This window comes from Pangasianodon hypophthalmus, chromosome 19 (genome assembly GCF_027358585.1).
Source record: "Pangasianodon hypophthalmus isolate fPanHyp1 chromosome 19, fPanHyp1.pri, whole genome shotgun sequence".
NCBI classification, from domain to species: Eukaryota; Metazoa; Chordata; class Actinopteri; order Siluriformes; family Pangasiidae; genus Pangasianodon; species Pangasianodon hypophthalmus.
Window position 1 is genome coordinate 9,716,308 of NC_069728.1, and position 263,684 is coordinate 9,979,991.

At 38.0% G+C, this 263,684-nt stretch overlaps 18 protein-coding genes across 44 annotated transcripts; 9 read left to right on the plus strand and 9 right to left on the minus strand.

Moving 5' to 3' along the window:
- The first annotated feature begins 6,389 nt into the window (after positions 1–6,389).
- LOC113545201 (galectin-3) lies at positions 6,390–8,905 on the plus strand. Of its 2 annotated transcripts, none has more exons than XM_026944404.3 (5): positions 6,390–6,450; positions 7,075–7,629; positions 7,839–7,927; positions 8,100–8,271; positions 8,462–8,905. In XM_026944404.3, exons 2-5 carry the CDS (start codon positions 7,084–7,086, stop codon positions 8,618–8,620), a joined length of 966 nt encoding a protein of 321 aa, XP_026800205.2. In that variant the 5' UTR covers positions 6,390–6,450; positions 7,075–7,083; the 3' UTR covers positions 8,621–8,905. The 2 variants fall into 2 exon arrangements, with proteins under 2 accessions (XP_026800205.2, XP_053098393.1); XM_053242418.1 differs by having other exon boundaries at positions 8,442–8,567.
- Positions 8,906–9,049: 144 nt separating this feature from the next.
- Positions 9,050–29,170, minus strand: LOC113545202 (mitogen-activated protein kinase-binding protein 1). Of its 5 annotated transcripts, none has more exons than XM_026944405.3 (29): positions 28,875–29,170; positions 25,766–25,857; positions 24,320–24,382; positions 24,160–24,217; positions 23,442–23,612; positions 23,218–23,355; positions 22,413–22,595; positions 21,385–21,545; positions 20,316–20,505; positions 19,394–19,534; positions 18,940–19,124; positions 18,395–18,486; positions 18,154–18,279; positions 17,766–17,836; positions 17,172–17,293; positions 16,981–17,056; positions 16,779–16,890; positions 16,158–16,221; positions 15,953–16,063; positions 15,705–15,859; positions 15,584–15,621; positions 14,969–15,199; positions 13,691–13,925; positions 12,274–12,417; positions 12,107–12,170; positions 11,735–12,021; positions 10,934–11,647; positions 10,053–10,141; positions 9,050–9,852 (listed from the first exon to the last, which is right to left on the minus strand). In XM_026944405.3, exons 1-29 carry the CDS (start codon positions 28,977–28,979, stop codon positions 9,625–9,627), a joined length of 4,446 nt encoding a protein of 1,481 aa, XP_026800206.3. In that variant the 5' UTR covers positions 28,980–29,170; the 3' UTR covers positions 9,050–9,624. The 5 variants fall into 5 exon arrangements, with proteins under 5 accessions (XP_026800206.3, XP_034169307.2, XP_034169306.2 ...); XM_034313416.2 differs by having other exon boundaries at positions 15,965–16,063; positions 22,413–22,598; XM_034313415.2 differs by having other exon boundaries at positions 10,053–10,138; positions 22,413–22,598.
- A 2,301-nt stretch (positions 29,171–31,471) lies between these two features.
- On the minus strand, positions 31,472–52,341 carry magl (MAX dimerization protein MGA-like). Of its 7 annotated transcripts, none has more exons than XM_026944494.3 (25): positions 52,000–52,341; positions 48,723–49,723; positions 47,884–48,514; positions 47,645–47,744; positions 47,378–47,485; positions 47,161–47,295; positions 46,054–46,161; positions 45,381–45,961; positions 45,030–45,273; positions 44,485–44,657; positions 44,147–44,290; positions 43,986–44,034; positions 43,229–43,597; positions 42,918–43,093; positions 42,487–42,817; positions 41,683–41,946; positions 39,174–41,284; positions 38,939–39,039; positions 38,672–38,705; positions 38,201–38,389; positions 37,671–37,782; positions 37,104–37,334; positions 34,732–34,821; positions 33,960–34,061; positions 31,473–32,780 (listed from the first exon to the last, which is right to left on the minus strand). In XM_026944494.3, the coding sequence occupies exons 2-25, from the start codon at positions 49,631–49,633 to the stop codon at positions 32,287–32,289; spliced, it is 7,788 nt and encodes a 2,595-aa protein (XP_026800295.3). In that variant the 5' UTR covers positions 49,634–49,723; positions 52,000–52,341; the 3' UTR covers positions 31,473–32,286. The 7 variants fall into 7 exon arrangements, with proteins under 7 accessions (XP_053098224.1, XP_026800295.3, XP_026800293.3 ...); XM_026944492.3 differs by having other exon boundaries at positions 48,723–49,720; positions 51,950–52,341; XM_026944491.3 differs by having other exon boundaries at positions 51,950–52,341.
- A 3,091-nt stretch (positions 52,342–55,432) lies between these two features.
- On the plus strand, positions 55,433–56,347 carry LOC113545203 (uncharacterized). Its single transcript, XM_026944406.3, has one exon. It carries the CDS (start codon positions 55,433–55,435, stop codon positions 56,345–56,347), a length of 915 nt encoding a protein of 304 aa, XP_026800207.3.
- A 3,683-nt stretch (positions 56,348–60,030) lies between these two features.
- On the plus strand, positions 60,031–82,788 carry LOC113545286 (bromo adjacent homology domain-containing 1 protein). 2 transcript variants are annotated; one of them, XM_034313813.2, is made up of 7 exons: positions 60,031–60,466; positions 75,534–77,240; positions 78,082–78,437; positions 78,514–78,673; positions 79,348–79,427; positions 80,559–80,650; positions 80,767–82,788. In XM_034313813.2, the coding sequence occupies exons 2-7, from the start codon at positions 75,554–75,556 to the stop codon at positions 80,951–80,953; spliced, it is 2,562 nt and encodes an 853-aa protein (XP_034169704.2). In that variant the 5' UTR covers positions 60,031–60,466; positions 75,534–75,553; the 3' UTR covers positions 80,954–82,788. The 2 variants fall into 2 exon arrangements, with proteins under 2 accessions (XP_034169704.2, XP_026800361.3); XM_026944560.3 differs by lacking the exon at positions 60,031–60,466 and adding an exon at positions 69,323–69,508.
- A 6,409-nt stretch (positions 82,789–89,197) lies between these two features.
- Positions 89,198–95,225, plus strand: LOC113545338 (echinoderm microtubule-associated protein-like 1). Of its 4 annotated transcripts, none has more exons than XM_026944652.3 (7): positions 89,198–89,846; positions 91,191–91,373; positions 92,372–92,507; positions 92,616–92,720; positions 92,812–92,846; positions 94,245–94,271; positions 94,497–95,225. In XM_026944652.3, exons 1-7 carry the CDS (start codon positions 89,696–89,698, stop codon positions 94,772–94,774), a joined length of 915 nt encoding a protein of 304 aa, XP_026800453.1. In that variant the 5' UTR covers positions 89,198–89,695; the 3' UTR covers positions 94,775–95,225. The 4 variants fall into 4 exon arrangements, with proteins under 4 accessions (XP_026800453.1, XP_026800454.1, XP_026800455.1 ...); XM_026944653.3 differs by having other exon boundaries at positions 92,815–92,846; XM_026944654.3 differs by having other exon boundaries at positions 89,199–89,846; positions 94,508–94,679.
- Positions 95,226–96,894: 1,669 nt separating this feature from the next.
- On the plus strand, positions 96,895–134,259 carry evlb (Enah/Vasp-like b). Of its 2 annotated transcripts, none has more exons than XM_026944432.3 (13): positions 96,895–97,324; positions 120,729–120,897; positions 121,700–121,877; positions 128,813–128,876; positions 130,644–130,726; positions 130,904–131,181; positions 131,484–131,578; positions 131,701–131,746; positions 131,918–131,960; positions 132,310–132,370; positions 132,960–133,020; positions 133,127–133,184; positions 133,297–134,257. In XM_026944432.3, exons 1-13 carry the CDS (start codon positions 97,320–97,322, stop codon positions 133,332–133,334), a joined length of 1,179 nt encoding a protein of 392 aa, XP_026800233.1. In that variant the 5' UTR covers positions 96,895–97,319; the 3' UTR covers positions 133,335–134,257. The 2 variants fall into 2 exon arrangements, with proteins under 2 accessions (XP_026800233.1, XP_026800232.1); XM_026944431.3 differs by lacking the exon at positions 96,895–97,324 and adding an exon at positions 108,363–108,919 and having other exon boundaries at positions 133,297–134,259.
- A 250-nt stretch (positions 134,260–134,509) lies between these two features.
- Positions 134,510–144,689, plus strand: yy1b (YY1 transcription factor b). 3 transcript variants are annotated; one of them, XM_026944433.3, is made up of 6 exons: positions 134,513–135,293; positions 138,504–138,666; positions 140,436–140,471; positions 140,699–140,759; positions 141,074–141,232; positions 143,537–144,689. In XM_026944433.3, the coding sequence occupies exons 1-6, from the start codon at positions 134,708–134,710 to the stop codon at positions 143,717–143,719; spliced, it is 1,188 nt and encodes a 395-aa protein (XP_026800234.3). In that variant the 5' UTR covers positions 134,513–134,707; the 3' UTR covers positions 143,720–144,689. The 3 variants fall into 3 exon arrangements, with proteins under 3 accessions (XP_053097942.1, XP_026800234.3, XP_026800235.3); XM_053241967.1 differs by lacking the exon at positions 140,436–140,471 and having other exon boundaries at positions 134,510–135,293; positions 140,672–140,759; XM_026944434.3 differs by lacking the exon at positions 140,436–140,471 and having other exon boundaries at positions 134,514–135,293.
- A 6,371-nt stretch (positions 144,690–151,060) lies between these two features.
- lrfn5b (leucine rich repeat and fibronectin type III domain containing 5b) lies at positions 151,061–158,684 on the minus strand. Its single transcript, XM_026944521.3, has 3 exons — positions 157,947–158,684; positions 153,477–154,899; positions 151,061–152,960 (listed from the first exon to the last, which is right to left on the minus strand). Exons 2-3 carry the CDS (start codon positions 154,871–154,873, stop codon positions 151,988–151,990), a joined length of 2,370 nt encoding a protein of 789 aa, XP_026800322.1. The 5' UTR covers positions 154,874–154,899; positions 157,947–158,684; the 3' UTR covers positions 151,061–151,987.
- Positions 158,685–159,547: 863 nt separating this feature from the next.
- On the minus strand, positions 159,548–162,050 carry LOC113545281 (sterile alpha motif domain-containing protein 15). 2 transcript variants are annotated; one of them, XM_026944550.3, is made up of 3 exons: positions 161,376–162,050; positions 160,654–160,679; positions 159,548–159,811 (listed from the first exon to the last, which is right to left on the minus strand). In XM_026944550.3, exons 1-3 carry the CDS (start codon positions 161,482–161,484, stop codon positions 159,638–159,640), a joined length of 309 nt encoding a protein of 102 aa, XP_026800351.1. In that variant the 5' UTR covers positions 161,485–162,050; the 3' UTR covers positions 159,548–159,637. The 2 variants fall into 2 exon arrangements, with proteins under 2 accessions (XP_026800351.1, XP_026800349.1); XM_026944548.3 differs by having other exon boundaries at positions 160,654–160,752; positions 161,376–162,035.
- A 3,758-nt stretch (positions 162,051–165,808) lies between these two features.
- Positions 165,809–175,703, plus strand: entpd5b (ectonucleoside triphosphate diphosphohydrolase 5b). The gene is made up of 14 exons (XM_026944530.3): positions 165,809–166,360; positions 168,405–168,666; positions 168,792–168,871; positions 170,013–170,156; positions 170,283–170,358; positions 170,880–170,915; positions 172,375–172,457; positions 173,180–173,259; positions 173,350–173,411; positions 173,533–173,634; positions 173,728–173,868; positions 174,436–174,492; positions 174,897–175,012; positions 175,494–175,703. The coding sequence occupies exons 2-14, from the start codon at positions 168,444–168,446 to the stop codon at positions 175,575–175,577; spliced, it is 1,284 nt and encodes a 427-aa protein (XP_026800331.1). The 5' UTR covers positions 165,809–166,360; positions 168,405–168,443; the 3' UTR covers positions 175,578–175,703.
- A 3,369-nt stretch (positions 175,704–179,072) lies between these two features.
- znf410 (zinc finger protein 410) lies at positions 179,073–185,564 on the minus strand. 3 transcript variants are annotated; one of them, XM_026944526.3, is made up of 12 exons: positions 185,430–185,564; positions 184,714–184,810; positions 184,588–184,639; positions 184,343–184,475; positions 183,990–184,160; positions 183,083–183,274; positions 182,763–182,922; positions 182,134–182,315; positions 181,604–181,693; positions 179,827–179,946; positions 179,298–179,414; positions 179,073–179,209 (listed from the first exon to the last, which is right to left on the minus strand). In XM_026944526.3, the coding sequence occupies exons 3-12, from the start codon at positions 184,618–184,620 to the stop codon at positions 179,109–179,111; spliced, it is 1,299 nt and encodes a 432-aa protein (XP_026800327.3). In that variant the 5' UTR covers positions 184,621–184,639; positions 184,714–184,810; positions 185,430–185,564; the 3' UTR covers positions 179,073–179,108. The 3 variants fall into 3 exon arrangements, with proteins under 3 accessions (XP_026800327.3, XP_026800328.3, XP_053097943.1); XM_026944527.3 differs by having other exon boundaries at positions 185,377–185,513; XM_053241968.1 differs by lacking the exon at positions 179,073–179,209 and having other exon boundaries at positions 179,297–179,434; positions 185,430–185,563.
- A 6,359-nt stretch (positions 185,565–191,923) lies between these two features.
- Positions 191,924–197,448, minus strand: cipcb (CLOCK-interacting pacemaker b). 4 transcript variants are annotated; one of them, XM_026944534.3, is made up of 4 exons: positions 197,320–197,448; positions 195,990–196,151; positions 195,675–195,850; positions 191,924–195,155 (listed from the first exon to the last, which is right to left on the minus strand). In XM_026944534.3, the coding sequence occupies exons 2-4, from the start codon at positions 196,096–196,098 to the stop codon at positions 194,307–194,309; spliced, it is 1,134 nt and encodes a 377-aa protein (XP_026800335.1). In that variant the 5' UTR covers positions 196,099–196,151; positions 197,320–197,448; the 3' UTR covers positions 191,924–194,306. The 4 variants fall into 4 exon arrangements, with proteins under 4 accessions (XP_026800335.1, XP_026800336.1, XP_026800334.1 ...); XM_026944535.3 differs by having other exon boundaries at positions 195,990–196,136; positions 197,131–197,447; XM_026944533.3 differs by having other exon boundaries at positions 197,131–197,447.
- Positions 197,449–199,233: 1,785 nt separating this feature from the next.
- pgfa (placental growth factor a) lies at positions 199,234–202,300 on the minus strand. The gene is given in 7 exon segments (XM_053242349.1): positions 199,234–200,363; positions 200,365–200,401; positions 200,487–200,516; positions 200,634–200,713; positions 201,145–201,341; positions 201,461–201,494; positions 202,212–202,300. Coding segments are annotated over 7 exon segments (648 nt in total). The 5' UTR covers positions 202,278–202,300; the 3' UTR covers positions 199,234–200,159.
- Positions 202,301–205,616: 3,316 nt separating this feature from the next.
- Positions 205,617–213,359, minus strand: actr10 (actin related protein 10). The gene is made up of 13 exons (XM_026944532.3): positions 213,173–213,359; positions 211,771–211,843; positions 211,261–211,343; positions 211,021–211,129; positions 210,145–210,252; positions 209,678–209,745; positions 209,197–209,276; positions 208,898–208,933; positions 208,669–208,748; positions 208,382–208,455; positions 206,896–206,977; positions 206,483–206,684; positions 205,617–206,389 (listed from the first exon to the last, which is right to left on the minus strand). Exons 1-13 carry the CDS (start codon positions 213,247–213,249, stop codon positions 206,208–206,210), a joined length of 1,254 nt encoding a protein of 417 aa, XP_026800333.1. The 5' UTR covers positions 213,250–213,359; the 3' UTR covers positions 205,617–206,207.
- A 373-nt stretch (positions 213,360–213,732) lies between these two features.
- On the plus strand, positions 213,733–224,534 carry LOC113545265 (armadillo like helical domain containing 4). 2 transcript variants are annotated; one of them, XM_026944522.3, is made up of 8 exons: positions 213,733–214,200; positions 214,963–216,082; positions 219,585–219,953; positions 221,034–221,180; positions 221,257–221,415; positions 222,478–222,509; positions 222,583–222,717; positions 222,852–224,534. In XM_026944522.3, exons 2-8 carry the CDS (start codon positions 215,068–215,070, stop codon positions 222,921–222,923), a joined length of 1,929 nt encoding a protein of 642 aa, XP_026800323.1. In that variant the 5' UTR covers positions 213,733–214,200; positions 214,963–215,067; the 3' UTR covers positions 222,924–224,534. The 2 variants fall into 2 exon arrangements, with proteins under 2 accessions (XP_026800323.1, XP_026800325.1); XM_026944524.3 differs by having other exon boundaries at positions 219,588–219,953.
- On the minus strand, positions 224,405–232,581 carry LOC113545273 (N-alpha-acetyltransferase 30). Its single transcript, XM_026944538.3, has 4 exons — positions 231,615–232,581; positions 230,212–230,335; positions 229,898–229,953; positions 224,405–229,651 (listed from the first exon to the last, which is right to left on the minus strand). Exons 1-4 carry the CDS (start codon positions 232,380–232,382, stop codon positions 229,514–229,516), a joined length of 1,086 nt encoding a protein of 361 aa, XP_026800339.3. The 5' UTR covers positions 232,383–232,581; the 3' UTR covers positions 224,405–229,513.
- A 14,363-nt stretch (positions 232,582–246,944) lies between these two features.
- Positions 246,945–250,631, plus strand: LOC113545275 (homeobox protein OTX2). Of its 2 annotated transcripts, XM_053241973.1 has the most exons (4): positions 246,945–247,139; positions 248,323–248,457; positions 248,884–249,035; positions 249,408–250,631. In XM_053241973.1, exons 1-4 carry the CDS (start codon positions 247,019–247,021, stop codon positions 250,074–250,076), a joined length of 1,077 nt encoding a protein of 358 aa, XP_053097948.1. In that variant the 5' UTR covers positions 246,945–247,018; the 3' UTR covers positions 250,077–250,631. The 2 variants fall into 2 exon arrangements, with proteins under 2 accessions (XP_053097948.1, XP_026800341.3); XM_026944540.3 differs by lacking the exon at positions 246,945–247,139 and having other exon boundaries at positions 247,915–248,457.
- Positions 250,632–263,684: the final 13,053 nt, after the last annotated feature.

A 263,684-nucleotide genomic window follows, 5' to 3' on the forward strand; every position in this document is an offset into this window, starting at 1 on the left:
TTATAGGAAGTATAAAGTGACAGTAATAAAGCAGTCCAATATGGCTGGACCTCTTTTTGCAATGAAGCAGCACTTTGAATCTTTGCAACACTTTTACTCTACAGAAGGAGCGTCATTTCTCAGCATTAGACTAATGCAGACACCCTGCAGTTGACAGCCCAGTTGACAACCCCCACAATCCTCTCCAGCCTAACATCCTCTCTCTGTGCCTGACAGGATCCCTTCCCATGCTGCCCTGCAATGAGACAAGATTGGCTAGAAATGTTTTAATACATTAATATCAGTAAACAAGCACATAACTGATGTCTGGCCATCAGCACAGTACCTTCATATGTTAAATATTTCTCTTACAGTATTTCACTCATTATATTATAGCCACCTGAAGCATGTATAAGCATGTATTCAAGCTTTTTACACTTTATGTTGTAATTTTTCACCAAGCTTGGCTTCGTGCACTAACTGCTGACATAAGAGTAATGGAAATAAATACACTAAAGCTTATTCACTTAGTCAGGAACACTTGACAAGCTTGAAATTGCTACAGGCAGGCTTTCCACTTAGAGGTGTTTTTCTGAAACAACAGATAAAGGAAATGTTTCTAAATTACCTCACTTAGAATTAGACAGAGATTCACTTCAGGTGCCAGAGAGCAGCCATGCTCTCCCTCCGGCGGATATTCTATCTTTTCTTAGCAGGATAATTCCCATAGATATTTAGTGCATGCATTTTAAGTGATGATGTATAGAATTAATGTTTTAAAGGAATACTCCAGTGTTTTTCAACCTAATCTCCAGCCACCACAGTAACAAGTAATTTCACTTTGCTTACACTTTTCCTAAGCTTTTGTGGTATTTATGTGCCAGGTACTGCATGTGTGAGGTACTACTGTGTTTACTTTGAGCTATGGCAGAACATATTAAAAGACAGAGTTTGGAACCTATTAAAAGATAAAATTACAGATTTAAAGCTAAAAATGCAAATTGACTGGATTCATGAACACATAATAGAAAAATGTGTTTCAAATAAACATTTATCTACTTCACTGCCCTTAGGCTCATATTTTAAGTGAGTTTCAACTAAACAGGTTTTCAGGTGGTTTTCATTTCTCAGTACTTGAAATTATTGTCTGTGACAATCACACATACACTATAGATGTAGTGGATAGAGATTAGGTTGAAACACAGTGGAATATTCATTTAACACAAAAAAGTTTATGTATTGTTTATTTGTTTGTGTATACTCATGATCTGCATTACTTACGGCATTACTTTTTCCAAAATTGTTCTTACTGCTGTCTAGTCAGAAATTGAAATATAATGAGAGGCATTCAAATCCATAATAATAATAATAATAATAATAATAATAATAATAATGTATGTAATGTGGCATGTACAGAATCAATCTGCACATGTCAGCTCTTGGAAATCTTAGCAATATGCCCTTTTTTTACCTTTCAGGCAAATTAATTTATACACCGTGTGATTTGTTGTTAAGGTTTCTGAGATGAGTGAAATGGGATCAGGCTGGATAACAGATTTTAGATACTATGTAACAAAACTGTCCATTTCATAACAGACATTATTCCTGCTGGTCAAGATGAGACTGGAGCTAGCCGGGGCTCGGTTTCTGCCTCAGTACATGGTGTGTGGCTTTACTACTGCCTGCTGAGAAAGCTACAGGAGAGACACAAGGCCTGTCAAACCACCCAACGTCAGCCGACATAGATAAGGCTCAAAATAGAAGCTCACCTTCTCCTCACAGCTGCATTCCACACAACACACATACCTCAGAGAATCAAACAGCTAGGAGAGACCCAACAGATTATATCATTTCCATGTGTGTTTAAGAGTATAAATCCAGCATTTAAACGTAAGAGAGTTTTTTTATTGAATTATCAAGTGACATTTTTTTAAATCCTTAATTATTTTGTCAATCTTCAGAAACTGATCCAAACTAATCAAAGTTAAGTTTAACTTTTTTAAAGTTTTTTCAGTAGACAGATTTTCAGGAAAAAGCTCAAAATTTGCCACTTTTATTGAGCACACTTAATAAGAGACCCTGTAAACATGAGTGGCTTAAATTGTTTTCTCTCTTTGATTGTGATTTCTCTTTTTGACTGCACATTATCCAGAAGCAAACTGCTATATGCTGCATCACATGTGTCTTGATACCTTGTGTGACTTCATTAAAATATCTGGGATCATGGCAGGGCAAAATACAATTAGGCAGAGAATTAGTGCAGTCTTGAGCAGATGGAAGAAAATGGAAAAAAATGTTTTAAATCCTTTAAATCCTATAGAATCCTATATATATCCTATACTGGCATCCCAGATAGAAATGTTTTTTAAGCCTTTAATGTAACTTGATAAATCCCACAGAAAGATTCTGTAAGAACATTTTAGTTGGGAGCCTTTAGCAGAAAAACAAGCTCTGAGTGGTTCTTCAATGGTCAGTGTTGGTTTTCACAGTGCACAGCAAAGTTAAGTGTCAAATAGATCATCCAAATCCACACATGCATAACTGAATGGATCACTTTGTACCTGGGCAGGACAGCTCCAGGGTCCAAGTTCAGTCATGAGCTCTAGTTAGTTTCTCTGTTGGGGGTTTTCATCTGTTCTTTCATGGGCTACCTTAAATTGCTCCTAGTGTGGCCTAGTGTTTCTCTGATAGACTCTGTATCCACCATGATTCTGATCAGGATAAATTGGTCAGTGAAGAATGGTGGTGCCAATAATCCTACAACAGCCCATCCATCTCAAAGTTTGACATGTTGTGCATTCTGAGATGCTTTTCTGCTCACCACAATTGAGTTACCATAGCTTTCCTGTCAGCTCAAACTAGTCTGGCCATGCTCATCTGACCTCTCTCATGAACAAGGCATTTCTGCCTGCAGAACTGCCACTCACTGGATGGCTTTTATTTTTCACACCATTCTGTGTAATCTCTAGAGGCTATTGTGCATGAAAATCCCAGGAGATCACCAGTTTCTGAAATACTCAGCTTGCACCAACAACCATGCCACTGAGATCACATTTTTCCCCATTTTTAGATGTTTGATGTAAACATTAACTGAGGCTCTTGACCAGTATCTCTATGACTTTATGCACTGCGCTGCTGCCACATGATTGGCTGATTGGCATGAATGAGCAAGTGTACAATTGTTGCTAATAAAGTGACCAGTGAGTGTATATGTCTTAGTAAGGTGTTAGGCCATCCCAAACTGCCAGAACAGCTTCAGTGCACCTTGGCACAGATTCTACAAATCTCTGGAGCTGTACTGGACGGAGGAGCACCATTCTTCCAATAGATATTCCTCAAGCTGGTGTTTTGATGATGGTGGTGGTTGATACCTGATGACTGTGAAGGCCATACCATATGATTTACATGATTTTCATAGTCATTACTCAGTGAGCCCTTGTGTTTTGTGAATGGGGAAGAGTCATCCTAGAAATATTAGGATAAATGATAATGGTGATCAGTAATAACTATGTAAATATCTTTGTATTTGCAGTGACCTTTCCGTTTAAGAGAACAAATGGATCCACACTAGCAAAATGGTTTACCTTTAATTTCTCACTTGTCTGTATATATATTCATATCACTAGTGGTTTATCACTAGTGTTGTTGCCTGAGTGGGGGCTTGAACTCAATCCTTCACTCACTGCTAGACAAATATAATAAAAAATGTATATAAGAAACCCAGGAGTGTGGGAAAACACATTGATCAGTTGTCCATAGAAATACGGTAAAATATTGCAATTCAATATACTGTAGTGCAATTTTGCTGTAGATATATTAGAGCAAACAGTAGAGCAATAGTGTCATTATTCAAACTCTAATATTTCACACTCAGCAGAGTGCCATTAAATGTTCTCTATATTCAGTGTTCAGTGTTATCCATTGTAGTGAATAGCAGCTTTGATGGAGATGCCAAGGTTTTGCCCAGGTCTCATTGTGGTCACATGCATTCACACACATAGTGACATACACACAGTCATACATACTTAATAACAGGACAGAGTGGCAGATCACAGTTGGCACTGTGTTCATCTACAGAGTGTCTTTATTTGATAATGGAGCTGTGAGAGATAAGCATCCACATTCTGCATTGTCCACTCATGACAATAATCTCTTTCCTAAATGGGTTTAGTTCTATAACTATAAACTATACGAAGGGGGGAAAAGTTCACCTTGTCCCAAAATTATGATTTACGTAAATCACACTTTTGAATAACCTCATAATATTATGTAATAAATTATGCATGAGAGTGGGTAGCGTTGCTGCATCACAGCTCCAGGGTCCCCTGGACTTGTGTCCTACCCTGGGTGAATTGTCTCACTTTGCAGCCAGTGTTCCAAGGATAGACTCCGGACTGCCATTCTGACCTGGATAAAAAAATGAGTGAAAAAATTAATGATGAATGATGAATTATACATGTTCGATTATATGCAATAAATTATGCACACAAATTGCATACAGTGAGATTATATAGTGTATTATGATCTTTTGTATATTGTTCATAGCAGATCATAGCAGAATTTTTTCTCCTCTCACCTGAGTCACCTCTTAACATTGTGTTCCACTTTTATCCTCAAAACAGCAAACAATATGTTTAAGTGTTCTAAGTGTTAATGTAATAAGTGTTATACTCCATGCATACATTCCTATGCTCTGTTGTATTCAGTATGATATTCCCAACTTTGTTCAACAAAACATTAGGAATCCACTGAAGAATTACATCTCACGTGTAAGTGATTTGTTCCTTTGCATTTTTCCAATTGCATCAAGCTGAGAAATCGCAACGATATACTAAGATTTAAAATATACGAATTTAAGAAAAGTAAAAACAGAATCTTGTTCCACATAGGAAATACTCCAAGGAGTGCCTTGCTTTGGGCGGAGCCACAGGTTTTCAAGGTCAATGCCCAGAAACACCACTAATCTACCACTAGCTGCCACTAATCATTGCATTGCTTATTGGTGAAGCTCAAACTTTCCAAACACCTAATCACTCACTAAAACCAAAATGAGCAGAATATAGAATATACTATGTAAACATGCAGAATATTTTCAGTATGTCTGGACATTGTATTACTCAGGCCATGAACCATCAAGTATGTGGCCAGAACCAACAGACATTGACACTGACCCAATGTTGAAATCCAACTGTGAACCAGCTGAGTGGCTGATGTTGTCCCAGTGATGGCAAGGTGGATATAAAGGTGGCTGAATGCCTGTTATCTCTGCTGGCTACCTGGGAAGCTATCCTCATGGTGCTTTTCAACCCATAATGCAAACCAATCATTTATTTTTCAACATTAAAGACCAGAAAGTTGTGGTTAAGACAACAATAAAAGTCAGCTACTACACATGTAAAGACGATGATTGTATTGCTGTATGCCTTTATCTAAATGGTGCACCTATTTTAGCTAACTTATTGCCTATGAGAAAAAGGTAATTTGCTTGTTAATCTTCTTGTTTTTTTAATTATTTATTGTTGTGACTATGTTATTAACAATTATACCACAGCATTGTTAAATTCTCGATTTTGATTAGGTGTTGATTAATTTTCTAAAACAGCAGCTCTGACACTGCAAATCACGTTATCATAAGGCTATCAGCTTTATTATAGAAAGTGCACAGTGCTGTAGTACATTTTGTAGTACCAGCAGTCTTTTTTACAGAGAGGAACCCCAACAGATAGTTGATTTTTTTTAAAATGATCAATTACTAGAAATAAGAAAACTTATGTTCAGAAAGAAAATGTATGCATCAGTTTTTAGTGATGATCCCAGCCTGTAACCCAGACCTTATTTTCTTGGGCCTCCATTTTTCTACCGAATTTGTGGAAAAAGTAATGATTAGTTAAATAAGGGACTGAAGGGGAAAGAAAGATGAGTGTGAGTTGACCTGACCACTGACCTCAACTGCTATGTGAGAGAAGAAGCTTAATTGAACCAACAAACTGCCTTGCCTTTTTATACGTTATAGCATTGTGAGATTTGGTCCACCCTAAGTTCCTTAACATTACCTAGACTAAACAGTGGGGCCTTATAGATGGCCAGTGTTGAACAACAGCTCAGCTGTGCCACTGTTATTGCATTATTGCACTCCTGACTAGTCAAGTGAGTTTTGAGAAGTTAGCAGCAGTCTCATGACTGCTCACAATAATGCAGTATCATATACTCATATCCAATGTATCACCCTGGATTGGTTTGCCGAAATCTGTTTTTCACAAAGCCTCATTTAACAATAATGAGGTGGAATGTGACTTTCCTTCACTGGATGTGGTTTTCCCCAAAGTTTTCCAACTAGGAAAGAGGGAGTGGCCAGAGTGCAAAGTGTATACATATATATGTGTGTGTGTATGTAGATATGCCAGGTTTCTTTCACATCCTCCCTGAGATCTTTTGCATTTGTATATCCCAGTCTGCTTTGCACTTTAACAGGTATGTTAATGCTCTCTTTATTTCTTGATTTTAACTAAAATGTTCTGTGTCTGCCTATTTAATTATTCATTATGGGATATGAAATTTTCTTTTGTGACAATATGCATTATACTGTCTACATTCTAACTAATTTTAAGTGTACAGTGCCTTACATTCATTTATATACTGTATCTCTGACATTTAGTATGTCTGCATTGCAAGAAATTAGAGAAAAAATCATGCAATCGTGGTTTGGTTAGCAATTGCACTTCACACTTTAATGCTTTAAAAAACACCCATTTAAACCATATGTATATCTTTATTAATGAATTCACTAAAACAAACATAGATCCCTTTTCTTACTATAGTATTATAGATAATTATAAATGAAAGCATTCAGTCTATTTGACATGATTATGATGTGCAGATAATATATTATTCTGTAACATCTGGAATGTTATGTCTTAACCTGTAACAAATCCATGGAGTAACATGAGCACGTTTAAGGCTGCTTAGTATTTACCCTCACAGGTCGCATTGCATGTGTAAATGTGTCAGTATGTCACAGCTTGTCCATATGCCTATGTTTACTTCACTATATGCAAAACCAACCAGCTATCTCCAATGTTTGATCCTGATCCACAGCTTCCAGTTATGATGAACTGCCCATCGTCTGGACCCCAGGGCAACTGTATATGGCCTTGCCAGGGCACTCAGCAACCGGGGGCCCCAGTGTGGCCTAGTCAACCATACCAACCTTGCTGGCCCTATCAGCCCAACCAGGCTAACTGGCCCGGGATGCAGCCCACTGTACCAAACTGGCCAGCTTACCAGCCAGCACCACCCACCCAGTCAGTTTGGCCAAGTCCTCCACCTATGGGACCTAGCCAACCAAGCCAACCCATCTCACCAAGTCAACCACTGCCACCAAGTCAACCAAGCCAACCCATCTCACCAAGCCAACCAATGCCACCAAGTCAACCAATCCAACCAAGTCAACCAAACCAGCCAATACCACCCAGCCAACCAACCCCACCAAGTCAACCAAGCCAGCCAATCCCACCAAGCTGGCCTTCACAACTCCCCAACCCCATTCTCCCATCATGGCATGGAAACCCTGGGCAGCCAGGATGGCCTAATCAGGGCCCCTCTGGAGTTCAGCAGCATTCATGGGCACCTGTCCAACCCACAGGGCCTGTGGTAAGTCACAGGGCTTTGGCTGTAGATACTTGAAATTTTTAATCTTGGTCTACAATTTTCAGTACAGCATATAGCAACTCACTCCTTTACCTATATTCATGATTGACTGACAAAGGTAAAGATTTCAAACTGTTGAGTGATCAAATGTTGTTCGCGTGCACTGTTAACATAATGTAACCCTAAACTGTTTCAATTTGTTTTGACCTTAGTCAGTACCTTACAACATGAATTTTCCCCGAGGCATCTATGATAAGCTGATGCTTACAATAAGAGGACAAGTGAAGCCTGATGCAAAAATGTGAGTGGATAACCTAACGTCCAGATATTTTAAACATTGTGTTTAAATAACAGATATGGTATGTACTGTAGTTTTAAGTAATAGGCACAAATATCATAATAATCAGTTAAGATTTGCAGTAGCAGTTAGCACCTTTCAACACTACAGCTTTAACTTGGTCTTTGGATACCAGGTTTACTGTTAATTTCCTGCGTGGTAATGATATCGCCCTGCATATCAACCCACGCTTCAATGAGGGGGGGAAGCAGGTCCTTGTTCGCAACCACAAGCTGGGGGATCAGTGGGGACAAGAGGAGAGAACTCTCCTAGCACCTTTTCCCTTTGTGGCAGGACAACACTTTGAGGTAAGAGATAATGCAATCAGGAAACAACATAAATGTTAAAAGCTGCTAAAAGGTCAATACAAATAGAAGTTTATGGCATTATATAAAAGTGATTAACCCTTGAGCACTCTGGTAATATGAAATAATTTCAGTTCATTATGATGTTGAATGCAGACTTGATATATTTACAGGATCTCCTCTTCCTCTATAGATGAAGATCCTCTGTACAATCAATGAATTCAAAGTGGCAGTCAATAACACACCTGTATTTGAGTTCAAGCACCGCATCAGAGAGGTGAACCAGATTGATCGTATCAACATACTGCATGATGTCAGTCTTACGTCCGTCAATGTGGACACTCTTCCCTGAGACAAAGCCACATTACTGCTACCTCTACCTTACCCTATCAACATTGCATGTGTATAATGCTCAGGAACTCCAACACTAATTCTGCTGTCCCTTAACACTGTTAGGTGATTTATGTTGCACTGGAAATATTTCACTATGGACACTATGCAAGTCTTTCCATTCACAGAATGTTTTGCAAAATAATGGCACAGATACTTGCCGATTTGATTCCTAATTTGATGACGCTCTTGCTGAAGGGTTTTTCTGTATCTCTCACTTAAACAGACACACACACCTTTTTCCTTAATGTGGTACACAGTAATATAAAGTCTTATTTGTATTTGAGAGATAAAATTATTGTTTTTATTCTATGATCAGTAAGTAATCATGTAACAAAGCTGATGTGAAATGACTACGGTTCGTTAAAGAAGATTGTTAAAGTCAGTGAAAAAGTGTTTAACTACTTCTCATTTTATTTTAAGAACATTAGCAACAGCAAGTGAAATGGAACCTGTGGTACAGAAGTCACAACCAGAAACACGTCAATAATCACAAACTCACCCTCTAGTTAAAAACACTTAAGGCCTCATCTTGTGCTCTCAGCGTTCTCCCTTTTGAATCTTGTATAGTATGTGGGGTATGTATGATGTTTAAAACTTTATTAAAATAAAAAATATAATTCCAGCATGTATTTAAAACACGTAAATGCATATACTTAGTAAACAAACACATGTACATTAAATTATATACTTGCATAAACCTCTCATGTCAAAACACACTATAAAACTTGATTGTTCATTCTTTGGGTAGTGCTCAGAAAGCAAAGAATGAACACTAAAATCTAAAAAAAAAAAAAATTCTTGGTATAAAATGTTGACAGTTAAAATCTGTGAAACACTGTCTGATTTGCTCTCTTCACTCCTCATGTCTCCTTTCTGGTTAGATGTACAGTGCATAATCCAGTGCATATATCTTCACTACTACATTAATGAGGTCAGGATATTAGACTCTTATAGATTTTGAGACTAGATTTTGTGCTCGAGTCTCTTCTCTACAGATTGCAGTAGAAGCTGAGAGAACTGCTCCAGCAGGGCCAGTGTCTTCTCTTCACCTTCACCGAGTACAGTCGGCCCTGACACAGGAGTGAGTCCCGGAACAGCCTCCAGCTCAGAACGTGCTGTGTACAACGCCTCCATCAGCACACACTCCATCTCCTGCTGCTCCGAACCCACATTTCCAACACAGGAGCTCAACTAGTGCAGCACATGCACACAGACAGACACCCACACACAACCACACACACACATACCCACATAGAGGAACACAGACACATAAAAACATACAAACACAAATAAATCATCTAAAAAACACATTCATGGGTGAGATACATATATACGCATATACACACGCACACACACACACACACCATGCTCAAATGGATCACTGCACCCACCATCATGTAGAGCTGAGTGGCCTTCTTCACGCTGTTGTACAGCTCTGCAGCAGCCTGTCTGCAAGTCTCCAGGTTCATCAAGGGCTCTGCTGGAGAACAGCAAATAGAGAAATGAGACATGGGGATGTGTAACTAAAGCAGAAAAGCCATTTCAAGGCTGACCTCCATAATGGTGCTGTTTATGGCTGTGAAATGGAGAATATGGACCAAAATAACACTGGAGATTATATTGCTTATTACATATTTTGGTTGTGGTGTGACTGGGAGACTTAGATTAAGGGATCAAGGGGTCAAGATTAGGGATCTGTTTCTATTATTTTAACACAAATTAACTGCTAGTTTTGAATCACGCAATGCACAATTTATCAAAACATGCACAAAAAGCATAGACTTTGTGAAATCTGTCTAAAATAAAAAGAACTAAATGCAATTTGTTATTACTATTATTACTTTATTAATATTATTATTTTATAAATATATGCCCTAGTAGGGCTAGGTGATGTTGCAATAACAATATACTGTGAGAAATTGTAACTATATGAATTTCTCAGGGTATTGTTGGTATCGGTACTTTTACAACAGTTTCATTATTACTCATAGCCAATCAGATGTTGAAATTATTACTGGACTTTTTTATTTTTTAATTTTTCTTTTTTTGCCTGTGTGGCATGTGTGTTCTAATCTCAACAAATAAAATATCACTAAATATACACCGCATATTACTTATCTTGTAAAACAAAATAAAAGAAGAGAATAGCAGATTCACCCTACAGTCAGTAATGGAGCATACAGTACATTTAAAAAGAGACATTAAAAGAAGCAAAGTATAATGTTAAACTGAAACAGTGCAGATACCAGAATAATGAAGAAACAACTCAAACCTTGATCAGACTGGCTCTTGCATGTCACGCTGTAGGCCTGGACATCCACTAGGGGGTGGTGTGGGGTGTGGGATGAAGATTTAGGGCCCAGTGAGTCTTTTACAGACTGAGAGACGGGGATGGGGAACACAGACTTTGTAGGTTCCACCTGACCCTTTGTATAGCATTTATCTCCGTGTTGAACTCCAGTCTTAGCAAAAGTGTTTGTGACGGCAGGAGAGTCTGTACTGGGAGTAGGTGTGGACCTGCTGGGATACTCAGACAGAGGGTTACTCATTCTTGCTGAGACACGGGCCTTGGTGATTTTAGCAGTTGGGTTTGGAGGACATCCACCATGGCTCAATTTTGATTCAGCTGGGTTGCATGGATCAGGGAGAGGGGCAGATAGAGATGGCAAAAGAGCCGTGCTGGCACGAGATGGACTGGTAGGGGACGACCCTGGGCATGGAGATGTCTGACCACTGGACAGGTTCAGATGAAGACCTTCTTTGAGGGACATGGAGCGGCTGACTTTGGCTCTCGAGCTGGTGGTGGGACTCATGTATGAGCGAACTTTGAGACGTCGGATAGTGTTTGGGCTTTCCCACGGCTGGGGAGATGGCGAGTCTGTGGGAGACGGGTGCCGTAAAATTGAATCATTCCTGTCTGCGAGAAGCTCGGGTGTGGAAGGTCGAGATGCTTGCTTCAAAAGGGAAGTAGTTACACATTTTCGACCTTAAAAAAAAAAAAAAAAAAAAGGTAAGTGTTTTATAATCTATAAATGAGCAAGTAAAGACAAACCTTGAGATTTTAAAAACGTACTGTTTGCTGTTAGGCTGAGTGCTGACATGGATTTAAGAAGTGGCTTGTCTACAGGGCTGACCACCCTGGACATGCTTATTGGGCTGGTCACATTCTGCACCCTGCAAGTCTTCCTCCTCTTGGGGGCTGAGTGTAGCTGCTCTGAACTGCATGTGCCTGCTCTCTGCTCCAATTTCGCCCCCTGACTGTTGTCCTTCTGCAAGGGATGTACTGTAGACACCAGGGGTTTGAATACACCACATCTTTCAAACTTCTTGTCAGTCTTGGAGAGGAATTGGGAATGCCTCCTAAAAACAAACACATGCACTGACTATCACATACGTGCAAAATCAGGTAATCAGATAAGCCAATGTGTTAACATGGCAATCATACCTGGGGGTGGAGCCTTGGGCAAGGAAGCATGCTGAAATGCTGCTTTGAGGTTTGGGTTCATTACCTGCTCATTGGACAAAGCATAATTCAGTTACTCAAAATAAATGATAAAATTATAAACACCAGAATTTACATGTATACTCATGTAGATTTTAAATAATCGCTACCCGTGCTGTTGGTGTCAGCCAGTGTCTCAAAGTGTTTCTTGAGGAAACTCTCTTGTTCAGGGCTCTCTGGCTTGTGAAATGGCCTTCGTCTTGCCACCTCCTCATCCTCCTCATCAGTGCTGAGTGGCTCAGGATCATCTGAGCCTGAGAGCGAGAGGGGAAAAAAAATTACACAACATAATAAACAGGTCTATTGTGGTAGAGTAATCTAGTTCTATGGGCATCGTAATCACTATGACATTTTTAAAGGAATGCTTGTTTTTTTTTTCCCCAACCCAATTCTATACATTATATCTATAGCATATAAAAGCAATAGAATAGACATTTATGTGGCAGCATGGGAAAACCCTTCACATAGTCAAATATAGTTGCTGCTATATCGTTCTGAAAACTGTAGGATTTCCTATTTTGCACATATCTCAATTACAAGAAGAGCTAGAGCATTTTATAAAGTTTCCATTTTATAGCAAGGTTTCAGATCACTATGCAGACTGAACATTTGTCCTGCTGTGTTTATTAAACCGGCTTCTTACCCAATGTGTTCTTTGCAAAAAGACAGCCTAGGCAAAAAAGTAATTTAAAAAAAAAAAATGTCCATGTTGCCTAAAGTTGAGTTGTCAAGGATGTTATATGCACAAAAACCAGTTTTAGCCAAAATCTGCCAGAATTCATCTGACGTTCTTTTTTCCCAGACTGCATTTCTCCTAATGTATTTTTATAGAATGCTTGTATTAATTTCCTAAATTCCTTAAAGTATTTGTATATTATACTTTAAATCTGCATAATCATTTAGAACATGAATGCCGTATACAGGGAGTGGGTTGAAACAACACTGACGTAAAAGTTGAAAGACAATGAAGTAATTCAATGTCAAGTTTTAAAAGTCGCCATTTTCCCTTTAGCCAGCTTTTAGATTAGTGCAGGCAAAACAAATATTTAATTTTGTACTTATCACTAGTTTGTGTAGTATATGGTCTATACATATAAAAGAAAGATGACATGACTGATGTCCAAAGATAAATTTTAAATCAGAGCAAAAAGGAACACAATTTGTTCTTTTGGTAATAAAAGAAATATACTCAAAACTTACACAATGTTCTGGTGCAGAATGCACAAACCAAAGCGTGGAAACCAAAATGCAGGTTTCTTTGTCCAACCACACAAATCCGGCAGAAAATTTGGATCAGACCATTTATTTAAAGCCATAATATTTATTTTGGTAAGCAAAGGACTTCTGGACATCTGTTAGCTGTGTATGAGGGCAGAATAAATATCTACAGAGAGCTTGCGGCTTTGCTTTGTGACATATGGTAGCTAATAACAGGGTCTCTAGCAGGTGGTTATGTGAGTGGTGTTTTAATGTGCGTCTTTATTTATTATCACTCCTGTGGTTTTTCTTTGTAGTTGGGATTCTGACCTTCATGGGCCTGCTCTGGGCTGGATCCTCCACTAGCATAGCCCATGGAGCTGCCTCTGTCAGGGCTGTGGCTCTCCTGGCACTGGCCTTTCTCCTCCTGCACCTGGTACGCTCCAGGCAAGCTGCCAGTGCTTGGGCACAGTTCTGAGCTCAGCACTACACCCTCTGGCTCAGGAGACGAGGCAGGACCCAACCAGGAAGAGTCAGGACGAGCCTGCCGCTTCTTACTCCGTTTCTGAGTTAGTGTGAGGGAAACTATCAGTAACAACTTATACAAACATATGCACCACTCTTTAGGTAATCAATTCTACTAGATGGAAGCTAAGACTAGTTACTGTGAGAAACAATGGAGTTATGTTTAAAAGTTTTAGTTTATAGTTCTTTATATTCCCCCAGCCCTAGTGTGAGAACTTTCTAGTAAGCCTTCATTCATCTTCAGTAACCCATATATACACTCACCGTTCACTTTATTAAGAACACCGGCAGACTAAGGCAATCATCCAATCAGCCAATGCATAAGTTCATGCAGATACAGGTCAAAAGCTTCAACTAAAGGTCATATCAATGGGGAAAATGTGATCTCAGAGACTGTAGCATGGTTGTTGGTGCCAGAAGGGCTTGTGTGAGTATATCAGAAATTGCTAATCTCCTGGGATTTTCATGCACACAAGCCTCTAGTGTTTACATAGAATGGTGTAAAAAAACAAAAAACATCCAGTGAGCAGCAGTTTTGTTGGTGGAAATATCTTGTTTATAAGAGAGGTCAGAGAAGAATAGCCAGACTGGTTCAAGCTGACCGGAAGGCTACAATAACTCAAACAACCACTCTTGACAGCCGTGGTGAGCAGAAAAGTACCTCAGAATGCACAATATGTTGACCCTTGAGGTGGATGGGCTACAACAGCAGAAGACCACATTGGGTTCAACTCCTGTCAGCCAAGAACAGGAATCTAAGGCCACAGAGGACACCGAAGGGCTCACCAAAATTGGACAACAGAAGATCTGAAATACTTTTGATCTTTTTCCAAACTTTCGACCTGTATCTGCAGATGTTCCTAAGTGAATTACTGAGTGTGTATTCATATGCACTGAATATGTTCCTAATGAATGCATTATAAAACAGCATAAAGGATATTATCTATGAACAACTGGACAGACTAACAGTTACAGCTGTCCTCCATAACAGTCTCACCACCCATCAATGAACTATTAATAATAACAACAACATCCTCTTACTGTAAAATCTGCATTATGGAAGCAGAAGTATAGTGAACTCACAGTGTCTTTGTGCAGGCTGGCAGTGCTGCCACAGGCCTGGTTGCTGAGCTGACCCGTGGAGCCCCTTAAGGGAGAGCCAGGCTTAGAAACTGAGTCAAACTGCCGAAGTTCCAGCATGGACTTCACCATCAGCTCAAAAGAGCCCATCCTACAGTTCCAGCGTTTTCTCCTGCGTGGAACCTCGGGCAAAGATTGTTCAGACACACACGAACCTGTAGATGACTCCTGGAACTATATCATACAAAACAATAAGAACAGTACAATAGTATTAGTGTCATCTAGTGTCTGGAGCTGATTTTCAATAACAACACAAAGTGTTTTATTCCTCTTATACTTGAGCGATTTGTTAGTTACTTCAGCAAATTGACTTGTTAGGGTAGGAGAAATCATGATACTTAAAAGACATGAACCACAATAAATAGAAAGTGCCAGCAAAGTAGTGATATCACATTTAAAATTCTTTTCAATTTTACATCTCCAAAAATCTGCAAAATGCATTGTGATTTATGGTCATAAAAGAAAAACATAAAAATAAACTATTAAAGATTTGGCAACCTTTCTCAAGCTTATGAAGCAAAAACAAATGTGTGTGATTGAAATGCAATCACTTCTGACCTTAGAGGAGTCCCAGTCATTTGTGTCATCAGAAGCACCTGTGACAGAGCAAAGTCAATAATGACATCCTGAATGACAGCATTTAAATATACAGTGTTGGTGAAGAGCATGAATGCGTTACCCTGATCCTCTTCTAATGATGTCTGGTGCATATCATGGTCATCTGGGGTCTGGATATCCTCAAATCTTTCTTCGTCATCATCTTCCTCACTCTCGGAGGAGCAGGTCAGTAGAGACAGGGTGCTGTGCATCTCCAGGCTGCTTGTAGAGGCCCGTCTAAAATGTACCAAGTTTGTAAGCCACAAAGATCATCATCTGGTTTATTCATGTAAAATTAAAAAGCTGTATTACAAAACTGTACTGGTGTACCTGATCACTGACTTTGCAAAAGCTGGGCCTCTCTGACAGTGCGTGAACTGATCAAGCCGCTCCCTCATGTTAATGGTCAACTCAGGAGCAAGACGCCATATAAAGATACAGCTACAACACACAGCACAACTCAGTATGGCACACACATGGAAATGCAAATTATAGAGTCAAACATGACAGATAACTACCAAACCCACAGTCCTACCTATCTCCTGAGGCTGAGATCAGATGCCTGCAGTCATTTGTGAATTTAATGCCTGTTATGATTTCTGCAAGCATACAAGTGGAGAAAACATTACACATTGTCCACTCTTATGTTCTTTCAAATTAATTGAAAGAATATGCACTTTGTTCACTATTTAAACATTGCCACAAAGCAGCTATACAGAAGTTCAGATGTACTGTAGTTTTAGATCCCTAATGAGCAACCTTGAGGTGACAGTGGCAAGGAAAAACTCCCTGAGATGGCATGAGACCAAAACCTTGAGAGGAACCAGACTCAAAAAGAAAACCATTGTCTTCTGGGCAAAGAAGTTAACACAAATCTATTTAAATCTAATATTCCTCTTATCCCACATATAGTCACTCAACCCAGATAAGTTTGGTGTCATTTGCTTCTTTATCTCACTATGGCTCCAATACTATAATATTAAACCATGTGTTGACTGATCAGTTACATTTGGGAAAGTGGAAAATTGCATAAATATACAATTTCCACTAAACTGTTAGTTTTATCAGATCAATTAAAGACAGCACATCAAAACCTTCCAATCAGGCAGAGATAAGCTAAAAAAAAAAAAAATTAATCAGCTAAGTCAGTGTTTACCTGAGTGGCCAAACATGGCAGCCAGACATTCTCCAGTTCGGAAATCAAACAGGCTGAGATTCTTATCTGAGCAACTGGTGGCCACATACAGGCCAGACGGGTCCATCTGAACCTGTAAAACATATGCAGGATGTTAAATCTAAAATGTCTAACTTAGAGACATTGATTCAGTAGCTGTGTGACGTAATGAAGACCAACGTACCCTGAGAAGGCTGCCATCTTCAGCCTGAGAGCCCTTAAAGGACTTTTTCTGTTTCCCACTGCTTATGTTAAACACTCTGCCAGATGAAATCACATTACGATTGTATTTTCAGTTTATAGATAAAGATAAAATGCTATAAAACATCAATGCGAGCAGATCGTTCACGCAAAAGTACATGTGAATGAATTCACCTGACATTTCTGTCCTGACAGCCTACAGCTGCATACTTGCAGGTGGGATCCACATCCATGTCATGAAGAGTGCTCTTTCTCACCACATGGTGTGCGCGTTTAAATTTTACTCCTCTGAAAGTCTGTATTTGTGGGGAAAAAAACAAATAGGTGACAAATGCATGCGATACATTTTTCAGTTCATTGATTAAAGGTGCAGGTTGTAATTTTTAAAAGTGCTTACAGGTCTACATTAATCCCATTATTTTAAAGATAGTTTAGAAAAGAAGCAATGTTACTCAACTTTTTCCCTTTCCCTAAAGGTTATGCACATGACATGCACAGCATCAATAAATAGGTTGAGCTTATAGGTTAATAACTTAGAAAGGCACAGTTTTATTGAACATTTGAAAATACTACAATAATACAGACATCTTAATAGAATCCCTATAAAGGCCCTTATTTAAATCCTTGCAGTGAAAACAACTAGGAACGTTCTCAACTAACCAGGAGGACTTCAGGAACTGGAATGAGAACTGAAAATCTGTCACTGCTGATGGTGTAATTAAATATTTCAGCAGTCTACAAACTAGTGGTAAGCCAAAGTCCACTCACCCTGTGGGCAGTGCGGAAGTACACACTCTTATCAGCTCCGCAGCTGATCATCCTCACCTTCCCCTCATTAGCTGCAAAGGGCAGACACCATATTAAGAAGAATGAGGAAATAAAGAAATGGAGATCATATGTGAGAGGACAAATAATCCACAAGTAGAATTATAGAGTTTTATTGTCATGACAGAAATTGAGCCAGACAATGATACTTGCTGGAAAATCATTTACTTTTTTTCTGTTTCAGTACCGAGTCAAGTAGAACATAGAGTTGTGTACCAACGGCATCTTTTACAGACAATTAGGGTATTTATGAGAGTAAATACTGAGCAAATATTACTGCTGATTTACAGTTCACATGTACACGTGTCAAATATGAAACTGATTGTCTCACCAGCGAAGCGGACAGCTGTGATGGAGGAGGAGTGCTCGTCCAGGGTCTGCAGTAGACTGTAGTCTTCCTCAACATCCAGTACATGAATCAGGCGATCTCGACCCGCCGTCGCCAATAGTTTCATTCCTAAAAGATCCCAAACACATACATGCACAGGTAAATCCTAGTGAGACTATGCCAAACTCTCAACACTGTGCTGTAGTGTACACCCAACCTCACACAGCACCACATGCAAACAGACCTGTTTCAGGTTTGGAGTACTCCAGGCACAGGATCTCCGAGTCATGCACCTCTACCTTAAGAACCTCCTCCATAGAGTTAAGCGCATGAATTCTACAAGATACAAAATGCTTGAGTTTAAAGTTCAATATGAATATTACATAGGAAAAAAAAACATAAATAATATTACATAATTACGTAAAGGTTTTATTACATAAAACCAAAAGTAAACACAATTTAGAGAATGTCTTTTCGAACTCATTATGCATCAGTACACAACATCATGAACCCGACTTTTACATTAATAACAAACAGTCCTGGTTTTAAAAAACACTATGAATATTAAACCTACAGTATTTGTCATGATGGATAAAAATGAAATTATGCTTTAAAAAGCAGCAAGCAGTCAATACTGGGAAAAAAAAAACTAAATGAATCAAAGTACATAATTGCATCTTGGCATTTTAAATCAAAACAATATCAAACTGTGAGATCCCTGGAAATTACCTTTCCTACCAACCAATGGAAGTTTGATGACCAGAACTAAACTGATGGCAAGTTCACTACCTTAGTGTGCCATTCCGGTCTCCTGAGGCCAGATGTTCGCCATCTGGACTCACACAGATGGCTCTGATGCCCGTTCGGCTCTCTGCAGGCTGCTCCTCTGGCTTCTCTGTGCAGCTGGTGCCTGTTCCCTCAGTGTCCAGCAGGCACGCACTGTTACTTGCTGTATAAATTACCTTCCGAAGATCCTATTTAGTGGCAGGACAATGTCAAACATGAGAAGTGAAAATCTCTAGTAGTCATTGGCCTTTACAGGACAACAGAAAATCTTTTATCTGTATACTCTTGGGCCTAAAAAATATTCTTTGTCCTACTTTCAGGAAACCTATTGAAAAGTGTATGAGATTCCACAATTCACTGTTTTAATGCTACAGCACCACCTTTTGGGCAAAAAACTGTGGGCAAACATTTGTGTTACAGGTACGCAATGGACTACAGCACTAAACAGCAGACTCACATTGCTGAGAAGATTGCTATTGGCTGGGTTGATGTGTGGCTCTGTGCTCCACATGCGGACTGTGCTGTCTGCAGAGCAGCTGAAGAACACCCCTGAAGAAGTAAGCCCTGTCAAAGGTTCCTCTTTAGCTCCAGGGTATATCTGAAGAACAGCATTGTCAAACCATTCACACATGACAAGAGCAAACAATGTTGATCAACTGCACAGCAAGAGCTATAAAGCAGAGATGAGGCAGTGCATATCTTATTTTTGTTTGTATTTGTATTATCTCTAAGGCAGTATGGTGTATGTTTTTGTGGTTTGGTTTAAGCTTCTGGATTGGGATTTACACTTGTGCAGGAATGTTATTTATATGCTGTTGAATTCTCAAATCTGATTGGTCAGAAGCTGTTGATTGATATTCTGTAACAGCACAACACTGACAATAGTGCTGGCTCCAAGTATCACAGGTTTTTATTAATGCAGTTGTTCTAATACATTATTACTTCTAGAGTAATGACTTATACAGATTCCATTTATTTAGCAAATTTAGCAAAAATATGATTTTGTAAATTAATAAATAAAAAAAATTAGTGTTGGCAATTTGCTGTGGTATAAGAGAAATAAAACACTTCGGGACACGCTGTTATTGGATAATAATCAATTTTGGGCTAATAACAGCATCACGCCATCCTGGTATTGATTATTTTCCTAAAACATCAAGCCCTGTTGTGTTTTATTCCTTACATAACTGGATAAATTGATTGTGGTAACTATGTAGTAACTCTGGTACCTGCCCATAGTGTTTTGGAAGACAACCTGGAAAGTCAATGCCAGACCTGCTCTAAGGGGATAAGTGTTAAATCTAATCTACTTGGCAAACAGCACCTTAGTACCTTAATGAAGTACAGACTATGGGTTTAGCCCACTGCTCAAAATGTACCTGCACGTCCCACACACAGGCAGAGTGGTAGAGACCAGAGTATACTTTTCCCACTCTCTGCAAATCTCGAACATCCCACACATACAGGCTGTGGTCATTATATACACACGACAGCCAGAGGTTAGCAGGGTCATAGGTCACGGCTACTGAGTCGGGGTAACGGGCATCTGGTTTGTTGGAGAACAGGTGACTGAAAAATAGAGAGAAAACAGACATTTAGCTGGGACTGGAAATTCATTAATTCATTCATCTTCAGTAAGCACTTTATCCTGGTCATAGTTGCAGTGGATCCAGACCTCAACAATAACGTTTCAGATTTAAACTAAACGTGTGTTATATAGACGAAGCTCGAGAAGCACAGCCACACAGAGTCCTTTTCTTCACGCATCCAAACCAATGTGAAATTGAGTACATAAGCACATGCCTTTAGAATATGCACTTTACCTTATAAGAAATATTCCCTCTTCCTGCTTTTTTTGCTAAGATGCAACTGCAAACGCCATGAGAAAGTTTACCAAAAAAAGTGGCATCAGACAATAAGATCGAGTGTTAGAATGTCAGTGATCATATATGCTAAGGAAATCTTACATTATATAACATCATGTAAACACAAAAATTATTTATGATGTATGCTTGTACATCACGTATAAATTGCATGTTGCCAGAGTGAAATATTCTCTGCTGATAAGTAAAGTCATTAGTCCATTATAAAGTCCATTATTCTCTTTATTGCAATATGAGTGTACCGATTTGCACCAAAAACTGATTGTTTGCTTGTTCACCATGATATTAGCATTCATTAAAATTCACCATTTGGCCATTTAATTTCACTACTGTGATATCTGGGGTGACAAACTAACAAAAAAAATGTGCCTAGTTTTCTTCTTACATGTCCCAGTATGTGCAATACGTAATGTTTATACATAAGGCATCAGATGCTTTGCTCCTCTCAGGAATGAGTGTTTTTTTCCTTTCTCATGACAGCAGAAAAAGGCAAAGAATGACTAGTCTAAATAATAATCATTCGTATACAGTTAGATGTCTCACAGAAGAGACTGCCTGATCCCACCTGGCCTGTGTGGCAGCAGATACATCGACACCCAGGTGATGAGGCCGAGGCAGGGTGCAGATGAAGTGCAGGTCAGATGGGCTAAACACTCGCACAGTTCCGTCAGCACACGCACAGAAGATCAGCTCCTCAGTGACAAAAAGAGCACTCGCAGTACTGGTCTACAGAGTTAAATAAATAAATGAGGGGGATCACACTGGGGTATTTAGACATCTGCATGAAGAACATCATTTGATCATTTTCTTTTACAACAGATATGATATGCCTGCTGCTGATTTTCATTCAGAACTCATTTACAATTGAACAACACAGTCTTTAACCACAGGCTCATGTGCACGGCATGCAAAATACTAAAAACATTTAAACCACCACTGACAATCATAATTAGAGGTACGATATTGCCCACAGTAATCCTGATAATTAGCATTAAACTTGAACAGCTATTCCAAAAAGGTCTCTTGTGTGCATGAAAACCATCCTAAATAACCCTAATGAGAAGCAGAGAGAAAGCAGATACACTTTGGAGAAGGAAGAAAGAAAAAAAAAAAAAAAAAAAAACAGGCTTGGAAAAAACAAATAAACCCAACAAAACCATTTTTTTTTGTAATAACAAAGTAGAACAATAGCTAGTGTCTTGCAAACAGCATCTAAATTTGTGTATTTAATGTAAATTAAGTCTTCTTCATGTAAAGCTGTATATAAAAAACAGCAAAGCATTATACTGCTCAACACAACAGCTAGGTAAAGAACTTTTAGAGAGGAGGTACTGTGTTACTACATGGTGTACAACTAACTCAACTTTGAAATAAGGACATTGCACAGTACACAATCTGAGCACAAGGACTCATTTGGTCTACCTATTTTTAATCTGGTATTATGAATGGAGTTAAAATTAGGTCACTGCTAATAGCAGTGACACCCCTTTAACAAGAAATGTTAGAAAGGACTGAAATAAACCCATGCATTACCCCTACAGAGTTCCTGAGCTCTGTAGTGAAAATGGACCAGGTTCAATGGAACACACTCACCCGCAGGTCTACCCACTTATCCAGCATTCTCTTCTCGTTGAACTCACAGAGCAGCCCTGAAGAAGTGATGCAGAAAGTACTCTCAGACTTCCCACCACGGCCACAGGCAACATCACAGAAGTTGTTATTCTGTAACTCCCCCAAGAGGCCCGAACGGCCAAGCAGTGGAACAGGGGCTGTGAGCTGCTGGGAAGGTACAAAGTGGAGAAACGAGTGATTGGGTGTTAAGCACAGAGGAGGCAGGAAACACATAGTTATGGTATGATAATAAAAATGATAAATGAAATTTACAGTTTTTTATTTACCTCAAATGTATTTGCTTGGTGTCTGAACTATAAATCTGGAGTAAGGGGGATAACTGTATAAATCTAAGGTAAGGGGGATAACTGTATAAATCTAAGGTAAGGGGGATAACTGTATAAATCTGGAGTAAAGGGGGATAACTGTATAAATCTGGAGTAAAGGGGGATAACTGTATAAATCTGGAGTAAGGGGGATTACTGTATAAATTTGAATTCATGGGACATTTTGAATCAGGGGAAAACATGTAAATTCAGTGTAAATTGAAAAGCGTGCAAATCTATAGTAAGGGGTAAAAGTGTGTCCTTTTTTATGCCAAACTGCCACTTTAACATAGAAGCTTAAGTTTTAGAGGACTTAAAGTCTTTCAGCCTCATATGATTCACATCTTGACGGTTTTAGAGAACAAAGTTACAAAAGCGTATTTCATGCCAATACTTTAACTGTACTCTGTGTTTCTTGAATGTTCCAACCAGATGCACTCCAGCTCATCAGTAAACTATACCTTGTTGGAGTTGCAGGGTTCCAGGTACCAGTATCTGACATGTCTGTTCCCAGCTGTCACAAAGTAGGAGCTGTCCTCGGAAAAAGACACCGCTGTCACCTTACTGGACACCTTGTTAGCAGCCACCAACATGTTTTTCTGTAAGAGTAACACATCAAGAACAGTCTGAGTTGTTGTCTACGGTTTTGCAGAGGTTGAATACATCGCTAGTCGTTTGTGTTTACCTTCCAGGCCCACACGTTGACACTCATGTCATGCTGGTAGCCAATGCTAACAATGTATTTGCTGTTTGGAGAGAAGGCCACACAGGCCACTCCATACTTGTGCTCCTGTAGCTCTGCCACCTGAGAGCCATCAGCCACATCCCAAACCCGCACTGCAGGCAGATGACCATACTGAGAAGAGAGAGAGAGAGAGAGAGAGAGAGAGAGATTGACTGGCATAAGAATCAGTTCAAATAACCAATATATGTTGCCATGACTTGAAATGCTGTTTCAGTGATTTGCTCTTGCCATTCCAACTCAAGTCATGATGGCCTGGTCAAGTGTTATGTTATATACACAGGCAGTGTTCTAGTTAAAGGAGCAATTTGTCTTATTTGTGTTTTTAGACCAGTGTAATTTCAAAGAATCCTTATAAAAACTGGGACTCTACCATGCAGGTGCTCTAACTAGGAGCATTACATTAATGTGCTTCTGAAATTAGCACACCAAAACATTTCTTTACAGACTTAACCGACTCCTCACACAGCGTCACGGCCATGCAGCATCATTATGTAGCTTACAGAGAGGACATGATATACATGGATATGATATACCTATGATATAGGTATGATATACATCACAGATTATGTCACCATGATGAGATTGCCTCTTCTAATTTGTCATATTGGTTTTACTTACAAATAGTTAGAATGTTATCCGGATTAGCAAGATACATTACCTCTCCTGTAACAAGATATTTGCCATCTGACGAAAAGGCTAATGCGGTTATAGTTTTCCTGTGGAAAAAGGAAAAAAATGTTCTTCACATCTAAGGAATTATTCACCAAATACAACATTGTTAATCATGTCATCGTTCAATCATTATGTCAGTTCATTACCTGGAAGTGTTGATTATGTGTTGCTGTCTGTTTTTTGTAGGGTTGAGTAGCACTACTACACACCTGAAGAGACCACACACATGCATGCACACACACACATGCACACCCACACACACACACCATAGAGACAGCTATATCTTTCACATGTACACATAAGATGCCTGACAAAAATACTGGCAATTGAAAACTGGCAAACAGCCAAAATTAACAAATTAAAAACTGTTTTTCTGCTTAAGCAAAAGCACAAATATATTTCCTCAAAATAATGTATTAACTTTCTAATCTTGCCTGGGCTTTCTGCAAAGTTTAACAAACACAGCTGCAAAATCAGCTGTAGGATACGAATAAAGGCAGGTACAGAGATAGACAGTTTTCCTGGTCATATTTATGTTTATATTTTATTGACTGTATGTTAAATTAAATACAACTGAAATGAATAAATAGCAGTTGCCTTAGACAATGTGTTGGTGACTATTAGTGAAATTGGAATGAAATCTTTTAAAATGCAATTTTCTCCATTCTCACTTTTGGAGATAACCAGATTTATAACTTTAATTATAACTAATAAATATATATATATATATATATATATATATATAACTTGAACTAATTTATGCTATATCTTCATATAGATATGTGAAAAGGAGAAACATTTCTGCTCAGGAAAGTCTGTAGTTTTCAAAAGTAGAAAATAAAAAAATTTATTATTGAAATGCCACAATTTGTTCACAGGCCCTCTATAATTGGTCAATCAATTCTGCAGTTGGTTTCTACAAGTACTGACACCATTTTATATATTTAAAAAAAAAAAAAAAAAAAACAACGTGTGTAGTCATAATGTTAATTATACCATACTGCCCTCCAGTACTCTAGTAACCTCCAGTATATAATTTAAATATTTCCAGAAACCTGGATCTTCAAAATAAAAACCCTGCCATATTGTGTCTTCCTGCTATAACAAAATATAAATGATGCAGCTTCATCATTCAACCAGTGCAACTGTTTCCAACTTTTCTCTGTCTTAAAGCAAATTGTGAGATTCTGATCTCAATACACAGCTCTAATAGAGAAAAATGCATTTGCTTGAAGGAATGAAATGACTTGATTACACCACACAAAGCTGAGACTCTACTGAAAACACAATAGAGGTTTAAAAAAATCCAGCAGGCCATCAGCAGGCTGGCAGTTTCTTCATGTCATTAAGGAGCACTCTTTGGTGTTAAAACTGGGTAGCCTTTTTCAAAGCTTTTCCATTTTCACCCATACTCTTTTTTTCAATGGACTTACTAAGAAAAACTATAAGCATATTATGGCAAAGCTTTGCGATTAGGGTAAAGCCTGTATGTGTGAGGGACTGCCTTGCAACATATCAGCTGACCTGCTACTCTTTGAGATTTGGATTGAGAATAAAAAAAAATTGCTTCTATTATGAAGCCTTACACTCACCCAGCAGGATAGGCAACAGTCCCAGAGCAAGGATCACATGTTAATCCACTGCTTCCTGAAGTCGTGATGCCAAGTACTCTCTCCAGAGTTAACTGTAACAGCAGGAAGATGAATTGAAAGAACTGGCAGAATCAAAACAGCACGGAAGGAAACTGATATTTCACTTTGTATGAAGACATTTTCATGTGATGCATTAAGTGAAGCATGTGATGCATTATGTGAAGCATTATGTGAAGCATGTGATGCATTATGTGATGCATTATGTGAAGCATGTGATGCATTATGTGATGCATTATGTGAAGCATTATGTGAAGCATTATGTGAAGCATTATGTGAAGCATGTGATGCATTATGTGAAGCATTATGTGAAGCATTATGTGAAGCATTATGTGAAGCATTATGTGAAGCATTATGTGAAGCATTATGTGAAGCATGTGAAGCATTATGTGAAGCATTATGTGAAGCATTATGTGAAGCATGTGAAGCATTATGTGACGCATTATGTGACGCATTATGTGACGCATTATGTGACGCATTATGTGACGCATTATGTGAAGCATTATGTGACGCATTATGTGACGCATTATGTGAAGCATTATGTGAAGCATTATATGATGCATTATGTGAATTATGTGATGCATTATGTGAAGCATTATGTGAATTATGTGATGCATTATGTGATGCATTATGTGATGCATTATGTGATGCATTATGTGAAGCATGTGATGCATTATGTGATGCATTATGTGAAGCATGTGAAGCATTATATGATGCATTATGTGAATTATGTGATGCATTATGTGAAGCATTATGTGAATTATGTGATGCATTATGTGATGCATTATGTGAAGCATGTGATGCATTATGTGATGCATTATGTGAAGCATGTGATGCATTATGTGATGCATAAACAGCTTCTTATTAAGGTTTTTTTACTCATAAAAACATTTTGAAAATCATGAATCAATCAGTTTTCAAACGGCATTTAATAGGTAACTAGCATTAATCACACCCAATTTGTGTTAACATTTACAGTGATCACTTTTAATCAAACTCAGTGATCACTTTAATCACACAAAAAAGAGTGCTGATGCTCACTGAACCGTAGGAGCAATTGATCTAAGTGCTGATAAACAACAGTGGTAGTCTTTTTTTTCGGGGTGGGGGGGTGGGGCGTGGAGGGCACCACCACTTACTTATTCAGACATGCACAACCTTTAACGCTACTTCTAACCTGATGTATATGTATATGCTCAGATATCACTGGATCTTCTTTTCTTTTTTTTTGTTTTTTGATCAAGGCAAAGTGACCTTCATTAGTCTTGACTGGTTGATTAAAAAGACCTTAAGCACTGCAAGCATTTATCAGCAGCAAGCAATCAATGCCATTGATCAAGCACTCAGTGAGCATTTTTCACAGAGTTACTTAGTCTGTTAATACTTTCAGAGTTTTACTAAGTAATATGCACTGTTACATGGTTTTAAAGATGCTCGAATGCTTTTTATATTATATTATGTTATAGATCATGTATGTTTTACACAGTGTAAAGATAAACAGAGCTCCTCAGTCCCAATCACATGTTCAGTGTGGACTCACGTACACAGCCGCACAACTTTTGGAAATATATTATGTCTTATATAGTATGATATAGTATTATAAAAACACACACACAAACACATACATTCATACATATACACTGCTTCATACACACACACACATGTATGAATGTATATGTAAGAGTGTGTGTGTGTGATATATATATATATATATATATATTAGTATAAAGACAAATAATATATTAAAACCAAATCAATAATTTTGATGTGTTATTAGTAAAGACTGCGCCAAAACAATGCCAGCTGTATAAAATGTTATGACCTATCGACACCCGTGGATGACAATAACTGTTTGCAAAAAAACCCCACTAACTTCAAGTGCAAAACATTTAGATTAGTTATCATATTAATTATACATTACTTAAACTACCTATGTTTGTAAATTGTATAAGCCAAAAGGATTAGTAAGACGTTTGTCCCTATCCCTAAGGCTTCATATTGCTTCATAAAGCTTATACTAACGACTATAAGAAGACTAGGCAAGTTTTACTTAATTTACTTCAGTAATGAGGCTAAACAATAAAACACAATCAACAATCTTAAACTGTACCAAAGACGTGTTGACAAATAGTATGCCACTTTAGGCAACATTTAAAACTGGCAACAATTTGTTTTGGATGTTATGAATGATTCCATGAGCGAGGTGCCATTTAGAACTTATACATCTTAACTTTATTTTCATTACTATTCAACATTAAATCTTAGAAAGCATGTATATAAGCATATAAGGCAGCAATATCATTTTTTTTTCAAGACTTCTTTGCCGACAACGGGGTTGTATTTTCATAGTAACTTCATCAATCAATATCATAAACCAATGAAAATAAAAGAAAAAAGAAAGCAATAACCTACTTTTCTTCTTCCCATGATCTTCAGCAAGTTTAGATGATGCAACTTCCTGTTGAACATGTGACTTGTGGAATAATCCAAATGTTTTTATAAGGGTGAATGTGTTTATGTGTTCAGGTGACAAGGCTGAGTGAATGTTCTGGGACAATTAAAATATACAACTCGGGCAAAAGGAGGTTTCAAGCATGAGATGATAAATGGACTAATACAAAAAAAAAGATTTTTAAAAGTAGTTTAAGGAATATATTTCAAGGTAAAGTGTAGTGAGCTGGGACAGGCAGAAATGCTGTTTTCTAAGTGTTGTGTTGAAGGACACTTTACCTATGTTTAAAATGTCTTTTAGCTTTACTTTACATTCATATTTACAATAATATTAGTAGGACAGGACAGCCCAGTAAAACATGCCCTGGCAAAATGTGATTAGATATCCACTGCTGTTCAAATGACTGTTTTCATAAATTCAAAGTGAAGCAATGAAAGAATTAAAACAACTTAATATTCAATAAGAAACAAAGTCTGGGTTTTTTTCAGCTGCCTGCATTTCTTTTCCATAATGACTGACTTCTTCAGCTTTTCATTCATCACTAATCAGCACCATTATTAGGTATTTCTCTGTAAATGAAGATCTTGGGAAGAAATATACCTTGTTAGTCAGGTTTTCTTTGTCCAGCCGTCGGTTCCTCTTCAGCTTTATAGACGGCGACCGCAGCAGATTTTTAATTCTGGTTTTAATTGTTGAGCCCTCCATGATCTCCTCACCAAAACTTCACACAATATCAATTAGCCGTGTTTGCAAATAATCTCATGAGATCTTGTAGTAACTCGCAAAGCCAAATAAACAAGAGCATGTGTTAGAAAATGTTTAGCAACTTTCAGAAAAGTTATAAGCGCATCCAATAAAGAGCACGCAGTAGTGTTTACTGATTGGCGCCGGCGTGAATCACGTGACCGGCTGTATGGTTTTGATGCAACCTTTCCACCTGGGATGTACCATAAACTCGTGGGGAGGGGGGGGGGGGGCGAATCTGATTGGGCTTCACTATTCTCATGATTAGCATACAGTAAGGATGGTCACGCTGAGGCTACGTGCAAAAGGCGTAGTAGGGCCATAACAAGATTAACGATATTAGGATTAAATGATTAAAAAAAGTCAACAAAACAAACTACCCTCATAACACCTGTCATAATGACTCATAGAATACACCGAAATATGTTGTTATTTTTATATACCTATATTCCTCAGGACACACAAGACGAATTGAAATAATGGTGTCTGTGTGTTTATATGTTTTTAATTAATTCATGAATTAGTGATAAATTCTGGATAATACCACCACTTCTGCTTCAACCTGGAATCAACCCAAAATGCACGAGTTTGTTGCACTTGTCTCAATTTTAGCTGTACAGATCACACGATGAAGTTATTTATAAATTATTAAATAATTGAAATTAAATATATAAAATAAAATCACCGAGTGAAGTGTACAATATTGATAAGTGCGACTCGCACGTGCATTTACGGTGCTTTGCATTAGGGTGAATGCACGTGCATGAAGACAGCAGAATCAGTGAAGCAGTGACGTCATTTAAGGCACAATCTATCTAACCAACAAATCTTGCCATATTAACCACGTTGCCATACATACTTTCATAACAGTTCCACTGAAGAGGGTTACAATAAGATGCTAGTTATAGGGGAAAATGAGATTTTATCTTATAAACCCAGATCATCCTTTCTTTTTCTAAACTTCCAGTAGCTTACAGGTTGTTACCTTCTGTGTGCTCAGAGCTGACTACAGCTTTCAAATAGAAAGGGGGGAAATGGATGATGGGTGGCTTCGGGGGTTTCCTCCGGGTACTCCGGTTTCCTCCCCTAGTCCAGAGACGTGCTCTGTAGGCTGTTTGGCATCTCTAAATTGTCTGTATTGTGTGAATGTGCATGCGATTGTGCCCTGTGATGGGTTGGCACCCCGTCCATGGTGTCCTCTGCCTTGTGCCCCGAGTCCGCAGGGATAGGCTCCAGGCTCCCCGCGACCCTGTGTAGGATAAGCGGTACAGAAAATGGATGGGTGGATGGACAATGTATGATTCCGACTGGGTAATCCTGTTTCTCACCATAGCTGCTAGTATATAAAATGTGGTTAAGCAAATGGGACATGTGTATTTGATGTTTGGGCGCTTAAATATGGAGGAATCGTTATGATAACTCCATTAACTTTTCATGAACATCAGTAAAGCGCAATTAATGTGTGTTATTTTGCACATATATATTACCAGGTCATAAAATATTTCAGAAACAAATCCAAAATGCCTGCTGTATCCCTCTGCAGCAGTGCGCCATCCAAACTTCAGGTAAAATCTCACTGTGTTCATCATGTGATCATTATGGAGTTAATTTTGTGCCAGTTTCAGATAAAATAATAAAATCCACAAGCAAAATATTAAGGATCAAAATGTAATATATATATATATATATATATATATATATATATATATATATATATATACACACACACACACAAACACACACACACACAATGGAGGTACTTTGTTAAAAATGGCTGTCATTCCTAAATGGTAAATGCCATATTTTTGTGGAACCTCTTAAAATAAAGCTGAAAGTCTACAATTCGTTCACATCTTGCCTTGGCACCTCTGAGTCCTAACCTTAACCTCAGTGAAAGTCTTTGGGATGTGCCGGAGGAGACTTTATAGAGTGCTCACCTCTTTCATTGTCAGTACAAGATCTTGACCAAAAACTGATGCACCGCTTGATGGAAATAAATGTTGTGATGTTGTGAGGTTAAGGTCAGGACCCAGAGGTGCCAATTCATGTGTGAAAATTATTCTTTATGCTCTCTGAACCATTCTTTCACAGTTTTAACCCTGATGAATCTTGGCAGTGTCATCCTGGAATATGGCCATGATACATCTTTCTACATGGTTATTAAAGAACTAAAAATCTACACACTTCATCTTTTAAGATTAAAAGAACTATTGCCAAACATATAACATGCTAGAAACATTATAATCACTCTAATAATGATCCATTCATAGACTCTTATGTATTTGCCTATATATATATATATATATATATATATATATATATATATAAATATATAAAATCAGGAAGTGAAAGCTGAACTTCTCCTCTATGGTCTCAAATTCATCTTTTGATCTCAAACACAAATGGATTCAGTATACAGCAAAAACAAAAGAACTGGCCTTGCCATCCCAATACTTTCAGAGGGGACTGTATAATTATACTGAACAAGAAATTCTTGAATTAAATTAATGCATTCAGTTGAACAATAGATTTAACAAATGAAAAAAAATCATCCACAAAGGTTTAATAAAAGAATGGCATATATTTAATAAGTCATTTTTACACATCTATATTCCTTTATACTATACTGCAGACAGCAGTTATTCCCTCACAATCCATTGACCATGTGGCATTTATACAGCCAAAGGTATTGAGCAATAATTAATTAGACCCAAGAGAATAATCAGTAAAAAAAAAACATGATTGAAAAAATGTCATATACATACAATGAGTGAATCCATTCTTTTCTTACATATGAAACCCTTATTAGCAAAATATGAATTCATGAACTGCCATGTAACATGAATGTACCAAAATGAAAAGCATATTAGTAACTTTACCCCAATATGGGTCTATCAGGAAACGATCACCGGTAATATTCATACATTAATTTAATGTTTCTTTCAAATGATATAGTATTCTTGACAATCCTCAGGATGAGCACAAGTGTATACTGTATTTACAGTACCCTGAAGAGGCACAAAAAAAAAAAAAGGAAAAGCAGTCACGCCTAACACACTGGATGCAACCATCAAATGAGAGGTGCAGCTGTCCTCCTCTGTGTCCTTGATTTCTGTGCAGGTGCATATGGAGAAATTTAGAGAACTACAGTTTCTTTCAAATCTTCTGTAGCCTCGGAAATCAAAACCAGAAAAGTCAAAACTGCATTATTAACAGACAAAACTGAGATGCTGGAGTGTGAGAAAATTCACGAGCCACTACAACACATCTAAATAATCCTCCTCCTTTTATTTGCTGAGCCTCCCCTTGTGGCCCCTCCATTAACTGCAGGGGATCTTTGCCTTAGCTGCCTGGGTCCTAAGACATCAGGGTTGGACAAGGCCTCTTCTATGACCACTTCAGACTTTCCCCTTTTTTTCCTCACTTTCACCACAGCTGCAGAGGCTTGTTCGTCCTTTTCCAACTCGGACAAAGTGTTATTTTGGACATCACTCTCGGTGACTGCTGAGGATGGAGTTGGGCTCTCTTTGTTTGAGTGCCCTGATACTAGAGTTTTCTCCATCTCATCAGAGACTCTTGTTGCATCGCATTTTTCCAATCCCTTGTTTTGGTCTTGCAGATCCAAATTACCATCCGTTAACAGTTGAGCAGAGTTAGAGACTTCAGCAGAACTTGGTAGAGATGTTCTTACGTCATGTGTGAGCTTTACGGCGTCAGTCTTGCCGAAAGACTGCAACACGATCTTCGGCAATGAACGCTTTTCTGCAAAGGCAGCCAAAGAAATTATAAAGTCAGTATGCTGTGATCTCATTATCAGTCAGAGGCAGATATGTTCAAAACTGCCTTTTACAAATGCAGCATGAGGAGAAATTGTTTGACAGAATTCAAGACCGCTTAATTATCAAGTGTTACTCTAAACATTTTATCTATGTTAGACATTTCTATTACTACTCCAAAGAAAACTGATTAAAATGGTAAACTTAAAAAAAAAAAAGAAATAGTAATGTTGAATCAGCAATGACAAAAAAAAAAAAAACATACTGTATACTACCCTGGTTAGTAGCAGTACAAGGTATGTTCATATCCTGAGACACCTCCATGCTCTCACACATTTTGGATAGTTTGCTAGTTTAAGCTAACCTAATGCCATGTTTAACTATTTTTATAAAAGACAGTAGATATAACTGGAGAAACAAACTGTAAAATGTTGGAAAGGCAACTGGGATCTCATTGATCAAAGCGCGTGAGTAGAGCCTGTGCATAAGACCCACCAGGACACACTAGAAAATTGTCATTTACCACATGTGCGTAGACTCCGCTGTATAAAATGGACATTGATACATTCTGCACATTCTAAATAGCTCTGCCCATGCACTATTACACACATTTACATACTAAAACACCCCAAAATCACCATATTTGGTAAACAACTTCCCTTAAAAGGGAGATTTTTATGGCTACACGTGTGCAATTTATTTGGAAAACCTGTGATATCGTGAAACCCCCTCAATATTATTGTCTTTCCCACCACTGTATTTGGAAATGTAATGTATTGTGGCATGAGCGTTGAGAAAGCATGTAAGATGTGTCATTGTTCAGCTCTTGGGACATGCAAAACCTCTCTCCAATTTCTTGTAATAATGTGCCTGTGACTATATTTAAAAAAAAATAATAATAAATAAAAAAATAAAAAAAAAAAGGACCTGAGTGCGCACAGAATAACTTAATTAATAATAACTTAATTTAACTTAACAATAATAACTTAATAATTAAGAATAACTTAAATCACATTCCATGCGTAGACGTACACATGGGCAGTTTACACACAAAACTACGAGTACACACAGTTGATAAACGAGACCTCTGGCTCTTCTACAACCCAGGGTGCAAGTGCTAGTGAAAACAGCAGAACACAAACACATTACTGGATCAGACACATACCTGGTGGCTTGGGCTCTGTTGAAAGACTTTTCTGTTGAGGGGTTTTGCATACTGGAGGTAGACCAGTGGGGTTCTGTGCAATTAGTGACCGCACTAGGTCCTCTAAAATATTTCATAGAGAAAAATATACTTTTGAAGGCACAACTAGTAAGGTTGCTGAACTGGCGGTATTGCTGCAAGACAATCTATAGACGAATTTCCATAACTGCCACTTCATTTAAGAAAGACATCCTTTTACTAAGTACTTGCTGCGTATAGTAATGAAGGTTTTGCTTTTCAGTGTAGTATACTTTCTACATGTCACCAATGAAGAGCAATAACATTCGTGTATTGTATGTCATGTTTTGTTTTTAATGGCATGATTGCTTTTAGCTCTGGAATCAATTCCATATTACAGAACATCATTGTGTAAACTAAATAGGTGGCATTAAAAAGATGGCAGTATGACAGGACAGATTTTGAAATGATCACAACCAACGTATATTATGATCAAACTACATTCAGACAGAGGTAGACTATGATGATACATTTAACATGATACCAGAAAGTATTAATTCTTAAACCTGGCTTTTTATTCCATATGCCACTAGTGTAGTATCTCAGGAAACTTTGTGAAAAATCTACATTTATTTGCAGTGAGATTTAATAAAAAATTACAGTTAAGAATAAAAATGAATTATGTTAATAAAATCTTAAAACTTACTTACTGAAACAATAAGTAATACAGGTTATTTAGCAAATAAGACTTAACCAGGTTATACTCTGTATTTACCTGTTTTAACCGAGGGCAAGGGTTCACTCACAGTGTGGTTGCCTGGTGTATCTGGACTTAAATGTAAGTCTACACTCTCATCCGCAGCCACTGTAAAAATCCCATGGGCATAGTGAGGGTCACAGAATACATCATAAGTATAATAAAATGATCACTGTTAAAATCATTTTATCATATCAAGGGCTCAGATAATGGCTGCAATGATAAACATAATTATTTTACTCATTAATGAAATCATGATTTTGTTTCTAAAACGGCTGAGTAATTGAAATGAGCAGTTTTATTGCACCTTTTTCATTTTAAGCTGAAAGCAGCCATTTCTTTCACTCTGTACATTATACACCTACAGTCAGCTCCACGACTACTAGCACCCTTAGTAAAGACGGGTTAAAAAGGTTGTGTAAAGATCTTGTGCTTAAATACAAGAGAGATTTCATCTTTAACTGATATCTTTTTTTTTTTTTTTTTTTTTTTTTTTTTAACAAAACCACATCAGTTTTATTGGCCTTATTTAATACTTTAACAGCTCTTATAATGCCTGATTAGACTGGAGAATATAGAGTAATTAATCTGAGACTCCTCCATACAGGTTTTCAGTGGGGTATAGGTACGGTGACTTGAATGGCCATGTCAAAAGCTTGATTCTGTGGACACTGAACCATTTTTGTGTAGATTTGGACGTTTGATTTGGATCAATCCTGGAGGTCACTGAAACAGCAATCCAACCATGAACTGGATATACCTTCTTGGCAGAGGCAGCCACATAGTATTTTTATTTAAAATCTCCTGGTACATTATGGAGTCCATGACCCCAGGGCCTTTGGAGGAAAAACAACCCCACAACATTACAGATCCTCCACCAAACTTAACAATGGAGATCAGGTTTTTGGTCTTATCTGACCACAGAACCCGGTTCCCGTTAAAGTGCATATTTTTGTGGGTAGATGAAAGCAAAGGCATTCTTCTGCCTTCCGAATAGTTTGCTGGCCTGCAGGTGGCAGCAACTTGTATATCTGGCAACCCTAAAATGCTACCATCTTCACCAAATTTACTACAGTGATCCCTTGAGAAATTTTTGCCTCTCTAATCATCCTCCTCACTGTGTGTGGGGGCAAAATACATTTGCGTCCACTTCCTGGCAGGATAATTACAGCACTGGTTATTTTAAAACTTCTTAATTATTGCCCTAACAGTGCCTATGGGCAGTTTCAGGCATGTAGCTGTTTTTATAGCCATCGCCTGATTTATAAAGGTCAACACACCTTTGTCTTATTTCATTTGCGAGTCCCTTATTTTCTGTTTGGGGTTCCTGAGATTGCAGAGCCTCTTTAAGAGCTTAGAAGTTTTTAATTAACTGCTGACATTATGTTCCAGACACCTCCTATAGAAATTTAAATATGACTTCTGTTTCTGTTTGTGTGTTTAACATTCAGCTTTTTAGGCTCAACTCCAATAGAAACTGTAAATTTTGAGATCACAAACAAAATTCTGGCTGGAGAATACATGTTCAAATGTGAAGCAACAGCAAGTCTTCGGAATGAATTTTCTGCAAAGCCATGACCTAGCCTATATTTTTTAAATTCCAGATTGACATGCCTTTACACTCTGGCCTACTTCATGCCAAAAAGCTAACCGTGCATCATGCTTATCTGCGGTGCTGTACGTCCACCAACCTTCAGGTTAACACTGGTTGGAACAGAGGTGTGTCTGGTTGCATACTTGGAAACGTTTACCTTTCTTCTCTGAGTAATACTGTTCTAAATATATCTCTAGAATAAACGATAAAACTTTAAGCAATAAAGAGTAAACAATAAAATTTATCAATATTACAAATAAAATTACTCATACTATATCCAGTACTTAATGTCTTCCATAGAATAAAAACATGCTTGTGCTCCCCATCCTTTTTTTAATGTGTACTCTGTAAAAAATCTGACACATAATAGATTGCAACAGAAACTAATGAAAAACACTCTATAAAAATCAAATGCCTTTAGTACCTTAATAAGCCACTCACTTCCCTAAAATAGTTAGCAATTAAACAAGTGGAGCTTAGTAAAGCTTAGTTTAATCTATTTATTTAAACCAGACACAATATGGGCACTAATGTTTCACATGCAGCTCATGGAGATTTATATGGAGATGGAAGAATGTCTCAAAGTCAATAAATGGGGCAAAACGTGTTAGTTCAAGTTTTTATATAGTATAAAAGTATAGTCACTCCAAAAAAAAAAAAAAAAAATCTGTTGCAGGGAAAACATCCTATAACCTTTAAGGCACAAAATATTTCTTTGGCCCTAAACACACTGCTGTGGTCATTTCTGGATGCTAACCCCAGAAACGATGAATGCAATGAAGTGTATAATACTAACCTGTGGTGGTAATAGAAGGCTGCCGTAACGCCTTTCTGGATCTTTTGCGTATATAATTAGGGGCTTTCCAGCGTCCAAGACGAGGTGGGAGTCTGTTGCCGTCACTGTCTAGCCGTCGAGGGTTTACTAGAGGACCTAGAACTGAGGTTTGCAGAGTGTTTTTGGACCCAAATCGCTGTTGATGTTCACAGTTTTCCTCAAAACTTTCCTTGTCTCTAGCCTCTGTATTTGCTGTTTAAATGAGAAAGAAGAGATCTGTTAACTTGGTTCCAAATTTGTAGAAGGTTAACACTTTTCTCCTAAACAGATGATGTTTTATAGTACTATTTTAGTATGAATTGGATACTGAATTGGTGTAATTTGCGTTGTGTCTCAAAGGAAGGTATGTTATAGTAGCTTTTGCATAACAGGCTTACATCAGGCAACAAAGCTGGAATGAAAAAACAGCGATGTGGTCCCAGCGATGTGGTCTCATAGTGCTTTATGGCACAGACCAAACACAACTGATATACATCAAGAAAAGACTGTTGATATCTCAACATGATGTGATGCTGCTACACATCTTACCAGATAATTCTAAAATCTTGCTGAGATAGGCAGACTGTCTCTGAAGTAGGTCATTTTTCCTCTCCTCTAAACACTGGCTCCGGTCCTCAAGAGCCCGAATCATAAGTCGAGCCTGCAACCAAGCCAAGGCACACCTTGTCAGACTGATTACTCTATAGAAGACTACTCATAATATCACCTTAAAACAGGGGTTCTCAAACTTTTTGGATTAAACCCATTCAATTCAGGAGACAAGTCAAATAAGGCAATACATATAAGAACTCTATAAGAAAGATAGTGTGATTTCCAACTCTAAATTTTAACTAACTAAATTTTTTTAAAAATATCATGGACCCCCTGGCTATGCTTCGTAGATGCTACTTTGAGGACCACTGGCTTAGAGAACATAAATCCCCTAGTCAAAATACAAGCACAAAGACTCTGAATAATAGTTGTATAGCAATATGTTAACTACTCAGTATATTATGAATTTAAGTCCCCTTACATAATTATGTCAATATTACAGCCAAACCTCAATGCTTATTACTAACCTGATTTAGAATGTCATCCTTGCACATTTTGACTCGTTCCTCAACATTTAGTGCTTTTTTCAGTGCAGCAAAGGACTGACGCATTTCATCTCTGCGAACACGCTCTTTTTCAGTGTGAATTAGCCGTTTTTCTAGCTCATGCGTTGGCAGGTATTCTGCTATGCTAATAATGCTTGGGAGATGCTTCATCTGTAAAAAAAAAAAAAAAAAATTATATATATATATTTGTAGAAGGTTAACACTTTTCTCCTAAACAGATGACACACGCACATATGTATACACATACACACACACACACACACACACACACACTATATATATATATATATATATATATATATATATATATATATATATATATATATATATATATATATATATAATATATGAGAGAGATAGATAGATAGATAGATAGATAGCAATATCTATTACATTCAGCCAAGGTACTAAAAGTCTAAATATTTTTTTTACCTTTTTTCTCAATTTAGCTCCTCTCTTTGCATTCCTGTGAGAATAATGTACACTGATCAATTATAAAATCATCAAAAAGTATTTGCATAATATTGGAAAAATATGAGCTGTAATAAAACGTTCCACTCAACTAGTGACAGTGCTTTGGCCAAAAGCTTTCTGCTATTGTTTGGCCATATTATTCAGAAATCATTAAGAACAAATTTTAAAAGTAGGTGCCAGCTGCCAGAAGAAGCACCACAAATCAAGTTCATACTGAGGTCTTACTTTTTATGCCTGGTTTTATCTTTTATCATGTTTATCATCATCTTTCCATCATTTTCCTCAAACGTCTCAACGTCAACATCATCTTCATTAGACATGTCTGCCTAAAATTCAAAAACAATTTCAGCAATTTAAAAGATCTTTCATTTTCTTACAGTTGCGTCACAAGCATGGCCAGAACATCACGACATCCGATAGGAGATTGATCATTTTTAAATGTTAAAACTGGGCCACTTACACTTGTTTCACTGTCACTAGTGGAGTCATTACTGGAATCCTCTTCATCACTATTTGAGTCCCCCTCGCCATCATCACTTGAATTGTCTTCATCTCTGTCAAACTCGTCACTTGGATCTTCATCTTCACTCAGGTTCATCACATCCACAACAATCTCTTCATCACCATACAGCTCTTCCACTGCTGTCTTAGACTTAAGCTGCTTGTTCCTATCCTCCGCATCATCTTTTCCCTCTTCTAAATCCTGTTTAACTAGTCTGGATGTCTTAAAATTATCTGAAAGCTCAGGGGATGATTTATGCATATTATGAGGAAAAAGTGAAACCTTTTTTGGGCCAGTTTTCTGACCCAAAGAGGCTGTGTTTAGCAGATGTGCTGTAGGTGGGGAGTTCATCACAGGTGTCTGACCATCCAGTAAAGAGCATGGAGCATTACCAGCAATGTCAACATTCTCATGACTGTCTTCAGCATGCAGTGAAGCCGTGGTGTTGGGTCTGGCTGGATTATTATAAAATTCCTTATGATTGAGAATTTGAGAACTAATCTCAGAGCCCAAACTTTGCTTACTTGGGTCACTGGAAAATTCTGTCACTGTTTGATTCATACTGGGCTCTTCTTCTTTATTGATAAGTGGTAAAATATTCTCTGAGCCAATATGCTGTTTAGTGACATCATCATTCATGGAGCAAAAGTCTGTCTTGGGTGAGTCACTGCATGATTCTATTTTAATAGAAACATCGTAATTATTAGCAGAGCCAAGCCTTTGTTCCCTGATAAGAAAGTGGTTGAGAAGTGTATTCTCCCCTGTTTGACTGTTGTAAGTTTCTAATTTACTGATGTGTAAAGTGCTATTTTCAGGTAGACGACCTTGGTTCTTGATGTCAGACTCATTACCAGCCATGTCCGTCTCTGTTGGTTCATTATATGGCTCATTTTTAATGAGACCAGGGGGACAATTTTCTTGAATCATAACTTGTTCTCTGATATTAGGTGGCCCTTGTTTGCTACTATTTGTAGGGTTGGAGTTAGCTGCATTTAAAAATGGATCACAGACTTTTTCTTGGTCATTATTTGGCATGCTAGACTTCAGATGTTGTTTATGTTCATCGGTATAAGAGCTTTTCAAACATACACCTTCTTCAGGTGGCAAACCATTTTCATGAATGTGGGGGGTTTTTGGAGTCTCTTTTTCATTGAAGTGCAGTTTATCTACAGGAAGACATTCATCACAACTACTGAAGTCAGCTTTAACAGTTCCTTTTGTTGTCTCTAATTCACTGGCTTCCTCTGTAGCTGGGCTTCCAGCAGCAACATCCAAATTCTTATTCAGCTCTTTATTCAAATCTTCATTTTCTTCTTCATCTGCAGAGTCTATCCACAAAATTCGCTCTGCTCCCTTGGGTGGCCAGTCATCCATGTCCCTAGGTTCCAATTCACTCACATCACTTGTGTGTACCATCTCAGCACCTTCAGGTACCCAGTCATACTTGCCTGGAGTCAATGTATTTACTGACTCAGAGGAATGTTCCACAGGCTCATCTTTAATAACACCTTTTGAGTCAGCTGTAGCCCCCTGTGCAGAGTTCAAATTTGATGTTCCGGGAAGAAGTGGTTTGGTAATGCTGTCTGAGGCTTGACAATTTTGTTCAAGGTTGGGGGAGCAACTCTGTAAGATAGATTTCTTCATACTTTCATCATTCTGTGGGATTTCAGCAGGATGACAAGCAGCTGAGGTGACATTTGCAGAAACAGCTGACACAGCAGGGGGAAAGAGTTTTATCAAGGTGAAACCTCCAGGAAGTGCCAAAGTAGAAGAACTGTCAACAGAAGGTTCAGGAGGCTTACTACCATGCTCTGAACCTACAGGCTTCCCCTCGCTAGTAGGGGGACATATTCGAAAAGAGAATGTCCCTGTTTTACCCAGAAAACTTGAGTGTAAATTAAAAGCTGGCATGCCATTGGCAATGTTCATGCCACTCGTTGCTGACAGAGAAAGCACTTTGGGTGCAATGACTGGCAAAGGAGGAGTAGAGTTCAAAGGCCTCTGAACAGATCTGGTGTCTTTTGGCAGACCTGTATTATAAGGTGTTTGCACAACCTGTGAAGTGCTACCTATATAGCCATTGCAGGAGAAGAGAGACAAACAAGCATATTTTGAGAAACAGATTAAAAAGAACACAACCACAGTGGCAACTTATACCTTTGTTACACCTTAGGAAAAACACTTCTGCCTATTAAAGTGAAACCACGGCTTCCATTAAATACACACTGAATCTTAATCAACTATACTCTTTAGTTAGAATATCAAATACATAAATATACTTAAAGACATTTTCACAGACCTACTAACCACAAAATGGTTACATAAAAATGCAGTAAAGTTCCATACAGGTTATGTAGAGTAACCGTTAATACTTTTTTGCCCTTCCCATGTAAATCTTTATATCCACAGTCTAATTTCTAATGTTTCAAAAAATACTATACAACTGAAAGCATGAAAGCACACTGACCTTCACTGACAGAACTGGACTGTGGCTCAACAAGGGGCCCAGGGCTGATGGGCTTTAGTTGGATCATTTGGCCATTGTACTGACATAAAAAGTTCGACCCTGGCATTCCTGGCGCAGGCTGCAGAACCACTTGCTGGCCAGGTGGGAGGGTGGAACTAGTAACAGTTTCTGCTGAAGGAGCAGCTGCAGAGTTGGAAGGTGTTACTGGCACAAGAACAAATCTGGAGCCATCAGGCACAATGGGGGTTGTGCCAGGGGATGGGCCTAGAGGGATAACAGAAATAGTTGTGCGTTCTTAAGGCAAAATAAATAAATAAATAAGAAATATGATTTATGAACAACATGAATACTTAATACTGGACAATACTGTCTTAATTGCAAGTAATAATGCCACTTTATATCTTTCAGTAGGGAAAGGTTTACAGATTACAGATTAATTATGCTGAGAACATGGGTCATCCACTGGTCAACTACATAACTTGATTGGTCCATACATCAAAACATACTAAATAAGTATTAATAAGTCCAAAGGTTAGAAGACATTATACAAAAGTCAAGTAAAGATACATAGTACTGTGAGTCGGTTTACATCCTTCTTATAAAGATTTTCATACACTGGTTCAAATGATTTCATATGCATGAAAGGCATCGCATATTTCTGATCAGGAAAAAAATCTCAAGCCTGAAAAAGTTGTTGATTTAACTTTCTACAGTCCGACAGAATGTATTTGGCACCATAAAGGTATAGAAACATCTTTATAGGTTGAAATAATTATCTGTGTTATTCCATACAACATTACTTACCCACAAGATTTGAAAGGGCATTCAAGGGACTTATGTTTGATCTTCTGTTTTTGGAAGCGGTGTTAGGTTCAGGTGCATTAGCTAAAGGAGGTCTGGCTACAGCAAGATTTGAAGGAGTTTGATTTGAAACATTTGCCACTTCGGTTACAGAGCTTGGCTCGAGAGGGGCTTTGGAAGGACACGCTTTGGTGGTATCAACCTCAATTTTAGATTGATCTCTAAGTATAGGCAGTAGCCTGCCAGTGACAAAAGCTGCAAAGCGATTCACTGGATGTAATGCTCCCAGTTGGCCCAACAGGAGTTTTGCTTGAGTGTATGTTTTCCCATTTACCTGGAATTAAGACAAAGACATCACTTACACATAATTTAATCAGCAAAAAGAAAAAGCACAATTGTTCGTCAAGTGTTTCAATGTTGTTAAGACAATTTACCTTAACTAGACCTTGAGAAAGGCTTCCTGGTTTCTTTTTATCTGCCTTGAGACAACCAACAGGAGCAGCATGAGTGAGGAAAGGCAAAGCCCTTAATACTCTCTTATAGATTGGCTTTTTTTGTTGCTTTTCCACCAAGGTGCTACTCTTTCGCCCAGAATCAGTGTCAGTTGTTGCTGTGCAAGAGGTAAACAGCATCAACATAATTTACAGGAAGTCACATAAGTTCAAAATTTTATTGTTATGTAATTGTACAAAATGGAGGCTCTATGTGACCAAATTGTTTTCTATATTGTCAGAAGCACTGTTACCTTTCTGAGCTTGTGTTTCATTGGCTTTGAATACTTTGGTTTCAAAACCTTTTAAATTTTGGTTTCTCACTGCCTTCTTCACTGGCGGCTGCAAATCTTCGGTCATCTCTTTTTCATCCGCCCGGGAGATGCATACCTTGTAAGTAATTGTAGAGGACCTGTCTACTCCTTTGACGGTAGTAGAAAGAAGCTGTATTTTGTACATGCCAAAGCAGAAAGGCTCAGAGAGGAGGTTGCTGTTCATGCGCCGGAACAGTGCGCTCAGCACCAAACTCCGATGAGGCTCCCAGTTACACTCTGACAGGATTTCCAGCAGTTTAGTGGGCTTAGGCTCACCTGGCTTTAGCGGAGGCTCTGTGGGATTTGTCTCTGAGTAAGGACAAAATGTAATCAAATTAAGAAGAATATATCCCTACGCGCAACGGTGGATCTAGAACTCACACTGATTTATTAAAATAAAATGTCACAACACGAATGCCCCTCTGAGGATCACTTTAAAGCCTGTCAACTCATTTTTCTGTTAATGAGAGACTACAGAGACTAAAGTGACTCCTTTCCTGCTCACTGCAGCTCTTTGTGCCTGTATGTATGTCTACCATTGGTAGATACTTATTTAATGACAACTTTTATCACAATTTTGTAACATTTGGAATCATGTTGCTAAAACACATTTCCACAAATTGTCACAGGTAATTTATATCTGGCTAATGTTGTATAAGGGCACAATGTGATGAAATTCAAGACCACAGATACCAACCTGGTATTTTTTGAGAGGAAGGTGGTTCACCTGCTTTGGCAGTTTCATTCTAGAAAGAAAAAAAGCACACTGTCAATGGGTTACTATAAAACATCAAGGAAAGGCGCATTTAAAAAAAAAAAAAACACTTTTGATCACTCTGCATACATCATAATACTTACAAGCTGTTCAGGTTCTGTCATTTGTTTTTTGGTAGGAAACATGTGTATCTGAGGTGGTGGATTACTGTTGTACTCTCTCACACGAGCACATGTCATCATGCTCTCAAAATACAAATACACAGGATCTTTATCTTCCTCCCGCACCTAAAACAAAGCACGGTGGACCAAGGTAAACAGGAAATCACATCATGCTGAAAAATATATTTATTCAAATTACAAGCTTGCTACAGTTCTTCAAAGACGATCATTTTAACATATCCAATATAATAGCATCTTTACTTTTCAGTATAGCACAAATAAACTGGAAACTGCAATCATTAACCAGATTTATCATTCACCTGACTAGTGGAATGGTAAAGACTGGTACGTAAACGAGACACAGTTTTAGAAGAAAGCGAAGGCTCAGGAATAAATAATGGTTCAGGATCATGTTCTCCTGCAATCCTTTTCCATAAAGTGGTGATACTGGCTGCAGGTGGTGGTCTGGGTTCCCTCTCTGGGTCTGCAATAGCTTTTGGGAATAGTGATTCATGTTATTTATTTTCACTTAGAAGAAAAAGGATTACAATTTTAGGTAAAGATTGTTAGACAGGATGCTACTTTCAAGTATTTAAGTAAGTGATGGAAAAACAATTTACAGCCTGGGATGTGCTCTTTTCCACAAGCAGACAGCTAGTTCACTACCATCAACTCTGTGTGAAGCTTGACTTCTTTCTTAATAAAATTTATCACTGTATTTCTCCCCGGACTTGTTTTTTTTATTTCTAAAAAAATCTTGCACACTCCATCCAGGTTTAACCAACTTACTAACACCACCTGAGTGTTCACTCAATGTATCAATAATCACCATACTGAATTTGCTAGGGAATACAAGAGGACTTACGAAAAGCCAGTACTGATCTCTTCCTGCCCCTCTGAACATTTGCTGTCTCTTTTGGAGGGTGGAGCAGAAGAACTTTGTGCTTGAAACAGTTGCAGTCAAACATGCACTCAACTCTCCGACAGTGGGTAGGCCCTCGGATTTCCCTGTCCAAGCTATCACACATGCAGCCCAAACGACAGAAATCCTCAGGACATGCATTCTCATCTTTATGGTGTTTGCGGAACCTAGGCCTTTTACCCGGTTTCTGAAGAGATTAAGAATGAAAGCTCAGGAAAGAATACATTTACATGTACTGATGTAATATAGATTTAGTAGCAATTATTCCCACATATGGTTCTAAGTATAGCTTACCTGGAAATTAAGCAGAGAAGTAAGAGCAAATTTTGCTCTTTCGGTAGTGATGTGTGTACGAACTTTGCCATGAAAGATTGCCTCTTCCTCCATCTCCTGAAGCATCATCTGTTTTTTGGCTTTTACAGGGATCCATTTCAGCTGAGACTTGCCAGGTTGTTTCTTCATACCAGGTCTAGAAACAAAGCTCATGGATCTGCTGGCTTGAACTGTAGACACTGCATGTTGATGTGCTTGAAACGAACGTGCAAATTTACTCCCTTTCTCCTGGTTTCCTTGAAATCTATTTTGAAATCCTGCTGAAGACAAAGGTACAGCAGCACTTGAAGATCTTCTAAGTGGAGATTTGGGCAGGATTTTGTCCGTTGGTTTGGTGCAGACCTTGTTTGATGAAACAGATCGAGACTTAAGTAGACTATCCAGGGTAACCACATAACTGCTGCTCTTCGAAGGTAGCTGGTATGATACTGGTGATGTAGAGCATTTGGAAAACACGGCAACACGATCGCTAATCTGCTGGGCCTCGTTTTCGAGATACGCATCCAGCATTTCACTACAGAATGCTGAACTGTTTTTCAGGCCTATTCAAAAACAGAAAAGTTAAAATCAAAACTGTTCACCTGACCAGAGACATACTGTTGTTGAAATACTTTTTCCTATAGCAAGTTCTTACCTTCAGGTGCATTCTGTACTGTGTTGGTTTTAAACTTATCTCTCCAGCCTTTTATCTTTGTGGGATCATTTGTCTTGCCAGTCCGTGACACAAAAAATCCAGCTGCATCTAAACAAGTATAAGCATTGTAACTTTTCTCTGTATTTCTGCAAATAGCTAATTAGGACAGTTTTGATATAACTCTTATGTGAACCGGAGGAGTGAACTGTAGCAATGACCCGTTACTCATTATATAATCCACGTAATGGATCAGTGAATTAATATTTGTAATTTGCAAACTGATTTCTTTTCATCCGACATTAGGGAAGAAAACGGCTTATATCTTTTCTTCCTAATGAGTGTGTTGGCAAAATGTACCAACATTGTATTCAGAGTAAAAATAGAGAGAGTGTTCAATCTAAACTGTTAGATAGTGTCAAAAAAAAAAAAAAAAAAAAAACAATAAAGTTTTGCATAACAGATGTCTCCCTCCACAGAAGTTTTGTGACAACAAGAAAAAAAGCTCACAGTAGAGCTTGTTGTCCAGAGTCATCAGAACAAAATTTACTGCTCAAAACTCCATATCTGAATGTTTACATCCCATGTGCTCCCTCTTACCTAATGTATGTGTACTGAGACGAGTGTCCTAGTATCGCTTGATGTAGCAAAAGTTATCCAAATAAATACACTTAATTTGTGGAATACTTTACTTTCAGATGTTTTTATCTAGGGTCTCACTTTTTAATTCATTATTTAAAAAAAAGCAAATAAATGACTGCAATCCCATGTTATACACTATGTAGTGAGAGTATGTAGTGAATTTGGGATTCACACAGTGGCACTTGATGTGCCAAACGTTTTTTATTGTACTGATTCAAATACACTTGCTTGGTTACTAAAACTATATAATCCCTTACCTAGTTTTACCACTTAGCCTAATAAAGATACGTTATGTATCCGTTATTAAATTGGTGCAGAATATTCATCCGTTTGTTAGTGACTAATGGATTAGTCGTTCTGACATGCTTTCACGTCCCTGACTACAACACTGCTTTTCTAAATTTTCACCTCTAAAGAGCCACTTATCCTGCAGGAACAATTTACAGCTCAAACTAATATTTTACGCACCAGGAGAGGACGACAGGCTTGTGGGATTCATTTTATCCAAACCCTCGTGAATAGGTGGGGGAAGGGGCAAGTGCACACCAAGGTACTGCAAGTCTATAGGTAACTTTGGATCCAGAAGGCTTAACTTCATGCCAACTGTAAACATAATAAATAAACAATTTTTAGCACATCGACCCAAATATCAAGTCTTAATATTAGACACACGTTCTCTACACACCGTCTTGTAGGCGTGGGTGAATGACCTGTCTGTGCTTTTGCTGTTTTAGATGAAGGAGTAAAATTTTCTCCAATTTGGCAATTCTTTCCTCCATAGACAGACTGACAGCTATAGTAACATAGAAGAAATATAAACACAGACACTTGCTTCGTGTTTTGTGGATTACATTTTAAGCCTTCCTATGAATAATCTCACCAGACTACTTATTTAGTTGTAATGAACAAGACTTTATACAAAAACTCAAAAAGTCTGTGCATGTCTTCATACCTGCAGCTTCATGAATATCTGACTGGTTATGTGTTGGAGATGGTGGAGGCAGAGATGTTTCACTTTCTTTTATGTTTTCAACATGAATATTTAAGGCTTCCTTTGGAATAGAAACAAAGAAATAAATTGTTACCTCAAGATACTGTAGTGAAAACATATAATAAATATATTCACATTATTCAAAATAAGTCACAAAGCATGTTAATTAAAATATCAGAAAACGAGGTCTAAAATCATACCTTTGCGACAAAAGATACAAACAACATTCCCTCCACATCTTCAAGGTCCGGTTGCAAAGGAACATTAAGCGGCACAACTGCAGGAGGGGGTTTTGCATACTTCACATTAGACCACCATTTAGATTTAGCTTTTCTCCCCCTCCGATAATGTCTACGTCTATACAGACAGCCTGGTTTACGCTCGTGTACTTGACTACCATTAAGGGAATGTGGTCTGGGCAGGGACTTCATTTCCTCCTGAGTCTCAGGACTCTGAGCAGCCATGGTTGATTTTGTAGGTGATTCACTGTTTGTGCAGCTTATTTGAGAATTAACAGCAGAAGCCTCAGAACATCTTGGATTTTCAGTGCTGCTTATGGGAGAAACTGGTTCACCAGTGCTTGACAAGCGTTCTTCTAAAGACACAGTTACACTTGGTTCAAAACCCAAAGGTGTTACATGCTCATCCAGCACAGTTTCTGCTGGACGTTGATTCACAACAGCTTCATCTCCTCTATCATTCTCACTGCAATCAGTATTCTCTTGGCACAAAGTCATATTATTTGGGCAACTTAAAGTTGCATTTCTCATTTTAGTAAAGATCCCCTCTCCTTCTTTAAGAGATGTTGATCCTGGATAAAGACCTCTTATTCTGTAAAAACAGAAAAAAAATTCAAATGTCAATGGCAACAGTTTAATCTAAAGTCATACTTGTACACAATAATTCAATTATATTTTTCAAGTTAAGAGCTCAAAATTTCCCAAAATAAAGGAATTCCCAAATCAGATTTCAAATAAAGTCCCAAATTAAAAATTTGCAAAAAATGTTTCTCAGCTATCATATAAAAAAATTCATCTACCTCTTGTCTTGAATACAGGTTGAGGCTGTGCTCTTTACTGCACCCTCTTTCTGTTTTCCACTAAGATTCTGGGCCAAACTTAGAAAAGGAGATCGGAAGGGTGTACCAGCAGAAGAGCAGAGCCTGAGTTTGTCTTGAAGAAGACGAATGCTCTGGCTGTCTTCTCTGAAGGCCATTGCAAAAGGGTTACAGTCAATTTTAAGCTGGGTGATCTGGGGGTTCTGGTAGCTGGTGACTGCATAAAACTCTGTTTGGGGGAAACTGAATACCTTGACATCTGGACTATCAAGTGCAATAGTCCGTTCTGAATCTGGATTCACAGGAACAACATGCAGTCGTGGTAGGTAGCGGTGCATTGGACGCAAAAGCACACAGCCCTCTTGGTCCGTGGAGTCATTGGTTAGCTTCACCTTGTAAAAGGACACGGGGCTATCCATCCACTGCTGGCCCAGGGCTGGGGAATCTGGGTGGACGCATAACTGTCCCAGCACATGTGGCTCATCCACTGCGACAGGCTCCCATGTCTTTCCATTCCATTTGTGGGTAAAATCATCTAAAGCCATGATATCCATAACCAGAAAGTACTTCCTTTGCAGATCTAATCCACTCAGTCTAAAGCGACAGCAGGGGAACATGCGCCGGCCTTGCTTCGTGAGGATCATCTCTGTGCCCAAGCTGTGAAACCGACTCCAAACCGATTCATTCTCCAGAATAACTTTAATGTCACTGCTTGTGTGACTTTCCTGGGTAGAGCTTTTAGTAAGTGTAACAGGGGACAAGGTGACTTGCTGGTTTGCCTGGTTGTTGCCACACTCATCACTTTTGCCTGGCTTCAAAACCACAGGCACTGAGTGTGGAGTAGAGACTAGACAAGCCTTTTCTGTCAATCTCTGTTCAGTTCCACCCTCCATGGTGCAAGCAATATTAGGCCACAGTCAATCCTTTAAAGGGCAGTCTGATTCTCTTACCCTGGAGCCAGACTTTGTGTGCTGGGCATCCTACTGAATGGAAAGACATAAAAAACAAACAGAATCATTGAGGTAAGGCTTATCAGCAATGAAAAAACACTTGGATATCATACAATGGCTATGTTTACATGCACATCAAAGACTGTTTAAGGTCTATATTCAGGTTGCAGCCATATTCCACATACAGTATATTTATATGTGTACAGGCATCGGATTATTCCTGTATACATGGTTGTTGTAAGTATGCCTGAGTTGCCATTTCTAAATACCTAGCCTACAGCTAGGCATCTATTAGCACCCACAATTCCTTGCGGACTGAGCACGCACATCTCTCTCCTTTCAGTGGATTTACATGCAGCAAAAGTCTGATTAAAACAGGCATATTCCAGGGGTGGGAATCGGAATTTGGGGAATCTGAATATTGTCTTAATCTGCCTCAGGCAATCTGACTGCGGTGTTTACATGACTCAATACTAAACAGAGTACTGCCAAATTCCGATTAATATCAGAATATTGATATGTATGTAAAAGTAGTCAGTGGCAGGCATCTTTACCAGGATTGGAGCTGTTATTAATGTAAAGTGGGGCATAATCTCTCAGCAAAGAAGTGACGGATGCATGCATTGTGTAAACGTAGCCAATGTCTAAAATCAATACCTGTCATCTAGTATGGGTGGTATGGGGTCTTTGTCCAAACAGGTAGGCTGTTGTCACATAATATTTAAGCTTGTAATTACTGAAAGTAGTCCATCAGTTGCTTTTAATTAATTAATTAATTTGTCATCAATGTGACTGCTATGTTGAGAAGAGTCCACCAGCTAAAGCCATCCAGGCAACAGTAGTCCTGCGGTCTGAAACTGAGCACCAGTGGAGGCTGGATCAGGATTAATGATGTATTACCCATGCAGGTAGGTGTAATAAAGTGGCCAGTAAGGGAATACAGTTTAAAAAAAACAGCAGTGCTGCTGTGTCTGGTACACCCGCACCATCCTCACTCATCACCATGTCAGTGTCACTACTGCATTAAGAATCAACCATTTCATTTACATTTATGGTATTTGGCAGACACCCTTATCCAGAGTGACTTACAATTATCTCATTTTTATACAGCTGAGCAGTTAAGGGTCAAGGGTCTTGCTCAAGGGCCCAGCAGTGGCAGATTGGTGGTGCTGGGATTTGAAATCTCAACCTTCCAAGCAGCAGTCCAACATCTTAACCACTGAGCTACCACTTCCCTTTGTAATTTCCCAAATACCGGGTCAGTCAGGGTCTGCTGGTGGTTCCTTTCCATTGATGTACAGGGTACAGCTCTTGTATAGCAACAGATGGACTAGTCAGTAAGTGCACTTATAAAACAGGTGTATCTGTATACACACACACACACACACCATATACATGTATGGTCATCTATGTAATTCGTTAGATATGTGTCAAATCAGGCTAAATGCTCACAGAATAAATATCCAACATGATCTGCATGTTTTAACATCCATTCATGTCATCCAGACTCCAGCTAGTTTTGTAAACAGTTTGACATGAGGACATGCGGAATATAAGAGAAACACAGCACATTATCAGAAAGCTAATCATTAGAGGCACTTGACAAACACACGGAGAGATCTGAGCTGTGCAACGTTTCTTAGACTCTATACATGCATTTATATGAAGATTTACAGTTAATGTCTGTACAGGAAAGCAAACTAAACCCGATAAGACTAGTGGACTGGTGCTGCGATGAGTCTAACAGACAGAACCACAAACATTCAACCGGGTTTCTAGCTATGTACACTTTTCCATTAGTGTTTAAGATATAAAACCAGGATGATAACCACCACTGTTAGTCATCTCGCTAAACATGTTATGAACACACAGACATTTCCGGTATAAACACAGCTTGACGATCCCTGCATTAGAAATGGAAACAGGAAAACGGCGAATGAGCGTAAACCCATTGACTACAACGGCACTGTTGCTAAATGGACTAAACAATAAGTATTTCAAGTCCGTATTCTTTAGAAACACGAGAATTGTGCACACAGGTTAGAAATTGCTTAAGCCGCCTGCTGAGTTAGTTAGCTAGCTAGGTAAATAAGCAGCTAGCTACTGCTAATTAGCGCTGCTAGCTAGCTGCTCTTCGCAAAAACAAACCAAAGCGCACAGCTTCATGCTAATATACACGTAGATACAATAAGCTTCAGTCAAATTTTACAGTATTGATACTTTCTGCTGCGAAATGAAGCAAACAAAGCATTGTTTTACCGTGCGAGCTGAGCAAAGCTGGACAACTTCGACGAAGACCCCCAACTCACCAATGGTGGCTTGTTCGCAGCTAAAGCACACGGGCGCTGAAGAGACCCACTGCGCATGCGCCACAACCACGATGGCGCGTGATTCATGCACAAGTCCGAGTCGAGGCGGGAGTTCGTCTGTCGCGCGGTTTAGACACGCATCAGAAATGCAACAGCGCGCATGCAATTCATGGCCATGAGTTTTTCTAATCGCGCGCGTTTCACCTACAGCCCACTTGCCTTTCATGGTCAGCAATGCATACATGCTGAAAGTGTTCCCCGAGCTCCTTCGCCGTGGTTTGGCTTCATTGTTTCTCAATACCGAACTGTACCGTGCATCATGTCAACTGTAGCACGCGCGCACACACACACATATGCGTGCTCTGCCTACGGGCGTGACGTCAGCACAACCATGGCGGCTCTCGCGACCGCGCAGGCTCCCGGAGGTGGAGAGGCTTTCTAATCGATCTGTTCATCCATCGCCTTAATCCTCTTAATACGTTTACAAGTTCCTCTATGAACGTGTGACATTCAACTATCATCAGAACTTACTGTAATAGAAAGACTACTGTCCATATAAGCTAATTATAATGTCCCATAAAAAGTCAAATGTAATATATGACCTACATAATTGTAGGGCTGTATTAAGTTAATGCTCATATAAGCAAATTGAGAGCAAACTACATTTCAGAGGGTTTACTACTCACTAGTTTGTAGGCTATTATTCCTTCAAGCCCAGTAAATCTTCCTTCAACCTACTGTATCCAAATGATGAAATGTAATACATATGCATTATTTATCAGTTATTGATGGGTAATGTGTATGTCTTACATGTCATGAAAATGTTCAGGTAATGAAAATGATTGTAGGTATTAAAAATATAATTAATAAAGGAATGTTATGCCCAGGCTCAATGCATATGTGGATATGAAGCTCGGCTATTTTGGTAATGCTGCATTTAGTAAAACACCCTTATGTTTTGCAGTTAGTTATGGTTTAACTCCACCAGGTGTTATTTTAATGAGTGTTTATGATTGTGCCTATTAAGGCATCAGGAAAGTGGCTTAAACCACATCCTAATTTGTGAAAAAGTTAGCAATACCATTTATACAGCATTTTCATGTAGCTAACTGTTTTAAGACAAACTATGCCAACTGTTGTGAAATGAAAGTACTGACTTATAGCAATACCATCTCTTGACTTTAGACTGGTCTTTTCCTGACCTCATGGAATAAATTCATATAAATGCAAATAGGAGCTCTCAGCCTAAAATATCCCTTTAAGTCTATTGGGTTAAACAATAGGAAAGTTAGCTGAGACCTATTTACCATCTGACAGGCATGTGAATATTGGACATTTCTAGCCACAAGTGGTATAAGTGGTCACTTAGGGTCCACTGTAAGATTTCTAGGCTTAAACCTTGTAAGGCTTTTGTATATAAAAGATAAGATAATCCTTTATTCATCCCCAATGGGGAAATTTGCATTGTTACAGCAGCAGATAAAAAGATATAAAAAAATAAAAAATATGTAAGTATAAAAAATATAAAAGAGACACACCAAGAATGCACAAAAACACAAACACACAACAGTATTAAAGTGACACTGCATTATTGCACTGTTCCCATGAAATAGGGGGTTACCAAAGATGTACTTTCCAGTTGGTACCAGAGATTTATTGTCCAGTTAAGTGGTGGGGTCTGCTGGGAGCAGTGCTGGTTGTACAGTTTCACGGCTGCAGGGAGGAAGGACCTGCGATACTGCTCATTCACACACTTGGAGTGTAGCAGCCTGTCACTAAAGGAGATGCCCAGTGCCACCAGAGTCTCATGCATGGGGTGGAAGTCGTTCTCCAGCATACGTGATAGCTTGGTCATCATCCTCCTTTCTCCCACCACCTGCACTGGGTCAGGAGTGCATCCCACAACAGAGCTGGCCCTCTTTATGATTTTATCCAGTCTGCAGCAGAGATGCCACTACCCCAACAGACAACCCCATAAAAGATAGCAGATGCCACCACAGAGTCAAAAAAAAGTCTTAAGAAGTGCTCCCTGCACTCCAAAAGACCTAAGTCTCCTCAACAGGTACAGTCTGCTCTGTCCTTTGTTGTAGAGTGCAGTGGAGTGGAGTGGATATACACTATATGGCCAAATGTTTGTGGACATCTGACCATCACAACATTGACAACCAGATGTGCTTGTTAAACATGTCTATCCAAAACCATGAGCATTCATATGGAGTTGGTCCCCCTTTGCTTCTATTAAAGCCTCCATTTTTCTGGGAAGTCTTTCCACTAGATTTTGGAACATCTTCTGCACTTCTAACAGAAGAAGGTGAGTAGTTTATCAGTGTTGGTGAAAGTGTAGAATTGTGGATGAACATGCTGAAATTTGCAGAAGTAAATGGCTGTATTTTTGACAGTCAAGAAGAGTGACTCTCTCCACAGCACTGCTGTTGCACTGTGTGCCAGGATTTCTTATATCAGTCCATCTCATAGGTTGGTCAGTATTTTTCAGCCTGCTCATGTTTGATCTCAGTCACTGTGCTCAGCTAATCTGCCACAGTGTACTGCCGCGTTATACCAGATAGCACTGCATTTTAGTCTGTGCTTGGGTTTGTCTTCTCCACAGGCTCATGTAGATTTGATACTCTCACACACACATCCTGTAATTATTGAGTACACTTGAATGATGCAAAACAGTACAATATCCCAGTATCCTTTTCCTAGAATGAGAATACTTATTTTATATTGGTGACACAATATGTCCAGGCAAGACTTTTGTATGCAGATATATACTTAAATCTTGGTGTCATGTAGCCTGCGGTTGAAGCATGACATTGTGTACGTTTTTTATAACATCTGGTTTGAAGTAAATAATCTGTAATTACACTGTACCGCATCACTTGTTGGCTAAATCCTGAACGTTGAATTATTGCTTACAGTGATAATTTGCGTCTAGCTGGAGTTAAATGAAAACACGCAGAGTTGTTAATATCAACACTTGCAGTGTGATAAACTTGGGCTAAGATAAATGTGTTCTATATACGCTATAAAGTAAAATAATGACTCAGATGCAACTTCATGATTGGGGTCTCAGTGACATTCACACACAGTGATATATTACCTACACATTGCTGAATACAGATCAGTAAGCCTCATGGAAAAACAAAGACATCAAGTGCCTTGATCATATCATGTTAGGATGACAAAGCTCTAAGGCATCAATTATATGACTCCCAGTCCTCTATAGGTCCTTCAGCTTTTCCTCATGTCCCAATTATCCAGTAAGCAGCGAGTAAGTTTCTGTAAGTCTCCTGACATCAAGCTCTCTGACTCACTGAGGCAGAAATATAAGCAGAGAAGGCAAAAGAACTAATTGTGCAGCATCATTCTGTAGTTGCAGACTACAGATTGGCAGGGATTTGTCAGCACAGACATCTAGCACAGTAATCTGATGGGGCACATTGTTTTTCCCCTGTTTTTGCTGAGGATCCTAATTTCTGTGATTGGTATATTAGGAAATGGGGTCTTGATCTTATCAATCCTCCACTTGGCACGAGTCAAGACATTCGAAGTGCTCCTGCTTGGACTATCTATCACAAACTTTGGGGAGATTATGCTTGTGGACATCTATGATGCTATCATCCAATCTATGCATAATCTAAGTATTTGGTCCTGTGTTGTTCTAAAATTTCTAAACGTCTGTGGAGAAAATGCTACCATCTTTTTCACAGTGCTTATCAGCATCTACCGCTATCAGAAGATGCACAACGCTGCCATGCGGATTATCACACCTATCTTTATGGATAGCAGGGAATCTGCAATTGGTCTTAGTATGGGATGTGTTTTGGTAGCTGTGATTTTAGGTCTGCCAATTTATTTCATAAACCAGGACACTTGGCATATGGAAAATTCCACTATAGAACACTGTCCAGCAGATTTTTTCCAGTGTTCAGAAGATCACTGTCCCACTGTAAACAACATTTACAGGTACCTTTTTATCATCATCTGTCATGTTTTGCCTCTCATCATCGTCACATGGACAAGTGCCTTAATCATCAAGATTTTAATTGTTCAGCAAAAGGTGGTAGATGCACATCATAAGTCAGATCCAGGTGCCATAGTTGCCCACCATCATCACGAGCATGATGTGTTCCATCGGAGCACCATTGGCATCCTGGCTGCAATGACACTCTTCCAGGGGAACTGCATTTTGTATCTGATTCTACGCTTAGCGCTTAACCCATATGACTTTCCTGCTTGGTCAGAGCTGGAGTTCTTCATTACAACGTTTTATACAGGTATCACCCCCTATATTTATGGTATGGGACATAACTTTTTCAGAGTGAAGCATTTCATGAAAGAATAACCCTCCATGCAGATCTCAAAATAGAAACTAGCATAACTATAACATGCAAATGTGACAATTTTATTGTATTATTTTAGAAATACTGTTATTACTCTAGCATTACAAAAAAATTAGAAGTTGTTTTCAAAATAGCATAATACAAATATATATAATAATACTTTTAGTACAGAATTTAGATAGCACACATTGTATAATAATACTTTTATTATTAAACATATGTATAATAATACTTTTAGTATAATAACTAGAATTTAGATAGCGCACATTGTTATGTGAATAGAATAGAATAGATAGATAGATTTATTTGAAGTGACTGAGTGGAAGATGCCGAAGTTAGTGCTGAAATAAGGGATAGGTTATTTAGTTAAATTCTTTTATCAGTTTCCCATTAGTCAATATAGAGCATCCCATGATTTTTACTGCTTTTATTTGTATATTCTCATGCGCGGTCACATGATTCTTAGCTTCTTCTATTTATTTGTTTGTTTGTTGTATTTTTAATCACCATTAGTATTCTCCTTTTGTTTATATTATTAATATTTCTATTTATTGATTTTTGTATTACTGTTCTTACACTGGATTATTATTATTATTATTATTGCTTTATAGTAACGTTACAAGGTGTCAGAGTGGTGCAGCAGGTAGAATTGCCACCTCACAGCTCCAGGGTCCCCACTTTGATCCTGAGCGTGTGTTCCTGTCTACATGTAGTTTTACATGCTTGTAGGTGGATTGATTATTGTTAATTTTCCCTAGGTGCAAAGGTGTGTGTGTGTGTGTGTGTGTGTGTCTGTGTGTCTCTGTGTGTATGTCTGTGTGTGGATAGTGTCCTGTGATGGACTGGTATTTCCTCCTCACAGCCATTGTTCCTGGGACTGGCTTCAGATCCACCACAGCCCTGACCAGGATAAAGCACTTACTAAAGATAAATGAATGAATGAATGAATGAATGATATTACAAGGACACTGTAATATTAAATACATCCCAGTTTTTAACAACTCTGAAGAAGAATGTAAAAATATTGATTATTTTACTGAAGTCAGTGCTGCTACAATATTTAGCTCCTCCTCGGCCCTCTCATGCTTTATATGTGTAGGTTGGACTTTACCATAGAAACCTATGTATTTATCAGACAGAGTGCTTCTGTGGGTGCAGAATAATCAAATAAATGAATTACCTGAATGTGTTGTGTGTGCTTTCATGCTTTAAAAGTAAACATTTTAAACTGTAATAACAAATTGTTTCAACATGTATAATAAGGTTAAATGTTATAGTGCTATTATAGATTTAGTAAATGGTGACACTTTCCTCCTTCAAAAGCAAGTGGATGAAATTTTCCAAGTAACGCTGGTTAAAGATAAACCTACTTAGCTCTAAAATGCTGGGTTGCTGTGACTCAACTGCAAGCTTATGGTTTCTTAAAGCTTATCATCCACTGGCTTTTCATTAACGTAGTCTCTAAACAAGTGGAGGCTCTATTTTATGAGTTGCTTACATACAACATTTTTATGTCAAAACCAAGATACATACAGGAAGTGGTGTTATAATAAAGCTTTCATAGTTGGCCTAGACAAAACAAATAATATAAAAGAGAGGTTCTGTTGCCTGCTGTCCTCCATCATTAAATAAGATGTTGTCATGAAAAAAGAATTCACATTTTCTTTTTTGGGTTAGGATAAGTGGCAGATAGAATAATTACTTGTTTGCTCAAGAGGTTAATGAAAGGCTTACAGTGTAACAGACACCAATGATAAATGCACTGTAAACAATGGAGTGTTTATGGTTTGCGGAAAATCCGAAGGGGAAAAAAACACAAATGGTCCTCAAACCTGCAGTACTCTTGCATTAGAAGATGCTGAGCATCTCACAGTTGTCTAGAGTCCTATCAATTTACAGCCTATTTTGTTGCCGCCTGCTGCAACTGATGAAAACTATTTTGTTTTGTGGTGAATAGATTAAGAAGCATGGACATACACTCAGTTGACCACTTTATTAGGCCCCATTCTGAGCACAGCAGTGACACTGACATGGTATAGTGACATGGTAGTGTACTGTATATGGTGCGGGCTTAAGATTATTCTGCCTCACAGCCCACAGCACCTCTATGGTCTGAAACTGACCAATTAACACAAACCGTGGCTGAGAATAACTATATATACTATATTGTATACTATATGCTATGTTCAATACAATTCAATTTTTATATGTATAGTGCTTTTAACAACGGACATTGTCACAAAGCATCTTTACAGAAATAAATAGATTGAAATTAAATTAAACCAAAGTAAATTGTAAATATGTGAATTTATCCCCATATATGAACTATAATGTCTAACTGTACACATTCAAACTGGGCCAACAGGGTAGGCGTGTCTATTAACTGAGAAAGATCCTGATAAATAACATTTGTTGGGATGGTCCTGTGGTCAGGGTCATGTCATGCCAATAAGCCCCCAGAAAATTAACAAAATGAACAGAGCCGCCCCACAGCTCCAAGGTCCCCAGTTCAATCCTGAGTTTGAATTACTGTCTGTACGGAGTTTCATATGTTCTCCACGTGTCTGCATTGCTTCAGTAACCCTGTCCTGGATTACTAAACATCAATTTATGAATAAAAAGCCAGGTTTAATGGTTTAACTATTTGTAAATGCTGTCTAACATATGCCACTTTGGATCATCAGCACTCATACACTGTTATCCTCAGCAAACCTTATATTTGTACAAAAATTTAAAACCTTTAAAGGTCCCCATCTGAAAAACTCTGATCCACCAGCTGCCAAAACATTATTTTTGTCACCTCTTAAGTACTGGAACAAAGAAAATAGTTTTTGAATTATCAAATTATTTTATTTTTAAGAAAATAAATCAACAGTAACACAATTAGACAATCCCAAACATTTATTGATAAACTTGGTCAAATGATAAGGAAGCTCGAAAATAATTTACCAGCTGTTAACGATGATCAACCAATTTGACCAGCTTGTGTTTGGCCTGTGTTTTTGGTACCTGGTAACTATCAGACCAAGCTTGATTTTTCAGCACAGCCTCCAGGGGGAATCCTTAAAGGTTTCATGTAGAACCCTACAACAGAGTGTTTCCCTATCAGAAAGGGTTCCAAGTAGAACACTGTTTGAAAGCTAGGAATCCTTAATTATACAATGAACCACTTGAGTTAGCAGGAAGACAGTTTGAGAGTTTGGCATAAAGGTGAAAAAAAAAAACAGAAAATGGAATTACCTCTTATAAATAAACTTTTTAGCTTTATATGTTGGGGTATCATATGATCAGAAGAGAGCAAAATCCAATCAAAAAGGTAACTGCTGAATGAAAGATTGACCTCTAGGGAAATGAACTTCCCCTGCCACAGGCACCAGCGTGGCTTCTTCCTGTTAATGGTTATAAGGCTTATGCCTTTTTCAACCCTGGTCCATGTTGGACCTTTATATTTGGCAAAGAGGGACTGACAAGCTGTGCATTGTGACAGATGAGAGCTGCACTCAGTATAACTACACCTGCCAAGTGTATTATCACCACACAATAATGGTCCAGTTGTTCTTTCAGAATGATCAGTATATACTGACAGATTATATTTTATGAACGTATGCATATAAAGCACTCGAGTGCACGGGGCGAGTGGCTTCACACTGGAACCACGTGGTTACAGGGTGTCTGGGTGTTTAACATAGGAACAACTGCACAGTGTGTTTACTCAAATGGTCGCTGTGCAAGTCGTTTAAGTCGTAGATGAATTGCATATTTCTGCTTAACACTATACCCGACTTTGACTTATTGGCTGCTTTTTAAATCTTGTTAAGCGACACATGTAGGAGACAGTTTTTGTTTGTTTGTTTGTTTTGGGGTCTTTTTTTTTTTTTTTTTTTTTTTTGAAACTCAGTCGTGTCCCTTTAAGGAACATGTGATCGGACATCGACATCGGGATGATGCAGTTATGAAAAGTGTGTGTTGAAGAAGGCGTTGGGTTCGAGCGTGAGGAAAGCCATTTCAGGCTGATTGTACAGTTTGCAGGGTAACTGTACATCAGGGTTGTTCCTGCTGAGGGGAAGGACAGGGTGGACTGCTGCTGCTGCGCTTCTCCAGTCTTCAGCCACGGCTGGGAGGTAAGAGCAAGGAGTTCCTGCTGCTCTCCAAAGGTGCATTTAGCTCTTACTGATCTCTTACTTCTAACCATTATCTTTACCTAGTCTCTAATCTTCTAACAAGAGATCTAACGTGTGCATATGGCTCTGTTTCCCCTCTGATCACGGATGTTGTTTGGAGCACGTCAGTGTTGTAGAGTTATTTTCCTCGTTTGCTGAATTATTTTGAGGTTTCAACCGGAAGACGCCTGAAAACACTGCACACCAAGGCAGTAATGTCTCAGTGTAGGAGACTGGATGAAAACCTGAGGTAGAGCAATATTAAAGACGCATTTGCATTTGCATTTTTTTTTTTTTTTTTTTTTTTTTTACCAAAGTAGCCTACTTCCAGCTTCCTCTTATTCCAATCAGTTGCAATTTGTTATCCCGTCCATTAGACAAGGTTTTGCACGAATTTAAATGTTAGATTGGACTTCGACTGTTTGAAGCATAGTTGCATCAGTAATCTGATGGATTATTTTTGGCTCGTGACACATTTACCATGTGTCAGTGTGTGTGTGTGTGTGTGTGTGTGAGAAAGTGTGAATGTGACAGCTGACAGGGCGCTGGAAAAGGCTTTGTAGTCCACTCCGTATCATTTCCAGACAAATTTGTGCACGATTGTGGTTTCAGTGTTTATAATGGCCGTGTAAATGTTTCCATTCGCGCTTCAACACATGCCACATGTGTCAGGTTTACACACTCACGTAACACGTATGTGCACACGGCACGTGCAGGGTGGGAGGGGGCTCGTGGTAAAAAAAAAATTTTTTTAAAAAATCCAAGTCTACATCCACACACGTAGGCGAAGCTTCATACCCATGGAACAGGTTTGTATTTAGCTCTAAGTGTCTGTTAAGCCTGTAATGCTGCATGTGGAAGTGTGTTTACTCTGGACGAGAGCTCGCAGGTGACGTCATCGCTGGTCAGACGTCAGTGGGCGCCTCCGTGCTGACTCACATAGGATGTTGCTTCTATTAAACCATTTTGTGCAAGAACACAATCCATCCATCCGTCCATTCTCTCTACCGCTTATCTTTACACAGGGTCATGGGGAGCCTGGAGCCTATCCAAGGGGACTCGGGGCACAAGGCACGGGACACCCTGGACAGGGTGCCAACCCAGTGCTAGGCACAATCGTGCACACACACACACACTTTAGAGACGCCAGTCAGTCTACTATGCATGTCTTTGGACTGGTGGAGGAAACCGGAGAACCCGGAAGAAACCCCCAAAGCACGGGGAGAATGTGCAAACTCCGTGCACACAGGGCAGAGTCGGGAATCAATCCTCCAACCCCGGGGGTGTGAGGCAAACATGCTAACTACTAAGCCAGCGTGCCTCCTCGAACACAATCCATTGTTTTACTAACACAATCCATTGTTACATAGCTTTCAATAACGCTACCAACCAACCAGCAACCAATCTTGTTACCTGTCAGTTCAGGTTGTGTCTGAAACAGAAGGAAGATGCCTGCTGTCTCATGAGGTAGATCCTTATCCTGTAGGTCCTGGGCCCCTAGGCAGGAACCTACACAGGAACTCCCACCCACCCTGCGCCACACGAACCAATGCAGGGAGCACTGACAACACTCCCCCACAATCCTCCCACAGTACGCAACTCATCACATGCAAAATGTGGCCAAAATTATATGGGCACCTGATCATCACACCCATCTGCAGGATTGCCCCAAATTGCCACAGAAGTTGGAAGCACACAATTGTGTAGAATGTCTTTGTGTGCTGTGACATTAAGGTTTCCCTTTACTAAATCTAAGCCCAAACCTGTTCCAGCATGATGTAATGCAATGCCCCTGTCCTGACCTCCTCCCTGCTGAACACCTTTGAAATGAATTGGGGTGCTGAATGCTCACCAGGCCTTCTTGCCCCGACCTCACTAATGCTCTTGTGGCTAAATGGACAAATCCCCACAGCCAAGCTCCAAAATCTAGTGGAAAGCCTTCTCAGAAGAGTGGAGGTTATTATAACAGTAAAGGGGAATGAAATCTTGAACGGGATGTTCAGTAAGCACATATGAGGGGCATGTTTGGGTATTAGTACTCCATATTAATGCCCATAGTTTTGGAATGGGATTTTTCAACCATCACATATGGGTGTGATGGTCAGGTGTTCACATACATATCGTCACATAGTGTACACTAATACATTACACATCCATAATGAGTGTTTATTTAGTTTCTGTGCTATACAGAAGGCAGTCTTACCTAAGGTGACTTCTGATTTCTTTCTTGTTTGTCACCTTGCAAGCTCATCCACCAAACTGGCACAAGCACCAACACAGTAGCCAGCAGTGACAGCATGTTGAGCCTTATTTGGACCATTTTAGTTCAGAGTGTGTTTTTAAAATGAACCATGTGGAATGGGAAAATTAACTATGGCTTCTCTTTCCTTTTTAGGTTTCATTTTCATTTGCCTACTTAGTGTGGGTTTACGGTTATCCATGTTTTTCGTCTACTTATCTAGCTGGTGTCACACCCATGGTGAATTCTCTTGCCTTTTACCCAGTGTTTCTGGGACAGGCTCTGGATCCACTGTATCTCTTTTTGCCGAAGTAATCTATATTTATTATTCTTCAATCATATACAGTGCAAACATCATTGAAAGCGAATCTTATAAATATCTGAGTAATCTGGCACAGTGTAACAAATGAGAGCCAGTTCTAGTGGAAATGGTAATATGTTTATCTCTCTTCTGTAAGTGTCTCGGGGAGCATGAGGGTCTGACTGCACGGCTGCTTGTTATGATGACTGATGTATAATATAGTATACTGGGAAGGTGAACTGTTATTATGGTAACAGTTGGACAGGAATTTTCTTCAAATGTAGTTTAATGAAAGTAAGCAAGCACATCACAGGTCATTGCTGGTTTTCCATTAATTGTAATAGATTTGTAATAGAATTGTAATAGAAACACAATGCAATATATAATATTAATGTGTTCATCAGAACGTAGAGTGAAATCTTATTGAAAATTTAAGCAATAAATAGGCAAAAACAAACTTTTGCTGTTTAAAAAAATGGCCACATGAGCTGAGCTGTTTGCTTTGACTCAATGAAGAGAGATGAAATTCTTATCTCTACACTGGCAGTGATTTCTAGCCTCACACCCAAGTCACTCTACATTTGTCATTAGTGTGTCTTTCTAACCTGAATAACTGCTGATTGCCATGATTGTTTTTTTAGTGCCTCACTAGTTCAGTATGGCTCCCAAACTAAATAGCTACACATTTGATCTTAAATCAGATTTCTTCCTTATAAAAAAATAAAAATGTATTCACTGGTTGTATATAAGCTGCATCTGTGTAGTGTATTATTTTGTACAAGTATTATATTAAGCTACATTTGCTCTTGCAGTCACTGCCATCTATTTCCAAAAAAAAAGAAAGTTCAAACAGTTCAAGCCTGTATCCTGCATGGCAAGTATAACTGGCTTGCTCAGGATTAAAAATGAGCTCAGGATTAAAAACATAGATAACTGCTTCACAGTGAGGGGAAAAAGAACTCCATCACCATCCCTTATTCCCAACAGTAATAGAAGTATTTTAACATTTTCACATCTCATTTGAATAAAGTTAAACTCCACCTACCTCACATCGCTTGTACTCCTTTTGTATCACCACCGATTGTATCACTGTAATTTGCTAACTATAATTGTAAATGAGTGACGTCCTGTCCAGGAGTGGCTTGTGACCATACATTTGGGTGGTGCAGGATGACATTAATAATGATGTAGCCTCAGACAATATTAAGTGGCTATCATGCTTGATTTATGCTATAGGCTACTATATAGTGAATTTTTAGAGTAACCCTGTAATAGGCAGTTGAGAGAGACTAGACTTGAATGAACTAAAAAAAAATTATTTACAGCAATTTTCAACAGGAAAACAGAAAGAAGTCTGGTCTAAAAACCATCACCCCAGCACAGACAAATAGACTGAAAACGTCAAACAATACAATTCCTTTAGGTGATCTCTGACATAATACTACCACCTCACGGTTTAATTTGCTTCATTTGTAAAGAAATTTAGTTTGTCGATCTTTCAGATGCACAAATTTTTCTATCACAGTTACATAGATAGCTAAATAGATACAACTTGCTAATCACATCCTTTCTCATCCCAGAAAGGACTAAAACTATGGCCTAAAAGATGGCAATGTTCATTTTGATTTAAAAAATGGATTTTTTTAAAGAAATTGTGTTTAATACAGCAGGTTTGGTTTAATGAACACAGAAGAGGTAATATCATTAACTGTCAAGGCTGCTGCCTCTGCCTCACTCATAAACAATATGTTCACAGAGCGAGCATGGGGCAGAGTGATTTCTGCCCTGATGGGTCTCTGTTAGCCCTTGCTGTAGTTCATATTTTTACCACGAGGTGCAATAATAACATATTCATTCAGCTTCAGATGAATGGATCAAAGTGAATTCCTAGCATATAAATTATACTCAATCATTATGAAAGTATAGTAGATAAAAAATGTTTTAATGATCAAGAAAAGAACTTTGCAGTTCTATTCACAATTACATTTTGTGTACATGTTCTCAAGCAATTTTGGAAAACATTCTGCTTTTTCTCTTGCTCGTATCACAGCTTTGTAGTGTAAGCTAAATTTTATTTGAGCTTTCTTCTTATTCTTTCTCTCCATACACCTCTAACTCAATCCCTATAATCTCAATAACTCTCTCTTCATCTCCATTGTACTTTCTTGCCTATTATTACTGTTTTTATTCCAGTGTTTACTGATAGCCAGTACTGTTGGAAGGTCTTAAACTCAGTTTTGGCAGGCAGATGTATCTATTTCATACAATACGTATTCAATACAGTTAGATTTTCAATTCAGTTTTATTTTGTATAGCACTTTTAACAATAGCAGTAGTCACAAAGCAGCTTTGTGAAAGTGAGATGTAGTTTTAGATCCCTAATGAGCAAGCCAAAGGTGACAAGGTGGCAAGGAAAAACTCCCTGAGACATCATCAGAAAGAAATCTTGGGAAGAACTAGACTCAAAAAGGATAGTGGGATTATGTTCATTACAGTTCAATACACAATAGGCTTGGTGAAATAATAATATTATCATCCCTACACAACATTATTATTATTATATTACATTGACACAATATCAGCACTCTCTTCTGACTCATAAGTCACCCAAAAATATGGAGCCCCAGAGTGGCAGAAAGTTTAGCACTCTCCGGCCTTGGAGCGCTCAGAGAACGGAGGCTCTACTGAGCAGTAAAGATAACAATTTTACGAGTTATTAGTCAATAATAGCAGTGTTTTTCTCCCCAATAAAATGACAGATGAGCCATTAACATGTGAATCTGGACTGACTTCCCCCCTCACATGCTCTCGACCCACACGGCTCATTCGTTTTCTGCAAAGGTAAATAAACAATGTTTTGATTTGTTAATGTAAAATAAAATCTATCAGTGTATGTTTGACTGAACTAACATTATACAAGTATATTTTTAAAATCAGTGAACTATATATTTTTAGGGATGCCACTGAAAAATATTAGCCGAAAATGGCTCTTTTGTTTTTTTGTGAAAAAAAAAAAGATTTTAACCCAAAAATATTAAATAGGCCTACAACAAAGTGTAAAATCTAACACTTTACAAATATGTGATTTTGACACTTTACACTAATGTCATTAGTGATGATAATAGAAAGTGATTAAATACTGTTTTGTTTTTGTTCTTTTTGGGTTTTTTTTGTTCAACAGTCCACCCCACATATAGCACCAGATATCTCAGACTTGTGGATATTTCTCTTACTCCTCTCATTAGCAAAACATCTGACCTGAAGAAGCAACCTTAATTATAATCTACAGTTGATATTAGCAGTAGAGTAGATATTAGACAGCTTCTTAATTTGATTTTCGAGTTTGATTTGATCATGTCAGTGAATAACCTGTACTTGAATGAAGCAGGACCATTTGCTGTTCAAAAGCATTTCCTAGTTTGGCTAGTCTCACCTATATTATGATCTCTTGGGTTCCAAATTCTGAAATTTCTGTCTGTTCCCCTGTGTACATGCAAATGCACATGTAATAGCATTGCTAATTAGCTCATTGCAAAAATATCCTGCATTGAGCAACCATTTCCCAAACACTCTTCAAAACCAGTGAACCTGATACAGATGTTTTACTGGTTAATACTGGCTAGGAAAAATTGTGCAAATATCTGCCTTTGCCCAAACATGAATTCATTTAGCTCTGGGTGGTTTCTTACTGCACTCCTAACAACCACTTTTGCACTTCTTAGCCTGGAAAGAGAGTGTATAATGATGCAATGTAAAGTTTCAAAATTCCAGCTGTGTTATTATGATGTGCCTGAAGGTTTTAAGAATATGTGTTTTGTATATTCTTCTAATACCAATACACTGGGTTGTGCTTTTTATCAGACACTTTTATCCAAAGTGACTTAAAACTGAGCTGCACAGATGAAGATTATAGGCCCCAACAGTGGCAGCTAGGCTGAGATTTCAACTCATAACCTTCAAATCAGCAGCCCAGAGCTTTAACTGCCGAGCCACAGCTGCCTTGATTGTCTGTATATTAACTGCCTTACAGTATTAATATTGCAGCAATCATTTTCTATCATCTTTACTACTTCAGAGCAGCTAGGTAAAGTTACACAGCTTATTTTGTTGAGAGATTGGTGTGTGTTCTTTGGTTTTCCTCTTAGCACAAATTGAAACTTAAAAGAAATTAATTTGGAATGAATGAATCTCATCGCAGATGATGCTTATCTAATGATGTTTATCATTCATTCACGTGTTCATTCTTTGATGCATTTTTTCACCTGTCAGCTGCTGTCCAAGCGAGTGTGTGTTTATCATGTTTGTAACCTATTTCAAAATTTAAAAAAAAAAACTGTATCATGAATATCAATTGCTAATCAAAAAATGGATGTGTGTATACAGTCCTTAGACAAGTAGCAAAACAGACATCATTAGTCAGATTCACATTTCAGAAGTAAATCTTTAATTTTAAGAGGGGCATGTTTTCAAAGCCACATTTCGTTGGCTCAGGTGTACATGACCTGGACTTACATGGACTGAAACTCTGTAGAAAGTGTGTGTGTGTGTGTGTGTTTTTATTTTATTTTATTTTTTTAAAATAAATTCTAAGCAGTGCATAAACATATAAATATATAGTAAGCTTATATAAATATATAGTAAGCTTATATAAATATATAGTAAGCCTACTGAAGCCATAACAAATGCTTTGGCAAATGATTTTTCTCACAAAAGGTTAATGTTGTACAAACAATAGTCTACTGGACAATTGTTGTGTAGATTGCCGTAAGAAAGGGGAAAACGTAGCCTGCGTCGCACTCTGATAAACACAGGTGTCCTCTGTTGCTGTTAAACTGATAAATTTGCTGATAAACTGGCAAACCATTTGCTGTATGAGCCAGTAGCCTATCCTAACTAAGAGCACTGTATGTGTTAAGCGTGGTTTAATTTATTTAAAGCCAAACCAGAGGGTATAGTATTTAAAATAGAGTTTTATTAACAGTGGGGCTCATACTGTATATACTTTGAGAATATAGGTAGTGTGTGTACTGTCTTGATACTACTATGATAGAATAACAGACATAACATTATATGCATATTTGACTCCTTTCCAACAGTGGATATATGATTTTGAGATCCATCTTTTCACACTGAGGACAACTGAGGGGCTCATACACAACTATTACAAAAGGTGCAAACATTCACTAATGCTCAAGAAGGCAACAAGATACATTAAGTCAGGGGGGGTGTAAAATGTTGAACAGGACGTTTGGTGAAAAAATTGTTAGATTATATTACTTTCTAACCATCACCAATTAACATAGTCTACAGCTTAAATCTGAATTAACGCATCAGTATGTTTGTTTTTATATATATATATATATATGGTTCCTCTCCTGTTAGGGGTCACCTCAGTAGATCATTGGTCTGCATATTTGATTTGGCATGGTTTTTATGCAGGATACCCTTCCGAAAAGACCCTCCCATAGTCTTACACATCCGTGCTTGGGACCGGCACTGAGAGCGCACTGTTGCAGACCCAGTGGCTGGAGTAGGTTCCCTGGCCAGGAATCGAACCTGGGCTGCAGCACTGAGAGCGCTGTGGCCTAACCACTAGTCTTATATATATATATATATATATATATATATATATATATATATATATATATATATATATATATATACACACACACACACACACACACACACACACACAGACATACACACATATATATATATATATATATATATATATATATATATATATACACACACATACTGACAAACACAAAATAGATTTTTTTTTTAACTCTAGTGGTTCCTCATGAGATGAAGGCATAACAGATGCTTTTACACTGTGGTGTATTTGTGGTGTTTTTTACACAGATGCTTTTACACTGTGGTGTATTTTGATAGTGTTTTGATGTAGTCCACTTGTCTGTTGACATAACCTAATAGGACTTGAACTGGGTTCTGGGCTGTTATGTGTAAAAAACACTGATAAAGGGGAACACTAAAAATTGGAAGTACATATTTCTGGTTTGTTTTTAGAAATGTTACTTATAACTAAAACTTTGAATTTGACAGTTGAAGACATTTTCAAGCCAAGTCATGCCCTGAAGTATTTATTTTTTTCAAAATGTTCTCAGAGACTGGGGTGGTGGATGTTTTAACATTTAGCTCCAGAATGATTAGCTAAACTTAGCTTATATGTTGTGCATTATTTACAAATAGTTATAGCTTGGAAACAACAGCTGGCGCTGCTCCTGATTGGATGGTGAGAGTGTCAGGCTGCGCGTGCCTCCGCTGTCATTGGTGCGGCTGAAGTTGAGAGCAGCTTGCTCGTGCCGAAGCAGGAAGAGGACAGCGGGCAGCCAGCTAGCGTCCATGCCACACATCAGCCCTCTGCCTGGCCTTTTAAACACAAATCATAACAAAAAACCAAACATCTCCTTCGACGTTCAGCTGGATTGTGTCTTTAACTGTGAGTATGCTGCTTTTTTTTGTGTGGAAACCTCGACTTGAAACGATGCATATTTTTTGTCGTGAACTGTACGCGACCCTTCTCGGGACGAATTGGTTTTCTGTTCGGTGAAACATCGCGAGCAGGGCGGATTTGGCTGCGTGCTGGTGTTATTGTGCTTCTCCTGATGCGATAGCTGAAAGCAGCAGTTGGTTTAAGGCGTGTATCTTTGGCTATGGTCGACCGCAGGTGAAGTGTTCCTGCACTGATGAGCTCTGTTGCACCGACGAACATCGCGGGTGTTATTTTATTTCTCCTCCTGATGGAAGCTGACGTCAAGCGAACTGTGTCAGCGCGCGGCGCAGCAAAACGTCGCCCTCCTCCCTCGTTTGGCACTTAACTTTAGTTTCAAACATTTTAACACACCGTGTCAGCGAAGCTCACAAAGGCTTTAGTCGGATTTAGGAAAACAAAAACACAGAAGATAGCAAGACGGGCGTTAAGGCGCCGTGTGGGCTTCGCTTTCAGTTTTTTTTGTCGCTCCGAAGTTCACGAGCGTGCAGTTTGTCGGAAGCTCGCGAGCGGGTGCGCGTGCGGTCGGCCTCATTAACGGAGAGCACGAGCTTGCACGGGTCAGGTGCAATAGCGCTGCTCTTACTGAGCTAATGATGTTTGGATTATAGCACGGTGATTTTTGTGGCAGCTCAGAGTTACTAGATGAAAGCCGATTTAATAAATGCACGAGCACATCAGGCGAAAAAAGTCAGACACTCGACAGTTTACACTTCATTTAACTCCAGGTCTTTTTGTTCCTGACCACGTTTTTGCAGCCCACAATCTGGCAAGAGCATGGAGAAGTTTAAATGCAGTGTCAAGTCTGAAGCAACAAAAATTTACACTCATTCTGTATGCACATTTCTTCCTCCCTGAAATGCATTAAGGCCATTCATGAAGCCTTATTATTATTATTATTATTATTATTATTATTATTGGCACAACAGACTATATTCACCTGATGTGACAGTTAGGGTTGATATATTGGTTTTCAGTGGTTAAAAATGAACTGTGACTTTTGCTAGATTTACATCTGTATCTTCTATATTCAGTGAGTGTGAAAATGATATTCTGCTTCTGCTTTTTTTGGAAATCTATCTTCAAATGATGAAGTATATTTGAATTTTGGTTTATTTAACAGGACAGTTTATAATTTTGAAAGTCCTGCCCTGTTGGCAGGGCAAAGCACATTTGTAAGGAAAATATTGACAGTGTTTGCATTTATTCCTTTAGCAGATGCTGTTATCCAAAGCACGTACAATTGAGAGATGATACAATGTAAGAGAGAGAATTCTTGCCGTAGGGTCAGCAGTTCTTAAATTTAAACATTTAAACTTCAGATTACCAGCTCAGAGCCTCTGGCACCACTGCCAGAGCCTTGCCATCTTCCTTCAACTGGCAGTTAACCTCTAACTGATAGTTGGTAATAATAGCTAGTTACTTCTGTTTGCACAATTTCTCAAAGTACTTTAAGAAAACAGTGTTAAATACAGCACCATCGTAACAAATATAGCAACTGACTTGACTCGTCTAGTATTGATTTGTGCCGCATCATACAGCGTTTAAAAAATACTTCAGTCTAGTGCCTCTGAAGCACAGTCTTCTCTGCCAGACATCTTAGGAATACATATTAGGAGCAGAGCAAATTTCACGGCTGGAAAAATTTAAACAAAACAAGAAACAAAGAGACTAGCAAGATCTAGTGTACACTCAGAAAAAAGGTACTAAATTGTATCTTTCCTTGTCTGCACTATTCCTTGTGACTGGGGTGGTACCTTTAAGTGTACATCTCTTGTACCTTTAATATGTAGTATTATATAGTATCATATAGTGTACCTTTAAAGTTTTACACTGAAAGGTAATTACAATCCAGTTACAGTCATGGGGGAAAAGAAAGTCTGCCCTCCTTCAATTCTATGTTTTTATTTATCAGGGCCTAAATAACAATTGGGTGGTCCTTGCCAACCTCTATAAAATAATAATAATAATAATAATAATAATCATAATAACCTCAGGTGACAACAAAAAACACCACAGATTTCATTGTAGTCATTTTTTCCCAGAAAGTAAACCAACATTCAGAAATGAGGTGGAAAAATATAAGTACACCCTTCTTAGTTCCACAATCATTAAGAGAGTAATTAGCAACCAAGTATAACTAATGAAGTGCTTAAGATTAGTTAATCATCAAGAAGTGTGACTACCTCTCTAAAAGAAGAACATTTGGCAGTTTGGTGTTCTGGAGAACTCAGGTCTGTGTCTACATAATGCCAAAAGTCAGGACATTAGCCATGACCTCAGAGAAGCAATTGTTGCTGCTTGTCAGTGTGGGAAGGGTTATAAGGCCATCTCCAAACTATTTGAAATTTACCATTCTGCGGGAGAATCGTTTACAAATGGAAAGCCTTCAAGGCAGTTGCCAATCTTTCCAGGAGTGGGCGTCCCAGCAAGTTCAGTCCAAGGTCAGACTGAGATATAAAGAAAACCCCAAGAGCTACATCATGTGACCTACAGGCCCCTGTAAGCACATTAAATGTTTATGTTCATGACAGCACAATCGGAAAAAGACTGAACAAGTCTTCCTTTCAGGGAAGGTTGGCTAGGAAGAAGACCTTCTTTCCAAAATGAATATGGAAGCACAACTTAGGTTTGCAAAATTGCATCTGAAACCACAAAGGTTGTGGAAGAGTATCTTGTGGACTGATGAGCTCAAGGTGGAGATGTTTGATCATCATGCACAGCACCATTTTTGGTGAAAACCAAACACAGCGTATCAGCACAAACACCTCATACCAACTGTCAAGCATGGTGGTGGAGGGATGATGATTTTGGCCTGTTTTGCAGTCACAGGTCCTGGGAAACTTGCAGTCATTGAAATAAAGATGAACTCCACTTTATACCAAAATATTCTTGAGACAAATGTTAGGTCATGTGTCCAGCAGCTTAAGCTGGGCCTAAAATTGGGTCATGCAACAGGGCGATGATCCAAGCGCACCAGCAAATTGACATCTGAATGGCTAAAGAAGAAAAAAATCAGGGCGCTGGAATGGCCAAGTCAAAGTCCAGACCTCAACCCCATTGAGATGCTGTGGTGGGATCTTAAGAGAGGTGTGCATAAATGAATGCCCTCAAGCAATGAACTGAAGCAATGTTGTAAAGAAGAGTGGGCCAGAATTTCTCCAAAACGATGTGAGAGACTGATAAACTCATACAGAAAACATTTACTTCAAGTTATTATTGCTAAAGGTGGTTCTATATGTTACTGCATTATAGGGTGTATTTATTTTTTTTCTCAGCTGGTTTCTGAATGTTGGTTTACTTTTTTGGGGGGAAAAATGACTACATATTGAAATCTGTTCTGTTTTTTTTTTTTTCGTCATCTGGGGTTATTCATATGTTTATAGAAGTTGGTGAGGAGCACACAATCGTTATTTTGGCCCTGATACCTAAAAATTTTATTTTTAATTGAATTGACGGAGGGTGTACTTTTTTGTCCCATGACTGTATGTACCTTAAATCTTTTTTGAGGCACACTATATCCATGTTTCCAGGTGAAAGATTCATATTAAAGGTACCACCACATTGACAAGGAAAGGTACAGTTTAGCCCCCTTTTTTCTGACAGTGTATGGCAATAGTGAGTTTCAATGTATTTGAAGGTGCCTTTGAAATTAAGTATTATAGATCTTGAGGCATTAACTTAAATCTTCTCACTACAATTTCAACATGTGAATGTTGTATTGTTATTTTAACATTCCTATATACTGTATGTACTACATATGCATTAATATTTTGTTATTTAGTTATGTAATTACCTGCAGCAGACTGCCAGTTTTGCATCCCCCTTGGTCTTTTGAGGGATGAATATAAAATAACCTCTCATATTTTACAGTTTATGTACAAAACAGAAAATGATGCTTATTTAATGGGGTTTTCCAGTTTCCTCTACCTGTTATGACGTGACCTAAATATTAGAGCAGTGTATTCTTAGTCAGCAGTTATCTTTATTAGCAAGCTCAAAGGTTTCCATTGCCATGGACATTTTTAATGGACCTCATGAAGGTGTCTAATGACCTAAAACAGTTAACACTTGGTTATTTTACACTTGTTATGCTTCAAATCAAACTTAACGACAAGGCTAATTCCAAGAGTCAGTGGGATCAGAAAACACCCCAAAAATAGAAACTCTTGCATTAAGTGTCATATTGGTCTTATAATTTCTATATAAGGGTATGGAAACCTTTGCTCTAAAAAGTATGTAAGTGAAAGAACAGATTTAGCACGACTATCAGTAACACTGTAGGAGTGTGATTTCCCTAAGCTTAGTGTCATTAATTTTCCCCTTAATCATGGTCTTATGATTAGCAGTCCGACGGTTTATACAGTCATAGAATATGAAACGATAGATCATGTCTTTTTTAATGTTTAATATTTATATTTTTTGCTTATATTAAACTTGATGAATTGCAGACCTTTCACTACCAGTAAATAAGATGATGTGAGGAAGTAGATCAATGGCAATCCAGATTATCAGACAATTATCTGAAAACCCCAGAAGTGTGTTCATTAAGCTTTTCTGTTCATGATATACAAAGTGACAATCTGGCTGCTGCATTCATATTGCTACTAAGTGAATTGATCTGTCTTTGTTTTAATGCAGTGCTGTCTTCTTTAATCTTAACTTTATTAGGTCTTTTGACACTGAATGTATACAGTACATCCTGTGCAGAAAGAAATTTGTGCTGCTGTCAGATACATTTGCTGAACACATGCACATTGAAGTATCTATTATTTATTATCATCCAGTCTTGCTCACTAGAGTAACTGCCTGTAATCCGAGGGTGCCATAATTATTCCTTTGAATAGGGAACGCCTATGAAATGCTATGAATACAGTCTGGCCTTGGGTTGTACAAAGAGTATGGTAAAGCCTGAATAGTTATAAACCATCCAAATGTGCAGTGGGATGAGCAAAGTAACTGTCTAAATCTAGTATTTAGCAATAGTATTTTACAGTTTCATGCATATAACTTTATGAAAAATTGTTTGAAATGGTGAATAATTTCAACATGTTATAGTAGACTATAAAATGGGTTATTGTTGTGAATCTTGGAAGTATCAGTACATCCAGCTTTTCCAAACCAACAAAATAAACCTGTGATTAAGAAGCATATATGAAGAAACATGCTAGTGAACTAATCACAAGAGAAGCAAGAGTTTTTACCAGCTTTTTAGTAGCTTTTAATCAGGAGTCATGAATTTTTACATTCTAATTGTTCTGTGATTGATTTTGTTTGGTTATTTGTTTTATGATTTTATTTTTAAAGAAATCTCTGCTGCATACATTTCATATTATTTTATTTAATTTTCATATATTTTACATTACATTTTGTCAATTCTTATACAGATAATGCATAAATAAAATGAGTTTGAATGGGTTGAGACCGTCTATTCCCAGCATAGTCAAATGAGGACATTGCGATATTCACTATTCGCTTTTTTTTTTTTTTAAATCCCACTCAGGCCAACTTCCACAAACAGTCTTGACCAATCCCGCTTACAAGGTTCTCTTGTTTGTACCAGCCCACAATATTTTCTAATAAACTTAGTTGGTTCTGTTTTCCAAAATCTAAACAAATGTCATTTAAAAGACAGTAACCCTGCCCAAGAAAAAGCAGTTACTTAAAATTAGCAAACACGATAAATTCATTACGCTCAAGGAACGCACCACATCCACTTTGCACCGATGCTACACCGCGTGACCGTTCATTGTCCCACAAGCTTCATATCTGGTGCCTGCGTGAGAGTAAACGCTACCTGTGCTTTTTTGTTGGGTCCTGAGGGATCTCAGCCTTAATGCACACCTCTAGTGTGAACATATATCTGGTGTTAAACAGACAGTTTAGCCACATTGGCAATATCCTGAATACTTTATGTGGCTTGTTACAGCTTGATATATTTCTAAAATAAATTTTATGTCTCTGATCCATTTAGATTCTCTTGGAAAGCATGTGATGAGCCAGGCTCAGAAAAAGGTCTCCCTCAGCCAGAGCTGTGGCAAGGGCTGTAACCATGTAGATGGTTGTCCCCATGGTAAAACCATGGGTAGAGCTTGGCCTGAGCATTGTTTGAAGGAGGCCAAGGCACTAAAGCATACAGCCAGTAAAGACAAGCAAAAGAGACAACAGCACATGAAAGGATGGCTCCATGATGGATGTAAGACAGGAGCCAAGTTAAAAAAGGGCAGGATTCTGAAGGTTGTGGCCAAAAAAGGCAAGGCAAAAGTGTCCAAGAAATTGAGGGAAGAGCGGAATAGGAAGCTTTACCCTCTACGACGGAGAAGTAACAAATCAAATGATGAGGCCTTAAGTTGCCATGTCCTGCTTACTCGTCTGGAGGAGAATGCCTTTGAACAGGACGGTGACTTGCATGAGGAAGAGCCAAATGCAATTTCAAAAAGATGTCGGCAAAAAAAGAGAAGCAGACCCAACCAAAAGCTAGTAAACACCAATAAATCATTACATATACCATCTAAAACTAAATATGAAGCAAGTACTAATACAATTCTAGCTCAGGAGCCCCGTAAACGCCGGCTTGCCTCTCTTAATGCCGAAGCTGTCAACAGCCTGCTGCTGGAGAAAACAGATGTACCACTAAGCAGCAAACTCCCTAAGAAACATCACCATGAGACAGCACCTGTTTTTAATGACACAGATGATGCAAAAATTTGCTCACTGTCAAAAACTGTTACTCAAGCTCATGAGACTGAAATGTGCCAAAACCACAAGAAGGCCAAGAAGAGCAAGTCAGAAGAAAAAGACGACATTGATCTGAGTCTGTACATTCCTACTCCTAGACGCCTCGCCGGACTCAATGCTGCTGCTCTGCTGAAGCTCACAAGCTCCACTACAGGAAGCAAGCAGCGAGTAAAGACTGACAGTAAAGGTATTTGTGCTGCAGGGAAACAGACTGCATGCTGTAAATCCCGGGTGCAACAGCCTAAAAAGCAAGGACTCAAACAGGCTTTACCTCAGGATGGCGGTGCAGCATGTGAGATCAAGGGAAGTGAGTCTAAACTGAAGTGGGAAGGACCTGCTGACTGTCACTGCTTAGCCAAACCAGGGTATCATTCTCATGGCATGATGGGATATCCCATTAACATGGTAAAAGAAGAGCAGGTGGAAAGTGAGCTTGGTCCTTGCTACTGCTGTTCTGCAGAAGGCTCAGTGGAATATTGTCACAGGTTGGCACTGTATCTGAGCCAGAAGGCCTGTAGTGAGACAGACAAGCACCCCGTGGCCTCAGTGAAGCACGAATGCCTGGTTGCCCCATCTTCACTGGCCCACCCAGCCCTCACCCTCAGTGCCCACCCATGCCTGTGCGCAGACCCCTGCTACTCTAGTTACTATGTTCACTTTGCAAACCATGGGCCTCGTTCAGTTTGTCTAAGTACGCAGCCACTACCTTGTGCACACAGCTCCATGTGTCCCAGCAGGGTCCCTGCATCCAAGCTGCTGTCCTCCTCTGTCTCCCACACCTCAGGAATCTCACACCCTGCCTTCTGCAGTTCAGCGCGCTCTCCGTGCTGCAGTGAGGGCTGCAGAGTTGGCAGTTACACTTTCAGCGCTATGCAGCCTGTCACCAGCAGGGCGTGCTCTTATGCCACAGGCTGCTCCAACTGTAGCCATCAAATCAAAACAGGTAATCTGTAATAAGGGAACTGACCAAAAAATCTGATCAATGTCATATTGTGACATTGTGGTGAAACCATTTGGGGGTTCTTTGGTATGATCCCTTGGGGCATACCTATAAAAAAAAAAAAATACAGTCTTCAGTGGCTATGAAGTTTTTAGTCATCCAGGTTGTTGTAAGGATTTGTGGTATATTTTTTGAAAACTTTTCTGAAGGCCATCATTAGTTGCATTGTTTTCTACCACAATTTCATTTGACTTAAAGAAAAAAGTTCCATGTAACACCCTAAAGTGTGTTTGGTTTGTTCCTCTTAACGTTTCTACTTAAAACACTACAACAGAAGGTTTGCTATTTTTAAAAAGGTTTCAGGTATAGCCCCTTTAAAAGAGCCCATCCAAAGAACCCTTTTTTTCAGAGTATTGTTAATGAGTACTTAGGCTGCGTTCACAGGGATTTTTGGTACCTGTCACCTGTAGCACCTGTTGCCATTGATTTCAGAGAGAGTGATGTGCGAGTGACAACATGCTCCAATGCATATCAGTGCATAAAATATATGCTCCACCATTCAGTAAAATACTCTACTGAAGTTGAACTTTAGACAGAATGTATTCTGGCCATACATGCTAATGTTAAGGGGAAATAAGGATAAGTGACTTGCTGTTGTCATTTCACATTCAAAACTGTACAATCTAGTGTTAAAAATGTATAAGGGGAGTTATCCAACATTGCACATTAATGCGTTTTCTGACAGATGCCAGAAATTCCTTATGAAAGTATCCTTAGTCTTTTTGAGACATTGTTGATGAATTGTTGGTCATACTAAACACTACACTGCATTTTGCTTGTGCAGAAGGCTACTCTTCACCTCAAGGGGATCAAAGTTCCTCTCTGCTTGTTCCACCAGCCCTGCCCCTTTCTGGCTGCCCATTGCCTAGGTTAAGCCCATCCTCCACTGTTCTGCCACGTCTTCTGTCCACTCTTGCAGACAACAGACAGACAGAGGTCAGGCTCCGAGGGCCAAGAGAATGCCCTCAAAACACCAAACCACCCAATGGCTCTATTGGTGCAAGACCTACAAAACTGTCTCAGAAACAGCCAGTGCCCAGCCCAGCAAGTGCCAAACAACAGAAAAAAGTACATCGCCACCGCACCACAAATGGCTGGCGCCCTTTTGGAGAACCCACAGAGAAAGAAGTCTTTATTGCGGTGAGTTTAGTTCCCCTGGTGATTAGCGTGGTTTACCCTACAAGAGCATTCCCAATGAAAATGCACTGTTTTGCAGGGTGAGGACATGACCGCACTGCGACAGTGTTATGAAGGAGTAGAGAGAGATGGAGAGGTGATTCGGGTCAGAGACACAGTACTGTTGCGCTCCGGACCACGAAAGAAATCCTTACCCTATGTGGCTAAGATATCAGCTTTGTGGGATGACCCTAAGACAGGTGAGAGAATGTCTACTATGATTATCAGTGCTCTCATTTATTTAAACGTGTATTTGCAGTCGGTTTGCAGGGAAAATTCTATTTTGCCTTTAGACATGTGGGGGAGGAAATGAAAAATTAGCTCCCTGATAAAATGTTTTTGTGTAACTGTTGTTGTTTTGTGTGTCCTTAGAAGATTACTAAAATATTAGAACTGTACTAGAAGACTCTAGTTCTCAGCAGTTTTCAGCTGGAAAAATTTTTTGTTTAAAAAATTGCTGTGCTTGATATTTATGATTCATATACACACTCATACAGTAGTGGAAGGCGACTTATTTAGGCTCCTTAGTGCATATGGATTCCCTCATATGTATGTTTATACGTTTACATGTGTGGTTGTGCTTTGGGTTTATAACCGATTGTTAATGTCACTAAGCTACTGATTACACATATGGCATGTTCATACGTGAAATGTTTATTCATAAGAAGTATGTGGTCACACCATAGGTGAAATACCAGAAGCAAATTTGTTTGTTAGAGTACATACAACACTGTCGTGCTATTTTTCTATTTTGCTTAGTTTGTGTGTCCTTTGTATTGTCCATTGTATAATTTTAAAATTGTGTATTTAAGTTAATTTCATGAATGTAGCTGAAGAATTTGCTGCCACTGACCTTTTGTTTTCTCTCATTCAGGAGAGCTGATGATGAGCCTGTTCTGGTACTATCGACCAGAACACACACAGGGAGGCAGAGATCCCAGCATGCACTGTGAGGTGAGAGATTCGCTCATCCCAGACAGCCCTGATGGGCAGCTCAGTAATGTTTCCTTTTTACTCTGTAGTAAACACATCCTTTAGCCAGTGTTCTTCTGCATTCAGCTTTGTACTGCAGTACACTTCCATGTAGTTGTTTTGAAAGCACTATACATAATTGTGATTGAAAGATTTTAAAAAAATCTAAAAAATTTGAATGAAAGCATTGATCCACTTGTATTTTCACAGTTTATGAAAAAATTTTGAGATAAAAGATTACATCTAATATTAGAGTTCTCTAATATACAGTTGAGTACAAAAGGTTGCATCCCCCTATGGGTTCTGGCAAAATAAAAGCAAAATATCCTTTTTATTAACCTTTTTTTGTAACAAATTATCTCTAAATTCCAATTAGTTAAAATGAAATATGGGTTTATCCCCCAGCAAGACAATACATAAGGCAAAATCAACAGAAAATGATTTGAAAATGACAAAAAGAAAGACCCTCAGTCTCCACACCTTATTTGAAGAGGTAAGTATCTGTCTGTTGTCTGCTATCTGGAGCAGACGTGTTCAGAAAGAATGTAGATAAATATCACTGCTGAGGAGATCCAAAAGCTGATTGCAGGTATAAAGGAAAAGAAAGGCAAGTTACTAGAAACTATTTATATCACATTCAGGAAGGGAGAAATCCAAAATTTTGAACTGAATTAGAACAGAAGTCATTTTGATGTATTTCACTACCATCAAAGTTTTCAACATACGTTATACATTACTTGTATGAAGGAACATCTACGAAACCTAACACACTGAATGTCTTGCTGGTATACAAACATCTTGTTTGTTTTTTTATTTTGTCTAACAGTATGCAAACCTTTATAATCTGCTGTATACCTTCCACTGACAATTCTCTCTTGCTAAAGTTTGGTAAAGTTTTCCATAGTCCCAATTATAGCTAAAAAAAACAAAAAAAAAAACAGCTGTCTTCAACATAAGATCTTCTAAAAATTGTTGTGAAAGTCTTGTGCTTCAGTTCTTCTATTACCTTATCTAAAGTTAACAAAAGGTTTGAGGTAAGCACATACAAATATATGCAAAAGGGTTTTGGAAGCACTCAATGTCTTGACCACAGTTTTTTTGGCTCGTTTCCAGAATGAAATATTCGCCTCTCGGCATCAAGATGAAAACAGCGTGGCCTGTATTGAGGACAGATGCTATGTTTTACCTTTAGCACAGTACTGTAGGTAAGATATTTTAAAATTAATGCACTAATTGAAGGCACTGTTAGAGGACCTCCTTGAGGAGCCTGAAAGAATATCAGACAGTGTTAGAGTGTCAGTCTACTGTCATTATGTTGTAGATTTTGTGCCTTGGTAAAGCGCCGCTCAGAGGGTGTACCCGACAGCGTCCCCATGGTGCCCCGGCCCTCTGACAGTGCTGTTCCCACTCACCGACTTGTGCCCGATGATGTCGATCCCGAACTGGTTTACCTATGCCGCCATGTCTACGACTTCCGCTACGGCCGCATACTGAAGAACCTGCAGTAAGGGTGCAAGCCTGCATGCAGCGCACACACACCTGCACCTCACTAATGATGGAAAGCCTTCATACTAAAACGATCCCTGTGCAACCTACTGGCCTTTTTGTTCTGAAAATCCTGATTTATTGTTGAAAACGTGAATGATCTGTTTTTCTTATTATTCGCTCAGGAGGGTAGACCTCAGGGAGGTCTGGGGCTGTTGGACAAGACTATTTTTAACTGTCTCCACATTCCCAGAGTGGCAGCATCTAAAGTGAGTGCTATAGAAGAACGGAAATGACAGCTTTATTGAGTTCTTGATTAGATTTTTTAAATTCTCAGTAGAAATTTAGTTTTTATTTACTCTTCCATTTAAAGTTGGAAGGGGTTCTGTATTTCTCTTTGGAGATCTGTCTTGTACACTGGACTATGACACTGGCAGGGGAAATCAGACGAAGCTGCCATTTCAGATGAAGAGTGTAATCAGATCCAATTTCTTCAAAGTGTCGCTTTAGTCGTAGGCTCAAACAGAGTCCTTAAGATAATCTCGCGCTCCTGTTTAGGAGAGCCTGGCTATTTGGATGAAAAAAGAAATGAGAAAGTGGACAGATTTTCTTGTTTGTGTTGGGGCAAATGCTTTCTGTTCCTGTGTTTTTCTTTATGTGGGACTAAGTGTAGTAAATTTTCCCATTTCATTGAATGGGCAAGTGACTCTTCAGTCCACCAATGAAATGTCTGCAAGAGTAGATGCTTGTCTTTTTCGTTCTTCTCATGTTTTGCTTTATTGCGGGGGGTGTCACTCTGTGATGTTTGTCTTTTTCGTTCTTCTCATGTCTTGCTTTGATGTCGTGCTTGTGTTCTTCTCATGTCTTGCTTTGCATGACATGCAGGTCACTCGGTTGGCAGCTAGTTTTGACCGAAACCTCTAAGAATTTAACTCCTATACTAAAACCAAAGGTCAGCACAGTGCTAATCTCTGTTGTCACTAAGTATCCCCCAGGATCTGTGCCCTATAATTCCACAGGAAGCAAAGCTGACACTTGTTTTTCAAGTAAAGATATTTATCATGTATTGAGTGGTGATACTTATAATACTTACAATGAACTTATTTGACACATTTATTTGATAAAATCCTGCATGTGTCCATTTTTCTTTGCTTCTAGTCACCCTAGTTAAATTGCACTAATCCATTCCTTGATTTTCTTTTCTTTCCTCCTCTGCTATTATTTTAATTTACATTTAGGTCTTCCTTTTTGATTCTATCACAGTTCATGACAGTGATTTGGTCAGCAAGGAAGTGCACAGGAAGGATAGAAACTTCTTTATAGAAGTTTTTTTATTTATAACAGAAAAAAAGAATAAATGTATAGCTAATTCTAACAACAGGAAAGTCATACTGTTTTGGCAGTTCTCTTTGTTAAGTATATGTGGTCTTGTTAACGTACATGTGTGATGTACCAACCTAAATGCAAGGGCGCTTTTACACCTGTTAATAATTTGACATGTCTGAATCAGAGCGAAATCGAAACTGTTGGTTTCACTTGCGATTTTTTTTGGTTTGCTTTCACACTACACATAATTAAACAAACCAAAAAGCAAAAAACATCGGCTAAGGGGTAGGCTTGTGCGATATTGATTTATCCCTGATTGTGATTTTCCATTTTAAAATGGAACCCATAGACTTAAAAAAAAAAAAAAAAAACAGGAAAATTTCCGTCATGGTTTAAGGAGAATAGGGGAGGTGTAATAATATAACCAGCTGTGCAATCGGAAACTACGGCAATCATGAAAACTCAGGTGGACTGTGGATTTTTAAGTGATTCTGCAGTAATGCACAGTAAATAGTTAAAAAAAAACACATAACTGCACATTTGGATATAATCCTTTTACAAATTGTTTGTCTAACATTCATGCGGCAAGCATTTTCGCTGTTAATGCTGGTCAGTGCTGAGCAGGAAAAAAAGAAAACAAAAAAACGTATTAAATCACATTCTAATTTAATAACCTCCTATTTGACGTTTCCTTGTAGGCCTATTTAATCTTTTTGGGTCAAAATCTTTGGTGGTTTTTTTCCTCTTTCAGCAGAAAAACCAAAAGCTTTTTGATGAGTTTCAGCCAAAACCTTTCAGTGGCATCCCTAATAAACATAGTAAACTGATGTCACATATGTACTTGTCTAATGATAATGATGGGGAAGGGGGCGCAGATCAATCCAGATTCATAGGTCGATTGCCTCATCTCCCATTTTATTGGGGAGAAAACTTATACTAGTGTTACCTTTCCTGCTCAAAAGAGCCTCTGTTCTCTGAGAGCTCCGGGGCTGGAGCACAAACCTTCTGCCACTCTGAGGTAATTTTCATATTCTCAGTTTTTTCTGGTCACAATGATGAGTCAGGAGAGAGTGTGGCAATATTCCAGTTTTACTTCCAGTGGCTAAAAAAAGTCGCACCATCTGGCTGCACCTCACACACACTCACAGCCCTAACCCCCACCCCAAACTACAATACCCACAATGCAGTGCGTCTAAACGGTAACCTTTTACTATCTAACACTAGAGTACGCAAATGATTTCGTGGAGCTCCTATGCAAAATGCGTAATGGCTGGCAGGTCTGGTAATATAATATAATACGTCACTGGATATCGTGGCGATGTAATATTATGTAGGGATGATAATATCGAAATATCGCACAAGCCTACTGAAAAGTGTGTAAGGCTGTAACGTTTTCATTCTGGATGTATGGCGACAGAAAAAATTAAAATTAAAGAAAGCTTTGCTAAGCGTGCATAGTTATCACAGGAATCATTCAAACATGGAGAACCCAGAGTCAGCGCTAAATAAATTATTAGATAATTATCAATAAATACTTTCAGACTTTTTGTGTATCGCATTAAGCATTTATTTTTCCTTTTTATTTGTCAATGCAACCACCCAGAACCCATGGCATGACTGCAGTGCTACAGCTCTGTTTTTTGGCTCAGTTTGCGCCTCAGACTATACGCTGCATATGTGAAAGCACTGCGCTCCACTATCCGTGTAGCCTTTATTGTCATCGAAACCGGAATTCTAATGACTATGTGAATCTTATTAATTGTGTTGGTTGAATCAGGGCCTATGTGCTTAGAGATAACTCTTCTTGTATTTTACCAGTAGTGACCTCTAAGCTTTTGAACAAAAAATGAGTAATAATTAGCACTTTTTAGATTAGCTAACGCTAGTTTATTTGAAGTAGTTTTCAGTGTTTGAGATGCTTAAGTTTAGGACTGCTTTTCATTTGCATTTCTAATGCTTTACCCATAAACCATCTCCATGCTTATATATGAATTATTGACATGTTGAACTGTTGTACAGTGGGATCAGAATTTCTTCAGTAAGGTAGCTTAGATGGCTTTCCAGCATTATTATATATATTATATATAAATGTATGTTTAATGTGTGTGAAATACCCAGAAGCTGTTTTATTCCATTGTATCATTGGCACAGATTTTGCTGCAATTATAACTTGATCAGCAGGTCTTCTTTAAAACAAAAATAGATATAATAATAATATTGTGGTTAAAATGAAATGATGTTTTTGATCCCATATTCGTAAAAAAATGTTTCTCTGTTTTTCAATTTCTCCTGCAAACATGAGATATTTTATTAAGGCTATTTCTAAAGGTAGAATATGCAATATATTTTTTGGGACTATTTTTGAGGAATCTATTTAAATCAAATTACTTATATTGTTTTAACCGATTTAAAAATTGTTTTGACGTGGATTATAAATTGAAAATAGTAATAACCAAATAGGCATAAGCTAAAACATGGACAGTGTTTAATTTTTTTTTGTTAGATTGAATCCAAAGTTATGGACTACTCGAGAGCCATTCATGTAGAAGAAATTAATTGTACATATCTTGGTTATTGAAGAATCACCCGATCATGTTTCAAATGAGATAAAATGTTGCACAATACATTTTTATTACTTATGAGTAACTCTATTTAAAGTTATTTAACATTGATTAAAGAAACAATATAGATATCTATATTTCAAGTAAACAAGTCATCTTAGTTTTAAAGTGTTTTGAAGTGCTGTTGCAATACTTGTCAGTGAATGCCATATGTTTTCTTTTTTTTTTTTTTTTTGTCTTTTATAAATTATGAAGTCTTTGGTGAAATGATTAAAAACTGAAACTGTTGTATTTATGGTGTACTGGGCATCAAGGGTTAAAGACCAAAGCACACTCTTAAACTGGTGCCCCTTTGTGTGTATATTGCATCTACGTGGGGTTACCCTGTACAACACTGCAGAAAGACTTTCTGTCACCAAACCAATCAGACAGGTACTTGAATGATCAGTTCTTATGAGTCAGTTTTGTAGTTTCTTATAATATTCATTTTACATGTGGCCTTTGCCCATTTACTATGAGTTGTCTTGGTTTGATTCACAGGAAACGGGCCAAATATCTCTTAATTACACTTGTACAAGGAACTGCAATTTAACTTGTTACAAACGTGGCAGGAAAAGTCAATAAACTTGAGAATGCTGTACTCTGAATACGTTTTGGAACGAGAACAGCCGGTGACGACAGTGTCACTCCACTGTTCGTTTGGTCATTGTGAGATAGAGTCTGCTGTTTTTGTGTTTTGTTTTTTTCTTTTTGTCTTTAATTTTCATCATAAAGCCTGTGCTCTTTGAGGTCTCCTGAACATCAGATAACCAGCCTGTGCCAGGAAGGCCTCGGGAGCGCTCCTCATGGAAGCCTCTACAGCAAGTTTTTCATCACAGTGGTCAACTTATCAGATTATCAGGAAATTTGGACTAAGTCCTTTTGCAAATATAATAGATTTTTTTTGTACATGCCAATTTTCATAAGGAGATTAGAAGTGAGAAGCAGGTTTCTGTCTCTAAATTGACTATTTACATTTTATCTAAGTCACCTTGGTTGACCACTTTGTTGCAATAAAAATTGCTGATATGCTTTTGTACGATTCAGAATTCCTTTTAAACACAGTGACCAAAAAACAAGTTTTTTTTTTTTAATTCCCTTACTCTGACCAATACTAAACTTAATGTTTGTTTCTGTGTTGCTAGTTTAATGCTTACTGCTAACATATATTTTGATAGAATAGAACAGTGGTTAAACAGAGGTTATTTTTAAATGGGGCTGGGGGGATGTGTTTTTATCAGTGTCGCTAGGTCATGCACTTTTTTTAATGACAACAAGAATCCCTGCTGATTATTGTCAAATGAAAGAGTATTTATAAAAATCTTTTGTTAAAACCTGTTTGAAGTGTTTTATTGCTTTTTTTCACAAGCACACAGGACTGTGATACAAACTGTAGCTTTTATGTCTTAGCAGATATGTAGCTAAAACTTCTGTCTTAATAGCAAAGCAAGCAGTGTGAAGTGTTCAGTTAAAACATTACTTGTTTAGCTATGCTGGTTACAGTATAAGTGGCAAAATTCAATGTCAAACACAAATAACATAAGACTTTATTGATCTGAAGTGGAAATTAGAATGATACAGCAGCATACATAAAAGACAAGGCACAAATACACATAATAACTAAAGTAAGAATAAAATAAATATTGAAAATACCAAAAAATAAAACAAAATTTAATAATAAAAATATAAAAATGTATGCATAGCATAGATATAATATAAATAGTAAACCTATATATTATGTATCATATCCATCTATAGCTATGCTCCAGTGCTGTGTCGCAGTTCTATGCAGTTTAATAGTTAGGTATACAGTATTATCCAGAGATAAGGTAGTTACAGGTGCTGTATTGTGTCCAGTGCAGATAATACATAGATGTACAATGATGCATGGATAAAAAGATGGATTAGAGTACAGAGTTGTACAGTCTGATGGCTGCTGGGAGAAATGACCTGCAAAAGCTCTCCTTCCTGCAGCCGGGCAGGAGCAATGTGCCTCTGAGTGTACTTCTCTGTCCCTGTAGTGTTTTATGGAGTGGGTGGGAAGGGTTCTTCATGATCACTTTGCCAGCATCTTCCTCTCTGCCACCATCTCCACTGTGTCCACTTCAGCCCCCAGGACTGAGCGGGCCTTTCTAATCTTGTTCAGTCTGTTAGTGTCCTTTGCTGAAATGCTGCTGCCCCAGCACACAACAGCATAAAAGATGGCACTCGACACCACAGACTCACAGAAAGTTCTCAGCAGCTGGCCCTTTACACCAAAGGACCTCAACCTCCTCAGGAAGTAGAGTTGGCTGTGGCCCTTCTTGTACAACGTGTCTCCATTCGCTTCCATTCCCAACTTGTCACACAGATAGACACCCAGGTACTTGTAGGTGTTAACTACCTTGATGTTCCACCCTGGATGGTAAGAGGAGCTGGAGGGGTCTTCGTCTTCTGGAAATCCACCACGAGCTCCTTTGTCTTACTGGTGTTTATTTGGAGATGGTTGCGTTGACACCAGTCCACAAAGCTGTTCACCAGGCCCCTGTACTTCTCCGACCTCCCCACTCTAATTCACCCCACAATAACAGTGTCATCCGAGAACTTTTGCAGATGACACCTCTCAGAATTATACTTGAAATCAGAGATGTACAAAGTGAAATCAAATTGAATTACATTTAATTAAAATGACTTAAAAGGCTATTAAAATGAATTAAAAGGCTATCTGCATTGATCTTTGTCAGCATGTGTTATATACTGTACACTATCTGGCCAGAAGTTTGTGGACACATTACCATATCACTCATATGTACTTATTGAACATCCCATTCAAGATTTCGTCCCCCTTTACTGTTATAATAACCTCCACTCTTCTGGGAAGGCTTTCCACTAGATTTTGGAGCTTGGCTGTGGGGATTTGTCCATATTTTAAAAATTGAGGAAAATGTTTACAACATATTTATGACTACTGACTAATATATTTATTCATTGCAATTTTAGCAGAATTTGCAAAAAAAAAAAAAAAAAAAAGAAAAGAAAAAAATAATGTACTATGGCGGAATATTCCAGGAGTAACTGCAGCGCAACCTAGTGCCTTTCTACTGTCAACATGCAAAGTCAATAAACAATAGTTCCATTTTAACCAGTAGAGGGCAGCAGTAGTCTTTGGGCTATCTTTGGTCTTCCTGTGGTTAGTGTCTGTGTGTGTGTGTGTGTGTGTGTGTGTGTGTGTGTGTGTGTGCAGGCTGGTGTGATTATTTAGCAGTGAGCTTATTGGTGTATGTGCTCACTCGGTTGTTTAATGTCCTTGCCATGGCTTCTCACTACTCATAAGGCTCTCTGTTGCACTTCTGCTGGTGTTATGGCTGTGGGCTGTGTAACCTGTCTGTCTGAAAGAACATTTGATATCTGTCTCATGTCCCAACCGACGTCCTTGTGTGTTGCCCTGTAGTTGGATTCAGCTTTGGACTCTGATCCTCTTTAAAGATATTAGTGGTGTGGAGTTGTAAAGAGATGCCAGTGTTGACTGTCTCAAAGTGGGAGGCCCTGAGCAGACATATCCCTAACGTGTGTTTACAGACACAAGCAACACAAGCACAGAGAATGATATTATTCCAGACGTTAATTTATCATAGGACCAGGAGAATGCAATACTGATCAACATGGTTTACAAATAGAGAAAAGATTACAACATTTAGAATAATTTCTATGTATACAATATTTATGTCCTTTATATACCTCTAGTCATAAATCCATATTCTAAGACTAAAAACATTCAAGATTTGTGAGCAGCCTGAGTAGCTGAGTAAGTATGAGCTTGTACAGGTTAATAATTCTCCTGCTGTAACTGCAGTGTCTAATTTGGACAAGCATAAGAGCTGTTTTCTCCAGTCTTTCATTACCATAATTATTATGACATGGTAAATACAGTGATGCCTTGTTCGGTTTAGAGCGGATGGAAAAAAGTACATAAAATTATATTTAAGTGAAAGTAATGTTTCCAAAAAAGTTGGAAAAATGATATTTGAGTGATATTTGAGTAAAAAAAGACATGATTTTGACTGAAATTAGAAATCAGGCCATTTTTTTTAACCTGGTCTCTCACATACAACATGATTACTATTAGAATGAGTATTTGAAATTATATCAAAAGTTTTTAAGCTTAAGGTTTTCTTGCAATTTTAGTCATATAAAATGTAATGAAATCCAATGACACTGTCCTTGTTTGTTTGAATTTGTGTGAATTATTCATGAGATCAGGTTCTTTTTTTTATCATTCATTCATTCATTCATTCATTCATTCATTCAGTCATCTTCGTTAATGGCTTTACCATGGTCAGGCTTTCGGTAGATCCGCACACAAACATATTCACATCTAGGGGCAATTTAGACGTGCCAGTGTTTTTGGGAGGTGGGAGGAAATCAGAGTTACTTAATTATTTTAACTAATAGATGGGTTCTTCTCAAGCACAATATAGATTGATTTCTCAGGGCCTTTGCAACTGCAACACCATTATTTTAGCACTTTATTTGTGATGTTCATTATTCAGTGTGGAGCCATACACAGACTAAACTTCATTTGTAAGTCTGAAGAAACAGTTATTTGGCATTTAATATGTCTTTTTCATCACCCAGCCCTCAAAATCCAACACACACACGTAGACCGCACATGTTAAGGTGGCTTACCAGAGCCTGTAATCTGGGGCAATGACATCACTCATCTCAAATTGTGTGTATCTGAGGATTAAGAAGGTCACGGGGAGGAGGAGTGTGCAGTTGTGTGGCCTGTTATGCATTTCCATCATTACACACACACGCAGGGTGTTCTTGTACCCACACACTCACTGAGCAGACGCTCACATGATGGAAGGCATGGCAGCAGCAGCAATGGCAGACGCACACATGGAGGAACTGGTGGAGCGATCTGGAGCAGCTGAAGATGGAGAAGTTCAGCTGAGGGAACTGTACCCTGATGGCCCTCTCTTAGCACCTGAAGCAGACTTCATAGTAGGTCAGTACCCAGTTCTGCCCGTCCATTACATTTGGTTTAATTGTATGAAAGCACTTGCACAAATGTCTTTAAAATTACTCTGAAGAATGTGTTTCAGAATTTGTGTTCATTTCTTTAATTTTAAATTACAACATTAACCTTAGATATGTACTATTGCATATAAGCAATTCAATGTATACTCCAATCTATATATCTACATTAGACCTCAAACGTAGCTAAACTACAGTAAAAGTCTAGAATTATATCTACAGATTATGCATATGATTATGATCTGACAGGAAATTGACAAGATAATGCTTTGGCATCTAATGAAAAATGTAATTTCCTTAAATGAATTCATTTGAGAGATCACTCTCAGATACCTCAATGGATTGTCTACTGTACATTTGTTTAACTGTTGTTTTATTCCCTTTTCATGTACCTATTTAAATGTTTTTCCTCTGAATACAATGTACATGCATTGGCTGAGGAAGTTTGTGACTTTGTATTTCTGCGTCAAAGTTTCTGACTTTGTATTTCTACATCGAAGTTTGTGACTGTTTGTATTTCTGCTCCACCAGAATGCAGTCTCACTAATTCCCTATTGCTGCCATGGGATTAAGCACTATTTCAGTCCCAATCTCCATATGGGTCCTCTCAAAATAACAAGTGCCTACTGTTGGATTAATGCTGAGATGAAGGAAGCAGAAGACACAAATAATTATCTCATCCCTGTGGTGCTAATACCTTATTATGGTAGACATCTGTGAAGCATTGAGATACAGTCAGAGCCAGTGCAAATATAAAAAGGAAAAACTCACGTATAATGGATGTCTCTCAAGGGCAGTTGAATTCTGTCAATAAATTTCAAAAATGCATCTATATATAAATATAAATCTATAGTACAAATATGAGACAAATATGAGGATGTCTTGTCAGCTATGTTCTAATGGGGTTTCATCCAGTTTTTTATGTTCTACGGTAAAAAGAAATTTCAGTTACTTACACTTTTCCTAAGCTTTTGTTGTATACGTGCACAGTCAGGGAGAAATTTGACTATGTTACTAACGTATAACCACAATTTCATTCTTTCAAATCTAGTACAATCTCAAAAAGGACTAATTTTCAAATCCCTTTCATTAAAGAATAAATTAAAGTCCATTACAGTCATTTGTTTCAGTATTACAAGTATTGGCGATTCTAGAGTGAGCTGGGTTTTTTCTTTTCCATACTGAAAACATTTACAGTTAAATGCAAAGAGCTTTTAGTTCCACCAATTTCAACTCAGATGTGGGCCATAATCTGACATGTACAGTACACTGCTAAGTTAAGAACAGAACTGTCCTGTCCTCTGTGTGACGACAGATGAGCACAGCTCAGCACACAGTAACATGGAGGTGACAGACAGGCTCATGTACTTGGAGCAGCGCCTCCAGATGCAGGAGGATGAGGTGCAGCTGCTGAAGATAGCTCTGGCTGATGTGCTCAAGAGACTCAACATTTCAGAGGCACAAACTGCTGCTCTCTCCAAGAGAGGGCCTGTTAAAGGTACCACACTCCCACACATATGCACTGTATAAACAGCAACTGCCCACCTGTAAACAGTCTTAGAGGATGGGTTTAAACTTTAAAGCATTAAAAACAGAACAAATGAGAAATTTATCTTGACCTGAAAATTGAAAAGAACAGTTGCTTGAAAAGAACAATTTAAAAACAGGGAGAGAAAGAAAACATACAAGACACTGTGATCCTATTTGGTGTTCACTAGAGAATGCAACAAAATGGGAAAAAATAATCCATTACAGGGTTGTGTGTACAGGGTTGTGTGACAGGAAATAGAGTTATTGTTACCACCCTGAAGTTGATGATTTTCCAGCATATCTTGAGTTTTTTTTTTTTCTCATTCCACTTACACCACTCTGTCCTAAAGATTTTCCCATGTCTGAAAACCTAAAGATAGCTACAAAGCACTGACAGTGTTGACTCCTTCGAAAAATGCTACATAAACATCTTCTCACAGAAAACTTCACCATATCAACAATTATGTTTTTTTAACAAAAAACACTGTTTATGTGGAGCTTCTGCCAACTCCCTGTGTATGTCGTTACTATAGAAACAATAAAGTATTAGAATGAGCACATTAATATAAACTTGTGATTTTCCTTGCAGCCACAATTACAGTCAGAGCCGCTGTTATAGAAAATTAATCAACACATTATGACTAAAAGGATTTGAGAATTCGACAGCCCTGTGGTTTAATATAATCTGTTCAATCATGAATAACATTTTAACTTCCTGAACCTCACAGTTCAGCTCTATAGAGCAGATGTATTCAGCTGGCTGACTCCACTGAGATGGGAAAGCTGGTTCCCTTATTTGATTAGCTGATACTTTCATTAGTGTAATTAGATCAGTGGTGTGCAGGCTTTAAACAAAAACGTATAAACTGAGGATCATATTGGAACCCCTGATACAGATGTCTGAATTTATATGATCAGAATGTTCACAGAAGTAAATATGATATTATACTACCCTTTTTTTTCCAGCATCGAGGCCTGTGTCTTTGGCCCTGCCACCCAGAACAACCAGCAATACAGCCAACTCCCTGAAGAAGAGCTCCAGCTCCACACTGCCCTCTTCCACATTCTCTAAGAATTACAGCCCTTTGCCAGCCAGCAAAAGGTACATGGCATTGATCCATAATCTGTAGTCTGAAACAGAGTCACTGTTAGTTTATTCCATCTTTTAACCAAGTAAAATCATTCATTCTTTTCTCTCTGTCTGGTGTAGAAGTCCAGCAAACAGTGCAAAAGACAGTTCAAGTGTTCCTGCAAGCCGACGCACTGCTCAAACAACCAGCACCACCACAACCCCCTGCAAGAAACTTCAAGAGAGGTCAGGCTCGTCAAAATAACAGAACATGCAGTAGATGATTGTAATTCTGCATTGACTCTGACATTTGATTTGGAATTGTTTGTTCATCCAGCAGCAAACCAAAGGAGACCATCACAAGTGTTGTAGGTAAGAAAATAATTTAAGGCATATTGAAATAACGTTTCTTTTCCCCCCAAGAGTTTAAAAGTTTACTTTACTAGCAAGCTGATTTGTTACAGTATATTCTGTTATTCATATAAAATGTGGATATATACTTTTATATATATCGACATTTATTTATATTATTTATATATATTTTTTATTTAATGTCAAAAATTAGGCTATAGTTGGGATTGGGCTGAAGAGGATTCTTATATCATTTTTATTTATTTATTTATTTTCTTAATTGCTATTTCAGTTATTTCATGCAGCAGTTAATCATGCATCCATAATTGTAGTTTGTTGATTGTTTTACATCCAAAATGCAAAAAATATCACCTCCACAATGATAGATTTCAGTAGTAATGTATACTGTATACTGCAACCACGAATGTTTTATATTTAATAATCATATATATTTGGCTTGTTTTGAAATTATGTTATATACCACAGCACTGTTGAATTCCTGAATTTGATTGACCAGAAGGTGTTGGTTAATTTTCTGTAACAATACAGCTGTAAACATAATGCTGGCAGCAAGGGAAATCTCAAGTTTGTATTAATGTGCTCATTTTAAAATTTTTCTGTGAGGAGATTATTTTGTATTTTTAGAAGGAGTCTCCCCTGTCAGTGGTTTGTAACAGTCATAAGTAAATCTGTTTCTTTAAAATTTCTGAAAGATAACGTCTTCAGGATGGAGGGCTTTGCGCTTTCTGGTTTCTCTCTAATATGACAAGCTGTGTTTTTATGCTTTATTAAAAAAAACGAGAGGCTGGTGAGGGAACCACTGTTTATAGCTCTTATACGTAATAACAGGAACGTGTTTCTCAGACGATCCACAACATTAAATGCAACTATAAACAAATAAAATATATGACGTGCCATTCTTGCTGTGATATCAGAGGAATAAAACACTTCAGAACATGCTGTTATAGGAAATAATCAACTTCTGGGTGGTAAAAGTAAACTTCAAAAGTAAACTTTCGCTTTATTTGCTTCATATCTGGCCACACTACACCACCCCATTGTTGATTGTTTTCCTATAACAACACACCCTGTCATGTTTAATTCCTTACATGTATAATATTTTCTGCAAAGGTGTTTAAAATTCACAGCGTTTGTTAAAATATGTGAGCCTTATCTCTCTAGGAACTGTACATGAGATGTTACATCCAAAATGCTATCTATCTGTAACACTTAAATGTCTTTTTAATAATTTTTTTCATTCTCTGTGAAATACCAAGATATGCAGCTTGTCTCTATGCAACTTGATGCCAACCTTGTTCAGACAATGAGACACAACTATCACCTGTATAATGCTGAAATACCTGTATATCTGTGGAGGTCTGATGGAAAATGTGATCTTTTTCTTTTTTTGTTCTTTAGGAACCTGCCGTGTGACTCACTGCAAAGGTAGGCCTCATGCCACCCTTATCTTTATTATATTCATATATCTCATTTTCAGTGAGAGTGACAGATATCACAAAAAACAACATCTTGGAAACTTGGGATAACTATTCTTACGAGTCTTTGTTGTTACTTTATTTTATATCCCTTTTTCTCCACCTTCCTCTTTTTCCACCGCACTTCCATCCCTTTCTGGTTTCTGCTCCCCACCATCATGCACCCTTCACTTAGTGACTATGCAGATCTATCTGAGCCACCCAGCAAAAAAGACTGGACCTACTGAGAATGCAGATGCTACAGCTGTGCAGCTGAGTGTGTGTCCGCCTGCGAGTGGGCCACCTCCAGATAAAGCAGCCTCAGACAAGAGGAAAGTAGGAGCTGGGAAGAAGCCTCCCTGCACATTATCCCTGCACAAGAGCACATGTCAAAGCCCCTTTTCCCCTGCTGAAACCCCCATCTACAAGAGTCCCATCAAGTCCCCTAGCCAGTATTTCCAGATCTGTTACTAAACACACAGTAGTAGAACCTGGACAACTGATCTGGTGTTCATAAGTTACTAAATAAAGCTGTTGATTGGTGACTGTTGGAAGTGATATTCTGGCTAATTTTTATTAACTCTCTAATGGCTGACATATTGGTTTTAATTATTTTGGTTTTGATATTGTGAATTTATGGGACCTAATGTGTTGGGTGACATAAGTAATGTTATGGGTCATTTTTGAAAAACGTACCACTAATTAGTCATTTTTCTCTTTCATTTCCGCTGTCTTCTATTTGGCTTTCTTATTACTTTCTGTATTGTCTCTGAAAAAAAGATTTCCCTATATTGCTTCTCTAATTGATTTTGAAATGTTAAAAATATATTTTATCATAAGAAAGTTCTCAGAGTTCTCATGTAAAGGGATGACTCTTTTTGTGTAAGTGTATTCTACCATCTAAGCAACATATAAACATATAAAGAGCTGGATTTTGCATGTTTACAGTCTTATATAGTACGCTTGACCATCCTTACTAATGCTTGCTCTAGTTAGCATGCTAACTTTAGTTGAACCACTACTTTGTGTTCATGGGTGGAAAAAAAGGGGCGGGCTCAAAGAGTAAAAAAATCATTCAAATCTTATTCAGCTCCACCTACTTAACCCATAGAGACCTAATCTTGACAAATTTTGTGAAATCTTACCTAATGCAACTTCAAAAGGAACCACTATTTAGAATGAAAATACTTGTAATGGGCTTGACTAATAGTTTGAAGGCAAAAACTTTGAAGCCTGATATATTTATGCCTTAGTAGCAATACAATATAGTGCCATAACATCTATCTGTGCTTCATGGGTAAATACTGGGCTGTGGTCTAATAGTAAGTAAATGGATTTGCTGCACATGCAATCTTTCAGCATTTTAGGATATTTTTGGTTGCACTGTTTAATTTGACAGTAAGTGAGTGTACCAATGGAAAGTATTATCATTATTATCATTATTATTATTATTATTATTATTATTAATAATAATAATAATGCCTAAAAAGACATCCTGTTTGTATGATGAATACTAACTTATTTAAGATATGTCTAAACCAGTGGTTCTTAATGTGGGGTAAGAAGACCCCAGGGATCCATGTCATATAGCCAGCGGATCTATAATTTCATTTTATAGATAATAGTTGAAGATTGGAAATACGTTCTGAGATACTTTTCTGCTCACCACAGTTGTAAAGAGTGGTTATTTCCTGTCAGCTTGAACCAGACTGGCCATTCTCCTCTGTCCTTTCTCATCGACAAGGTGTTTCCACTCACAGAACTGTTGTTCAAACCATTATGTATAAACTCTAGAAACTGTTGCATGTGTAAATCCCTGGCGATCAGCAGTTTCTGAAATACTCAGTCCAGCCCGTCTGGCACCAACAACCATGCCACCATCAAAAATCACATTTTTCTGCATACTGATGGAGAACTCTTGGGCTGAATCTGCATGATTTTATGCAGTGCACGGCTGGCACCTGATTGTATATGATTATATAATTAATAATTAAAAATAACCACAGGATTATGATGCCTGTTGTACTAATGTGTTTCTAAGAAAGTTGTTCACCTCCTAATCTAAAGCTGCATTAGGCTACGTAAACCAAGCATATATTATATTATATTATATTATATTATATTATATTATATTATACAAACTTTAACTAAACTGAAATTTTAATAAAACTAGGAATTGCATTGTTCAAATTATTCTATAACAATGTATACCTAATTTTGGCTATGTGGGTGAAAGTTTCAAAATCTCATTACTCCAAAAAAAAAAAAAAAATAATAATAATAAATATGATGGTCCATAGCCTAATGTGCTTAATATTTGTTATAAATAAACGTGTTGCAGTTTGACACTGAAAAAGTGGGACCTCATTCACAACTCTGTTGACAACTTAAATTAAATTTGTTAAATTATAACAAAAATGTCTGCAGCAGTCAGAGTTCTACGAATAAAACACGACAGCAATAAAAAAAATGTATGATTTATAAAGATAGATTTGCTCTAATATTCCTGCTGCTCAAGTGATTCCCCTGAATGATTCACTCGTTCAAAGGAACCGATTCCTCAGTGAATCACCCATCACTGGAATATTACAGTACAGCAAACTGCTCTCTCTCTCTCTCTCTCTCTCTCTGTGCTGGAGGATGGAAAGATGGCATCTCCGAAGCCGTTGTCTCTCCACACACTGACTCGCTCCACAGAGACAGCAGTGGCGATCGATGTGAAATGGAAGTGAGGGAGAGATCGGCGGAGCGCAGACGTCCACAAGCAAACCGGAGAGCGTCTCGCGCTTTGGACGCGACACCAAGCGAATCGTTTGTCGCGTTTTTGAGGTCGTCGCGACGGCTTCCAGCATCCGCACATCCCCGGCAGCCTGCCACACAGCCGGCGTGCTAACGGAGCCGTCAGGAGCCTATTAGAAGGATAAGAGACTCGAAACAGAGGCGTGGGAAGTGAATCCAGGGAGAAAAGAGGCCGGGAACGATTTTGCGCAGTCCTCCACACGGAGGGGAGAGGAGAAGGATGAGGTAAGCAAAATCACGCGCTCGTCCTGACACATGGCGCTGTTATATCGCACAATGAAGGGCGCGAGCGCTACTGCATCCGCCGCGTGTCAATGCCCTTTTATGGGATTTACACCTGAGCCTGCTGGCCACATCTGTCTCACAGCTCTGCTGAAAAAACTACAGAAACCATCACAGGCATTCTAATGGATTCCACTACAAACACCATTACAAACCATCAGCTAACCATTAAAACCATTACCATTACTGGTCTTTAATGGTATCCACTAGTCATTACATGCCACCAATAGAAGGCAACAAAATACCAGTAGAGACCCACAGGGACCATTACAGTTTCCATTAAAACCAATACAATTTCCATTATAACCATTAAAACCATTACAGATTCTATGAGGGTTTCTAGTGCTTTTTCAGCAGGGAGGTGTGACTTTAAGCTATATGTGACTTTGTCTAGTTAAATCATTAATAAATAATCAGGGGTGTGTGTGTGTGTGTGTGTGTGTGTGTGAGGTGACCGGTGTCCACTTGATGTTGTAAGGCCTCTGAGGTGGGGCACCACACATCACTACTCCGGTTGGACTACAGACTGTTTACATGCACTGATTTTTTTCTTCTTTCTACGTCTACAACAACGTATTTTTTCAAGGTTATGGAAAAGAGCATAGTGCCTTTGTAGCAACATAAAACACCAATGTATGTTAGAGCAAGAAGCCGAAGGGCCGCATAGAAAAGAGCCGTTGTCATAGAAACCCAAGTGCACGTGTGGCTTTCATTGATGAAAAGACGGCGGCCGAGCAGGAACCGAGCGCTTTTGTAACCACATCAGTATCATCTCTACATGCGTGTAAGAGCATCACGGGCCTAATGTGCCCCAGTAAGAATGGCTAAATCCCAGCTGGATGACACGCACGGGTGTCATAGTGGAACTGACTATCCAAGGCCCCTAGATAGACGGTTATTAGAATGTGGATTACAAAGTTTCTATTTTCAAAAGATAGGAAGCAGACCCAGGGCCCAATATTTGTGAAACTCTCATGTTAGGTTATTTGATGCTGTTGTGTTTTGGCTGTATTTATGTAACGATAGCTCAGACTGACATCCTGCATCCTGTCTGTGTGCTGATACTGACCCACACCAAGATGCTCATACATGTATACAGCATTTGTATCATGAACAAGAAGTACAAAAGTGATCTATAATAGAAGTTTTAAGAGCAGTTGTTGGTTCAGCCGGTAAATGTTTATGTAATTATAGTATTATATATATGTAAATACATGCATTATGTATTTTTGTACAACATTCTTCAAAGGTATTTGGTAACAAAGCTCTAAATCTGTACAGTTCTTCCTTCCAACAATGGATTTACTGTGAAATCTGTGCTTATGAGTTAGCAAACATAGTTGTGTGGGTACGATTATACATGGATATCACAAAACCTTAATAAAATATAACTAACTGCAGCAGTGACTCTTTGTGCTGTCTCCGGATTACAGTGATAAGTGATAAACCATGTATATCATCTACTTTTGATATCGTAAGCTGCAGTTCCACGCTACAATCAGCATCAAATTCTGAATTGCTGTTGCATTTTCTATACAGTCGCAAAATACTACAAAGTAGATTTGAAAGTCCATTGGAACCCATAACCAAAACTTATACATGAACCAAGAAGCTGAGACCAGCAGACCAGTGCTGGCTAAACTCCATAAACTCCTCTTTCGTTCCACCGAGCCTTTTTTCCTCTCTGTGATTCATTCCCCATTCACATCTCTCACCATCCAAAAACTAGCGGGCCTGCGACTTCATTCTGCTATCTTGTTTTAGTGTTTCTTTCAGCACTTACATGTTAGGTTAGCCACCAAGTTGGCTGTTTTCCACCATCCACATTTTTTCTGAACGCAGAAGTCTCACCTGGCTCATACCGGAAACCTGTTTTACATTTCCGGTGTCTATTGTCAAATTAGTGTATGCTCCTAGCTGATAATGTGATGTTAAACTTGTGAAAATGGCTTTAAAAAAATCATATGACTCCATACTGCCAACACTTTACAGTGTGACATTGACTGTCTTTTGACAGTGCCTCACCCGTCAAAGTTTAATGACTGGGTAGATGAGCTAGGGCCCGAGCTTAGCTACATTGATTTTATTAACTACTTCGTTTTCTCTGAAGGCATTGGTGGCGAAGAACTCTGAAATTACAAAAGCACAGAAGCATATAATTACCTGCACAGCAATAAAATAGGCCAGGTTTTGAACAGGAAACATGGCGACTTTATTTTTTTGAAAGCAGAGGTAGAGCCCAGTCAGAAAGTTAGCCAGGCTAAACACGCAGCTTGGGTAATGTTGAGAGAAAGCGGTGTGATAGAGACAGTCGGTCGCTCGTTTATTGCAGGGATAGGGAAATCCAAAAAATTCAGTGGGCTTTTTGTCCGCAAAATGATAAGAGCAAACATATACCTTCTTAAGGGGTATTTTAACTTCAACGCTGCAAGCCATGCTCGTTTCCTCTTGTCAATCTTTGGCATAGAATGCAAAGCATACGGCTTCAGACACGGACATTCTTTTCAGGTTTGCTAGCGCTCAAAACAAGTATTTTCCAGGAATTTCTTCAATTTATTGCTGTTGTTGTGGCTGTCAGTGACAGCACAGCTTGACCCTGAGCTCATGTTTATTCTTACTAACACTCAAAAAGCTTCTGTTTTATTAATTCAGTTACTCTCTTTAGCCAGTTTTGATAAAGGTTCCTAAAGAAACTGGAACAGGACAACAGTACAATGGAAGTTAGAATCCATCATGGCGGTGCTCATTGGTTTCTCAGGAAAAAGGTAGATACATAGCATCTGCTTTGATTAACTAACAAGCCATCCTGCAGGATTGGATGCTATGTCTGTGGCTGCATCTTTACAGTCTGACAGTGAACCGATAGTGTAACAATGAAACCTATGTGCCAGGGATGCTTTTTGGGCCTGTGGCCAAAGAAGCCATGGAGAGAACAGGCACCCAACATTTACCCTGTGAATCAGGCTCTAGAATCCCATGGACACTGTACAGCTGAAAACATTGTTCACTGGGGAGAGACTACATCAGACCTTCTTGGGGCTCAGGGTCTTGTCTGTTTCAGACCCCACCAAGTTTGCTGCTCCATTCCAAGAAATTTGTTCCCTCTTTGACAGAGGCATGATTTAAAAAGTAGATGCCATGCTTTAGAACAAGTGGTTTTGCTCAACATCCTTCCTAGTTCAGAAGAAGGGCTGTGTTTTGAGAGGGCTGAACTGATTCCTAAAATCCCTCCTGGTTTATATGTTAAGTTTATCTGATTATTTATGATATGAAACTACATGACTGGTTAAGTCAGTGGCTCTGGACGATACATATTTCCATGTTCCCATCACTCTGGAGATGTTTTTTGAGGCTTGTTTTCCAAGGAGAGGAATTCATCCCAATTCAAAGTCCTACTCTTTGGCCTTTCTCTAGTACCAGAGGCTTCAGGATACTGCTGTATTTGGACTGGCACATATGTGCCTCCACCATGGAGCAGGCCATCTGGTAGACATCCACACTCCTTGCATGCATTACAGCACTATGTCTCACAGTGAAGCTTCATAGTACCAAAACAGACCACACAAATGATGTGAATCAAGATTAACTGAAAATGCCAAACATCCCAACGTGTGGCAGACATTGTAATGCTACCCAATTAAATTTGAGGAGGTCACTATGTGTGGTACCAGTTGCTGCTAAGGATGCAGTCCCCTTGTTTCTGTTGGAATTAAGGAAATTTTGTAAAATAGAGTATCAGTCTGAGACTAAACCCAAATACCACAGACAGCTCTACTATGTGAGAGATGCAAGACAAAAGGGGCCATCTGGGTGCAGTGTCTCTATGGATGCCTCCTTCACTGCATGATAGGTTGTACCACAGAGGCACAGGTGGTGTATGGAGCCCTAGTGTGATTATTTGAACAGGACATTGGTGATACGATCAGAAGACCTACTCTTATAAGACCATCTATCATGAAGAAGGAGATGGGGAGCTCCCCTGTCGAAACAGAGTCTTACTCACTAGGTGGTGAACATCATCACCTTGCTCTGGAGACAGGCTGGATGTCAGGCCCCTACCATGACATGCTACTCTATGAGAAGCTTGTCCTCCTCATGGGCATTGCTTAGAGGCATGTGGCTCGAGCAAGTCTTCACTGCTACTACCTGGGATATCAGCATATAACACCAGGTTCTACAAGTTTAACATTGTCCCTCCCAGTGGCGTGAGTACGGCAGTCATCTACAAATACATTTCGAGTCAGTCCTAAGGTGGGTCAGTTCCTCATGACATTCTGGCGTAGGTTATCCTAGCAGTGAGGAGGGATGAAATAGAAGGCTAGTTACTTATGTAACTCCAGGGTTTCCTATCATTCAGAACTAGTATTTATATCAAATACTACATCATATAGTCACTTTGTGACTGTTGAACGTCTCTGCATGCATACACACATGCACAAGAAGGTACCCCTGGTGTTCACTGAACCACTGTTACATGCATAACTAGCATTTAGATTCACCTGCATTCTACTTTCAGCTATTTTTAATGTTGTTTTATTTCTTGTGTTACTAAACATGTACTCCTTTTGGCCTGGACAGGACATAAGAGTTATTTGCTAATTTAAATAATTTACATAAACTCCAGATATATAAATATTTGTGTATCGACATTCATCCATCTGTCGAACACTTTGTTTAGTTTGTGCCCTTTGAACAAACTCAAACTTTTCCATGATGCTAATTAGGGAATGCATCTATGTGAGTGTCCTAGTTGAGACACTTGTATATATTAGTGTCTCTCTGTGCATATGTTTTGTCTGCCACATACAGTATACAGGGAAAGGGATATGATGGGCATCCTCAAGGAGGTATAAATTGTACAGTCAGATTTCAATCATGCTGTGGACTGTAATATATACTGTAGATATACAGACTGTAATATATGTTGGCCTGGAGATGTTGAGTGAGTATGCTGAGTATGCTATAATTCTGGCATCATTCTTCTGTCTGCTCCTAGTTTCAGATTAAACTTTAAATGCAGTCTTTTTGAGGTTTGTGTATACACAAGTATGTCATAGGTCATCCCCTTTTTCAGTGGTCTCCTCACTCTAAATGTATAATATTATTGGAAAATATATTTTCCATGTAGTTACAACATAATAGACTGTAAGGCATGGAAGCATAAATGGGCATAAGAGGTTAATTTAAAAATGCTTAAAGTTTACATAAAACATACTATAATCATTATGTTTACAAGGTACTTAACACTTACCTAATGATTCTACCATAATGGTACATCTAACAAAATCTAAGAGCATAAGCAGCATGTGAATTTTATTGACCTCATTTAAAACCAGTAGGGCCCGGTCTGCAATTTAAGCCTTCTGGTTTAACTTCGCTGTAGAGCAGACAGACTAAGCAGTTACAGACCTATTTTAATTCCTCTCAGAGTCGCTGAGTCAGAATATCTTTTGATCCCCCATGTACACCAATTCAGGTACTGTAAAATCTGGCATATATTTTATAGGTCAGACGTGTAAATCTAGCACAGGTGGGTAGGATGGTAAGGGATCACAGACCTGTGTTTGTACTGCTGACAGTGTTTTAAGTCTGAAAAGAATATATGATTTTTAGATCAGAAAACACAAGTAGTGTCAAGTAATTATTAAAGAGAAAATTAGAAATGATCAGGGTTTAATTGAGAAAGGGAGAAATTCTGGTCTGGTCTTTATTCTGCTTTATTCTGGTCAGGGTTGCAGTGAAGACGGATCCTATCCTGGGAACACTGGGTGGGAGGCAGGAACACACTCTGGATGGGATGCCATGCATATATTCACACACTCGTTCACAGCTATGGTAATTTATCATAACCAAATCCACATTTTTGAGATATTCATGTGTATTTTGTTTCAAAAGTCGCGGTCCACCTACCCTTTATAAAATAAACAGATACTGGAACATTTCACTGCTTCAGATTTCCCCTTGGGGAACAGTAAAGTACATCTATCTATCTATCTATCTATCTATCTATCTCTCTATCTAATGTCCATCTCCTCTTCAAATCAAAGAGCATCATGAATGCTCTTGTTAGTCTTAGCTCATTTGGGGCAACATCAGGAAGTCAAAGTACGACCTGAGATATGACACAAAATTATAAATTATACATAATTTCAGGGTTAGCTTTTATAGTACACATGAACAATAAACATATATTGGGCTTTTCAGAGCTAAAATATAATTCGAAGCAAAGGCACTAAACGCATGTACTATAGATCCAGTCCAGTCAATATTGATCCTGGTCAGTGTATGGATCTTCCTGATGGTGCTTGCTTGGATGACCCACATATGAGTTTGAACTAGAATAGCTTGGGCTGAATTCTTCTCTGGATCTGCTGCGATACCTTTAAAGGCAAAGGAACCCGCTCACGGATGTGTTCTGTGTAAATAAAGAGTGTGGCATTAGCGTCACACTGCAGTTATTCTCTCAAGTGTAAAACATCCATCTGCTTCTGAAGGAAGTAATTGGCACTGTTGGTTTTGTTAGATGGATATTGAGAGACCCATGTTACTACACGGTTGTCAGAGATATACACAAACAGATACATTAAGTGGAATTTAGTCCAAGGAGAATTCTGCTTTAGTGTAAACATAAATAGAGCAGATTTGGATTTTGAGAAAATTAAAAGAAAACAAACAGTTTTTCTAGTTATGGTAACCTGGATTCATCTGAGGACTGCTTTTAACCACAGTTTCTACTTTGCATTGGATAGACTCATTTATTCATCTTTAGTAACTGCTTGATTCTCCATGATGGATCTGGAGCCTATCCCATGAACACTGGGATGTAGGGCAGGAATACACCCTGGACTGAAAAAAAAACAGCTTAACAAATCTCTGATTCCTGATTTTAATTCCTGTAGTATAAAGACAGTAAAATATAGACACTGCAGTTATTGTACATCAGATATTCAGTAATATTCTTCTTTGGTATGAAGTAGTACTGTTTTAAAAAAATTGTTAATTTGAATTTACATTATGTGTGTGAGCTTGCATTTATCTCTTTCTAGACACTACGTGTCCTTATAATGATAGGGATTTTGTGTTGTGGGGACATTTGTTTGGCTCTTAGAAATGTGATTTTTAATTTTTTAAAAAATGAACAATTAAAAAAAGTTTAATTTCCTTTGGTTATTGAAGATAAGGTTAGGGTCAGATGTAGGTGTAGGCAAGATGTTAAATGTTATACTCTGTGTGTGTGTGTGAGAGAGAGAGAGAGAAAGAGAGAGAGATTGTGAATATGTGAATGGGGGAGGAGTGAACAGCATCTTCCTAACCTCCAACCTTCTCTTTCTCTCTCTGTCTCTGTTCCGTTCTCTGTCTATCACCCTCCCTCTAATCTTGTTAATGAGCTCTTTATCTGTGTTTCTCTTTTGTAGCCTGTAGGTCATGTATACGGTTAGTGTGTAGGAGAAAGTCCTCACACTGTCTTTTTTCTTGTGAGGGGAAAAAAATGAAATTTTATACACACACACACACACACACACACACACACACCATGGTCTGAATTCTCGAATCTGATTGCACCGGTAATTCCAGTCAGTTTAATCACCGTTCCAAATTAATGCGCTGCCTATAAACAACTGTAACCATAGTAACATACAGTTACAGTTGAATACAGTACTTAAACTCACAGCTTCATTATTAGTTGAATGCGCAGTCTCGCTCTCTCTCTAATAACTATTTATTATAATTCATTCAAATAAATGTAATCTTACTGCACTACTTCATCTCTGTGTATGATATATAGCGGGCAGAATTCTAGATCTAATGACCCGTATATAAAACAACTAATGAAAATTAATTGTTATTTTTATCCTTTCAGTCAAATTTTGCAAACATCAATGACAGCTTTAACTTATCAATTATTGTACAGTCATAAGTGCAGTTTGCTACTGTTGGTGTATTGCTAGTTGCCATTTTTGAGTTTAGAAACAAAGTACCTGCTTTTTGTAAAGCGCCACAACAGGGAGTTTGACATTTGAAATCTGCCATTGCAGTTCTATTTTCAAATTTATTTTCCAAAATTGGCCTTGCATTACCCAGTGGCTTCAAATAAATTCTCAAAACTCAAGGTGGAGCAAGGTTACAGTTAATATCAACATGAACTCTGATATCATGCAGGAGCCATAGAAAGCTATTAACACTTCATCATATACCGAACCATTATATCTTCACTGGCATGGCATGTAAACCAATCGCACCAGGCCCAATTCGCCCTGTAATATCTTGAAACAAAACTGTACTAGAATATCATTAGCAGTTGAAAGCCTTTAGAACAATGTCTTAATACCCCATATTAGGGCAGACTGGGGTAAAATGTTACCTCTGTGTTCTGTTTCTGAGCTGCTGGCACACACTCACTCATTTTAAGGGAATGAAAGGAGCTGATCTGAATGAATGCCATAACAGCACACTTAATAGCAGCTATTGATTTAACCACAACCTCTTTTTATTTCACTTAGTACACTTTAAGTACACTTCACTTCGCAAGATTACTACCTGTGCTTAGTCAGGAAAATAACAAGATTATACAATGCTGCCTTATTTTTGCACTTGTGCTATGGTCATGGACACAGAGACCTGTCTCGGAGCTGGCAATTAGTGATGAAATATGATTGTTATTTAAGCAATTTATACATCTATATCACCACATAGCTCTACACGGTCTCTTAAAGTGGTCTCATAAAAATGAGTCAGAATTACATGCCTCTTTTATGTATTCTGCTTACAGTGCTGGTGTTCAACAATGAAGTTTAATTGTATGGGTGATTTGCACAGCACAATTTTAATTAGATGCTCATTATAACAGTGTGTGAGTTGAAATTGGCCAAATTATGCTATGCAGCAATGTGATCACAGTGTGTATTTAGCATGCGCATGTTTAAGTATAGTGTAGACTAAGTTATAGTGCCTTTTGAACCTAGTCTCTGATGACATTATATATATAATCCACTTCCCCTAATGGAAAACCATGCCAACAAAGGGCTGTAAAAAGGCTAAGAAAACTGATCCGCCTTGGAGCCAGCTGTCAATCTCCATCCGTCCAGCCTCTCTTCTTATCTCCCTGCTTAATCAGAATTTCACTGTCAGCCAGTTCTCCACTTTGCTCTATGTCTGTGAAATGTATCTTTTCACACTCTCTTGTGCCATAGATGAATTATGTTTGATGGGTCCCCTTTCATTCACATGCGTATTTCATTACCTTTCTCTTTCTTCATTTCATTAGCCTGTATACCCCCATCCTCGACTCCCACCTCTCCCTCTGTGGTCATGCTCTTCATCATGGGTGGCTGTGCCCATGTGTCTTTTGGGCGTCTAACAGAAAGTCATGGCCCCTGCGGTGTGCTAATGGTTGTGCAGGTTACAGTTGACTCTTGGATGAGCTCCACATAAAGGGGCGTGTTTCCCTTTAAGGATTAAAATGCAGTCTGCAGCCATGCAGGAACCTGCTGGAGGGGATGATGATGGGGGAAGGGCTACTTTCTCCCTCTGCATAAGCAGCCTCTGCTCTTCCTTTATATCTATATCTATATCTATATCTATATCTATATCTAGCATCATGACTAAATGCATTCATTCACCAGGTCATAATGTATGAAGTATGACTAATGGATACTAGTATTTGCACTTTAGTTGTTTTGTTATCAACAAGAGAGATTTTTTGGATATCTACATATATAGAAACATATAATTATTAGCAGAAACCTAATCTTATGAACAATTTTGTAGGAATGCTACCAAGTGAGGGTGATGTAGTTGGATTGCAATGTTATATAGATGCTGTGTGAAACTGTATGAATTCTAACCACATCCCACCCTTAACCTTTGTAACTTATTATACACAATTAATTGTGTGAATTATTATATACTTGCAGCGTCAGCCATGTGGACTTTATTAACAGTTGAAAAGAGATAAACAGCTATAAACTGCATTATGAGAGAAGGTCATTTGTGTATTCTGACAGTCTTACATTTGAGAAATGAGTGTTTGTGTTTATAGTAAGCAAGTGTTGCTTTGGAGGTTTTATTAGATGGTAACGTTAGTTTACTGATCATATTTACAGATAATATTTACTGATTAACATGCAGATTTAAATAAAGAAATTTAGTTTTTGCTGATTTAGTGGACCGGAAAGGATTGATTAGTGAAAGTGATAGAAATTTTTAAAGGTGTATGAAAGATTTACATCATTCATGCACCACTGAGAGAAAGAAAGATTTAAGCAAATAGAAGTATCTGAAATACTGAGACTCTATGTGTTGCACACTGTAATCACAGAAAACAAAATTACCCATTTTCATAAACTTTAGAAGTTTGTAACTTATAATGAGCATGTAGAAATGCCTTACTTGTGCCTTTACACAAACATTGCATAAGAAAAGACGAGAAAAGTGAAAACTTTCTTTTCATCGCTGGCAGGAAATTCCATGGAGCATGCATGGTGCTTTTAATGATCATAACATCAGTATAAATTTTAAAGGCATGTGTTAGTAGTCTGCATTTATCACTGCATACTTGACCACATCAGAATAAATGATGAAGTTCATGACTGAGTGTCATGGCTCAGAGATGATCAGGGTGTTTCCTGTAGACTCGGGTAACTTCAGTTCACAACCTCTGATTAGGGACCTAAAACCAAATATATTCTACAAGCAGTTACAGTATAATCAAATGCATTATTGTCAGCACTGTGTGAATTTTCAAGTCAGAGAGAAAGATGGAGTGAGAAAATGAGAGTAAGGAAAAGGGGAAGTAAAATAAGGCTAAAAGGAATTGAGGGAAAAAGGAAGATAGGAGAAGAGGACCAAGCAACAGTAGTAGCTGTAATGGTAAATTGGGGGCTTTAAGCCTATTTTTTATCACAGCTGGAAGGAGGGAGGGATGGAGAGATGAAGGGTTGTGGGAGGGAACTAATTCAGCAGATGAAGTGAGAAGCAGTCTGAGGGTGACACCTCACAGGGAATATCACTTTGTTCCGTCCTCTCAGAGAGAGCTCTGTTCTTTCTTTTTTCTTTTTTTTATCTACTAATTTCTTCTTCTCTGGTGTGATATTCTGTCAGGATTGATTCAGTGAGGATGAGATTACTCATCATTTCCTTCTTACTAAGAACATCTTAGCATTTCATTACTTCCTTTCATTTTTTTCAATGCAAATTCCTTCCAAGGCCATTGTTCAGCCGAGTGTCTGCTATGTGAATGTGTTTGTGTGTGTGTGTGTGTGTGATGGAAGGTGAAGTGAGATCAGGCAGCTTGCTCTGCCCTTTGTGCAACTCCTGCTCGGATAAGATGCTGTTGCTCTTTCAGTCTTTGAACCGAATGCTACATTGAGTGGAGGAGGAGTCCAGCTTACAGCCCACTGAGCGATAGAACAAGTGAACGAGAGAATCTGTTCGTCTGCTATGACCCAAAACAATGGATATTAACCTGCAGTCACATCGCTTCTACTTCCCCCAGATCTACTGTGACGCCAACGCTCAGGTCATTGAGTATAAGCTCAGGTAGGTTTGTCCTCTGTCCAGCTGTCCCTTGTGGCCGCTCTGAGTTGTTGTGAGGAATTCTAATTGAGTGCTTTTGATGAAAACAGTGAGATTGGAGGTTGTGTTACGTTTTCCACTGTAGCTGGGAAGCCTGTGGTGACTGGCAGTGGAAGTGCTGTTCATGAGATTGAAGTGTATGACTATGAGTCCTTTGTTCTTTCTTGCTTTCTGCTTTGTTGGTGTTTCCTCGGGATGCCTTGTGGGGCCGGATCACTGATATTGTTACAGTGGATGTCACTTGAGGAAAGTGTTTAAATATTTCAACCCTTTGTTTGGCCTCACACAGCTTTAACTTCGTGTGAGAGTGTTTTCCATGTCAATTTGAATCACGGAGCCTTGATAAGCAGTGAGCTTTTTATCATCATTGGGCGTAGATGCAAATGACATATCTCAAGACCACGTATATACATTTTGCCTACTTTGTGTTGGAGTCAAAGATTTTTGCAAATAGCTCTGATAGAGTGAGTAGTAATATGCCAGTGGAAGTTTTTTGAATATTACTTCATGCTTATCAAAGCCAATTAGATACTGTGTCTAAAGTTCGAGCTAATCCATACATCTTTGGAGAACTCAGCATCTAGAATCAGGATCAAATTTTCTCATAACCAACCAACCTAAATCCATATCTATCCATTTCTGCACTCATTCATTGTTTCAGATTCATCTAACCCTCTAATCCCCTTCATATTCTCCCCCCTTTCACAGTTACAGCTGATTTAAAGACCCAGTGAGTATAATTATTATACTAATCAGATTTTATTGCGGTGATGATTGTGACCTTCCTACTGGGCTGTAGAAGAACTTACAGGATACAAAGCTGCCACTGGATTTTGAGCTTGACATTGTTGGTGTTGCTTAGAGGCTCAACCTAATGTGTTTAGCTGGTGTGTGTGTGTGTGTGTGTGTGTGTGCTCTGGTTTGGGGAAATAGTCCTTGCATATCTGTTTGATTTGGACATAGAGGTAGTGATTGTTCATACAGCATGAGGATTGTATTTCTGGCTCTGAATCTGAATCCATGTCCTCTCCTGGGAGCAGAGATGTTGTTTTAGCGCATTCCATCAATCTAATCCACTAAAGATGTGTTGAAAGTTACGCAATTAAATTTTAGTAGTTGAAGAAAGGTATGACATTTTATAGAAAAGCATGTTACATACTGCATTAAGGGTGACAACATGTCATAAAGGTATTTACTGTGGAGTTGCCTACATTCTGGCTGTGTTATTGTAGCCGGGTTGTTTGTAGAAAGTGGAGGTTTTGGGTTTGTGCTGCTTGTAACATAGTTGTGAGGTTTGTGGTCTTGATGTACGGACTGTTTCCACTGACTGTTACTGAGATAATACGGATCAGCTGGACTGAGTTAGAAGAGCACAGCTTCAGTATCACAGACACACTGGCTTACAGTATGATCAATAGTGAGGATGTTAGGTTAGATGGGGCAGGACAGAGGCAGGAAAGGGCAAAAAGAGGAAAGGGTAAAGAGAGAGGTGAAGGCCAGATGGGGTGATGAAGAGGAAGATAATACTAAGTAATTAAAGGAAGCAGACTGACTAAAAGAAGAAAATGAAAAGGAGAGGATGAGCAATGCATATAAAATAGAATTGCAAATTGAAAAAAGAGAACATGAATGTGTAAGTGTGTGTGTGTGTGTGTGTGTGTGTGTGTGTGGGGTCTATAAGAGGGGGCAATGTAAGGAAATGGATGCTACAGAAAAGCTTTGTACCGCAGTAAGGATTCTAGATACCATGGAGACGTGGTGCTTCCCAGCATCCCATAATACAATGGCCAAGGCGCCATGGCAACCACGCCACAGGAGAGCACTCAGTGTATCCTGTCTCCTCAAACAGCGAGAGGCAAAGGGACCAGCCATAATCTTTTCTGATGTGTGTTCATTTACGTGTGCTTTCATGGATTTCTGCAAGGAATTAGGAGCCTGTAGGCTTTTCTGTTGCATACCAAGATGCATTTACAAAATGAATCAAATTAACTATGACTGTCTTAAACATTTCTCATGCCATAGGTGCCCAAGAAGGAATAAAACCAAAGTAAAAACATAAAACGTAGCTGACCAAAAGCTTACATGCTTTAGGGTGTTTATACCATATGGTACTAGATTAGCTATTGCTTCAAGGCTTCAGTGCTCAGATGGAACATGGAAAACTGTAGTCTAAAAGTCTAAAAGGAAAAGTCTCTCATTCCATTGTTCCAATAATTTAGGATGTTCCTCTCTTATAACATTATCAGATATGGATTAGTGTCTGTCTGAAACCCATACATTATACAAATGAGATTCTTTTAAAAGAGGAAGTCTCCAAGGTTTAGAGCTGGATTGTCTTTAGTCATGAATGGCTTCTAAATGGCCAAAATAATTATTTTAGTTTTATGGTAAATACTGTATAATCCCTGAGAACTGTGACATGCTGGTGAATTCTAGCAGAACTAAAGACAATGTGCAATGCAAATTGTAAAACAGGCTCAGCATTGTGAAACAAGGCTTAATATTATGGATTCCTCTTTAGCGCATGAGCATGGTGACAGTTTAAAAAATTTGAATATTATAAACCAACTATTTTGTCTTTTAATTGATTGCTACTGATGACCATCAAGGCAAAAAGAAAAAAAAATGCTGTCTTGGCTTCAAGGGTCAAGTGTAATGTCAAGTCTATGATTTGCAGTCACTATAAGCCAGCAAGGCTCTCAGATTTTCAGCTTTCCAGCTAAAGCCTCTTTTTAAAAGCTGACTGTTAATCCAAGGAAAAGAGGCTTAATGCAGTTTATACATGGTTATTAGGTTAAAATGTTATAAATCAATGAATGTTGAAGATATGCATCCGTCTTGTCTATCTGTCTTGTCTAATCAACTGTGTCATCATTTTATTCTTTCTTTGTGTAGTGTTGCTAAATATTTACACACTAGCAGAAGGGGCCGATATCCATGCTTTGTTATTTTCCATATGGTATAATCCATGAGATGATTACAAAGCCTTTGAAGATGTTTTGCATTGGAAAAGTGCTTTTTTCTCATTTGTAATGGTCAGTGATTGTAACATGTCCAGCTTGTATAGGCTGTAAGCACTTATTAGAAACCATCAATGTTGCCTTTAGAGGCGATTGTGTACTTGCATATCATGCATTATTTTAGTGGCTGGTTGCATATAGTTTATGATATAGACAGGAATATAGTACCTACACTGTCAGTGCTCACACACAGATTAGATGCCATCAGATGTGTGACCATGTCCATGGTAATTTCAGTGGAGGCAAGTAAAAAAACTTGTGGAAGGAGCATCCTGTGTCAGCGCTTTGTAACAGTCAGAAGTAAAGCTGTTCCCTTTTCAGACATGGGAAAGTTTTCAGGATGGAGGATGTTGAGCTTTGCAGTTTCTTGGTAACTAGCTGCATTTTTATTGCCTTATTAACTTCAATAGAACATGTTGGAATGACTTTATAGCTGCTGTAATGTAAGTGATAACAGGAACTAACCTGTACATTAAAGGTAACTATTAATAGATTTAAAAAAAAAAAACAAAAAAAAACGTGTTATTCTTTAATAATTAAATATGTATAGATAATATTGGCATAAATTATATCGGCATAATGCTAATGCTAGAAATTCTGGCAGTGGATGCAAGGACACTAGTTAGCCTGATGTCTCTAGTTTCACAGGAAATAAAAGCCATCTCTCAAATGAATCAAATGATTTTATTTTATGTATTAAGTAAAGAACAAAATATGAATGGGCATGCTGTTACAGGAAAATAATAATAAACAACAAGGTGGTGTGATGTGGCATCAGGCTAACAAGTTTCCTTCCAGCCACTACCACAATTTGTAGAAAAAAACAGATTTTTTATGGTATCTAGAACAATGCACTATAGAGTGATGATTTAGTCACGTTTTAATATTGTGGCTCTCATAGGTTGCACTAAAGCCAATCCAAGGTCCTTAAACTGTAGACATATTTAGGCAAATGGTTCTGGGACTGTCAGCAGTCTGTCTGTCAGCAACTAACACATCAGGATCATGCCCTTAAAATATGTCTCAAGTTGTTTAATTTATGTCTGTTACTGATACATACAAAAGAAAAGGATTAGAGATTATTTTTTTATTGAGAGAATCGGATCATTTCTATCAAGTCCATCCTATCAGTAACATCTTTTCAGACTCTAAATGATTTCACAGGAATTTTAAATGTCAATGTTTTTTATTTCCGCAGCCAAGACTTTCGAGCACAGAAAGCTTTTTCTCCTTCTTGTTCCTCCACTGCCACCAAACCTCAAATGTTCAGGCCAGCAAGCTTCTTATATAACACCATCCCCAAAAAAAGCTTGACTCATAATTCTGACTGCAGTTGCTCATACTGGAAGACTGTTTTCTTTGGCAAGGTGTTCTGCCACTTATATCGCAGAAACACTCAAACCTTTCAAAGCCATAACTGTGTGCTTTATACAGCCTCTAATAATGTAGTGTCTGGATATGCTAATTAATCTACAAAGTTATTAAAGTTGCTAAAGTCAGCTAACTGATCCAGGGTTATTTTAGTTGAATTGTAGTTTATATTTGAATATAAGCTACAATTCTAAGCTACAGTGGGAATAGCATGTGTTAATGAACTTATCACTTGATGATGAGGCACAGTATTGTTAGAATTTCATCACACAGGATGTGAATTATCATCCTGGCCTGGTTACAGAGGCATAGATTTTTGGCTGCTACAGCAATGTTCATAGATAAACTCTAAATTCATTCATTCATTCATTCATTCATTCATTCATCTTCAGTAAGCAAAGCACTTTATCCTGGCCAGGGTCATGGTGAGTCCTGAGCCTATCCCGGGAACACTGGACATGAGGTGGGAATACACCCATGGAAGGGCACCATGCACGCACATATTACCTGCTCCCTAGGAGCAGTTTAGCTTAGTCAATCCACCTACTGGCCTGTTTTTGGGAGGTGGGAGGAAAATAGAGAACCCAAAGGAAACCCATGCAGGCATGGGGAGAACACGAGAAGCTCCACACAGACAGTAAACCCTCAGGCAGTGATGTGGCAACATTACCCACTACACCACCATTCCACCCAAATGTAATATATGTAATGTAATAATTATGTAATATAATATTTAACAACACATTTCTTTAAACAAGCCACAGAGATTAAATTGTACTTTCCCTATGAAAGTACAATTTTCTGTTACAATTGCAATACAGACCATTATTCTGAATTACTGAACTTTAGAACACATTAGTTCTTAAATGTAAAGAAATCGAGAAGTAATAAGTAGAATAATGTCATGTATTTTTTTAAATTATATGATAATTGCATTATTCTGGTCAGGTTTATGATGGACCTGAACCCTGGGAACACTGGGTACAAGGCAAGAATACACCCTGGATGGGAGTTTAGTGCATCCAGTCCATCGGGCATGTTTTTGGGAGGTGGGAGGAAGCTGGAGAACTGGAGAATAAACCTACAGTGACACTGGGAGAACATGTCAATAGATTTAAAAATCTATCCCGACACTGGGAGAACATGAGGAGCTCCACGTATACACCAACCTGAGCTCAAGATTGAACCCTGGATCTGTGAGGCTCTAACACTATCTGTGCCACCTATATAATACTTAACCATGTTAATATTCCATGCAGATGGAAAACTAGAGGATCGTTTGGATGGTTATCAGTTCCAGTGTTCTAAAGGAGTTCCCCTTAAAAGATTTTCAGAAAAGAGAAACACTGTTTTGCAAGATTCTATGTATAACCTTTACAGGTTCCCCAAGATGGACTAGATTCTCTAAGAGTGTATGGATTGTGGGTTGATTCCTTTATTTCCACTCCAAGTAAAAGTTTAGTCTTAAGCTAACTTTGCACTATACACTTTTGTCCCTACTGGAGATTTAACATGCTGGTTTATATGGTTAATACTCACACACTCACCAGACGTGATGTGAGACAATGACACTTGAGACAATGACACGATCACTTTTATGAAGAATCCCATGAGCAGTGATAGCCTTGTGTATATGATAGCATCGCGTCATCATTAATACTACTGACCCTGCTGTGTTGGTTTCATTACATTTTTGAAGTAACTGTGCAGTATTAGATTTAAGCAGATGGGCTCAGACATGATTGCAGACACTATATTTCTCCCTTATCATCATCTCTGAGCACATCATCTCTTGATAAAAATAGCCGCCCTGTGAATCACATGCTTTATCACAACTGCATGAGTCATCGTTCATTGCAGTAGTGAATTGGATAATGCCTGGTTTACATTTGTCTGATTATAAATCATGGCATAGCGTGAAGATAAGAGGTAAGATGTAACAGATTGATCAGGAAGATCATTCTCAGTGAGGCACGGCAGTGTGTATGGTCATGTGTATACTTGTGTGCTGAAAATCAATTGAAATAAATTTGGCATAAACACCATGAAGTTCAATCTGCAGGAGAATTACTCAAACTATGTTAAATCAATGACCAGGTGGGAGGGGTTCATGACAAAGCCTCTTCTGCTGATCCCAGATCACTGTGTTGATCATAATGCCTGTGTGACAAACAAAGCGAGCTACTGTAGTGCTCTGTCAGCTGTAGTGTTCTCTGAGAAAGAGATACAGATGCTTTCAGAGCATTTCAGTCAACACAGGCATAAACTTGGAACACACACACACACACACAAAACCAGCCTCCGTTACCAAGTCCCAGTATGTATTTACTGTAATGACAGAACATGGTTGTAGTCTGTCATACTCTCAGGAACAACAATCCTGCACTCTAACTAATATTAGACTATGATCAAGGCCTCGCTGTGCACATTTACCCAACACCAACACAAGGCCCTGCATTGTGCTCTCTAGTGAGTAAATAGTTTTAATTTAGTCTTGTTATATTTAGTTAGGGATGATTGCAAATGCATTCCCCACATGAAATTATTCTATAAGAGATAGTCATTGAAAACACCATGGAGAGACAGAGAGAAAGAGATGAGAGACACTGAAGGTTTCAAGCAGTGTTGCCAGGTCCACTTTTTTCAGCAGACTTTAGAATTATATCTGTAAATTAGCCCCTTTAACTCCTCTTTCTCTCTCTCTCTCTCTCTCTCTCTCTGTTGAATCCCTCTCTGTTGAATCTCTCTCTTGCAAACACATATGTCTTCTTGTTGTAGGAATAATTCAAAGTAGTTACTGAAAAACATGCATTAAGGATAAATAACAAACTGATCCCAAGATCATCACAAATCACAAAAATTCCCATGGAAACCATAGAAATAGAAATGACATACACACCTCTAAACTTTTCTCAATGTGCTATTGGCCATGTGTGCCTCTTGATCCTATTTTCAGTGTGTCAGTGAATTTGTAAATTTACTCTTTTTTTAATAGATAGTCATCATCTATGAAAATATGTATGGTGGCCTGGGAAAATCCAGATGGTGAAACATTTTCTACTATATTATAGTTCTAGAAACTACAGACTTTTCCTGAAATTAAATGTATTTCTGTTTTCTTTGTGTCTCAACCAGAAGTAAAGTTATAGCATTTTAAAATCCAGAAGTGACATCCAACAGCCACAGTGACATCCAACAGGTTTTCACAAGCTGCCACTTTAGGATTTATTGCTAAAATGTATTGTATGGTGTTTGTAAGTAGTATGAAACAAATGACAAAGTTAGTGATATTGTTGGACTTTAAATGCATTGTGTAGTGGTAGGGATAGGCATATTTTCGGTTTTTGTCTTGGGCTACTTTTTCAAACCTGGTAACCCCTGTTTTCAGGCCATAAACATGCTTTAAATAGACTGGACTTTCAAACATTCAGTGCGAAGTCTTGCTTCTAGCATGTCTAGTAAAGATTGCAAGCCTTAGTTCTGGGTGTGACGTATCTGGTTTTTGATTCTGGTTTTGGTTATTGACTCAGTTTCTCGTCCAGACTGTCTGTTTGCCGGTTGACCTTTTTGCCTGTTGTATGAATTGCAAGTTTGGAATTGCCCTTTGGATTGTTTGCCTCTGGTGTTTTCTTGAATAAAAACCCTCTTTTTGTATCCAACTAATCGTCTTTATAGTTTTATATCCAGCATGTAGGGCACAAGACAATAGAGGATATTAAACATGTTAGAGATATTAAACATGCAGCCTGGGGAAAGTGGGAGATGAAGAAGGAAGAGGTGATGATGGGGAGATGAGATGTGTGAACCGACACACAGCTGAATTATCCATGAGAGGTGCAGGGATGTGGCTGGACCAGCTTGAGATCTTTAGGGGGGACATACAGTCTGCCTCACACAGCCTCAATCCACACATACATACACACTGAGAAAACACACATCACTCAGTACTGACAGCCTGCCTGCTGGCTGCACTCACACACACACACAAACGCAAAACTAGGGCTATGTTTGGTTTGCATGTGATTTTAAAGAGAAAGTCAGTGATCTGAAATATACCGTAAAGACATCCTGTGAGTATTTATATTAAGAGTACTGCAGACTTCTTATGAAGGTGTGTGACAGAGAAAATCTCTGTACAGTCTTGACAGATGAGAAGATGGGGGCCTCATGCATACAATCCATACAATCAGATTTTATCTTAAAATTCATGGATTTATTCTTATGTTAAAAGTGATGCACAAATCAGGATTTGTAAAACCTGAAACTGATCTGAAAATGTTCGTAAACCTTTGCAAACTGAAAAGGATGTCTTCAAACTTCTGGGCTCAGTGGGCATCAGTGAGACTTGGGTGCCCATGACCCTGTCGCTGGTTCACTGGTTGTCCTTCCTTGGACCACTTTTGGTAGGTACTAACCACTGCATACCGGGAAAACCCCACAAGACCTGCCGTTTCAGAGATGCTCTGAGATGCTCTTGCCTACAGATCCTTACGCTTGCCCATTTTTCCTACTTCCAACACAACAACTTTGAGAAATCACTGTTCACTTGCTGCCTAATATATCCCACCCCTTGACAGGTGGCACTGTAACGAGATAATCAATGTTATTCACTTCACCTCTCAGTGGTTTTAATGTTATGATGTATAATTTTTTTTTCTGTTGAGGTATATTCTACTGTAATTCCTAGCTTAAAGAGTATTTATTAATTTGTCAGCGAATGTGGTATGGCATACACTGTGGAATACACAGTGTAAATGTGTGTATGTATGTCAAGCTGTGTGTATATTGCTGCTTTTTCTAAGCTTTCGTATGTAGGTTGCAACCAGAACGTCTTTCCATATCGTGCTATTTATTTCATCCTCTGTGTGTATGTGCATGTGTCTCTCTCTCTGCCTCCCTTGCTTGCTCTCATCGCTTCCTTTTAATTGCCAGGAATTCCTTTTAATATTGACCACAGCAAACAAATTTGGGAAACTAAAATAAACAGCACACATGGCTGGTTTAGAGGAGGAGCGCTGCTAATGTACCGTGAGTGTTGCATTAGTCTCTTAGTCTTACATGTGGTTATTTATAACCAGGCTGTCTGGTGAGTGTACAGTTCCCAGTCATTTTTTTCTCCAAAAGGAACAAGATTGTATTTCAATCAAATTATACCAAGAAACTGTGTTTTTTTTTTCCCGGATTGTAGAAAAAGATGAATGATTTTAGGGCTTAAATACCAGTTATTGAATGTATTTTTTCCAACCGACATGTGGAACAGACCTGTTGAGTCAAAATGTGTTGGTCAAAAGCAGGTTTCATCCTGGTTATGCATGTGTTCTCCATTTTTTAAAGCGCTGCTACATTCGCAGACTCCATTTACAGTACAACTATAAGTATGCAGACTGAATGAAAGAATGCAAAAATTACAGTCCAAAAATAAACCCCTAGTTGAATAAGTATGGATTGTTTATTGCACTGGCCAACGTTTCTCAAGGCTCCTTTTCCTCCTCCTGTCATTCCCCCCTCATTCGCAGTCCATTTTTAGAGCCAAATGGAGCCTCTGTTTGTTTTTCTCATTTCAGTGCAAAACTCATATCAGTGCTTATTCCTCCTTCACTATTCCCCATTCCCCTCCCTCTCTCCTTCTCTTTCTCCATCTGTGTCTTTCTCATGCTCTCTCCCCTCCTTCTATCACAGAGGCAATGCCCTTTTCAGAAAGTTTCACTGTTACTTTGAACATATTTATGAACTTTAGCCATTAAGAACCTGTTTACATCTTGTTGTTTATGAGTCTTAAATATCATGATAGTATCCAGACTACAGAGGAATGCAAAATTAAATGCACCCTGCACAGATGTGTAAATCCGATCTCTTGACCAATTCAAGAGGCCTGAATCACATTTTACCAGATGTTACACAAGTGTAAATGCATGTGGTTAAAATCTTATCATACAATCCTTATACAAGATTGCACATATGTGTGTTTATAAAATTACTGGATATTTCATAGTCCAGAGAAACGAGTAGCAAATTAATCCTGGTGAATAGATATATGATTTGATGATAATTTTCTGACCATTTGTCAGGAATGCTGGACAAAAGTGGAAAAAACCTGTTCGTAACATACAGTCAAAGTATTTTGATAAAATCATTTTAGGATAGATTGGAAATATCGATATATACTGATATATACAGTTTCTGTAATGAGTAGTACAACCAGTATCTAGTTTGTGCCAGATCGTAGCAGAACAAGTTCCAACACCTCTCAGATTTGAAGTGCCTGCGTTCTAGAACTTATTTACATGGATCAGGCGCCTCTGTAACTTTTTTCTTGTAATAAATAAAAAAATAAGTAAAATATTAATGATAAAATCATTTTAATAAACGATCAGTCGTTATATGTGACCTCTATTCCAAAAATACAATTGGATAATTTCCATGCTGATCAACTGGTAACTAGTAATCACTGATAACTTGTGTTATCAGTATCTGCTCATACATCATGGATGTGGTGGAAAAAATGCAACTGGCTTCGTTGCCATTTTTTAAAGACGTAAGCAAAAGTGATGGAGCACAATATGGCCTACTGCTTACATAATTCATCTCAGTGTGAGGCATACGTTTTTGGATTTCTAAAAAATGACAATGCCCTGCACTGACTTGATAAATGTCACCTAATATCGAGGATGAGAATAGCAAAACAGTGACTGGCCACCTGTCAACCTTAATAACAATAATAACTGTATTGCAATATTCATCAATCACTTACTGTTACGTAGCACAGAATGCTTCCTTTGCTGTTGAAAATGATCGACAATGAGATCGACAAATTATGGAGCTGGACCAGTCGTTCAAAGTGAGAGTCGCTGTCATCGAACTGTCACTGTAATATACATGCATAGGCCTAGTGATTAGTTCCGCTTGGATGGATGCATAACATCTTTTTGAAATTCCAGTAGCTAGATTTTCCAAATTGCACCATCTACTGCCAGGCATAAGAAATGCATAAAACGCATCCCCACTAATCCCCCCTATTAGTGGATAGGGTTAGGGATAAAAATGGATGACCAGAAAACCAGGGGTAGGAAATCCCCGCAACTACCCCCCTGCCCCCCCCAAAACACACACACACACACACACACACACAAAATTAACACCCATACCTATCATACCTACTACATTATGTGAAGCACTTGGAGTACTGTTGTGTCTACTGTATATGTTATGGGACCTTTATCCCTTCCTGTCCACTTCCTGCATCACCTCTCCCTTGGGGTTTTGGTAAATTAAGCACTGGTTGTACTGATTGTTTAAAAGATGAGTGGAATTTTAAGGTAAGGCACCAGTATGATGATAGACTCTCTACCTATCATGCCTCTTTTGTTTTTCTTGTGTTGTAGTGAACAGAGTATTTGCCAGGCCCGTGCCTCTGTAATGGTCTACGATGACACCAGCAAGAAGTGGGTGCCCATCAAACCAGGCCAACAAGGCTTCAGTCGCATCAACATCTACCACAACACTGCCAGCAACACCTTCCGTGTGGTGGGGGTCAAACTGCAGGATCAGCAGGTGAGTGACCCTTTTTTCACATACTTGAATTCAGCTTAATTCAATTTGATATTTTTGGCACTTTGTCAAAAAGACATTGTCACAAAGCAGCTTCACAGAAATCCCTGTGTTGGGCGTAAATGTTTCTGGGAAGTGCAGATATTTGTGGTATCCATGTAGGGCCACCCACAGCAGCAGAAGTTGAGTCACAAATGCAGAAAACTATGAACAAAAGTAGAGCATTAGGATAAATCAGACAGGTCCAGAGGGCAAGATGAGCCACAGCAATACAAGAGTATCAGGATCTGGCACCAGCATCACATCAGGCATTACAAAACTGCATCAGTACAGTCTCATTTACCGATTTACTGACAGACATGGACTAAGTTACCTCCAGACATGAACAAGGCTGTTAAGTTGAGTCTCATCAAATTAGAAATAGAAATAGAAAATGTACTTTTCACAACAGGCCACATGAAAGCTGTGGCTCTCTCATTGTTCATCACTGAGACCCACCGTCACCCTGATCAGGATAAAGCAGTTACTGAAAGTGAGTGAGGGAGTGAGGGAGTGAGTATATAGGATCTACACTGCTAATGCTAATATTACTTCCTTTGAGTGGTTACACAGTGAATTACAATTTGTAAAATCACTAATGGTTGGTTTTATTTTTTATGCTGCTCATTTATAAACTTCATTTACAAACACATGGTAAATGTGGAGACTGATAGTAAGACACGTTTTAAGGACTCTACACAGTACCAGATTCATGATCATTTACCAGATTCTTCACCTTCCTGCTGACCTTTCACTTCTTTTACAGGTTGTCATTAACTACTCTATTGTAAAGGGGCTGAAGTATAATCAGGCCACTCCTACATTTCACCAGTGGCGTGATGCCAGGCAGGTGTATGGACTCAACTTTGCCAGTAAGGAGGAGGCCACCACCTTCTCCAACGCCATGCTGTTTGCCCTCAATGTGCTCAGTACCCAGGAGGCAGGTGAGCCTACATGGAGTGCAACACACAGGATTACATGACCTTGCTTTCATACTTTCTTTACGTAGGACATGTTCCTTGGTTTGTTGGTTCTGGAACAGCATTTCTTTCAGCCAGTCACTGGCATTTAATGTCATCAGTGTGTACCAAAGGCACTTTTACTAGGTTGTATGCATAGTTAGTGTTAGATCAGCTAGCTACTGCACTATTTAGCAGATTATAGCTCTGAATGCAAATGAAAAAGTTCATTTAAAATGAGAAAAGATGTACAGCTGGCATGCTTTTGATGAATCAAAGATTTTGTTAAATATTTACAAGCCAAAATGTGGAACTGGCCAATATTGTACTTGTCTTGAAAAGTGTGCGTTTCAGAGACTTTTTAAATGGTTCAGCTAATGTTAGCGAGCTACAAACTGAGCTGTATCAATGTTACAATATTTTCAGAATACAATTGCCTAATTTTGGAAAATGCAGAGCCACACAATTTCTTTTGTGTCTGAAAGCTGACTGGTGCATCTGGAGTGAATAATCAGGAGTGGGAGGAGTCAGAGGTACACACTGATGATATCAGATGGCAGGGATTGGTTAAAAGGACTGTTGTTCCAGGAACAGTTTTAGAAACTGGATGCACTACAAACACAACATAACGCAAAGCATGCATCAGATGTATTATTATTATTATTATTATTATTATTATTATTATACATTTATGTTTCATTTTGGCAGTTTTGCTGAATTCTGGCTGATAACAAACCCAAAGGAGAGAGATCCTTCCACTAAGGATTATGCTTGTGCATGTGTACCTGCACACACAATGCACTACAGTTGAAATTGAGTCTTTTCAGTGACTCGAATAATTTGAGTCTATTCAGTTAAATGATTCATTCAGATTCATTCAATGATTCATTGCATGGCTTGCTCAGATGTGAAGCCTGATCATGCTGCCATCTAAGGCAGACAGTAAACATCTTGAGTTATGTGAAAATAGCTGATCATTGCTATTTTTGTTATTTCATGATATGTTTGTACATCTGTGTAAAAAAAAATTAAAAAGGATTTATTGACTAAAAAAAAAAAAAAGGATTTATTGACTCAAGTGGTACAAATGTAGGTTTAGCATATACCATGTAGTGCAAATACACAATTCACTGATGTTTGAATACTTTGGCAGATAAATAGTACTGGGCCCAATACTGTATGTATAATTGCAGTTTGCAGTTGCAAAGGCAGTCAGAAGCAACTGAACAAAAGAAATGACTCAGTGAATTGTGGTGATTGCTACTGATTTTTTTTCACTGATTCATTCATTCATAGTTAAAGAAAACAGTCAATTGCAAATTAAACATCTCTGCACTGCAATTTACATACATGCACTAAATCCCACTAGGGCTCTTATATAACCACATTGACCTCATATAAACTCTCTTCCTCTTTATCTTTCGAATAGAACAAAAAGCAAATAGAAGAAAGGTGTAAAGTAACGACAAGAGACTTTTAGTGGAGATTTTATATAAGAAAAAAGAATATTAAAAAGGCTTTGCCAAGGATATAGATCTAATGGGATAAGTCTGTGGTGGCTAGAAAACAGCAAACTCTGAAAAGAAGAGCCAAAGGATTAAACCAGGCTGTAATAATGTACTGATGATCACAGAGAATTAGGACTTCTGATAGCAAATAATTACCCAAGCATTTATTCCTGCACCCTGAAGATACTTGATGTCTTTGATATCTGCATCGGAGTGTTCATGGATAATGTTATTTCAGCTGAAGGGATTTTCACTTTTGAGGGCTGTAGAAGATTTGGTGGGTTTTCCAAGTAACACGGATAAACATTTGCAGCAGATGTTGGTCTTATACCTTTTAACCCAGCAAATACTCATGTGCATCTGTGGCTGAGTTCTGAGCAACTCAAGCATTTCTTCTGAGCAGCGATCTGGGCAGAGAGCCTGCATGGCCATGTGGGAATCAGGAGGCCCTCTAATGGTGTTCATTGTGCACTACATCAGGTGGCGTTTACAGACTTATCTCGGAGGAAGCACTTAAACGTTGAGGTTAAATGTAACTGGTAGGGACATAGCATAAGGGTGGCAGTCACTCAGTATGTGTGGTAGCCTGGGAAGATCCTTCACTTAGTGAATAGACATTTTCTACTACTATATAAGGATTTAAAAATCTTAGCTAAAACTACAGGTTTAACTACATGTTTGAAATATGAAATATGAATTCCTGTTGCATATACCTCAGTCAAGGTTCTAGCATTTTAAAGTCTGGTTACCCCAAAAGTTAAAAAGGAGAAATTTAATTTAAAGGTGAATGACACCAACACACACTGGTTGTCTTAAAACAACTGCCATATATTGATTAAATTTGGCATTTAACATGATAAATAAAATATTTTTAAAATATTAAAAAAAATGATGTCTATCTTTATTCATAGACTACAGCTGTTTTTGCAGCTGTGTTCATTAAACTGGTTCATTTTCTATCTAACGTGATCTGTCAAGACAAGTTGAGAATTCAAAATACATTAGGCAAGAAATAAATAAAATAAAATAAAATTTTTGTGGTCAGATCCTTTTGTTTTTTTATTTTTGGATGCTTGCCAGAATTCATTGACATCCAAAAGGTTTTTCCAGGCCACTTCACATATATTCACGCTATATATGGGCCCTACACAGGGCTTACGCCTGAAATTCAGCATTTGATTCATCTTCCAGACATGAATAGTGTGAACTCAATGTAGTGACAATGATAAGAATGAAAGATGCAGAAAGTGTGTATAGGGAGATAAATTAGAATTAGGGCTGCTAAGTTATTAACTGAGAAGGATTTTCCCAGTACAATGCTAATCTTAATTAAACCAAGTGGCAGTGTTGCTCTCCCCTGGGTTCGGTATTAGAGTGAGCCACTCTGCTTTTTCTTTCTCTTGTTGAGACAAAATGACAGAGAGAAATAAAGAGTCTGAAGCAGAATGAGAACAAAGTGCTTCCTCTGTGAGAATAATAAATGCAGTAGAGTGTAATAAGGTCTGGGAAGATAAGAACACGTTACAAGCAGCTTGGTTTTATATCTAGTTTATTCTCTAGGTTACTTAAATTTGTCCTATTAGGCAGAAACAGGACTAAACAGAAAGAGGCCTGAAAATTAGAGGGGAAGAAGTTCATGTTCCTCTCAGTTCGTTGACTGCAAATGAATGAACACCGTAACTGTGTCACACAGCGGTGCGTGATTACAAAGTACACTTTCCTTGGTAATCAACATGGTCTTTCTTTGTCCAGTGAGCTTCATATCTAACAGCTCATTCCCATTTGCTTAAACATAAAAACCATATGCCCCTGCAACATTTTCATTGTGTCTCAATGCACATATCTATGTTGCAGCGCTCTTGTACATAAAGAACTGCTAGGAAAATGGACCACTGCAATATCTGCCACAGTATTCTTTTTTTTTAAAAATAGTTTTAGACTGCCACCAATGTTCAGTCTAAAACCAGTAGTTTAGACTGAACACCAATAAACTTTGATATGCTATGATATTTTATTTTAGTAACACAGTACTATGATGTAAATGCTTTTATCGTCTTATTCCTGGAAAAGTTGTCAGGCCACCAAAAGTACATTGTTCTACCACAAATGAACTGTAGATTTTTGCACTGCTAAGATGACAGTGTGTTCCTGAGAAAGCAACAGCAATTTCTCTACACTGTCCCATTTACACACAAATTTTGAGTCACCCCACACCTTCAGGCATATAGTTGCAGTGCTCTCTGTTGGTTGGGAGGTGTGTGTGGTAGTGCAGGCAGCTGCCTAGGGAGCGTGAGAGAAATACGAGCTGGTCAGGGCTCGCTAGCCGGCTGCTACACTGCAGGTATGGGGTTACCCTGTAGAGAAACAGGAGACCTGCAGGAAGGAGTGTAGAGGGGACAGACAGGAGGAGGAGGAAAGAGAAAGAGAAGGGATGAAGTGCCCGAATACACTATGATCAGCAGCGAGTTGGTCTGTGGGTGTCTGTGTATCTGCCACGGCCGGCTCTTCTTCTTCAAGATGTCCTGTAGGTACTGCTTGCTCTCTGTCTCTCTTCTGTCTTCATCTTTCTAATCGGGATGGTTTAGTGGACTCAGACGTGTGGGAAAGGCTTTAGATCATGTCTAGTTGGTATGTTAACAGGCACATGGGAAGTCAGGAAATGTACTGATACACTGTAAACATATATAGTCACAGAATAAACTAGTTTCAATCATTTCATATGTTGAAAAAAAATAATTATTGGGGTAGAGACAATAAATAGAGCTTTACTGAGTTGAACTGGAATATTCATATCTCTGAGTATGATGCTGATCATACTCATCATATTAATCATACTGAACATGTTCAAGGTTTCTGGCAGAGGAAATTTAAGAAAAGGTAAAACTTTTAACCAGTCATACAGATGAAGATTAAAAATGACCAGGTAGTAATACACTGAATTACATTTCACATGTCACATGTACTAAAATAACTGGAAAATATCCACCATGTGCAGACTATATTGCCCAGTGACCGTGCGTACAGACCAGCCAGAACTCTGTAAGTTCAGACAAGGATACAGGTTAATGTTAAAGGTCACTGTAAACTTGTAATCTCACAACAAACGCTTGATATACAACACCGACAAAGAAACATAATAGCTGCTCACTTTATCTAGAGTTTGTGTTTGTGTTTGTGAATGTTAATAATCACCTAGATATAATACAAATTAAGTCCAGGCCTCATTGCGTTGCGATTTTGTTTTACACTTCTTGGATGATTCCATTTGTGTTACTTGTAATATTTTGCTATATTGTGTCACGTGTATGTCAGGGTTTACCAATGAAAAATGAGTCAAAGTGCTGGTGTCAGGCTCTGAAAGAACAGATCAGGTTCTACTGTGTTTTATTTGTTGGTTTGAAAGCTGACATTTGATCCTGAGGAATGAGTGGCATTCCCTATTACAATGCATCCAGTACAGATAATATTATCTGTTCATAGCTGTCAGTTACCCAGTAGCAATCATTGAGAATCCATCACAGATATTTTATTTCTACTCAAAGATCTTGATATTTCTGTGTATTTTTGTAACCAAGTTGCTGGCACTAGGTGCAGCAAGTATGTAGCAGTAATGAGGTGTATTGCTATCTTTGCCTCTACTGTTCCTTTAGTATTGAAAGAAACCTGAATGCCTGCTTCTTCTAACCAACACTACAATTAAATCCCAAATGTGATTCTGTCAATCTGGCAGAGTAAATCAGCCTTAATTATCTTAAATCAATTGTGGTAACATTCCTATTTTATCAAGACAATAAAATACAGTAATTGCTGATATTTGAATACACAGCCACATTTTTATGGACAAATGCCAATCCACCTTTGTATTTATGTTATTGTTATTGGATTTCTTTTATAGTCCCAGACATGCAGACATGAAACAGGCTGAAGCTTTAATCTCCTGATGAATTTCTGCCAAGCCTAGATCATTATCGTAAAACACAGTGTGACAGCCAGAGGGCACTGCACCGTCTGCAAGACCCTGAAAGAAAACACTAATCTCATTTGGCTCTGTTAGGATACACAACAGGGCCATGAGCATGAAAAACAAAAGCAAATAACCATATAACTAATTACATAGTTATCTCGTCATTCTCTCTCTCTCTCTCTCTATGTATATATATATATATATATATATATATATATATATATATATATATGTGTGTGTGTGTGTGTGTGTGTGTGTGTGTGTATATATATATATATATATATATATATATATATATATATATATATGTATATATATATATATATATATATATATATATATATATATGTATATGTATATATATATATATATATATATATATATATATATATATATATATATATGTGTGTGTGTGTGTGAATGCCAATCAGTTTTTGAACACCCTCTATTTCTATATTTTGTCATTGATTAAATGACAGTTTATATACGGTATATAATGTACTGTCCTGGTAATAGCACAAAATATTTAAGCATTTGACGATAACTGTGCCAGCTACATAATGTTCTAATTTGGTTGGCTGTAAGCCACATTTTTTCCTGCCCTCGACCATTTGCTATTTCCACACATGAAAGCATCTGACATTCAGAATCCACCAATACAGTGGAGTTGTTGATTCCGCTTGTTTATATACACTGTTTATGGGAGGCTGCTTTAACATAAAAGGCCAGCTGATGCATCATTATACACAGATCATCGTGTGGTTCATTGTAAAGTAATGAAAAAACAGACATGGCAGATATATTGCCCTCATTGAGACAAGGAATTTTGTCAGTATAAATGCATTGTCTTGCCTTGGAGTGTTCAAACATTCATGAACTCCCACAAAAGCACACAAGAAGAAGAAAGCACATTGCTGTAAGTAGTGACAGCCAGCCGGTATTTCTACTACTAAAATATCAATGAGGTGTCTATAGATGAAATCTAATCACATATCATTGCGAAAATTCGCTGAGCTGCCAGCGTGCACTAAATTTTTAAAGGATATAAAGAGGAGCTGTTTTGATTAGATATTGCAGTACGTATTGCAATATAACCTCTTTTTATAATTATGCTTATCTTTGGCATATTACAGCCTGGTTAAAAAAAATACCAAAAACATATCACACCAGCTATACCATATCATACTACCATACCAACATGTGCCAAAGATCCAAGGCCAAAGGTCAGGCTCAAATGAAAAATATTAGCTAACCCCTAAACAGTCAGAACTTATTTTTCATTTATTACTACAAAAGCATATTATTTAACAACTGTTATAAATTCAGTCACTATGGTGAAACTAAAAGCAAAGTATGCTGTTATAAAAAGTTATTAAAAGGAATGAAAGCTTAGATTTAAATTTAGATTAAATACTGCAATTATCCTGTTCTCAACCTTCTGTTCTCAGGTCCAGCAGTTCAGCGCCAGGTACAGAACGGCCCCACAGCGGAAGAACTGGAGGTGCAGAGAAGGTAAGGTCCTACTTATTACTGCAGCATAATTATGTGAGGCTCACAACGAGACGTGAGAGTCATGGGTTATGCAAAATAAGAGAGATCATTCTCCCTCATGATTGTTTAACAGGCAGAACATTTTATTTATTCACATTCGGTGGATGATGCAGTCAGACTTAATGAGAAGCACCAGAATAGAAACTGTGGGAGTGAGAGATCTGGAAGATTATACAGAAAGGCCACTTCTTGAAGTCTGAAGATGGAAGAGTGAAAGTGTGGCATATTTTTGCAGTTATCAGGGTCTGCTGTGTCAGAAACTTGCAGGTGGAAAACTTCACATCTCTCTTCTTATCATCTATCCTCATACAGTGCTGGAAAAAATATCGAACATTATCTGTGCAGTGACTTTTGATATAATGTACAAGTTTAGTACTGTAGCAGAAAGACAGCTGTATATAGATGACAAGTACATATCATAAAGAAACCCTTCTGCAAAATGTTATTGACCCAACATGGAAAGTACTGATTCTAACTTCTGCTCCTTGTACTGTTAATGAAAAGGTTCCATCCAGCACCCTAAAGGTTTATTTGGTTCCTCTCTCTAGGGGAACCTTTTATGTTTCTGTGTAGAACCCTATAACTGGGGCTTTGCCTTTCAGAAATCTAGCAAATTCAAAAATTTAGAAAGCTAGCAGCCTTAACCACTCAAAGAAACCTTGGCAAACCCTTTTTCTCAGAGTGTAATGAATATCACTCACAGTATTTTAACTGTATTCATTTCTCAGGGTGGTGTCTATAATAAAATATTTGCATGTCTCAGTTATAAAGGTCTTCCTTTATCAAGGAGCCTGCATGTTTGCATTATACATAGGGACTTTATTTATAGAAACTGCAATTACTGGTATTCTTGCCAGCCAATTTCATCAACCTACAGAATTGCATTCTTTCTTTTGATACACTCTGCAACCTTTTCTTTCTAATGACCTCCTAGTGAACAGATTATGGCTATCATATGAGATATGCCAACTAAATGTAGGAGAAATGCTTGCAAGGCATCCATCATGTGTGCCAGAACATTCTTTTAAACACAAGAAGCCATGTCTGCTGGGAAAACTGCAGAGATGAATATCTGAGTTGTTCTCAAATACAGTTTTTACTTTAAGTAGGAATTTTTTCAAGAGTTGGTGGCACAGTAGTGCAAGCGATAGCATTGCCACCTTACAGCTCCAGGGTCTCGGGTTTGACCCTGAGCTTGGGTTACTCTCTGTGTGGAGTTTCGCATGTTCTCCTTGTGTCTGTGTGGTTACCTCTGGGTCCTTTGGTTTCCTCCCTCCTTCCAAAATGATGCATGTAGGCAGATCGGTTACGCTAAATTGCCCCTAAGTATGAATGTGAGTGTATTGTGCCCTGCAGTGGACTCGCAGCCCATCCAGAGTGTATTTCTGCCTCACGTCCAGTGTTCCCAGGATAGGTTCTGGATCCACCATGACCCTGACTAGGATAAAACAGTTATTGAAGAGGAAAGAATAAATAAATTTTCTCAAGAATTGGAACAGACACATTGCCAATTTGGAGGAAATAAAATCCCAAAGTACCGCGTGTAAAAGAGAAAATTTCTCCAGATCCCCATGTAAAAGTAATTCTGGACAGACCCTAACTCTACACTGCTGAGTGAGAAAGTGTGAGGTCTTATTGCATGACAGTAATTGCATGGTAGTGAGCTGATTGTAATGCTGATTATACACTCTGCTCTCTGACTCTATAAATTGCATGTGTGCTCTGCAGACAGATGGAGATGCAGCAGCAGCAACAGCAGCAGCAGCAAATGCAGGCACATATTGAGAGAGAGCGACGCTCATCCAACTCAGGTAGGAAATGAAGGAGAGAAATATAGATTTAGCATCAACTCTCACATCCTTGCTACGTATGAAACAAATTTGTATAGGGGGAAATCTTATTAATCTTATTGCTGCTGCCTGTCTTTTTATATTCTCTTTATTGTTTTACCCTTGTTAATGTTTCAGCTAGTATCCATTTTTTGGCAGGCTCCCCATTTCAGGGACATCCCGCAGTGCTCTCGGTGGCACCTCCAAGCATAGTGCCACCCGTCATGTCAATTGGAAGCCCATGCCCACCTCCACCTCCTCCTCCTGCACCTCCCGGGCCTCCTCCTCCAGCAGCAGGAGCCCCTCCTCCTCCACCGCCCTTACCTCTGGGTGGAGGTGGGTATGGAGGTCATCATCATCATCATCACGAGGATGCGCACGCACCCACCGGCCTCGCTGCCATGATCGCTGGGGCCAAACTGCGCCGAGTGCAGAGGGTCCGTTTGATCTTTGAACTCTGCAAATTGCAGCGTGTTATGTGACCCACTGCATGGATTAATTTAAAACTAACAATATCACCACTGATACTATTAATACGTTGTCAGCAGAATGCTCAGAATACTTGAAATTCGTGATGCTTGTTAGTGGCTTCTAGTAACATGGAGACTGGAGCTGATGTCAGGTGTATGATCTTAAATGAGCTTGACATTTCTGAAACCCATATGCATGCAGCATGGTGGAGGTGCTGTGTATATAGAGGTGATGCAGTATAACTGGTGACTGCCCCATTTCTTTACAGCCTGACGAGAGTTCAGGAGCCAAAAACGATGCCAATCGGACGAGCGGAGGGAGTGGGGGCCTGATGGAGGAGATGAATGCCCTGCTGGCACGACGGTCAGGAACAATTCAATTCTTAAAGACAGCAAGGTGATTTTTTTTTTTGGAAAGTAGTATTGGAGCTGAGTAATTAGAGCTGTTTTTTTTTTTTTTGGCACTTTGCACTTTGCAATTCATAGACGGAAAGCAGCAAACCAGTCAGAGAAAGATGGAGACTGCCAAAATGTAAGTACTTAAGTGTAGTTTTTTTTTTTTTTTTCAAGCTTGTCGCTTGTGTTTTATATATAATTTTTGTTGTATATTGTTTTATATATAATTAATATGACTTGGTAAGCAGTGAAATGCTTAATTCTGTAGTTGGTAAGAAACATTTCATACAGCTATTCTTTATTACAGGATGATGCAAATTCCTCTCCAATGTCTAGAGGACAGAACGCAGGTATGTATTACGTAACCATGATCTTTTAATGCTGCCTTATGGATTTTTTTTTTCTTTTGTCTTTTAACACCAGGGAGCGCAGATGAAAATGATCCATTTGGCCAAATCTAATGAATAATATATATTGTCCCTGTTCAATAAATAAAATATCCACTGTGACAACATATTCTTCATGCTATAGACTGTTCTAATTTATTCTTGTATAACACAATGTCAAAAGGTAATGATAATATTATTAACTTAGCTGATTCGTGTTAATGATAAATTAATGTGATTTAAAATAATAAGGTGCAAGGGGAGGGATTGCTGCTGTCAAGCAGCCTGTAATTTTTTTTATTCTCACCTGCAGATGGTGCAAAGAAGCCATGGGATCGAGCTAACTCTGCAGAGAGATCATCACTGGTATCAAGGTGAGAGTCTCACAGATCATGGAATATCACCAGCACAAGTAAAAGCTATGCAGTGCTACCAGTACAACTCTATTTGTTTGTAAATCATGGTCTAATGAATAAATAAGTACCAGCTATAATTACATTATTCTGATATAATTATTTTCTTTGACTTCTCTGAATGAATCTGCTAATCAGTGATGATGGTGGAAAAGCTCACTGTTGTCATTAAAAAGCATATTTTACATCAGTTTCACATAATTGCCACAAAAATACAGTATGTTTCAGATGATTTTTACATGCTAAGGGAAAGATGGCTGTAGTGTAATAACTTGTATAGACATTTCATACATGAAATGCAGCTCCACTGTGGAACTAAAGTATGTCGATGAAGTATTTAACCCCTTAATCTCTCAGGTTACTATTCAATTATCTGCAGTAAATCATATTATTCAGTAACTGCTATGAATTATTCAGTAACTAATGTAAAACTAATAAGAAAGTTATGTAGTCATGATAATGATTAATGTATGTCTGGACCCACTTAAACCTTCTGATCATGACTGTGTGTGTGTGTGTTTGTGTGTGTGTGTGTGTGTGGTCTGTTCAGAGTTCGACCTGTGGGCAGTAGCAGTGACACAGACGCCTTAGACTTGGATAGAATGAAACAAGTAAGAGATTAGTCTTGTTAAACTGAGCTATATATTAACTATTGTTACTATGTTTGCTTTGTTTTTTGTTTTTTTTTTAATTTGCTGTTCATTTCTTTCCCCGTAGGAAATCTTGGAAGAAGTTGTTCGTGAATTGCACAAGGTGAAAGATGAAATCATTGATGGTATGTTTAGAGATTTCATGAAAAAATAAAATTATGGTAAAATGAGGCCTTACTTATGCTAAGTGAATCATGAATTAGTAAGTAACTTATGTGTCTTTATTTTCTCTTCCAGCCATTAGACATGAACTTAGTAGAATTAGCACGACATAATCTCCCAGCCTCATGTGACCCCTCTTTTATGAGCCCTGACCCCTGGCAGGAACCGCTGTAGCTGAAGAGGGGACGACACCCAGCAACGTTACCGCCATGTTAAAGCAAATGTATTAGTTTGCTCTAACATGTAGTCTACCTTGTGGTACCCCTCAGATACAAAAACGGATGGAAGACACTTGCACTGACCTCTCTGTTTTCTGGTTTAAATTTATATTTGGCAATGACCTTTTCAAGTCTTTAATGTCTTTATAGGAGTTTGTTCTAGATGTTTTTCCTTTTTTTGGATTGCTTTTATTATTATTATTATTATTATTATTATTATTGGTAGCAGTGTTTATTTAGGTGGTAGTAGGTATTTATTTAGTGATTTAATAATAATAATAATAATAATAATAATAATAATAACCTGAACATTGCCCATGTCCACATGTCAGCCTTTTATATTGTTTGACTTTTATTTTCCTTTGTGTTAAAAAGATTTGTTTCTCACCATGATTTTGTAAAAATGTTTTTTAAACTCCTTTTGGCAACACAGATGTGTAACCACTGACAGGAAGGTGGAACATGACACTGGGGGACAGGAGACAAACTTTCTTTTTGGATATTGCGATCTTACAAAAAAAAAAAAACACTACACCAGAGTATTTGTGATCATGTTGTTAATAAAATGTTTATTGGCTAAAAGGGTACAGTGAGATATGGTTTGTTTTGAAATACCCCCTTTTTTGACTACGTCCTTTCAAGTACATGAAATCAAACTGTGCATAAACTAGGTGATATGATTCATTTGTGAAGGATTTGTACAGGAAACCACTTCAAGCGCGCCCCCTAGAGGCCATACGCCCATTAGCACAATTCCATTTTATACTTAATAAAACTGAAGACCTTTTCAAATGCAAGAGACTGATAAAACATGCATAAGACATCTGAGTGGTTCTTCTGAGGTTTCATGTTTCACTAACTGTACTTTGTAATCGTTTTACAAAATAAAAAAACTCAGAAATAATTAAAAAAAAAATCACTCGATTCAATATATACAATAAATGCATACAAATAATTGAATAAGACATTTATTTATAGGTTTCCTAGTAGATTTGTCGACTTATTGATAGGTTGAATAACATACTGATGCATTTATTTATTTATTTTTGTCATTCTCCATCCGTCATAAATCTGCTGCCAGTGAGCGTTTTTCTCAAATCTCGCGAGATCTGAAACTGGAGTGGAGAAGCGACGTGATCTCATTGCGAGGCGAAGTGGAGTTATTTGTATTATCGAAGAGAAGAGGGAGGGCAGCTATCGTTTCTCTGAGGGGGTGTGTGTTTGTGGGGCAACGAGTGCTGCGTGCGTGCGTGCGTGCGCGCGCGTGTATGTGTGTGTGTGTGTATATGTGTGTATGCAAGCAAGCAAGCAAGCTGGCGGAATTCAACATGGCATCGGGCGAAACGCTGTATATCGAGACAGACGGCTCGGAGATGCCGGCTGAAATAGTGGAACTTCACGAAATAGAAGTGGAGACAATTCCGGTGGAAACGATCGAGACCACGGTGGTCGGGGGCGACGATGATGACGAACACCAGCCCATGATCGCGCTGCAGCCGCTCGTAACAGACGACCCGAGTCAGGTCCACCATCAGGAGGTGATCCTGGTGCAGACCCGGGAGGAGGTGGTCGGCGGGGACGAGTCCGATCTGCGGACAGACGATGGGTTTGAGGACCAGATCCTCATCCCGGTGCCCGCGCCCGGGTCAGAGGAGGAGTACATCGGACAGACTCTGGTCACGGTAGCCGGGAAGAGTTCCGTGGGCCGGATGAAGAAGGGGGGAAGCGGTGGAAAGAAAGCGGGTAAAAAGACGTACCTGAGCGCTAGCGAAGCCACTGGGAGAAAATGGGAGCAAAAACAGGTTCAGATAAAGACGCTGGAAGGCGAATTCTCCGTGACGATGTGGGCGTCGGGTAAGTTTGGCTGTGACAAATTTCTAAGTTTCTCTGGTCGCTGGTTTGTGGAGTAGATACAAAGCGCGGCCTTGCAGGGCGTTGTCTGTTTGCATGCTCTATTTTCTCTGACTGTTCCGGTAGAGTGATGGCAGGAGTTTCTTTCTGAGACTTGTGTGCGCGAACATGCGAAGAGTTAGACTCTTGTGTTTTTGTTTTGAAGGGAAGCCATGTTTTTAAGTGTTGCTGGGCGCCGCCATGTTCCCCGAGTCCAGTATGGCGGCCCGAAAACATGGCGATGGCGCGGCCGAAGGAAGATGGCGGCGTTTGCTGGCGCGAGCGCGCTGCTCGTGTGGAGTGTAGGCCGCTAGTGGGAAGCTAACTTGTTAGCACAGGGTTTAATATCTGCTACAAAAGCTTACTTTACTTTAAGTAGGTCATATTAATGTTATGACACATTTCTGTTGTGATACAGTGATTAAAAACTCGTATTAAGTTAACGGGGTTGTCTGTGAGTCACTTGCATTTCCGTCAACCAGCACTGTATGTAGCTAGCTGGCTAATTAGGATACGTTTCACCTTATATAGCTGGCTAACTAAATTAGCAACAGCAGCTGTTAGCTAGTACTGATTCCCTACATGGTTTGCGATTCGGTCTTGGTAAAAACGCTTTATTCGAACCCTGAGCGATAGAAATTCGTATTACAATACACTTTTCGTTTTGTCTGAACTCTTTAATGCTTATTAACAGTGCCAGTCATGTATACAGCTCTTTACTGTAAGGAATCAGTAACTAAGGCCCTGAGCGACGCTTCGTCCCCTGTGCAACAAAGCGAAAGACTCCTCCGTGTGATCAGACAGATGCATACATGAATCCAGCTTGCCCTGAGGTTAATGCCAACATTCCTGTCCTGTCTTACTAGTTTGCTTGGAGTTTAGCCGTAGCTAATCCCACATGCAAATGCTGTTGGGTTTTATGAAGCAACGCTGCTGAATTATTTTCTATTTCCTCATCCTACATCCTAATCCTACCACAAAGTCCATGCATTATTAACCAACATGCACGACTCTATAAAGTGTGTGTAAACAGTTCAAAGAGAAATACCACCCAAGCTGCCACTATGCCTGGTTACCTGAACGTACACTCGCCGTCCACTTTATTAGGAACACCTGCACAGTCATGTAGCATCAGCACAGTGCATGGAATCATGCAGATTACAGGTCAAGAGCTTCAGTTAATGTTCACATCAAATATCAGAAGGAAGAAAAAATGTGATCTCTGTGTCTTTGATCCTGGCATGGATGTTGGTGCCAAATAGGTTGGTTTGAGTATTTCATAAACTGCTGGGATTTTCAAACACAACAGTCTCTAGAGTTTACACAGAATGGTACAAAAAACATCCTGTGTGTGGAGGGTTTGCAGGCTGAAACACCTTGATGAGAGAGATCAGAGGAGAATGACCAGACTGGTTTGAGCAGACGGGAAGTCTATAGTAACTCAAGTAAGCACACTTTTACAACTGTGGTGAGCAGAAAAGCATTTCAGAACCTGCAACACATCAAACCTTGAGGTGGATGAGCTACAACAGCAGATCACATCAGGGTCCGCTCCTGTCAGCCAAAAAAAAAAAAAGATTCTGAGGCTATCATGGGCACAGAATCACTGAAACAGTACAGTTTCAGACTGGAGAAAGACCAGATGATATATATATTTTTTTTTTTTCCTTTCTTCTTCTTCTTCTTCTAATCTTCAGCTGTCCAGTTTGGGTGAGTCTGTTCCCATGATAACCTCAGATTCCTGTTCTTGGCTGACAGGAGTGGAACCCAATGTGGTCTTTTGTAGCCCATCCACCTCAAGGTTTGATATTTTGTGCATGCTGAGATGCTTTTCTGCTCACCATGGTTGTAGAGAGTGATGGCACCATGAACCAATCTGGTCATTTCCCTTTGACCTCTCTTATCAACAAGGCATTTCTACCCACTGAACTGTCACTCACTTGATGTTTTTTGTTTTGCATACCATTCTGTGTAAACTCTAGAGACTGTTTTGTGTGAAATTCCCAAGAGATAAGCAGTTTATGAAATACACAAACCAGCCCTTCTGGCACCAACATCCATGCCACAGTCAAAATCACAGAGATTGCACCTTTTCTTCATTCTGATGTTTGATGTGAAAATTAACTGAATCTCTTGAACTGTGTCTGCATGATTTTTTGCATTGCTCTGCTGCCACTTGATTAGCTGATTAGATAGCTGCATGAATGTACAGGTGTTCCTAAAAAAAAATGAAAACGACACCCTCTGTGTGCACCATCTCTAACAGTGACAAGTCATGCACAAGGACCACTAATAGTGGACTCAATATTTATGTGCATTGTGCTTTCTTACTCATGCAGAATAATAGGCAAATTCCTGCTATGTGTAATTTACTATGGCGTTACACTATGACACATATTCACAATACTTTTTCTTATTTACCACATGCAGTATTCCACTTCCTTGCTACTTCTCACTTCTCAATGCTTGCACTGATTGCACTGCACCTTGTCAGTTTACTACACACCAGGCACTCAGTTTTGATTCTTGTTTGATTGCACTAATGCAAGTCAGACTTGGTTGTACATTTAGCAAAAAAAAAAAAAAAAAAAAAAAAAGACTCTGATGTATATTCTGCATTTGTTCAATACTACAAAGTTCAACGGTTTTCAGTACCATAAGGTAGCAAACAATTCAGTAGTCTAAATTTCAAGTCTTTATTTACATAGATTAACGCTAGGATGGTGTGACTAGAGACAAGTCAGATTGCACATGCAAATGTCATTTGAATGGGCAGATTGAATGACACCGGATGATAATTGTCCGTCTATGTATGGTCTGTGAATCTGACTTGGTAGCAGTGTCAGTTTATTCTCTTTGAAACAATCAACATGTACAAAAAGCATAAAACATTTTAGAGTTTTTTTAAGCAGTGTGCTGAATGTCAGATGATGACAGGTGTTTTAGTGCTTTTGCAATAGTAATGTTTTGGGCATTGCAATATTAATTTGTATCTGTATCAAAGTGAAAATGATGGTATCGTGACAACTATAATCATTATATCTGTATTAATAAAACAAGCCATAACTAGTTACATTGACATTGCACAATTTATACAAGATTTTCATAATGATTTGTCATATACTTTTGTTTGCTGTTTAGTAATTTGTAGAACATAATGTGCTTCCATTTTAGATGATAAAAAGGACATTGACCATGAAACAGTGGTGGAGGAGCAGATTATTGGAGAGAACTCTCCTCCAGATTACTCTGAATACATGACTGGAAAAAAACTTCCTCCCGGCGGCATCCCGGGTATCGACCTCTCTGACCCCAAACAGCTCGCGGAATTTGCCAGGTGAGACACACACATGCATTTAAGTAACTGATGTTTGAGCTTAGCTACTGTACATGACTTGGCATTTGGTTTTCATACTGAATCACACAAAGAAAGGTCATTTTAACTTTACTGTAGTGTGGTTTTTTGGGTGAGAAGTGACTTGTCAGGCTCCATTGAGCAACATGTAATTTGGGTAATGAGTTGTCTGCTGTTATGGAGATAGAAACATTTGTGTATGATAGTGGTAGTTTAGGTAGTTTCTCAGTCCTGATCCTAGGCGCCATTCTTTGTACGTGGATTAATTTGTAAGTGGTTTGGTTTGTTGCAGATTATTGCGAGTCCTCTAATTAAAGTTTTCTACGTTTTGGTTAATTTGGGCTCTCTTATAAAGAAAAAATGCCCTGAGATTTTTTGAGCCCTTGCTTTGGTGCTCTGGGAGATACCCGAATCCTATGCTTCTCTGCTTTCTTGTCTAAAGTAAAGCGCGCACTTGTCTCAGAAAACCCGGTGTGGCTATAGTAATCATGTTCTTGGATGTGTTTGAAGAACTAAATTAGTCCATTTGGAAAGATCATGTTTATTTTTATCTGCCATGAATCCTCTCATCTTGCATTTGTTAAGTGATGTATAAAGAACTCGGCCTCTGCCTTGCATATTTAGTTGTTCTTCCTGTCCCCAGTCACCTGGTACAACTCATTGGCTAATCAGCAAGCCTGAACCAGACTGAACTGGTTGAATTAGAGAAGGGAAAATGACGTGCAAGATGGGGGTACTCCAAGAACAGAATCGAAAAACACTGACTTAGGTAATAAGGGTCTGTGCTAGTGGGCATGACATTATGAGGTCAAATCCGATGACAGTCACTCCGGGGGTCTCATTTATCAACCATGCATATGCATAGTTTTGTGGGTAAACAGTGCATATGCACATTTCTACACACAGAACATTATCAGTTTCTTCTTGTGCTTGAGGATGTGAGGATATTTTTCACTCCTGACCACAGATATACAGGAAACCATGCTTAGACATGGTCTTCTTATACATTTTGACGTGCTCCATGTCATCAGCAACATGCAGTACCATGAGCAGGCTACCTTTTTAAAGGGAAGCTGTTTACTATATATGGTGATTTGGGGCTTTTCTTTATGCAAATGAGAGTGGTCATGCACAAGCAGAGCAATTTAGAATGTGTGTGATTTATCAACGTCTGTTGTGTACAGCTGTGCGTACGCACGTATGATAAATGCCAATTTTCAACTGGCGCTTCTTGCACACAGATGTAGAACTTGTTCTACGCGTGCTTTGATAAATCAGAGCCCAGGTCCTTAACCGTCCTCAACTGTACAGCTCTTTAGTAAGTTCTTTCCATTGTATGTTCCTAAACACTGTACTTTTTGTTATTTTCTATTATGTGGAGAAAGTGGTCGGTATTGCTATTGAATGTTCTGAGAAATTAGTGTTTGGCTTCTCAGCACATTGACTGGAGAATGCGCTGTGACTTGAAATTAATCACTAGTAATTGCTCTCAGGTTAGGGTTTTTGAAAGGATTTGTAGAAATCTTGTTAGCAGCTAATTACAGATAACTGTAATTAGCTCTGTGTGGAACTCTTAGGCAATCAAGGCTAAAGAAATTAATGCAAAAGATTTTTCCATATGTGCCCTTAGTGCATGAATTGCAGTGAAATAAAATGAAGTCATGTTACAGTAAACAGTGGTTATATTTAAATTATACACATTTTAGTCTACATTTTAATCTACAAGTATTAACTGAGGTCTTTTCTTACAGTAACAATAGCGGCTCTTTGGGTCACACTTCAGTACGGTAAGACATGGACCTGTGACCTGTCAATCATACTGGTGTCAGAGTTTGTGTAATTCTCACTGGGTTTGTAAGGGGCTAAACTCTTTGCTGTTCACAGGGGACACTGATGGTATAACTATTGAAGTTGCACAGCTATTTTGATCATGGTGTCTGTGCTTTGCAACGATGTGTGCACATGAGACACTACATAAAGAGAGAAGTGTTGTGTCTTCTTTCTGTTCTCTCAGAATGAAACCACGAAAGGTCAAAGAGGATGATGCACCCAGAACGATAGCCTGTCCACACAAAGTAAGTGTGTTTGTGATGTATTCACATCCTTCAGCATTATTTACACATCTTTTTTCAGGTGGATTCCCATGAAAGCTAAGAATATATAAACAGCTTCACTGGTCATGCCTGTACCATGCCTTCACAATCCTCTTGTACCACACTGCTGTTGAATTCTCAAGAGGGCTGCTAAGCAAATCACAGGTTTATATTAATATGTTAGTTAATTAATTAATCTTGTTATGATACGTTGCACTTTACAGGTTCTCGGTAGCAAGCTTTTAATTTGTTCTTATTAGTTCCAGTGAGAGTAAACTTGCATCTCTTTCTTTCAGGGATGCACTAAGATGTTCAGGGATAACTCTGCAATGAGGAAGCACCTCCACACCCACGGGCCCCGGGTTCATGTGTGCGCGGAGTGCGGGAAAGCCTTTGTAGAGAGTTCAAAACTCAAGCGCCACCAACTTGTTCACACCGGAGAAAAACCTTTCCAGGTTAGTATACCCCAAGGGTGTCAAACACAAAATCTGCCTTTTTTGTGAGAACCAGAAAGGCCATAAACTAAGACTACTTAAATTATTTAAAAAAAAACAACAACTTTGTTTTAACTTTATTTCATTGTTTCACACCAATAACTGGCTCTGAAATTAGAATAGGATTTTTTTTGGAAAAAGAGGGGCTAACAAACTGGTATAGGTGTATGGACTATTAGGTGATAACATTTATTATACCGATGAATGCATTTTTTTTTAATGAATTTCTTTAGTCACATTTTATTGCCTACCAGCTGCTATGATTAAAAACAGGATTAACCAATCAGGATCAGGGATTTTCCCATTTCTGTTTGAAAGCTACTAGCCAGATAGCTACACTGTAATCACAGGGATCTCATGGTGAGAGCTGGTGCAGTAGTAGGAAAAGAAAAGGAGACAGGATTTATAAGATAAGGTGTAATTTTCCCCAATTTCTATTTTAATAATTTTCAGTGGAACTGAACTGTCATAAAGCTATTTTATGGCAATGGTGTTAAAGTGGCAAGAATGGTTTATGGTATATTGTATATGTGAAAATTATATATATGTCTTAAATGATTAAATAACAGATTGTAAATAACACGTAAATTGTGTGAGCATGTTGCACTTATCAGTTTCATTGTACAGATCATGAAAACAATAATTTTATTTTGTATATTATCTCATCACACCAAAATTAATTCCTGGTCACGGCATTACCAACACCCGACATGTTTCTGAATAGTTTTTTTAGACATGAGATTGACATCAAACACTGCAGTTAGTGCTAAAACGCTGATTAATATCAACACCTGTGAGATGTGAGCCCACATGCTGTGCAGTGGCGATTTCTCCACTACAGATCTGGTGTGAATTCCAGATATAGTAAAAAACTTTGAGTAGTAGTGTACTTTGAGCTGTTGCAATGTTATTTTTTCCCTAAGTTCATGCAGGCCGAATAAAATGTGACAGCGGGCCATATTTAGCCTGTGGGCCTTGTGTGTGACGTGTGGTATAAACACTTGGCCAAACTCAGGCTCAAACTGTGACACAAAGTGCTTTTTCCCCCACTGCACATTTAAAACAAGCACAGGCTTGAACAGGAACCAGTAGAGCATGAGGCTATAGTCTTAGCTAATTTTTCACCAACTGTGATGACAGTAAAACCACCTGCATGAACATATCAGCGTGGAGTCACACCATTTTTGGGTCTAAAATGGAAGTAAATGGAAGAAGTGCTTGGATTTACTTTGTTCCTTTAATCTCATTGATTAATCTGTTTGGTTAACTAGTTTATATTGGCTGAAATGAAGTTACTGGTGAAAAGGTTTATTGATTAAATATTTTTCAATTTTCTCTATGTCCCTATTCAGACTGATTTAATTTCACACAGTGAGGTCGGGTAATGAAGTTTTTACGGGCGTATCTTGGGATTTTAGTCCTGTCTGAATCTGTCATGTCAGTAATTTTTAAGGACTGTGTGTTCCTGTTTCTGGAAAGATTACTTTCTTATACCTCCTACAAGAGGACCAGCAGGAATATTCCCAGGTAATATAAATCCTGCCTGAGTAGACGTAAAGGTAGAAATTGCATTATACCCTGTACAAAAAAAGATTTTGTGCTTTGAGAACCTAGCACAAGTGTAACTTACATGCATGTTATGGGCTTGTAGCCTTGTAATGAAATTTGCATGGCCATAACAAGCAGTTAAAGTTCAAAACAATATCTGAGGTGTACCTGTATAGAACATTTAGTATGAACTTGAAGACACTGCCATCTTCTGTGATTTATGAAGAGATCACTTATCCTGTGTGAATCGATCATAATTACGACTGATATCCTACACCAACATTACTTAACAGCAGTGCTTGAAATAAAAATAAAAAAAAAAAAGTAGCAGTACACTCCTTTTTGGGATGTTAGACTGGTTAAGATTGGATTAAGACACTACACTGCCAATGTTTGAAACAAACATGAAGTGAAAATTTCTTCGTAAAGACGTTATCGGTGCATTAAAATATGAACGTTTGGTACGGGACCGATGCCCAATGGAAATAGCACAGTTCCAGTTTTCTGGTGTTGAAATGTCCAATACTTTTTGCAGTGGAAAAAGAAGCGTACCAAACATTTACCTTGTGTCATACTTGTATACAGTGCAATTGTTACCGGAATAAAGCGGTTACTGAATATGAATGAATGTTTAATTCACATACATAAGCCTGTGCTGATACCATGGAATATGTGGGTAATAGAGAGCTATATTCTATGTTTATCTCTCTTGTCTAGTGCACTTTTGAGGGCTGCGGGAAACGCTTCTCCCTGGACTTTAACCTCCGCACACATGTACGAATTCACACCGGAGACCGCCCATACGTCTGTCCTTTCGATGGCTGCAATAAAAAGTTTGCTCAGTCTACCAATCTCAAGTCGCACATCCTAACACATGCGAAAGCCAAAAACAACCAATGAGCAGCTCTGTTCTGCATTTTTCCTTTTACACCTGAATCCAGCCTCAACGTGACAGCATCTTAAAACACTGGAGGTATGAACTGTGCTCTTCTGTAGTTCTCCTAAGGAGTGCGGAAATGATGACCCAAAGGACTTGGGGTTTAATTACGGCATATTGTAAAAGGCACAAAGTGAAACATTGGGAACCCCTGTATTCTTGAATCAGCCCGCTAAGCGTGTGGCCCTTACTGAGGAGCAGAGCACGGCCGTGTCAGGCCCAGACGCCCGTCCCACTTTGTGATGGCTTACTGCAGCCAGCAGAATGATGGAACTCATGGACACTCATCTGTAGACATTGCTTTTTTCCACAGTAAGGAACAAGAACATTTTCGCAGTCCATTTCTGTTCACTATTACATAAATTTCACCAGTCTGCATAGATATAGCTTTTAATTTTGTATTTTTCCAAGTGTGCATATTGTACACTTATTTTTGGAATGTACTTAGTAATGCAACCTTGTGATTTATTCTTTATCCCTGAGGATTTAAGGTTTTGCTTAGGGTGTGTTCTTGAAAGGGTTGATTATAGTTACTGTAAGACAATACTTCAAAAGTATTTTATGTAAAAAGTTATCTTTTTTTGTTTCATTTTCTCTTTGGTTGTAATCTAACCATTGAATAATCTTGTATACGTGTATTGTATGGCTGTATGAAGATCATGTAGAAATGGACAGCTGTGTGATTTCAAGTGTTTACTGCTTTAAAGCATTCAGTCATCAGTTGCTTTTTCTTTTGTCACATGGTCTCACATGGCAAAGAAACATTACTTCACTTTTAAACCCATATATTGAACCACATCTCACAATAAACCACAATGTGAGAGTTCATTTTTCTTTGTTTGTAATGTATTGTAAAGGCCTAAATCATGAAATATTCTTTGTTAATAATTACATTGTCATGTATTTCAGTCTACAATTAAAAACACAAATGTCTCAGTGTTTTCTCTGTGCTTCATTATATGCCTGTTCGAAGGCAGGCTTTTAAAGTGAACAGTATACTAGTGCACTCCTGCTGAATGTTAGTGCAGATGTATGGAAGTATAATTATCATTTAAAAAGCAGAGCTAAACTGTATGCCATCCTCTTAATGCCTGATCTGGGTTGACTCTGTGTTTTCATATTGACTTGGAACATTTGCTGACCTCTTGTGGTCAAGATATAAAGAGGTGAGTCATGCCCTTGTTTTAGATAATGATTTCCTCATTGTTCCTAAAAAAATTTTTGTCAGTGTGACTGTGACAAGAGATGAGGAACTGCTCTTCATGGAAAGCTGTTTCAGTACCATTGCTTAACTTTGCAGCTTGAGTCTCCTTTGAGCAATATGACTGCTTTTGTATTTTAATATACTATTATTACATTCACAGACATTGATATTTTGATTTCAACATCAAGTCCATCCAGCTCCTCTGATAATAGCCTGAGTCTTATTAATGCACTGTCCATGGTCCTGACCTGCTATGATGATTCATTCACTGATTATATAAAATAACGCATGATACTGAGTGGGTGTTGCGATGGCGCTGTGGGTATCATTGCCGGGATACTGTCTGTGCGGAACTTTGCATGTTCTCCCTGTGTTTATGTGGGTTTCCTTCGGGTTCTCCGGTTTCCTCTCACTGTCCAAAAACATGCAGACAGGAGGATTGGCTATGCTAAAATGCCCATTGATGTGAATGAGTGTGTGAATGTGTGTGTGAATGTGTGTGTGCATGGTGCCCGGCGATGGACTGGCATCCCATCCAGGTGAATTCTCCTCCCTTGCTCCCTGTGTTCCCAGAATAGGCTCTGGATCCACAACAACCCTGACAAGAATAAAGTGGTTACTGAAGATGAACGAATGATTAATAGTCCCTACTAGTGTTTTGTTCTCTTGATTCAAAATGTACAGTCATCCCTATTCATCACTGTTTTTCACAAGCACCCATAATGACTATGTGTTTTTTTTTTTTCTCCAGTGTTTGTTCCCATTACCTGAACGGTACATGTATTAAAACTAGTGGCACTCATGCTATTAATCACGTGCATTTTCAAAAAGCTCATAAAATATTAGCTGTGTGCAAATGACTTACCTGATTGGACTGAAGGATCATTCAGTTATTGAAAGGCACATTTCTATCATCCAACTGTCATCACTACCACAAAATGTCACTGTGATGCTCATGTCCAAAAAGCATTTAAGAGGTTTGATAGAAGTTTGAATATCCAATGTGAGTTTAAATATTTAACTTAATGTTTAAACATTTGTTGTCTATCCCAGAACACAGGATGGGATACAAGTTCATCGCAAGGCACCATGCACACACATACAGTACATTCTCACACTCATTCACACTTAGATGCAATTTAGCATTGCCAATCCACATACCAGCATGTTTTTGGGAGGTGGAAGGACCCCAGAGAACAACAAAACCCTTTGCAGCTTGTTTAAAGCAGGAGTTCTCAAACTTTTTGCAGCCAGGAACCCTTTTAACTGTAAAAAAAAAAAAAAAATTGCAGACACCCTCAGTACAATATTATTTTACATAATTTAATTATTTAAATTTTGTAAAATAACATTTACTATTGGTTATGACTTTTTTTTTACATTTTCTACTCAGAACACATTTTATTAAAATTGGCATTATCAGCCTCATTGTGTATTATTTTATTGGGGTTTTGATTAAATTCAAGGGGCCATCAGACAGGCTAATAACTTTAAAAATTCAACAGTAAATGTAACATGAAGTTGGGTTGTTATTTCCACCACTGTGGCAAGAGTTTAAAAATTTCATACCCCAATTTTTTCTGGCTTTAAAAAATGATTTTTTCTTTTACTTTTTCTTTGATATTTTTTTTTAATTCATTATAATCTTAACATATTTCATTTTATGTAGGCTACATTATTTAAAATTGAACATGAAGACATAAAAACACACCTGTACATTCGTACAAGGCTGGAACAGGGAGTTGAATCCACAAATGAGAAACGAGACATTTCCAAAAAGGCTCCACTGCCTATACGCATATTTGTTGTTCATTAGATATGTATATTATCTGCTAATGTTTGATCTTACTCGGACATGGATGAAAATAGGACCATGCTGTCGATAGTCTGCATTCAGACAGTTTTATGATTCATCACCGCTCTAGAGACATAGCGCAATAACATATTGGTTAACATTTGATGGTAAACATTAGTGCTAGCTTGTAAGATGATCTAAAAGGTTGATTTATTTGTACTTTTTATAATCAGTCCATTAGTGCACTAGACAAACCAATGTATACTTTATTGCGTGTTCAACAGACTGAAGAGATTAAATCTGTTGTGTTACATTACATTGTCAGGAGAGACTCTTTATTAAACTCCGTTTTATTCTGTAACCAGGCTTGATTGGAAAATTGGGATATGTTAAATTACATGAGAAGAAATGTCCATGATAAATCCATTAACCAGTGTTTGTGGTGTACCCACTATATTGATTCTCATCTTCTTTTATTTTCCGCTATTGTGCCTGAAGGCTAGAAAGCACAGATGTCTTTGGACTGCCTGACTGGAATGGTTAATAATGGTGGAAATGTAGAAAGTTTGTATTTATTTATGCACCTAATAATTCACACATAGCTGTTTAAAGCCTGTCAGGCCTGTGGATGTGAATTTGGATTCTGACAGTAAATCTTTTATGTAAAATCTACTGCAACACAAATTTCCTATTGTCTCTGAAGGAGCTGCCAACAGGGGATGCCTTGTCTGCACAGAACGGAAGCATGTTTGTGTGTCATGCATGGGTGCAGAATGTTCAATTTAGCACTGAGAGGAGTCGACTGCTCGTGTGTTTGTTTAGGTTTGGAGTGATGTTGCGATTGTGAAAGGTGGTGGAGAGCAAATGTTCTACTTGTTATGCAGTTGATGTCAGTCAGGCCTCCTGCCCAGTGTAAGCACCTGAAACATGGGTGTTTTCTGCCTGTTTATTAAGCATTTCCCCTCAAGCCAAATCATCCGCCTGCTTCGTCAAGTTTCTGGGCATATGCCAGCACAATTTGTCACCATAATGAAATGGAAAAGTGGATTTAGACAGAGCTGTGTGTTTGCCTTCGTACAGTAATAGTAGATATGCTATGATATTTAGTCTCTTCATCATAGCTGTATTATTTATTTAGCAAACGTGAGTGTTTTATTTCCCAGCACTCATACGGATCTACATAAAAATGTATTGCATGTATGTGTGTGTGTATTTGCATGTTTATGTGTATATGTATTTATACGTCCATGCACATGCATCTGTTGGTGTTGGTGTGATAACAGCAGGTGATGTGATTTCAGAACGTTCCAGACATGAATCCTGTGTGTCTTTGCAGCAAGCAAAGCCTGCATTTCACATATAGTTATGCAGAAATATGTTGCCAAGGTAACAAAGTCATGAAGGGCTGTGTGCAGATCCCCTTGAATTCCATGGAGGTGGTGAGAGAGTGGAAAAAATCATGCATGTGCCCATAACTGATTAATGCATTGATAAGAGGATGATTGTGTGTCATTTAGCTGTTGAACTGACTGAGGAGAGACGCTTTACTGAACATTTACTTTAGTGTGATTACTGGATTTATTCTAATGCCATACAATCAGAAAAGGCATAATGTATCAAAAGCTTATTATCATCAGGTTACAGGCAATTGTGTGTTAAGCGTCATGAATTCCAAATGTCAAGGTTAAATTTCAAAACAGCTCATTTGGTTAGTGAGACTGTGTAGATTGAACCATAATTAAATGTTAGGTATAATATCTTAAATTGCTAATATAATGTACATCACTGATGTTAAAGACTGAACAATTTGCCATTATCATTCATGCTCTATGTTATATTATATTGATAGTCTTTTCTTAGTAGTCAATTCTTGTCAATTCTGTTATATTGATAGTCCTTGTCAATTCGCTGTAATGCACAAAGAATGATTGTTTTTGCTAATCAGTTCATATTTTACATAGGACATTGCAGCATTTGAACAGTTTCACCTGAATTCTATGGCAGGCCATGTTGGTCTAGTCTTGAGTGTTCTTTGGGCTCTACCATTTCAATTACTCTACTGTATTCTAGACAGCACTTTCCCAGAAGGAGTAATCACATTCAATATTAACGAGGATGTTCATTCAGAGCACATTTTCCTGCATTAATAATGCATATGCTTGAAATTGCCTCTGCATATATTATAATTCTGTTTATAATCCTCCTCCACAGGTATGCAAAGTCCAGTCACTGGACACATCAAAACCGTTTCTTTTCTGCCCTCACTGTAGACATATAATTGGAAAATGAATAATGTAAGAAAGACAAAGTTGATGCTCTTTTTATGTGGTAAAATATAATCACATCCTTGGTGTGTTTGCAGATTTGGTGTAGAGAGCTTCAGCCTGTACATACAAGCTGAATCTCTCCACACTTACACTCTTAGAAAAAAGGTTTCATCTAGGACTCTTTGGTTGTCCCATAAATGATTCTATGTAAAACCCTAAAAGAGTGCATTTCTTTTCTTTTAGATAGAGTTCCAAGAACCATTAACTATACAATGGCCCCTTGAAAAGCCACTTACAGACAAGTAAAAAAAAAAAAAAAATTCTTTAGTATTTTTAAAATAAAGTACAAAGCTGATGGAACGATATAGACATGTGACCTGTATAATCATGAAGTGATGATTACCTGATTGTATCTCTTTAACAGGTGAATATTGCCTGTTTCTGTCACAGAAAGCTGCAGCAAATGAAGACACCAAGCTTTTAGTCAAGTGTATCTTAAGTGGTTGACTCCTCTCCTATATGAGGGTAATTAAACTGAAATTCTCATTACCTTGGCCTCGGTAGATCAGTGCTAAAGTGGCAGTGCACCATATGGTAGGAGTAGTAATTACTGACCCTTTACGAACAGGATGAGCTCTGTTTATCTACAGCTGACTGAATCATAGCCCAAGAGCTAAGGAGCTTCTTGTCGGATTTCAAGAGAGGCTCTCGCCCCTGATACTCATGTTTTATTTATGTGCCCTTATGGGACCGATTTGAGACTGTCACACAGCATGCTAAAGTTTGCAGCATTTTAATTCTTATAATGAGCAGAAGGAACAATGACCTGCCCTCCTCATGTGCATGAATTAATCAATCCTTAATTGACATCATAGCTTCCAGCAGTCATGTTAATACCCTAATCTGTTCAACACCATATTCCATGGTTGCATTTATCCATCCATAGCAATCATTTACATTTATTCTTTTAAAATGTTACGTGGCATTTATCTCTCCAGTGGCACATCTAGGTAAATAGGAAGACACAAATCTCCTGACTGCTGAGCCAAATTATTGCCAATTTAAACCCATTTGTCCTTTAACAGTCAATTAAAGTGATGTTCTGTAATCGGTGCAATGGTGGAGGCAGGCTCGCTTGCCTGTGTGAAATTTAAGGGCTGCTTGTATAAGCATGAGAGCTAGTGGGAAAGGGAGGGGAGCAGAGTCTCCTGGGACTAGAATGGCCTCTTTCATAGCCTTCTTGCCATTCCTTTGAACAAACAGAAGACCTCTGAGAGCCTATACTTGCAAGAGATCCCCTTTCTTACTCAGTGCTGCCGTGGGAGCTGAAGATTAACACTTCTAAAAATAATTACCACACAACCTTCACTGCTGCAGGCTTATTCAGCCATGAAATATATTACCTCCACCTAGCAAGAAAGAACATGAGCTCATCTCTCCATACTGGAGATAACATCAGAATGAAATAGTATTGACACTGCAGCTTTCTGATCGCCTCTTTGTTAGACCCCATGATGTATCGATGCCTGTCTTCTAGTCTGTAACCTCAAATCTTGCCAATGGATTTCATGTGACACACAGTTCAGTAACTTAAATATCATTAAATAAAGACTGTTTTATAATAAAGATAATTTATTTTACAGTGCAAAAAATATATTAGCAAGTGATGATATATTGAATAAAAGAAATGTTATCTAATATTTCTCATTATGAGTTTATTATATACTGTAACAAATATAAGACCATTAAGCCTATTTCTAGACATATTTTATTGTCATATTGTATTGGCAGATAATTATGCTTCGTTCTGCAAATAAACAGCTGAAATGAGCAAAATTATCTGCCAACAGAATAAGATCATTTTAAACTTGAAATGAGTAAAAAATATCCAGAATTAGGCTTAATGATCTAATATTTGTTTAAAAAGCAATCTAATAAAGAGAAATATTAATTGAATTTGCCTATATTTGAGATATTTTACTTGCTAAGATATCATTTTTGCAGTGTACAGATTGAAAATGCAGAGATTTGTTTTCCCCCCAACTGGGCTACTTTTGTGCATTGTGCATATAAATTGTGCTTGGGCTGTTAAACAAAATCTGTGCTGGTATGGCATGATTTGGGTGGATTTAAAGAGTAATTGCTTAATTATGAATCTAAAACTGCTCTCCACACCCAATTACCCAATTTACATATGATTTATTCACAGTTTTATTAAGATTGCCACACCCCCTAAATTGTATAACATTAGGTCCCATTACAAGTACTTGAAGGTTCACTGTGCAGTTAATAAACAAATCCTGGCACCTACCTACTATTAAATAAGATGATGATTTCTGTACAGTGTACGTTGCTGTAGCATTATTCAGGGATTAACGCTGTCGTATCGTGTTTTTGTGTGTATCTGGATGGGTTTAGAACATATATTGACCAGAAATCATTACACTAATCTCACAACACTGATAATGGAGCGTAATCAGGAACAATATTGACTACAGGGTGAGTTTTAGAAAATAAATATTTATATTCACTAAATGTTCTGCCTATTATTCCTAACTAATGATGACATGTCAGATTAATTACTTTGGCAAGCTTCATTGTTTAAATATCAGATGAAAACAAAGAGGCTTTTGACATTTTATTTTACACAACATAACATGTTTATACAGGATGTACTGTATGGATTACTCCATATAACAAAGTAATATACATGTCAACTGCATTATTTAGTATATGCAGAAAATGGTATTTTGTTTGTTCTTAAAAAAAAAACAAAAACAAAAAAAAACAAAAAAAAAAAACATTGATCAGTCTGTTGCCTTTTTTTCCCCCACTATGTAAGAGTGCCATGTCCAAGACAGAAACCAAATACTTTTAAAAGGTTTGAGTTTTTAGTCTGACCTATAATAATAAAATGGTCTGTAAGTCTACCAAAACCAGTGTGATAAGGTTGTAAAAAACCTAATTAAAGTGTGCTTTCTAGAACCCATTCTGACCTGGACAGTGAGTCTTTTCCATGGATTTTGGCTGAAACGTCTAACTGGGGAAGATCTCCACCGCTCATGGACAGACTACGTTTGGAGCGAAGGCTGCCAGTCTGCTGTGGGAGACTCCCATAGCTGGTCTGCTTACAGGAGTCTACATTTAGAGAGTGTCTGCGACTCACTCTCATACACCCCACTGGAACAGTCATGTAGCGTGAGGACTCAAGCTGTACCCTTCTGGGCACTGGCATCACTGTAGTGGAGTAGGCTCGTATTTGGGCAGATTTGGGACGCACCTTGGCTGAGTTGTTTTTGTTGGTGTTGTCAAGCTCCACACTGATCTGTGTGTCTGGTTTTTGAGGGCCTGCAGGTTTGTGTGAGGCAGCATGCATGGGACGCTGGGAGTTTGGGGAGGCAGGATGCCAGCTATGACTGGCAGCAGAGGTAGTAACGGTGCAGTCAGGAAGGGCAGGTTTAGAGGGCCGAGGCCCAGGCATAGTTCCTAATGTGGGCATTGACTCCAGCTGTGGGGAAACCTTCCGACACGCATCCATCTCCACACCCAGAACCTGCTTGGACATGGACTTGATGATTCCGCAGACCTGCAGCTGCTCGCTCCTGGACTGAGAACGAATTTCTCCCAGCTCTACTCCCTTGTCCTCTCCCTCCTGGTTGCACACTCGATAACGTACAATAAGGAAGATGATGAAAGACAAGACTGAGGCCACAATGATACCTCCAATGATGACTACAATGGTTCCTCCAAGGAACTGCGATTGCATGAAGTGGCACCGGAGGTACTGGGGCTCTGTTGCAAAGTGAACACACCCCACCACGCGGGTAGCTGTAAGAGTGGTCATTGCATCATCATAAATTGCAAGCACACAGAGGTCATACGATGTCCCAGCTGCCAAGTTGTTCACCAGGATGCTTTTACTGGTTGGAGGGATCATTCTGCAAGGACAAATGGTTTAGAAGATCAGCAAAATCTGAAAATCAGTACTCTGGTACTTAGAACTCATTGGGCTCAACTGAAGTGTAAAAAAAAGTGAAACAAATTATGAAAATATTAATACAATAGCCTGAGAATTCCTTGGTGGTCATAAACCTGAATTTCCTTTCATGAACCACATAACCTCTGTGGACTGCTATCCCACAGTCCTCACTACTTCCACAATCAGAGACTCTGTGGAGTCTCTGAACACTATTTAGCTTGATAAGAATCATGGTTTATGGTTTGGAACTATTTCAAGTGGTGTGTGAGTAATTCTACATTTCTATATTGTTTTAATTTTTAATCAACTCTTACTCCTTGAAACAACACACTAGTATATGTAGTGTTCTACACATATTCTACACAGTTTTGTTGCTTCCAAAATGCCATTACACTGAAATGAAGAACGGTCATCACATATAGCTATTTGTATGCATAATGATAACTGTTGTAAAATGTCAAACTTATAGTCTTACCTGTAGACTAGCGAATCATCATAGGTGCCATTGTATTGGATTTGGAACATCCGAATCCCTGGTATATTCCGTTGTAAGTTAAACTTCACCAGAGCAGAGGAGGATGTAATTTCAGAAATCATCACCCGTTTTTCCTGACCAGCCTTTGTGCTGCCAATGACAGTGCCACCATCTCCACCTGATTTGGTGGATGTAGCAATATCTGAGGAGCCGGGATCTGGCTCCTGTACTAAGCTTGTGTCATTAGTGAAATGTGGCAGTTTGATGATAACTAGCTGAACAGTCTGCTGTGCTTCTCCAGAAGGGTTGGATGCCACACATGTGAACGATCCAGAGTCTTTCACTGTGCTGATGAGGATATCTAGTGTCCCATCATTGTGCACCACTGTTCGGGTTGAGTTGGATACTAGTCTACCGTCAGGGGCAATCCAATGAATAACAGGATCTGGGTCACCCCGTGCTTTACAGCGCAGAGTAACATGTTGGCCTTCTAATGCCCGGGTCTCCTGGGAATGACGTGTGATGAGAGGAGGCTCACACAGGAACTCCTCTTCAGACACCGTCCAGAAGTAACGTCCCGAGAGATGCTGTGGAGCAGCGCAAGTCTCCAGGTCATCCTCACGCCGCAGTCTCCTTAACCACAGCAACTCGCAATTGCAGCGTAATGGGTTCCCCCCAAAGCTCAATGCAAATGATGACGGACCCAAAACGCCTGATGTGGCCAAAACACCTGCACGCTGGAAGACTGGATCAGGTGGAAGCTTCTGAAGCTTGTTGGAAGTGACATCCAGACGTTTTAGTTTCATGAGGCCTGAAAATGTGCCCTCAGGTATATAGTCTATCATGTTGTGGTCCAGACTTAAGGTGTGCAGGCTTGTCATGTGCTGGATGGCCACCCATGGGGCACTCTCTAGATTGTTGTAGGAGAGATCAAGCTCTTCAAGGGCCAGGAGGTCGTTAAACGCTCCTATGTGAATATACGTGAGCTGGTTGTTGTTCAGAATGAGATGATGGAGCTTGGACATCCCGCTAAAGGTGTCGTTTGTGATTCGTGTCAGACGGTTGCTGTCCAAGTGCAGGGCACGCAGGTTCTCCAGATCATTGAAAGCATGAGGTGTGATAGAGCCTATTGTGTTCCTAGAGAGTGTCAAGTCTACAAGCTTGGTCATGTTGGCAAAATCCTTCCGTTTGACAGTTGTGATAAAATTGTCACCAAGTCGGAGTTCTACTGTGTGTCTGTCAATGTCTGGGGGAACAAAAAGCAGCCCCTTTTTGTCACATAAGGTGGCTAAGTTGGGAGGCAGCACTTGACAAATGCAACGTTTGGGACATATTTGGATCTTCTGGGCTTTTATTGCCATGATCATGACCATCAAATAAACAAATAGGGCCTCCATCTGTGTTCGCTGTTGTAATACCACCCCTGTGAAGAGAGATGAACCAGAACTGTCTCAGTGTGTAATTCAGGTCTATATAGTACACAGAACAGCATAACATTACCTATAACTCTGAGGTGCAAAAGACTTCCTAATATTTCGTACAGAGGTCAAGCTATGATGAAGAATGTTCCACAACAACATTTTTTTTTGTTATAAATAATAAAGTGTCAAAAGTAAGAATGAGAAAATACACAAAATTGGGCCTGGTGCAGATAAACTGAAACCCCTGCTGTACTGATGCAGGGTTTTGGTATAATGCTTAGCCTTTCATCTTTGTATATAAAGGGATGAAAGACTCCTCTGGCCATCCAGTTACTCATTGAAATTAGGCTGATGTCTCCAAAGATCATTTGGAGACAAAGAGAAGGGATCAGCACAGAGGGAGACATGGTTCTCTTCATATTGATTTTCCATAGTGCTTCACTGCTGCTCAAGTTTCTGACTATACAAACGTGAAGAGGGATAAAGTATATGACTCAATGATTCTTGCCAGAGATATAACCTTGACAAGGATATAACATTTAACACAGCCTAAAATTATGAGTGGTGAAATTATGGAATGTTCACAAGACCATTTTTGGTAGGTCATATATATTATATGTGCTTATTATTTTTCCTAAGGTAAGTATTTTCATACTCTAGTTCCTACATGTTCTGTAAAATATTCAGAGTGCATTATATTTTAGTAGCTTTAGCAGTTTTGTTACTGTTGATGTATGAATATTCTAATAATCTGGATATCTAACTAAGACAGGTGCCATCAAGGGAAACAGGTCTTTAACTATAGTCACAAGTGTCTTAACTTAACACTAGCTGTCAGCTGAAATGCCAACTGCCATGTATCATGGTCACAATCATGAGGGACTTATCAGATCGCAATGTTGCTATCAATGTGTAAAATCAGACACAAAGCAGAGCTATCCTGACACATACAATAAAAAATCTTAAAGGGCTCAACTCAAATGTTTCCGATTAGGACCAAAAAAAAATAAATCTTGCATGATAAAACTTCCTCTACAGCCCCGTCTCATTACATTTAGAAATGTTCTGCTTCTGACCAAGCGAAAGAGCTACTATTTTGTGTTTCTGTGAATATATGTGACATTTTGCCACATTATGTGACCTATAATAAATATAACAGTTCACACATGAATTGAGCTGTGATGTAATTGTTCAATGAGCTGATTATAACGCTCTTTTAGCACGTCAAATGCCCTTCACATCATGCCACTTTATTAACCAAGTGCCGCTGGTACTGCAGGCCAACCAGCTGGCTGCTTTAGCTGGCAGAGCTTCTGTCTGCTTGCTGGGCTGAAGTGGAGCTGCTATTACCCCCCACTGAAACACCGCATCAACTTGCTCAGAGCAGAGATTTTTTTTTTTTTTGGATCCAAGAGAAAAACATCAAATGTGAAAAAGAGCATAAAGGCATCTTAAGAATTTAAAAAAAGAGAATTGAACATGACTGCTTTTCATAAAGGATAGAAAGAGAATAGAGGAAATGGGGAGCAGAGGGGCAAATATTTGATATACAAATACACATCACACTTTGCAGATTATCACATGCTGTCAGATTGCAGACAAAACCTGATACATCCAACCCTGCTTCTAAAAATACTCATAAATTCAGGGCTATTATATCTTACTTTCTGGCCCTCCTGTTAGACAGCTTCTGCCCTGCACCATGCTGTGTGTGTAACAGGGTCATCTGGGATCAGGTTATAGACTGCAGTAGTCAGATGTTTTGGATGATTAGGCTGCAAAAGACTGTTTTCTGCAGGTTTCTTTATTATAAACCAAAATACCAAAGATCCAGGTTGCAATTCTAAATGTAAGAATATCTCTCTGTATTGACCTACTACACCCAACTCCAAGCTAGCAGATAAAACAGAAAATATTTCAAATGGAAACTGCAGACATACAGGACACCAGACCTTTCAGTGACAGGAACATGTCTGCCCGGCTTCATGCTTAAAAGGCATTTTCATGACTTGTCTGGTCGCTCAGGCGGCGGACGGATACCGCTAATGGAGCAGTGGTGACTACTTGCACACTATCACTGTCACCGAAATCAGGTCAGTAAAATCATCGGCCCATATATTTATCTCTTGTTTCACTGCCCTTTTTTTTTTTTTTTTGGCTGAACATGTGCAGTCAGATTAATTACGATTCTGCCCCTGTTACAATTAAGTGCACAGGTAATTCAGACATACACCCTATAAATTGGGATGACCCACATGCAGATGACATCACCATTATCAGGTAGGTCTAATGCAATCTCTTTTATTTAAGAGATATTACTGCTTATGTGACCCATGTAACTGGAGAGCTGAATTGAAATCAGCGTAATATCTTGCACTCAGCCTTATGAGTGAGCTCTAAAGCACGTCTCTCTCTCACATCCATGGTCTCTCACACAAGCTCTTATTCCACAGCCTTCATTATTCTTCCTTAGTTTATAAAACCACTGATGGTTAATAAGGCAACAGTTTAGAAGGTTGATTGGAGGCATGTAGGTATGCAAAGAGATCTAATTAGTGATTGTTATAGCATGACCAAGTTAGAAGTCTGTTAGGATAGATATATCTCTATTGAAATAAATAGGCTTAATACAGTATGCACAGAACATCTGAAGCCTTGGTGATGAAGTGATCAGTGCCACAGTGTATTGAAAAGGTAATAAGATGCTCAGCTTCCCATCTCAACACCAAGGTTAGGTTGGCAGCCATGAATAACTGGTTACCACATATAGCCTGTGCATTAAAATTAGGCTACAAGACGATTATTGTCGGGTAGGAAACGACTTTGCAATGCAATCCTAGATTTCCAGCTGGTGTATGGAATTCTGTGACCTTGCAATGTACTGTCTACACGCACAGGCTACATTTTTCATAAGATCATATTTCGACAATCGACCATCCCTGTCCAAAAAACAGCCTAGACAACTTTCATTTACGTTTTCATAAATGACACAATGGCAGCAGCGTGGAGAAGGAAAGCATCAGGGTGCAACGCCTTCTGAAAGAATTACCTTGTGTAGATATGAGGTTGCTTCGTGCGGCACACCGCCCCTCTTCCCACCAAATCCCGCTTTTTCCCGTTACAGCATGATCGCCCAGTCCCTCTGAGAACGGCTCCTTCAGCGCTGACCGAAATAGACGCGTGGAGGGATGACTAAATAAAACAATACGAATGGGATCCCATCTCTGCGGGAGTAACAGACGTCCAGCTACAGGGAGCCTCAGAGAAATCCTCAGTCGCGGATGCTTCGTCGCGTGCCTCTCTCTCCGTGCGTGTCCGCATTACGGCTGCACGCGCCGCTTTAACGGAGAAAATGTCTCAGTGGCCGCAAACACACAGCGCGACTGGCCTTGAAGTGGGATCGCATCTCAGCATCTCAGCAGGCCAGGGCAGATGTTTTTCAGCAGCTCTTGGCTCACCCGCCCCAAATATGGCCTCCGGTGGTGTCAGTCTGCAGGAGCGGCGGAGCAGGTGTCACATCCGCTCGCTTCTCCGCGCGCCGCCGCTCTCTGACATGATGACAGCGCAACGCAAGCCGCAGCTGGACGTGCGTGGCTTCAGACTAGAGATCTCCGGAAAAAAAAAGAAAAGAAAAAGAAAGAAAAAACGCGCTGAAGATCTTTTTCCCTGTTAATTATTGCTGTCGGCAATGTAGCTAATCCACAATATTGCTTAGCAGGGTTACAGCAGGGCATGCCATCAGTCTTGCATCCTCTATAGGTCTAAACACTAATGGGACCACTTAAACATCTTTAGCTCAGCTCAATCAACAGCACTAAGAACAGATTAATGTCACTATCAAGGCTTTAATCCATGCATTATGCTGGTTAATAACAAAAACATTAATGTTCCTGAAATTCTTTAAGTGTTCATTTTCTACTCGGAGCAAAGCTATATTACATTTCAGCCCAAAACAAAATGAAGAGGATTATTAATCTATCTTCTTCTTTTCAGAGTGCTCTGAGTGATCATACATGCCTTGCTCAAATAAAAACATGCAGCAATAAGCATTATAGATCAGTTCCACTGGTGTCCCCAGAACCAGGCTGTCCCTCTGCCAGTTTATGTTGCCAAACAGTGCAGAACGTATGTACAATGCTGGTGTGCTTTAAGACAAGTTGTGTCCTGTGTTTACGTGCAAGATCTGTGTTGTGTCGGTCAGTATAACGCACACTCACACCATAAAATATAATCATTTTGGAAACCGTGTCCAATCCAGTCCAGTGCCAATACAGTGTTTCAGGCCAGTGTTGGCTTTGATACCGATGCTCATTATCAGATTGGTGCAGCCCTAGGAATTTATACATTCTTTTTAATGGTTGATGTAAAATTATTCCCAAAGCTACAGTATGTATTTGGGTTTCATACTACTAAAATAATGAAAAAGGATTAGGCCAAATGAGCCCAGTTGTACTACAGGCCAAATTATAAAACCTTAAATAACTTCTAATTCACTAGCACTGTAAAACACATAAGACAAAGAATGCTTAAATTACGAAGGCAAAGCCCAGTAAGCCATAGCCTATTCCCCACAATCACACACCAGGGATAAATCACGTTGTGAAAAACAGTAAATGTAATGAAGCTCCTCAGACAAATTGGTAAAGCTAATTATAATTAAAAGAAAAGCTTTAATGTTTTTCAGGTTTTTTTTTTTTTTAAATTGAACTTCATAAGCTGTTTATACTGTAATCTTTCTGTTTACTTCTTTCGGTAATTGAGGAATTGAGTGTAGGTAAGGGAATCAGCGCTTTCTCCAGTCCTGCTTTTGACTTCCAAAAACATGTTCATATCATCTTGTGGAGGGTCTGCAATACTGCGACTCCACAATGGCTCCGAGATGCCTAGCAGCTCACGGACACGTGCTGAGATCGCCTGTAAAAGAGACAAAAGAGTGACTGATCTCCATTATGAAATGCTTTACAATCTTCTAGCTCTTCTACAGACTTTTAAAGTCTTCTCTTATTTGAGTCTTTCAGGCTCTTATGTACAGCTGTTGTGTCTCCATTCAACTCTGAGCAGAAATACTTACTCAAGGATATCATGAAACTATGTTGTATTTATTATGATTACTCTTATATAATAGTTCTAACAAGTCTAATGAAGTGTGGCACATGTTTGATTCTGACTTCTACATGCATCAGTGATCTTCATAAGATTCAATTTCCAAAAGTCAGCCAACCCAGCATGTTTCATCACAGTGCGATGAATGTGGTGGGGTGTTTTATTACCAATGGCACAAGTGTACTTTCACTTTGCTATAGCAGACCATGTCCTCAACTAACTGACATGAAGTCATATGGAGTGAGTGAAAAAAAAAGTGTAAAAAGAGTGATTCTGTAAAAGCTAGGGAGAACTCTAAGAACTTAAGCTGATTCTGGGCAGCTTCTGATTTGTGCTAGATAGTCAGCACCCCCTGGGTAGGAGTTGATGAATAGTTGGGAGGACACCGGGAAGTGGTAGGTGCAGAAACCTCATCAAGAGCACAGAAACAGAGAGATGGGAATTTATAGGAAGTTAACTAGGAAGAAGGCTGAACTTTATGTGTGGTCTTTTGCCTAAACTTTATTTTATTTCATAACTGCATTTCTAAGTAACGTCATTTGCAACCTACAGAAACAAAGATGTGAAATTTCTTTTATCTAGGTGGAATCTTAAAAACAATGCATTTCAGGATACACAGAATTTGTATGTTGTGGTAGATGATGCATTCTTACCTTCATATGTTCAAAGTCTGTGATTCCTAATCGAGGCAAATAACAGCAGTTTATGTAAATCAGCTTTTTGCCTGTGATGAAATTCTCAGTAAAACAAGCCTGTGAGCAGTTTAATATACAATTACAACACAGTAAAAAAAAACAAAAAAGATTTTATGTAGGCTATTGCTTTAATTAATCAGAGCAAATGCAAGGCTAATTTTCAAAGCAGTAAGGAAAACATTTGTGTGGCCTACATTTATGTATTTATGTTTGCCTTGTAATGTGATGTCTTTGTGTTTCAGTGTTTTAAGCTGATAAGGGAAGAGCACACACTGCTGATGTTTATGAAAAGAAGACTGTTCTCTTGTGCACGTGACGCTGGCAAAGCAAAACTGAACAGTGATGACAAAGCTTTCTCAGAGAAAAGCTGCCCAGACCCTTTTACAAGAGGGGGAAACACAGGCATTTTCAAAGAAATATGGCCCAAATAGCTCATCATGGATTTATCTTTAACCTCTAATGAAGTCTAAAAGAAAATGTGAAAGATGAACTGTTTGGTAAAATATGTTTTTATATGATTTCACAGAGTTCCAGGTTGGGTCTCTGCTCAGAATAACCTCATTTCATTTTCAGGAGCTAGACTATAGGCCTACACTAGTCTAAGCCATCATTCTAATATTCATAAATCTCTGAGTAAGACGTTTAAAACTACAGCAGCAGTTATTTGGTATATTTTTTACCGTGTATTGGGGATATCCGAGTGATTCTATCCACCTCGCCACGTCCTGGCAGCTCCACTGAAGGAACGCCATTTTTGCATGTTGTCGTGTTGCCATGGCAACACTTCATCCAATGAAAAGTAGTTTCCAGGCAAGTTAATTTGCATACTGCGCGCCGGAAGAGAGCGAGAGAGAGCGACTGGTAAAATACATAAACAAAATAAATAAATTGGGGTATGAATTGAGAAATGAAAAAATAATTCTAAAGTTCTGTCATGAAATGGTAGACTGTGCATGTTTTAATAGAGTATTGTGCTCCTAAGCGGCAGTAACAGCCCTGCTGCCTCCTACGCTGTGCAGCTCTTAATTTCATTTAGCTGTGTTGGGGTTTCATGTTGTGCTCGCGCTTAATTGCGTTCATGCATCACTACTGCTCCAGCTGCTGGTCATTTATCTGGCCTCCATACTTTTCCTAGGTCATTATTGATTTTAAGGATTAGGAAAAGATTTTCGTTTATGCTTCATCCAGCTCATATCTTTTACCCCATTCTTAGTGGATGTAACTAAGGCATTAGGCGGGGAAGTGGGATCATTGCCATCAATCAGCCAGCTCAGTCTGACTCTCAGTGCAGCATTTAATCAATCAGACACAGTAATTAATCCATAATGTATACTGAAATTACGTTCAAAATAATATGCACCACTGTATTTATTATTATTATTGTTGTTATTGTTATTATTATTATTATTATTATTATTATTATTATTATTATCATTGTTGTTGTTGTTGATAATAATAATAATAATAATAATAATAATAATAATAATAACAACAATAATAATATTTGCCTCCAGCTCATTTGTATCTGTGTTTAATGCGTAGTTTCTGTGTTCAGATTTAAACCTGAAGTTGGTGTTGCCTAAACTAGAACGTTTATTTGTTTGTTTGTTTGTTTGTTTGTTTGTTTGTTTGTTTTTATGAACCCTACCACTAAGTCCCTGGAAATACTGGAAAACACGGTGGGGGAAAAGCGAGAGGTAGAAATGCCACAGTTGACATAGATAATAAGTCTCAACTACAGATTTGAGTGAGACTTTGAGAGATTTTTTAATCCACTGGCTTTTTTTTTATTTTGTTTTGTTTTGTTTGCATTTTACACCTGCCCACAATATATTCTAACAAATTTAGTTGGTTCTGTTTCCTACAATATAATCAAGCTAGTAACCTATTTAAACTACCACAACCCCGACCAGGCAGTGACTAAGGATACATGAATAAATGCTATAAATGCATGTTAATGAACATGGTCTTTGTTTGTCCTGCAAGCTTCATATCTCACTTTTTACTTGTGCCTGCATGAAAATAAAATCTTACCACTTTTTTAATGCGTCAGGATGCTGGTCCTGATTCACACCTCTAGATGTTTTGTGTGTACCTATATATTATAAGTACTGACAACCAGATATACCTAACAACTTTATACGCTTAATCAAGTTTTTTTTAAATAATAAGAGACATGTAAATTTCTTGAAGCATGCCACATTATGTGAATAAAATCAATCTGTGTTTGGTACTAAATTTGAAAATGTAAACTAAATATACAGTTATATTACTCAATAAAGGTTGTGTATTGTGTTTAATATATTGTATTGTGTATATTTTTCAGACAAGAAACTAGAACAGATTATACTGTTAAGATGTGCAATCATAAGTATGCCTTCATTTATGATGATATGTTGGAATGGGTTTTTATATAATTACATAATTTATCAGTTTACGGATTGGAAATGGCTGGTAATTAGCTGCTCATCATCATCTGAGTAGTAAAGGAAAAATATATCACAAATGATATCTGAACCTGTAGTGCTCTTTCATGTTTGAAATTATGACTGGAGATAGATGGTTTACTGTTCCTGTGCCAGATCCACGTCCCATTTTTTTTTACACCAATTTCTTTAGCAAAAATCAAGGTTTATAAATATAACATGAGTTCAATGTAGCACTTCAAAGATAGCTGTTAGATTAATATTTCTCACCTGGATATAGTCACTAAAAGTGTCATTTTTACGTTGCTATTTTACATCTAGAGCATTACATCACACTGTGCCTCACTCATACATCTCGTTACTATGCCAACCAGGGAATACTTATAGATCCACTTACAGATACAATATCTGCATTACATCTATGTGTAATTTGGGCAATTATATACAAATGTTGTTTTTGTAGACAGCTGTTCATATAAGGAGGAAAAGGAGTTTCTCTAATGGTCCATATAGCCATGAATTAATCATATTCCTGCACCTGAGGGTACTAGTTTTGCAGGTCTTGTACAAGCCATTTTGTGTATACATATCTTATCTTGATTAATCTATTTAATTAATTTCATGACTGAAAAGACAAAGCAATTACTAGACCTCTAAGCATAAAATTAGCTGTTACAGAAATGATCAATTCTGTAAGGGATCAAAGTTGCTTAATCATCATATAATGTTGTATTATAGTTTAATGTGTGTATTTGGCTCTTACGAGTTGCTTTTGTGTTTTCATCAACATGCTATGTGTATGCATATATAGCCTACTTGGTGCTTTATGAGCTGCACCCATTTATTATAGGATGGGACTCCCTTTTGTTTCAAGAACAGCCTGAATCCTTCACAATATGTATTAATCAAAGTGCTTCCTGATTTTATTCGTTTAATCTTACCAATTACATTAAGTTGTTTGTGAAGGATATTTTTAACACACGTTCATGCTGCTGAATGTCTTGATTCTTTCTAAAGCCAATTCATTGGATTTAAGTCTGGGGGCTGTGTAGGCTAGGGGTTTCTATCCTTTTTGTCAGTTAAATTATAAGTCCCCCCTTAGAGATAGGAGGCTAAGGTCAAATGAAACTCTTGTAATACATGATTGTTTTTATCAGGTTTCTTCTCACTTTGTGACATATATTATCATATATATATTATAAATTTTAGTATTACAAATATGTAATTTAATGTGACATTGACATTAAAAGTCTCATGAACCCTCTGTATCTTCTTACCCAACATGCACACCATTAACAATTCAGGGTCTGTCACAGAGGTAGCTCAGTGGTTAAGGCTTTGGGCTACTGAGTGGGAAGTTGTGAGCTCATATCCCATCATTACCAAGATGTTGGGTCTTTGAGCAATGTTCTTAACGCTCTGCTGCTCAATTGTAAGTTGCTTCAGGAAAAATTTCAGAGATGGTAATTGTTACCTGTCTGTGAATGAGTCAGCTGAGCCTCCTCTCTCATAAAGAAAAAATACAGCTATCATTCAAAGAGCCTTAAAACACTTTTACTTGTATTATTATCTGATGTGGTTGAATTGGATAAAATTGTCAAGAAAGATGCTGGATTCAAACATTCAGGAGCCACTCTACCTGCAGGGAAAACCCAAACAGTATATTTCAATTATACAACTAGACAGCCAGCCTAGTAATGTAATGGCATAGCACAAATAAATATTAAGACCACACACCAGGTCAGCATAGTAGCACAGCAGGTTGTATTGCCACCTCACAGTTCCGGGGTCCCCAGCTTATGCTCGGGTTACTGTCTATGTGTAGCTTCTGTGCATGTTCTGTGTGTGTGGGTTTCCTCCCGATTCTCTGGTTTCTGCCCACCTCCCAAAAAACGTGTCAGTAGGTGGACTGGCTATGCTAAATTGCCCTTAGGAGTGAATGAGTGTGTGAATATGTGTGTGTGGTGCCCTGGGTTGAACTGGTGACCCAACCAAGTGTATTTATTCCCTCCACTCGACCAGTGTTCCTGGGACACGCTCTCATCTATCACAACCCTGACCAGGATAAAGCAGTTACTGGAGATAAATGACGATATACCATCAGTGCAAACTCAAATGTATTGCCTTTTTAACAGATGGAAGCTTTGGTTTTAGTGATAGCTTTATTGATAGCACCTTTACCCCGATGACTGAAGGCATTTCTCCATGACTACATTCACAGTAGGTATGTCATTAATGACATTAATATATAATGTTATAATGACAATAATCCAGATGGGATGAACATAGGGAATACTATTTTTTTTCTTACAAAAGAGGTTATTTTGTCACTTTTTTTTATACTGGTATCCTTTTCGCATCTCACTTCAAATTTCGAAGTAAGAACATAATTTCCCAGAATTCCACTGGGTTCATCGCGTCGCCGTTTTTTAAGTGGGCTTGTTAGTTGTTGTTTATTAAAATAGTTAATATTCAAACAATAACAAAACAATATCCATTAGTAGCGGAAATGTATAATAATAATAATAATAATAATAACAACAACAACAACAACAACAATAATAATGATAATAATAATTAGGAATGATTAAAGTAGAATGTGTTGAATAAGGGGGCGGGATCACGCCGGTCGAAGCGTTCAGCTGTAGCTGTCAATCAAACCTCCAAGCCAATAGAATTTGCCGACTCGGTGTCGTGTGTCTGTGCCGCTAAAATTATCCACCGACCACACGGAGTCAGCTAGTTTCATTTTACTACCGAGATTTCAGTCTGCAGTGTAGTATGGTAGTGTAGTATTGTAGAAAAGTGCGGCTCGTAATTATTTCTAGCTATCTAGCCATGTCATAGTAGCGTTTGCTAATGTTTATAGTAAATAAACTGCAAGCAGTTAACAACAACTCGCTAGCTAAGTCGTTAGCTAAGTCGCTAGGCAACACAGAGACTCAGGATGTTTTGGTCAGAATAATGACACGTAATTTTTTTGTAAACCACTCACTCTCCTTTCTTATGGTTTCACTTAACAAATAATCCTATTCGGCTTGTCAACCAGCTCAACAGCTCCTGGGAGGAATGTCGATAGTTTGCGTGTCGATAGTTTGTATATGGGTGTAGTTTATTTACAACTTAAAGTGAAAGTGCTGTGTGAGGCGGAAGTTGTGAGACGCCATGGCAGGGACATGACCAGGGCTAGCTGCCGCGTGCTGCATGGCTGCTTTACACACACTGAGCATTACACACAGGTAAGTGCACATAAAACACTGTGGAGTCTGTAATGTCCTCCCTGCTTCAAATGCATGATCAAGCACTGATAACTTACAGGATCATCTCATCAACATGCAGGAGGACCTGCTTTCTCCAATGAACCTTCAGTAATAAAAACTACTAACACAAAGTAATAAACACTCAGGAAAAAAAAACACAGAAAGAAAACAATAAACACACAGTTAGTAACACTGTTATGAGGGAACTGCATCTCTCTACCCCCCCCCCCCCCCATGTTTTAAATAAAAGTGTATGTTGTTGAAGACGTATATGATGTTTAAAATTATTACTAAACATAATTAATATATTTTATTATTATGAGTTTTTATAGTCATCATCCTGTCTGACTGCTCACTTTGGTTTATTCCAAACCTTAATAATCCCCAAACATGTTAGGTATACACATAACTTCAAATTGTGAGTGGAAAGTTATAAAATGAATGAACTAATTCTGTGGTAAGTGGCTCTGTGGATTTTTTTTTAACAGTTAAAAAGATGAGAAAGGAAGTTGATGTCCGTGGCTATGATTCAGTTTGTCCCTTTATTCCACATCAGAGCTGTTCCGCTTATGAAAAACCCACTGGAAGATCATATCTCAAGTAACCTGGTGTAAGGGAAGAGGACAATGGTTCAAGGACAAATTGAAGCTTTTTAAGAAATAATAAAAGTTACACTTTTCATGAAATGTCCCATCTCATTTTGTAGCACAACAGTGTCCATGTGTGGCTGTTAAAAACCATGAGATTACATGTAATGTTATATTGCTACAGGCATATCAGGTTTGTCACCTAATTGCACATGATCTCCAGATGTTTACGACAGATGGAAAGTGCTACCTTATCATAAACAAGGCACCCTTCTGTGACTCACCTTTGCAGCTGTTTTGAATAGAAAAAACAAACACCGTTTCCATTTCAGTAGATGAATGTACATCCTTGGACTGAAGTATACATTAGAAACTATTACAAAGTTATAGGCAAGTAACACCATACTTGATTCCTAAATTATAACTGACTTGTTGGCTTGCTTGTTAAAAGATAAAGTCTGAAGTTGTGTTATACATTTTTTTTATATTACTGAGTGATAGGATTTCTATTTTTAATACTATACTTCTAGTGTTTTTCTTTTATTTCTTAAATAAAATTGCATGTGCCATGTCTTGAGTTCCAGTGTATAGCAATATTTAATGCTCATTCTTCTGTCAGCTTCCAGATAACTGATTTTGATGGTTATACTCAATAAAGTTTTTTTTTTTTTATACCATATGTTAAAAAAACAGTTGCACAATTGATAACATGCCATGAACATAAAAACACAACTCATTGGGGTTGTTTATTTGTTTGTGTGCTGGTTTTTTTCTTGAAGTGGTCAGGATGTGAAGTGGTCATTTGTGGGTGATTTGTCTACCATATGATTCCACAAATAATGTATATGTTTGTGAATTTTGTCCTAAATTTTTTTCTTTAACACCTTACTGAGGCACTTTACATTTCTTTCCCTTTAATTTATCATCAATCTGTATATGATGTACATAATGTATATAATTCCATACAATATTTATATATTATATATTAGGTACAGTAAAATTAGCCTGTGTTATATTTATCTTAATCACTTTGGTGGCTTTTTGCACACTAACTTGCTTTTCATAAAAAGATTTCTTTACAATTGGCAAATACTCTTTTTTTCTTTCTTTCAGAAACTCACTTGTTTTCTTCTTATATGTGTGAGATTTGTAAAAGTAGGTTAGGAGCTGTAATTTACGAGTGAAATGACAGCTGAAAGCTGTTTGTCAGATTTCTAGCCCTAAATTAAGTTCCTATAAACTATTAGTTTCAAATCTGTCTGTGAAATTTCTTACCCATTACCATGATGTATGAAACTAGTTTGCTATAGTAGAAGTATGAGGTGGTTTTTCACCTATTTCATATATCCAGATGAATCCAGTGGGCGTGGCCTTGTGTTATTTTATAAGCCGCACTAGACTCTGTGTTCTTGACTTCTCTTTTTGCTTTCTAAAAGCTTCCCTAGAAGAGAGTTTGCTGAAGGATTTCGGAGAGTATGGCTCGTGTGCTGCATTTGCTTCTTTTATGGCTCGTGGTGAGAGGTTCAGAGTCCCAGGGTTATGTGGGCAGTAGACTGGATCTTGGGGCAAGCATTGAAAGGATTTTGCCCTCCGTTACTCATCGTGCCAACGCCAGCCAAATTTTCTATGGAATCATGTTTGATGCTGGGAGCACTGGAACACGGATCCATATCTACACCTTCCTGCAGAAAGAGCCAAGTGAGGCGTTAATCAGTTTCCTTTTCCTGTTAGCTCGACTGAAAGAGAATATTTTTATTCTTAAGTGTCTCATGTTTTTTTGTGAATTTTAAGGATAACTTTTGGTTGTTCTGTTTGCTTTCTAGACCGACTCCCCGTTTTGGATAATGAAATGTTCCAGTCTCTGAAGCCTGGTTTATCTGCCTATGCTGACATGCCAGAAAAAGTAAGTAAACCCTTCATGCATTGAACGTCACATATTGACTTTTTTACTGTCAGGTCGGTAAAGTGAACTTTCCAGGTTAGTGGACTAAACTGTGTTTCTTTTGCACATATCTAAGTTATGTAAGGAATAACACATGGCAGATCGTATAGGTAATGAATAAAATGTAAAAAATAATAAATATGACCATGAAAAAAAGTCTATCTTTATTCTTAGCCCATTGCTGTATTTGGAGCTGCTTTTCTTGTGAGTGATGCAGATAGCTTAGGCAGGTTTAAGTAAAATACGTTTAGGTTTTCTTAAAGCAGAGCTGTTAAAATATAGATGGATGGTAGAAGAACTTCATTTTGGTCATAACCCAAGTGCTTGTCATTTTAGGCAATGTGTCAGGATTCAGTCATATCGATATCCAATAGGTTTTCCAAGACCACCGCGCATTAGCCTGATGTGCTCTTTATTTCATATAGTAAAATTAGGTGGCCTGATTTGTTCTTCAGATACTGTGTGGCAGTTTTATAAAACACCAAAAACCTTCTTGTATTGGTGTAGCTAGGAATTTTCTGGTTTTACTGCTGTTTCCAGTTCTTTTTAAAGTATTCTGCAAAGATTCTGTAACAGCAGAATTAAGACTGTTTTATTATTCTATGTATCTATAATACTTTTATAAATATAAAAATGTCACTATTATAGGATTTATAAAATGTCACTGACAACGTATAAACTTAACATTACTCTGTTTTACAATAAACAAAAATATGTACAGAAAAACAACTAGCTTTCTTGTATTAAATTATTTGTAATAATATAATAATTTTATTAGCCTAGCGTTGGTGAGTTATGAGGCCCCAGGCTCTAAAGATTAGTAAGATTGTATACTTCACTTCTAATAATGTGTGGGTGTGAGTGTGTTTTTGCCAGTCTATAAGTGATTGTTAGTGGTTGTGCTGTTTATTTCAGTTTTAAGGATGTTGGCAGATGTGAGTCACTCTTAGATGACCTTCCATGAGCAATGGCTGTCATGCATATGAGTCCTAGAGAATGACTGGAAAATCATTCCTTAAAGAGTGGAAAAGCCTGTTTATAAAAATAAATCTGACTTTTGCTAGTCATAATATTAATCAGGTGTGTGTGTGTGTGTGTGTAGGCTGGGGACTCAGTGAGGCAGTTGCTGGAGTTTGCCAAGAGCACAGTGCCTCATGTGGAGTGGAAACAAACCCCAGTGATGCTGAAGGCTACAGCAGGACTGAGGATGCTGCCACCTGCCAAAGCTCATGCACTTCTACAGGAGGTAAAGTAGGAACCCTGTATTGTAGTTATCAGCTATTGAACTGTGGTTCTTTTGACTTTAATTAAAAGGGAATGAGTTTTATTTATTTATTTATTTTTAAATCTTGCACTGTGTGTTCTCCATCAGGTTCAAGATGTGTTTGATGACTCTCCATTCTATGTGCCTGCTGATAGTGTAAGCATAATGAATGGAACAAGTGAAGGTATGTTGACTTTAGCCCAAACAGATTAGCCGTCTTTAGCCTTTAAATGTGTGTTGAAGATGACTGATTAAAGAAGTTTTGTCAGCAAAACAAACTTGAGCAAAGGTACCATCCAATGACATAGTAAAAACAGGCTGTGCTCATGGATGAATCCTAAACATCACCAGTGATGTCATGGAAATGTCTCAGATGTAAGAAGCATGGATTATCTAAACTGTTGTGTAGTTTTGATTAGACAGCAGTCTGGCAATATCTATTAGTGTTATTGAACGTTGTCTGGTTGCATAACACTGCTATTATATGATATGGTATATTAAGCTGTGGTTTCTGTGGCCACTTGAAGAAACGTTTCTCACACATGAATATGACATTTAGTCTGACTTAATGTATAAAGCAAATCAGGTAAACAACTTGTTTTCTCTATCATAACAGGATAGAAAAATAATAATAGACAGTCTTTCAGGACTACATGATAATTAAATCACAAATTAACATTAAACATATTTCCTCTTTGTTTGCAGGGGTTTTGGCCTGGGTGACTGTAAACTTTTTGACAGGTTAGTTTTTTGTGTAGACTCCAAAACACTGTTATTACTGTGTTCACACACAATCAAAGCATATTATTTCCAAAGCAAAATATTGCCTGGAAACAAAAAAGAGACAAAGATTTAAATGTTAAAATCCATTAGAATACTTAATAAGTGAGGTATAACACACTTCAGACTGTGCTGTTACACAAAAATAATACACGAAAATGATGTTGTGGAACGCCTGCAAGACAAGTTAGTTCCTGTTATCACTTACGTTATAACTGATAAACAGTCATTTCCTCACTCGTGTCTCCTTTTCTCTCTGTTGAAGTTAATGAGACAGAAAACACAGCTTGTCATTTTACCAGAAAGTGTAAACTCCTCTGTCCTGAAGACTTTCCCATGAAAGGAAACTTTACAAAGCACTGTGACCATTACACCATTGCACAGCATTACACATTACACACTTGAGACTCCTTTCATAAATGTTACATAAACATCTAACAAAAAACTTCACTATATCAGTTATGTTTTTCTTTTGTTAATCAACACTTTAAAAAAAAATCTGTTTATTTTTAATATTAGATCATGTGGAGCATAGGCCATACACGTCCCTTTGTATGAGCTGTTACTATATAAAAAATAATGTATTAGAAAGAGTGCATTAATATAAACCTGTTGTTCTTGTTACAGCAGGAACTACTGTCCGTGCCATGCTGTAATATAAAATTAATTCACACCTTCTGACCAGTCAAATTTGAGGATTTAACAACACTGTGATATAATGAAACTTACACACCATAGAATTCTTAGCACTGAAATATATTATTTCAAAAACTACATAACTGTGTTTACTGTTTTTGAATTACCTTGAAATTCAGATTCAATAATTCATATCAATCCTGGAATGAGAACTGATTAACTAGATATTGGTTCATTGCATTCCTAGCTCGATTGCCTTTGCATATCCCTGGGTAGCCTGGATTCTAAATGAATTTTGCAAACGGAGTTTGACTGGTTGAATTTGTGCACTAGAATGTGTAGGAGGACTGGCTTTGCTAAATTGCCTCTAGGTGTGAATGAGTGTGTGAATGTGTGTGTTCATGGTGCTCTGCGATGGACTGGCATCCCTTCTGGCATGTGTATTTCCACCACACGCCCTGTTTTCTTGGGATAGGTTCCTGATCCACCGCAATCCTGTGACTGAGAGTGAGAGAGTGAGATAGTATTGAATCACATATGAATGACTGAATTAATCTCTGAACACTAAAATAAAATGACTTTGAATTTCAGGGAGTTTAATTCAAAACAAATAAATACAGATGTAGTTTGAATTAATATAGTTCAATGCTATTTCAGTGAGTTCAGTGATGAAAAATGGTATTTAACATTCAAATCTTTGTCTTGTTTTTACTTCCATAATATTATGCCTCAGTTTTAAGATGGCAGTCATCAAGTGAAAAACATTTTTCAACTCTACTTTTAGGACAACTTTACCCCAACACAAAAAAGTCAGTAGGGATTTTGGATTTGGGTGGAGGATCAACACAAATCACCTTTCTTCCAAAAGTGAGTGATTGTGTCTTTTGTGCATAGTATGTTGTTCATACAGCAGTTAGTTCTGGTCCACTAATTTGATTGGTCGAGCATCATTCCAAGAGTGCTTATATTTAGTATAACCGGGACGTTTCACTGTTTGTATCACTCTTCTTCGCCACTGTGTTCGCCACATAAAATTCCACTTTCTAGTTCAAAAAGGTTACTACAGTTGTTTTAGCGACATTGTCAGCGGACATGGCAAACGATACTTACGGGAATATAACTTTTGACTTAAAATATGAAAGCTCATCAGATGAAGATGAAAAGTAAGAAGGGACACCAATTTCATCAGAAGCATCTTTAATGGGAATGACCAAATCAGTGTGAGCTAGCTAGCCAGCTAGCCGACATGCTATTAAAGTGAGTGTGGCTTCTTCGGGATCTGTTTCCACTAGAGGAGCAAAAATAAACAACATTTGGCAATATTGTGTCCAAAATGTCAGTTACTCAATATTAATTTTTTTGTTTATAGTACTATTGTATAAAAGCAATATCGCATGAACAAGAGTGTGGTTATACTGCATATCAGCACAGCTGTGATTAACTACAGCACTTGTCCTGTGGGCTCGTGCCCATGGCCGAATCACAGCCGTGCCTATATTCAGTATAACCGCACTCTTGATTGTGCGATATTGTTTAAACGTATCTTCACCCCTTTAAGTAAACATTACCTCTTTCATATTTATTTATAGAAAACAACTGAGAGATTTCCTGCTGATTACACAGCAAGATTCAGTATGTTTAACACAACATATAAATTGTACACTCACAGGTAACTGCATTAAAAATTGTTTTGCATTTTGGAAATGTTATAAAATATGAAAGAATGTAGTTTTAAAGTGCATTTCACTCCCATTTGTAGTTATTCAGGGAATGGAATCAAAGCTGCTCAGCTTGCTGCTATTGGTGCTTTGGGCTCAAAAGGTACAGCAGTGAAGTAGTATTTTTGGGCCTATGCACTGTTTTCATACCAATAGATGAAACAGTATGTGGCATTCAGCATTGACCATTGGGTACCATTTGCATTTTTGTAATATTGTTCCAGCTCCAGAAGGGAAGGTTTTTCAGAGCTCCTGCTTGCCTAAGAATTACAAAGGGAAAATTAGCTTTGGAGGGTTAATATACAAAGTCAGCGGAAAGCCAGGAGGTAAAACACATTCATAACACTTCTCTAAAAAATTTAGTCCCTGATGGCGTTTAATGGAATGCAGGATGTGCTGCACTACTCTTCACTCTCCAGGTCCTACTGGATACAAGAGCTGTTATAAAGAAATGCTAAAGGTTGTGAAAGGCGTCATACAGGAGCCAGATGAGATGGAAGACAGCTGGATCTACGCCTTCTCTTACTACTTTGACCATGCTGTTGAGGCCGGCCTTGTTGGTGAGAAAAAGCTAGTTGCACTGTGTTATAGGGCATTCCCCACTGAAGAGACACCAGAAATTCAATCAAATTCTTTTCAAATGTGCAACTATAGGGCAGTTCAGGTAAATAAGGCAGCGGTATCTGTGATGAATGGGGCAGTGGTAGCTCAGGTAAATGGGGCAGCAGTAACTGAGGTGAATGAGGCAATGGTAGGTCAGATGAATAGGGCAATAGTAGCACACTCAGCATGAAGTTGAGACTTTACAGCCCTGCCAGAGAGCCAGTACTGAGAGCATGAGAAAGCCTTTAACAGTTATTGTGTTCTTGCCTGAACAGTTGGATACAAAATCTGCCAGGTGAATGAATGTAAAATAATGGCAATAAAGCCTAACTGATTAACAGTAAAAACTACATACAATTCATTGTTAAATTATAGAAATGGCTAATGGCTGTATGTTTTATTTGATCATAATAGCATATTTAAAATGGTTATATGTCTTGTATGATTATTAGCAGTTTGAGTTCCTTGAGTATTTAATCTGGCACTAACAGCTATGTTGAAATGCTTTCACCCGTCTGTTACAGATGAAGCCCGAGGCGGGGCTGTGAAGGTTCGGGACTTCAGGAAAAGAGCTAAGGAGGGTGAGGGACTAGGGTGTCTCCATTCACACACATTTTAATGCTGGTGGGGATTTCAAAATTGTTAAAAGTTGATTTTCAAACAATCCATTTAAGTTAAAGAGCTAATTGAAGTGGGAATTGCTAAAGAGTAAACCAACTATTGAAGACTGAAATATACAGCATAGATGGTGTTTGATATTATTTAGTTGAGTGGCATACAGATGATGTCTAAGCAAAACTCATGATGAAAAAAAGTCTTATTAACAAATTAATGACAAGTGGAGTAGCTGTAGATATGCAGTACCAAAACTGTCTGGCCAATTACAATCATTCCTGACAGTAATTATAAATATTTGCCTCAGCATTCCAAAAATGCAATTGGATTTTATATATATTTTTTGTTTGTTTGTTTGTTTGTTTAATAGTGTGCAACAAAGTGTCCATGTATAATCCTGACTATCCCTTCCTGTGTATGGATCTTACGTACATAACCTGTCTTCTGAAGTCAGGTTATGGCTTTGAGGAGGAAACAGTCCTGGAGGTAATGTTTTGGCAGCAACGCACTGGCTATGTTCAGACTGATGTCTGAATTTACTCATTTACTATAGCCAGAAATGGCTGGTTTTAAGTATATTAAGAAACTTCAATGAAAGTCGAGTAAATTGCCTCCAGGTCAAAATGCTCAATATAATTATGTTCTTAATTTATTTAATACTAAGATTTTCACAGTTCTGTCTCTCTGACAGTAAAAGTAAATGGCTTGTAAATTCTTTAAAATCCAGGATAGCAATATATTTGTAATATGAGAGACATTGACAGATATCTAAAAACATGCCTTTGGTAATTTAAGATGTAAATGTTTCAAAGGATAGAACTGTTGTTCAGGTTTACAGCAAGACAACTAAAATAGTTATTAACACACGTTTCTAATATTTGTGTTCGTTAGGTTAATTTCTATTGTGTAACACACAAGACTCATCACTTGTGCCTTCTTTCTTTCTTTCTTTTTTCCCCCCCCGTAGTTGACCAAAAAGCTGCACAACGTGGAGGCCAGCTGGGCTTTGGGAGCCACTCTCAGTTACTTTGAACACTTTAGCATTGTCTAAGAAAAAGCTAAGAATCAGCTCCTCTTTCTAACAGTTGTGTCCTTTTCTTCATCTCTAGTAATGAAGAGTCACATGGCTATTGTAGTGAAGTAAATTTTGTCCCTTAAAATAAAGACTTTGAGTTGGTGTTTGTGTTTTTTAATAAAAAAAAAAAACATATATACACTGTGATAGTATATTTTAGGGGCATACAGTCAGGTCCATAAGTATTTACCTCTGTACACCACCACAATGGATTTGAAATGAAACAATCAAGATGTGATTGAATTGTAGACTTTCAGCTTGACTTCAAGGGGTTTAACAAAAATATTGCATTAACCTTTTAGGAATTACAGCCTTTTTTTTTTTTTTTTTTTTTTAAAAGAGTCCCTCCATTTTCACAGTCTCAAAAGTAATTGGACAATTGATTGAGAAGCAGTTTTATGGCCAGTTGTGGCCTGTTTCCTTATTATTTTATGACAGATTAAGGAGATAAAAGGTCTGGAGTTGATTCCAAGCTTTGAATTTGCATTTGGTAGCTGTTCATGGGAACTCCCAATATGTGGTCCAAAGAGATGTTGATGCAAGTGAAGGAGGCCATCATTAGGCTGAAAAAACTAAACAAACCTATCAGAGAGATAGCAGAAACTTTAGGAGTGGCCAAATCAACAATTTGGTACATTCTTAAAAAGATGGAATGCACTGGAGAGCTCAGCAACACGAAAAGGCGTGGAAGACCACAGGAGACATCTAAAGTGGATGAATGCTGAATTCTTTCCTTGTTGAAGAAAAACTCCTTCACAACATCTAGTCAAGTCAATGATGGGAAGAGAAGAGTGGAGAAGGAAAAGAAGGGCTCATGAGCCAAAGCATACCACATCTTTCAAATATGGTGGAGGCAGTGTTATGACATGGGCATGTATGGAAATAGGTGACTAGTATTCGTTGATGATGTGACTGCTGATAGAAGTAGCAGGAAGAATTCTGAAGTGTATAGAGTTATACCTCTGCTCAGATTCAGTCAAATGCTGCAAAACCGATAGGACAGCACTTCACAGTACAGATGAATAATGACCCAAAACATATCACAAAAGCAACCCAAGGGCTTCTTAAGGCAAAGAAATTAAATGTTCTTAAATGTCTGATGACCTCAACCCAATTGAGCATGATTTTCACTTACTGAAGACAAAACTGACACAGTTATGGGGAGTTAGATTATACACACTATCACACACGACCACTTTATTAGGAACATCTCATGCAATTATCTAATCAGCCAATCATGTGGCAGCAGCACAATGCAAAAATCATGCAGATACAGGTCAAGAGATTCAGTTAATGTTCAGCAGACGACCACATTGGGTTCCACTCTTATCAGCCAAGAACAGGAATCTAAGGCTATCATGGGCACTGGCTCACCCAAAATGGACAGCTGAAGATAAAAAAAAAAAAATCATGTTGTCTTTTTCCAGTCTTCACCTGTCCAGTTTCAGTGACTCTGAGCAATAATCAGTATGGGTGGGATATATTAGGCAGCAAGTGAACAGTCTGTTCTTGAAGTTGATGTGTTAGAAGCAGGAAAACTGGGCAAGTGTAAAGATTTGAGCTACTTTGACAAGGGCCAAATTGTGATGACTGGGTCAGAGCATCTCCAAAAGGACAGGTATTGTGTTCCCAGTACGCAGCAGTTAGTACCTACCAAAAGTGGTCTAAAGAAGGACAACTGATTAACCAGTAACAAGCTCATGGGTGCCCAAGGCTACTGATGCATGTGGGGAGCGAAGGCTAGTCCGTCTGGTCTGATCCCACAGAAGAGCTACTGTAGCACAAATTGCTGAAAAAGTCAGTGCTGGATCTGATAGAAAGGTGTCAGAACACAAAGCACATGGCAGCTTGCTGCGTATGGGGCTGTGTAGCTGCAGACCAATGCTGACCCCTGTCCACCACCAAAAGCACATACAATGGGCACGTAAGCGTCAGAACTGGACCATGGAGCAATGGAAGAAGGTGGCCCGGTCTGATGAATCATGTTTTCTTTTACATCACGTGGAAGGCCAGGTGCGTGTGTGTCTCTTACCTGGGGAAGAGATGGCACCAGGATGCACTATGGGAAGAAGGCAAGCTGGCAGAGGCAGTGTGATGTACTGGGCAATGTTCTGCTGGGAAAACTTGGGTCCTGGCATTCATGTGGATGTTACTTTGACATGTTTCAACTACAAAAACATTGCTGCAGACCAAGTACACCCCTTCATGGCAATGGTATTCCCTAAGTCACCTCTTTCAGCAGGATAATGTGCCCTGCCACACTGCAAAAATTGTTCAGGAATGGTTTGAGGAACATGACAAAGAGTTCAAGGTGTTGACTTGGCTTCCAAATGCCCCAGATCTCAGTCTGATCGTGCATCTGTGGGATGTGCTGGACAAACAAGTCCAATCCATGGAGGCCCCACCTCGCAACTGACAGGACTTAAAGGATCTGCTGCTGACGTCTTGGTGCCAAATACCACAGCACACCTTTAGAGGTCTTGTGGAGTCCATGCCTCCACGAGTCAGAGTTGTTTTGGATGGATGGATATTTATATATATATATATATATATCCCTGCTAAAATTTCTTAGTTTTAGTTAGACCTAAAAATCTAGTTTATCTGAAAAACGATTGTCTGTCTTGCCAGTGGGGAAAATGTTTACTTCTTTTTATGGGCTGCAATGAAATGCTGCATTTTAGGAATTTAATTTAGGCATCTAATAGAAGTATTGCATTTTCCTTTACAATATTAAATTGTGGAATCTCTGTACAAATAGCTCTGCATCTTACAGAGCACGGGTACATTAAGATTCCGCACTGAAGTTGCACTTATACTGGAAAAAAAAAACCCTGACAGATGTGTCATGCTCTCATAGGCCACTCATTCATTCATTTGTATCAAAATAATTTTTCAAGTTTTTTTTTTTTTTTTTTGCCATCACCATTGCTTATACACAGTGAATTTCTAATGTCACACAAACATGCTTAACATTTTGTGAAACATCTAAAGGACTTACTCATCATAGCACCACTAAATGCCACAAAGCGACTAGAATTCTCCAGACAAATCTAAATACGGGAAACAAAACATACTTGGTAATATGCAAGTGATTCTGATAGATATCTTATAACTAAATAAATTAGTTGCTGTGAGTATCTCTGGGATCCCTCTGGTTGCTGATGTTTGGATTTTCCAGTGATGATGCTTGTCGTGTTACTTTTGTAACACATCTGTGATGCATCTAGCTGTGTCTATACTGATTAAGACCTGTGTACCAACAGGGGAAAACACATTTACTTCACCTTCTATAAAAGCAACTGCAAGTGGCAAATGACTTGAGTTCAGTTGATTGTGGTCAATGTTTTACAGATTGTTCACCTTATCTGTGCTTCTGAAGGTCATTAATACAGGTGACCAAAATGTAGCTTTTGCTCTTTTTTTCTTGACCATAAAGCAGATGATTACATAAAATAATGTCATGTACATGAATGCAATTCTTAATAATTATTTTATTTACAAATACTACTAGAGCAATGCCACCACATCCTCCCCATAACCGTGAGCTCCAGCTGTCAGGCTGACCAAGTCATGAGGTGGAGACAGAACCACTATTGGGTCTGCAGGACCTGTAGCACAAAAAGACAAAGCTCAAAAGTAATAGTTATATTATGAGACTACTGGAAGGCAGTGGATATTCAGATGGACAGTGCGTACCTTGTGCCCTCAGCATTGCATGATGAAGATTAACTGGCTCCACAGTTGTCATAGTTACCATAGAGTCAGCAGCAGCACCATCAGCCTCAAGCAAGCTGCTATGAGTCAGTGCCTCGCCTGTCAATCACAACCCAGAACTACATCTGATAAAGTGAAAAGATCTCTAGCCTAACATTTCTTTTCCTCTTCTGTGATTCACCTGCACTCAATCAAATTATCAATGTGTTGCAAATATGTGTAGCAGATATCCGTAATAGCCTGGTGTAACCTCTGTGAAAGTCTATAAACCAGAGGTGTCTAATCTTATCCAGAAAGAGCCAGTGTGGGTGCAGGTTTTCATTCCAACCAAATAGAAACCACACCTGAGTCTACTGAAAGCCAAGGTCAACTGATTAAACAGGTGGACTCAGGTGTGGCTCATGCTTGACTGTAATGAAAACCTTAACCCACACTGACCCTTTCTGGATAAGCTTGGACACCCCTTCTATAGACTCAATAGTAATCATATTACTCAGTCAAAACTTGTTACCTGTTTCTCTGCTTTCAGACATGAGTGTGTCCTCTCCGTGTCGCTTCCTCATGTGGACATTTCTGCTGCCACTCTGAGAGAACATCTTCCCACATATGGTGCACTGATGGGGTTTCTCCCCTGATAATGCAAAAGCAATGTTAATTGAATTGGGTTAATACTGAATGTGAGCTGATTCTGCTATGCTGGTATCATGTGTAGTCAGATCTGATTTAACATGGAGTTTTAGGTTCTCTAATTCAATAACATGATGCTGTGTAAAGGCCTGTCCTGAATATAACTAACATAACAACTACCCATACCTGTGTCTGTTTCTCATTACAAAATAGTACCCGAGAATGTTCTTTGGAGGTTGTGGAATGGTGCGTAGTGATGGGCAGAAAGTCACAGAAACTAAGTGTCATTAACATGGGATACATAAAACATGTATATAGCTTGTTCTTTGTTAAAATGTGTCACCTGTTTACCTAATAAGAGAACAATGAGTTTGTTCTAATGGAAGAGAGCATCCCAAACTTGTGTGGCAAGACATTAAAGGTACAATAGTTGACAGTTCTTTATTCCTTACCAGTACAAATAACCTGGTAAATATGTCGAAAACATAATAAATAACAGAAATAATTGTTTAAACAATGGCCACAGCAGAAGTGTATTATGTGGCTGAGAAAACCCATTTAGAACGTAAGTTACAGACAATCTGCTTGTTTGTGTTTAAATGGGCCTCTTTTTATAGACACTCCACAGTGCCCCTTCAATCCACCGCCATCTCAGTCTGTTTGGAAAGAAAAAACATGCCTGAGACCAGTAAACTCAATGCAACCACAGCAAGCAAAAAAAAAAACTGTTGTGTATTGACAAAACTTGCCAAGGAAGGCAGTTTTCTTAGTCACACAAGCAGCTGTATTTTTGTCCTATTAACTTCAAGAGAAAAAATAAGTAGAGCGTGATGCCAACGACATTGACGGGGATGCCTCTGCCACCAACAAGTCATGTCCTTCTTGTTACTAATTTGTATGCCAGAAAAACCCATAAAATGTACTTCAACCAATAGGAAGCGATGGAAGCTATTGAAGAAAAAAATCTTAGATAGCCAGTAAAACGGGCCTGATTTCCTGAAAATGAACATATAAGTAACATCTCTGTAAGACAAACAGGAAGGAAGCTATTGAAGAAAAACTACTGCAGATATTTGACCTTGCTGTGACCCTGACCCTGTTTGAACAATTCCAAAATCTCAGCAGTTCATCTGCTGGTTACAATGATATTTCCACATAAATTCTTCAAACATTCAACCACTCGTTCCTGAGATATTGATCTAATAAAAATTAAAAAAAAAAAAAGTGATAACAGGAACTAACTTGTTTTACAAATAAGCCGCAACATTAAATGCAACTATTAATAGATAAAAAGTATAATATGTCGTTCTTCTAAATAAAGAATTTGTTGTGGTGCAAAAGGAATAAAACTCTTTGGGACTTGCTGTTATTGGAAAAGAATAAACCTTGGTGTGGTACTTATTTTCCTACAGCAGCAGCACACACGCATGTTCTTTTTTTTTTTTTTTTTACATGGAAACTAGAGGGTATCTAAAACACAACACAAGTACAGCACTGTACAATAAAAAAAAGTGCTGAAAGTATCAGTGTGCACTTATGGACATGTGTTATATGTTTAGAGAAAAATGAAAAAAAGAGATATTAGAAGAGTATATGAGAAACTATTTTAGGAAAAAAGTATACGCGTGTGCGTGCGTGTGTAAAATAAAATTTAAACTCACCAGAGTGAACCAGCATGTGTTTGCGGAGACTTGAGTACTCTGCAAAAGAACGCCCACAGTTGTCTACTTCACAAAGAAAGGGCTTCTCACCTGACACACATGGCAAGAGGGAAAGAAAAACACAAAATGTGTTAATGGTAGTGAATACAAGTAGAAAATCCCTTTGCACCAACCATCAACAATTTACATAAAACCTACAAGGGATCAAACAATAAACTGGACTGGTAGATAAACAGAGACTGGTAATATGGCCAAGTTATTAAATGAAAGCAGTTTTAATTGTTGCATTTTGTGATAGTTTACTGTTCTACTCCAGTCATATATATATAATTATTGTTAATCAAATTACATGATTAGCTTCCAGTGCTGGGTACAATAGCTTTTCCCCCCTCGTGTTTCTTGTACTTTATTTCACCCACAGATTCATAGATATCACAGCTACATTCTGCTCGACTTTTACAAAACGCATTTTATTTTATTGTAGACAAATTAAGTTCTCAGAATGTGATGTTTATAATGAAGATGGTTACCAGTATGTGTACGTTTGTGGTTCTTCAGATTACCAGCAGTGGTAAACTTCTTGCCACAGTTCTTCTCGTTACAGATGAAGGGCTTCTCACCGTTGTGTGTCCTCATGTGGACCTGCAGTCTCTGTAGTACATAAAAGCTCTTCCCGCAGCCCTCAGCACCACAGCGGAAAGTGCGGTCATTCCTGAAGTGTGCACACACACACACACACACACACCCTATTATACACTCAATGCCATCAGGTTAAAGCTCAACAGTCATTAGTGGTCACAAAGCCCTGCATTGTTTGGAGGAGAATAATACGTGTAACAACACTTATTTCATGCACAGTGCTCACATACACTTCATTTTACACATCCTGGCCCACATTTGTAGATTTTAGTTCAGAATAAACCTACAATGTCATAAACCACAAGCCAGTCTGCTTGAGTCAGTTTTGTGAGTTACCCATGCAGTGCTGAACTGGCAGCTGTAAGCTTCTCTTACTCTTATCATTAGCTGTACAGCTACAGTGCAAAACTACAGAAGCAAGCCTTGCACACCAGACTTGTCTTTAACTGCAGTAAAGGGAAAAATGTGTCAATTTCATTTCTGGCAGTTTTCAGTTCCTGAAACACTTTCCTTCACCTACCTATGTGTTTTCAGGTGGTATTTCAGATGAGCAGGGTAGGTAAATGTCCGTTGACAGTTCTCATAAGGACACCTGAGAATCTTCTCTGCAGATGTACGACTGTTTCGTGGCGATGTCTCCTTTTTTGGCCCCTCTGACTGGCAGCTAAGAATATGGTCACCTGGGCAAGGACAACGCAAGGGGTTTATTATGGTTTGTTGTATTTGAATAAACTATATTGCAGGACAGTACTACCATAAAGATTCTATGCAAGACAAAAAAATCATTGTGACTCAGAATTAAAATGCTGTGATGAAGTGTCTGAAAAAAGAGGTTATTACTGTTGCTACTAGCCCTGGCTTCTTTTGCCAGCTCTGCCCGAGTGGCAGCAATCAGGCTGTCGTGGGCAAGCTCTTGCACCCGCAGGTACCACGGGGCACTTCCGTCTGCACACTCCCCTGCTGAAATTTCCTCTTCGGCCTCGTCCACATCATCCTGCACAAACACCAGGGGCTCTGTCGAGGCTGCTAGCCCTTCACACAAAGCAGGTGATGACAGGAAGAAAAGTCATTCTCATAAATCTCATTCTTATAATATAACACTTCATAATACTGAGAAGATGACAAAAACAGCAGCTAATAATTAGATCCTCCGGTTCAGGCCATGTGCCAAACTGTACAGTACTGTATTAAATAATATCTGTACGTTAACGGCGTCATTGCTATTTCAGTATCTTACTTAGTGCATAGAACAGAATAGCGGTTTGGGGTGGAGCTCTGAATTCATTCTGAATGTTATTACAAATACCAGATTCATCTGCATGGTGGAGAAGGGTAGAGCACAACACTCACAATGAATGTTCTTCCACAGGTAGCATTCTAATAACATCCTACCAGAGAGGGTGAAGTTACCAAGTCTTATATCCAGCAGCTTTAAGGTCAAGTGCACACTACATGACTTCCAAAATCTCAGAATCACTTGAAATCAGTTGTTTGGTGTTATAGAGGTGTGCACACTACATCAAAGCTCACAGACAAGGCGCACACATACTACACATACTGCTCACCTATAGAAATCTCCAGGGAAGCTTGCCTAAGCCCCGAATCCGGCTTTCTCACAAAAATACCTCAAGAGTTTACAGGATTTAACAGGACCTCAGCATATGTGACTGACATCAGAATGACTTAAATAATTCTTTAAATTGTGAAAACTATATACATATTCAATCCAGATAACATTTAATAAGACCTTTGGCAAGGTTGAGCAGAACATATGAGGTGCTGTCTGGTTGCTGGAGGTCTTGCAGAATTGTAGGAGGGGTTGGTGCTGGAGAGTGAGACTGGAGCTGCACTACCAGGGGGCTTCGTTCTGGTCCAAACTCTGACAGCGATGGGGATGCTGCATGGCTAAGAGCACTCTCTAGACATATACGCAATCAAGAAGCATGATTTCATTATGGTATGATGCACAAGAGCAATTTAAGGTACATAGAAGTAACATAAAAAGAAAACTAATTATACAAACAAGTGGCACATGCATAACATGCAGACATTAATATAACTAGAGAAGATGCTCAATACAAAACATCTACCATCGCATACCTGGAAGGTCTAGCTGGCTGCATATGGAATTATCTGAAGAGGGAAGGAGAGGTAGACACTGTGTTTTCGAATCCGATTCCTCCAAACCCTGACCCAAGGGTATGGAGGCGTTCTGCACAAACTCAACCAGCAGCTTCATAAAGATGAGAAAAACAGAGTTAGGTCAAAAAGAGTGGCTTTCAAAGATCATGTAAGTGTCAGCTGAAAGACTTTTGAGAAAACAAAGGCACGCTGTGCTTCAGTACCTCAGGTTTGGAATCAAGCTCATCAGAAAGCATGGATTCAGTCTTGTTTGTTCTGTGGTGAAGAAGACAGCAAATATAACCTCTTCTTAACCCAGCTGCAATTTATTTCAACTTCTGCAAACTTACCCGCTAAAGTGGACACGTGGACGACTGGATCAGAAATAGCAGATTATGGTCATCACTGCTATTAAAGGTTTTTGGTCAGTCGTCCAAAAGACTAAAACTGAATGAAAGTAAGAACAAAAAAGATGAGATTTCAAATAGCCGGTATTAATAATTAACACAGTTTAGTGATGTGGTAAATCGTGTTTGGGAAGAAACACAATAAAACTGGGTATTTTTAGTGTTTGCAATAGTTAATTGTGAACTACAAAATCCTACAAAAGCCTTGTGTTGTGTTTTTAAAGTTGTATTTTTAAAGTTGTGTGTTTCACGACAACAACAACAAAGTGACGGAGGAAATGGTTCAGTTAGCTTTCCTCCTCCGGCCTTTGACACTTGGGGATACACAACATGTAGCCAGCTAGCTTAAAGCAACTGTCAGATTTTAAACCCACTTTCATTTACTAGTAGCGTAAAACGACCATATAACTAGCCTGAACTAAACTGTATTATACAGACAGCGTTAAACATGGCCACAAACTCAGAAAAACCCGCAGCTAGCTAAACTTTTGTCAGCGTTTTCTACATTGTAAGGAGCTAACTAGCTACCCATCTGCTAACTAGGTTAGATTTTTCCCCCACATTTCTTAGTGAAATTACCAATTGTCTTTTTAAAATCCAGCTTACCCATAAATAATTCTTTGCATTTTGGTAAAAAGATGCCTTTATAGAAACCCTACCTCCATCCGTCATGTTAAACCAGAACACAACAACATCTCAAACAAAAAGCGGTGCCAAAATGTACTTCCGGGTTGCGATGTGAATAGTGATGAGTCGGCTCTTTGAGTCGGCTCTGAGGTGAACCTTGAGAACCGACTCACATGTGAGCCGTTTTTGTAGGTACAGTATACTAGAGCCATGGGTCTCATGGTTCTCTCGAGAACTTTGACGTGGAGATAAAACCAGTGCAGACCACTGATTTCTCAAACACACTGGCACAGATTTCCAGATTAATGTCTCTGCCTGGAATTACATCTACCATCACAAAAGTCTTTAGTAGTAGGCTAGTGTAATGTCTGCTAAAGTTTCTTACTTTTTCTTTTTTTTTTGAGTCACTTTTTCTGGCTGGGATAAGAATCAAAAAGCAATTTTTATTTACTTACACACAGCAATGTTTTCTAACCGCTATGTATCTTGATCTTGCATTTCTTTGCTGAAATCCATGTAAATTCCCCTTTTTATTTTGTTTGTGGCCTATTTAATGAGACCTTTGGCAAGGTTGAGGAGAACAAATGAGGTGCTGTGTGGTTGCTGGAGGTCTTGCAGAATTGCAGATGGGGTCGGTATTGGAGAATGAGATTGAAGCTGCACTACCAGGGGACTTCAGTCTGACAGCGATGGGGATGTTGTCAGAGCTTATAGGACAGGATACACAAGATATAACATAATGGAGCTCATGGGTCCATGAACATTGTAGAAAAAGATTTGAGATTCAGTTCCAGAAAATGCACAGCTGCTTGTGTGTGGGTGTGTTAGCAATAAAATAAAATAAAATAAAATACAAAGCAATAAAATATGAAGACTCAACAGTTTTAAACAGACACTTCACTTTTAATATTGGCCTCAGAGTATGAGAATCTTAAAACAGGTCTCTTAAAGCCTGTTTAAGAGCAATGATATGATCTGTATGGCTCAATTCAGAGCTTGCATCAGCCTGTTTTGCATTTATGGGCCTCACCTAATAAAGCTGCACTGTTCTCTTCTAATGAAATTTGCTTGAACAACCTATGAGGCTCCCATATGGTGCACCTATACATCTCAGGCCCTCAGGTCCACTAACAGAAATACTGCAAGTGTATTTGAAAGTTTGAAGTGGAAGTCTTCAGGAGTCTCAGAGTCTCATTTTCTTGTTACTTCTCAGCAGCAAGAGAGAAGCTGCTTTATGCTTTAAGCACCCTCTAGAGGCGTTCTGTAGTGCACATGGTGTATGTTAAATGAGAATAATTTTGTAAGAAGTATGATGGTCCTATACAGTTAGTCACCTCTATTTCTGTGACAGTGGTGTATAAAACTAGCTCCACTACATATCTGCACCTACTGTCTCAGCGTAAAAGGGGTGATTGTATTTGGTGTTTGTATATGGATCTGTGCGTTCTATGTGCAACACAGGCTCCTTTCATGACATTTATAACTAATCCTAGCAAGGCTCTTCTCCTATATGACGTCTTGTTGCAGAAATTCCTAAGATAAGCCAAAGACTGTAATGAAAGAAAACAGTGTACACTTCAGCCATTACAATGCTGTCTGGCCGGAACAAAAGCAGCAAACCACTCATCCTAGCCAATGGGTGCTATGTAGTCTTAGAGTAGAAGGAACTCCTCCAGGGCCCATTGTTCCCAGGATAGACCCCAGATCAACCACAATTAACCCAAAGGAAATGGAATGGTTTCACAAGCTGATACTTTTTGCCTTTTCTTTTTAATAATTTGGGGTACATCATCCCCATGCATCCACCTTCAAAGCCCTGTATATAAACAAGGATGTTTGTAAATAAAAATTGGCATTAGTATGTTACAATATATATATATATATATATATATATATATATATATATATATATATATATACACTGCCCTCCAAAAGTTTGGAAACACCCTAAGCAAAGTGAGGTTTTGGACAATATCAGCATTAATCTTTATCATTTCCTGGTGTAAATGCATTAAAGTAACTTGTCATTATCACTAAAGATAATAACAATAATTGTTTTTTTTATTACATAATAATGGCAATATATACACATCAAAGTCGGACATGCCCCATGGGTAGCTGTGATACCTGATTACTGCTTTAAACCTGGCCAATGTTTTTTAAAGGTTTTTGGGTCAGCACACCTTAAACAGCTTTATGACTGATTGCCAATTAAGTCAAACAGCTTGTAGCCAGTCAAATGACTTGTTTGGCTCGTTTTATAGAGAGTGTTCATGTCTTTCTTGAGAAGATGGCCAGGTCGAAGCAGCTTTCTCTAGAAACACGTCAGTCTGTAATAGTTCAAAGGGATAGCCAAAAAGTTAAAGATTTCACTGAAAGGTGTCTACTACTGTTTGGAACGGAAGGCAAAGTCTGGGTCCAATAAAGACAGAAAGAGGAGTGGAAGACCAAGATGTACCTCTTCTAATGAGGAGAGTGTACCTCTTCTATGTGAGAGTGTCCAGCCTTCGCAACAGATGCCTAACTTGTCCAGAGCTGACAGCTGAGCTTAACAGTAGACGTGATGTACCAGTGTCATGTTCTACTGTCCGTCGGAGACTTCAACAAGCAGGTCTGCATGGCCGCGTATCAACTAAGAAACCACTGTTAAATTTAAACAATAAAAGAAAAATACTGCAGTGGGCAAAGAAGTACAGAAACTGGACAGCAGACGATTGGATGAAGGTGCTTTGGACAGATGAATCCAAGTTTGAAGTTTTTGGCTCGAAGAGGCGATTTTACGTGAGGCGCAGAGTTGGTGAGAAGATGTTAGATGCCTGTATCACACCCACTGTGAAACATGGAGGTGGCAGTGTAATGGTCTGGGGCTGTTTTGGAGCAGGAAAAGTTGGTGACCTGTATCGTGTCCAAGGAATATTGAACCAGCATGAATACCACAGCATTTTACAGCGACATGCTATTCCATCTGGTCAGTGCCTTATTGGTCATTGCTTCATCTTTCAACAAGACAATGACCCAAAGCATACTTACAAGCTGTGCAAGTCATATCTGGAGAAGAAACAGTCAGCCGGTGTCTTGTCTATCATGGAGTGGCCTGCCCAATCACCTGACCTTAACCCCATTGAGCTGCTATGGGAGGAACTGGACCGTGATGTCCATAAGAAGTGTCCAACCAGTGTGAATCATCTTTGGGCAATCCTCCAGGAGGCTTGGGGTAATATATCAGGTCAATGTTTGAATAAACTGACTGCTCGGATGCCTAGAGTATGTAGAGCTGTAATAGCTGCTAATGGGGATTTCTTTGATGAATCCAAAATTTGAGTATTTTTCTATGTTATGTTCATGTTTATGTTCATAAACTTTTTATTTAATAAAATATGTTTTCATAGTTTGTGTTGTCCCTTATTATCAATGCAAAATGGTCACTAACTAAGAGGATTTATGCTGATATTGCCCAAAAACCCTATTTTGTTCAGGCGTTTCCAAACTTTTGGAGGGCAGTGTATATATATAGGTTAACTTTATAGCAAACAATTTTATGATGATTCGATGCTTTTACTACTGATGCATTTAGTCAAAGTAAAACCTGTTGCCTCATTCACTCATTTTGTCTCAGAGGCATTTCATGTTGTAATAACTGTTTCATTAGCATCAATTTTTTTATTTATTTATTTTTTTTTTTAGGAAATAGCAATTTGCAGAACATAACTTTATTCATCCCCTGAACCAGACATTCTGTGAAACTTTCTATTTTCCATCTAATGTAATGGGGTAAGCAAGCTAACTGTTTCAAAGCAACAATATCTTTCCCAAATCAGTTAATCAAATGATTATTTTTTGGACAGCCCAACACATATATGCTGTCCTGTGCACAGCGCAGAGTGATCTGAAAATATAAAAAGCTTATTTCTTTTGTTTGTACAGAATATGGTAGAAATGTCAGAAGTGTTTGTATTCTTTTACATCGCAAGTACACATATTTACATTAAATTATGTTGCACCTCATATCACTGCTATGCAACATCACTGTCAAGCTTGGGTCACTGTTGGTGTTATCATCAAGGTCCACCAGGAACCAATGGGGTAACATGACCTGCTAGCTTTTGCTAGCACTCATGATGATCTTCTGATCTCGCAGGTTCATCCTGTATAGCATCAAGATGTGATGAACTAGTTGGCAGCGTCACCAATAAAACTTCACAACCTACATGGAGTCAGTTAACAGGGCCCACATACCATTGTCATACCAGCACATCCAATACATATTAAATATTTAACTGAAATATTGTTTGTGTAACATTTTTATATTACTATTTTTATTCATGGCAAGTGACAGTTTTTCCACATTAATTCACTAAAATCTTGTTTTAAATAATCTTGTAAAAGTGCACTAAAGACAAAAGAAAAGCAGAAAAATAATACTGATGCATTAGCACTGCATTTTCACTAAGGTCCTCTCTCACACACTACTATATTTAAAATAATAACAATTTTAGATTATTTGGGGGATATATCTTCTTAGGTGAGCAAAAGTATAGGAACAGAGAGTCTTAAAGTAAATAACACTTAATATTTAGTTGCATATCCCTTGCCTGTAACCCACTGCCAACACCAAACTGTTGCATTCTTCTTTTGTGATGGATTTGCAGGCTTGTACCGCAGCTTATTTCTCCCTTCAGGTGTTTTTCCCTTCAGTCGCCAATTCAGGAGGTGAAATGCACGCTCAATTGCGTTAAGGTCTGGTGCTTGACTTCGCCAGTTTAAAACCTTTCACTTTTTTCTCCTGATGAAGTCCCCTGTTGTGTTTGCAGTGTGTTTTGGGTCATTGTCTTGCTGCATGATGAAGTTCCTCCCCATTAGATTGGATGCATTTCTCTCTAAATTGGCAGACAGAATGTGTTTGTAGACTTCTGAATTCATTTTGCTGCTACCGTCATGAGTTACTTCATCAATAAAGATTAGTTGGGCCGTTCCAGAAACAGTCATGCAAGCCCAAGCTATGACACTGCCTCCACCCTGCTTGACCAAAGAGCTTGTATGTTTTGGATCTTGAGGAGATCCTTTCTTTCTCCACATTTTGGGCTTTCCATCACTTTGGTAGAGGATAATCTCGGTTCCAGCACTTTTGTGGCTCATCTCTGTATTTCTTTGCAAATTCCAATCCGGCCTTCCGATTCTTACTGCTGATGAGTGGTTTGGATCTTGTGGTATGGCCTCTATATTCTGCTCTCCAAGACTTCTTCAAATGGTGGATTGTGATGACTTCACCCCTGCCTAGTGAAGGTTGTTGCTGAATGTCACTGACTGTTGTTTTTTGGTTTTTCTTCACAGCTCTCACAATGTTTCTGTCATCCACTGCTGTTGTTTTCCTTGGACGACCTGTTCCATGTCTAGTTTTTAGTACACCAGTGTTTCTTTTCAGGACATTCCAAATTTTTGTATCGGCTACGCCCAATGCTTGTGTGCAGTGGCTTTGATTGATTTTCCGCCTTTTCTCAGCTTCAAATTCATATTTTGATCTCAAACCCAAATGTCTTCTGTGTATAGCAAAAGCAAAAGAATTGTCCTTGCCAGTCCAATACTTTCAGAGAGGACTGTATGACGCAAAAATGCCAAGCATTTGGATTGTACTTTCACAGACGCTATAATGGAAGACTACGGAGAAGGAAACGTGTATTGTTCTTACATCAAATATGGAATGTCCTCAATTATTGTCAATTGTTTATAAAAACAAACAAACAAACAAAAAAAAACAAAGAATGACAACAACTGGATAAAAAGAAAATACAGCTGTCCATATATTAATGTCCATGTAATAATCACAATATTTGCAGTTTGCAAATATTTGTAAATATTTGCAAAGACGGGTACTTTAAAAGAATAGCAATGATCATTTAAAAATTTTATCTGTGCAAGATACATGGACAAAATGAATATGTAAAGGAGGTCTTTTGTTTTTTACAAGAGGAAAACAGTGCTCTAGTGTTTGTTACACATACATCTAAAATCCATCACCTGTTATGTCTTCGAGATCTAGCCATGACTCACTGATTATGACAGTTATGTCTCCCAAGAACACGGTAACAATGTTAATAACAGAAACATACATTCGCAAAGGAACCTTCCATGGTTTAAGGTTAAGAGGCACAGCTGATGTGCAAAAATAAAGATACACTAATGCATTTGAAGCTGAGAGGCTTTAAAAAGGAAGATGAGTAAAAAAGATATTCAGTGGATATAAAAACTCTTCACACCCCTGTTAAAACGCAGGTTTTTGTGATGTGAAAAAAAAACCCTCAATGTGAAATTACTACATATAAAAATTAAGTGGAAAAACAATCAGAAGCATTTTAGGGAAAAATAGGAAATATCGATATTTCTTTTTACATCATAAAAACCTGCCATTTTAACAGGGAGTGTACTTCTTATATCCATTGTAGTAGCTAAATCTAAAGATCAGAGCAAGAGCCACAAGAACAGTAACCACCCTGAAACAAAACCCACAGAACAGAGTGACAATGAGATGTACTTTTACATGACCTTTATCTGAAAGCAATGGTAAATACCATATTTAAAGACAGGAGAATGCTGCTACAGTTAATGTGGAATTCACAGACTATAACCTTTTTCAAATTTATGCTTCAAAAAAGTATTTGAAAAGAAAATGTCACAGTTACAAACTAGTGGTCAACTTTTAGCTGTCTCAAAACAAAATCTTGAGTATCTCCTTTTTTTGCCAAAAATAATTGGCCTGACAGAGGCGCAATATTAACTCCAGTGAAGTTTCAGTACGGCCAAGATGACTGCTGTGGGCCTTACTAGCTCCAAATGATCGTTTTTGTATGGAAAAATATCTGCCATTCCGATTTCATTATACACTCGGAATAAAAAAAAAAGTCAGATAGCATAATAATTGAATTCCAGTGTTTATGCACAGTCTAATGTCCGAGACTGAATATAACACGATCTATAGATCCAAACAGAGACTCTGCGAGCAAGCTACTTATACGGAAACTACTGCCTGGCTAATGTCCAACCTTTGAGTAGAATTCATTACTTTCTGTAATGATGCTTAGACTAAATATAACAAAAAATTCCATCACATTAATACATTTCAACATAAGATCCCTGCAACATGAAAGTTAAAATAAACGTAAAATTAAAAAAAAAAAAAAAGTCTTCCATATAGGGGTAACTCATCCATAGCCTGTTTACTGGTTTATGCATTTTTCTGTAAATCAGTGCAAGAGCTTCATAACTTTGGGAGAGAAATGTTAGAGAAGCTATGTTTGAAGAACAGGTTCTTTCCTGTGTGACAGACATTTAGTTAAAAAAAAAAAAAAACTATTCAAATCTAAATAACACCAGTTGCTTTAGATGTTTTTGAAATAAGCTACAGAGACATTTTGGTTAATGCCTCATTTACAAAACAATTTATGAACATTTTAGGAAAAAAACCCAGTAAGAATCATGCTTAAAGCAAATTATAAAAGTACTCTAACTACCTCAATTCAAGATTTGGGACACCAAATTGTATGTTAATATTAAAAGAACATTTTTGACTCTATTAACACACAATACACATAGCACTTATTGCACGAAGCCATAACTCCATTCATGGACATTAAACGAGATGTGCTGGCAACTGTATTTACCAGTGTTGAGGTTAAGGCAACTGTTTTTACAATTGAGGATTCAACTAACAGGCTCTCACACCTGCCTTGGACATTTAAAAGATACTTGTGGAAAGTGATCTGATCAGACCACGGAAAAGCAACAATGATACCAATTTGTGAGCTCTTCGGTTTGGCTGATTAACAACGCATGCATCTGATACATAACTGCTCCTCTTGTAGATTTATAAACCTAGTAATGCTACTACATTTTAGTACATAGGTAACATAGGTAAAAGAAGCACAGCAGAGAACTGTTGCAAACATTGCAAAAGTTAAATGTGAAGAGTCCATCCTACAGGCACAGAATTGTTTCAGCGCTGAGCAGATCTTACAAACACTGTGGTGCCATACCACTACAAAAGTAGGATTACTAATTACCATTTTGTACTATGGCTAAGTTTATTCTGTCACATGACTCTATAGAGCATTAACATACCAGCCTGCTTTGCCTGCTGATATGTGAAGGTTTTTTTAATCTATATCCTTGTTTTCATATTACCGGTTAGTTCTGGTTTAAAACATGCTATTCATCGGGCCGTAAGCATATTCATAATGTTGCTAATACTATGTTAACCTCACAATCTAGCTTTATTAATGAGCCAAAAAATCTAAGCCATCACAATTGCTTTATGAAGATTATTTTTCATTAGAGCAGACAATCTTTACCAAGGTTTGACATGTCTGTTCATCTTACAACTTTCCTACTATGGTCGTGGTTCTATAGAACTGTATTTCATTATAAGTGAACCAAAGTTCTCATTTATCTACAGTAACTGCTCTATCCTGGTTCCAGAGTCTACCCCCGGAACACTTGGAGTGAGGCGGGAATAACGCCTGGATGGGATGCCATCGAATTGCACATAATTCACATTTAGGGGCAATTTAAAGTGGCCAATCCACCTACCGGCATGTTTTTGGGAGGTGGGAAGACACTGGAGAACTCAGTGGAAACCCTCACAGATGTGGGCAGAACAGTGTGAAACTCCACACAGACAGTAACCGGAACTCAGGATTGAACCGGAGACCATGGAGCCGAGAGCTACCTGCTCTACCTGTTCTCTCATTTGCCTGAAGCAAAGGTGCCACAAAGATCACCACTACGAATAGTTTAATGTATTGTTCTTTGTTATCCACAATATTTCAGGTGTTGGAAGTTCTCAAACTTAGAAGGATCAAGGACTAGTAACATTTACACAACCTTTTTCAAAAAGGTTCTTTTCTGGTTCAAGTGTCCTACTTCAAATGATCCATTCGTGTCTCTGATCCAGTATTCACAGTTTTCTCCTTCTCACTTTCTTCCTGCATAATCATCTGTAGTTTGCTCCAGATACACAAGTCTCCTGTCTGGAGGGCCTCCATAAAGAGGTTTGTGTGCTCACGGAGTTGATCCAGCTCAACCTGAGTGCGCCGATTCTGTCGTATCAACTCTTTAGTGCGCAGTGTAATGTCCAGCAGGCCTGATTTACTAAGAATATTGTAGGTGTTGCAGAAACGCTTCCTCTTGTCGTTGCTGTCAGAGTCCCTGTTCTGGCAGATGCCATCTTTAAAGGCAGCCTGTGGTTGGGTCTGTAATGTCTTAGCGTGCATTTCTGTGGGTTCTGTCGTGGGCTCCAGCCTTCCAGCAGTGGGCTTTTCCACACCAGGACAACTGCCAGTGTTAGAATCAGTAAGCGGAGTATGAGGCGGAGGTGATGCTGGATGATGCCTGGCTGGTGTAATGTGGTTCGGAGTGAAGGAGCCAGAAGAGGAACTAGTCTGTACAGCTTGCTGCCTGTCTCCATCAGGAAGATCCCAACAGCTGGAAGACGAACTGGAACTCGTCACTGATGCAGTGACAGTGGAGCTGCTGCTACTACTGCAGCTACTACGTGGGATGTCCCCTGGGTGGGGGGCAATTTTGGGATAGGATTTCAGGATGGGGAGGTACTTCTTGTGCTTACGACGCTTACTGGGCGGTCCTTTTGGCTCTGTAGTAGTTCTCTGTGAGATTACCGGTTGGAGGAAGACTACTTGGGGTTGCTGTACAACCTCAACAGCTGGACTGAAGCCCCATGGCTTTACAGAGGGGGAGTTATCACCAGGCTGTCAATAAATCAATACATACAAAAACTAATGAGATCTAAGCATGTTGGATAATCCCAAGCTAGATATTAAGAAACTGAATAAGTTATCTGAGTAAATGTAGGCCTGCATCTTGCTGTCTGGCGACAGACACACCTGCAGCATAACTTCTCTTGCCACATAAATTTTAGTGGCCAAGCCTACTTGAGCTACACACCTGGGTGATTTGAGGTTGCACATTTTTATTACACATAAAATTAGCTCTTATTTAGACTGTAATCTTGCATATATTGAATGTGAATTATTTATCACATGCACACTTAAACTATTGTACTGATGACTTCCTCAGTCAAAACATACAACACATGCAGTCATTTAGCAGTTTATCTCGTAACGAATACATTTTTTTAGTTTTTTTTTTTTTTTTTTTTTTTTTTTAACAAAAGTGCATGTCTTGTTTATCCTAAATCCATAGTAACTTCAAATAAATCATATTTCATGGTTGAGGTACAGTGATGAGCAGGGGAATGTTGTTTTTACCTGTTTGAGAAGAACATTATTCATGATGATCATGGGTGACAAACTTTGGAACGATCCTCCAATGACAGCCAGCTGAGAAGTTTGGGACCTGGAACCTGACGCTGCTTGCATCACCGGTCGCGCCGCATCCTCTGTGTCTGTCTGGTCAACTACACTCAGATGCTCAGAACTAGCATCTACAAGAAAAAAAGAAAAGAGATTAAAAACAAAAACAACACAAAAACAACCCCAACAGAGACACACACACAGCACAGAGCCAAGAAACAGAAATAAATTTGTAATCTGACACCAAAAAGACTATCTTATAATACAAACCTGAGAAGCCAGAATCCCTTTCAGAATCCGGTTTGGACTTCTCTATTCTCTTTGTTTTAGATTTGCCCATAGTCGTTACAAGTCCGTCATCTTTCATCTTCATGCTCATGCTGGCTTCACCTTTGGTCTACTCGCACCACGCTCACACTGCCACAAAAAGGGCTGATAAAAGTCACACAGTAACTATTACACATCATCAAAACTGTTCCTGATAAGGAAATCACATTGTTTTTAGTTTCAAATTTGTTAAAACACATCAAACCACTTAAACAAATAATTAAATTTAAAAAAATGCAAGCTTTACAAGACTAACAATTGCAATATTTAATAACTGCAATAATAACTGCAATATTTGACCAGATTAGACTAGAAATATTGCAAACTATTATCATTTAAAATTGTATCAGGTGTATTAGTATAAGTACTTGATGTACAATGCACTAACAAGGACAAGGTAGTCAGTAACACCAACACATTAATATAAAATGCTGTACACATTAGTAGCTTGCTTGCCAGCATATCATTACACTTACACACACACACACACACACATATACGTGTATATATATATATATATATATATATATATATATATATATATATATATATATATATATATGATCTCCATTAAATGTTGACATTGTTGACAAGCAACTGTAAACAAACTAACAGCATCATGACAGTTATATAAAACAATGAATGACCTACTGTATTAATTTCAACTCTACAAAATTCTAACATTAAAAGAATTTATTTGATATTTTATTTTTGTTTACATCATGCTCCTCCACGGTTTGTTATTTGTTAGGAAATAACACTTGGTTCCTGGTACTGATTTTAAAAAGAAGTAAATGAAATGAGAAGAGAGTGGGGGTTGTTAAGTGAAATATAAAATAACTCCAATAACAATAATGGACTCCGTGTAGTTAAAGCTGCATTGGGTGAGTACTCAGGTTAGCTAGCTAACATTAGCAGCTAGCTCTCGGGCTAGTTTGACATTTAGCTGTCTCCGTTTTTAGATGTTCATATAACAGTGGAAAAAATGTACATGTCAGATTAAATTGTCACACAGTTATACATTTCTCACACAGTTTGTAAGCGTTAACTGGCTAATCTGGCTAGCTACATTATGGCAGCCTACCGTTAGCAAGCTAGCAGTGTTATTCAGCTCAGTCGGCTAGCAGGCTAACAGGTTTCCCAGCTAGCAGGCTGTAGATTAGACAGGATGTCTGTGCGGCTGAGGTCGGCTCGGGAGATGACGACAGAGTAGCAAAGAGCAAACCAATGAACAATATGTAAAATGGGAGAGAGTCTGTGTAGCCAGACCTACCTTGCTCTGTGTGTGTGTGTGTGTGTGTGTGCGGTCTCGTCTCGCCCGTGTTGCTGGTACACACCTCAGCAACAGTCCACGATACTGTACACGAGACAGCAGCTATACACACACACACACACACACACACACACACACACACACACACACACACACACACACACACACACACACACACACACACACACACACACACACAGCTCTGCACATGACAAACGGACTGACTTCATCACCAGGAACTAACAGGATTAAACACGTAAATATTTATTTTCTTTTTTTTCTTCACAGCCATAGTGTTACAAATATAGAAATATATTCCCACCTCTCTATGAGACTGTGTATTTATATTACCTTTATTTATTTATTTATTTATTTGGCATAGAGGGGCGGGTGTGACTGAAACGTCTCTATGCGCGTACGTCACTAGCTATCCCCGCCCATTAAATCTCGTCCTGCTTTCCTATTGGTCAGTGCCACAGACATTCAGCTAAAAAACGTGACAGCTTAAAGAATTCGAACTATTTACTTGCTTAATTACTTAAAGTAGTTAGGAGAGATTTTTATGTAAACTGTGGCTAGGAAACGCCATTTTGTCAGTACTGTTCGCAAGCTTCTGTTGACAGAACTGACTTCTGATGTTGGGTACTATGTGTATAACTCAGGGTGTATGTTATGTTTCATGTCTCATTTGATGCCTTTTGCCTTTATTATAATGGTAATTTTCAGGAAACTATGTCTTCTGCTTCTTGAGTGTCTTAACTGAGTTGGCTTCAAAGTGCAATAGCAGATTATGTGAATCTATTTAAATGTATTTATATGGGATACAAATATTCAAAGCAGCCTATATGTAGGCCTATGTGGTCTGTGCACCTGAAACAATGCCTTTGAACATTTATCACCTTCTGTGGTTTATACAAGTTGTGGATCTGCCTGTCTGTAGCACTGTAAAATAAATCCCTTAAATAATTAACATCTGACTGCAACTTGTAAAAGAATTTGACTGCTCTAGGATTTTACAGCATACAGGAATCCGCTTAACCATTCTACTTTTGATTCATAATCTATAAACTGTTTTTATTACTCTGCCACATATAAAATACTTTCTTGTAGTTGGAGGAACATGATAATTGAGGAATTGTCATAAAAATAAATGGCTAATTTTGTAGGTGTAATCTTGTTTGTGGTGTAATCTTATATAAAATGTAAGGGAAAAGGGACTCAAACATAAAATAAAACCTTAATTAAACCTTTATTTAAAAGTTAAAAGTAGTATTAAGGCAAAAAAAAAAAGCAAACAAACAAACAACAGCAACAACAAAAACAACAGTACCTATTAAGCTCACCAAAAGAAAATCACTCAACTTTAACCTTCTAGATCTATAGCATCATGAAGCCATTTTGGTTACTTTGTCAACATCATTAAAGCATTCATGAAATCAGAAAAATGGAAAATGGTATATACTGTAGTCAGTTTGATTTAATTTATTGCTTTTGAATGCTTATATCCCTCTGTATGGAATAAATTCTGACAGGCACTGATATGGACTAACAGGTAGATAAGTAGATAACTAACTAACATTTGCCTCTCCAACACCATTTGCACCACCATTGGCTGATCTCAGCTCAAACACACTGACTTCAAAAACAAATGGGGCCCCATGGTCTAGGACATGGGTTGTCAACTCTACTCCTGTCAACTCCAGCTCAGTCCAATGAGGCATCTACTTTTTCTATCTATGCTCAGACTGGTCCGGCCTAGCTAACTATTTCATAAAGAAAATACATAGTCAGGACATGTCATTGTTCAAAAGAATAAAAAAAAAAAAAAAAAGAAAAAAAAAAAAGATAGCACAAATCATTTCATAACAGTTAATAAGTATGATCCTAATTTAACCTTTGGTGCTAGGAATTGGAGACAGGTTAGACTGAAGATGTTAAAAATGTATTTTATTAATCTTTTACAAGAACACATTTGTGCCACCAGAATCAGGTACAGTGTAGATTTATTTAATATTTATTACATTAATTGAATATAGCTGGCTTTAGTCATGTTTTCTCAATGTACAATGATATACATAGCAGGACATACAGGCAAATACAGATAAACAACACATGCTTGTGGAGACAAGCCAGGCAAATAAGGTTCTGATTATCATCAAAGATTATCATAATAGTCACCTTTCAGTCACCTTTGTGGCCACCCATCTTGTCACAAAGTCACTTCTCCTTGCCATTTCCTTGATCACACTCATCACAGCACAGGGATTAAGCAAGCAACACAACAGAGGGGATTACAGAGCCTGAACTCTGTCATTCTATGCTTTCCAGAAGATATCTTATTGTCTGTGGACTGCAAGATCTTCCCCTGAGAAGAGCTCATCATGGCTTCAATCCCAGATGCATAAAAAAGTTCATGTCTTTGTGTGTCCAGATAAAAAAGAGGAAATGGATATGTTTTTCTTAGCTGAAATGATTATGACACCTACAACAAACAAACAGCTTGGTGAAAAGCTTCAGTCAGTGGACATGCATACAGTAGATATCCAATATTTATTTATCAATACATTGTTGAGAAAACCACAGAAGTAGAGAGCATTTATTAGTTATTCTAAAACATTGTTTTATGTTCTGATTATCTATTATCTATTTATGTTCATGTGTTCATGAAATATAAACCTTATATACAAGCACATTTATTTTTACAGGATCCAAGCCTGTAATTGGTTTCTTTTAAGAGTTGTCCCACCTCCCATTCACATGGCAGTAGGTGGACTGCTATGCTAATAGGTGTGAATTAGTGTTATGAATGTGTGTCTATGGTGTCCTGCAATCGACCAGCGTCACATCCAGTGTGCATTCCCGCCCCAGTGTTCCTGGCTTAGGTTCTGGATCCTGCAGGACTCTGACCAGGATAAAGCAGTTACTGAAAATGAGTGAATGAATGAATGAATGAACTGATTTTGGCAACTCAGATAACTCATGTCATAACCAGCAGAGGGCAGACCATACCTGCTACTATTTTCTGTTTTCTTTTTTCCTTTTTTTTCCTTTTCTTCCCCTGTATGGCCTACTTAGCCTCTGCCTGTCAGAGAAAATCATGGTTATTCCACTGTCATAACTGGGATAAGATAGCATAAACAGGCTAATTTCTGACAGAATAGACTCACCTCTGATATCTTATGTGATTCTGTTTGGGTCTAGATAATAGATAATTGTGTTTTAAGATGGTAATAAAGAGAATGAGGTTAATGAAGAAATTCATAACTTTCAATAAAAGCTGCTGTGCACTTTTAGATGCGAGTTGATTTCCGTACCTGCACTCACAGGAGTGGTGCTCTAAAAATGAAAGCTCTACAAACTGCATGGTCCTCTCTACTGGGCTTATTCTCAACAGCTGGAAAGAAAGGAGGATGCTATGTTGAATGCAGTTATTAATTGCATGCAACTTTATCTCTGAAAAAAAACATTTGCAGCTGCATCCTGGAAATTAACTTCCACATTTTTTGTACTCATACTGGACATACTATACAGTGCTTGATACAATGCTTCATCATGATATAGGAGATATCATGCTACTGCAGATGATGAATTGGCCTGATACTTCATAGGTCTTTCTACACTGATGAACTTCTGATTGGATGCTTTAAACTGAAATGTAAATATAATGTGTGGACCTATAAATGTAGAGCATACAGTCAGATGAGAGAAGAACCATATATTCTTCCCTACTCAGTACACACTGGATATGTGCGCCAAGAATCACACTGCCTGTATGTTTATATTCTCCTGAATAGTCTAACGTAAAGTAACATAATAAAAGTGTACCTGTACTGTGACATTGTGAGTGAGGGTAGGGGAGCACTCTAATTTTTCATCATTACAACAGCCAGCGCAGCGATGAAGAGGCACACAGCGAGGACTGAAGATGTACTCCACAGTCCCTGGATACTCCTGCTCCACCTCCACCATCCTCTCCAGCGGGTGACACACACTCCGATGCCACACATCATGAAACAATATCACTACATGAGCAATTACAAAGCTTTAAATGTCTCCACTATAACATTTGATGAATGAGTTTTATGAGTACAAATTACGTACAGGATTACAAGCATGACATATGAGCGAAAAAATTTTTTACCTTTGGAGCGGCTCATGCTTAGATGGTCCGAGACCTACAACACCAACAATTTAATAATAGAAACCAAATCATGATCATTTCCAACTCATTTTAGACTTTGACTCAGGACATGTAAAAGCACAATGACAGTGACATCCACTGAGTAGTTTGAGTAGTTTCAGAAAGTAGTTTGAACAATGTCAAACTACTAATTGTCTTTGTGCAACAAACCAAGTCTAAATCAAGGGATCAGAGTGATGGCCACTGGATACTTGGCTCATATTCACAGTCAGGATGATTTGTGAACAAACACGTAGAAAGTCTAAAGTAATTAGAGCAAGTGAGGTACATTATGGGGTAGGAACGAAGATTAGCTAGAGGACGTGCAAATTCCCAACCACACTATAAAATTGTGGCTAGCCTTCCATGTATTGTTCCACAAAAGAGATAAAGTTGATCAAAATCAGATCAAGATCAGACTTCAGATCCACAATGCTGTGCTAGCATGAATTGAAAAGCACTCATCAAACCCTCTATTTGAGATACAATTAGAGATTAAATTGATGTTTTATATATACATTTAGTTGAGAATGGAATGACTCAGATGTAACAAGTAACAGACTAAACACATGCAGATTAAATCACTTGCTTGCACAGATCAATAATATTATTCTGATTTAACAATGCAGACCAGAAAGTATTCAAAGTAAGTAAGAATAAATACACAATAATAATTTTAGCCTACAACAAAGAATATGAAGGAATTTCATACCTCTGACAGTGGAATGTGGAGGAGAAGTGTGGCTAGGATCTGTGCTATACTGACCAAACTGCTCATGTTGAATCAAACCTTCAAAAGAGCTCTTCAAAGAGCTCTGTGGAGAAGAGGCGGAAGAGCACGCATCACCACACACACAACGATGAAGAGACGTCATTATCCCCGACTGCATGCCACTGTTTAACACCATTAGACACACACTGATGAGTACATCATCCTAAAAAGTCTATAGTCCTAAAAATATATCTATATCTATTCTTTGGTTTCAAAAGCTGTAGAATGCAATGTTGTCATCCACATTGGCAGGATCTGCCAAAATAAAGAATAAAAAAAATAAATGAATGAATAAATAGATAGATAGCAACATAAACAGCCCAAATAAAAATTATTTAGATAAAAAATAAAAATTGGAGAAAGATAAAAGACATCAATAAAAGTCTTCATTTTTGGCATCCACATCAGATTATTTGCTGTTCACAAATGTTTTAAAGTGAATCATTTTGAACTTTTGTGGAACTGAGTGCAAAAGCACCACCAAGAGTCACAATAAAAATACAGAGAATAGTATGAAGAATGGGGTTAGGGCTGATTTCTCTGTAGCCCAGAGTGTAGACTCATGCAGCCTATCAGTGACAGTCGTGTCAGAGTGAAATGCTCTCCTAGATTTCACTTGCATTTGAGCTGATATCTATCTTAATCATGCACTGATTAAGAAGGTGCATATGAAGTACTGTTACAAGTGTAATGAAGATAGATTTTATCAGGAACTAGCCTGTACAAAAGGACAGACAGCAGAACCGTAAGTTTAATGTTTTGGTTTGAACCTGTTTAACACGCTTGGTATTCTGAGGAAACAGCAGGAAACCATTAGCGCATTAACATACTGACAAAAAAACATATGCATAAAAATACAGTATATAGATATAATTTTCTTGCTTAGATTTAGTGTAACAACAACCATAAGTCAAGATCAGGTTCATCAGTGTGAAGTGCTTGTCAACATACATTAATTAAGGAAGTGCTATATTTTCAGTGTTTTTTCCCCAGAATCACAGTACAACCCAAAGGTCACCCTTTTATTAAGATTTACCAATGGCTTTTGATTACATTTTCCACCGGAAATAAGTTGTTACCAAAATATTGCTTCTTGTTGCAAATTGGAACAAACTTCAAATTCTTATGTGTTGTCCTTACGCAACAATTAGTGTACTATAGAAAGGTTGGAGAAAAAAAATTGACCAGTAAATTTACAGAGCCTCATATCCATTAAGCAATGGGAATAAGGAGACAGTGATGTTTCACAGCTCCTGCATTATCATAATGACAAGTCAATGCTGATATGATGGTTAACAGTTGGGGAGCAATTACAGAATCAAGGATTTTCTCTAGTTTCACACTTGAACTATAGGTAGATTGTTTCATCATAAATTTATAAACCAAATATTAATCAAATTTTCACCTTAGTGTAAAAATCTTTCCTATGGCAGTTTTACTAGAAAAAATATTCACATGCAATTTTTTTCATTTTTGTCCATATTGTCATTATAATAATCACAGTTGATTTGTCCAATCTAGTAAACAAATGAGAATTTCACTACTACAAGTAGTGAAGCCGCTGTGTGATTTTATTTCTCCCTCTTGTTTGCTGAAAGGAAAATTCTACTACTTACAGATGCAAATTCTCCTCTCCTGAAGATTTTTTTTAGGAAACAGTGGAATGAAGGAGGACTCTTCACTGATATTATCCATGCTACAGAAATGCTGTAAGGTGATAAGAAACATCTGTTTGTCAGGGAACACACAGAGAATATCTAGGAATGTAAACAACAAAGAGAGGAGGATTAGGTGTACTCATTATCCTAAACTTCAGGACTAAATATATATTGACACTGACAAGATGGCTATTTGCTATGAGTACTACCAATTATTTATATTCAAACTATAAAAATACTATATCTACTGACTGATGGAGTAATTACATCTTAAGTATCACTGTCATTCCAGTAATTTCTGGTAATATCTTGGCCAATTTGGTACTGTTCATGACTGAACAAAACAGCTTGAAACCTGTATTAATTGACTTTAGGTCAGTGGGTGATTTGCAAACCCACATATACTGTATTTGACAAGAATGGCATGAAATAACATCTACAATAAATCACATCCTAATTAGCAATCTCTGATAGTAACTACAACATATTTTTGGCTCTGAAGTATTTATAATTGGTACCCTCAAAAGTTTTTGGATGGTTAAATACTTTTTAAAAAATCCCTTTAAAAAATGGAAACCCTTTGTCCTGAAGATTCTACATATAACCTTTAAAAAGGTTCAGCAAGATACTGTAGAAACCTTTAGATTGCTAGCTGGACCACTATCAGAGCGTACCAAGAGCTGATCAACATGATCCCATAGAAAATGTCCTTGCATGAGAATGACTCAAACACGGAATGTCGACATGCGCTACCACACTCTAGTAGTTCTTTTAGCTTCAGTAACTCCACAACAACCATCTGTGCTCTCAGCATGTGAAAGCACCATGATACATTATGTAGCAACCTAAACCACTGTCACACAGGCCAGATGCTTATGTCTCCATTCGTAGTCACACAAGCTAGTCAAATATTATTCAAATAGGATCAGATGCAAAGAATCAGGTGTGCTAGAAGTTTGTCCTAGATACTCCATTTGGAAGTTAATAAAACCTAATTAGTGAAATTAAGCAAGTGCATTTCATTTTTTCAAAGTATTGTGTTTAGATTTCTATGACAAAAAAAAGGGCTTATAGTGGCTTTCTCCTCCCTCTGTAGACCTATAGTTGAGAAATAGTTGCTTTATGGCACAAATGGGGGAAACAAATCAATATAATTTAGTAACAACAACAACAACAAAAAGCAATAACTGGATTAGTACGCAGCTCCAAGATCTTGCTTTAAAGCAAATAATCAAAACTAAATCTAATAAATTTCTGCAAAAACTGTACAGAACCCTTTGTGTTGTAGTGGGAACAGAAAGTGATTCGGGTCAGAATGCTTTGTGTGTAGGTCAGCTAATTACATCATCACATGGAGGAGAGCACTCTAGTCTGAGAATCAAAGACTGTACATAGATTTGTTAAGTGTTTTTTCTCAATGTAAATAAAGTTGGGACATCAAAAGAGAAAAGAAGGATGTTCATTCTTTTTCAACTCAGTAGAAATGTACAGTGTATTGTACATTTGTATTGTAACTGCAGTTTTTAGTCTTTGTAATCAGTTGAAAACAAGCAAACTGTAAGGTTCTTCTCCAAATCAACACTAATGACAAAACAAATATAAGACTTTTATATTTATATTTATATACAATATATATAAATGTCTTATGACATTAACATCTTTTTTAAAGAAAGAAAACAAAACCATAAAATTTTTATGTTGGAACATTTATTTAGTACACATAAGACACCATGTATTTTTAACAGCATTTTCAGTATCTAATGTGTAAATAAATTAAATACATGTAGGCTTCTTTTAACTTATGGCAGTGCAAGATTTTTAAAAGCACTGAAAATACAACACAGATATAAATGTACGGAATGGAAGGGGGAAAAATGAAAATAGCCCATATATTCTTAATAATGCTGCTATTTTCCCCACTCAGTAGCAGTGGAATTTCTGCCAAAACAGTGGTACTTTATAAAGCTCAAAAAAGCTCAAAGAGTGTTTAGTTATGTTCAGGTATTTATCTGCTGGACTTGCTCTTGTAATAGTTAGTTAAACTTCTCAAGCTTACAAAAGACATGTAGTTAAAATGCTGTTCTAATCAGTCTGCCCTTAGTGAGTTTTTGTGATAAACTGCCACCTAGTGGTTCCTCCACTTTTCTTCTTTTTGTGAACAGCTACACACAAAATCACAGGCAAACAGGATACATAACCGCTTTTGATAGAGTGTAAGTAAGAGGCTTTGATGATGCAAGTCTTTATGCCTCAGAGAAAGAGATGCGTCACTAGTGGATTATTTCTCTGTGGAGAAAGCCCTCTTCATGAGTGGTGGACCTGTCTTTCCAACATCATACAGTGACTCCAGTGGAGGACTACTGAGACTGCACCAGTCAGGAATGCGGCCTGTCTGATTGTAGTAGTCTCTGGACACAGAGCGACTACCCAGGATGTCCTGCAATGCTCCAAATATAGCCCCTGCACAGGGAAGAGGGGAAAAAATAATGAAAAATGATTATAAATTCTTATGCATAGCTTAGAGGTACAAGACTAAAGGATCTTCTTTCTTACCTCCTAGCCAGGCAGTGCAGTTGGGCTTGGCTGGTGGACTGTGGATGCGAAAGCTCTTGGTGGCAAGAGCGTCACGGTATTTGGGTTTTTCTGCCAGTAATCGGATTTCAGCCAAGAGGCGGTGAAGGAAGCCAGGCAGCATGGCTGTTCCACCAATTACCATCAAGTTCTCAGACAGAACCTTACGTGTGTCGATGGGGCACTGATGATGAATAAGCACACAGACACAAGAGCGTTTTGGTTATTACCAGTAGAATATGGACAATAATATTCTAAAACCCCATGGATTCATTTGTGGATTAAATAGTGCATCTTTAATTTGAGACGTTGGGCTCTGAAATGCCAGTATTTTAGTGGAAATAAATTACTGAGATTGTGTTTTAAGCTGTTTTTTGTTTGTTTGTTTTTTTTACCTTAACAAGAGTGTCAAGCACTAGTGAAGCAATAGACTTTTCTTCATTGTCCTGTTCAAACAACATCTCAGCAACCGAGTCTCTGAAAAACAGAATTGGGGTAATTTTATCCTCTCTAACCCTTAAAGCTACAGGCTGTAAGGTGGTAGGAAAATGCTATCGTAAGCTACTTGTGGAAGAGCATTTCATAACGTGGGTTGCGCTGCTGTGCTCTCTGCTGCACGAATTAATCTCAAGGCTGCAAGTACAAATGTTTAGAATTCACGGCTCTGTCCCAACTGTACAATGCACATGAAGTGGTATACCTAAACAGTAATGACATCAGTGGTGTAGTGATTTACTATTTAGTAAGCTAGTATGCGGTTTGGGATGCAGCTCAAGAATTTGCTGCTCATGATTGCTCAGAGAAGTGTTATTGAGTACCAAATGAAATAGAGAAAGCTCTCAGTAAGAGCTTGTCTTTTAACTACAGTCAGCAGGTTAGCTCTTGGTGTGACTGTCTGATTAAGCAGCAGTGCCTATGCATCACTGACCTGCTGCAGTGTAAATGCATTTATCAGCAAAATGATAAGCATAACATAGCCTAAAGTACAAACTAATCACTTAGTCACAATGTTAGCCAGACAGCTAAAATAGAAGCTCCGGCTGAAGAGAAAAAGGGTTGCCTTATTGCAATCTCACAGATTTTGTGCTCCAGCTTGTCAAAAAGTTTGGCACGAACCGACACTGTCAGAACGCTAACTACAATCCTCACCAAAATTTAAAAAGACACAAATAAGGTGAGCAGAAGGGTCAAATCACTCACTCTCACCAGATACAGCAAAGTTTGAGATACAAAAACATGTACAAACACATCAACACCTGCTTCGACTCCCTAGCCGGCTACTGAATTGTCTACCTCAACAACTGGGTAATGATACAAACTCCTCAACAATACTGCCTGAGTATCATCTATTATTCACAAATAAATGCCTTCTCTGTTCAGCAAGTAAAAAATGCTAGCGCCAACAGGCCCGAATCCTTTTTCCTTTTGTGGTGTAGTAGTATGAGACTTGTTCAGACTCTTACTCAAATTTGGTTTGTTAACTGTCTCACACTCTGTCATTCTCTCTTTTTTTGCCTAAGAGACGGTCAGGATCTTTGGTGTATCTGAGCTGGCGTATGATGTACAAGCTAATTCTGACTCGACACCATTGACACATCACTAACTGAATTACTACTACAGTAATGTCAGATTGCCACAATGGCTCAGGAACATCACATCATAAAAAGAAAATTTCCTATCCTGATTCAATAATCATATATATTTTTTCATATTTACTAATTTACTAAAAATCCTATTAAACTGACAGTCACATTGCCTTTTCATTAAAAATGGCCTTGTACTTAAAATGGACTTGTACTTAAATCCAGTCAGAAGGATAAATGTAAAAATGTAAAATATTGACACGTGAACATGTTTTAGTAAAGGTGTTTGCGGGTTTACCTGATCGACCCCTTAATGTGAAGGATCTTCCTTCCGTCCAAGGGATAATCAACATCTGGTGGAGGAGCGGGTCTCTGTAGACAGAAAAAAATATGTGATGCTCTAACCTAATAAAGAAAATCAACCAGCATTCAGTGTTCCTTACACACATCCTGCATCACCTTAAGCAGCACACTGTACAGATAACAATAAAAATGACCTGCACAAGTGCCTTGTCACAGAGCTTCAATAGCAATGATATGCTAAAATAGTATTCAAATAAATACTGAACATAAAAGTCATAAAACCTCTGCAGTTCCATCCATGTTGAACTTGGCCTCCTGGATTTTCAGGCCTCTCTGCAAGTCACTGACAAAGCATGTCCTAACTAATTACAGAGAAAAACAGGACAAAAAACAACACATAGATGAGTTAACAGAATTTTATTTATTTATTTATTTTATTTTATTTATTTATTTTTTTTACAGGTGCCATAATCTCAGTCTTTTACTAATCTACTGTTGTTTTTGAGCTTACCTTTGATATCCTCTACAACTTCTTCTGGAATGGTGCCTAGAGCAAAGACAGTTCATGTCAGATAAAGTGCCTGATCTATTCTAATTCTGATAGACCTGATGGATATTTGTAAAAGGCTGGATTTGGTCTGTTTGATTAGAAAAATCAGTATGGCCTGTGTGTTGTGTTGGTCTTCCTACAAAAGTGCTACCTTAAAATCACATATTTTTACTTTTCTCTATGTAGCAATTAGATAAAGTAAAGTATTTAAAGGTGAGCTGTAGACATATGCAAGAGTATGTACAGTAGCAGAACTTTACCCATGACAGTTGGTAAACTCTGTCCGGTGCTTGAGTCCGTGTCCACAGTGCACTGCTCTGTCAGCAGACTGTCCAACTCCCTATACAGAAGTGAGGAATGCAATAAAAAACACATTAATACCCATACACACACTGATATACCAGGTTCCACCTGACTCTCAAGTCCTTTGAGATATCACTGATTAATATTACCTGAAAACTGGACTTTGTATGCCAGAGTTCCCAAAAACCACATTTTCTGGGCCAGTTCTGAACACGTCAATAGACTGTCTATTACAGTATTAAATTCCTATTGCCCTAAATCTGAGAGGTGCTTAAAAATCTTCTGAATAAGGACTGTTAGATGCTATGTTTCAAACTGGACCCTGTACTTTCTTCATCCGGTTAACAAAACTTACCGTCTCCGTTTTAAAACCTCATGTCTGAAAGCTTATGCACATAAAACAAAAGAGCTTTTCACCAGTGTTATCACCTGACTTACTTGTGAATGGTTTTTCCACCCATTGGCAAAGCTTCCCATGCAGACAGAATAGGAATTCCTTCATAAACCTAGTAAATGCTCAGGAAAAATCATACTCATATATGCATACATGTATGAATGAAAGGCCTTAACAATAACAAACCAGTGCAACAGCTACCTCATATCAGCAGTTACCCGATAGCCTCATTTACAGGCCTTTGAAAGTTCGCCTTTCTTTCAGGAGAGTTATTCTGTACCAAGCAGCATTTGCACTGCTTAACTGCTGCACTGGCACTGAGGTCTCAAGTGTGCCTGTGGGTATTTATTCCAAACCTTCTAACAGGCTTTCTGTCTGATAAATGTACTGTCAGTGGAATTGACATTGCAGCCCTCAACTGGCACAACTGACCAACTCAAAGATTTAGTACTCAGTGCTCCAAAAGCACTCTCCTCATCTCTCTGTGCCTGTAACACATGATAAAGGATACAGGCAACACCAAAGTTTCTGTATATCCACAGTCCATCACAAGAGCCGAGTTGATGCCTAAAGTCATGATGGACATTAGATGACTGGGAGCAAACAGGACTGATGGAACCTAGGCAGGAAGAAAGGCATATGTTACACCAGAGGAGCACAGCTGTTTGTTGTATTTTGTGACATGGTAGAAAAACATTATATTTAAGCATTCCAGTAAGCTAAAATGCTTCTGCTTTAAAACATGCAGAAAAGGTTCAGTGTAGGAAAACTTGTAAAGGTACAAGAAATTCCTTGCTTACAAAGATCTGGATGATCAACTAACATGACTGAATGATGACAATAGTTACTGTATAATTCTTAACCTTTAGTGATAAGTTTATGGCTAAGAAAGACAATTGGAAATGGTTATGTTTTGTTTCTTAGTGGTGCTTCACATTACCACTTCTAACAAGCTCCATGGGCTCTGAACAAATGAGACACATCTATTTAGAGGGAAAATACATGCAGACTTCTGTGTCCATTCATCTTTAAACATATGTTCATCATTGACCTTTTTTTTTTAAACAAGGCAGTTCACTAATTAAACCAGAGAGGGTAAATAAAATGAAAAATCTATAAAAGTCAGTGTAAACTCTCTGATTTCTGACCTGGTGGACTTCAGGTAAACAATTTGTCTGTGCATGTGATTGGATAAACTGTAACAGAGGATTTGCTACAGAAGCCAAGCTGAACTACTGCCACTTTTCCCCCATATGTTTATCAGCTGCTGCAGTATTTTTCAAGGTTTGGGACTGTGAATTACTTTGCTGCATCCACACTTGAACCATGATTTTCCAGTTGATGACTCTGCTTTAATCAGTTCAATTTGACAAAAAAAGTCTCTTACCTCAAAGTGTTTAAAGAAGACCCGTGACAGTGTTTCTCTGAAGTGCGAAGGACAGAGGATGGACTCAATAACAACCACTCTTCTGTCACGTGGATTCACAAGCAAATGCCTACAAACACAGCAGTCACAGTACAATCACATAATGCTGAACCTACCAGGAGACATACACGCAACAAGTTATGTGTTGATATGAGACTGGATATCCAGAAGCATGACATAAATGTGGCGTGTGTCCCCTACCTAAAGTACAATGTGTGAATGAACTCCTTCAGATTGGTGTACAGCTCCTCTGTGTTTATGTTGTACTGCACCACCTTAATGGGCTGGGGAAAAAAAAACACACCAATCCACATTCACTTAAAAAAATCAATATTAAGCCACAACCAACACACGATATTGTAAACAATTAAAGCTGGTCTGCTAGAAAGTTCCCAGATCTAAAAACGGATTAGCTCTCAGTCGCCTTAGTATTTCTGCTCTTCAAAATGTTAATGACATTCATTGTGTAGTCCTGAATTAACATGTCCAAGCTTTTGGGTTGTCATGATGGCACAAAAACAAGAGATCTCAGATCAGAGCAAACTGCATACATTTAATCTGTCTCAAAAGACAATCATTGGTCAATGGAACACATGCCAGATGTTTTGACCTCTGACTCTGTGTGTTATTCCCCCAGCTTGGACACCTCTGCTTAAGATTTTACCTGATCAGCAACCACACAGTGTATTTAATGGTAGATATCTGGCTCACCTGCTGGAGTCCAGGACGCTGGATCTCACTAGGAATGATGAACCTAGGCCCGGTCTCGCCAGCAAAGCCGCATCTGTGGAGTACAGACACATGTTTATTTATATAAAATTCTGCTTGAATAGTGCAAAGGTAGGGGTGTAAGCATCTGACAATTTGGATTGATGCACTGAATTAAAAGGTGACGACTGAAATTAATTGATGCAACAGTCATAAACCAATTATGACATAAAAAAGGCACAATTTTAAAAAATTCACAATTTTAAATTAATGTGTACATAAACTAAGAGACTAGTAAGGCAATTTGCCCATAATGCTGATACTTTTAAAATCATTCTTTATAAATTAAAGGAAGGCTTAGCTCAGATTCTGAGCAATCAGAGGCTACTAAATCAATCTGTATCGTAGCAGTTTCAGTGCTATCATCAAATATCAAATCCTGCCATCTCATCGTATTGTATGGAAGCCTGAGGTTTACAAGTGTGCAGAAATTTGTCTACCCAGGACAAAAAGAAGATTACAAAGACTTTTTATTATACCAACAAGACATTAACCTTTTAACTCTGCTCAGTGTCATACACCACCTTCTTCAAGTCAGGTCTGGAGATCGAGTGGGTTATGGCAAAAGCATTTTTCAGACTAGGATGTGGTCTTGTTGCAGGATACAACCTACATTTTATATATGTTCTTAAATTTCCTAGAATTCTTTTTACAGATAAATCGTAAAGCAGACATTTTTTGTTTTGTTTTGTTTTCCCTCCTAGAAACTAGGGGGAAACTGTGCACGTAACATTACGCTGATTGAACTGATTCCTTATCGGCCATCTATCCCACTAAATTCCTATTACTGGATACTGTTCAGGATGGAAACACGACCATTTGCTGAGCAGGAGTTTCCACTGAACGATGAGGCTGCCAGTGACAACATGAACCCACAGGGATGAGACTAAAACACGATGAAGCATTCTGTTACAGAAAAATAATCAATGATGGGGTTGATTACAGCATGTCCAGAAGTATTCTGTTCCTCTTTTACAACAGCAATTTGCCAAAGATGGCATTTAAAAAAAATAAATAAATAAATTCAACAAAGATACGCCGTACTTTTAATCTGTTTATGTTTACATTTAATGTTATGAAACCAGTTACTTCCTGTTATCACTTACACTACAGCAGTTCTCTCACCAGCATCTATATTCATTCCTCTCTATAAGTTAACACAATAAGACCAAAAAAATAAATAAAATAAATAAAGCAACCGTGAGCTTAAAAACGCAAACTATACTCTCTACATAAGTGACATATCTACTTCATTACAAATGAATAGTGACTCAGCCGCACTGTACCCCCGTTAGCTAGCTCTCAGGTTCCAGTGCTAACGCTCCTTAACAATTTCATCACTCACTTTGTATATGCAGCTCCTAAATCAATGACAACAGCTGTTTTCTCTCCTCCGCTCCCCAAAACCTCAAACAAGGGCATTTTAATTCACCGGATGGATTTACAACACAGCTCTTTCTCCACCAGCACAACACAGAAGAAAATATCCACAACAACAGCTAGCGCTTGACGTTTTTGCAGGGCGGGGAAGAGGTCCTCGACTTAGCAGTCCTAGCATTTGCCCGATTAAATTAAATAAATAATACAAAATTTCAATTCATACAAATAAAACTTTGCTTCAAGGATCAAGCTGCATTATATTACATTTCACCAAAATATTTGCATGTAAATTGTTACATTTTTTCCCCAGCATCTTCATATTTACGAAAGCGAGGGCGTCGAAAGGCAATATGGGAGTCAGCAGGAACGGTGCAACACAGCAGGCGCTGTTTCTGCTGATCGGAGACCAGCTTAACGTCGTTTATTGTTTTATTATTGCGGGTGGGATTGGTTGAGAAGCTGATCCGAGATCAGATGTAAATGAACAAACTACTGTCACCAAGGCTGCCTGGTGCTGATGTTGACCAGCGATTTCTGGTGCCACAGTGATGGCTTAATGAAATGGGTTCAACATGTCACCAGAAGCTGATTCAGAAATCTAATAGATTTAATAGATTGCACTTGTATGTTTTGATTAGTAGAAATGCCTCCTAATAAACGTGGGAATAATTAGATTTAAAAAAAAAAAAAAAAAAAAAAAAAAAGCAGTTGTATAAGATGATCCTGGATACAAACAACTGGGTGTTGTCTCAATAAAAGCGAGATATTGTGAACTTTTTTGGGGGGAGTGGGGGGAGTGCAATCTTAAATCAGGATTCAGAGCTGTGTGGGGTTTTTCTCGGCATGGCGCAGCATCCGGAGCTCATAAACCACAACAACACTGCCAATCCCGTGTACGTGTCCACAGCCAGAGGGATATGATCTGGAGCACTGGATCGGAGGTGTTTCTGGACTTCTACAGAATGAGGTCGACAGGCTGATTTTAACACACAGGTAAGAATCAGTGATTTGTATAGCCTGCTACATCATGACATTAAACACTGTAAGAAGCTTTGTGAATAATCAGTATCCTCATGTTGCTCCATTGCGTAGTCTATGTCTATGTTTACAAATATGTCACCCAGTTTGTTGAGGATCTGTCTTTTGCACTTGCACTTGGCACTGAGTGTCAGTTTGCCTTATACTGCGCAAAGATGCACATCTGATCTATAGGTCCACTCTGATGATTATGGTATATGGAGGTTAATGTGCATATTTAAAATAAAAAAATCAAAAGATGATGAGTCAGAAAAGAGAAAGCATTAAACAATTTCCATGCACTTTCTGAAAATTCTTAAAGCAGGGTTCATTGGCTTTTACTAGCTAGAATAGATTTTGTTACAATAATTTATCATTATTAATTGACTGCACATTGATTTGTACAGCATGCAATAGGGCGCTTTGTCATGGAGAATGAACAGTGCTATTTTTAGGGGTTTGTGAGTGGAGGAGTGCAGCAGTGGTGCTGTGTCAGGTTCTGCAGGGGAGCTGTGTGTGTTCTGCAGATATGAGATAAAGATATTTAAAAAAAAACAAACAAAAAAAACAGCTTTTTGTCCAAATGTTGTGTAAAATTTATGCTGTGCTAGAAATGTTTTAATTTTTTCACAAAGAATCTCTTCTGTCAGTTCTACCTCACATCTTATAGTTTTGACAAAGGAAATCAATGGCGTCTTGCTGTAAAATGTAAACATTTTCCACTATTTTTTTCCAAAGTGAGTTCTGGATGTGTCCAACTATCCATCCATAGGAGCCTCTAAAAGTCCCTTAATCTCTGTCTTCTCAAGCCCACAAATTTACGTACTCAACAGTCAGTTAAGAATGCCGCACCGTGTGCTAGTCCAAGTTCTCTTGTTGGTTGGGGCATGTTTCTCCACTTGGGCTGCCCCATTAAGGAGCACCTCGTCGCCACAGGAAAGACGCTGTGATAGAACAGAGCAACGATCAAGAGACACCAGTGAACATCCAGCAAGCCACCATGATGACAAGATGTGTATAATCTCTTCTACACACCTGGCCTCATCCCCTCTTGTACAAGAACCTAGAGGAACAGCAGATGTCTTATCCAGTGCCAAGCATGAAGACATGAAGATTGCAGTGAAAGATGCCATCCTGGGACACAGTAGGCAGATAGAGTTGTTTCAGAGAAGTGCTAGATCTTATGCACAATACCATGAAGAAAGCGCTGAGCCTACTGATGAGAGTTCGGCTGAGGAAAAGAATCAGAAGTTTTTACCTGCATCTCCATATGAATCCCTTCCTCTTGTGGACCATACAGGAGGACCTGGCAATGAAAATACGGAGAAAGAGCTGTCCACATCTCCAGAGAATTATGCTGAGCAGAAAGTAGGGCCATCTATATTGCCAATCCAGCTGAGGACAGACAGTCCTGCGCAGACACAAGTTACACTGGGAAACAGTGACTACATCAGCTTACATTACAGTGATATAGAAGAAGATAAGGGGACTGTACAGCCTCTAACGAAACCTCGCCCATTGAAACAGGAGGGAGGATGGGAGGTAAAAAGTCAATTTGATGAGCTAAAGAGTTCAAGAGGAATCTCAACCGAATCCTCATTCTCTGCCCATGCCTCTGTGAGCCAGTATCCCAGGAACGTCAATCCAGCTGTTACAGCTCTAACCACTTCAAGCAGTTACGATGGACAGACTGGAGGATCTACACAGGACAAAGCGAGAGCAGCAGAGGTAAACTTGTTTACAGCTGCAGAGCAAGATAAAGCATTGGTGCCTGGACTACTGCAGCCTGACCTGACCCTCAGTTCCAGACTGGCAGAGCTTGGAGACACCTGGACAGAACCAGTCCATTTACAAGGAGGTCAGCACTTTATTTAATAACTGTCATTGTCACATTGTCATTTATGATTTTGAATATATTCATATATCTTGCTGTGATTTTTTCATGTACATGAAGTTAGTAACAACAAAAATTATTTTTATATTCTCTTCTACTAACTCGAGTGCCTCTCACAGTACCTGCATTACTTGTATTTTTAGCAAGCATTTATAAGGTATTTATATTACTGGAGGAGGACTGAAAGATGTGCAGAGAGCGAGAAAGATAGACTTTGATTATGACTACCAGGCATAAGTTTTACTTGCTCTACTTTGAACCACAGTGGGAGACTGGAGGCAGCCTAATTGCTTTCTATTTTTGTCATGCAACTTGAAATAAAAAGAGTGACTATAAAAATTGGGGTAAGACTAATGATGGACATGCTACTGCCAGGTCTGAATGGTTGTGTACATGTAAAAAAAAAAAAAAAAAAAAAAGATTTGATTACTCTGTATTTTGCACAAGGAAAGATTAACTTTTATTTGGACTTTCTACGAAAAAAATCCAAAATATAAGTTCAGTGGTTAGATAGCTATAACTACTCAATATCTACACACACCCATTTTATAATATCCAAATATCCACATATACTGTCTGTAGTCTAGTTGTTGCTGTTTACTGTTTGTCAGCCCAACACTTTACCAAATCAGCTTTGCATCACAGCAACAAAGAACAGGTGGATATTGCCAGTAGCACTGCACTGGTATATCATCACTATCATCATCATCATCTTCATCATCTTCATCTTCATCATCATCATCATCATCATCATCTGCTTAATCCTTGTCAGGATTGCAGAGGATCCTGTGCCTCTCTCAGGAACTGGGCACGAGGTGGGAATACATTCTGGATGGGACACTGGTCCACACACACTTCATCCACTCATACATTCACATTTTGGGGCAATTTAGCATAGCCAAACCACTTATGGGCATGTTTCTGGGAGGTGGGAGGAAACCAGAGGGAACCCACCCAGACACAGGGTGAACATGCAAAACTCCAAACAGAAAAAACTGCAAAAAATGACATCTTGGCAATTAAAAATATATTGGATATAGTCCAATGTATCAATTAATTCCTATTATAAGATTATAGTAAATCGAATATAAGATTATTAAAGCAATTTCTAGACATCTTCACTAGTTCTAAGGCTGAAATAGTCTTGTTCGACTGGCAGATAATTTTGCTCATTTGAAGTATTTACTTCTAGAAAGAAGCAAAATGATCTGCCAATGGAATTAGAACATTTAAAGTTTACTTTAAGTGATTCAAAATGTCTAGCAATAGGTTTAATAATTTTATATTTGGTTTACTGTAATCTTATGACAGGAAATACTAGATAAATTTGACTATATTCAAGCTGTTATGGTCCAAGTTGGCTGTTTTTCCTCAAGCTGATCACATCACGGGTAACAGGGTCATGTGTGTTTAGCATAGGCTTTTTTGTGTTGATCTTGTTGTATCATTGTATTGTAGATTAATGGTTGTGAATTTGGAAAGTTAAACTTTTTAGAATGATGTGCATATAAGCAAAAGGGAGATGGCAAAAGAAAAAGGTTAACTTTGAATGAATAAAAGAAAACATTGACAGATTGTCTTATTAGTTTAATATGGCTGGATGATTTAAAACTCCTATAGTGAGTTTAACAAATTACTTTTTCTGTACCATGGAACCGAGGAACCTGGCAAATAGTGCATAGTGAAGATGATGTGAAACCAGTGAGAAAAAAAACCTCAGGGCAGACAGACAGGAGAAGTTGGAAAAAGGAAAGAACTTAAACCTAATTGGTTTGTGTCCTGGGGTACATTTGACATTACAGCCCCAAACACAGCAATATTCCACCATTATATGACCAGTGTTTTGGTTCAGTCATTATGTACGTGTTTACAAAATGTGCTACTTCTTCTACTGACCGGATGCAACAAGTACTGCTAACCTGTAGGTTTACAAATATTCTGATTTGCTCTCTAACCTTCCATCACTGGAAAGGCTACAACATAGGAGCACCAGTAACCACATTATATGGATGGTGTTTCATTCTCAGTACAGCAGTGATGCTGACATAGTAATGGTAGTTTAGAGGTTATGTGAAACTGTGTGAGTGTATCAGCATTGTTGCTGGAGTAACACTGATCCTGAGCTAGGGTTACTCTCTGTGGAGTTTTACATATTCTCCCCGGTTGCCTCCCACTGTTCAAAACATGCAGACAGGTGGATTGGCTATGCCAAATTGCCCATAAGTGTGAATGAGTGTGTGCATTGTGCCCTACAGTAGACTGGCATCCTATCGTCCTGCCTTGTTTGGAGTCTTGCTGGGATTGGCTCTGGATCCACTGCAACCCTGATCAGAATAGAGCAGTTCCTGATGCTGAATGAATGAATAAACTTTACTGTTGGGTTGAGAAAAACCCACCAGCCAAAAATATCTACCCAACACTAGTACTGTGGTCAGGAACCAACAGTGATGAATGAATAATTCTGATTACCACAAATTGTGCAATAAATCTATAATCTCTAAATATTATACCAATAATCTTTATAGTGTGTGCTGAGAATGGTTGGACTAAATGTAAACAGCAACAGACAGACTACAGGAAATAATTATATACCTACAATTACTAACTTATATGGATGTTGTACCTTATAAAAGGGCCAGTGAGTCTAGATACAATGTTGGTGGACAAAATAAACTGGAAACTAAGTTATGGCCATAACCAGGATCACAATTCTAGTGAGGTCCACATTGTAGATATATCTCATAGTTAATATACTGTATTAAAATATCACAATAACTGAGATTTTCTAACCTCTGTTACATTTTCCTTTCTTTCTTTCATAAAGAGCTCTGACTCCAGGTAGACTGTTTACTTTTACTGAGTTAAATATTTTGATTTACAAGTTACCTGTTGAAATCTGAATTATGTTACACATTACTGTGCCAACAATACAATTAAAAATGCACTTTATCATAATTGTAGTAATTCTAATTGTGTTACACAATACAACAACTTAAAACTGAGCTATGTAACATACAGTTCGTAGATACGTAACTACGTAACAAATAAGGAGCTTGTAGCCCAAACTGATCAGCTAACGTTACTAGTAAGCTGATTTGGCTATCAATGTAATGAGTAGTCTAAATTAAAACAAAAAACAAAACAAAACAAAAAAAAAACAACAAATTGAGGTTTACGGTTTACAAACTGCTAGTTGCTGTCATAAGCACTCATTTATATCATATGTTCTTGCATATCTGATAAAGCTATATTAGATGCTAGCCTATAATATGTCCTTTGCATACCTCTCAAAAAGTTTTTTGGTTAATTTTTTGGTAAAATTTTATGGTTAACCGTAATGCCTTCATTTTTTGTTGAGTTTATTTGGGTCATCATCATTAGTATTTTAGTTAGGAAACTCACCCAGCATGTTTAACATGAAATATAAAATGCATCTTTCTTATTTGTTTGACCTTTGTTGAAACAGTAGAAGAAGCGAGTGTGTTGCCCTTGTTACAGGAAGTGGGCACAGAGGCAACCATGTCTTCTGAAGACCTCCCCTTGATCTTTGAGCCGCTTGATGTCACACCATCCAGTAGTTCAGCGCTGGCCGAGCTGTCTGTCGCCATGGTGCCCGCAACGGGGATGCTCGGGGAGACCGAGCTAGAGCAAACACTCTCCGTGGATACAGACCACAGTCCTCATCAGTCTTTTCCGGGGCCTTCGGATTGGCCTTCACCATGGCAGATGTCAGGTGCTGAGAACTCGGATACTGTCTCGTCATCTCAAATGCCAATCAGCGGGCCTTTCTCTGAAGCAGACGTGGAGCGTGATGAGAGGACTGAGAGGTTACAGAGTGAGAGTGCATAAATGCTGTCTAGTATTTCTTGTATGTATAGTATACATGTAATGTGATGCATAATATTTCTGTATACTATAACATTTTTGTAGTGCATGTAATACATTTGCAAGGTATAGCTGATTCGTAATATAATGCATGTAATGTTTTACGACTAGTAACATCAGTGTTTTGCAGTGTACAGATGAGCAACACCACTGAGATTCAGACTTGAAGCCCAGCCACATGTCCTTAAGCACAGAAATATGTTTCTATTTTTTTGCAACGTGTTTAGCGATTCTGTTGCTAATTTGCTGGTTAGTGCGGTATTATTTTTATTCCTTTGAAAAGTTAACGGGTGTCTCCTACACTGACATCACAGGGGAACGTTGCTGGTGCAGTTACAATGGCTTTTAATCAGAGAAAAAATTTCAATAATCTCAAACACGAGACACACAAACATGACAGATTTTGCTGTTAGCGCCTAAATACAAAAGAACAAGAGTTTGTTTTCCTACTCACCTTTTTCCAGTGAGTTCATTGTCATATTAATGAGAAATCCAACATAGAAATAGCAACAGAAAAGGAGAATTAAAAGTTGAACTCCAGGTCTAGAATGCAATGCAGCATTGTACAGCAGATGCTCTGAGTTAGGCAGAGATTCAGCTTGGCTAGTTAGTGATCTAAAAGATGAAAAAACAGTGGTGTTGATGGAGGAAAGTGTTATTAGCACGGAAGTGTTGGAAGCTTTGGAACTTTCTGTGTTTGAAAGAATTCCCACTCTAGATGCTATCAGCCTCTGTGGGTAGTGTAGGAAATCATTAGACAAAGTGAAAATAAGCCAACATGTCAATGAAGGAAGTTTAAACCAAAAAAGTAAACTCAGAATTCAATCATAAAATAATTCTTTTGCACAATTGATAATGATATTGATTATAAATATTGATATGCAAGTCATTCAGGGTGGATTTTACCTTTAAGCATAACATCATTAGTTCAAACATTTATGCTACGCAGTTGCTGCGTGGCTTTTATAAGTGGATTTTATAAGAATGAACACGAGGTTAAAATCATTGTAAAAACAACTTGTTTTTGCAGATACAGATGGCCTCCCAACATCTGTGGATGTGCTTCGTTTGTCACCTTCTCCTGTGTCATCCACCACACAGAAGGTTGCAGACATCAAGTCGACTCACTCAGCAGTGTTGAAACCAATGTCAGGGCTGGAGGAACTGGAATCTCAAGGTTTGTTCTTATAGATATGCTCTCTCACAAATAAAGCTCGTTTTGTTACTCATATTGTTTACCCTTTATTATCCAGAGAATGAGGATGAAGAGGATGAATATGCAGATGAATCTGAGGAGGAAGAAGAGGAAAGTGAAGAGGAGTTGACTGAGGTTCCTGTACATACTCCTACACGTCCTCCTTACATCCTCATCCCTCCTCCTCCAGTCTGGGGGCAGAGGAACCAAGGCCTCAGTGAGTCTGTGTCTACAGTTAGTGATGAAATGTGAATAGAGCTCTTTGTTGTGCAGTAGACTATGAACATCTAGGAAAATGGAATATGAAGTATGAATTCGATTGTGGAATATGTTTTCATTTAGCTGATATAACTCAAGGGGCAGGACTAATGACCAAACGAATAGGATCTGGTACTCCAAAGTTCTCCAGGGACAAGAAGAAGAATCATGAATTTCCCATACTTATGTTTGATAAATAACTCCACAATTATTGGCACCCTCCATAAAAATGAGAAAAATTTTATTGCACATGTGATGTTTGATACTTAGATATGCAACCTGGGTACATTGTATAGTTCTACATTATTTTATATTTTTGCAAACATAAAAACTTTATTTTAAATAGGGCAATTATTCAGCAAAACACTGGTTTCAAAATTATCCACAGTCCTCAATTAATTACAATTAATATTTGGTGAAGGCTCTGCTTGATAGAGTAGCAACAGTGACCCTGCTATAAAGTCTAAGAAGACTGGAGAGCACTTTAATACTTACAGAACATTTCAGACTCTTTTATGTTCTTAGATTTGGACCTCTCTTAAATTCAGAGCATAGAGTCAAGTTCAAATACAGATTGAGATGGTGCTGCATTTTTCAGTATCTCTTATTGTTGTTGACGTGGCATGAAACTGTTTAGTGGTGAAAGTGTGATTTCCTTGAAGTAATGAAGTGCAAAGAAAACTATTCTGTCCCTAAATTGGCTGAATAATTATGAAAAATAACTGGGATTATAAGTTTATTCATTATTGTGCCTTCCTAACCAAGTGTGCATGTCCTCAATAATGATTCATATGAATATATTATACACTGGGGCATCTTCCCACAATACAGTTTAGTAATAATGTCATTTCACTGATTGCTTGTAAACCACATTCAAAAAGTTCATTCTGACACCTGACGGTTTTAATATACACTGATCTCTCATAGCATCTAAACAGAACAATTCAGGTGTACATGAAGCTTTAGTTCAAATTAGAAATTCATTATTCTTACATGCTCACTATTGTTTGCTTTCTTGCAGTACGCAGCTGGGTTAAGCTGATTCGAGAAAAGGTAGGTGATTTCTTGAAAAAAGTTTAAAGTTAATAATTTAGCCCAGTGTGGAATGTAATACTCTTTCTTTAAGGCTGGCTATGTTTCTGGGATGTTGGCACCTGTGGGCATCGGTATAGCTGGGGCACTACTTATTGTTGGAGCTCTTTATGGCATCAGGCTGATCCATCGCAAGAGGAGGGACAGCCTGAAGCACCAGAGGAGAAAGGTAAACCAGACAGGAGAACATAAGATGCTAAGCTTAAATGTATTCTTAAAGTCGCATCTTTATGATGCATACTTGGTATACATTTGATTTAGTATGTCCATTCATGATTGGTATTTGGTTTTTGTTGACTACAGCAACCTACAGAAGTTAAAAGTGGACCAGACCAAGCAATGCTACTAGCTGATAGCTCTGAAGATGAATTTTAAATGACTCAAAGAAGAATGTCTGTCCCCACAATCATTTTAAAAAGGCTTCAACCATCTCAAAATTCTACAAGTCCTAACAACACATATTTGGAAAAACTTCAGTATGTGAAGTTAATCTCACCCTTATTATTAACACATCTATTAAGGCACATTTTACTATATTTAATGTCACTCAATCATCAGCAGATTTCTATGGGTTAATATCTCTACAAATAATTGAAGTGCCAGTTTGGCCACAAAATTTAGTGAATTTGGCCCCAAAAGTAGTAGTCGATCAGCCAAGAAATACCTGCAGGGCTCCCAAGTGAGGAGATTGCAAGTTCCAGACAATGCCACAGCCATTGTCCAAAAAAAAAACAACAAAAAACGAATTGGCCATGGGGAGGGAAGGATAGCGTTCTCTCTCTCTCTCTCCTTTCAATCACCAGCAAATCATGGTCGTCTCTCCTCAAGTATTGAATATCATTTGTACAAGCATCAAACTTAGGTGAACAATATGACCAAAGCGATATTATATGTTAGAAATGATTTGGATGATAATACATTTCCAATTTGATTTGTGTATTTAATTTTCAACACAGACTTATTCTTCTATTTTATGAAACTGTTTATACAGTATGGATGGATTTACATAGAGAGCTATGTCTTTTAAAGCAAGTACTTGGTGATGTAGACATCCATGCTCACTGCTAAACAGGAAGCTGTAAGTCTTCCTTAATTTTTAGCGACATTTTCCTTGTACATTCAGTCAGGGTAAAAGTCTTTAAAATGGTTGAGGTTTGAAACTTGCTTTATTTTTGGAAAATGCTTGTTTTTTCCATTAATGGATTAATACACGGCATTCCAGCTATATTCCAAAAAAGCAAAAACAAATCCATTTTACAGTTGCATTATTTTACATCTAGTGGGGTTTTGAAAGTGCACATTGTGTGTCCACTGATCTTACAGTACCGATATTTCTCAAAGGACACGACTGGAATATTAGCATTTAGACTCTAATCTGTTGCTATGGCTGGAGGAATTAAACAGCAAAGACTAAACACACAAAATGTACTGCAGTTTCTACAAGAAAGAAGTTAATATCAAATTATTCTAGAAATTAAATTATAGTTATAGTTAAGTTACATACTGACAGTTAGATAACATGAGGTTACAGCATTTTGCCAAAGGCATGTGACGTATGATCTTAAATCTTAATCTCTGTTACTGAAACAATAGGAAAAGCTGTACTGGATTGTCGACCTTGAAAGTGCTGGAAAAAATATATTTCACTTTTGAAAAGCTGCTCAATACACGTGTCTTGGATGATCGACTACATTTGAGGTAATGAGAAAATTTGTGTAAATTTTTTTCATTTTTGGCCAAACTGTTCCTTTGAATATGAAGGTGTATTCTTGGAATTGTGCAGATTTCATTTTCCTATTTGTAAATACTGACTGCAATCCTACTGTATTTAGAATAGATCAAATCATTTTTGTGTGCAATGCTCTTTAAGAGAAAACCTACATCATTTACAAAAGGAAAAAGTTTCATTATTCTTTTTTTTTTTTGATGCAGCTGCTTATGTAATGGTAGTACATTTCTAAGTTTTTGCTAGTATAAGTGTCGGGTCATCATAAAAAATAAACAGACAAAAATCCAAAGGTATTATTGTATACTAATGGAGTACACTATGTTTACTGTAGCCAACTTTCTGAAAGTAAACACATGCTCCATTAATGCATACAATGAGCAACTGTATATAGTACATGGATCATGTTTGTGCATAAAGTATACATTGTACTGTACAAGGTTTATTGCTGTATTATTGCTAATTATTGTTGACAGCTCTTAAATTAAATGTATTGTTCCAATGCCTTTGTGACAATCTAGCAAATTGCACTTGTAGTTATAAACATTGCCTGTGTTCGTGTTATTTCTGTTGTCATAATGATACATTAAAGGACCTAAGAGTGAAAAATAGATTGATTGCTGATTTATGGACCTTCTTGTCTTCAAAGGTTTTGAAAACTAGGGGTTTGTTCATCAGTGATGTAGGAATGTAAAAAATGGCTTGTACGTCCAGATTTAGCCAACAAAAATACTACGCGACAGAAAAAAATCCAAATTTATTTGACCTTCTGTGTTGCCCACAACATATAAAAGATCAGATTTTTTTTTTTTTTTTTTAAATTTACCATAGGTTGCTCTGGTTGACCCACTGACAAATGACTAAACATAAAAGTACAGGGTGTCCCAAAAGTCTCCATTGATAGGGGAAATTAACACTTTTTAGCAAAATGTCCTCCAAAATTTTTCATACTTAAGTTTATTTTATTTTTTTCTCAGATAGCATTTGAATGACATAAGAATGCCTTTGACAAAAGAAGAACATATTGAAATCATCGGATCGGGAAGCTGTCACAAGGTTGCAGTGGACTTTAACAGGAAACATGGCAAGCACATCATACACAACACTGTTGCCAAACTTATTAACAAATTCAAAAAGACTGGAAGTGTTACGGACCAACCAAGAAGTAGATGTCCATGAATATCTACTGACAAAGGCACAACAGACGTGGTGCTGGCATACCTAGTCCCCCTGTGTGGTGACTTTTGGAACACCCTGTAGATGTAAAAGCATGACATGCCAAGTAATCCCCAGCTTTCCAGAAACATAATGACCTAGTAAGACCAATATTTATAACAAATCATGCATTAGTAAATACTAATCAAATACTAATTAATGATCTCATTACTTGGATGAGCCTATATGGTTGGTTTTCTTTTGTTAAAGTACATCAGCATCTATGATGAGTTCTTTCTGATAATGGACAGTCTCCACAATAGTCTATCTTTAAGTGTTCATGGTCTGTGATGGTGGGCATTGTGGATGTGAAAACAGCTAAAGATCACATAGCACAGCTCTAGGTTTAACAGTGAGTTGGTATTATGATCATCCAGAGAATCCATATAGCTCACTCTTTCTTTACTTTTGGGAAAAGTGATGGGCCTCCGTGTCATTCTCATTTAATATGTAGCAGTAATGGATTTCTGTGTAATAAACAGACTGCTTGGACCCTTTTCATAAACATACGTTTAGGTGTTTGATACCATCAACCAACATACACTGAAAAAACATACTCAAAAAAAAAATAGAACATTAGAACATTTGCAATAGAACATTTTCCATACACCATAGAATGTTAATAATCCAGAAATAAATTCATACTTGATTTGACACAACAAAAGGTCATCTGCTTGACAGAGTTTGTGTTAGAGGATGATAATGCATGTTTTTACTTGTGTTCTTGATTCTTCGAATTTCCTCTTTTCTACATCCTTCATCAAAATTAATATTATTGCTAGTATTTCAGTGTGTAGCTGAAATTAATTTTTAAATTCATTTTAATATTTAAAATACAAATTCAGCATTTTATGAGTATGGCTTTGATGTTAATAAAACATAACACTAAACAGGATGAGGCCAAAACAACCCAAGTTTTATGTGTCAGGATTGTCAAGATCACAGGCAGCAAAAATTATGAGACAATATGACAAAAAAGATTCACATCCATTGCACTTGTACTTTAACAGAATAATCCAATTTTATTATTCATGTTTACCAGAAGACAAATTTCTGTCTTAAAGTTTCGACATGTTTTGACTGGCTTTCATCGTATTTTCACCGAGCATATTAAAACACTTCAGTATCAGAGTATTAAATTAAAGGCAGTAGTGGACATAATTAGTACTTACTTTGGCTATTGTATTTTTTAAGATTTTTAAAAAATAAAATTCCACACAGTTTTTAAGATTGGGTTGAATTTACTAGATAAAAACTAAGGCCTTAATTTTCTCAGTTGGTAATTGGCAAAGTTTATAAAAGGCATTTGATAATGGTGAGTTGTTGTTTCCATCACTGTAACAAAACTAGAAAATTGTGGACACTTTGACACGCGTCTACAGGATAGCCATCAAAACTATTATCCTGACCATTTCTCTACGGGTTCTATAGATAATCAGATCATGTATTTCATTTTTAACACTCCACATAGTAACTAGAGATTTAACATGCTGAAAATCTGAAGTATGTAACATTGACATTCCTGGAACTGTAGTTGACTGCTATGTTCATTCTTCCATTCATAATAATTGGTCGTACCATTTCCCTCTAATCTGGTCATGCCTGTAGTCAGGTGCAGATGCCAGTCTGATATAATAAGAACGAGGAGTTCTGAATTGCAATAAAAAAATTGCTGGATATGAGGAACTTTATTTTACTTTATCAGACTATTACTGTCTGCTAAGCTCAGCCAACTGAAGTAGATGACCCAGGGCCAAGAGATTTTCTGCTTCTCTTTCAGATGCTCTGCCTTGACTGATGGTTCTCTGTGGAAGTTGCGGTTTTGCTCTAGTGCTGCGCTCTACCTGTGGATCTAAATAGTGCAATGTGCTCACTGAGATCTCACTTTTAGTTATAGAATAATTGTTGAAATGTCTTTTCTTTAATTGCAAGGCTAGGCAGCATGTTGCAATTGAGCTACATTACAGTGTTAGTCCAGATAATAGCATTACATCTTCAGACACTGTAAAAGTTCAAACAGACTTTATTTAAATGTAGTTCAATGAAAGCTGTAAAATGTGAACAATTCAGCTGCTTCCTCCTCCACTTATCTTCTCACCTCTGTGGCCTTACTACTTCCTCATTTCTACTTCCTCCAGCTTTCCATATACAGTAAGTAGTCCAGTCTTTCACTCTCCTCTATCTCCAGCAGACACCTCATCCTGAAGCTGATGCATTAACTTAATCACACACTCCACAGAATTACAAAAATTATTTCCAATTTTCAGTTGTCTGACCTGATCTTATGTACGTAGTTGTGTATGGTTTGCATCCCTAATTATTTCTGGTTATGAAATAATTTTTATTATATTACTTATATATTTAAAAAATTATCAACAAAAAACTAAACATTAAAAGTAAAACAAGGCAACAATCAGAAGCACAAGGCAAGACCAACAGAAAAATACTGTCAATGTGGATGACATCAGGCAGACTTACTGTATAACAAGAATAATTCACAAAATGCAAGTCTGGGCATACAAATAATTAAAGAATACTTATACCACATTCTTGCAGTTTTTGACAACTTTTGTTACTTGTAATAATAAAGGAGCATCAGTGAAACCTCCCACTAACTGACATTTCTTTGTCTGTTTTCCCCTAAACTTTGCATTCAACAGTAAAATGTTATATTTAATATTTTGACTGCTGGAATCTGATTTTCTCTAACAATGGCTCTGGCAGTAATGTCAGCTGTAATTCAGTTTATATTAATGCACTCGTTCTACTATGTTATAGTCTCTTCTGTAGTAACAACTCATTCACAGGGACTTGTATGGAGGACACTCCACATAGCCTATGCCTAATAATAATAGGATTAAAAAAAAAAAAGTTGTTACATAAAGACTATAATCGTTTATATGGTGAAGCTTTCTGTAAGGAGACATTTACGTCTCGCGTGTCAGTGCTTTGTAAATGTTTATTTATTTTTTTTATAGCAGCTTAATCCAATAATAAAATGCAGAGTTCCTATGCAAAATGAATGAAAGATGGCACATCTAATATTTAACACCTTCCTTATTACTTGGCAAAAAAAAAAAATCGATCAATAAATAAAAACTTATTTTGTAACTGTTTTACTGTTGTTACTTTCTAAAGTTAAATAACTTTTTATGAGCTAGTAGCTGGTCAGACTAAGCTGGTTTTTTCAGTGGGGTAGACATTTTTTTAAAGACATGGATTTAACAGATGGAAATTCCTCCTCACATAAGCAGAATTTCACACAGAACCTACCCACTCCCTGAACAGACACAAATTATTCAAAACTTTCTCCACTGCAAGTATTGACACTGGCATTACAATTTGTGCATATGAGCATCAGTACCACATTAAAGAGCTCTGACAAATGATAAGTGTTTATTCTTTGTTTTCCACACCATGTATTTGCTCTTTTAGTTCATTAGCTGTCCTAGCCCATCAAATGATGCCTGATGCAACTAAAGCGTCTGAAGAAATGGCTCCAACGGACCAATGTAGAATGGAACTCTCCCACCCATGTAGAAATCAGCTTCAACTATAAGCATACTACTAGCACACACTGCTCACAGCAAATCCTCAATGCAATCAAACACACGCCACATTACATAAAAAACCTGCACTCTTTGTTCAAATCACTATATAAGAATAAACATGATGGAAAAAACACATCTTGTTTGAAGCCTCAAGTCAAACTAACACAAAAGGTCTCGTGTCACTTCCTTATTTCAGCTTAATCTTATTTGAATCTGCTGGTTCTATTCCTTTTCACTCTTCTGAGATCCAGCTCTGCTTAGATTCACACCAAATGACTCTCTGAGGACTTCAACCGCTACACTTGTGGTGTTTTAACATTTTTTTCTTTGTGTTCCCTGACTCTCACAGAGATATATCAAGTAAAGTACTTTGTTTAACCAGCAAAGATGGCCTTGAATGATTGTGCCCAGTCAAAATTGTGTTTCTGACTGTTAGCGTACTGAAGAAAGAGAGGCTCTGACAGGGCCTGAGCTTAGCGTAGCCACAGTTTGAGCCGCAAAGCGTCCACACCATTGAGATAATATCTGAAGAGCCGCTTGTCCCTCACAAAACCCAAGTTTTCATACAGCTTCAGGGCAGATTTGTTAGTGATCTCTGTCTCCAGTACCACCTAGTATAAACAGAAACATAATACACAAAGTGCCTAGGATTAAAGAAAAAATTAATTTAATATAAATAATATAAAATAATATTTGTGTTATTATAGCAAGGGCTTGCTATATTGGGCTCTCAGATTTCACGCTCACTCATCCATAAATAATCACCACAATCACTATTATTTTCCTGTTTGTCCAGATTTAATAATCTGAGTATGCTGTTTAAGAAAATCCATAAAATAGTATGTGTAAAAACTTACTTCATCACAGTCGCCCTCCACCATAGCATAGATGGCCTTCTTCACAAGGTTAGTACCTAAAACAAAGAAAAACAGCTTTGTGCAGGTTTTCCGAGGACATGTATTCCAAGTTCATGTGAGATGCATTTCCTGTCCTCAGCTAACACAGTGAATTACTAAGTTTTTGGTGTGTATGCATAAGTCTCATTGAAGTTTTTAGTTCTTCAAAATAATTTTTTTTAAATATAAATCCTGGACCAAATGGACAGGAAACCTTGGTCATAGTTCACTGTACAAAATGACCTGGTCATTAATGTAAAGAAAGGAAACCTCACCAATGTTTTTTCGACGATGTTTGGAGTCCACAGCAAGCATGGCAATGTATCCACGCCGAAACATCTTCTTGTGCATGTCTAGTTTACACACAATTGCCCCCACACAGACCTCCTGTACCATTGCCTGAAATAAAATAATAATAATAATGCTCAATAATCAAACAATGACAATCATTAATAAACTTATGTACAGTGATAGAAGCTCTAACTTTATTTGGCTTTTTTTTTTACGAAAATTTTTCAAAAGATGATAACAACATTCCCTTCACTTTTGCCACTTCAGACACTGGAGTCAGAGCTGAAATTATGAGTTATTACAAGGACTAGAGAAAAGTCAGACTATCTATAAATATTAACATAGCATTTTCATTCTTTGGTATTCTTATTCTTGTCTGCAGGCCATGACCATTAGTTCTAAAGAACTTCAACAAATTTAAAGTATCTGTAATGCATTTGTGCATTGAGTGAGAAAGTATTACACTGCTGCTACCATGGTCTACCTTTCCCAAAGCTGGTTAAATGTTAGATGAATTGTGCACTGGTAATTGAAAAAGCTAGCCTGATGCTCAATGTTACACCACATCTAAAATACACATAAAATATATAAGACTATTAAAATTTAAATAACATGTTAAATCTTTCTAATATAGGGATGTGCCATGTGTCACTATGAACTACACCATTCTCACAAGTTTTTTTTGTTTGTTTTTTTTTGCTAAACTAAGTCATGATCAGATCACTGCTTTATCAAATAGTGTTGCTAAACCTGCTTCAACAGTAGCATATATCAGAGGACAATGTCCAATGGGTTAGTAACTGTGGGGTTTTTTTTTTAGTGAAAACACATTACTTTTGTCCACAAATAAATATGATCAAAACACAAAAAAATTCAGATTGTGTTTTTGTTACTTTTTAAAAAAAAAAAAATTCTATGATGTTGCTCTTGAGTTTGTGCACGCAAATAGTGTGGTCCAGCAGTAACTGTAAATAAGCATGCTTATTTTATAGAACGTCCATTCAGGCATTAGCAGAGCTTCTCAACACCCAGTGATCCAACTCAGGTTTCACTTGCAGTCCTTGGGGCTTTGCAGTGGGAGTGGATTAGACATGCTTTAGATAGAAATGCTATTAATTTTACAGAGCCCTTTTTGTACAGCTTGTGCTTCAATAATGCATGGTGGTTGCCAAATGAAACATTAGGCCAAATGAAAACCTTTCTCCTGAGTACAACTATTCACAAAGCTACATTTCCTTCTAGCTACATTTCACCACAGGTCCAAAATACAGATTAATATTTATTTTCAGTTTGCTCATCAACCTTTCATCCTGAGGTTTAGTCAGTCAGCATGTACAACCTGGTAGTTCACTGAACCAGATAAGCTTAGATGCAGCTGCCTACGTACCAGAAAGCAAAGCTGTGGCCAGTTGTGGATAAAGTACCGGTATGTATATATGGAATAAGGCTCGGACAGATCCTTGGTTATCAGTCTCATTATTCCTGGCATTTGAAGTTCGGACTCATAGTGCACATACACGACATCCTGACGTTGGTTCGCTTCTGTGGCAGGCGAATGGTTCAGATCTAACCTGCACATCTCCAATACTGGTCCATCAGCAGCAGTGACAGTCTGAGATGTTACCTCAGGTCCTTGATCGGTCCTTAGGTAACATTTTGTGACTTTATTACCAAGATCATGTCCAATATTTCCACGACTTTGACAGACTTCAGTTCGAGAGAATGTAACTATACTGTTGTCACTGTTCTTGTTCATGTCTTGGCAAGGTAAACCTAGTATGTGCTCTGGGTTGTTGGTGTTTTGGACGCAGCTGGATCTGTCACAGTGCTCTGTAGTCGCTTTAAGTCCATTCAAGCTCTCCTCCTCTTTATGATTATGGATAAATCCAGACACTCCGATACAATTTAAACCGTTTATTCGTCGCTCAAACGTTTCACACTGGTGGTTCAGCTCTGAGAACGAGTAATCCCGGTTGTTCCCTCGCTCCAGGTTACATCCGCACACATCTGGTTCCTGGCCAGCATCTGCCACCACCGAGTCGTGCAGCTTCCGCCCGCGGTTCTCCCGCTCCCCGGGGACAGAGCACCCTTTCCCGGGGAAAGAAATCATCTCTGACCGGGATCCGCTGCCAGGCCCAGGCGGAACCGCGGCCATCAGCGTTCACGTTACAAAACCTAATAAAGGAAGCCGTATTCACCAAGTCTCATAACTGAGACACTGAACAGAACGCATCCATAAAAACGACAGTTCATTTTCAACCTCAGATGAGCTCCAGCTCGCTCACTGCCTGCACCGCGTCGTTCTCCTCACTGCCGTAAAGCGCTGCGTCCACTGAGCAGCCATTACTGCTGCAAAGCAGTTTCACGACACACCACCGCATATCCTTCACAGAGACATGGGAAATTATGTTTACAGTTATGGCCTGATAAGTGAAAGATTTTTTTTTTTTTTGGTTGAAGAACATACAAAATACCAAATAACCAACAGTAAAAAATTTTAATACAATTCAAAGAAGTCCAAATAGCAGCATAACAAAAAAAATACATAGATAAACAAAATAAACATAACAGGAAACGTAAGAAAGAAAAATAAATAAATAATACAAGGGGCTTAATCATCATTATCAAAAAAAAAAGAAATCTTCAAAAGTCTACATAGTTTAAGGGCTTTTTTATGATGCATGAGCTTTAAGGATTTGAAGAAGACCATTAAATGTTGCTGGAAAGTAATAAAGTGGGGGGAAGAATCTACATTTATGAATGAAGTAATTGGCCAAAATCCCAATATTAGTAACCAAAAATTCAACATCACAATTTCGACAAAAGAACAAATATTTTACAGTTTTAAAATCAAAGTCAGGTATTACATACTTCAAACTTAACCAAGCATAGAGATCATCCCATAATTTTTTAGATAATTTGCATAAATAAAACAAATGTTCCAATGACTCTATGTCTGCTTCACAAAAGGTGCATTCATTACAATCCAAATTAAATCTGTTTCTGATTAACTCATTACAGGGAAAGATATCGCAAATAATTTTAAACTGAACTTCTTTTGCCTTTGGTAGAAGTGGAAAAGAGAGAAATCTTGTTCTAATTCGAAGCACTTTATCTTCAGGAAAATCAAAAACAAGGGGTCTCTTCTTTACTTTAGAAGGGAAAATCTGTGTATTTACTAATGTTCTTAAAACTTTATTATTACTGCTCTGCTCTGTAAAATTAATACCAGAGATGATTAGATTACCTAATCTTGGTATCACAGGTAAATAACACAATGCACCTTTAACCAACTGAACTGACAAGTGAAAGTCAACCCTGGATAGAAATAAAATGACATCAAACAAGGGGGCGTGGTCATTATAAAGCAAGAAGTTATTTAGAGAATTGTATTTTCATGTCCTGTTATTGAAATTTTATTTACTGATTCCATGAATAAGTATGAGGAAAAAAAAAAATATATATGTATATATATATATATATATATATATATATATATATATATATATATATATATATGTATATATGTATATATATATATATATATATATATATATGAAAGTATAAGAATGTCACAGAAGACCACGTAACACACACACACACACACACATTTAGACAGGCATGAAATATGCATAAGCGTGGCATGGCTAGACACTAGACAAAGACTGCTGACTTAAATACTTGTACTAATTAAACCAAAAGGTGAATCAGGGGCAAACAGTCATGTGACGTGAATGTCACGATCAGGTGAGATGCAGTGGCTGATGGGACTCGTAGTCCTACACTGTATTATGACGATATAAATAAATAAATTGTCAGTGACAATAAATGTCATTGAGGATGAACGCAGAAGTCTAAACCAATGAAAATGTGTGTTCCAGATTACCAAACATGTCATTAAAATAGCCTTCAGTCAGTCAGTTTTTGAGGATTTCAGAATTTCTTCATGTAGTGCAGTACTGCTAAAGCAGGAGAAGAGGGCGGTGTTGGTGCGTTGGTGTTTTTCCCAATCCTGCACCTCACATCCTTACAGGCATTAATGATAGCATTGAGCTTATTTGTTAATTTGCACATTTAATTTAATTCGCAAACTTTTGTTCATAGATTTTAACGGTACAATAATAGTGTACGTGAGCAAACTGTTTGAAGAAAAATTTATTTTATTATTCTGAACGACTAATGCTTTGTTCACCATTATTAAATGATAATAGTGATTGGTCATAGTGTAGGCCCTACACACACATTAACACCATCATACACTTCCAAATACAACAATTTGTGAATTGTCAAATTCTAAATAACTAATGATTTGCTCGACTGGGCATGTTGTTATAGGAAAATAATCAACGCAAAGCATTCCTTGCGGTCTTGGGTTGTGTTAACTACCTATTGGTTTAATATAATAAGAAATATAATATAGATAATATAAAATATAGATAAAATATAATAAGAAAAGAAACCCAGTGAAATGACTCACTCAAACAAGCTATGTAAATAACCCAGCATTTTTTTGTAGTTTTTTTGTAGCCTATTATATAAGGCCTCTTCAGAGACTAATTAATTGTGTCAAGGAGATGTAGATTTTTTTTGGTATAGTTGTATGGCTATGTTTGGCATCCATCAGTAACGCACTCATGTTGTGTAGGCATGTTTGCAGGTGATATTAGGTTAGTAAGTATACACTGTAAAAACTGACAGACAGACAAAAAAAAAAATCAGGGTTGCCAATGAAGTACTGTAAAAAATTAACAACTGTAAACATCTGTACAGTAAAGTACTGTAATATCTTACATAGTATAAAATAACACATTATCCAGTGCTCATCCATTTGCTCATTTGGCTGATGCTTTAAAAAAAAAAAGCAACTTACAAGTGATGCAGGATACAGCTGATCCAAAGGTTAAGGTCTTACTCATGGACACAGCCATGGCAGTTTGGAGGTGCTGGGACTTGAACACATAACCTTCTGCTGTGTAACTCAAACGCTGAAACACTGAGCCACCGCAGCTAGCCTGAATCACTTGCATTGATTCAATGCAACCATTTAGTGTGAGTTTAGTTCAGTGATTGAATCAGTGCAAGCTAGTTGAGCTAGTTGCAGTAGCTCAGTGGTCAAGTCTTTGTGTCAGCCAAATGAGCAAATGTACTGGATTATGTGTTATGTTATACTATGTAAGATATTACAGGATATACATATGTATATATGTATATGTATATGCATATGTATATATGTATATATATATATATATATATATATATATGAAAGTATAAGAATGTCACAGAAGACCACGTAACACACACACACACACACACATTTAGACAGGCATGAAATATGCATAAGCGTGGCATGGCTAGACACTAGACAAAGACTGCTGACTTAAATACTTGTACTAATTAAACCAAAAGGTGAATCAGGGGCAAACAGTCATGTGACGTGAATGTCACGATCAGGTGAGATGCAGTGGCTGATGGGACTCGTAGTCCTACACTGTATTATGACGATATAAATAAATAAATTGTCAGTGACAATAAATGTCATTGAGGATGAACGCAGAAGTCTAAACCAATGAAAATGTGTGTTCCAGATTACCAAACATGTCATTAAAATAGCCTTCAGTCAGTCAGTTTTTGAGGATTTCAGAATTTCTTCATGTAGTGCAGTACTGCTAAAGCAGGAGAAGAGGGCGGTGTTGGTGCGTTGGTGTTTTTCCCAATCCTGCACCTCACATCCTTACAGGCATTAATGATAGCATTGAGCTTATTTGTTAATTTGCACATTTAATTTAATTCGCAAACTTTTGTTCATAGATTTTAACGGTACAATAATAGTGTACGTGAGCAAACTGTTTGAAGAAAAATTTATTTTATTATTCTGAACGACTAATGCTTTGTTCACCATTATTAAATGATAATAGTGATTGGTCATAGTGTAGGCCCTACACACACATTAACACCATCATACACTTCCAAATACAACAATTTGTGAATTGTCAAATTCTAAATAACTAATGATTTGCTCGACTGGGCATGTTGTTATAGGAAAATAATCAACGCAAAGCATTCCTTGCGGTCTTGGGTTGTGTTAACTACCTATTGGTTTAATATAATAAGAAATATAATATAGATAATATAAAATATAGATAAAATATAATAAGAAAAGAAACCCAGTGAAATGACTCACTCAAACAAGCTATGTAAATAACCCAGCATTTTTTTGTAGTTTTTTTGTAGCCTATTATATAAGGCCTCTTCAGAGACTAATTAATTGTGTCAAGGAGATGTAGATTTTTTTTGGTATAGTTGTATGGCTATGTTTGGCATCCATCAGTAACGCACTCATGTTGTGTAGGCATGTTTGCAGGTGATATTAGGTTAGTAAGTATACACTGTAAAAACTGACAGACAGACAAAAAAAAAAATCAGGGTTGCCAATGAAGTACTGTAAAAAATTAACAACTGTAAACATCTGTACAGTAAAGTACTGTAATATCTTACATAGTATAAAATAACACATTATCCAGTGCTCATCCATTTGCTCATTTGGCTGATGCTTTAAAAAAAAAAAGCAACTTACAAGTGATGCAGGATACAGCTGATCCAAAGGTTAAGGTCTTACTCATGGACACAGCCATGGCAGTTTGGAGGTGCTGGGACTTGAACACATAACCTTCTGCTGTGTAACTCAAACGCTGAAACACTGAGCCACCGCAGCTAGCCTGAATCACTTGCATTGATTCAATGCAACCATTTAGTGTGAGTTTAGTTCAGTGATTGAATCAGTGCAAGCTAGTTGAGCTAGTTGCAGTAGCTCAGTGGTCAAGTCTTTGTGTCAGCCAAATGAGCAAATGTACTGGATTATGTGTTATGTTATACTATGTAAGATATTACAGGACTTTAATATAAATATATTTTACAGTTGTTTATTGTAAAAAAAAAAATTATAGTACTTTATTGGCAACCCTGTTACCAGTAAATTACTGTAAACTTTTCAGTCAATTTTTATTTATTTATTTATATTTACACATCAGCATGTGCTGGTGTGAGCTATCAGTTAGTGCATCATTTTCACTGAAATGAATGGTAATGGTAGGCTACTGGATAGCAAAAAGTCTACAAACGTGGCCTATATGTGCGTTCTTGTGTGTGTGTGTGTGTGTGTGTGTGTGTGTGTGTGCGTGTGTGTGTGTCCTTGTGGGTGCACACATACACTTAATCTTGTGCATAACCTATTCTTTGAAAGCTAAGCCTTCAGGCTGAGAACTCTCTGATGAGCTAGAATCAGACATGCACAATCAGTTTCTCTCTTTTAATCTCCTTTGGAGGCCTATCTATCTGAGCAGGCTCTCCTTAATTACTGTCTCTCTCACTTAGCAGCGTGTGACTGAGTGTGAGAGCACTACCATAAGAGTGGCTGGGAATCCCATCCACTCAGTCATGCTTAGTCATCATAGCTTACTCCCTGGTTCTCACTTCGAAATAGAACATTTTATATGAATAGATGCAAATATTACAATAGAAACAGATATAGTCAAGCAGTACACCACTATAATCATAATCATACCACAGTACACCACTATAATCATACTGCTTAATTACTGTGTTATTAAATCAGAAATATGTTTAATGTTTAAATATAAAAAATTGTCCCTGCAATATTGTATTTCAGTCAATGTCCTGATCATTCATTCACCACTTTTCAGTAGGCGGCATGGTGGCGCAGCGGGTAGCCTTGCCGCCTCACTGTTCCAGGGTTTGATCCTGAGCTCAGGTGACTGCCTGTGTGGAGTTTCTGTGAACGTTGTGTGTGAGTTTCCTCCCACCTCCAAAAACGTGCCAGTAGGTGGATTGGCTAAAATAAATTGCGCCTAGGTGTGAATGAGTGTGTGAGTATGTGCCTGTGTGATGCCCTGCTATGGACTGGCATCCCATCCAGGGTGTGTTCTCGTCTCACGCCCAGTGTTCTTGGGATTGGCTCTGAATCCACCATGACCTGAATCAGGATAAAGCAGTTACTGAAAGTGAGTGACTCAATGCTCTTCAGTGATTGTTTGATCTTGGTCAGCGCTTAGTCACGCTGGATCCGGAGCCTATCCCGGGAATACTGGGTGCTAGGCAGATATACACCCTGAATGGGATGCCAGTCCATCTCAGGGCACCATGTGCAGACATTCACACACTCATTCACATAGGGGGCAATTTTAGCATAGCCAATCCATCTTAAGAATTAAGATTAAGAAGGAAATTAAGAAGGATTTGGGGCCCCTGTATAGAAACATCAGCCTGTTTTTATGTGGTGGGTTTGCAAGCAATACATTAATGTAGTGTAATTAGGATCTGTGATAAGATAGGGTCTCTCAAAAGTTAAAGGGAAAGAGAAAAAATCTAGTATAAAATTAGATTTGAATTAATTGCATAAAAACATGCCTATATAATTCTTTAACCAGCTGCACCATATGTTGTGCAACAGAATGCAAAGTATACTGTACAGTTAAAACATTTGGCCTGTCTATGATGTTTAATTTTAATCTGAAATATTTTAATGTACTGCAACCACTGTCATTACTTATTTATTGGCTTCTAATTACCACAATGAGCAATGTCTTCGGTATAACGACTGCTGTCATATCCAATTGCCCCTCTTCAGCATCTCTATTTATGTTTGTACGTTTCATGCTGAGGGACACAATGCAGGTCCCAGAGAGGAGAGGGCTTTAATTAGTTTCTGTTAAGTTGATTAAGAGGGAAAAAGTTCAGGGTTGAGGCCAGACAAAAGCCACTCTGGCCAGTCGCAGGTGTTCTAAAATGTCTGCCAGATTCTACTGGCCAGATTAAAGTCACTCAAGCCTCTCCAGAGAAAGCCTGTCACACTGCTGCAGAGGCTAAGGAGCTCTTATGGGAAACTCTCTCTTTTTAAAAGCAACAGACTTTTGTCCCACTTCCTGCCATTACCGTCTAAGATATAAATGATTGTATATGGAAAAGTGAATGTATTTCTTTATAGTTAGGCAAATTACTTATGTTCTAAAGTGCTAGAACCATTAGTAGCTAGATTCTTCCAATGCTAAATCCAGAGCAAAGTTGAGACAACATACAATAAGTTGTTCATGGGTCATTTGGACCTCCCAGACTTCTGAGCCTGTCCATGCGTAAATGCAGCTATCAGCTGTGCCTTATTCGGCTCTTTCTAGGGAATATGTCATCTGGTCAATCACATGCTCAAGGCTTAGACAGAGTTCTGAGGGAACAACCATGCTTATCATGTGACCCTCCATTGTCTTTGCGAGTTTCGTGTGTGTGGTGTTATTTGGCCTGACATGTGAACACATGAACTGAGGCTTATTAAGGCAGGCATGGCTGTATTGTCCCACAAAAAGTAAAAAGAATATAGACAAAGGTACAGATGTGGGGTTTGCCCCATTTGAAGTGTAGTGACTGTGGAGGATTTCAGTTTTCAGAGCAAAAGAGAGCTAAACTTAAACTAAATAATATATACTCACTAACTATGGCTCAAATGAGGGTACAAGCAAAACTAAGACAAAAATATCTAATGGACGATGAAGGAAAAGGACAGGAGGGATAGAAAAGCAGAGAGTCTGCACTGGCAGCCCTGGCACACTCAGGACCCCTTACTGTCTGATCGTCCTAGGGCCTTTTTGACGGGCGCCAACACAACAGGGAAGAGAGACAATTGGACAACAGCAGGGCTCATGACAGTGTGTGTGTGTGTGTGTGTGTGTGTGTGTGTGTGTTGGGGGTGTAGTTGTTTCAGAGAGAGGAGAAAATGAGGTGTAGGAGTCATAGAGAAGAGAGTCCACAGTGTTGAACAAACTGAGATTGAATGATGGAAGATGTGAAAGGTGTGATGTTTAAGAAAGTTATAAAAGGAGGAAATTAGGAAAGTGAGTAAAGGAGGGTGACTATAAAGAACAAACATAGAAAGTGCAAAGATAAGCCAAGATAGAGATGAGCAAAGTAAAGAGGGGGAAACTGTATTGTAGGCAAAATAGATAGGGGTGATAACAGAAATTAGGTGGCAAAGGAGGAGAGAAGTGGAGAGATAAGTGGGGATTGCAGAAGGGCATGAGAGAGAGTTCACTGAGGAAAGGAGGAATGTCTTTATCATAGCTGCAGATCATGTTTTTTGCACATTATTCCAAGTGAACCATCTGCTTGAGATAGATAAGCCTTTGAGGGAGAGAGAGAGAGAGAGAGAGAGAGAGAGAGAGAGAGTTGTTTTGATTATACAGTAATAGAAGGAAAAAAGGTTGAAGGAGAGACTAGATGAATGGTATTCACTGCACAGTAGGGACAGCAAGAGGAAGCAATACTTTCTCACATTATAATTATATGTTTACACTCACATGTTTTTAGTTTATCTCTGGTTTATCCATTTATCCTCATGCTACTGATATTCTATATTGTTAGTGTATAGTTTGCATTTGCCACTATATCTTGTCCTATGTCCAGGAGACACTATTTTTCATCCAACTGTAAAATGTACAGGAATGGAATGACAACAACAACAACAACAACAACAACACTCATTCACATGACCTGTCTCAACTAAATAAATTTAATTGCATGTTATAAGAGGTTATACCAGAAGTCTGTTGAATGCTCAATTTTGTATAATTAACATGTTAATTAAAATGTGTTATTATACAACTTTACAGTTTGTAACACCACAGCTCAGACAGTAGCGCCTGCTGCAGGATCAGTCTATACTAACGCGTTCATTCTAATATGTCGCCACTTCTCTATAGTAACAGCTTACACACTGACTTGTATAGTAGACGCTCCACATAAACAGATTAAAAAATTGTGTATAATTGTTGATACGGTGAAGTCTTCTGTGAGGAGATTTTATTTAGCATATTTGGAAGGAGTCTCCAGTGTATAGCAGATACTGGGCTGATAATGTGGCCCATTGGGGGGTAGAGTTAGAGGTTGGGGGTTCTGGGGGGGATTAGGAGATGCCAGTTGGATCATTTTACAGCTGCCGGACCCTGGGCACCCCCTAGCCTCCTAAACAATGAGGATTAAACCCCTCTTGTTCTTAAACTCTAAAAACAGCAGGGTGACGAAGACTGTATTCCTTCCTTTACTCTTAGCATTAAGCTGCACTGGAGGGGTAGGCGAGCAGGGTTTGGGTTTAGGGGGTAGGAGCTCCATCACAAAAATTAATCCCTGAATTTTTTCCCATTTGCAAGGTGAGATGTAAATGTTTATATTGATGGTGAAATATAAAGAAAAATACTAAAACCAACTTGCACATATGCTATTAGTTAGTCCTAAGAGTGAAATGACTGAAAATGCTGATACTACCCCCAGGCAAGATTAATCAATTAACCATGTTACAAAGCTTTAGCCACAAAACAGCTTTTCCAAATGAGATTACCAAAGTTTAGACATGGTTTTACAAGACAGGGCACTTCCACATTTATAGATATTTACTACAGAGAGGTGAACAGATAATACATGTAAATCCGAACATAAATACAGACAGAAGCATAAACAGAACTATGCATACTATCTCTGCTACATTTTAGGTTTTGCATTCAGGTTCCTCAGTATGTTGACAGCTGTTACATCCTATATTCTTCTCTTTTTAAACATTGTATTAATAATCTGTAAAAACATAGTAATTGCACTCTAGTAGTGAACAATATAGTTTTCTTTTCACAAATTGAAAGATTTAGAAGTTGTGCTTGACAAGGATCTCTTTTACATTGCATGCATCAGATTTATGGTCAGGATCAAGTACAGAATAAGTGTAAGAGGAAAAGGTAAAAAGTGGATTAGTGGAACCACATGACAAGCTCCTTTGGTCCAGCTGAATTTCCCGTCTTAAATCCAACAGCACGATGGTGATGTGGGGCAGAAGAAAGGCAACACACATATAAAAAGCCCTCTTTTGTAAAGAACTCAGTGAAAAAGACAGAAAGGGTTTTTGCTTCGCCTGTCTTCATGACCTATCAAAGCCAATCAGTGTGTAAAGCCTTCGGAGCATTGCTCATATTGCAGGCTCCCTCTGACAATGGTGCATAACGATGGCCGCCACACTCATCACATCCAATTTAAATCGTCATGGACAGGTCCACTGAGAGGGGCAAGGGGAGGGGAGGTCATGGGAGCTGAGGCTTTGTCCAAACTCTTCAACATTCATGTGGGAATGGATAGTAAGGTGGCACAAAGTTGGGGAAGGGCTTTGTTTTCCATGTGTCCATCTCTCGTTGTTTTTTTGCCAACAAGTACAGCCTGTCTATGATTATTTAACTGGTAAAAGCTCTGTATCTCTGGAATGCCTGAATTTTTCTGAATGCATTATCTGCTTACCAGGTGGTGAAGAACTTTTGAGAAGGTGGATGGAAATGGTCCAAATGGTCTAAAACATAATGGTCCAAAACATATTTTTTTTGAAAATAAAACCTAAAAGCCTTAGGTAGAAGTCCAGATGCTCAGAGAGGCTTCTTGTCCCCTCAAGTGGACTAAAAAGACAAGACCTCCCTTAGTCGCATTGTCAAACAAATCCTGAATGAAAAAAGAAAATCTGGCACATATTTATTCTCCCATACACACTAGTTAAACTAGCGGCTCTCTGGCCATTTTCGGAAGCTTGGATTTTTTCACTCGCCCCTGTTAATCCCTCTGCTCTTCTTCTCTGCTGGCTGAAGCCATTGGGCCATCTTCTCATGCTTCCCACTCCGGTCTCAAACCCATTCCTTCTCAATATACAGCCTTGTTGCAAGATAATATTTACCCGTCAACCCGAACAATGACTGACTCTTGGCAATTAAACAGCATTTCCTACAAAGGGATCCATGGCACACTGATCTAATGGCATTACTTTTGGGACAATTTATCCACTGAATAGTCAACAGGATTTTGTCTCTCATGGGGAGAAACTCGGCTTTACCAAGTTACCAGTATTACAGGGTTTTTACTTAAGCTTATATTCAGGGTTTACAGATTAGTGACCCCCCTCCCAAAGGTAGCAGAAAGAATCAGGTGGAATCACAGGCCTGGGGTGCTAGATTGATTCTATTGCTTATGTCTAGTGACCTGCAGTGTCTATCCAGGGATCATGTCTTTTGAGCTAATACATTAGGAATTAGGAAACATAAATGGATTCTACATTTATGACTAAACAACCACATTAGTCCCTTTTATGTAATTTAAATCCACTTCAATTAATTTAAATAATTGTTCTATTAATGATATTTGTAGTTTCTTTCAATATCTTATGGAAATATATAACAATCTTTTCAAAACAGAAAAGAATAGGTGTATGTTGGAGAACAACATCATGTCTATGATTTGGTTCAAATGATTTCAAAGATAGTGATATTTCACTTCTTTATGATATATAAAAGCCCTTGGTCTGGATTGGGTTTGTGGGCTGTTCTTGTCTCTTTTGGTAACTCCTGCTTCAATTTTAGTCATGTAGCACATGGTGACCTCTGAACTCAGCAAGGCTCTTGACTTGATGCTTGGAGACCCAATGGCACAGCCAACTCTATTACCACACAGTGAGAGGCTAATTACGCCATTAGTACTCCACAGAAGCATAGCTACACACAGCTTGTCCCTGTTCTGTTTACCAGCCATTTTAATTACCAGTTAATTGTCTGCCTCTCTTCCAAGTTTTAAACACACTGTATTTAGCCTGTTGTTATTTCGGATGTATTGTTGTTCATGCTTAACTACTGTGAAATATGAAAATGCTTTGAGTGATGTCACCTATAGGTTTGACCATTTGCAGACTGTTGTATGTATTCATTCATTCATTCATTCATCTTCAGTAACCACTTTATCCTGGTCAGTGAGGATCCAGAGCATATTCCTGGAATGCTAATGCAAAGCAGGAATACACCTAGGATAGGACATCAGTCTATCACAGGGGACCAATTCACTTACTGGCATGATTTTGGGAGGTAGGAGGAAACTGGAGAACCCAGAGAATCCCACAAGGACACACAATGAACATGTGCAACTCCACACAGACTGTAACCCAAGCTCAGGATCAAATCCGGGACCCTGGAGCTGTAAAGCAGCAACGCTATCTGCTCCACCACCATGCCACCTGTGTTGTATTTGTGTGTGTAAAACTCTATTTTTCTTATTTACTGTGTTTAATAAAACTAACACACACCCTAATGAGCTCAGAATATATAATTAATAACTTTATACATTACAGTTCTGTGATATTAACAGAGACACCAGTTCTATATGACACTTTGTTGATCTTTTTTAAATTGGTGATGCTGATAGGAGCTTGATATTCACTTTATGAAGAAACAGTAATGGCTTTCACTGAAGAATTAATTTGTATCTTTAAATGTTATTTATTTGTGGTATTTGTGTTTTGTGATTATTGTTTTGTGATGATTGGTGTGTATGTGTGTGTGTGTGTGTATGTGTGTGTGTGTGTGCGTGTGTGTGTGTGTGCATGTGTGACTGGTGGATTTAAGTCGGCTGTTCAAAGACTGGCTTTTTGCATTGTTGGTCTGGAGAGGATTAGGGCAGGAGAATGGACCTTCTAATTAAAAAGGATAAGGAGGCAGAAAACTAGTGAGAGGCACATGGAAGGGTAGAGAGAATGAAAAAGAGTGAAGGAGCAGTTCGAACAAGAGGAGAAGAAAAGAAAACAGAAACAGTTTTAGGCATCACTTCTTCAGACAGACAGCTATTCAGGCCAGATTAACTTTACACTTCACTGTCTCACTCCATCAATTCTTTGTTCTTGCTATTTTTAATCACTCTATTCCTCAGTCTGTTTTGTAAATACACTGAGCAAATGGAAAATTTACAAGGCACTTGTCCACTTGTGTTCGTGTGTATGTCTTAAATAGAATGCATGTTTACTCAGGCTGAGAGCAGGGGCAGTGGGTGTTTTGTTTACTGTAGGATTTCTACATTGTGGTTTTGTCTTTCCCACCTCCATTCCACCCAACTCCTCCCTTCTGTCTGTAGGTGTTCAATTAGGCCAAGCCTTGTCCACAATCACAATGTCTAATTCACAAACAATCATTCTGTAAAGACAACAAACAAATATGTGGATATAATGCATGGTTGCATATAACCATTTAAAATACATTACAGCCCCTTAAGTTGTTTTGAATTATAATTCAAGAAATTTAAATTGATTGATTAAAATTTGATTAATAAATTAGCCTATAAAGAAAAGAAAGCTTTTCAATTTGTCAGGTTTTATAGCTAGACCATAGTTATACTGAAGTTTTATAGTTTTATAAATAAATAAATAAATAATAATAATAATAATATATATATATATATATATATATATATATATATATATATATATATATATATATATATATATATATATATGATTCAGTAATCTAGTCATTATTTGCCTTTTGTTTCAGATTTAGGCTAAATTTGTTGTTGTTGTTGTTGTTGTTGTTATTATTATTATTATTATTATTATTATTACAACAATGTCTTTTGACGGGTATATGACAATATTTCTAAACATATACGAGCATTATGATGTTCACACAATTTCCTACAATTGAAAACTCGTCATTCATCTTCAGTAAGCGCTGTAACATGGTCAGGGTCGGCAATGGTAGATCTGGAGATCTGTCCTTAGCTGGACTTAAGTTAAAATATTAAATAATAATAATATAAAATTCAATTACTAGCCCAGACTAGCTATAAAACATATTATTTAGGATTAACGATATGTAAGAGACGGGCGTAAAAATAGTGTCTTAATGGTCATGCTGGGCAAATATAACCCTTAACATTGTTTTAATCATCTTTCCCAGTTTATGAGATCTGTTTAAAAATCTGGCTGATTAATGAGAGTAGATAAACTTCACTGAAAAATAAGGCCTGGGCTTTGTGTATTTGTGTATTTGTGTATACCAGTCAAGTGGGCTGTCAGACAGCCTTTTCCAGGCAGATCGACGCTGAAGGTGGCTGAGTGTCATTTCCCGTTTTAAGCACAAATGTCTGGGTTTTATCTCAGTCACAGGAATTAGTCCTGGCTCCTGCTGCCTGCTTGCATCTTCCTTTCGATATATAATGTATCTGTAATCTGTCAGTGCCGTGCAGGGCTGCTTGTGGAAGGTGCTGGGGGCAGTGTTCCGTCCTGCCTTCGGGAAATAAAAGACAATTAAGTTTAAAAAGCTGAGGGTAAAATGGCATATTTCATCTGTGCCACGTTATGCTCTGTGTGACCCTCATTCTACCATTTAAGCATCTTCATGATGTCATCATTATTTAACATAATTATATAAATATGGTTAAATATATTTCTTATTTTAAAAAAAATCTACCTTAAAAATAAAAAATAACAGTAAGGATGATTGTCATTTTAATAGGCGATTATTATTATTATTATTATTATTATTATTATTATTATTATTATTATTATTATTGAAGGAGAGGAAGAAGAGGAGGAAGAAGAAGAAATATGATTATGATTATTAGAATTATTAGAATTAGTAAACAATATAATTATTTAAATATCTTTGAATTATTATTTGATTATTACACCTCTATAAAAATGAAAGTTATTATTATTATTATTATTATTATTATTATTATTATTAAATACTCCTCCTCCTCCTCACTGTGGAGTTTGGGAAAGTGAAATTTTGGGTGAGGTAGAGTTTGTGCTCAAGGCTGTAGAAACACAATGCAGACTCTTGTGTTTTCGTGACGCAGAAAATGAATGAGCTCGAAAGCGCAGTCACGCGCAGCGTCGCGTAATTAGGGCAGCGCGTGCGGCCCAGATTAGCTCGTTAATTTCTTGGAAAAATGCAAGAATTAATTATTGAGCGGATGTGGAGCAACTGGTGGATGATGTCTGGGGTTTCAGCTAACAGATTGAGCGAAGCAGCCGTTAGGATATCTAGAGGATTTCCACAAACCAGCCTATGATAAACTGTGAAAGGGATTGTTCCTCTACACACAGGTCATTTCACTGTTTACTGCACATCCGCATCCTGGTGTGGCTTTGCCCTGAACGATTTTCAGTGCGTTAATAGTTTACATAAATCACGCCATTATTTCTGCCTACTGATTTTGAAGTTCTCTTTCAGTTTATTTTTTTTTTCTATATTAGCACTATCTATCGATGCTTATAAGGGGGTAGTCGGACATTTGATATGCAGGACGATGGGCTGTTTGTTTAGCTTAACTTTGAATAATCCTTGTTAATCAACACTTGTCGAAAGTCCCGCGTCGAAAATCTAATTACCGGGTGCAATTAATTAAGAGAGAATTACCCGGAGAGTGTCAGTAAAGTGTCGACTAGCATTACCCAGGATCCCTGCAAGTTTCTTGTCATTTACCAAGCTGCTGTTAGCATTTTAATGACAACTGATTGAAATGTACACGAGAAAATGGCATGGCTTCAGTTTAAAGTTGCAGAGCCACAAAACGGAGAGCTGGGTCTTCCAGCTGGGGCTCATTGTTTATCTCCAAAGGGCCTTTTGTTATCACCATCATTTATCTGGTCAACAGTAGCCTTTGTCTTTGCAAATGGCCCCCAATCAGTCTGTCTACTTTGGAAACAATTAGCTTGTCTTGAAACCCCATGGCCACTATGGAAATGCTGAGCCATGTTGGGTTTTATAGTGTACACCTTCAAGTGGACTCTGGTTGCGTCCCAAATAGCACATTAGCGCACTTAATAGCAAGCTTACAGCACTTACAGTGTTTCGTCCAGTGCGTAGATCGAAATTTCAATTTAAAAACAACTAAACATAAATAGATAAACAAACAAACAAACACACAGGTAACTGGAAGACTCCAGTAGGGAAGTTTTAGTAGGCTATAGGGAATGCTTTGGGTAGAAAATTGCAAAGAATAAACTAAATACTAAGTCGTATGTCATTTTAAATACTTAGCTGACGCCCTGTTTGGTTTTGGTTTTGTGTTTGTTCCCAAAGAAGGCGTGTTGCAATTATGGGATGTTTTGTGGCCCCGCCCCTTTCAAATACATACCGCGTCAGCACCTCCCTCCTCTGCGCCTTGTCTCGTGGCCTTGTCCTTGAGCACTACAGACTAAAAGGACAACACGGCTGGGGAGGGTGTGTTTTTTTTTGTCCCGTCTGGCAGTAGTGAACACAGGAGCTTCTCTCAACCAGGACTGATCATGATGTCCTACCTGAAACCAGCACCGTACGCAGTGAACGGACTCAGTCTGACTACTACTGCAATGGAGCTGCTGCATCCGACTGTGGGCTATCCAGGTAAAACACAACTTAATCATCATATGCCCTCGTGACTTCCAGAACAATTAGTATTATCAATAGAAAAAAATACTAATTATTATTATTATTAAACTTTTAACTCTATTTCGAATTTCAGCCGCTTATTTCATCACTGAGTTCAATCCAGTCAAATTTAAACTGAGAACAGAATCGAATTTAGTGACTTTGATTTCTTGTTCGATGCCTAATATTTAGGTATGATTTATTTATGATTAAAAAAAATTACTGCCAAAATCTACACATACTTATTTATTACAAACACAGTCCACAATAAACATGTATGGAAATAACTGATAATTCACTACAATTCCCAGGTTAATTATTACGCACAAAACATCATCAGTTCTTTGCTGTTTTTTCGTGTATATCTAGTGTAATTGAGATATTTGCTGTTTGGTATGGCAGGAGCGCCCCGTAAACAGAGGCGCGAGCGGACGACGTTCACTCGCGCGCAGCTCGACGTGCTCGAGGCGATGTTCGCCAAGACGCGCTACCCGGACATCTTCATGCGCGAGGAGGTGGCCATGAAGATCAACCTTCCTGAATCCCGGGTGCAGGTGAGCAACACATCCATTATTTTTAAAAAATGGTTCAAATAGCCCATTTATAATTTCAAATAAATCTTAGTACCAAAATCAAACTGACATTAATTATGGGGATTGGAAATAATCTAATCTAACCTTGGCAAGTAAAGATAAAAAAAGTATTTATTTTAAAACTTTAATAACACATTTCATAGTTAATGTGATAAAATTCCAGGAGTTATTTTAAGATAGTTTTGTTTTAAATGTATGCTGCAGTATGCTGCATGTTTCAGGTCTCTGTGCATGAACACCTCCAGCCGCTGCATGGCCGATTAATCTGTAACTCTACACCAGTGTGTCAGTGTCAAACCAAATATTTGTTTTTATTTCGACCTAATGCAACAGGTGTGGTTCAAAAATCGAAGAGCGAAATGTCGTCAACAGCAGCAGCAATCTCAGCCTGCCACGCAGAATAAAAGCCGACCTGTCAGCAAAAAGACTTCTCCAGCCAGAGAGGCGAATCCGGAGAGCAGCAGCAGCAGCAGCAGCAGTGGCCCGTTCACCAGCACCTCCAGCACCTCCTTACCGGCCGTGTCCACCAGCACGGCCCCTGTGTCCATCTGGAGTCCTGCTTCCATTTCTCCGATCTCTGAGCAGCTCTCTTCCTCTTCTTCTACCTCCTCTTCCTCCTCCTCTTCTTCCTCATCTTTATCCTGTATGCAGCGCTCTTACCCGGTCACCTACACGCAGGCGCCCGGATACAGTCAACACTACGCGGGCACAGCGTCCTATTTCAGCGGAATGGACTGTGGCTCCTACCTCGGGCCTGTGCATCACCAGCTGAGTGGCCCCGCAGCCACGCTGAGCCCGACAGGCACGAGCACGGTCAGCAATCACCTGAGCCCCTCATGTTCACTCACACCTCAGGGCTACGTAACTTCCGGGCTCGGGATCAGCGCGCCGTCCGACTGCTTAGATTACAAGGACCAAAGCGCTTCTTGGAAGCTCAGCTTCAATAGCGACTGCTTGGATTACAAAGATCAAACCTCTTCGTGGAAATTTCAAGTTTTGTAATAAAAAATAAGACCAGAAATATTAATTTATTGAATTTATTCGATGAATAGGATACTGTTGTAGAATTCTCCCCTCCAAAACAGTGATAATGAAAGAATCTGTGCCGAGTTTGTCATGTTTTAACTCAGGCTACTGAATTATATTTTTATTAAGACACAGGGACAAAATGTTAACCATGATGTTAACCATGACCACCAATGAAACTCATAACTTAAAACTCTCCGTTCTGAAAACGTCTGGCAATCCGAAGTAGATATTTTTATTACTATTATGCACTATTTTATTTATGACAAGAATTTTTTAAAATGCTTGTTTTTGCTGTAGAAGACAATCAGTGTATATAAACGTTATTGTACCCAGATTTTCGTTTTTTGTTTTGTTTTTTACATTTTTTGTAGCCAAAATCTTTTTGAAGTTGTCGTAGACTATCTGAGGTATCCTCCAAGCTGTATGTTTCGATAAACTAGTTATTGTTATTGTTGTTGTTGTTGTTGTTGTTGTTGTTGTTTTTAGGTTGTTGATGACGCTAAATTATTCATGGGTTTGTTAATACATTTTTGACATATATTAAAACATTTCTAATTTGAAGAATCTACTTCACCATTTGTATCTTCTTTATTTATTTATTTTATATACTTATTTTACAGAGCTCTATCTATAAAGGTCGTGCCGTGAAGATGATCAGTGTCACTGTCAGTATCAGATCACAGCTAAATCAGTCAGCATTTATTCTGAAGGATCGTGTTGACTAACACACATGATTACAGTTTTCAGCAGGCTGATAAATCGAGCTCCTATTAGGCGGGATGGCTGAACCTGCCCATGTCACAGCCATTTCTGAAGCAGCCTCTAGCACTATATTATTATTATTATTATATTATTTATATATATATATATATATATATATATATATATATATATATATATATAATATAGTAATAATAATATTATATATATATAATAATAATAGTAATAATAATAATAATGTTTATATATATATATATATATATATATATATATATATATATATATAAAATTATTATTATTATTTATTATTATTATTAATGCGAGAAGGTGAAAGATTATGATGTACATTTTCGTACATTTGGCATAATCCCGGATCTGGCAGGCAAATAAAACAATTCGGTACTAAATACTGTAAATTATTTTATTTATTTATTTAGTTATTTAGTTTTTATCTATTTTTTAATTTTTTATTTTTAGCTGAGCACTCTGGTGTTAATTCAGCATTAGTGTTTTTGTGTGTGTGTGTGTGTGTGTATAGGCAGCCCTCTGAGCTGAATGGTTTTGCATGTTGTAATGCAGGGGTGGAGTTCAGTGCAGAGCTCAGAGAGCTTTCTCTTTTGTAAACCGCGTTCAGCAGCTTTCCTTTGACCCGCTGCGACTGATAAACTAAATGAAGATTTGGAGGCTGAATCAGCTGAGGTCAATGGTAAAATTTGTAAATAATAAGTTGAAATAATGGGTTTAACCTTTCACTGTTAGATTTTGCAGTTCCCTGCTTGACTGGTTTATTAATTACTACAACGGCAGTGCATTCAGTTTTTCTCAATACAATACAACAATACAACAATACAATACAATTTCCTCGAAGGTTCTTGTGAGGGTTCTGCATGGAAACGTCAGTGTTCCTCAGAGGGACAGCCTGAAGAAACAGAATCAAATAAAATAATAAAGAAAACAGAACATGTAGGATATATAACTAATCGCAGAAAACGTTTATTATTATTATTATTATTATTATTATTATTATTATTATTATTATTATTATTATTATTATTATTACGCTCTCAAGCCCATAGTACAAAATTCTATTTTTCAGTGTCGCGTGCATCTTATGTACCTTTAATACGTATCTTTCACATGGACTGACTCAATAATGTAGAAATCATCAAATTAATATGGAAGACAAAATTTAAATAAATAAATAAATAAATAAATAAAAATAAAGGTGTATAAGACTTGTTCACAGTACTGTATATCGGATTTGGGCCACATTTAACCTCACAAGTCCCTCCTTTCCTAAACCGAAATCATTTTAGCTTATTTGTTTGGATAAATAAACATATTGTTCTATTGTTATTTATTTTGACCCACATTCTTTGCGATTTAGACTTTTAGGATTTGGTTGTGTAAAAAACTTTACAGAGACGACGGTATAGTCTCGATACAAGATCTCTGAAACTGATCATCAGTAAATAAAACAGGTGAATGTGTAACACACTGCAGCTCCTGTATGTATCAGCAGATTTATTTACCCTGAGCTCTTTTTAACAGACTGCCCACAGTAGTGTTCCTGCCAGTGCTGACACACTCTGATCCAGAGAGAGATTTTGGAAGGAGATTAATCCTGTTTCTGCTGCAAAACAATCACGGAAATATTAACCCATTCATAGAGAAGCATTTCCAAAAACCTAAACAAACAACCTGAACAAATCTCAGAGAGCACAGGCTGACCATACAGCCATTACTGGACCACTTACTATGGGTTTAGCCTTAAATATCTGTGTGTCGTTTTTTGGTCTGTATTATTAGGAAACCTTATATATGACCAGAAGTATTAAAAACTTTCACTCTATAGCTGAAAATAATTAGGACTATGATATGTAAAGTGTGGGGGAAAAAAGAAAATGGAATAAAATAAAAAATAAAAATCTATATAGTAAGAAATGATAGTGCCATAGTGTGGTTTCACAACCCTCAAATGCTCTACTGCGTAAAAATAAGGTAATGTAATAAGCTTCTTTTCATTCATATATGGTTTCAAAATCCCTGAAATAGCCTACCATCATGCTCTGAATGTCTTGAACACAAGTGTAAATGATTTTAAAAAATAGCATGTAAAATATCAAATCAAGTGAGATTTTATTGTTATTCCCTTTATAAAACTTGTATAACTCGCTGTGTTTTTTTTTATGTGTACTTAGTACTTAGCAAGCTGGATGTGACTATGCCCAGACAGAGACATGTGTTCAGTCAAAACAGTGGCTATAGGAAAACACTAAAGCTGTAAGCTGATTACAGGTCTTTTAAAATGTAAAAAAGAATTCTACTTAAGGGGAAAAGCTTTTGTGAAGATAAGACTTAGGCAGGGTTGAGGAGGAATATGGAAACATTTAAATTTGGGATTAGGACTTAGCTGGACATACATTCAGGCCCAGCTCAATACCTGGATCTTCATAACCTGAAGCTATTAGTAAGATAAATTTCTTTAAATCAGTCCTTTCCAGGGTGTATTCCTGCTGCGTGCCCAGTGTTACCAGGATTGGCTTTGAATCCACCATGATCCGGGCTGGGATAAAGAGTTTACTGAAGATGAGTGAATGAATCAATCTCTTTAAATGCATAGTGGAGTCACATAGGCTCAGCAGATTTCACAGGTCTAATATATGACGTTTGACATGTATAAGGTTGTTGTAGATCGAAGCCTATAGTAGTTTGGGTATTAGTTAAACATTGGGTCACAGAACACAACCAGACAGACAAGAGAACTTTTAAAAATTGTAACCTGTAAAAATGCTCCATGCAGTTCTGATGGACTTGATTATATGGTATTGAGTTTTGGGAAATTTCTACAATGTTTTGAGACAGAAAGAGGAATTGTGCTATCATCTGTACCACCAACATGCTGAATCAAATTGTGAAAAGGTCCATCCACGTACATCGACGTCAAACTATTTAGATAAATAAATACATTTCTCCATAGTTTATACTAAAGAGTTGCTTCCTTAATGTTTCCAACTGACTTTTGAGCAGGTGCCCCTGTACACCAGTCTGCTTCACATGTCCACTCCATAGTGTGGTCCAGGCCCATGAACCTTTAGCTCATCAGAGTGTAAGGCCCTCAGCTGACCTGGATTACACTATACTGTCACTGTGATAAATTCATAGTAACTTCCATGACACCATTACAAGAAAGACTGACTTCTTTCAAGAAGCCATTAAAAAAAATTATGTATATGTATATTTAGATCTTAATAAGGACAGTTTTTATTTTCATGCTTGGATGTTGTATTCAGATACAGAATCGAGATGTAAAATAAATAATTATGGCATTGAAATCTTTCAGTTTTTGAACATGCACACACAGATCCGCACACGAGCAGATGGGGAGGTCATAGAGGAGGGATGGTGGTTTTGGGTTTGTCAACAGATGCCCCTTCCCAGCCCTCCCTCTTTTTTCTGGCCCACCTGTTTATGGCTGTGGATGGCTCTCATGTCTCTGTGTATGTTTGGATGTAAAGCTCATGAATGCTGGCACGTGCAGGTCTGTGGACCCTTATGTCGGCGTAGCGGTCATTGTGTACACTTTATTAATGGGGAGTGTGTGAGAGAGTGTATAGTAGCGTGGATGAGTGTGGCATAGCCATGCCCCCCTGCCTCCTGAAGCATGGTGAGTGTGTCCCCTCTGCCCCCCGTCGCGACCACACGCCTGGCCACCTGCTCTGGGATTAAGGGTACACGCGGATTACACACGTCACAGTGGAAATACACTACTGAAAATATGCCACACGGAATAACAAAGTCCTTACAGGACAGCCCTCAGCATTTCAATCCAGCAACTAGTCACTGTCTAATTATTATTTTTATTCACTTTTCAAACTTTCAGTCAGTTTTAATTCCAGTTACCATTTCAAACAGTTCATTTTTGATCAATTTTTGTTTGACTTATATTATTGATTTTTAACAGAAAGATGCGTATGTGAAGAAGACAGGAATTATTGAACATCTGGTGAGCTTTTATTCATTGTGAGTAAATGGAAACAAATCATGACCTGAATATTATAAAGTTCTATGGTGGTGAAGATAAAATACCAAATAGCCTTCAGTTATGAAAGCTCACAAAATGTATAGATTTCATTTAAGCAAATTAAAATATTCCAATTAGCAATGAACATGAATGTCCTGAAAATGAGTCATTGTTTGACTTTGTGTTTGTTTTTGTGGTGATTTTGTCTGGCGTGTTTGCAGGGAAGTTACACCTCTTTGTAATTGTGACCAATTAGAACCCCATGGCCTACATTCAGAGACAAAAACACACGATGAGTTATGAATGAATGATATGGGACAGGGGGAAGGGTAAGAGTACAAAAAAAAACCAAGAAAAAGCAATAAACAATGCAAACAGGCACAGTTGAGCAATTGTCAGGAAACCCACCCTACACTGAGGTTGGTGTTCTCAAACTTTTTGCCATCAGGGATCCCTTTAACTATAATAATTAAAAAAAAATCAAACAGACCCCTCAGCACATATTAATTTCATGAACCTAATCTAACTATTCAATTATCAGGTCCTTTATTTAATTTTGTACATTAATATTATAGCTATTTATTAGACCCATAGAGATTTCTATTCCTGGACTTTCCATCAGCAAAACACATTATTCTCAAGTTGAAATTATTTATTATTTACTTGCTTTTTTGAGTTATTAAGGTTTAGATTAAACACATTCAATTCAAGTGAGCACTCAAATAGACAAATAGCAATAAAAATTCAATCATAAATGTTCTTTCTCTTTTATGTATTTTCACTTTTTTGCAGAAAAAAGTGATGGAATAATGATGAAATCAAAACGACTAGTATAATTGTCTGAATTCCATTAAAGAAAAAAAAACTCAATCATAATTATGACAGCTTCGATAATGGTGGATCCACAACTTTAGCAATAAATAAATAAATAAATAAAAATGTCAGTACAAAAAAACAAAAAAATACTAGCTAGAATAAAGTCAGCCATGAGAGTCAGCCCTATTTTTGTGGCATGAGGGGATGCTGCATTGGGTGCTGTTCCCCTCTCCTTCCTGTATGACCTCTTTAGAAAGTTACTGAAGCATGAAAAGAGTAGTTATTTTGTCTGTCCTCAATTACGCCACCCTCATTACTGGCTTTTTTTAAATCATAAGAAAATCTTACAACTGAAAACAATCTCTAATAGAAGTGGAAAAAACACAACACTGAATTTTTTGACTTTTGTGTGGGGTGGGGCAGAGAAAGAGAAATAACATTAACTTTAAAATAAATTTAATTCTTAACACAATATTTAGTAAGAGCACTTTAATTGAAATTGACCCCTGACACAGCTCTGACTCTGAATTGCTATTACAGGACTGTCTGGTAAGTCTGGTAAGTAAGACATTCAGGAACATCCTATTACAACATTTTCTGTCACCTAAGTGACAAGTAGCAAGACACAAAACAAGCCTGAGTACTATAGCTTTAAAAATCATTTCAATTTCAAAATATTTTTTTTTGTCTTGATGAACAACAATCTTTCTGAAACCTTTCAGTTAAATGAGAAGCTTTTCTCCAAACATGGTGTGAATCCTTCAAAATTTACATCAGTAACAATGAGTCTTCTGTAATGATTTTATATGTAAATCATTATTATGAATCAAAGTACTTCATTACTGCACACACACTCACACACACGCATGCATGCATGCATGTCTTTTGGAAATGTTTCATCTTGCATTTCTTTCTCTTCTCTCCCCTTCACAGATGTAGAGCTTTGGTTAGAATCTGCTTGTAGATCTCCTTATGTGGCATCACGCTGGTGAATGAAAGACAGGTTTTTGAAAGAGAAAAGAGCAGAATGAGGTAGAAGATGATGAGAGAGGAATGAGAGCTCTGATATCATTTTGTCATCTTTTTTCATCTCCCTAAGCTGCCGTTCTGCTCCAATCAGATTGGCCAATGTTGTCATCACTTGTAAATGAGGTGCAAAACAGGAAGATGCTTACTTCTGACTGCTAATCTCTTGCAATCTCTCTTCTTCTGGCTGTCTCTCTGGACTTCAGATTCATTCTGACTTACTACTTAACCTTGTCACCTTTCTCTACACCAGTCATTTTCCTAAAGCACCTGATTAGTCTTCGTCTCCAGCATACTATAGTATAAACTTCGCCTGTTTTTGTTTACACGCAAAACCCATGTTGTGCAGTTTTCAAGCAAATCTAATGGAAATTAAAACCTCATAAACAAATTTGACTGATTTGATGGGCAAAGAAGGAGGCTGTACACATACGTGTTTGCACACACATAGCTTAAATCTAATACATTCTCACAAGAGAAAAAAAACGTAAGAAAGCGACACAAAGCCCCATTTGTACTGTTTCTTGTGCCTGCTTTTGTGACTTTTCTACTATGTAGTTTGCTGCCTTTGTATGCTGTATTTCAGATATTTCATTTAATAACAGAATTATAAGTAATAAGAATAATAATAACAGACAAAACAGAAAAGTTACAAAGCTTTCACTAGCATTTCACCAATAACAGGATTATAAAAACTTGGCTAATTTACCCTAGTCTACTACCCTAATCATAGTACCTTTAGTCTAATAAATCAGCCTAAATCCCCTTAAACTCGCACGTCCCACCTTCAGGTTCAGATTTATAACTGTATAAAATGTTTTAAAACAAATAAGGAAACATTAAACTGGGAGATTAATTAACATGTGAATCCAGGCCAAGACTTACTACACCTGACAGGGAGATGTTTGTTCCCGTGACCTCTAGTAGTAAACTTGAAGTAAACAACAGTGACTCTCACGCTGCAGCTGCCCTACATTTACATTTAGATTTACATTTAGTCATCTTCGCAGATGATCTGGGTGACACAATATGTAAACAGATGAAGGTACAACAAACAGGTACAAACAAGTACAAGCAGGCTCAGTGTGCACAATGCCTGGTTCCAGGACAAAAGCAGTTTTTTTTTTTTTTATTTAATGGGCATTTCCCACATGTGAATGGATCCCTTGGGCGACCACTTGGCCTGGGCCACTGAAAAACTCCCCTTTTTGATGTTGGAGCTGTTTACAAGTGCTACAGTGGTATAGCTAGTAATTAAAAAGGCTGATGTCAAGAAATGAGGACTTAATGCAAGACTATAAATAGTCAATATAAAGAGGATGATGATAGAAAATAGTAATATAAAGAACAATAAATACAAAAAAAGGATGCAGACAAATGCGAGGAAGTTTTATGCTAGATCTTTGGACCTTTGTGGATGAAATGGAAACACTGGGTCATTCAAATTTTATGGGGAAGCACATTTAACACTGAAGAGACTGAAATAGAAAAACACTAAAATAGAAAAATCTTGTATTACAAAGATACAGTATATAGAACTCAGATGAAGACTTGCCAGGTGTCCTAAATCAGGCAGATGCAGACTTAAGCAGACCTGGTGCTCACTGTAATACTTAATTTGTAATACTTCTATAAATCATTCTAATACTTACTGATTTTGAATAGAATGTTTTAAAACTGACCTGAAGTATAAATGACACAAAATTTCTCTTCCTCACTCATGCAGTGGCCAAAAGTTTAGATACACCTAGGCTAAATATATTCAACTCAATTTTCCACAAGTCCACACATTTCATGTGACCATACATTTCCTGTGTTATTTCAACTTTACTTCCATAAGAAGTAACTTCAAAATAATAGCTAAGAGACAGATTTATTCCAGCTTTTATTTACTATATTCGATTTTCAGTGGGTCAAACGTTTACGTACACTTTGTTAGTATTTGATGGCCTTTTAATTGTTTGAACTTCTTGGGGTAGCCTTTCACCATCTTCTCACTCAGTTCTTTGCTGGCATTTTTACCCACTCCTCCTGACAGAACTGGTGTAACTCAGTCAGTTTTTCCTCCATACATAGTGCTGATCATTATGGCTAAACAGTTTTTTTATCTGATCAGTCAACATTCCTCCGAAAAGCTAGTGATCGCCTGCAAACTTCAGTCTGGCTTTTTTATGCTGGGCTTGGAGTAGTGGATTCTTCCTTGTATGACAACCTTTCAGGTCATGGTCATGTAGGACTCTCTTAATAGTTAATGTACATATCTGATGCAAAATAAATAAATAAATAAAATAAAATCCTTCACCAGTTCCTTTGTTGTTCTCTTAGGCTTCTGAACCAAAGTTCATTCATCCCTGAGAGTTAATACAGGCCTCCTTCCTGAACTATGTAGTGTCCCAAGATTTTTATATTTGCATACAAATGTGTGTACAGATGCTCATGGTACCTTCAGTTGTCTGTAAATTGCTCCTAAGGAGAAACCAGACTTGTGGAGGTCGACAATCTTTTTCTGAGGTTTTGCTTGGATTTTCCCATGGTATCAAGGGCAGAAAGGCACTGGCTCTAAAATACTGCCACAGGTGCACTCACAGTTAACTCCTAATTATGTCAGTTGGTCATTCAGAAGCTTGTAAAAGCCATTACATCAATTTCTAGAAACATCCAGGACTGTTTAAAGAGACAGCCAACTCACGTAAACTGTATGTACTATATGTAAACTTGACCCGCTGGAATTCTGATACAGTGATAGGGGTGGAAAATACTTGAGTAATTGTACTTTGTTACTATATTTTAGTATTATTTTGAATCATTTATAATTTACTTGAGTGCCATTACAATTGAATACTTTTACTTAATTATATTGCCAAGAAAGCTGCACTTTTTAATCCATACATTTTTTATTTAGACCTTCAAAGTACTCTTTACAAAAATGGTCTCTTTTTCTCATCCAGTGTAAAGCATTCATCAAAGTTCATTAATGTAGAAAAAGGCTATTAATAATTGTGGCAATTAGTCATCTGCCATGATCTTCTCATGCACAATCTAGTTAACGCTATAGCTATTCTGCACCCCTGACCATACCATATTTACAGGATATTTTACTTCTGATTAATTAGCACTTTAATTTCTGAATCAGTAGGATTGGAGAAAATGATGGATTCCTCCATCTCGTGTTCATTTTCTGTTCTTAACTGAACTTAACTAGAAATACAATATCAGCTAGGAATATATAATGTAAAATCCAGTTTCAATCCCAGTTTCAAAAGTAGGAAAAGTTACTTTTCACATGAAAACATGACATTACTTAATTTCATCAGTTAAAAACATTTACTTTTTAATACTTCAGTACATTTAAAAGTAGCATTTTTTTTTTTTACTTTCAGTTGAATATATCTTTGGCTGGACTCAATTTTAATTGAGTAAAATGTTGACACATTATCTGTAGTTTCGCTTAAGTTTAATTTCTCAGTACTTTTTTCACCCCTGACTGTACCCTCTTTGGCAAGGTGTGGTAGCTTGTAATAGACTAACAAAACAGCACCTACATTTCACTCCTCCACCCCCATAGTCTCTCTCTTTTACTTTTTTGTCAGAGGATTTGCATTGGGGACTTTTTTCTGCAATGTGTCCTCTACGCAGGAGTTGTTCTTCACACTCAGCGCTTGCAAGATCATTAACCCTTGACAAACATAAACAGCAGAGAGACAACAACAACAAAAAAGGACATAGGAACTACAAAGTAACATCGATCACATCACATCTTTTAAAAATAGGGCTATTGATAATTTGACTTGAGTTTGTCAGAAATGTGGGCTTTTTCTAAAGAAAAAAAAATAGTTTGCTTTCTTGACTAACATATAAGCTATCAGAGATGAAAGATAGCAGAGAGCAGATATAAATGTAATGTGTAAATGTAAGTTTGTAGACAGCGGTGGCTTAGTGGTTCAGGTTTTGTGGTAGCAATCAGATGGTGAGCTTTGAAGAAGGCCCTTGGATGGTGTCCTTTCTCAGTTCTAAGTTGCTTTGAATAAGAGTGCAAATAAATGTAAATGTAAAAAAACAACAAAAAGGAGACACCATTTAATATTACGATATTATATACTATGGTATGAAATGCTAGCTCACAGGCATGTATAAAGGAGCAGGAGGAGACACCCCCCACCAGCAGCAAAAGGAAATTACATTAAGGTTCATTAGCACTGCATTACAGCATGGGTCCTGAGGGACGACCTGGGCAGACAGACAGCATCCACAGCCTTCTATGTCCAGAATAGACTATAAACTGATTATTTTGGAGACCTGTGTAATATTATCTCATATTCCAAGGCTATGTTTCTAATCTAGTGTGGAAAGATAGTGCTGGTCAATAAATGAACATAGTGAAAATTCAAGGACAGCTTCCCTTCATTCAGTATAGAGAGTGGAAAAGAATATGTTTATAGAGTTACTTACTCATTTGTATGAATTTAAGGGGACATCATTAAGAACACATCTCACATATAACTAAAATAAAACATAAACATAAACATAAACATATAACATCTTTGTTGTGTCAGGTAAACAGCAGCGGTTAAATTAGATTCAAATGTAACCATGGTGAGCCGGGATGGTGGTGCAGCAGAAAGAATGGGTCGCAGCTCCAGGGTCCTGGTTCAATCCTGAGCTCAAGTTACTGTCTGTGAGGAGTTTCACATGTTGTCTCCATGTCCACATGGGTTTCCTCTGGATTACTTCTGGATTTGTTACTCTAAACTGCCCCTAAGTGTGAATGTCTGTATGCTCTGTGATGGATTAGGCTCCTAGGGTTAGGTTTAGGACTCTGATCAGGATAAATCATTGAAGATGAATGAATATATGTGACCATGGAACAAGGGGTTACACCAACAAACATACTGTATAGAATAAATACTGATTACCGCCTCAATCCACTTTTGCTATCAGGATATACATTTAAATTATAAAATATATTTAAATCCAAATACACCCTTTTACTCTTCATCTAAGCCTTATAAGCATATGTACTAAAAAAAAAACTGCTCAGTGCATAACAGTGACTGTAAATTTAATTGGATTTAAAAACTGAGTGGATAAACTAGTGCATTATTTGACTTTGACTTGCAGCAAAATAAGAGTAACTAGGGAGTTGCCTAGAGTTAATTAATCTTCTTTTTGCATATGTTAATTAAACATTTTCAGTTGTTAAATACTGAATTAGTGGATGAGGAGCATGGGGAACAAGGAGTGATCAGTGAGACTGTGTTAAGACTAATGAGACTTGATAAGGACACACAAATCCTCCCGTTGAGACCACATCTCACTTCACCAAGCACTTGTCCCCCAGGACCTGTGATACAGTGTAGTAATTAATATCTGAAACGTAGCGCACACATGCCTGCATGAACTCATGCAAATACAACAAAGATGCCGTGTTAAGACATTATACTGCAGAAGGCCACATTGATGTGTTCATTGCTCTATTCATTTACTTTTTCGTGAGGTCAATTGGCACAATCTGCCCATGTCATCTGCCCTGCCTCCCTAGTGTTCATATGTCTGAATCTGGAGTCCTCTATTGTAATAGCCACACTACATACATGCCACAGGAAGAAAAAATTATAATAGGAGTCTAGGCTCTTTAACATTTACATTTAGCAGACACTCTTATACAGGGCAACCTACAAACCTACAGTTATTTTTAAATAACTGCAAATCAAATTAAATTATAATTCAATAATACATATTTAAATACTAAAAAAAGCTTAAACTTATAATGTGCACTGGACATTTTATCATTAGAGATAACCAACAAACCCATTCAGGCTCATTTGACATCACTGCAAGAAGTCATCAATGTTCTTTGTTACACCACCATCTACTGACAAGTAAACTTGCTCTATTTTCACTTTGGCACTTTGATTTTCTACATTACCCACAATGCTCTCACATACTCATCTGGACACTCTCTCAAACACACAGGACTCCAAAGTTTCAACATCCATGCTAATACCAGTGACCTCATTCAAAACACCACTGAGCTTTCTGAGCTACTCAGCACGTAAGAAATGGTAAGTAAAAATCTTGCTCTTTTGTTTCTGGGAGCTAATAAAATCTGACCGTATCACTTATCTTTGACATAGCTGAAATGTCTTCTCTTATTAAATGCTATTGTAACTGCCCTAGCAATGTCCCCCTGTGACATCAGTGCAGGAGACAACTGGGAATAACTAAAATACAGCACCAACCAAGCACCCCAATCACTGAACATATCACAAATACGGCACTATAAACCTTTTTATTGTGTTTCAGAGTGGATTTTTCCTTTAATTAGTGGCTTTCCATGCTAAATTTGTATTTAAGGATTTAGACAAGAAAGAAGTCCTTGTTTTTGGCCAAAGGAATGCAAAGTTGCCAGACGGACTGTGAATTAGCAAAAGAACTGAAGTGGTTTCCAGTGAAAAAAATGGCGATGTTGCCATCTACTGGCCAAATTTGTCAGAAACATGAGCTTACCACCAAAACAACAGACAACACAACTAATAAAGGAAATTTTGGAAACATATATTTTATTAAGGTTTCGACTTGGGATTGTCAGTGCACCTTGGGTTCAAGCGTAATTGTGTATCTGTGTTCACTGTGTGGTTTGTAGCTGTAGTAAGGCCTGCTCAGTGGTATGTGACAGTGGAAAGGTCATAGGTCATGACCACTAGTCTGTAAGTGAGGTTTACAGAGGTCAAACACAAGGTGCGGCCTTTTTCACATCATTCAGATGGGACACAATACTGACCATACTCAAACTGGTCACTTTTGCAACATCACTGATTGCAGTCTTTAATGTATGACACTTATGGAATTCTTTCATCCAGTGTAAGACTATATCAGTGATACATCTGGCATTCCATGTAGTTGGGGTTTTATTAATACCATTTTAAAATATGGCCACTCAGTACAAATAATAAATGACAAATGACAAAATACCATTTTGGATAGGAATTATATAT

Coding starts and splice junctions, on each gene's coding strand:
- lrfn5b (XM_026944521.3), bottom strand. CDS start 154,873: ATGGAGGCCCTATTTGTTTATTTGATGGTCATGATCATGGCAATAAAA. Junction 152,961..153,476: donor GATGATTCGCTAGTCTACAG/GTAAGACTATAA, acceptor TTGTCCTTGCAG/AATGATCCCTCCAACCAGTA.
- magl (XM_026944494.3), bottom strand. CDS start 49,633: ATGGAGGGTGGAACTGAACAGAGATTGACAGAAAAGGCTTGTCTAGTC. Junction 47,486..47,644: donor AGATATTCATGAAGCTGCAG/GTATGAAGACAT, acceptor ATGTTACTATAG/CTGTCAGTCTGTCTATGGAG. Junction 34,062..34,731: donor CTTGCCCTCGGTTAAAACAG/GTAAATACAGAG, acceptor GAAATATTTTAG/AGGACCTAGTGCGGTCACTA.
- LOC113545265 (XM_026944522.3), top strand. CDS start 215,068: ATGCCGCACCGTGTGCTAGTCCAAGTTCTCTTGTTGGTTGGGGCATGT. Junction 216,083..219,584: donor ACCAGTCCATTTACAAGGAG/GTCAGCACTTTA, acceptor TTGTTGAAACAG/TAGAAGAAGCGAGTGTGTTG. Junction 222,718..222,851: donor TGAAGCACCAGAGGAGAAAG/GTAAACCAGACA, acceptor TGTTGACTACAG/CAACCTACAGAAGTTAAAAG.
- cipcb (XM_026944534.3), bottom strand. CDS start 196,098: ATGAGCATGAAGATGAAAGATGACGGACTTGTAACGACTATGGGCAAA. Junction 195,851..195,989: donor AAGGGATTCTGGCTTCTCAG/GTTTGTATTATA, acceptor TTTTTCTTGTAG/ATGCTAGTTCTGAGCATCTG. Junction 195,156..195,674: donor ATAATGTTCTTCTCAAACAG/GTAAAAACAACA, acceptor ATTTATTGACAG/CCTGGTGATAACTCCCCCTC.
- entpd5b (XM_026944530.3), top strand. CDS start 168,444: ATGGCTCGTGTGCTGCATTTGCTTCTTTTATGGCTCGTGGTGAGAGGT. Junction 172,458..173,179: donor AAATCACCTTTCTTCCAAAA/GTGAGTGATTGT, acceptor ATTTATTTATAG/AAAACAACTGAGAGATTTCC. Junction 173,260..173,349: donor TATAAATTGTACACTCACAG/GTAACTGCATTA, acceptor TCCCATTTGTAG/TTATTCAGGGAATGGAATCA.
- LOC113545203 (XM_026944406.3), top strand. CDS start 55,433: ATGGGGCACATTGTTTTTCCCCTGTTTTTGCTGAGGATCCTAATTTCT.
- LOC113545273 (XM_026944538.3), bottom strand. CDS start 232,382: ATGGCCGCGGTTCCGCCTGGGCCTGGCAGCGGATCCCGGTCAGAGATG. Junction 230,336..231,614: donor GGCCACAGCTTTGCTTTCTG/GTACGTAGGCAG, acceptor ATTTTATTTCAG/GCAATGGTACAGGAGGTCTG. Junction 229,652..229,897: donor TGGAGGGCGACTGTGATGAA/GTAAGTTTTTAC, acceptor TGTTTATACTAG/GTGGTACTGGAGACAGAGAT.
- evlb (XM_026944431.3), top strand. CDS start 108,834: ATGGATATTAACCTGCAGTCACATCGCTTCTACTTCCCCCAGATCTAC. Junction 108,920..120,728: donor GTCATTGAGTATAAGCTCAG/GTAGGTTTGTCC, acceptor CTTGTGTTGTAG/TGAACAGAGTATTTGCCAGG. Junction 128,877..130,643: donor GAACTGGAGGTGCAGAGAAG/GTAAGGTCCTAC, acceptor TGTGCTCTGCAG/ACAGATGGAGATGCAGCAGC.
- yy1b (XM_026944433.3), top strand. CDS start 134,708: ATGTGTGTGTGTGTGTATATGTGTGTATGCAAGCAAGCAAGCAAGCTG. Junction 135,294..138,503: donor CGTGACGATGTGGGCGTCGG/GTAAGTTTGGCT, acceptor CTTCCATTTTAG/ATGATAAAAAGGACATTGAC. Junction 140,760..141,073: donor CGATAGCCTGTCCACACAAA/GTAAGTGTGTTT, acceptor TCTTTCTTTCAG/GGATGCACTAAGATGTTCAG.
- LOC113545275 (XM_053241973.1), top strand. CDS start 247,019: ATGCAAGAATTAATTATTGAGCGGATGTGGAGCAACTGGTGGATGATG. Junction 248,458..248,883: donor TCCGACTGTGGGCTATCCAG/GTAAAACACAAC, acceptor TTGGTATGGCAG/GAGCGCCCCGTAAACAGAGG. Junction 249,036..249,407: donor TTCCTGAATCCCGGGTGCAG/GTGAGCAACACA, acceptor CTAATGCAACAG/GTGTGGTTCAAAAATCGAAG.
- actr10 (XM_026944532.3), bottom strand. CDS start 213,249: ATGCCCTTGTTTGAGGTTTTGGGGAGCGGAGGAGAGAAAACAGCTGTT. Junction 211,844..213,172: donor TTAGGAGCTGCATATACAAA/GTGAGTGATGAA, acceptor TGTACTCCACAG/ATGCGGCTTTGCTGGCGAGA. Junction 206,685..206,895: donor TGCTTGACACTCTTGTTAAG/GTAAAAAAAACA, acceptor ATTCATCATCAG/TGCCCCATCGACACACGTAA.
- LOC113545338 (XM_026944652.3), top strand. CDS start 89,696: ATGATGGAAGGCATGGCAGCAGCAGCAATGGCAGACGCACACATGGAG. Junction 89,847..91,190: donor TGAAGCAGACTTCATAGTAG/GTCAGTACCCAG, acceptor GTGTGACGACAG/ATGAGCACAGCTCAGCACAC. Junction 94,272..94,496: donor CCGTGTGACTCACTGCAAAG/GTAGGCCTCATG, acceptor CCCTTCACTTAG/TGACTATGCAGATCTATCTG.
- znf410 (XM_026944526.3), bottom strand. CDS start 184,620: ATGCTTTCTGATGAGCTTGATTCCAAACCTGAG. Junction 182,316..182,762: donor TACCACCTGAAAACACATAG/GTAGGTGAAGGA, acceptor TGCACACTTCAG/GAATGACCGCACTTTCCGCT. Junction 181,694..182,133: donor CCACAAACGTACACATACTG/GTAACCATCTTC, acceptor CATGTGTGTCAG/GTGAGAAGCCCTTTCTTTGT.
- LOC113545281 (XM_026944548.3), bottom strand. CDS start 161,471: ATGGCAACACGACAACATGCAAAAATGGCGTTCCTTCAGTGGAGCTGC. Junction 160,753..161,375: donor TCGGATATCCCCAATACACG/GTAAAAAATATA, acceptor AACTGCTCACAG/GCTTGTTTTACTGAGAATTT. Junction 159,812..160,653: donor CAGACTTTGAACATATGAAG/GTAAGAATGCAT, acceptor TCTCTTTTACAG/GCGATCTCAGCACGTGTCCG.
- LOC113545286 (XM_026944560.3), top strand. CDS start 69,412: ATGCCACACATCAGCCCTCTGCCTGGCCTTTTAAACACAAATCATAAC. Junction 69,509..75,533: donor GCTGGATTGTGTCTTTAACT/GTGAGTATGCTG, acceptor TGATCCATTTAG/ATTCTCTTGGAAAGCATGTG. Junction 77,241..78,081: donor TAGCCATCAAATCAAAACAG/GTAATCTGTAAT, acceptor TTGCTTGTGCAG/AAGGCTACTCTTCACCTCAA.
- LOC113545201 (XM_026944404.3), top strand. CDS start 7,084: ATGATGAACTGCCCATCGTCTGGACCCCAGGGCAACTGTATATGGCCT. Junction 7,928..8,099: donor GTGAAGCCTGATGCAAAAAT/GTGAGTGGATAA, acceptor TTTGGATACCAG/GTTTACTGTTAATTTCCTGC. Junction 8,272..8,461: donor TGGCAGGACAACACTTTGAG/GTAAGAGATAAT, acceptor CTTCCTCTATAG/ATGAAGATCCTCTGTACAAT.
- LOC113545202 (XM_034313414.2), bottom strand. CDS start 28,979: ATGGAGGGCTCAACAATTAAAACCAGAATTAAAAATCTGCTGCGGTCG. Junction 21,546..22,412: donor ATAAGTGGGTAGACCTGCGG/GTGAGTGTGTTC, acceptor TTAACTCTGTAG/ACCAGTACTGCGAGTGCTCT. Junction 16,222..16,778: donor TGCCATGTTTGGCCACTCAG/GTAAACACTGAC, acceptor GTATGCTTGCAG/AAATCATAACAGGCATTAAA.